Genomic DNA, 270,617 nt, shown 5'->3' with positions numbered 1-270,617 from the left:
CCCAACACAATGTGGGAGCTGCGACAATTCCAGCAGAGCGGCCCTTGGCTTTAGAAGCATACTTGAGAGTGGTGCCCTGTGCAATGACCTCAGCAGGAAAAGGCCCGAAATGGTAATGCTAAACCAAGAGCCTTTCTTTGTGTCAAGAAAGTCAAGTTTAACAAACATCCACAGAATCTGGTTGGTTCTTTTGAGGACAAAGAATAAGGCTGAACAGAGGCTAAAAGCAAACTGACCCCCTCACCACTAAGACCCTACAATTTTTATGTAAGGCCAGTAATAAAGATCCTTCTGTTGGGGATGGGAGTAGGGACAGGCAGGGTAAGTCAAAGCCACCACGTCTGTGTTCAGTTCACAGGATAACACAGGGCAGCTGGTCATGGTGGGTAGGAGCATATGGCTGTTCCAATTAGAAAGACCTGAGTTTAAGTTCTTCCTTCATTGCTCATTGTCTCTGGGACTCGTGGGTGCTTTATTTAACCTCTCTAAGGCTCATTTAATCTCTCTGGAATGTAGAGATAACACCTACCTGGGGATTTGTGAGGTGATCTATTTATCTACCTGTCTAAAACAGAACATGACATTATATAGAATTTTTATCTTTAAAAATATTGAAAAGCTCTAGGGAAAATTAGGGCAGTGAGAATGTCTGATGTCCCAAATTTAGGCTCTCCACATGCTGGCAATTTCAAGATCCTCAGAACAGTGGCCAAGTTCCCACCTGCTCACCATAAAGCAAAGTCTGTTAGTCGACAAGTCCTGCCCCCACACATAGGGCTCCTAATCAAACATCCAATTCCCTGTGTTAGAAATGTGAACAAGCAAGAATCATCAAGACGGCCTTCACCACAAAAGAGAAAGACATAATTCACAACAAACAGAAAACAGATACAATTCAGGGATAGAAAAACAAATAACACCCTCTAATTAGTATCCTCTGAGAAAATGATATAGAGCATCCATAAAAGAACATAATGCTATGAAATTTAAAAAAAGTCAGAGAACAGAACTTTTGGAGATGGAAATACTTCCATTAAAAAATCTTCTTAATTGCGGGATTGGAAAATAAAAATGAGGACATTTTTTCAGAACAAAAATTAAAAATAGGTGAAGTAGGAAATTGAGAAAAAAGCCTAGATATTTAAAGAATCAACGTAGAAACAAACCTCTAATAGTAGTTCAAAACAGAGAGAACAGTGAAAATGGAGGAAAGGAAATTATCACAGAAATATGACAGACAATTGCCCTGAGATGAAGGGATGTCTTCAAACCGAATGCAGTATTGAGTACTGAACCCAGTAAATGTAGAAAGAGTCACACTAGGATACATCAGGTATTTCACGATGATATCCGATATAAATATCTGATGGGACACACTTAGTGAAATGTCAGAACACTGAAGATAAAGAAAAATAAAAAGCTCCAATAAAGAAAAATATTAATATTAGTCCCAGGGACTAAACATGTACCAAGAATTCTTCTAATAGGCGCTAGTGCATTAAATCACTTAATGCTTACAGCAGCTCTGCGGGTGGGTGTTATCATTCCCATTTCACAGACGAGGAAATCGCGGTCACAGGGCAGCCACCAGTAAGGAGCCAGGGCCGAGGATGCAGGACCCCAGCTCCGGAGCCTGCAGCGCCCCTAACCACCGCACACCCGCCTCTCAGCAGTGCCGGAAGAGAGACGCAGCCCCTCCAGGGACGCTGGACGCCAAAATAAGGTGGCTTAAGGCTTCACCATTTCTGCCGAAAATGATCTCAACCCAGAACTACTTCCCTGGCCCAATTATCAAAGACACGTTCAGCCATTTCAGTCTGAGAACACTTACTTCCTCTACAGTTTTCTTGAGGAGTTATTCGGGGGTGCAATTCTTAGAGATGAGGGAGGAGACCAGACAGGGAGAAATAAGAGAACTCCCAAGCCCATGGATGCGTGACCCAGGCTGGGGAAAGGCGACAGAAGTTTCTGGATGGAAGAGAGGAACTCTACGTAATTATTAGCATTATTGAGATTTTGAAAAAACTTGGTATGGTAAAGATACAGAGGGGAAGAAAAAAGGCCATTTTAAACTCCAGGAAAACAAAAAAAGCTGCAGACTGAAGTCCTGGTCTGGGGAAACAGACCGGGGAGGTGGGACGGGCCGGCGCGGAGACACTGCTCTCTCACAGAGGGCGCTGTGCCCCTTGACCTCCGGCCGCGCGGGGTGCTTCCGGGTCAGTAGTCATGTCTGCATCGAGGCACGATGTTTATAAGGAGTGAAGTGTTCATGACTCAGCGGGCTGAGACAAGGAGAAGCCGATTCCTTCATGCAGGCATTGATTCTACAACAAGAGTCTGAAGCAAACTAACGATCCGGACAGGCAGCCGGAAGCAGGGGCACTCTGAGCACATTTAAACTCTGAGAAGAAAATTTAAAAAGTAAAAATCTGACCTTGACTGGGTACAAATAAACCTGTGCAGTTATCAGAAAAATTTCTTTAAAGGCAGCGAATGTTCACTGCATGGATATCTGGTGGGTAAACAAGGGTGTGTGGAGGCTGGTAAACTCTAGTGGTCATAGAAACCTGGCTCCTTACGAATTTTCACAGCAGTTTTGCAAACTGTTCACACATTAGCTCCTGAAATGTGAGTGGAATCAGGACGGAGGTCAGGTCTGCACACATGGCTGTGACTGCCCGATGCTCCGAAAGCCACTTCTTCAAAGACAGTGCATTTTGAAATGGGTGCAGCCTCACAGAGCACGAAGCTCTATAGGTAAGGATGTTCAGGGCACCACTGTTCATAAAGTAAGCAGAACAAAAGAATCCAAGCCTGGGAGCACCCAAAAAGTGTATTAGTAGTGGAACATTTAAATAAATTCTATGGTACATTCATATCATAAATCCTATGAAGCTATTGAAAAAAACCCAGCTAGTAAAATAAAGGTTGTGAGGCTTCTTACTTTTGTGACCAGCTTCTCCAGGGAGTGAAGGAGGGAGTCAGGGAAGCACCCAGGCAGCTTAGACAGCCGGGAGGGCTGACGCGTGAGCCGGAGAGAATCGGCGGAGAGGCTGACAGCGGGCACTGTGGTCAGTGAGTAGGAGACGGACAGGACCCCGGGACCAGTACGTCCGGAGGAGGCCATCAGCATTGTGGGACCCAGGCCTACCCGCCCCCCTTCCACCAGGAGCTCATTCAAGTCCAGGAGCATCGTCACCAGCAGCCGCGGCTTGGTGGCAGTGCCCAGAGAGACCTTGGTGGTGTGTTGAGTTGGCAGCAGATGACAGTAAGTCAGCTCCCATGCACTGAGCATCTAATCATAATCATAGCTACCACTTAGCTAATACCAGTGCCTATCACTTGTGAAGCTCTACTGTGTGCTCCAAGTATTATGCTCTTTTTATCCTCAGACAATGCTACATTACCAACCACCACTACCTATCTGATGGGTTCATGTTACTGCAAAACTATCTCTTCCAGTCTCACACCTTGTTAGTGAGACGAAGCTCGGGCTACTCACCAAGACACGCCAGTAAGACAAGAGACAAGGTGTTGGGGCAAGGAAAGTGACTTTATTCAGACAGACAGCCGAGCAAGAAGATGACAGACTAATGTCCTAAAGCACCACCTTAACTCAGGGTTGATTTTATGTTAGGGGAAGGAAAAGCAGAACGGGGAGCAGGTTAGGGGTGACTGAAGGCTACAGACATGTGGGCACCAGGGAAGGTTCGAGGGGAGCTGAGAAACTGTTCCCTTGCTTAACTGACTCTCAATGACCTAGGTCTGGTCACAGTGTCCCGAGAGCTCTTTGACAAGACACTCACTATTTTCATACATCCCTATTCTCTGGAGAAGGCAAGCTTCAGGTAAGGAACTATTTGCAGAAATCTCAAACTGTAAGCAAAATTTTGTGCAGGGTTCAAAGGCTAGCAGAAACCCTTCTCCTCTTTTTTCCTTTTGGCCCAGAGGTTAAGGTGGCAAAGGACATAAATACAGTTTGGAGACAGAGATGCCAACCTTTTCTATCTGTTACCCTCTGGCTTCTCTCTCCCAGTTCCAAGAACTGTCACCTCCATGTCTCCCACTGACTGCTAACTCCAGACCCCAAGTCTATACTTCCACATCTTCAACTTTAGTGCCCTAAAGTTGAAAAACATTTTTATTTCCTTCTGGATCTTTCTTCTCTTTCATCCTCCATATAAACTCATTAACTCTTGTTGTATCTTTCTTCAGACTATCTTTGTTCTACTCTTCTTGTCCATTTCCATCTTAGTTCTCAACTTTGTTATTTATCAGTTTGTTGATTTAACAAGTATTTATTCGATGTGTTTTGTGTGTCAAGCATGGTGCTGGATAAAGGGTCAAACACTAATTCCAAATTCCAACTAGGTGGGAGGAGCAATACACACATGGCCTTCATACATGGCAGCATGATGTCTGCCCACTCCATGCATTTGCCCCTGCACCCCTGCTGACCCATCAGACCAGGCAGCCTGAGCTCCAAAAACAGTTTCCATCACACAAATTCTTCCCAAGGGTGTATGAATCTTAGCAGTGCCACTGCTTCATAGTTATAATCCTCACATCTCCCTACAACCTGTTACTTTAGCAACATTTTTTTTCCCCTCTGGGCCAAAAGGAAAAAAGAGGAGAAGGGTTTCTGCTCAGCCCTGGAACCCTGCACAATTTTCAAAATTTATCTATTTTATTAAGGTATTATTGATATACAGCCTTATGAAGGTTTCACATGAAAAACATTGTGGTTACTACATTCACCCATATTATTGAGTCACCCCATACCCCATTGCAGTCACTGTCCATCAGTGTAGTAAGATGCCACAGAGTCACTATTTGCCTTCTCTGTGCTACTCTGCCTTGCCCATGATCCCCTCCACACCATGTATCTAGCACCATTTCTTGAAGAAGTGAATTTCAAGTATCAGCAAGAATTCTCATGAGCCCCCTTGAACATGTTTGCTAGCAGAGTGACACCACTGAGGACAGGTGAAGCATGGAGATTTGAGACAGACAATGCAGGGGACATGTTACCAGTCCCATAGGCTTTGTAGTCTCAGTACTTGTCTAGCATCAGGTGTTCTGGAGAGATTAGTTCCTTACTGATAAGCCTTCAATAAATTGTAATGTTGCAGAATGAGTGTTTTAAGAACTGGACCTATAAACTGTATCGTTTATGCCATTGCATTTTTATTCCTTATATTAGGATCCATAAGGCAGATTCATTCTATTTTTCATTTAAGCCAGTTTGAGTTTCTGTTATCTGCACCTCAAAGGGCCTACACTAATAAAATAATTAATACTTGCATATTATTTTACAGATTATAGTATTTTACCCTTAGGATAAACAGTGTGAGTACACATTTTGCTTGTATGCTTTGTAAGGAAGAAGAAATGAAAATGGAGGCTGTCCCCAAAGAGCTGAAATTGGATCCAGTGTTCCAGCCCCAGAGCCTATGCTACTTCCATTCAAACTCCTTCATCTGTACAGCAAGTTTTAAGTGATCTCAAATTCTTTTTCTGAGAACAGGTGTGGCTCACGTTTTTTATACATGGTAAACTGAAATAGTTCTATAGGAGTTATGTCTTCAATGATCATTAATTTGAATATTTCCTCAGTCTGATTTCCTTAGGTCCTTCTAATTTCTTTCAAATTCTGAACAATGGGGCCTGAGCTTAACAGTAATTTTCTGAGCCCAGACTTCCCTTTACACATGTAGCCAAAAGCCTTACAGTCTTTGCTAATGTTGGAGCCCAGCACATCACACCCTCCCTCCCTTCCTTTCTCCTCAACTTAAGAGGAATGAGCCTTTTCTTTATGCATTAGTAAGTCTCTCTACAGCCAAGTGAAGGTGAGATAGAACAGGGAAATGGGACAAGGGTCATGACATTGTAAAATCTACTTAGCCAGCAAAAAAGGCCCAGTTTATTCTTTAACTTAATCTATATGCTGTTCTTCCTCTTCTTTCAGCTCCTTAATCAATTAAGTAACTTTGTAACTCGAATTCAAGACCTTGAAGCGTAAATGAACCTATGTGGATGAAGAATGATGAGATCCAGACCAACATAGTCACCTAAGTAATTCTATATTCTTAGGACAGAACTTCAAAAGAATTATGAATCACCTGTGTACATCATGCCTAATGCTAACCCCTACCCCAAAGGCCCTATAAAACTCCAAACCCATAATGCACCTCCTCTCTGAGGTTGCCCGCACTCCTTCTGTGTGTGTTCAGTCTTATATCAAATAAACTTTCTTGTTGCATAAGCTGACTGCACTTGTCTCCGAACTCTTTCCCACGGAAAGACAAGAACTCTCTAACCTCCACCTCCGGTGGTAAATGACCTTGTCATTTTGCTATTTTTGTCAGCTTTCTAGTCTTAACACAATCCTTCTCTCTCTCCTTGTTTGATTTCAGACCAGTAGGGAAGCGGAAGTTCTCAGAATATAAACTCATTCCATCCAGTGCTCTGCAGCTCCCCCAAATCCTGGGGTGGTGGGGCTCAGTTCCCACGCCATGCAGATCCAAGCAGACACTGGACGCCAGGTGGCCCTGGCTTCAGGAGCTGGCGAGGGATCGGCCCCGTGCCGAGCGGGAGTCAGTGTGCTTCCCTTTCCCCTCTGCTCTTCCTTGCTCTCTGCTGCCTGCTCCTGCTGACATTCCCTGCTACTACTGCTTTCATGAATTCCTTCCTTACCTGTACTCCTCTGACCTGTTCATGAAATTTTTCTAGATCAGAGTGAAGAACCTCCCCCATCCAGGTTGAGATTTCACCTAGTACACGCACACAGGGAGAGACCCCCCAAGGCACAGCGGCCCGACAGCAAAGGGACAGTGCCAAGTGCCAGGACAACCAGATGACGCTCCCGCAGGGTCCACTGACAGAGCTTCGAAATTTCCTTTGTCAGGGCCTCAAGAAAGATGCTTAAAAAGACAGCCTGCTAGGCTGACCATTGTTTGCGCTCAACTGTATGCTACTTTTCACCAACCCAAGCTCTGAGGTGAGTCCAACTGTTCAGCCTGCATGCTAGAATTGCTATTCAACCCAATTTAGAGTAACTTGGCAAATCAGTCTTCATGAGTTGTGGTGTTACCACCCTCTTCAGGCCCAAAAGTAGATTCTGTGTAGGTGGAGCCTCTACTTTGATAAATAAGAGTTGTGCACACATTTCAGCTGAGATGGAAGGCACGAAATAGTTGTTTTTCAAAATAAGGTTTATTCATCATCAAAAAAATGAAAAGATCTGGAACAAGTGCTCATATCAACCTGGTTCATGGTATGAGAAACCAACCATCACACCCAAAGAAAACCATGCCTGGATTCCTTGTTACTGAGGTGAGGGTCTCACTGGTCCAGTGATGTCCACACCTTGTGTGTCTCTACAGGCAGGGCACCAACCCGGGGGGACCTCCGGGTATCACATGCCCTTCTGTGTGTCACCGCTGTGTACCTCAAAGCAGGTGAGACTTCAGGGTGTGACTGAAACTGCCTGCCTTTCAAGGAGTGACCGTGATGAGGCGTCTCCTCTGTCTGTTCTCAGGGCTCTGACCACTTCCCAGGTTTAAGCCGGACTTCAAAGGGCAAGAAAATCAAAGTAGATGTTTTAAGAGAAGGGACGAAGAGGCCTTAAATCCCACATGACTGGGGGGCATTCTGAAGGGTAAGTTTACACAGTCAGGGGACAAGCACTTTGTCCTCTTAGAGTTCACATTGGACACTCAACCCAGGGACACTGAGAGAGGCAGAGGACCAGGGCATGTGCTGTGCGGGGGCAGAGGGGCTGCTTGCCAGTTCTGATGCCCTGGGGAGTGGGGGCAGAGTGACCTGCCTTGGGGTGCCTGGGACCACAGGGTTCCAAATCCAAGGGCTCCTAGGCCAGTCATGATTTACCTCTGGTGTGTTTGATAAAAGCAACTGCCATTATTTGTACTGGATGTCTAGCTCCTCAGTTTTCATCCTTGTTAATGGCTGTGGACCATTTCCTGTGAAATACTAGAAATGAAGAAGTAAAATGCAGGTACTTTTATCATTGGGCGACAGTAGCTCTGGAAACAGGCTCAACAATTAATATTTGCTGAACATACCAGGTGGCAGGCACGGAGCCACTTCGCAAGGTCTTCTCTCTTAACCTCCCAGCCCCTGCAAGGATCAGGTAGTCCCATCGTGGGCCTCGGAGAGCAGGGAGGCCTCTCAACGTGCCCAGGTCACACTGCTAGTGTGGACTGTTTCTCAAGTCTCAGGGCAGGCTGAGGGGTGTGATGCATAAGAGGCAGAAACCACCCTGCTTTTACAGGGGAGACTGAAGCGATCATAGAAGCTATTCATGGCCAGGGAAACACAACCACCTTTTTGTTTTCTGGCTGAAAATTTTGATGAGTGCAACTGTTTCCAGATCTGATCATCAGAAACAACTGTGGAACTTTATAAAAATATGGAGCTAGGGCCTCCCTCCCAGGGGATATGTTTCAGTTCTCCCAGGTAGAGCCTCAAGGTCTACACAGTGCCTCACCACGTGATTCAGACCGGATGGGGTGGAGGCCCTGGGGTGGGAGAGAGGTCGTGGCATGGGGTGTGAGCACATGCCACCCCACTCTGCCATTAACAGGTGGTGTGGGTTAATGTTTTGCCTTTCTGTGCCTTTGTTTCCATGTCTGTAGAATGGGCACAGACACAGTCATTCTTGGAGATGCTGAAAGTGCTTTTTCAGAGCTCACCAGCACTGTGTAAGCGCACAAGATCACCTCAACTTTCTCAGAACTGGGGACCAAATATTTTTAATTCGCTGCCAACAGTATGTGTAAATGGTGGACTGTTGTTGCTTTCACGGCAATTTAGGTTCTTTCTCCTTATTATGCACCCAAAAGATTAGTCCTTTATGTAGCTAGATTTGTATATAAGGATGTTTTTTCTTCAGTGTGTTGAGTATTTTGAGTTCTGTCTTCACAGGAATCATGGGAACTTGAGAACTGGAAGGGCCTTCTCATCCTAATTTTTGCCATTACCCTGAAACTCACAGGTGAGTTTTTTCCCCATTGCTCATACTGTTCCTGCTGCTCTGGACCTTTAGGTGCAGGATCGTGCAGGAGAGGATGCAGTGCAGTGATGACCTCGGGGTTCTTACATTCTCAGAGGTGCATTCTTGAGAAAGTGGCTCAGCTGGAGGGTCCAGAGGCTGCTTTCTGGAGTGCTCAGACAGACAGAAACCCTGCCTCCTGTCCCTGGCATCTATGAGCCACCACTGGAGATGGCCTCTGTAGCCATGCATCATGTCAGTCAGACTTGGGGGGACACCCGGCGCAACAAAGGCAACCACCAGACTTTTCTGGGAAACTTTTGAGATGCGATCCAGAATTACAGCAAGTCAGCTGTGAGAAGCTGAGCTGAAAAGTCCTTACAACAGAACAAGCCTTGAGTAGGACAGAGCTGAGTAAGGCTCAGGGGGCAGATAAGTATTTCTGGGTGCACCCAAGAGCATGTAGAAGCAGGTGGGCCTGCAGCAGGGGGCAGGTGATGCTGTGAAGACAGGTAGTGAGTGGTCTTTCTCCTCAACAGGATGTCTGCAATCCCACCCACAGCGGGATGTCGATGAGCACAGCTCAGCATGCATGTTGCACCAGGGCCTGTGCCATGTGCCAAATCTCCAAATGAGAATAAAGCAAACCCCTCTCCAGTCTCGGGATGGGCAGGACAGGCAAGCGAGGTGAGGCCCATGGTTTAGAATTACAGAATCTTAAAACCAGAAAGGATGTTAGAGGTCATCTGCACCAGCTTACCCAAGTAGAGGTACCATTTTCTGCTGATCAGCCTCTCTCCAGCCACTTCCCCTAAACCACAAGTCTCTCCATCCCAGATTACTGGTGATACCAACTGCCTGAAAACACTGGCAAAAATAAATATTGGAGATGATTGAGAACATGAAACCCCAGATCTACCATCTTAGCTTTTGTCCTGCTTAACGCATCTGAAGCCCAGCCTCGATCCACATAGTGTTTTTCCATGAGGAAATCACCCAAGTGGCCTGAACTGAAAAGTGCTTTAAAAAAGTTATTTAGAGACAGAACCAACATGGCGGCGTGAGTAGGACCGTGGGAATCTCCTTCCAAAAACATATATATTTTTGAAAGTACAACAAATACAACTAATCCTAAAAGAGAGACCAGAAGACACAGGACAACAGCCAGGCTACATCCACACATGCGAGAGCCCAGCGCCTGGTGAAAGGGGTAAGATACAAGCCCTGGCCTGGCAGGACCCGAGCGCCCCTCCCCCCAGCTCCTGGTGGGAGGAGAGCAGTCGGAGCGGGGAGGGAGAGGGAGCCCAGGATGGCTAAATACCCAGCCCCAGCCATCCGCACCAGAGCGCAGACACACTGCATGCTCTGGGTCCTGGATACTAGGGAAACAGGGCAGCAGGACTGGTGAGTGGGTCCAGAAGCTGATGCCCCTGTGACAAAGAAAAGCGAGTGCTTTTTGAAAGTCTTAAAGGGACAGGGATGCAACAGCTGGATGGAAACAACACAGGTCACAGTCCAGTGGCTGGAAATTACAGGGAAAACCGGGCGCACTAACCCCCTGGGCAACAGCTCTGAGACCCCTCACGGAGGTAAACAGCCAAACAGCCCCCCATCCATTACCTCTCTGGGCATGGTGAAAGCAGAGAAGCAGCCTAAGGCTGGCCATGCCCTCAGAAAGGGAGCTTCCTCCATACTGGCCGGCAAGACACGAAGAACCAGTCTACACGCAATTGCCCAACACAAGCCACTAGGGGTCGCAGATGTCCCAGTAAAGAAAGGCCAGTAGCAAGTGGAAAGTTTGGCATCCCCAGCTGACAGTCAATAGCACCTATTAACATGAAAAGGCAAAAAAATATGATCCAGACAAGACTAACCCAGACAGCTTCGGCATCTGCTACATCTTCCCCTGAGAAGGAACCTGGGGAGATAGATTTAACCAGTCTTCCTGAAAAAGAATTCAAAACAAAAGTCATAACCATGCTGATGCAAGAACTAAGGAAGGAGAATACAGAAATAAAACAAGCTCTGGGAGGACTTCAAAACAGAATGGATGAGATGCAAGAGACCATTAATGGACTAGAAAACAGAGAACAGGAACACAGAGAAGGTGATGCAGAGAGAGATTAAAGGATCTCCAAGATTGAAAGAATTCTAAGAGAGCTGAGTGACCAATCAAAACGGAACAATATCCACATTATAGGGGTACCAGGAGAAGAAGAGAGAGAAAAAGGGATAGAAAGTGTCTTTGAAGAAATAATTGCTGAAAACTTCCCCAAACTAGGAGAGGAAATGGCCTCTCAGACCACAGAGGTACACAGAACTCCCATGACAAGGGATCCAAGGAGGGCAACACCAAGACACATAATAATTAAAATGGCAAAGATCAAAGACAAGGACAAAGTATTAAAGGCAGCCAAAGAGAAAAAAAAGGTCACCTACAAAGGAAAATCCATTAGGCTATCATCAGACTTCTCAACAGAAACCTTACAGGCCAGAAGAGAATGGCATGATATACTTAATGCAATGAAACAGAAGGGCCTCGAACCAAGACTACTATATCCAGCACGATTATCATTTAAATATGAAGGAGGGATTAAACAATTCCCAGACAAGCAAAGTTGAGGGAATTGCCTCCCACAAACCACCTCTACAGGGCATCTTACAGGGACTGCTCTAGATGGGAACACTCCTAAAAAGAGCACAGAACAAAACACCCAACATATGAAGAAGGGAGGAGGAGGAATAAGAAGGGAGAGAAATAAAGAATCATCAGACCGTGTTTATAATAGCTCAACAAGCGAGTTAAGTTAGACAGTAAGATAGTAAAGAAGCTAACCCTGAACCTTTGGTAACCACAAACTTAAAGCCTGCAATGGCAATAAGTACATACCTTTCAATAATCACCCTAAATGTAAATGGACTGAATGCACCAATCAAAAGACACAGAGTAATAGAATGGATAAAAAAGCAAGATCCATCCATATGCTGCTTACAAGAGACTCACCTTAAACCCTAAGACATGCACAGACTTAAAGTCAAGGGATGGAAAAAGATATTTCATGCAAACAACAGAGAGAAAAAGCAGGTGTTGCAATTATAGTATCAGACAAAACAGACTTCAAAATAAAGAAAGTAACAAAAGATAAAGAAGGACATTACATAATGATAAAGGGCTCAGTCCAAAATAAGAGGATTTAACCATTATAAATATATATGCACCCAACACAGGAGCACCAACATATCTGAAACAAATACTAACAGAACTAAAGGAGGAAATAGAATGCAATGCATTCATTCTGGGAGACTTCAACACACCACTCACTCCAAAGGACAGATCCACCAGACAGAAAATGAGTAAGGACACAGAGGCACTGAACACCACACTAGAACAGATGGACCTAATAGACATCTACAGAACTCTACATCCAAAAGCAACAGGATACACATTCTTCTCAAGTGCACATGGAACATTCTCCAGAATAGATGACATACTAGGCCACAAAAAGAGCCTCAGTAAATTCCAAAAGATCGAAATCCTACCAAGCAACTTTTCAGACCACAAAGGCATAAAAGTAGAAATAAACTGTACAAAGAAAGCAAAAAGGCTCACAAACACATGGAGGCTTAACAACACGCTCCTAAATAATCAATGTATCAATGACCAAATCAAAATGGAGATCCAGCAATATATGGAAACAAATGACAACAACAACACAAAGCCCCAACTACTGTGGGATACAGCAAAAGCAGTCTTAAGAGGAAAGTATATAGCAATCCAGGCATATTTAAAGAAGGAAGAACAATCCCAAATGAATGGTCTAATGTCACAATTATCAGAATTGAAAAAGAAGAACAAATGAGGGTTAAGGTCAGCAGAAGGAGAGACATAATAAAGATCAGTGAAGAAATAAATAAAATTGAGAAGAATAAAACAATACCAAAAATCAATGAAACCAAGAGCTGGATCTTTGAGAAAATAAACAAAATAGATAAGCCTCTAGCCAGACTTATTAAGAGGAAAAGAGAGTCAACACAAATCAACAGAAGCAGAAACGAGAAAGGAAAAATCACGACGGACCCCACCAAAATACAAAGAATTATTAGAGAGTACTATGAAAACCTATATGCTAACAAGCTGGGAAACCTAGGAGAAATGGACAACTTCCTAGAAAAATACAACCTTCCAAGACTGACCCAGAAAGAAACAGAAAATCTAAACAGACCAATGATCAGCAATGAAATTGAAGCAGTAATCAAAAAACTGCCAAAGAACAAAACCCCTGGGCCAGATGGATTCACCTCGGAATTTTATCAGACATACAGGAAAGACATAATACCCATTCACCTTAAAGTTTTCCAAAAAATAGAAGAGGAGGGAATAGTCCCAAACTCACTCTATGAAGCCAACATCACCCTAATACCCAAACCAGGCAAAGACCCCACCAAAAAAGAAAACTACAGACCAATATCCCTGAAGAATGTAGATGCAAAAATACTAAAAAAAATATTAGCAAACCGAATTCAAAAATACATCAAAAGGATCGTACACCATGACCAAGTGGGATTCATCCCAGGGATGCAAGGATGGTACAACATTCAAAAATCCATCAACATCATCCACCACATCAACAAAAAGAAAGACAAAAGCCACATGATCATCTCCATAGATGCTGAAAAAGCATTTGACAAAATTCAACATCCATTCATGATAAAAACTCTAAGCAAAATGGGAATAGAAGGCAAGTACCTCAACATAATAAAGGCCATTTATGATAAACCCACAGCCAACATCATACTGAACAGCAAGAAGCTGAAAGCTTTTCCTCTGAGATTGGGAACTAGACAGGGATGCCCACTCTCCCCACTGTTATTTAACATAGTACTGGAGGTCCTAGCCACGGCAATCAGACAAAACAAAGAAATACAAGGAATCCAGATTGGTAAAGAAGAAGTTAAACTGTCACTATTTGCAGATGATATGATATTGTACATAAAAAACCCTAAAGACTCCACTCCAAAACTACTAGAACTGATATTGGAATACAGCAAAGTTGCAGGATACAAAATTAACACACAGAAATCTGTAGCTTTCCTATACACTAACAATGAACCAATAGAAAGAGAAATCAGGAAAACAATTCCATTCACAATTGCATCAAAAAGAATAAAATGCCTAGGAATAAACCTAACCAAATAAGTGAAAGACTTATACTCTGAAAACTACAAGTCACTCTTAAGAGAAATTAAAGGGGACACTAACAAATGGAAACTCATCCCATGCTCATGGCTAGGAAGAATTAATATCGTCAAAATGGCCATCCTGCCCAAAGCAATATACAGATTTGATGCAATCCCTATCAAATTACCAGCAACATTCTTCAATGAACTGGAACAAATAATTCAAAAATTCATATGAAACCACCGAAGACCCCGAATAGCCAAAGCAATCCTGAAAAAGAAGAATAAAGTAGGGGGGATCTCACTCCCCAACTTCAAGCTCTACTATAAAGCCATAGTAATCAAGACAATTTGGTACTGGCACAAGAACAGAGCCACAGACCAGTGGAACAGATTAGAGACTCCAGACATTAACCCAAACATATATGGTCAATTAATATTTGATAAAGGAGCCATGGACATACAATGGCAAAATGACAGTCTCTTCAACAGATGGTGCTGGCAAAACTGGACAGCTACATGTAGGAGAATGAAACTGGACCACTGTCTAACCCCATACACAAAAGTAAACTCAAAATGGATCAAAGACCTGAATGTAAGTCATGAAACCATTAAACTCTTGGGAAAAAACGTAGGCAAAAAACTCTTAGACATAAACATGAGTGACCTCTTCTTGAACATATCTTCCCGGGTAAGGAAAACAATAGCAAAAATGAGCAAGTGGGACTATATCAAGCTGAAAAGCTTCTGTACATCAAAAGACACCATCAATAGAACAAAAAGAAACCCTACAGTATGGGAGAATATATTTGTAAATGACAGATCCGATAAAGGCTTGAAGTCCAAAATATATAAAGAGCTCACATGCCTAAACAAACAAAAAACAAATAACCCAATTAAAAAATGGGCAGAGAAACTGAATAGACTGCTCTCCAAAGAAGAAATACAGTTGGCCAACAGACATAAAAAGATGCTCCACATCGCTAATTATCAGAGAAATGCAAATTAAAACTACAATGAGGTATCACCTCACACCAGTAAGGATGGCTGCCATCCAAAAGACAAACAACAACAAATGTTGGCGAGCTGTGGAGAAAGGGGAACCCTCCTACACTGCTGGTGGGAATGTAAATTAGTTCAACCATTGTGGAAAGCAGTATGGAGGTTCATCAAAATGCTCAAAACAGACTTACCACTTGACCCAGGAATTCCACTCCTAGGAATTTACCCTAAGAACACAGCAATCAAGTTTGAGAAAGACAGATGCACCCCTATGTTTATTGCAGCCCTATTTACAATAGCTAAGAATTGGAAGAAACCTAAATGTCCATCGATAGATGAATGGATAAAGATGTGGTACATATACACAATGGAATACTACTCAGCCATAAGAAGAGGGCAAATCCTACCATTTGCAGCAACATGGATGGAGCTGGAGGGTATTATGCTCAGTGAAATAAGCCAAGAAGAGAAAGAGAAATACCAAATGATTTCACTCATCTGTGGAGTATAAAAACAAAGGAAAAACTGAAGAAACAAAACAGCAGCAGAATCACAGAACCGAAGAATGGACTAACAGGTACCAAAGGGAAAGGGACTGGGGAGGATGGGTGGGTAGGGAAGGATAAGGGGGGGGAAGAAGAGGGGGTATTAAGATTAGCATGCATGGGGGGAGGGAGAAAGGGTAGGGCTGTACAACACAGAGAAGACAAGTATTGATTCTACAACATTTTGCTATGCTGATGGACAATGACTGTAAAGTGGTTTATAGGGGGGACCTGGTATAGGGGAGAGCCTAGTAAACATAATATTCTTCATGTAAGTGTAGATTAATGATAACAAAAAAAAACAGAAAGAAAAGGGGGATTACTTCCTGATAGGATAAAACTAACTGTAAATCAACAATGCACAGTTTAAATATCCTTAATTTTGATCACTTAAAGGGTGCCAGATGATCAGCTATGGAGGTACGGTTTTCTGATAATATTCCTTTCTCTTAAAAAAAAAAAAGCAGTTCCTGTGTGGTGACCTCCAATGAGTTGTATACAATGGTATAAAGGGCATATCAAAGTGTGGGCAAAGGGTCTGTTTGTGTTTATACAGAGGATCAAAGCCTAATTTGGCTACACAGAAAATGAACTAAGATACGATATAAAGAAGAACTTCCAACATCAGCACTCTCTGGAAGACTCATACCAGAAGATGATCATCAAAAAACCTCAACAAAGATCCAGGAGATGCTTCAGTTGTAGCTGCATTCATCCCACTGGTTCCTGGACTTGCCATGGGAATGAAGAAGGAGATATCTAAGCTGGCCTGTGCATACAGTAAAACAACAAATTTGACTGGATCTATACTGTTGGAACTCAACCAAGAATTAGGAGAAGTGCAAGTTGCAGCGCTCCAAAATCTTACGACTACAGACTATCTACTGTTAAAAGAACATATGGGATGTGAACAGTCCCCAGGAATGGGTTGTTTTAATTTGTCGGATTTCTCTCAGACTGTTCAAGTTCAGTTGGACAATATCCACCATATCATAGGTAAGTTTTCACAAAAGCCTAGGGTGCCTAACTGGTTTTCTTGGTTTCACTGGAAATGGCTGGTAATTATAGGTCTGCTTTGGTTATGTAACTGTATTCCTATTATGTTAATGTGTGTACACAATTCAATTGGTAGTTTAAAACCTATACATGCTTAAGTTACTCTACAAGAAGATATGTCAAAGAAATAATCAATCTTCCCATGTTATCTTCCATCTGGTACTCCTATAGCTTTTCTTCTTTCTTCCTAATTACAACCCTTAAATAGAATTTGTGCCTCATATCGAATTTACTGAGTATCATAATTCTTCCAAGTGGTAAAGATACCTCAAGACAAATACTGGGCATAAAAGCCACAGGGCATAAATCTGCAAAGAAGTAAAAAGCTAACGTTTTCAAACAATATGGCCTCTCTCTCACTTACCAACTTTACATTTCCCTGTATGGCCCTGGAAGATGACTGGTTAGCCAGAGACGGGTAAGATTCCTCAAGGGAGGAACAACCTAAGACAGGCACAGTCCCAGGGGGGCCATCAAGTAAGAAATTGAGGATCAACAGAGGTGAGGCTTAGAACCTCACCCCCCCTGTTTTGAGACAAATCTTCTGCATCTGTGGATGTTTTATTGACCTTGTCTAGCTTGGATTAACACTTAGTCTACAGGCACACACCTGATCATCTAAATTTGCTCTCTTACAGCACTAAACTATGTTTTGTACCTTTATCTTGCATCTACCTACCACTTCAGCATTTTATTAAAAAAAAATAATAATAATAAGGGAGAAATGTGGGATTCACATATAAATCAAGTATAAAAATCAAATGAATATTCATATTTGACCTGATTGTTTTTAGTTCATAATGTGTGATCAAAACTGAAAGTTTCTGTAATGACTGCCCTTGTACTGTTCACCATGTAAGAACTTATTCACTATGTAAGAACTTGTTCACCATGTAAGAGCTTGTTCGTTATGCTTCGGAAGATTGGAGACTGATGAGAATTAGGCTTGGGGTGGATTAATGATTGTGCATTGAGCACTGACTCCCCTATACAGAATTTTATTGCTAACAACCATTTGATCAATAAATATGAGATGCCCTCTCAAAAAAAAATGTTATTACAATCAAACAGCACTTGTAATAAATATATATACATTCATTAAAAAAAAAGTTATTTAGAATAACCCTGCTTTTCTTTCCTGTTCTTTCCCAGTTATTACTGGGAATGTTTGATGCATCCGCGGCAGCACCCTACTTGAGACAGCCACGTGCTAAGGTGTTTGTATTTCAATGTACTAAGCTTGCAGGCTAAGGTTTGTGGGTTTCAGATCAGTCTTTGTGTAGGTGGTTAAAGAATGTGATCTCCGAGCTGACTGACGTTAAAGTTTCACTTGACAACGCTGTCTGAAGGTAAGTTTTATTTTCCAAGAGGATATAAAATTCGGTGAGTAACAACGACTCCTTGCTTCCAGAAGCTCCAGTTGAACAGGGCCATCTGCCTGAGTTCACCACAGGGCTGGCCAGCGCCCAGGACGGCACACAGCAAGGCGTGCTCTCTGCTGGAACCTGTGGCTCTGTGTGGCACAAGGCTCCTCGTCTGCAAGTGGGATGAGGGAAGGGATGTTGTGGGTCTGGCAGCATTAACATTTAAAGCTGCAAGTCAAGCTGACTTGAGTTCTAGCTGGAGCTTTTCCAGTTCCACTGACAGTCAAGATGTTACCTTGGTTTTCTCTGCTTTAAGAACAGCAAATCTCTTCTCTCTCCTACTATAGTCAGGAGGTAATTATTCAGATTTGTCTTTTCAAGCATTTAGCAAATCAAATAAGCAATGGGTTGGCTTCTCTTTCCTCAGTGACACTTATTTCCCAAATTTATTGTGAGTGTATAATTGACTCAATCCACTCGTGTCTTTTTGTGAATCCTCTCCCAATGGACTTAACTCAAGGCCTTCATTTCTGTACATATCAGGCACTTTCTTCCCTTTCTGAGATGGAATCTACCTGTTAACCACAGAATCTGTCAAGGCAACTGAGTAGGCCTCTTAACACTGTAAAGTGGCCCCAACCAGTTTCTTCTCTTTACCCGAAAGGACAAGCTGCAGACCTTTAGGCTTTGCAGCCAGGATGGGTCTCATCAGCTCCCGACTCTCCGACCCTACCACCTAGCGCGGCACCTACAGTGAAATCCAGTAAGGGTCTGATGAAGTGCAGCCTCTCTTCTTTTCCCACATTTGGTCTTCTAGGGAAAGGTTTTCTTAATGGCAGGACTTAGGTAACATCTAATGCCTGGTGTACGAGTGGGGGGTTGCAATGGAGGATTAGGTATCAACATGTTGATTTGATGCACTTACATACTGTGATATGATTGCCACTGTGGCAACAGTTAGCATTCTTATTACATCACCTAATTATCATTCTTTTTTGTGGCTGGAATAAGATCTCATCTCTTAGCAAGTTTGATGATTATAATACATTGCTGTCCATATTCACTGTATTATGTATTCGATCTCTAAGGACTTGTTTACTACTAGCTGCAAGTTTGTGCCCTTAAACAATTTCTCTCCTATCCCCCCTCTCCAGCCCCTGGCGACCACTATTTTACTGTTTTATCTCTTTTGCTTTTTAAGATTCCACCTATAAGTGATATAATACACTATTTGTCTTTCTCTTATTTCACTGAACATAATGCCTTTAAGGTTCATTACAATGGCAGAAATGGCAGAATTCCTTCTTTCCTAATGGCTAAGTAATTTTTCATTATGTGTGTGTGTATATATCACATCTTTCTTATCCATTCGTCCACTGATGGGCACTTACGTTGTTTCCATATCTTGGCTATTGTGAGTAATGCTGAAATAAACAGGTGTGCATATATCTCTTCCATATCCTATTTTCATTTCCTTTGGGTATATATCCAGAAATGGAACTGCCAGGTCATAAAGTAGGTCTATTTTTGATTTTTTGAGGACCCTCCATACTGTTTTCCAAAGTGGCTGGACCAATTTACATTCTTTTTTTCTCGACATCCTTGCCAACATTTGTTATCTCTTGTCTTTCTGGTGATGACCATTCTAACAGGCATGAGGGGATATCTCACTGTGGCTTTGATTTGCATTTTCCTAATGATTAGTAATGTTGAGCACCTTTTCATGTACCTGTTGGCCATTTGGATAGCTTCTTCAGGTTGCTTGAGTTTTCACCTGCAAATAGTAAGTCAGGCCAACTGCCCACCAGTAGCCAGCCAGTCACCACTAACTGAGGAAAAGGGTAAGGAGCTCTTTCTACATTAGCCTAACTCTTAGCTGGGTCCTCCAGTCCAGCTAAGAGTTACTGGTCCTCTGTTAAAGTAAAGCATTTGATCCCATGTAGCTCCTGCTCCCATTTATCCTTACTGATTAGAATTTATAGTGGTGGGTGGGTAAACAATCAGGACCTCAACCTCTGACACATAATTCACTAAGGTTGGTTTGACGGCTAATTTAATTGGACTATATTAAAGAAATGTGTTCAGGGATGAACTACAGTGAAAAAGCATGCTACAAATAAGGGAGTGGTTGGGTTGTTTGTATCATTTTGAACTTGCATGTCCAACTGAAGGAGGTTAGCAGTGGGGCTCTCATCCGTTCCGCCTGGGGCCCGGGTGAGATTACCTGACTTCCCAGTTCTTCCATGGGACAGAGATGACTCAACTCGTCTAGTCACATTCCCTTACTACTGGGCTGTACCCGTAAGTGAAGGCGTGTATGGGATCTGATTCCAGACAACCTGGGAAGCAAGTCTGCTCCCCAATGCCCTTGTCCTGTTCTTTCCCGCCCCTTGAGTCTTACTGAACTACTAAACCCCTTCAAAATTCACTTCAGATACCAACTCCTTCAAGAGGGCCTTCCTGATCACCCAAAGATGTAATTAATCTTTTAATTATCTGTGCTGCTTTTGTCCTTTACTGTTTTGTGTATGATAAAGTTAATACTGATGAAATACTTTACATGCGTCAGTGTTCTAAGTGCTTTACAAATGTTGCCTCATTTAATTCTCACCATTCTATAAGGTAGATACTCTTAACATTCCTATTTTGCAGATGGGAAAACTGAGGCACAGAAGGTAAACAACTTTTGCTCTAAGTCATAGGTTTTGAATCCAGGTAGCTCTTAAAACATTCTGTCATGTAATTCTATCGGTGTACTTCATACACTATATTGCCATTTATTTGTTTCCGAGTCCTCTTAAGTACCATGACTTTGAAAGCAAAGCCCTGTCTTATTTATTTAGCTTTGTGTTCCCATTACTTGGCAGTCCCAAGCTGACGGACTTCCTTTATGCTTACTAGGCCATGGCAGAAACCCTCAAATGTGACCAGCCAGGACAGCACCTTTCTCATGAGCCTGGATGAACATCCCTGGGTGGTCTAGGGTGTAAGTAAGTCAAGTACACCAGCCATTTGCAATCATTCCCGGGAAACATCTCATCTGAATCTAGAGCAAAAAAAGGAACATCATTTCAAAAGTAAGAAACTCCGGACCTGAACAAGAACTGGAAACCAAATGTTTAAAGGCAAAATCCATTAGGAAAGATAACTTTTGAGACTTGCTACCCACTAGTGAGAAGTAAAACAGGGAGAGAATTATATGTTGATTTTTATTTCAATAAAAATAAAACAGGAGAGACTGTGGGCAGGTGAGTTACAGCTGTGGGCAGTCAGGGGCATAGCACCCAATACCTACGCATACTGTAGCTGATCAGTCTGCACTGCAGAGCACTGTTCTCTGCCCCAGCTACCAGGTCCCTTAGCCTCAGTGCCTGAGGCTCCACATCCACAAAGCAAGGGTAACGTTTTAATGCCCATGTTTCAGGGTTGCCGTGAAATTATATGAGCTGTATGAGTCAAATGCTTAGCCCAGTGCCTGGCACACAGTAAGCATCCAATAAATACAAGCTATTATTCTTCCTGCTTATTTAATAATGTAGGCAGAACTGGTGGCAGATAAGTCACATTATCACAAACATCCTCACTTTCACTGCTGGTGCCTGGCACATAGTCAACATTCAGTGGGTTTTCATGGAATGAATGATTGAATGGCCAGAGTGATTCATAGGCTTTTGTTCAAGGAGAAACTAGAATGGCAGTCAGAAGGCTTAAATGTCATGAGCAATAGCTCAATAAACTCTAATTTAGTAATCTATTAATGAGATTGATGTGTTATACACATCCACTGTATGTATTCATAATAATGATTCTTAGGCATTGTATAAATCCTTTTGTGTCTTACAAATTATCAATGGTTAATAAATTCAAAGAAGTTTTAGAATTGAGTATATATTAGGGCATTCAAATGCTTTAAAATTGGAAATCCATGTACAGCATAAATGGCAACAATGGATTAACTGGAATATTCTGACTGTTTGCAACACTTAGTTCACACTTCTGTACACACCTGGTATTGATAACTACCTACATCCTCTATTACCTACTAGCCCGTAAAACGCCTCTTACATCTAGTGATTCTGTATGCACAGTGCCTAGGATATATATTCATGGTCAATAAATACTTGCCAAATAAACAGCCACCATGTCCCGTTACCACACCACATTAACATTTGTAATCCAGAAACCACATTTTCTGGATTTACTTACACTTCTCCAAAACAATGAAAAGAACTCCTCTTAAGACCTTTAAAATACAAATTTCAACATAAAAACATTCTGTCATGTAATTCTATTGCTGCAGTTCATACACTATATTGCCATTTATTTGTTTCCGAATCCTCTTAACTAAGAAGTCCTCTTTAAGAAAATCACTGTTTAAAACCCTAAAATTTAAGACTAAATGACTTGAAAGAAACTAGTTTATACTGGAAGCTAAAGCATCTTAAAAAGCCTTTTTTAATTTGGATAATTTCTAACAAAATCAAATGTTAACCTTTTTTTTAAGAGTCATAATGATTTTTATTCATTTCTGTGTATTTTCTACATTCTCCAAATTTTCTAAATTACATATGCATACAATTCTTTTGAAATATTTTACTTTTAGAAATGAAAAATAATTAGAAGAGTTCCATACATATAATAATAAAATATTTAGTTTTTACTTGTTGACGTTGCAGAGCTATGAGCCTCAGATTTATACTGTTATTTTTTTCCCAAAAAGATAATTCCTATGTGTACTTTTTATTTTCATTTTGTGGTATCATTAATCTACAATTACATAATTACATGAGGAACAGTATGTTTACTAGGCTCCCCCTTTCACCAAGTCCCCCTACAAACCTCACTACAGTCACTGTCCATCCGTGTAGTAAGATGCTGTAGTCACTACTTGTCTTCTCTGTGTTGCACAGCCCTCCCTGTGCCTCCCACCCACATTACACATGCTAATCGTAATGCCCCCTTTCTTTTTCCCCCATCTTATCCCTCCCTTCCCATCTATCCTCCCCAGTCCCTTTCCCTTTGGTAACTGTTAGTCATTCTTGGGTTCCGGGATTCTGCTGCTGTTTTGTTCCTTCAGTTTTTCCTTTGTTCTTATAGTCCACAGATTAGTGAAATCATTTGGTACTTGTCTTTCTCCACCTGGCTTATTTCACTGAGCATAATACCCTCTAGCTCCATCCATGTTGTTGCAAATGGTAGGATTTGTTTTCTTCTTATGGCTGAATAATATTCCATTGTGTATATGTACCACATCTTCTTTATCCATTCATCTACTGATGGACACTTAGGTTGCTTCCATTTCTTAGCTATTGTAAATAGTGCTGTGATAAACATAGGGGTGCATCTGTCTTTTTCAAACGTGGCTGCTGCATTCTTAGGGTAAATTCCTAGAAGTGGAATTCCTGGGTCAAATGGTATTTCTATTTTGAGTTTTTTGAGGAACCTCCATATTGCTCTCGACAATGGTTGAACTTTACATTTCCACCAGCAGTGTAGGAGGGTTCCCCTTTTTCCACAACCTCGCCAACATTTGTTGTTGTTTGTCTTTTGGATGGTGGCAGTCCTTACTGGTGTGAGGTGATATCTTGTGGTCTTAATGTGCATTTCTCTGATGACTAGTGATGTGGAGCATCTTCTCATGTGTCTGTTGGCCATCTGAATTTCTTCTTTGGAGAACTGTCTGTTCAGCTCCTCTGCCCATTTTTTAACTGGATTATTTGCTTTTTGTTTGTTGAGGTGCATGAGGTCTTTATATATTTTGGATGTCAATCGTTTATCTGATCTGTCATTTATGAGTATATTCTCCCATACTGTAGGGTACCTTTTTGTTCTATTGATGGTGTCCTTTGCTGTACAGAAGCTTTTTAGGTTCATATAGTCCCACTTGTTCACTTTTGCTTTTGTTTCCCTTGCCCGGGGAAATATGTTCATGAAGAAGTCACTCATGTTTATGTCCCATGAGATTTTTGCCTATGTTTTTTCCTAAGAGTTTTATGGTTTCATGGCTTATATTCAGGTGTTTGATCCATTTTCAATTTACTTTTGTGTATGGGGTTAGACAATGATACCGTTTCATTCCTTACATGTAGCTGTCCAGTTCTGCCAGCACCATCTGTTGAAGAGACTGTCATTTTGCCATTGTATGTCCATGGCTCCTTTATCAAATATTAATTGACCATATATGTTTGGGTTAATGTCTGGAGTCTCTAATCTGTTCCACTGGTCTGGGCTCTGTTCTTGTGCCAGTACCAAATTGTCTTGATTAGTATGGCTTTGTAGTAGAGCTTGAAGTTGGGGAGTGAGATCCCCCCACTTTATTCTTCCTTCTCAGGATTGCTTTGGCAATTCGGGGTCTTTGGTGGTTCCACATGAATTTTTGAACTATTTGTTCCAGTTCATTGAAGAATGCTGTTGGTAAATTGATAGGGATTGCATTGAATCTGTAGATTGCTTTGGGCAGGATGGCCATTTTGACAATATTAATTATTCCTAGCCAAGAGCATGGGATGACATTCCATTTGTTAGTGTCCACTTTAATTTCCCTTAAGAGTGTCTTGTAGTTTTCAGGGTATAGGTTTTTCACTTCCTTGGTTAGTTTTATTCCTAGGTATTTTATTCTTTTTGATGCAATTGTGAATGGAATTGTTTTGCTGATTTCTCTTTCTGTTAGTTCATTGTTAGTGTATACGAAAGCCACAGATTTCTGTGTATTAATTTTGTGTCCTGCAACTTTGCTGAATTCGAATATTAGTTCTAGTAGTTTTGGAGTGGAATCTTTAGGGTTTTTTATGTACAATATCATGTCATCTGCAAATAGTGACAGTTTGACTTCTTCTTTACCAATCTGGATGCCTTGTATTTCTTTGTTTTGTCTGATTGCTGTGGCTAGGACCTCCAGTACCATGCTGAATAACAGTGGGGAGAGTGGGCATCTCTGTCTTGTTCCCGATCTCAGAGGAAAAGCTTTCAGCTTCTCGCTGTTCAGTATGATGTTGGCTGTAGGTTTATCATATATGGCCTTTATTATGTTGAGGTACTTGCCCTCTATACCCATTTTGTTGAGAGTTTTTATCATGAATGGATGTTGAATTTTGTCGAATGCCTTTTCAGCGTCTATGTGATTTTTCAGCACAATGTGATTTTTGTCCTTCTTTTTGTTTATGTGGTGGATGATGTTGATGGATTTTCGAGTGTTGTACCATCCCTGAAATGAATCCCATTTGGTCATGGTGTATGATCCTCTTGATGTATTTTTGAATTCGGTTTGCTAATATTTTGTTGAGTATTTTTGCATTTATGTTCATCAGGGATATTGGTCTGTAATTTTCTTTTCTTGTGGTGTCTTTGCCTGGTTTTGGTATGAGAGTGATGCTGGCATCATAGAATGAATTTGGAAGTATTCCCTCTTCTTCTACTCTTTGGAAAACTTTAAGGAGGATGAGTATTAGGTCTTCACTAAATGTTTGATAAAATTCGGCAGTTAAGCCATCTGGTACAGACCTTTTGTTCTTGGGTAGGTTTTTGATTACCAGCTCAATTGCATTGCTGGAAATTAGTCTGTTCAGATTTTCTGTTTCTTCTTTGGTCAGCCTTGGAAGGTTGTATTTTTCTAGAAAGTTGCAGTTTGTTAGCATATAATTTTTCATAGTATTCTCTAATAATTCTTTGTATTTCTGTGGGGTCCGTCGTGATTTTTCTTTTCTCATTTCTGAATCTGTTGGTGTGTGTTGATTCTCTTTTTCTCTTAATAAGTCTGGCTAGAGGCTTATTTATTTTGTTTATTTTTCAAAGAACCAGCTCTTGGTTTCATTGATTTTTTTTCTATTGTTTTGTCCTTCTCAATTTTATTTATTTTTTCTCTGATCTTTATCATGTCCCTCCTTCTGCTGGCTTTAGGCCTCATTTGTTCTTCTTTTTCCAATTTTGATAATTCATTTGGGATTGTTCTTCCTTCTTTAAATATGCCTGGATCGCTATATACTTTCCTCTTAAAACTGCTTTCGCTGCCTCCCACAGAAGTTGGAGCTTTGTGTTGTTGTGATTTGTTTCCATATATTGTTTGATCTCTATTTTAATTTGGTCATTCATTCATTGATTATTTAGGAGCATGTGTTTGTGAGCCTTTTTTGCTTTCTTTGTACAGTTTATTTTTAGTTTTATACCTTTGTGGTCTGAGAAGTTGGTTGGTAGAATTTCAATCTTCTTGAATTTACTGAGGTTCTTTTTGTGGCCTAGTATGTGGTCTATTCTGGAGAATGTTCTATGTGGACTTGAGAAGAATATGTATCCTGTTACTTTTGGGTGTAGAGTTCTATAGATGTCTATTAGTCCATCTGTTCTAGTGTGTTGTTCAGTGCCTCTGTGTCCTTACTTATTTTCTGTCTGGTGGATCTGTCCTTTGGAGTGAGTGGCATGTTGAAGTCTCCTAAAATGAATGCATTGCATTCTATTTCCTCCTTTAATTCTGTTGGTATTTGTTTCACTTATGTTGGTGCTCCGGTGTTGGGTGCATATATATTTATAATGGTTGTTTCCTCTTGCTGGACTGACCCCTTTATCATTATATAATGTCCTTCTTTATCTCTTGTTACTTTCTTTGTTTTGAAGTCTTATTTTGTCTGATACTAGTACTGTAACACCTGCTTTTTTCTCCCTGTTGTTTTCATGAAATGTCTTTTTCCATCCCTTGAATTTTAGTCTGTGAATGTCTTAGGGTTTAAGGTGAGTCTCTTGTAAGCAGCATATAGATGGATCTTTCTTTTTTATCCATTCTGTTACTCTGTGTCTTTTGATTGGTGCATTCAGTTCATTTACATTTAGGGTGATTATGGAAAGATATGTACTTATTGCCATTGCAGGCTTTAGATTCATGGTTACCAAAGTTCAAGGTTAGCTTCTTTACTATCTTACTGTCTAACTTAACTTACTTACTGAGCTATTATAAACACAATCTGATGATTCTTCATTTCTCTCCCTTCTTATTCCTCCTCCTCCATTCTTTATTCGTTAGGTGTTTTGTTTTGTGCTGTTTTGTGTTTCCTTTGACTGCTTTTGTGGGTAGTTGTAGTTGATTGTATTTTTTGCCTTTAGTTAGTATTTGGTTGGTCTGCTTTCTTTGGTGTGATTTTATTTTCTCTGGTGACATCTATTTAGCCTTAGGAGTGCTCCCATCTAAAGCAGTCCCTCTAAGACACCCTGTAGAGGTGGTTTGTGGGATTCAAATTCCCTCAGCTTTTGCTTGTCTGGGAATTGTTTAATCCCTCCTTCATATTTAAATGATAATCATGCTGTATACAGTATTCTTGGTTCAAGGCCCTTCTGTTTCATTGCATTTAATATATTATGCCATTCTCTTCTGGCCTGTAAGGTTTCTGTTGAGAAGTCTGATGATAGCCTGATGGGTTTTCCTTTGGAGGTGACATTTTTTCTCTCTGTGGCTGCTTTTAATACTCTGTCCTTGTCCTTGATCTTTGCCATTTTAATTACTGTGTCTTGGTGTTCTGCTCCTTGGGTCTTGGGAGTTCTGTGTGCTTCCGTGGTCTGAGCAACTATTTCCTCCCCCAGTTTGGGGACGTTTTCAGCAATTATTGCTTCAAAGACACTTTCTATCCCTTTTTCTCTCTCTTATTCTTCTGGTATCCCTATAATGCAGATATTGTTCATTTGGATTGGTCACACAGTTCTCTTAATATTCTTTCATTCCTGTAGATCCTTTTATCTCTCTCTGTGTCAGCTTCTCTGCGTTCCTGTTCTGTGATTTCTATTCCATTAACAGCCTCTTGCACCTCGTCCATTCTGCTTCTAAGTCCTTACAGAGATTTTTATTTCTGTAGTCTCCCTCTCTACTGTGTTGGTTAGCTCTTGCATTTTTCTCTGCAGCTCCATCAGCATGGTTATGACCTTTACTTTGAATTCTTTTTCAGGAAGATTGGTTAAATCTATCTCCCCAGGTTCCTTCTCAGGGGATGTGTGGGTTATTTTTGTCTGTAACAAATTTTTCTGCCTTTTCATGGTGATAGAGGTAGTCATAGGCAGTTGGCACATATGTCAGCTGGGAGAACAAAGTCCCTTCCTGCTTGCTTGTCGCCTTCCCTTCCTGTAAGAATGGTGACCCCTAGCGGCTTGTGCTGGGCAGCTGCGTGCAGATGGGGCCTCTGAGGAGGCTCTGCATGGCTGCTGTGGGTGTGGCCGGTCTCAGGCTACTCCTCCACTATGGTGGGGCCACGCCGGAGGGGGAACAGGCGGGAGGCTGTTTATCGCAGTGAGGAGCCTCAGAGCTGCGCTGCCGCCCAGGGGGTTAGGGTACCCAGAGTTCTCGGGATTCCCAGCTGCTGGGTTGAGTGTGCCAGGATGCTTCCATCCAGCTGTGAGGCTACTGTCCCTTTAAGACTTTGAAAAAAGTTCCAGGGGCCCCAGCTGTGGGGACCCGCTCGCAGGTTTTACTGTTCTTTTTTCCTAGTATCCAGCACACCATACACTGTGTGTCTACATTCCTGGTGCAAATGACTAGAGCTGAGTATTTAGTAATCCTGGGCTCCCACTCTCTCCCGACTCTGACTCCTCTCCTCCCGCTAAGGAGCTGGGGTGGGGGGCGCCAGGCTGCAGCTTGTATCTTACCCCCTCATGAGGTGCTGGGTTCTCACAGGTGTAGATGTAGGCTGGCTGTTGTCCTATATCTTCTGGTGTCTCTTTTAGGAATAGTTGTTTGCTGTATTTTCAAAAATATATATGGTTTTGGGAGGAGATTTCCGCTGCCCTACTCACACCACCATCTTGGCTCCTCCCACCAAATGTTAACTTTTTGTAATAAATTACTGCAGCCTTATACTCCTGGTCTGTCAGATTTGCATCATACTGTTGTATTAGGGATAGTGTACCCATTCAAAGAAAAGCAAAGCTGAAAAGTGATCTCTGATCCTTCCTCTTACACATTATGAAAATGATATTAAGCTCAGAAGCTGCTCTGAACTCACTTCAAAAAGAAAACTGAACCAAAAAGAAAACCAGCTTAACATCTCCTGGACTGGTACACAAATGCTAGGGGAAATGACCAATGTACTGAGATGCAAGGGGGTTCTGCAGCAAGTGACACTGAATGTAAGGCAGCTCAGCTTCATGTCAGAGCCCCATCATCCTATCATGTTCTATGCAACTCCCTACAGAAGTCAACACATCTACTCGAAAGCTGTACACCCAGCTGGGTACTTGAAGTGCAACAGGGATTAACATTTAGCAAAAGGGCCTTGTCCTGTGGGCATGGGGTTTAGGTGTCTCTATTTAAGGAAGGATGCAAAACCCCCTTTCCTTTACTTCTTTGGGGACTGATCCATTTTTCTGGTTTGGAGGTGAGACGGCAAGGGGTGAGGTGGGGAGGATTTGAGAAAAGTATACTCTGGTATTCATTTTGTGTTAAGGGTAGAATTCCCCCAAAAGAGGGACTGTAGTCATGATGGTATGTTGGGCAGTAAATAGTTCCTTAAAATGGACACTATCTACCGCTCAGTACTATTTCTCAGTACTATATCACTTAAATGATAGTATTTTAGAGCATTTAACACAGTGCCAGGTACTTAAAAGACCTGATAAGTATTTATTCTTATTTCACTAATATGTACCAACAATTATAAAAATAAGCTTCAAAGAAAATATGTTCACAGACCATTAGGAACAACTGAAATTCTGCTGAAATACTAAGAGCTCCTTTTGATACAATAGAGCAAAACCTGTTTTCTTTTTTAAGATACATCACTTTAGAAATTACTGTGGCAACATGTAATTCTAAATCTTTCCAATGCCCAGCAACCATAATCTTACTAGGTCCTGTCAGTTGAAAATCCCCTAAATGTACGCACCAGTTGAATTTAATAGTATTTTATTAAATATGGCCACCTTATCTCTAATGTGACACCTGCCTTATCAGCTTTCCCCTCTCTCAATCTCACAGTGCTTATAGGTTTACCATTCCTACTTTCTGATTTTCGACTATCAAAAGCATGTTTCTCAGAGCAAGAAAGTCCTGAAATAAAAGAACAATGGAACCATGGTGGAAGGAAGCATCTTCTCCAGGCCCAATAGCCATATTTTCATATTAAATAAGAAAGCAATTTCAAAAAATTAATCAGGAATTGGCACCAGTCTACCACCCAAATTAGCTATCTTAATGAAGAGGTAATTAGTATTTAAGACACTTGAATGGAGAGGTTGCCAGAAGGCGTAGGCCCGGATGGTAGGCTGGCGGCTCTGGCTTCTCCCCCTGCTCCTTGCTCTGCGCTCCACCGTGGGCGCTGCTGTGCAGGTCCAGGGGATCCATTCAAGCACGGCCATTGATGGCCCGAGGAGCTCCCAGCCGCCATGTCCAAGGCAAGAGCCAAGGTCCCCAAACCCACCTCAACTTCCCAGCGGTAGGGGTGAGTATGGGTGGCCTCATCACCTGGGCAGTGGGGTCTCCCTGTGGCCCACGACCGTCGGAGGGCCTGCTGTGCTGCAGCCTTGAGATGATGCACAGGGCAGCGCCCCACCACGACCTGCTCCACTTTGGTGCGGTTTTCTGAGGCAGTCCATGCCAGGTGGGCCTGATGATTGTGGCCAGGCCGCTCACAAACAGGAAGGCCCCCACGCTCTGCAAGACCTATGACTAGATGCCGAGCTCCGCTACGCCGTGTCCACTGGGAGCCGCCAGTGGAGGGGCTGTAGCGACTACTGCTCATACTCGGTTGTGAGGGGCTGTGGCGGAATTGTGCCCAGGCTCCCCATCCAGAGCCCAGGCTCTACTCTATGGCATCGGGCAGCTGCAGAAGAATATCAAGATCTGGTACTGCATGTAGCACAGCTGCCTGGCCCGAGGGACCCTGTGAGCTGGTCAAAAAACTACCCACAAAAAAAAAAAAGAGAGAGAGAGAGACTTAAGCAGATACTGTCAGGTGTGACGATATAAAAGGTGACTAAAACAAGCTGAAGAAACCAGTAGGGATACCAAAGTGTAGCCTCAGCAGACACAGCTGTGCCCCAGAAAGTCTAACAGCAGCCACCAAGTTCGATCTGGTACACGCTGTCTGGGCAGAAACACCAGGCTTTTTCTTTTTTAAGATACATCACTTTAGAAATTACTGTGGCAACATGTAATTTGGGGAAGGCGTATGCTATGAACCAAGCATGACAGGTATCCAGAATTCCCAGTTCTATACAGATTTATCATCACACCATTATCCAGCTGCTTCCTGACACTGAGCCTTAAATCATCAGGAACTGGGAGGCAACGGGGATACAAACAACATTTAATTTCTTCACCAGAACAAAACAGAATAAGACAAATGGCGATGGGGTAGGGAATTAATCAGAAGGAAGCTTTATTTTACAGTGGAAATGCAAGGATACAAATTTTTTTAGTGTCATGTGGTAGTCAACCTCAGCATTCCAGTGTGCTATTGCTAAAAAATAATACAAAATTTTTTTTGTCTCAATGGATAGGTATTACTTGATTTGTTTTACTTACATAACATTCTCTTAACTTTTTGGCATTTGCTACTTGGTTGCGAGCATGACGAAGTAGCTGACACAATGAACGAGTCAAAAACAATTTTTTGTTGTTTAGTTTGCCACGGTTCTTTAGTTTTGATGGTCTTGTGGGTGTGGTTTCAGATTGCTGAGCATGTATCAGCCTCACCCCTATGATCCTCCTTTAGTTTGTCAGTATTCTTTGTCATATAACAGTCAGTATGTGCCTGTTGAGTGTGGGCAAAGTCAGGTTTTGAGAAGCTCATAATTCTGGATGGGGGAGACAGATCATGAATTGTTAAAGTATTTAATTTCTAATTATTTAAAAGCAAATAAAAACACCCACTGACCAGACTTTTCATTCTCATGTCACTATCATTAGGATACAGGTAAGGATAAAAACTGCTATCTTGGTACAAAATAAATGCTCTCCCTTTATTAATGTATGTGAATATAAAACATATAGAAAAAAATTAAGACACCTTCATTCTTAGACAATTTCAGATAAGGGACTTGGGCTTTTCATTACTTTTAAGAATTTCTGTAGTTGACTACTTTTTTCTTGTTATGCCATTCACTTTGGGTCTCTTACACCTCAGCTCCTCAGAGGTAAAACAAGGACAGAGAGTCCTCATTTAGAAAGCATTTCCTAATTTTTCATTTTAAAAGTTACTATTTCAAGAGAATAACCTTCTTAACCCTCCAACACCTAACCCCATCATCAATAATCTGATTTAATACAAATTAAGTCTATAAATAAATTTGTTCTTTCTCCTCAGAAAACACTTAAGTGGCTTTGCAAGAATCAGTCTTTAAAAAATCTACCTGGAGAAATGAAAGCTATGGTCATTCTACCCCTACAGCAGACGGCGCTGAGGCCCTCAAGGCCCGCGGCCGGGGTTCCCCAGGTTCCCGGGGTGCGCCTTTTAACTGTTTTGTCGGCCGCGGCCGCCGCATCCTCCTAATCGCTCTTCTCTTCCCCCTGGTAATGCCGGTATTCTGGCTTCAGCTCCCAGGTGTTTTTGTGGATACCCTTTACGTTCTGAATTCCAATTTCTTTTAAGATTTCCTTCAGGTACCCCTAAAAAAAAAAATTAAACACAAAACTAAACAAAAAAACTCCAACAGATGAGATGAAGGTGATAAACAAAATTTAAAGTAAAATAATACAGCAAACTATATTTATGAGTAATAAAAATTATGATCCTGAAAAGTAAATAAGCTTTCTGTATAAAGAGGTTCAATAAACTGTCTTTTGAGTCTACACATGCTGTACATGATAACTTCACTAAATACACAATCATTTGCATTACAGGGATTGGAAGTCCTAAATGCCAACAACCTGAGAGCTCAAAGAAAAAAAAGCCTAGATGAAAATACACTAGGAAGTTTCTGGTGCTCAATGTTTATTATGATGACACAGTATGCCAAGCGTAAGCTACCGTAGAGTTCAGCAGCCTCGTTCAGTTTGTAGTCAGATAGGGTTATTCTTAGATTGGAGCCAGTTGTTTGAGAAGCAGTGTCATATATAAAAAATGACAAATATTGTTGGGGTAATAATAGTTTATGGAAGCAAGCACACGACAGGTATCCAGAATTCTCAGTTCTAAGGTGAGTTTTCAAACTTACTGTCAGGTCACTTTTTTCCTATGTCATAAGAAAGTTATTATTTGTGTTTACTATATTTGTATCTAGGCCAAGCTTGCCAAGACAGGGTGAGGGATAAGAAGTGTAATAAGACATGTTAAAAACCATGAGGGCTAAAGGTTTCTTGTGCTTGGTACCTCCAAAAGAAAGAGGCGAGCAGTGATAGACGGTAGAACTCTGTATTATGGTATTTAAGGCCCCTGAAAATTCAACAGACATTAACCAAATGATTACTATATTCACGGAAATGATGGCTATGATAAATGTAACAGTAAAGCCCACCTTTGACTGCCAATGCCCAAGGCTGCGGGTGATGGAAATGTTAATGACGGAGCTGTGCACAGTGCTTGGCTTGCTAAAATATAGAAAGAAACTTCCAGAGGGTGCCATGGGACTACTGGAGGGGTCATAGACCCTTGGAATGCCGGGGTCTGCATAGACTTTACTGTGGAAAGCCGTGAGAGTCGCCTGCTCCTGTTGTTCTCACGGGCCTGAAGGTGTTTTTCACAAATGCTGTTTTTGCATAGTATAGTTCTAGTTTAACCAAGCATGTAGCACACATAAGAGCACTGCTCGGTGTTTCTGATAATAATAAACACATGAAAGCCTTTGATTTTATGAAGGGTTTAAGATTAATCACACCCTGTAACTTTCTGCATTTTGATCTGCACCTGTGGTATTTTTAATCGTGATGTAAAGACTTGAAAGCACACAAACATGAGAGTGCACAGAGGAAAAGGGTCTTCACTTCTGAGCACTGACCCCCTTGCCTGATCCTCTCGCTGTAAAGTAAGGCATGGAGTAATCTTTCATCTGTCGTTTCAGAGACTGCTGGCCGTTCCTGTCACAAGGCCAAGAAGCATTTCACTAGAAACTGATCAATATAAATCATGGTATGTCCTTGGAGAAGAGAAAAAAGTTAATCATTTAAAAATGATGTTTTTGTTGCAGAACAAGCCAATTCAACAATAATTTTTGTGTGTATGCTTCAAGGAATCAGTTACAGAATTACAATGACTCATCCCATTGACGGAAGATGTAATACTTTTTTATCTATTGAAATGAGTCAGTAATTAGGAAAATGGGCAAGAGGCTCTTGCCTAGAAATTGTTTAAGGCAGTGCCCTTCTCAAGTGTGGTGGTAGACTACCGGGTCATGGGAAGCTTGTTAAATAAGTGCTATTTTAGGCCTAGTGAATCAAAATCTCTGGGTCCGGGCCTGGGAAGCTGCATTTTCACAAGCTCCTAGGACATTCTTATTTAACTACACTGAAGTTCCACAGCATCTGCTTTGAGGATTCTTCCAGCTCTAACACTTGATGATCTTTGAGTCCTCAAAGTATTGCTCAGTTCTCTGAGCCTCACCATTGCTGGAGGTTAATCAATGTGATCTAATACCACTTTACACTGCTGGAATAATGCTCTGCAGTTTATAACGTCCTTTCATTTCAGGGTAGGCCCTTCCCTAGAGACAACAGCTGATTAGTGCTAGAACTACATATGGGTTCCTTATATGGCCTTGGCTCAGCTCTTTCAGTGGATCAGCCTTCCCACTCCAGCAGTGAGGCCCCAGCAGGTGGCAGCAGTGAATCAGACGAGGCCCGGATTTCCCCAGGAGGAGGCTTGCTCTCCTTCCACACCTTCTGCATGCAGTTGGCTTTATTGAAGGAGCCGTGTGAATGAGTGAGCACAAAGGCTCGAGACATCTAGGTAATAGGCATGTCTGCCATCTGCTACTTCAAATTACATTTAAAAATGGGCATAAAACTACTGCCAAGGTAAATGGGATTCATAAAATGGAAAACGATGGTGTGGGCACAAACGATTTTCAGTTTAGATGCCAAGAACGATGTCTTTGTAAAATTCCAAAGAATGGTTTGCTGGGAGCCTGGCTAAGACTATGTGCACAATCATACAGCTGCAGATGCACAGCAATTGGTCAGAAATGAAAAGAGCAGTCCCAGAAGCATTGTGGTGACAGACGCTTCCTTGACTTCAAGTCTAGCATGCCCATGTACATCCTAGATACAGAACATGAAAACCCTAAATATTAAGAAAATTTTAAGTGTACAAATTCAGTTGCTTTCATGTGTAGTTCATCCTCATTTTGTTAAACTAGTATAAGGTTAAGGAGTATTTTGTTTTCTAAGAAGATGTCACTCTTTTTTCCTTTTTAACAATAAGAATGGAATGAGATATTCAGTCTGTCAATTTGTCAGGTAACAAGATGAGATTAGGGTCACAATATTAACCATGGTACAGAATTCTGTGTGTGTGTGTTGGGGGTAGAGGATAGGGAGGGGGGCAATTGGGAGGAAGCAAACTTCTGGAGTTTAAGAATGTTCCAAACTGCAATCTAAGACCACTTTAACCAAACGATTTAACTTGGCATAATGCATTAACAGAGAATGTGTAGTAATGATGGATAAAAACAAGGTCAGAAAAATCCCTGAAGAAAAGACATAGGTGGACAGCAGTGAGATAATGTCATTCCTCTGTTTAAAAACTTTCAGTGACCTTTCCCCTTTGGCTAATGGGTTAAATTCTAAACTCCTTCAGAGGCATCCATTCAGATTTGTCTTTTCCCTTTGGCCTCATCTTCTAATACTTTCCTTTCCACATACCTGCCATTTCTGTGTCTGCATATTTCTAGTTTTTTCCATTTACTGTTCCCCTTCCCTCTAATGCTTATCCCCTTCCTTCAAATCTGAACTTTCATCTTTTAAGACTTGACAGAAATACAGAGGCACTGAACAACACATTAGAACAGATGCATCTAACAGACATCTATAGAACATTCCATCCAAAGGCACCAGGATACACATTCTTCTCAGGTGCACATGGAACATTTTCAAGAACAGATCATATTACTAGGCCACAAAAAGAGCCTCAGTAAATTCAGGATTGAAATTGTACCAACCAGCTTTTCAGACTGCAATAGACCTAATACCCATCCTCCTTAAAGTTTTCCAAAAAGTAGAAGAGGGAATACTTCCAAAGTCATTCTATGAGGCCAGCATCACTCTAATACCAAAAACAGATAAAGATACCACCAAAAAAGAAAATTACAGACCAATATCCCTGATGAACAGAAATGCAAAAATATTCAACAAAATATTAGCAAACCCAATTAAAAAACACATCATAAAGATCATCCATCATGATCAAGTGGGATTTATTCCAGGGATGCAAGGATGGTAAAACATTTGAAAATTCATCAACATCATCCACCAAATTAACAAAAAGACAGACAAAAACCACATGATCATCTCCATAGGTGCTGAAAAAGCATTTGACAAAATTCAACATCCATTCATGATAAACACTCTCAACAAAATGGGTATAGAGGGCAAGTACCTCAACGTAATAAAGGCCATATATGACAAACCCACAGCCAACATTATACTTAACAGTGAGAAGCTGAAAGCTTTTCCTTTAAGATCAGGAACAAGACAAGGATACCCACTCTTCCCACTTCTATTCAACATAGTACTGGAGGTCCTAGCCATGGCAATCAGACAACACAAACAAATAAAAGGCATCCAGATTGGCAACGAAGAAGTTAAACTGTCCCTATTTCCAGATGACATGATATTGTACATAAAAAAACCCCTAAAGAATCTACTCCAGAACTACTAGATCTAATATCTCAAGTCAGCAAAGTTGCAGGATACAGAATTAATATGCAGAAATCTGTTGCATTCCTATACACTAACAATGAACTAGTAGAGAGAGAAATCAGGAAAACAATTCCATTCACAGTTGCATCAAAAAGAATAAAACACCTAGGAATAAACCTAACCAAGGAGCATCAAAAAGAATAAAACACCTAGGAATAAACCTAACCAAGGAGCATCAAAAAGAATAAAACACCTAGGAATAAACCTAACCAAGGAAGTGAAAGACCTATACTCTGAAAACTACAAGACACTCATGAGAGAAAGTAAAGAAGAGAGCAATAAATGGAAACACATCCCATGCTCATGGATAGGAAGAATTAATATTGTCAAAATGGCATCCTGCCTAAAGCAATCTTCAGATTCAATGCAATTCCTATCAAAATACCAACAGCATTCTTCAACGAACTAGAGAAAATCATTCTAAAATTCATATGGAACCACAAAAGACCCCGAATAGCCAAAGCAATCCTGAGAAGGAAGAATAAAGTAGGGGGAATTATGCTCCCCAAGTTCAAGCTCTACTACAAAGCCACAGTAATCAACACAATTTGATACTGGCACAAGAACAGATCTATACACCAATGGAACAGACTAGAGAGCCCTGATATAAACCCAACCATATATGGTCAATTAATATATGATAAAGAACCCATGGACATACAATGGGGAAATGACAGCATCTTCAACAGCTGGTTTTGGTAAAACTGGACTGCTATGTATAAGAGAACAATACTGGATTACTGTTTAACTCCATACACAAAAGTAAATTTGACATGGATCAAAGACCTGAATGTAAATTATGAAACAATAAAACTCTTAGAAGACAACATAGGCAAAAATCTCCTGAATATAAGCTTGAGCAACTTTTTCCTGAACGCATCTCCTTGAGCAAGGGAAACAAAAGCAAAAATAGACTCATGCGACAACATCAAACTAAGAAGGTTCTGTATGGCAAAGGACCCATTCAACAGAACAAAAAGGCATCCTACTTTATGGGAGAATATATTTGTAAATGACATATCTGACTAGAGGTTAACATCCAAAATATATGAAGAACTCACATGCCTCAACACCCAAAAAGCAAATAACCTGATTAACAAATGGACAGAGGATATGAGGAGACAGTTCTCCAAAGAAGAAATTCAGATAGCCAACAGACACATGAAAAGATGCTCCATATCACTAACCATCAGGGAAATGCAAACTAAAACCACAACGAGATATCACCTCACACCAGTCAGGATGGCCCGCATCGAAAAGACTAAGAACAACAAATGCTGGCCAGGATGTGGAGAAAGGAGAACCCTCCTACACTGCTGGTGGGAATGTAAGTTAGTTCAACCATTGTGGAAGGAAGTATGCAGGTTCCTCAAAAAACTAAAAATAGAAATACCATTTGACCCTGGAATCCCACTCCTTGGAATTTACCCAAAGAATACAACTTCTCAGATTCAAAAAGACATATGCACCCCTATGTTTATCACAGCACTTTTTACAACAGCCAAGATATGGAAGCAACCTAAGTGTTCATCAATAGATGAATGGATAAAGAAGATGTGGTACATATACACAATGGAATACTATTCAGCCATAAGAAAGAAACAAATCCTACCATTTGCAACAACATGGATGGAGGTGGAGGATATTGTGCTCAGTGAAATAAGCCAGGTGGAGAAAGACAAGTGCCAAATGATTTTCCTCATTTGTGGAGTATAACAATGAAGCAAAACTGAAGGAACAAAACAGCTGCAGACTCAGAGACTCCAAGAAGGGACTAGTGGTTACCAAAGGGGAGGGGTGTGGGAGGATGGGTGGGGAGGGAGGGAGAAGGGGACTGAGGGGTATTATGTTTAGTACACATGGTGTGGGGGATCACGGGGAGAACAGCATAGCACAGAGAAGGCACATAGTGGATCTGTGGCATCTTACTACAGTGATGAACGGTGACCACATTGGGGTATGGGTGGGGACTTGATAATATGGGTAAATGTAGTAACCACATTGTTTTTTCACGTGAAACCATCAAAAGAGTGCATATCAATAATACCTTAATAAAAAATGTTAAAAAAAAAGAGCATCTGAGATAGTGCCTCCTCAGGGACTATGCTGAGAATAATCAAATTCCAAAGCTGCCTACATTTAGGGAACTCTGCAGTGGGGCGGATGATCCACAGCTGTGTCCACACTTGTTATGATCTACCAGGACGCATCAGGCTTTGCAACCATTCTCACTCAAAGTCCTGGGATAGGAAGATAATAATTAATTTACACTGAACAAACAAGTCAGGTTCAGAAAAGCCAACGGTGGGGCCCAGGGGTTGTAGATTTCCCCATTCTTCCCCAGGCAGCCACTTTCAGAGCTCTGCGGGTCAGGTGGCCAGAAGGCTGGTAGAAAAAATGCAGGGGATGCTGCTGTGTGTGCTCAGAATGTCTGGGGGAAGGAATGCACTCGGCTGCTATTAAAGCAACTAGTTGGTATTCATATGGGTCTTAATCCAGCCTCGTCCTAGAGGACAGAGTAAGGAATGTGGAATTATTTCACTGAAAAACAAACCATTTACTTAATGTTTACGAAGTACCAGGCACTGTGCTGGGCTCTGGGAGCATAGCAATAAAGGAATACATGTAGTCAAAAAAAAAAAAAATCAGGACAATCAGAAAACGACAGTAATGAACTTAAAAACTTACCTTTCCTCCTTTTAAAATCAAAAGGGACTGGAAAGCTAACCTTTTCAAACAACATTGCCTCTCTCTCACTTACCAACTTTACATTTCCCTGTATGGCCCTGGAAGATGACTGGTTAGCCAGAGACAGGTAAGATTCCTCAAGGGAGGAACAACCTAAGACAGGCACAGTCACAGAGGGGCCATCAGGTGAGAAATTGGGGATCAACAGAGGTGAGGCTTAGAACCTCACCCCCCTGTTTCGAGAGAAATCTTCTGCATCTGTGGATGTTTTATTGCCCTTGTCTAGCTTGGATTAACACTTAGTCTACAGGCACACACCTGATCATCTAAATTTGCTCTCTTACAGCACTAAACTATGTTTTGTACCTTTATCTTGCATCTACCTACCACTTCAGCATTTTATTAAAAAACAAAATAATGGAGAAATGTGGGATTCACATATAAATCAAGTATAAAAATCAAATGAATATTCATATTTGACCTGATTGTTTATAGTTCATAATGTGTGATCAAAACTGAAAGTTTCTGTGATGACTGCCCTTGTACTGTTCACCATGTAAGAACTTATTCACTATGTAAGAACTTGTTCACCATGTAAGAGCTTGTTCGTTATGCTTCAGAAGATTGGAGACTGACGAGAATTAGGCTTGGTGTGGATTAATGATTGTACATTGAGCATTGAGTCCCCTATACAGAATTTTATTGTTGTTAACAACCATTTGATCAATAAATATGAGAGATGCCCTCTCAAAAAAAAAAAAATCAAAAGGGACTGGAAAGGTGCTGAAGGAAATTTTATGGGTAATGACATTTTTCAGATTAAACAAATTTTGTGGCCTTCTGCTTAATCAGAATTCTAAATAAAATTTGAATATAAGTAAATGCTCTATTTTGTTTGCTGGGTGCCTATGTAAATACCACTTTCATTTATGTAATATCTCATATAAAATCTGGACTCTTGGTTATGTTAGTAAATTCACCCTAAATTTCATCTCATTCAGAAATAAGGTAAAAAAGAGAAAAAGGGAATGAGGGAACTGAAACATATCATATAATAAGTTAAAACAGAAAATGTTAGTATCCCATAATAAACTTGGTAGATCTATTAGTTATTAGAATTTTGTAAAGAAAATATTAAAATTTCATAAGTGTTTAAATTTTATCCATTTATATTCAACAGTAATAATTCAGTATGACATTTCATATTCTAAAACTTTTAATTAAGGCTCTACTTCATAGTTAGCAAATGATTACTTTTTAACAGAGAAGACTTTTTTAAAGACTTTAAGATGCCATTAATTAATATATGCTATTCAGAAATTGGTGATCTTTTTAGTTTTAGTAGTACCATTCAAAAATAACTTCCAGTTATAGGAAAAAATGAAGAGAGAATTGAAAGGAAATATGGAAATAGAATGGAAATGATGAAAATTTAGGAAGAAAAAGAAAATAAAATGAATCAAGTAAAAAATGGAAATTTTGTGTCAGATTAAAATATAATAAAACAGCACTTAATAAGTAGTAATTGGGAATGGGCTTCAAACATTAAAAATACCTATTTTCACTTTGGATTAGAAACTGAATGAGCTAAGACATAGCTTAGATTCCACTGTCTTTGTATATGGATTAGATTAATGATAATGATTCTTAACTAGATAGAATTTAGAAAGCAGACTGCCTGAGAGAAGTTAGCTTTTTTTTTCCATTAAAAAGGGGCTCTTTTTGGTGAAGGCAGAGATGGAGGTGGATTATGGATCTGCAGATTGCTGGATGAAGATGTGATTCTAGAGCTCAACCTACCACCAGGAGAAAAAAACTCAGGTTTAGAGGCGGAGCCAAGACGGCGGCATGAGTAGAACAGTGGAAATCTCCTCCCAAAACCACATATATTTATGAAAATATAACAAAGATAACTCTTCCTAGAATAGAGACCAGAGGACACAGGACAACATCCAGACCACATCCACACCTGCAAGAACCCAGTGCCTCGCAAAGGGAAAGAGGAAGGCCACAAACCAACAAGAAGGGAAATTCTACAGGCCATCACTCGTCCCAGCTCTGAAAACTATTTCTATCACCATGAAAAGGCAAAATTACAGGCAAACCAAGATCACAGAGACAACACCAGAGACGGAGACAGACCTAACCAGTCTTCCTGAAAAAGAATTCAAAATAAAAATCACAAACATGCTGACAGAGATGCAGAAAAATATGCAAGAGCAATGGGATGAAGTCCGGAGGGAGATCACAGATGCCAGGAAGGAGATTACAGAAGTGAAACAAACCCTGGAAGGATATATAAGCAGAATAGATAAGATGCAAGAGAACAGGAACACATAGAAGCTGACATAGAGAGAAAAGGATCTCCAGGAATGAAACAATATTAACAGAACTGTGTGATCAATCCAAAAGGAACAATATCCGTATTATAGGGGTACCAGAAGAAGAGAGAGAAAAAGGGATAGAAAGTGTCTTTGAAGAAATAACTGCTGAAAACTTCCCCAAACTGGGGGAGGAAATAATCGAACAGACCACAGAAATACACAGAACTCCCAACAGAAAGGACCCAAGGAGGACAACACCAAGACACATAATAATTAAAATGGCAAAGATCAAGTACAAGGAAAGAGTTCTAAAGGCAGCTAGAGAGAAAAAGGTCACCTATAAAGGAAAACCCATCAGGCTATCATCAGACTTCTCGACAGAAACCTTACAGGCCAGAAGAGAATGGCATGATATATTTAATGCAATGAAACTGAAGGGCCTTGAACCAAGGATACTGTATCCAGCACGATTATTATTTAAATATGATGGAGGGATTAAACAATTCCCAGACAAGCAAAAGCTGAGGGAATTTGCCTCCCACAAACCACCTCTACAGGGCATCTTACAGGGACTGCTCTAGATGGGAGCACTCCTAAAAGAGCATAGAACAAAACACCCAACATATGAAGAATGGAGGAGGAGGAATAAGAAGGGAGAGAAGAAAAGAATCTCCAGACAGTGTATATAACAGCTCAATAAGCGAGCTAAGTTAGGCAGTAAGATACTAAAGAGGCTAACGTTGAACCTTTGGTAACCACGAATTTAAAGCCTGCAATAATCACCTTTCAATAATCATCCTAAATGTAAATGGACTTAATGCACCAATCAAAAGACACAGAGTAATAGAATGGATAAAAAAGCAAGGCCCATCTATATGCTGCTTACAAGAGACTCACCTCAAACCCAAAGACATGCACAGACTAAAAGTCAAGGGATGGAAAAACATATTTCAGGCAAACAACAGCGAGAAGAAAGCAGGGGTTGCAGTACTAATATCAGAAAAAATAGACTTCAAAACAAAGAAAGTAACAAGAGATAAAGAAGGACACTTCATAATGATAAAGGGCTCAGTCCAACAAGAGGATATAACCATTCTAAATATATATGCACCCAACACAGGAGCACCAGCATATGTGAAACAAATACTAACAGAACTAAAGGGGGAAATAGACTGCAATGCATTCATTTTAGGAGACTTCAACATGCCACTCACTCCAAAGGATAGATCTACCGGGCAGAAAATAAGTAAGGACACAGAGGCACTGAACAACACACTAGAACAGATGGACCTAATAGACATCTATAGAACTCTACATCCAAAAGCAACAGGATATACATTCTTCTCAAGTGCACATGGAATATTCTCCAGAATAGACCACATACTAGCCCACAAAAAGAGCCTCAGTAAATTCCAAAATATTGAAATCCTACCAAGCAATTTTTCAGACCACAAAGGTATAAAACTAGAAATAAATTCTACAAAGAAAACAAAAAGGCTCCCAAACACATGGAGGCTTAACAACATGCTCCTAAATAATCAATGGATCAACGAACAAACTAAAATAGAGATCAAGGAATATATGGAAACAAATGACAACAACAACACAAAGGCCCAACTTCTGTGGGACGCAGTGAAAGCAGTCTTAAGAGGAAAGTATATAGCGATCCAGGCACACTTGAAGAAGGAAGAACAATCCCAAATGAATAGTCTAACATCACAATTATAGAAACTGGAAAAAGAAGAACAAATGAGGCCTGAAGTCAGCAGGAGGAGGGACATATTAAAGATCAGAGAAGAAATAAATAAAATTGAGAAGAATAAAACAATAGAAAAAATCAATGAAACCAAGAGCTGGTTCTTTGAGAAAATAAACAAAATAGATAAGCCTCTAGCCAAACTTATTAAGAGAAAAAGAGAATCAACACAAATCAACAGAATCAGAAATGAGAACGGAAAAATCATGACAGACTCCACAGAAATACAAAGAATTATTAAAGACTACTATGAAAACCTATATGCTAACAAGCTGGAAAACCTAGAAGAAATGGACAACTTCCTAGAAAAATACAACCTTCCAAGACTGACCAAGGAAGAAACACAAAAGTTAAACAAACCAATTACGAGCAAAGAAATTGAAAAGGTAATCAAAAAACTACCCAAGAATAAAACCCCCGGGCTGGACGGATTTACCTTGGAATTTTATCAGACACACAGAGAAGACATAATACCCATTCTCCTTAAAGTTTTCCAAAAAATAGAAGAGGAGGGAATACTCCCAAACTCATTCTATGAAGCCAACATCACCCTAATACCAAAACCAGGCAAAGACCCCACCAAAAAGGAAAATTACAGACCAATATCCCTGATGAATGTAGATGTAAAAATACTCAATAAAATATTAGCAAACCGAATTCAAAAATATATCAAAAGGATCATACACCATGACCAAGTGGGATTCATCCCAGGGATGCAAAGATGGTACAACATTCGAAAGCCCATCAACATCATCCACCACATCGACAGAAAGAAAGACAAAAACCACATGATCATCTCCATAGATGCTGAAAAAGCATTTGACAAAATTCAACATCCATTCATGATAAAAACTCTCAGCAAAATGGGTATAGGGGGCAAGTACCTCAACGTAATAAAGGCCATTTATGATAAACCCACAGCCAACATTATACTGAATAGGAGAAGCTGAAAGCTTTTCCTCTGAGATTGGGAACAAGACAGGGATGCCCACTCTCCCCACTGTTATTTAACATAGTACTGGAGGTCCTAGCCACGGCAATCAGACAAAACAAAGAAATACAAGGAATTCAGATTGGTAAAGAAGAAGTTAAACTGTCACTATTTGCAGATGACATGATATTGTACATAAAAAACCCTAAAGACTCCACTCCAAAACTACTAGAACTGATATTGGAATACAGCAAAGTTGCAGGATACAAAATTAACACACAGAAGTCTGCGGCTTTCCTATATATGAACAGTGAACCAATAGAAAGAGAAATCAGGAAAACAATTCCATTCACAATTGCATCAAAAAGAATAAAATTCCTAGGACTAAACCTAACCAAAGAAGTGAAAGACCTATACCCTGAAAACTACAAGTCACTCTTAAGAGAAATTAAAGGGGACACTAACAAATGGAAACTCATCCCATGCTCGTGGCTAGGAAGAATTAATACTGTCAAAATGGCCATCCTGCCCAAAGCAATACACAGATTTGATGCAATCCCTCTCAAATTACCAGCAACATTCTTCAACGAACTGGAACAAATAATTCAAAAATTCATATGGAAACACCAAAGACCCTGAATAGCCAAAGCAATCCTGAGGAAGAAGAATAAAGTAGGGGGAATCTCACTCCCCAACTTCAAGCTCTACTACAAAGCCATAGTAATCAAGACAATTTGGTACTGGCACAAGAACAGAGCCACAGACCAGTGGAACAGATTAGAGACTCCAGACATTAACCCAGACATATATGGTCAATTAATATTTGATAAAGGAGCCATGGACATACAATGGCAAAATGACAGTCTCTTCAACAGATGGTGCTGGCAAAACTGGACAGCTACATGTAGGAGAATGAAACTGGACCATTGCCTAACCCCATACACAAAAGTAAATTCAAAATGGATCAAAGACCTGAATGTAAGTCATGAAACCATAAAACTCTCAGAAAAAAACATAGGCAAAAACCTCTTAGACATAAACATGAGTGACCTCTTCTTGAACATATCTCCCCGGGCAAGGAAAACAACAGCAAAAATGAACAAGTGGGACTATATTAAGCTGAAAAGCTTCTGTACAGCAAAAGAACCATCAATAGAACAAAAAGATACCCTACAGTATGGGAGAATATATTTGTAAATGACAGATCTGATAAAGGCTTGATGTCCAGAATATATAAAGAGCTCACACACCTCAACAAACAAAATACAAATAATCCAATTAAAAAATGGGCAGAGGAACTGAACAGACGGTTCTCCAAATTTTACAGGTTTTGTAATTTGGTTTGTATTTAATTTGTAAATTTGCTTTTGGCCTTATAGTCACGTAAGAGCTATAAGCATACACTTGTACCCATACGTAAGTAATATTATAACAAAATGGATTTGTCAAAAAAAAAAAAAGGGGGCTCTTTTTGTCAGAAAAACATTTTCCTGGCTTATGTACATGTATCTGAGTACAGAAGAGGCAATGTGGTAAGAGATATTCCTAGACTGGACAACTGGGTTCAAGCTACTAGGTAACTCTTTCTCTGGGTCTACTAGATGACCTCTAAGACCGCATTTACTTTAAGGTCCTGAATCAGATATATATATGTGTATGTATATATATATATATATATATATATATGTATTATGTATCATAATTGGTAATATATATACTGTGAAGAGGAAGCAAGAATCAGTTGTCTGGCTTGAGCAATTTTAGGAATGGTGGCGTCACTTACTGAAATGGAGAAGTCTGAGGGAGGATCTGATGGGGTGTAGAAATCAAGAGTTCCATTTTTGAACATACTAAATTTGACATCACAATAAAATGATTAATGTTGATTAGGTGTGACCTCTGTACCAGCAATGTTGTGCATGGGAGGGAGAGACAGTGAGCCCCCACTGGCAGAGTACCCCTTACTCCCTCCTCTTGGTTCAGGAATGGGCATGCAGCCCTTCCCAGGTCAATTAAGATCTTCCCTGAAGCTTTTATTGGAATAATCAGGGCAGATACTCTTTTTTTGCTTATGGGCTGCTAGCTGTGAGGTGTTTCAGGCCATTCTGGCTACCACATGGCAAGATCCTGCCCAGGAATAATGACATGTCATGGTTTTATTATATATATGGAAGAAAGAATAATGAAGAGAGATAAATACATACATGAAAGACAGAATAATGAAGAGAAATGTAGAAAGATGGGAAGGGACAGTTCTAACTAAATAATATTAGTAGCTGGATCTAGCTATGTCTAAAGCCAGATGCAGTCCTGAACTTCCCAGCTGCAGGAGCCAAAAAATACTATTGTTTAAGCTAATCTGAATTGAGTTTTTACTTCTTACAACTGAGAGTCCCAACCAATTCACAGACATATAATAGCAAGTACAACAGTCTCCTCTTATCCACAGGAGATATTCTCCAAGATCCCCAATGGATGCCCGAAACTATGGATAACACCATACCTTACATGTACTGTTTTTCCTATACATACATTCCTACGATAAAGTTTAATTTATAAACTAGGCACGATAGAGATTAACAACATAACCACTAATAAAATAGAACAACTATAATAATTATAACACTGTGAATATAGTCTCTCTCAAAATATCTTATTGTATTGTACCCACCCTTCTAGTGCTGTGAGATGATAAAATGCCTACATGAAGAGATGAAGTGAGGTGAGTAATGTAGGCCTTTTGCCACAGCCTTAGGCTACTACTATTCACATTCTGACTCTATGTCTGAAGGAGGATCACCTAGTTCCAGACTGAGATTGACTGTGGGTAACTGAGATTGTGAAAAGCAAAACTGTGGATAAGCGGAGACCACTGTAAATAAAATTTTGTTTTTTGACAGAAGACATGCTAAGTATATCAAATTATCTGGCCATTTTATCCTCTAAAACAGCTTTCTTCCTGCATTTCACTGAAGCCAAATTGTGCTTCAATTACCTCTATTCAAGCCTTTATGTAGGCCTATCTGGAAACAAATTCTGAGGATTAGGTTAACACTACATTATTCCTGCACTGGCTTTGCTTATTGAAAACCTACTTTGTGCAAATGAGCAACTGCTTGTTGAACTTTATTTAGTGCTTGGAGAGTTGGGAAGTAGAGCACCAAAAGCTGCTTTAAAATCAGTCATGCAAATCTTAGCCTAGTTTTTCCTGTTGATTTGAACTTACTTTAATAAAAGCATAAAAATGGTTCAATTACATATTCTGAATTAAACAACAGTCTACCGGATTGACTCGATCGGGGACTGATAATTTAGAAGGATCATTAATAATTAAACTGTCCTGAATTTTGGCTGAAATTGGGTGGATAGAGCACAAGGAAATTAAGAGGTTCAGTTATGACCACAGCTGATTTTCAGTGACATTTCAACAGAAATGGATGGTTAAAGGAACACTGGTAAATGGGTGCTGTGTTAGAGAATGGTGTGTTAGGGCTCTAAGTGGTCTTGGCAGTTTGGGGTTTCAAAGGGAGCAATTAGATAATGTTTCTAATGGTTTGTATTTTTTAAAGAAATGCTGTATATGCTTCTATTTTATAGATAAAATAAAATATGAAGACTAAACATAAGATATTCAAGGTGAAAGATCAAAGACTGCCAGCGGAGAGAAATAATAGGCTTCCTCTGATATTTCACTTCAGATGGGAAAAAAGGCCAAAATTTAAACAGTATAAGAACACCCTTTTAAAATTTAAATGGACACCATGTTACATCAGCTACCAGAACTTGGCCTTTTAAAACTGGCTTATTTGCCTTTATTTTACTTTAGCTCTTTGATTGTTTATGCAAGTCAGAGACTGGCCAATAAGAAAGACTGGCTGTAAGGACAGCTTCTTATCAGTAGTTCTGGTTATAGAAGTGAAAAATTTTAGGAAGGAAAATATAGAAAAGAAGGAACTGGAAAAACAAAAACACTTCAGATTCATTCAGAATATGTAAAAAGTCAGAAAGCAGATGGTAACTTAAGATGTCAGTAGTAGTGTTAATGACAAAGAGGATGTGTTAAAGTGATATACTTTATGGTTAGAAACTTATCAAAAGCAGCACTGGGGGCCATTAGTAAATGAGAGAATGTCAGTAAATGGATTAAATGCCTGTACTGGAGAAATGATCAACATGAGTAAGATCTCGCTTCTTCCCTTTTACAACAGGGCTCAAAAATTTATTTAATCACGATACTAACAATAAATATTTGTAAAATACTTTGCAATTGACAATGGATCTTTCATAAACATTGATTTTTACAAGGATCCTTTACTAGGTCAATTTCAGGTAACTTGGGTAAATGAGGTAATTTTAAAAGCATATATATTATAATTTTATAGTATTATAAACATATAATTTGAACATATTGGTAAATTTTTTATTAAATATAAGCATATGCTAAGTGAATTAAATAGGAAATAAAATAGTGTATTAAACATTAACTGTGTTTAAATACTTCATCCAGGACTATCTGACTAACTGGCAGGGCTGGGACTTGAACTGTAATCCCATTATTTCAAATCCAGTGTTCGGTCCATCACGCATGGAAGCCCCTTTCATACTACACTGATTTTCATGCTACGCAGGTCCCTTCTTCTTTTGGCATTGCTCAGACTAAAATTAGTAAGGGTGTTAAGTATAAACTCACTTATGTCCTGTGAACCTTTTAAAGGGGATAGTTACCTACATGGGGGATAGCTGGGATTTGGTTTTTCTTTTTAGGTCAACAGGCTTTGCCAACTCAGTTCAAATATGAGAGGGAAGTGAAGAGATGAAATAGGAGAGGGAGAGATCATAAACTGAGAGCTGGAAGGGATCACAAAAATTACCCAGTCCAACTCTCTCCATTTTAGGAATGGAAGTGACTGCCTCAGATCCCTCTGAGCTAAAGGGCAGGAATGGAACTCAGGCTGACCGCTTCCACCCTCTCCTGTAGGCAAGGATACTTGTAGCCCTGGCACTTCCTTGAGACAAGCTCTTTGACCCCACACCTGCCATAAATGACATGAGGCCTATCCAAAACCATCAGAGGAAAATATGTAGTCCCTGGATACTGAGGAGGTGACCATTTCCTTTTTCTCAAATCAATTCACCAATATTTACTGAATTTCTCCTACGTTTGTGTTGTGGGCTGTAGGAATATTCTGGGATATGAATAACATGCAACCTTAACTTCAGGTGCTTTTGCTTGCTGAGACAACTTAGTCTAAAAATAATACAATTATTACAAAATAATTTAGTTTCTAGATCAGTGATTCATAAGCCCTCTATAATAGTCTGATATAAATGATGGATATGCTCCCCAGAAAAATCTACACTTTTGTGCACATATTCAGGAGAGCATTAGGTCTCCTAAAGGTCCATCTACTGACCATGGGTTAAGAAGCTCTATTATAAGAAATTCACTGAGTAACCCCACAAAACAATTATCTGAAGAACCCAAATTGAGAGAAATACTAGTTACCCCTCACTGATGCAACATGAGTAAGTCTTAAAAAAATGTTATTCTACATTGAGACAAAGAAATTATATTTCCTATTATCATATGAATGTACAAATGCTTATCTTCCAATATTTAATTTGTGTGTTGTTATTCCCCAAGAATACAATGTTTGTATTCAGTATCTAGAATGACATTTTCATGTGTATATACAAAACACAAGGATAAACTTCATTAAAACCAGAAGAAACACAGCTTAGCTAATGAATTATTCTATTTCAAGTATTTTATCTGGCTTGGAATGCTGTTTCTAAGGCTTTGATGCTGAAAGAAGTGAAGTCATTAAGATGAGTTGATAATACTGTAGCATGCACACTTTCTTCTCTATTAAAAAAGTTTTGATTGTTTGGAATTTAATTTCTTAATGAAAAAGTGAAGGGCTTAAGTATAACAGTAAAGAAGTCTCTGGAGAAGGAGGAAACAGTAAAGTTTCATAAATCATTTCCTAAGGCTTTGAATAAATTAGAAACAAACCAAACCTTTTAGTAAACATCTATCTAGATATGTTAAAATGTTTAAAAAAAACTAACTTGTTCCATATTCTGAAGCAAATAAATGGATCAGTCAGTATTAACTATTCCTGCATGTACTGACAAAGTAGACAAAAGATAAAGGAAACTAGGTAAAAGAAAAGAAACTTAAAGAGTTTCTATGTAATTTTTAAAAACCTCTAAGTAATACTGTTATAATTCAACTTGGTATTTTGCTAACATTAGGTGTGAAAAAGTTAGATGGAAGGAAATGTGACTCAAAGGATGGAGAAAGAATTTGTATCTCTTATTTGTTATCATTATTTTAAATGGATTAGAAACACAATTTGTTAGCAAATAGGCATAAAAGTCTGAAGAAGTGATTAAAAAATGATTACTTATAGAATATAAACCTTCTAAAACACCAACTTATTAAATTTTTCCTTAAAAATGGAGAGTAGGCCAACCCAACCACAATCTCAACAAGCAGTGTGAGGTAGTTTAAAAGGACTGAACATTAGTGTTGGGCAGATATAGACTAAAAAATAAAAAGTCCATTAGGGAATAGCCCACAAGACAGGGATAAACACTCTCACTGTGACAGACTAGTATGACTCTTAAAAGAATGTAATTTTTCTATGAGGCATATTTTCAACCAAAAAAAAAAAGCTTTTGAAGGAAGATAAGAGAATAAAATAAAGACTAGAAATGGTATAAACAATGACTTTAGGCTTGATGTCATGCATCAGCCAAAGGGGATAAAATCCACCTTTTCTTCACATGGAACTATTAATATTAAATATATTTGAAGTCTAAAATAATGAAGCTGACATTACACATACAAAAAAGCTGCATGAAGCGATCTCTGTGTCAAAATAAAACCTGACATTAGCATAGGTGCATGTAAACTTATTAATATGTGATACATTTCTTTCCAGTATTGCCATGTTAATGAAGCAGTATATATCTGACGAATCAGCATGAGCATATACATACCACAGGTTGTTTTGTGATATCCACCAAATCCTTAAGATTATAATATTGATGTTTCTCAAAAGCTGAAAACAGCATGTCTAAAACGTGTTGTTTATCAGCTCGAGCTCGTTTTCCATCTTCTTTCTTTTTCCTTTCATATTCAATCTATGTGCAAAAGCAAAAGAAATAAAGGCATCAATTCAGTATGTTTACTCTGAAATACAGGCACTCACATTGGAGTCGTCCAAATAACTATTAGATTTTAAGTTGCAAGGCAGCAGATTACAGTGTAGTGGTTCAGACCGTGGGGGTCCTCATTGCTTCCACGGCTCCTTAACCTTCAGGCTCTAAAAAAGTATTATTGCCAACATTTTATTTCCTAAATGTGTCCATTTCTCCCAAAAAAGCCTTTCTTTTCCAAAGGTAGATGAACTCAGTATAGCTGCTTGGTTAGCTTGTGCTGGTCTGAACACTGTGGTTCTGCTTACCCATGTACAGGAGAATAGTTTATCTAACAGACGCAGATTGGTAACATCTTTCAAAATTGGGAATTTCAGGGGCAGGCAGGAGATTAAGGAGTAGGCAGATCACAGAACAGGTTCTCTAGGGAGTGACAACTTTGGGAAGTGACTGTAAACAGGAAAGAATATGGGCAACTGCAGGAGGCCTTTCTCTTCTGGACTCTGTGTGACTTCCTTGAACTTGTTCCTTCTATAAAATGAAGTAAGCTAATTAACAGAAAAGAGTAAATATATACTCAGTCCTCAGGCACAAGGAAACCATTTTTCAGAAATCCCCTCTTATCTTAAAAATTCATGTGAACTCTGAATTCACCTGTATAATACACCTTTATTTGTAACACAAAATAAAATATCTCTCATCCAAATAAAAACAACACTGTAGGAGCACGAGGTAGTTTTCCCTGTTGTTCTGTGTACCTCCATGCGTGCATGTTTGGGAAGCAGTGGCACTAAGGGAATGTGTAAGCTCTCTCCTGGTGTTATTATCCAGAGAATCGATCACTTGTAAAAAATTACTTTTTATTGAAAGCATGCAACTTGTACTGTATTTCAGTTGCTAAAGCTTTTAATACTTTTTAAAGAAACACATCATTTTCATAAAGCATCAGCAACTTGTTAGAGAAAACATATATTAACTATAGTAGCCCACCTGGTAAATAAAGCATCAGCAGCCTGGGTAAAAGCTGCCAGAGAACAATCTCCTGTGCATCAACTAGAGTAACTAGCTTCAAAATAATGAAATGCATTTCAAAACTTACATCTCAATTATTGCATAAATTTTAGCCTCATTATAGACTTATTTGATATTTTAACAAGTTTTTTAAAAATTAAGGTGCCATTGATATACAAATCTTATGAAGATTTCACATGAACATCATGGTTTCAACATTCACCCATATTACCAAGTCCCCCCACAACCCTACTGCAGTCACTATCAGTGTAGTAAGATGCTATAGAGTCACTGCTTGTCTTCTCCGTGCTGTACTGCATTCCCCATGACCTGCCTTTTTTGTGATTGCTAATTATAGTGTCCCTTAATCCCCTTCTCCCTCCCTCCTCAACCCCTTTCTGTTTGGTAACCACTAGTCCCTTCTCAGTGTCTGTGAGTCTGTTGCTAACAACAGAGATTTGTTATCAAAAAGATAAAATGTAATTTTTATGGTGATACAACTAAAAATTTATTTTATATGTAACCAGAGACTTTTGCATTAGTGGCAAAAGATAATCCATGACAATAATGAGTATCTAACTTCAAATTAAATAAAGGTAGGACCTAGACAGTGAGAAAGGACTAATTTGATGGTCTTGATATGTACACCTTGGGAGTAAAACTCAAAATCCATTTATTCACTTCTTCAATAGATTAAGCATGGACTATGTATTTGGCATTGCACTGATATGAGGTGGATAAGATAGTCTCTTTCAAGATGTATTCCTTTCTTAGAGCTCATATATTAAAATGTATATGGGAGCCTTGAGCTTTTAAAATGTGGTAATAGTAGATCACAGAGCTGCCTAGGACAATCATGATGCTGAAGAAAATGAAAATACATGTGTGGGCAAAACTGCAATATTTCCAGAATCTCTTGCCTGGCTGGCTTTAGTGCATCTCCATATCAACAGGTGTTTCCAAGGGGTGGAGAAAAGTAGTTCATCTAATTACCTGGGCAATCAAGGGCTTATCTGGACCTGAGAAGTTGGGGGGAGGATTCGCTCACTTCTGCTGCAGCAGGAGAGAGATGCCAAATGGCTGTTTGTAAGTAATAAACAGGTTTTAAACTTTATTACTCCCTTTGACTGATTTCGGTTTCAGCTAGGTATTTTGCCCCAGGATTCCCAGATTTACATCTGGCAGTAGTTGGCAGGACCTCTGAACCTGAAATCTGTCTACATGGGTGCACTGCCCCTAGAGACAGATGGTGGGGAGATGCCCTGAAGCCCCCCTGTGGATAGTTGGGAGGCCCCAGTGGATACAGCAGCAGAAGGTGCAACTTCACCCAGGAGCTCCTTATCTGTGGGGCTTCCAATATGGGAACCCCTAGTAGGGAATTAGTCTAGAGTAAAGCACCTCCTAGAGGGTGTGTCCAGAACTGAGGAAGGTGGAGACACCAGAAGCTGCAGAATTAGCTCTCCCTGAGATGGAAGACTGCTTAGAGGCCCTGAGTGGCCATGTAGCAGCTGGCACTAACTATAGGGTCTCTTTTCCCTGAGATAGTGGAAAACATTATTGAGGAGAGAGAAAGGGTTATATAGGAGAGAGAGGGGGCTATCAAGGAGAAAGAGAGGGTTATCAAGAAGAGAGAGGGACTTCGGCAGGAGAAACACTTTGGGATCGCTTGGAGGAGCTGAGCAATGACCTATGGGATGCCCTGAAGGAAGAGAGAGAGTTCTTCTGAAAATGGATGCAGCTCCTGGAAGCGGTGAGAGGGAAGGCAGCAGGAGAAGCCGTGTTGCAGGAGGCCATGTGGGAGGGCGAGGAAAGAGTGGTTCCTCAGCCCTGGAGATGGAGGAGCCAGGGCCATGGGCCGATCTGCTGCCAAGGCCACCACCCAAAGCAGCAGCCTCTCATACATTAAAGGCAACCCAGCTGTGATTAAAAAAATACAATGAAAAAACCACAGGTTCCCCATGGGGAGGAGCTGCCCCCTCCCCAGGTTGTAGAGCACTCCATGCTCCGTCCCTACACCCAGGATGAGCTGGTGCACATGAGCGTCTGGTATAGGCAGAAGTCATCAGAATCACTACCAACATGGCTTTTACATCTCTGGGATATGGGGGTGGAGAACATTGTTGTGTCGGGTACTGAGATGAGCTGAATGGCTTCCCTGACAACTCACCCTTTCCTCCAGCAGTGGTTGCAAAGTGCCCATCATGCCTCAGGGAATCAGACACTTCTGGATTGGATGACAGCTGCCATTAGGGCAGGTTGGCCTAATCAGGGTGATTTACCATATTTACCCAATAGCTGGAAAACGAATGTAGGGCTCCAACAGGTACTGCAGGAATTGGGCATGAAAAATATCATGTATAATATGGACCCCCAGGACCCCAATGAGGAGTTACTCAGTGTAGGAATGAGAAATCTGGTGTGGCATACAGCTCCTACATATCTCTTTGGGTCCCTAGGGACTACTTTTGCCCCCCACATAGGGCAACCTATAAGTGAGGCTACTCATACTTCAGCAGATCTGGGGGAGGTTGAAACAATAAGGGCACAGAAGGAAGTACAGGCTATGACTGAAAGGCGAGGTGCAAAAGGCCTGGGAAAGGTCTCAAGGACCCAGATGTGGGTTGATTTGATAAAGGCCGGGGTAGTGAAAGAAAAACTTGATGGACAGCCCAACAGGATCTTGTTAGAACTGTGGCACCAATTAAAGTCAGAGCCGCAGTTCCAGCTGCTGAGGTCCGGGACATGGAAACCGCAGTCAAGGCCTCATGCCCGACCTGTGTGCGCTGGCTAGAAGGAAAGCCTGCCTCTGATGTGGCCCAAGGCTACATCAGCATTTGTTGCACACAGGGCAAAAGACAAACTTGGGCTGTAGCTCGTTGGTGGAGCTTGCCATTGACCTTTGAGTGCTCTAAGAGGGACTTACACCAAGTCCCGCAGCTACATGGGACAATAGTAAAGGGGCTGATACCCTTTGTCAGGTGGCAGATAGACTACATTGGGCTCTGCCCATATCAGAAGGATACTGGTATGCCATGACTTGTGTGGACATGGCTATTGGACTATTGGTTGCTTTTCCTGCATGGCATGCAGATCAGCAAACCACCAAGAGGGGCCTGGAGTGTCTCTTTGCAGCCTATGGCTGGCCACAGATAATTGAGAGAGAACAAGGCACCCACTTTACTGGACATGCGTTATAAGAATGGGTGCAGCAATTAGGAAGAAAGTGCAAGTTTCACGTACCATATAACCCTATTGGGGCAGACATGACAGAGAAGTATGACAGTTTGATGAAATCTGGCCTGAAGTCAGACACCAGTAGTCTATAGGGCTGGTCGGTTCACTTATGGGCAGTGCTAGAGTGTTTGAATGAGAAGCCCTGAAAAGGAAACTTGAGCCCTGTGGATGTGCTCACACACCTTGCTGCCTCTCCTGTACAATTGTATGTGCAAACCAAAGAGGAGTTACTGAAGCTGGGATATGGCCAGCAGAGCAACATCCTGCTGCCAGCCCCTGCTGCATTAAACCCTGGAGACACTGTTGAGTAGATGCGCCCCTGGACATTTTGACACATGGACCAGTGATGGCTGGCCCTTCTGGCACCTTGGGGTAAGGGCCTGGAAGCTGGTCTCATGTGTATACCTGGAGTAACAGCAGAGTGGTCCCCAAAGGTCATGGTAGTGTACCCAAAATGTCCAGGAGGTAAAAGCATCTTACAGGGAAGTTCTATTTAATCTTTATGGCCAGTGCACATACCTCCCATAGCCCTATATACTGACCCATCTGTAACTCCCACAGGGAGGGGGGTGAAAGTCTGGTATACTAGACCAAGATGAGATCCCATTCCTGCCACTGTCCAGTCACAGGACCACTCTCTTGCAGGTATCCTACCTGGTGGGCAAGATTTGCCTATGCTGGTGTCATTAAAACACGTATCTTATCGCCCTTAAGGTTATTTTCTTCTACAGTCCTTGTGGCCTGGACGTACCTGCTGGCTGCAGCTGCTGTGTGATGACTGTTCGGAATCCTCTACCTCTTCATCTACCGCCTGCTGTGGAATGGGTGAGCTACGGACTTAATCTGCATAGGACTTTGAACTTAGTTGAATCCTCCAGCTTGAGGATTATCATGATTTTATTGCTGTTGCTACTGTATGTCATTAGTTTGGTCACAATGCTCCAGTTTTCTCACCCAGGGACCATTGTGGAAAATGGGGAATGAGTAGATTGTAAAGCAGGATTTCTGGAGGGATGGCCTGTGGATAAAATTGCAGTATTTCTAGAATCTCTCGCCCAGCTGTAGTGTATCTCCATATCAACAGGCATTTCCAAGGGGTGGAGAGAAGTAGTTCATCTCCATATCAGAGGGTAATTACTTGGGTGAGTGAGGGTTTATCTGGACTAGTTCATCTCCATATCAGAGGGCAATTACTTGGGTGAGTAAGGGTTTATCTGGACTAGTTCATCTCCATATCAGAGGGTAATTACTTGGGTGAGTGAGGGTTTATTTGGACCTGAGAGGCTGGGGTGAGGATTCACTCGCTTCTGCCACAGCAGGAGAGAGAGAGTGAGACCCCAGACAGCTGTCTGTAAGCAATAAACCGGTTTTAAACTTTATTTCCCCCTTTGACTGATTTTGGTTTCAGTGAGGTATTTTGCCCCGGGATTTCCCCTCCCCGGATTTGGAGCATGGCACAGACTATATATACTGTTGGAAAGGAATGAAATCCAGTCAATCTCAAGATTTTCTGGGTGGGAATAGCATGAAAGAAAACAACTATGGACAGCCTCAACGGATTTATTAGAAAAGAGCAGAGGGACTGGAAGAGCTAGAACAAGACTGGGGAACAGAGAGACCAGAAGAGAAAATCGAAGTCTTCCCAGTGTAGGGATTAAACAGATTAAAAATGCATTTAAGGACAAAGGCAGAAATAGAGTCTGCCCCGATTCGGTGAGAAAGGAGGCTGTAGAGATATCAGTGACGAAAAGGGATGGACCTGAGGTCCATTCAAGAAAGAATTTTCTTTCTCTAAGGTCAAAAGAAAGATGGAACTAAGACAATGGCTGAATGATGGAGAAAGAAAGCATGACAGACCAGGACAAACCCTACAAATCCAAGAGGGTCTTTGCATTAAAAAGAGGAATATTATGGAATGCCTTAAGGGATTATGTCTAAAAAGTAAATTTCTCCTGCTTACAATTACACTTAGTTTGCATCCTTATGTCTCCTTCCATTGTAATGGGTTGAATGGGTTTATGTTTTGGACAGTCCAGAAAGGGTGCCTGCTAAAAAAAAAAAATAGGAAAAAGTCTGGACCAGGGGATGAAGCTGTTATAACCCGTTAGTCAAATGTGGGATAAGAAAAGTTAACTAGGGACCTAGAAAATAAAGGGAGAAAGAATCATAGTAAGGAGGGGTGGAGAAAGACTACTGTCTTCCCACAGGCTTTAGTGGGATGTGGGATTTCATTTAGCCAAAGGCTATTATTCCTCAAGAAAAGTAATACAAAGTAGGGACCTAGCAAAAGACCAGTGCTAGGCTTTTGTACTGTTAGTATGGAGCCACAGTTAACATGACATTGTCTGTGCTCCTGTTCCAGCTGTAATTTATCCTGAGAGAAGATGGAAAAGTCAAATTCAGGAAACAGGAAAGAAGTGAAGTGATGGTATATTCAGCTTCCACTATTAGCAGTCTCTTCCTTGGAAAAATGACTGGAGAAGCTAGGAAAATTAATAGAAAAAAGCATTTTCAAATACAGATGTTCCCTGACTTACAATGGTTCAACTTAAGATTTTACGATGGTGGGAAGTGATATCCATTCTTCCTTTGAATTTTGCTTTTTGCTTTTTCCAGGGCTAACAATACATGGCACGATCCTCTCTGGTAATGCTGGGTAGTGAGCTGCAGCTGGTGGTCAGCCACAGGATCATGAGGGTAAATAACTGATACATTTATAACCCTTCTGTACCCATATACCCATTCTGTTCTTTCCTTTCAGTACAGATTTCAATAAATTACAGGAGATATTTCACACTTCTTTATAAAATAGGTTTGTTACATGATTTTTCCCAACTGTAGGCTACTGTAAGTGTTCTGAGCATATTTAAGGTAGGCAAGGCTAAGCTATGATGTTTGGTTGGTGAGGTGTATCAGATGTATTTTCAATTTAAGATGGGTTTATCAGGATGTAACCTCATCATAAACCAAGGAAGATTTGTAAAGAAACTTGCTGGTAAGGCAAGATAGTCCACTTCAGAGAGGGCAAACAATCTAGTTGGCAGTGAGGGAAAAAAATTTAAGCATTTGTTATCAAGTTGTCCCAACACCAGAGCTAAGAAATGTCAGACCCAAGAAGGCCTGAATCAAAGACAAGAGGTTAGAGTTAGAAAGAACTTTGAAGTCAATACAGAGGATGAGATCAAGGGTCAAATTAAATTGTGATTAGTAATGTTAATGAATGGTAAGAAAAGTACCAAAATCTACCTAGATCTTTTAAATCCTGGTTTACATAATTCAGTCTAAAAAATACTGCATTTAATGCTGGTGCCTTCCTAACTTTAAATTATCAGGGAAAAAGACTAGAAATGTGTGCTTATCTTTTTGTGTTAACCATGTCTATCAATGGTTAAGTGCACCCTAACTTTACTTTTGACTAGTGAAATAAAAACACTTAAAAGTGTAATATGAAAACCTAGACACATAAAATAATAACAATGAGAAAGGGGAACCCTCCTACACTGCTGGTGGGAATGTAAATTAGTTCAACCATTGTGGAAAGCAATATGGAGGTTCCTCAAAAAACTAAAAATAGAAATACCATTTGACCCAGGAATTCCACTTCTAGGAATTTACCCTAAGAATGCAGGAGCCCAGTTTGAAAAAGACATATGCACCCCTATGTTTATCACAGTACTATTTACAATAGCCAAGAAATGGAAGCAACCTAAGTGTCCATCAGTAGATGAATGGATAAAGATGTGGTACAAATACACAATGGAATACTATTGGGCCATAAGAAGAAAACAAATCCTACCAATTGCAACAACACAGATGGAGCTGAAGGGTATTATACTTAGTGAAATAAGCCAAGTGGAGAAAGACAAATAAGCCAGGTGGAGAAAGACAAATACCAAATGATTTCACTCATTTGTGGAGTATAACAACAAAGCAAAAACTGAAGGAACAAAACAGCAGCAGACTCACAGAACCCAAGAATGGACTAACAGTTACCAAAGGGAAAGGGACTGTGGAGGGTGGGTGGGAAGGGAGGGATAAGGGATTAAGGGGCATTATGATTAGCACATATAATGTGGGGTGGGGGCACAGGGAAGGAAGTATAACGGAGAAAACAAGTAGTGACTCTACAGCATCTTACCATGCTGATGGACAGTGACTGTAATGGGGTATGTGGTGGGGACTTGATATTGGGGGGAATCTAGTAACCACAATGTTGCTCATGTGACTGTATATCAATGATACCTTAATAAAAATAAAAAACAATAAAAAATAATAACAATGACAAAGTCAGAAATAGTATTCCTTATGAGAGAAATTTAAGTACTAGCAGCTTTACCCTACACTTACTTAAACACAAAAAGTAAAATGGAACATCTCTTTAATGCCCTCATGGCCTATACTGCAGGATAACATAGAAAAGATTGTTCTAAAACAAAACTTTTTGTAGTACATACAGCATTAGTTAAATCTTTTTTGATAAAGTCATAGACAGGCTGATAATCCAAATTCTGCTCTATGGTATCAGGTAATTCCAATGTATGTAATTATAAAAAGGGGTTTCCATGGTCATTAAATTATTAATGACTTTTACTCAGGACAAAACTAAAATCCTTGAGGTGACTTACCTTTTTTAAACTGAATTTTGTAGAACTGGCAACCTTAATATTGTACTTACAACTTCATACTACAGATAAAATTAGTTCTACAAATAAACTACAATGATATGAACTCATCTATTTAGGAAAAGACTGTAGTTCTGACTTTATGTTGTTTATTCTCTTTTTAGCTCATTTTCCTTTGGGCATTTTGTTTTGTGCTGGAATTGTAAGGAAATTATCTGACTCAGAGTAGTCAGATATATAACTTGTTAGTGTCCAACACAAAATATTAGTAGGACAGTTAAAGGACTAGAAACAGCTTCTACATTATGTGAATTTTACTTACAGAACTTTTATCTGGCTCCCGTGACCACAGATCACTGCATAACCAGTGGCACAGATATAGATGTCAATTCAGAAAGGCCTTTAAATTTAGTTTCCAGTTACAAATCTTTACAACCTCCAAAAGTCACTGTACAAAATTAATTTTATTTTCACAATAGAAAACAAATTATTCAAGAGTAAAAAGCAACCAAATGTTGAAAATCCATTGTGGATGTGGTATGGAGATATTCAACCATCATTATCCTTAATCACTGACTAAAATTATATAAATGCCACCCACTACCAATTAACATATTATAATACAGATGTCTGTAAATTTCTAGACTGTTGTTTGCAGAACTACTTTGATTGCTTTGTCAAGGCAGTCTTTGTGGAGGCTTTTATTTTAACTTTTGCAGTGAGCATGACAACCTTGAATATCATGGTTTGCATTTTAAATCTTTATGAAAGATTCTCCCCACCCCAAAGCTCTATTTCTTCCTAGTGTGTCATTATCTCTTGGAGGAAATTAATTCTTTAGAGTCGGTCAGTTCTTGGTGTCCAAATTCAAATGGACAAGGCATGTAGTATGCTTATACTCTATACTAAAACAGGCAAGTACTGCTGAAAAGCCTTTAAGATACAGTCCTGCAGGCATTTATTTTAATCACCATAATTCCAAATTTATACATATTAATGAAAAAAACCTAACTTCCACCCCCCAAAACCCAAAACCCAACCTCCCCTCAGTAAACTCAGTTCTGAAGGCAATACAGTTGGTTGCTACACTGGAAAAATTAAAGTATGTATAAAAATGCATTTTCTTACTGGTTCATAGGGGTTTACCTCAAGATTTCGTGTAATAATTCTATTCCTTCCAACAATAATTTTCTAGTTAGGTTTTTCTCTATTGATTTCTGACTAAGAATTCTTGTCAGGGAAAAAAGGGAGAGAGAAATCTTTTTTCAAGTTGGGGGGCATAGGGGATGATAACAAAGACAAAAAGATATTAATTCATATTTAAAACCTTAGGTTTGGTGGGAAGAGACTTCTTGGTCTCCTCCCAGGTTCGTTTTTGCCCATGCCCCAACAGGAGAGGGCAGACAGACCAAAAAATATTCCTGTCTTTTTGGATCAGTGGCTAGAATTACCAAGGGAACCTGAATATTTTAAGATAGTTGGTGTACACATTAGGTCAATTAAATCAATCTCTGGAGGTTTTTTCTTTGTTAAAAGCTTCCCTGTCATTCTAGGTATACCCAGCATTGAGAACCACAGTCTAGAAAATAGGAAGATAAGGGATTCCTACGAGAAAAGGCATGAGATTGTAGATTATACATAAGAACACTGTGAAGTTTACAAGGGCTAGATGATGATGTCCACAAAGTCAACCAAAAGGCAAACACCGAAGTATCCTCCTTACTTGCTATCACAGGTGGAGGGAGTTGGAAGGAATCTTATACATCAGCTGTCTCTCTATTTTGATTATATACTTTATCAGCAAAAAACTTAAAGCATGAATTGTATGTATATTATTTGTAAATTATAAAAATGTACTGCTGTATTAATATGCATGGATATTATAAAGTAAACACAAATTTCAATGGATGAAATAAAAACATTTTTAAGATTAGGTTTAATTTGTAAAAATCACAAAACACTTTTTGCTCTCAAAATACAGTGATCTGTCTTTACATTTTGGATGCTTAGTTTTTAAACAAATGGCAAACTGATAGCCTCACTTCAGCAACAGCTAATATAACCTAAGGTATAACACACACAAAGGTCAAGGGTCACTGTCAGTTATTTCTGAGGAGCCTTCAGCTCTGGGCTTTGGTGGTGATGGCAGCAGGGAACCGGCAGGCCACACCTCCAAGATTCCCTTGCCAGCTGGTTTCCAGCTGGGGTTCTGACAAAGGGGAGGATCAAAGTAGGAGGAAGGGAGATTTTTTCCTTTTGGTTTACAGCACCCCCAGCAGCAGACTCTGGTAACCAACCTCCGTCTCCCTTTTGCAACTCCAGCAATTCCATTTTATATTCCTAAACTATCTGAAACCAATTCCCTCCATTAAATGCTTGAAAATCTAGAGTTGCTTTTGTTTCTATGATAGTTACTGACTGATGAGCACACTTAAAATGGTACTGAAATTTCCTTTCTGGGATGGCTAAGTTCGTGTCACTTTTAATTGCACCATCACTTCTACCTCATGAAGTGACTGATAAAGAGATCATTTTAGAAGCAAAAGGGTCAGTTTTTCTATTTTCTTGTTTATATATATTTGCTTTATTAGTATCATCTTTAATCTACAGTTTCTTTGTAGGAATCTTTTAAAGCCATAATCTGTAAATCTTTGAATTTAGCACCAAACCTAAAATACTGAAAGGAAATAAAAACGTGAGGTGCTAAAAGCATCACTGTCAATCCCTCTGTTAAACAATTTCTACTTTCCTGCTGAAAAATGACTGACCAGCAGAGAGACTGCAAAAGGGTGCCAGGGTCAACCTACATAGCAAGTATTTCTAAAACGAAGGTGGAAAACAAGATAAATGTAAGTTCTAATATTTTCCCCTTTACTCAAATGGGCCCTCTAGTTAAATCTTATTCTGACAACCCATGATTTTCCAAGTGTATTTTCACTACTTTAAGGATGGGGGAAGGGGAATTTGATGTTCAAATATTTGTAAATACAGAATTAAACAAATTCCTGAAGGCCTCCAACTTTAATATATTCAATGCAGTGTAAATTTTGAAGAGTGGGATATAATCAGAATCTATAAGTTCTTTCAATACAGAATCTTTTTACACAACTCCTGAAAATTGCATTCATAGAACTTTAACTGCTAAAATAAAATACGGGGCTGTGGGTTTATGTAGTTCCATCTGGAAGAACTTTGAAAATTTTTCAACATCATATTCAATTTAAAATATTTTATTGAATGTCTTGATTTCATAAACCTCTAAATCACTCCTGTTGAACTAGGTGTTGAACCTGTTCTCAGTTACTTAAAAATCAATGTCTCCTCTGGTAACAATAACAAAAGTTACATACTCTTCCTATACTTGGTATTACACTATAAGATTGAAAATGTTTTTAAAAGCTATGGGGGGGGTTTAAAAGCTATGGGGGGGAATCAAATGGGAAAAAAGTCACTGAACATTCAAATAACACAGTGTGGTAGATTATAGTCAGTCTGTTTTTATGTAAACTAAATCTTAATCAAAGATTACTATATGACTCATTACTAGAACTACATTAGTATAATGATTCACTCATACTATGACAACAAAGGTTGATACCATGAATTGAAATGCCACTTAATGTTGAGGAATCTTTAAAGTGGATGTTATAGCTTTATATACTAACAAGGAGTTCAGAATATAACACACTCACACTTATTTTAGCAGTAAAAAGAAAACAATGTAAAACATCCTAAAAATACGATATTTGGAATTTCCGTACCTGCCAAGCAAATACAGTGCCAATGTCACTAAGAGCATAAACTGGAGAGAGGTCAGAGCTTTGATTATGAGCAAAGTGCTAGCTTTGATCAACCTAAGAGAGATTTCCCTTTTGCCTCAGAAATTGTAGTCTATAGCAAGAGTGACCCTTGCAGTGAAATTTATGAAAAAATGTACAGAAATGTAGACTCACTACTTCAAAGGACCCCAACTGGGGTCTAAAAGGGCACAACCAAAAAGAAGTGATAATTCCTTGAAGACAGGAACTTTATTTGCTTCATTAGAAGTCGGTATCTCAAGTACAAGCAGGCATTTAAAAAATACCTATTGTTGGGAGAAGACGACTCTTAGATGACTGCCAGAGGCTGCCGCGGCTAGGCAGTAACACTCTTCCCCATCTTTCCTCCCTTTGCCATCCCAACAGAAAAGCTTTATTGCCCACTGGGACAATTCTAACAAATAAAAACGATTTAATAGAGAAGAAAATTATGGAAAGTCACACTGTAGCTCCTATCATCCCAAAATGATAGTTAAGAACTATTAAAGTACTTAACTAATCTTTGTTTTTGGACGCTTCCAATCTTCTCCTATCTTACACAATAGAGAAACACTGCTGTATATACATCTTTGGACACCTATTTTTCTACTATAAATTCTTAGATATAAGGCTGCTAGGTCAAAGGATATACATTTTTTTACACAAGTTACCAGACTTCTCTCCAGGAAGGTGATACCTCTCTATAGCTTATGGAAAGTTTGGTCTTTCTTGTCCTCACTGTGATAAATGCATACACAAGAGCGGAAACCTGTATACAGAAGGTTGGCCCATAAATGGAGAGAAAACCATAATTAGGGGCTAGAGTAGAAGAGGAAGAAAGGCAAAGACAATTAAGGCCTATGCCACTTTATAACTTTATATCTCTACTTCCACTTGACTCCAGAAGTAGAGTAGAAAAGATGAGAATAGAAGAGCATAAAGACACAGAAATTTATCTACTTGTCTCAATCAAGAGGCCACATAAAAATATCTGATAGTTTTGTTTTCACTTATCTTGCCTGTGCTCTTCTTCTTATTGCCCTAAGGCATAAGCAGGGGCTGTGAAGTGACAGCCTGGCTGGATACAGCTGAACTCTGACTTGCTTTAAAAATCCAAATAGTACAGCAGTTTTTAAACTCTGAATGTCTTTAGAAGGGGTATGTGCTCTCCAGTTCATCATAGTCCCTACCATTTTACCTTCTTAGATTTCGGCATTGTGCTCACTGAACATGCCTGTCTGCTTGGCCCCACAGGCATCTGCCTGTCATAGTAAAAAGCCATAAGAACCTTAAATATAAAGTAGTGGTTTGGCAGATATTAATCTGCATTAATTAAGAAGTCTGCATACTTAAGGCCAGGTAAAGAGGGTTTATTTCTTCCTAAACTCAATATCAAGAGGAATCTTAAGCAAAATAGGACATATCAACTGTCAACTGCTACTTGACTTGACTTAGGCTTCATTTTATTTTCAGAAAATCATAACATTTCTTCTTACATTACAGGTATTTCAAAGACCTATTATCGCTAGCCCTTTTGGCACTGCTGATGACTCACAGCAACATAGCATAATGGCTCCTAAAGCAGACTGCCTGGGTTCAACACCTGAACTTGGTAACTACTGGCTGTGTGACTTCAAGTAAGCTAACCATTCTGTGTCTCGGTTACTTCGTGCGTAAAGTGAAGATAACAGCAGTAGTCACTTCATCCGGCAATTATGAAGACTCTGTGTGTCATTATTTATGAAGTACTCAGAACAGTTCCTGGCACAAAGTGTTCATACTTATGTATGCACTGCATACTGTGTAATATACATAGTATACATAGATATACTTCAGTACAAAAGGTTTAAAAAACATATGGGCAGTTCTCACTTTGCATGGTAGTGTGAGACCATAAAAGTGCCTGTGAAAGCTGAAACTATGCAAAGCAATCTTAATAATCAATGGGAACAATTACTATTGTTCCATGACTTCTAAAACTTTTTGTCAAAACATTAGAAACTCTATTATAAAGGTATAGGATAATGAAAATATAATAAAACTAGTATTTATTAAGGACATTGTGGTTTAAACATCTAAAACACTGAAAATCGAAGTGTTTTATTTCTTTGAAAAACTTAACAAGAGTAGTTTCACCAGTAGTTGCAGCCTTCTCACTACATGACTTAGAACACAGAGTAAACATCTTTATGTTTGGCAAACTGTCAGATTCCTTACTGAGTCTGGCTAATTCCAGCATTGGAGAGCAAGGTACATGACTACTGAGGTTCTTCTGAAACCTAAGAGTCCATGATACAGAAAAGAATAAAAATATGACAGAATGAAGAGAGACATAAGGACTTACATTGTACTGATGATTAGCAACAGGTTTGTAATTGGTTGTCACAACTTTGTCCAACTGCTGTGACAGCCTTACAGGTTTGGAAGATTCTTCTATTTGCAATCTGAAAGACAGAAGGCATTATCAATATCTTACTTGTTTATTAGAGTGAAACCTGAAGAGTTATTCCTATAATTCTTCTTATTACAGACCTTATACTTAATATATATAAAAAAGCAATTTCAGAAGATATATCAGCCTTAATATATCAAAAGCACACTGAATATGTATGACCATAATACAGAAGCCAGACTATAAACTAACCATACAAGCAATCTTATCATAACTCTACAACTTCTAATTCTATATTGTAAAGTCAATACTTAACTACTATAACAAAGAAGATAACCAGCTTCAAATTTCAAAAAAATACTGCATGTAAAAATGAATTACCTGAAATTATATGGTCTAAAATTAATCAAGTTATTGATTTAAAACTTCTATTCACTTGATAAGAGTACATTGGTAGACTCCAGTGGCTGTTTTACTGAATAGCATAGATATTAAACATTTCCATCATCACAGAACTCTGACTGGACAGCCCTGGTCTAGAACTACTGCAAGACTCTAAAATATAACTCAAAATACCACTTTTGGAATAAGAGCCATAAAATAAGTCCATGATACAGAAAAGAATAAAAATATAACAGAATGAAGAATTCTGTTCAAAAGAATAGGAACCAAAAATAATTTTCATTTAAAATTCTTTCAAAAGCACAACTTGTGGTACCTGCTTTTTTAAAAAACTGAAGTATAGCTGATATATAATTTTATGTTGGTTTTCAAGTACCAGTGTTTCAACAGTTATCCATATTGTTAAATACTTACTCCCTTTACCCCCTCAGTGCAGTTACGATTTGTCAACATAGAAAGATGTTAACAGAATCATTGGCTATATTCTCCATGTTGTACTACCATCCCTGTGATACACTTATATTATGATTAAGAATTTTTGTGCCCCTTTATTCCCTTCACCCTCCCCACTCACCCATCCCAATTGCTCCCCCATGGTAAGCACCAGTCAATTCTCACTGTCTATAAGTCTACTGTTATTTTGTTCATTTTGTTTTGTTTTTATATTCCACAAATAAGTGAAATCATATGGCATTTTTCTTTCATCACCTGCCTTATTGCACTTAGTAAAATACCCTCTAGGTCCATCCATGTTGTCACAAATGGAAGGATTTCTTTATTTTTTTATGGCTGAATAATAGTCCATGTATATATGTACTACCTCTTCTTTATCAATTCATCTACTGATGGACACTTAGGTTACTTCCATTTCTTGGCTGTTGGAACCTCCATACTGCTTTCCACAGTGACTGCACCAATTTACATTCCCACCAGCAGTGTAGGAGGGTTCCCTTTTCTCCACATCCTTGCCAACACTTGTTATTTCTTGTTTCTTGGATGGTGGCCATCTAACTGGTGTGAGGTGGTATCTCATTGTGGTTTGATTTTCATTTCCCTGATGATTAGTAGTGTAGAGCATTTTTTCATGTGTCTGTTGGCCTTCCGTACTCCTTCTTTGGAAAACTGTCTGTTCAGGTCCTCTGTCCATTTCTTAATTGGGTTATTTGTTTTTTGAGTATTGAAGCATATGAGTTCTTTATATTTTTGGATGTTAACCCTTTATAAATTGTTTATGAATATTCTCCCATACTGTAGGTTGCCTTTTGTTCTGCTGATAGTGTCCTTTTCCATACAGAAGCTTTTTAGTTGGATGTAGTCTCACTTGCTCATTTTTGATTTTGTTTCCGTAGATGTGTCCAGGAAAATATTACTCATGTTTACATTCAAGAGATTTTCTCCCTATTTTTTTTCTATGAGTTTTATGGTTTCATGTCTTATATTTAGGTCTTTAATCCATTTCAAATTTACTTTGGTGTATGGAGTTATACAGTAATCCAGTTTTATTGTCTTGCATGTATCTGTCCAGTTTTCTGAACAACAACTATTGAAAAGGCTGTCTTTTCCCCACTGTATGTTCATGGCTCCTTTTCATGGGTTCATTGACCATGTTCATGGCTCCTTTTCATGGGTTCATTGACCATATATGTGTGGGTTTATATCTGGGCTCTCTATTCTGTTCCATTTATCTACGGGTCTGCTCTTGTACCAGAACCACACTGCTTTGAATACTAGAGATTTATAGTATAGCTTCAAGTCAGGGAGTATAATACTGCCAGCTATCTTTGTTTTTTCTTAGGATTGCTTTGGCTATTTAGGGTCTTTTGTGATTCCATATGAATTTTAGGATTATTTGTTATAGTTCATTAAAAAATGCTGCTGGTATTTTGATAGGGATTGCATTGAATCTATAAATTGCTTTGGGCAGGATGGCCATTTGAACAATACTAATTCTTCCTATCCATAAGCATGGGATAGACTTCCATTTATTTGTATCTTCCTTAATTTCTCTCATAAGTGTCTTGTAGTTTTCAGAGTATAGGTCTCTCACTTCCTGGGTTAGGTTTATTTCTAGGTATTTAATTCTTTTTGATGCAACTGTAAATATAATTATTTTCCCAATTTTTCTTTCTCATAGTTCTTTGTTAGTATACAGCAACACAACAAACCTCTGTGTACTAATTTTGTATTCTGCAACTCTGCTGAATCCAGTTATTAGTTCTAATAGTTTTTTGGTAGAGTCTTTATGGTTTTCTACATATAATATCACATCACCTGCAAATAGTGACAGTTTTACTTCTTCCTTACTAATTTGGATGCCTTTTATCACTTTATCTTCTTTGATTGCTCTGGTTAGGACCTCTGGTACTATGCTGAATGAAAGTGACCTTGGATATCCCTGTGTTGTTCCTGATCTTAGAGGAAAAGCCTCCAGCTTTTCACCATTGAGCATGATGTTAGCTGTGGGTCTGACATATGTGTCCTTTATTTTGTTGAGATACGTATTCTCTATACTGATTTTGTGGAGAGTTTTTATCATGAATGGATGTTGAATTTTGTCAAATGCTTTTTCAGCATCTATTGAGGTGATCATGTGGCTTTTATCCTTAAAACACTCTTATTACCTAAATCTTTGGAAGAATTGTTTATCTACTTCTGTTTATTTTTTAGGTATATAACACCAAGTTACTCAGAAGATATTATCTATTTACCAATTGCTTTTTAAATTCAAAAGCTATAAACACTAGAGCTCTTGTTTTTACTATTATCCTTAAATTCAGTATAGTTAGTTATGTATTTAAATATTTTAATTCTTCCAATTATTTATAAATCTTCAAATATATAAAATAATTATTTTATATAGTGTAAGACATATACTCTAGGAACATGTTTAGAATGTTACTGTATATATAACAATAAACCCTATGTACAATGTTACTTTGCTTTTCACTTCCCAAATATACTTTCTATGAACCATGAAGAAAGCACTAGCTAGAGGTCTAGAAGGGAGATGTCCATTTAAAGACAGACTTGGATTTATGATCCTTCAGTGGCCTCTTAATTGTTCTTTGGTGAAACACAAGGTCCTTCACACGACTTTGTGTCTTTCTGGAATCTAGTTCCTGTTTATCTTTCCAACTTTATCCACCATTCTCCCGTACCTACATCAGGCTGCAGCTGTGCCATGACCAGATTTTAGAGGGAGCCTCTTGCTGGCAATCATTCAGCAAGTGTCTATTAGGTGTCTACCTTAATCAGTAAAGGAAAGGCTTGCTCTAGCAGAAGACCAGCATTAAACAAACACTCATTTACAACTAATTAACTGCATTACTGTGAGGGACAGGGATTGGCACTATGACAAATGACTACATGTTGCTATGAAGTGATGATTAACATGTAAGCCAGAGTAGAACTGCTCATGTTTTTAAGAGATGAGATGAGATGAGGCAAAAAGATTGGGTGGAAATGACTCCTCTGAGCTGAGAAATGTCTCAAAGTGACTAAAAGGTAAGCCTTTAGAGAGAAAAAAGTGATTACAGCCATGTGTAGGAGTGTTTACAAAGTGTTAGAAATGAGCATGTTGTAATGCCTTGAGAAAAAAAAAAGTAGCAGCCCATTTCTGAACCCCTCTTTGTATTCTAACCATAGTCTTATCCCCTAATGCAATCAGTTTTCAGGGGTCTGGCCTTTCTAAATGGTAATCTATCTGTTATGCTGCCACTAAATTATCTTCCCTGTTTCAATCATTTCACTACATAATTTGATTTTACGAGAAACTCAAGGAGGGAGGCATGCACTAACCCTTTCCTTCCACATTAAATGATTGTTCCTATCACTTCACAATTTGAAAATTCCTCAGGGTTTCAGTTTGTTGAGGTAAGTGCATCATTATAAATGGTAGCTTATTCTTATCATACTCTTGCACTTGAATTTACTTGCATGCACTGCATTCTGATTCAGGTTTATGTGGCATACTTTCCTTTCAATTCTAATGCAACAGTTCTACAAGCTAATGCCATCATCCATAGAGTGTCATGCCATTTTTATCCTCAAAGTGCTTAACCTTTTAAATACATAAAGAAAAACACTGAATTAACTTTTTAAAAATAAAGAGCTCATATAACAATTTAACCTTCTTCTTATATACTTGAAAGTCAACTCCAAGGGTTTTGTTTTAATTAAAAGAGGGTGTCTTATGATTCAGAACTCAAAAGTTAATCTATCGACTGAATATATGAAATTTTTAAAGAATTAAATCTTAAAATACCTTAATTAATCTTAAATACTTTAAAATAATTTAACAGGGCTCTTCCCTTAACACTAAATAATTCAATTAACTTTACCTCCTGAGGTGTCAGAACAATTTGCAACGCCATTTCAGTGCACTAAATTAATTGTCATTGACCTCAATGTGCCTTTAAAGTCAAAATAAGGTTTATCTGGGTTAGTACAAAATAACACCATTTGAAATATTTGGTTTGTAAAGCTAAACAGCAAACTACATACAGAGGTTTCAGGATGGATTGGGAGCAGCCTAAAGTTTCAGTGTCCTGATCATTTAAAAAAATGGATCTTAACTTTTAAAGAAAAATTTAAAATATGGCATTATTTTCAAGAAACAGTAGTAGAAAAATAATATTCTATGATCATTTAGATGCAGCTGGGCATCTTGTTTTACCTTTGTTTTATAAACCATTAAAAAAATACTTGAACACTTTATGACAATTTAGAATATACTTCCATCCCTTAGAAGCTGAGGACTCACTGAATTGTTAATCTTTCTAGAATTATTATTTTAAAAAATAAGTTTCAACTATTTCTTCCCATCAAAGAAGTAGCTCAAGGGCTACATGATCTATGAGCTGAAACACTAATAAAACCACAACTACAGCAAATAATGTTTGAAATTCCAAATAAGTACTTCTTGACATTCATCAATCTGCCTACAACTAGCCCAATTCTACACAAGAACACATATACCAGATACACACACACGAGCACATTCTCCTTTACAACACTGAAAAAAAATTCTATTAAGTCAGTGTCACCAGTCATTAGGCTATAATCACGGTCCATAATCACCATTATCAAAATTAAAGATTTTCATCACACTTCACTAAGATTTATGTACTGTACTGGGAATCCAATTTTCAAATCATTTAGCATATTTCAGAAATAAAAAACTCATGTTAAAAAACCCAAAAGAATGGTAGCATAAACATCCGCCAGATATTTCAAAGACTAAACACTGGTATGATCTAACAAAATGGAACAAAGCCCAATTCTATTGCTCTAAGCTGTTGGCAAATTAGGGAAGAGAAGTCTACAAATTTTAGTCAATAGATCCTTCATTTACCTCATTGGTAAGTACAGTACTACTCATATAAAAGTAACAATAAATATTTGTTAAGCAAATGAACAAACTACACTGTTTTTTTTTTGACAATTAGATCACAAAGGAAAAGGCCAAGTCCCACATTAACAAATACTAGAATAATGCTTGATTTTCATGCCTAAGCAGAAAACCCTAATACTGCCTTGCTAACCTGGTTATCAAGTATAGAATTAAACAATGACAAAAAAATGCTGAACAAATACTGCCAATGTAGGAGTCATTTCATAATGTAAATACCATTATTTTAACATCCATCTATCCTTTTTGCTGTAACTGAATTTGACTGCAATTTTTGCTATTGTTAAAATTAAAGGTTTCACAAAAGAATGTGTATTTTCTTAAGATTTTGATTTCATTTTTGGAAGGGAGAAAGTACAGTGGTGAAGGAGGTAAACAGTACCTCCCGAGGAGAAGGAGGCTGACATATACAGGGTGAGAAAGAAAAGTCTCATGGCAAGAAGCACTGGGACTGCCTGTGAGGTACACACTTGGCCCGAAGGAGGGTAACAGAAAAGGAAGTTTCAGAAGAAAGCCCAGCTTGGCAGCAGGCGGACAGAAGGCTGGGAGAAAGGCCAGGTGAGGTAATAACCATGCGCACACTGCGTTGATTTACTAATATGAAAAGGTTCTGGAGAGACCTAGTTTTAAAACAGGACATTTATAGGAAGTTTCAATATTCTGGGAATAGGACAAAGAGAGCTGCTCAGAAGAACTGTAACAGTAATACATGTTGACCTATGAGAATGTGGCAGTGAAGAAGTTTTATGGCTTGCAAGTGACAAGCAACTGAATTACATCCTTATCTGGCAGGGCTACTGGAAAGATTATACATAGTAAATATTAAATTAAGTAGTTTAAGTGTCTCTCCTAAATATTTATTATCTGTAAGCTTCATGAAAAAGCAGGACCCTGCTCATATTCCTAGGGCCTAGAAGAGGTATGTAATATAAATATGCTGCATAAATAAGAAAAAAAGAATGAGAAAAGCTTTAGACTACATTTAATCAGAGATGGTAATTTGGGTGTCAAATCTTAAGATTCACAGTAATATATGCTAACATTTAGAAATGGCATTTAAAAGAAGAGACTGTAAAATATATTGAACTCTAATTTTCACTCTGCAGAAAATATCCAATAAGGGAAAATACTCCACTATATATTTGTATTGTCCAATATAGTAGCCACTAGCAATATGTAATGATTTAAATTAAGTTGAATTAAAACTCAGTTCTTCATACACACTATCCACATTTGAAGTACTCAATAGCCACGTGTGGCTAATGGCTATCATACTGGACAACACAGATACAGAACACTTCTACAAATGCAAAGTTCTACTGGATAGTGCAAGAGAACCACAAACTCAGTGGGTCTACAGGGGCATTTGTCTAGAAAGAAACAGTGAGTGAGAGGCAGGGGCTGTGCTGAACTGGAAATAGAGCACACGCTCCATCCCAAGTGAGCACTAGCTGATTGCTACTCTGTAGGAAAAAAAATACAGTATTAGCATCAGATCTTTTAGAAAATGCAGAGCTTTATGTGCAATCACTTACTACACAGTCAATGAATGCAGTTTTTAAAAAGGACAACTCTCCTTCTACATAATAAAAATAACCCCTTAAAACCAAAAAATACATACACTAGCTCTACCAGGTCACAAGTTAGAAGCCCTCTGATCTATAATATTTATACCCAAGGGGTTTTATTTTTTGTTTTGAGTAAAGCAACAGCAAAGAATTAAGAATTATTACTAGAAGTGTGAAAGTCATGACACAAGTGTGTTACCACCTGCATCAAGAATACAGTTCTGTGGAAGAACCAGCAATTCCCCCCACCTCCAATCCATGCCTCCATTCTGAGGAAAATCCTTGAGTTGGCTGATGGACTCTCCTAGATTGTTCTTAGGAGAGTGCATTCTGACCAGTGCTTAGATTAAGAATAAAAAAATAATCTCCTTTTTAATACAGAAAATTGATTGTTTTTGTTTTTTTATAAAACTAGCAATTTCACATGGCTTCCTCTTAATGACAGACTTGACACTGAGTTGAATTTTTCTACATGAAAATAATATAATTCAAATTGCTAGTTAGGTCCCAGTGTAATGGTGACTTGCCCATGATCATACAGTTTGTCAGAAGTAGAGGGGGAAAAAGAATTCAAGATTCCTTGCCCAGTGGTCTTCACCTGTATTGTAATGGCATCTTAAGTATAATGAAGCAATTCAGATGTTTTTTCAAGTTGGTAAGTGTCTACTATCCAAATTAAAAATATTTATAGCTATTTAAGAAAATATATTACATCCAAAGTATGTCCATTACAAAGCTAGTAAGATGTTCAGAAGGGGCTTTCATCCAGTGATGGAATGATGCTTCATGCTGAACTTGGTTTTCTCCTAGACACTTGTTGGAAATGACAGTCACCCACAAATATTTAGTATGTGTTGAGAATGGTAAAATAAATGACAGTATAATGAAGACATTTTTAAGTGTCTTGTTTCTGGTTTTTTTTGTGTGTGTGATTACTGCCTAATTTCTGCTTCTCACTGAAACAATGTAAGATTGTCAATCACTTATCAAATTTTCACTTTTCCAGGAAGAATACAACCGCAACATTCCAGAGTGGATCTATTTACCTTTGTTAGCTAAATGACAAAAAATCTTGACTTAAATAGTCCAAAATATAAACATCTTACCTCAAAAGGCCAGAACATTTTTACTATCTTATATAGTTTCCTTTTCTCTTACACTCTTTCCTTATGTTATCTATTTTAATCTTGAACTTAGGCATGTCCAATGGTTATCTTTCACCTCAGCAGTACCATTAGGTCTAGGTCACCAGTGCTCTGGCTGTATGCACATACAACAAATGCCCACATTGGAGGAAGACAGCACACCCAACAAAACTAGTTCTTACAAGTCTGGGATGACAGTTCATAAGAGCATGTCTAAGGTTTGCATTGTCTGAAGCTCTTATTCAAATAATTATAAATTTCAGTCACTTGTAATTTATCTATTGCAATATATTTTTTTCTTTAGTCCACGTCAGGCATGGTTTCCTATATCATCTATGAAAGCAAATTGCTTTTCACCTTGGGATGTTTGGATGCCATTGTAAGTCTGTGTGAGATGGGGAAGAAAAAGGAGAGAGGTAGGCAGAGAGGACAGGGTGGGGGTAAGGGGGTCAGAAGGAAGGTGCAGCACCTGATGAAGAAGAAACCTTTACTGCTTATGTTTTTCCTGTTAATCAAATACTCAAGTCACTATTTTAGTAGAGGCATAAAGTAAAATATATGAGAAAAATAAAGTAGCTAAGCAGGGACCATTTACTACTTCTCAATACATAACCAAGCAGCTACTTTTTCTGCGCTAGAAATGAAATTACTCTAAACTCCAATGGATGATGGATGACAAAAATACTTGTTTCATTTTAAGAACTTATCATTTTGTTTCCCTCCTCCAAACTTCAACAAAGTAAAAAGCCTAAATAATTTGGTATGGTTTTCAGGGTTGGATGTGAAAGCTTATCTACGAGAAGGACCAGTAACATTTATAATTCAATATTTAAAAGAGTGACAAAGAAATATCTTTTGTATTCAGATTCATGCTGATAATTTTGCATTAAAGAAGTCAAAGACTAAAGCAAACCCATGGCATACAGAATGACCTTGAATAATGACCAACAGAAATAGGTGAGATAATCTTTATAAAGCCCTTAGTGAAAAGCCTATTCCATAGTATGTGTTCAGTGCATTAGCTATTATTGTAGTCATTGTTTCACTCAAGTAGCCACACTGAACAGAAATATATGGGAGTTATTTGAATATTTAACAACACTTAATAATTAATCTGGCTCACTGGTTGGGTTTTAAAATGAAGACTAATGGAATCTGTATTCATCCTTTATTTATTCTGATAGGGGATATTTGGCTATATCATATTAAATCTCTTTTTCTGATCTCCTCTATGTTTAAGGATAAGAAAATTTCTTTCTAAATGCCATTCAGCTGAAGGTAAAACACAGTAATGCTCATGGAAATGCTAATTGCTCATGGAAGTGCTAATTAGAACTAATTATAATTTGAACCACAGCACCAAAAGACATAAAAATATGGTAGCTTACAGTTTTGGGTAATGATTTATACATATGATTTTAAATATTCACTGAATCTTAGATGTAGTCAAAATATTTTTGGATTTAATCTTTAGGGCACTCAAATTAATCTCTCATATATGACTCTCAACCAGTAGTGACTAGAACATATGAGTTTAACAAAAGTAGAAAAATGCATTGAACATAACATCTCTGTAAATTATGCAGATAACTCATAACCATTTAAAAACAAAATGTCAAAAATTATTTTTCCCCATCTTCCTCATCATATTAAAATATGATTCAAGGAGGTTATATAATTTTCTTCCCTGGAGACAGGGTCATCTTCAGACAAACTGCATATTGGTGCAATGAATTAAGTAACGATTTTATTCCTCTCCTTCCCTTTATTGTGAATATCTATTTTACTATGACCAGTGTCCTCTATTTTTCTCACTAACCTTTTTTTCTCTAGATTTTCTATATAGCTTTGGATTATTTCATATGTATTATTTTACTTCAACAGCCAAACAGGTTGCCTTCATTAATCAATAAAATGTAGACTCTTTTCTGTCCATATCTGTAAGAATTAGGTTTTTATACCCTTTAAATACTTTACCCAATACTTAGCTACACTGACCCTCAGAAACTTTTGCATGTGGGGCGGATCACTTAGATGGCATTTGGAAATCTTCACACCACCAGCACTTTATTCATGCAACTCGGATTTCACCAACCATTTCTTCTCCCCAGACTACTTTCATAAATAGAAAGTCGAGTTTTGCCTAGGTACTAATTCTAGAGGCTCCTGCTGCTTAAACTCTCCCACCTGGCTAAATAACTTACTCCTGTCTCTGCTTCCCTGTGATTCTACCCGTGCAACAATTCACTCAGATTCCCACAACAATATGTGACTCAGAGAATGGACCGGATGAGAGAACTGCAGGTGCAGCGGTCAGTCTAGCAGTTCAGTGCAACACATGGGGGACTGCAACCTTTTGAATAGTCTCAAATCACATCATATACATCCTGATTAAAAATACTTAATAATAAAGTATTTAATAAACAATGCAAAAACTTTTCATTAAGGATTAAAATGTATTCATTAATTTAAGGTTGGGATTTGGTTCTGAGTGAGAGTTTACGATGTTACACAGATTTTACCTTGGTGGAAAAAATTCTTTAAAGACTAAACAAGAAACTGCTAAAAATTACCAATAAATAATAAAATTTACTTAGTTTCATAACAGAAATACTAATACTTATATGTTCACCATACTGACAAAGTGCTGAGAATAACTATTAGATTAAAATTTTTTATTTTCACTATTTTTTCAGTTCTTGTTGCCACCCCTCGCAACAGATATTCAACTTCGATTACTTTTTTGTGAGCTCCCCAAACTGCTTATCCACTGACTGATAAATAGGCTTCTGGTTTGGTATCTGAAGGGCCCCCACCAGTAAGATGGCAAACTTCCGGCTTCTCTTCGGGGTCCTCGGTTCCCGCCGGTGCCACCTGAAGCCCAATAACCTCTCGCCCCCGTCCCAAACCCAGCACCTAGCCAACAGCCACCAGCCCCGTAGAAGTAACACCACAATCACCCCATGCCCCTTCCTACATAACCCAACACCTTTCCCTAATAAAGCGGATTTCTCCGGTGAATTGCTGCTGTGCATCGCTCCTTTCCTTTCATTGGTGCCGAAACCCGGGAGATGGGACACCCCAACTGGGCCCCGTCTTCCCCCCGACACCAGCAGCAGCTTGCCCTCGTGCTCTTCTTCCAGTGCTGGCTCATCACACTCACCACTCCTCCCTGGCCTTTAGGTAAGTTTTCCCCCCAGAGTGGGCCACTCTTCCCCGAGCTATCGCAGTGCCATTGACGGTGATCGTCCGGCAAGGCCCTGACGCTCGGGGACAAGGAGGGAACTCTCCCCGCCTCAGGCCTTCATGGCTGCGGCGGACCCTCAGGCCCCTCCTCCAACAGCCATAAACCCCCGCCTCAGGCCTTAAACTTTTTAAGCAAAATTTCCCCAGAGTGGGCCACTCTTCCCCGAGCTATCGCAGTGCCATTGACTGTGATCGTCCGGCAAGGCCCTGACGCTCGGGGATGAGGAGGGAACTCTCCCCGCCTCAGGCCTTCACGGCTGCAGCGGACCCTCAGGCCCCCCCTCTGACAGCCATAAACGAGGTGACTCCTTTGCGGATGAGAACGCTCCCTTTCCCTCCCCCCACTTCTGTTCCGTCCGCCGAAATCTGTTCTGTCTGCCGAAAATTCCTAGCACTAGGTACCTCGTGACTCCGGCACTCTGCCTTCTTAGGGAAGTCTGGGTGACGACCCACACTTCCTAAGAAATTCCAACTTGTATACGAGATTCCGCAGACCACCAAGGATCATAAGGGAGGCCCTTTGTCTCCTTGCGGTCTGCTTCCAGTCCGAGGATCTCCGTTCGTCTTCCCGTTTGTCTCCTTCTCTGTCCTTTAGCCATGGGAACCTCCTCATCCCTCCCTGAAAGTTCACCTCTTGAATGCCTGCTCAAGCATCTGGCTACCCACTCCCTGACGCCTGATATAAAACCAAAACTTCTCCATAAATATTGCTCCCAAGATTGGCCAATATACACCCTAGACAATAATAACCAATGGCCCGCAGGGGGAACTCTTGATCCTAACATCACTCGCAATCTCTTTAACTACTGCCAGCGCCTGAAAAAATGGAAGGAGATTCCCTATATCAAGCTTTTTGCCTCCTAGCTCAAAATCCCAGCCTCTGCACCACCAGCTCCCCGCCCCAAGTTCTCCTAGCCTGCAAGCCATCTCCCTCCCCTCCCCACAATCCCAGTCCATCTTAAATTACCTTTGACCCAGCTGACAAGCCTCCGCCATACAGGCTTCCTCCTTCGGCCCCTCCCCACCTACAACCCCTTCACCCTCCACCTCAGCAGCCCCCACCCCTGCAGAAGCCTCCCATCCTCTCCCTTCCCCCTCTTCTCCTACAAGAGCCCCTACCCTTTCCTCTACCACCACCGCTGCCACTGCTGCCTCCATCCCCGCAGAAGCCTCCTGTCCTCTCCTTTCCCCCTCCTCCCCTCCCTACACCACCATCTCCTCTCCCACCTCCCCCCCTCCTCCTCCTCCGTCCCCCTCACCTCCCCCCCTCCCACAGATGAGCCTGAGCCTTTCAGCCCCCCTCTAACTAAGTTCCAGGAGCCTCCTCTGTCTTTGCCCCCTCAGACTCGGTCCCGAGGGCCTCCCAAAATTATCACGTCTTTGCCCCCATCACCTGTTTCCCCCACACAGACTGAGCCAGAACCCTTCAGTCCCCCTCAGACTCGGTCCCGAGGGCCTCCCAAAATTATCACCCCCCTCTGGGAGGTAGCAGGATCCGAAGGCATTGTGTGCGTTCATGTCCCTTTCTCCTTAGGAGATTTAGCCCAACTAGAGAAACGCCTAGGTCCCTTTTCCACTGATCCCACGACATACATCAGGGAGTTTCAATGGACCCTCCAGTCTTACAGCCTCACGCATCATGACATTTTCATGCTCCTGGCCAATACTCTCCTCCCTGAAGAGCATAGACGAGTTTGGGACTTTGCCCAAACGCACGCTACCGAAACCCACAGGACTGACCCCACCTATCCCCCTGGCCCCACTGCTGTCCCCGAACAAGACCCACACTGGGATTATAACACCGCCGTGGGTCTCCACTCTCGAGATATTTTTGCCTCCTGCTTAATAGCAGGTCTGAAAAAAGCAGCTCGTAAAGTAGTCAATTTTCAAAAGCTCCAAGACATAATTCAAAAGAGAGATGAAACCCCCTCCGAGTTCTTAGACTCACTCAAGCCCTATTACAGTATACCAGCCTGGACCCAGAAACACCTGAAGGAAGACATGTCCTTATGACATACTTCCTAGCTCAAAGCTACCCTGACATTAAAGCTAAACTCAAAAAGTTAGAACAGGGCCCTGTTACCCCACAGACTGAGATCCTAACAGTGGCCTCTAAAGTCTTCCATAACCGGAAGAAGGAGGAGAAAGAATGCCATAAACAAAAGGCTGATCAGGCCAATTTCCAAATGTTGGCCCAGCTGATAAAACCACAACCTGGGTGCCCCTCTATAAACAAGCCCCCCTCAGGAGCTTGTTTCAAGTGCGGAAAAGTGGGACATTGGTCAAGGGCGTGCCCCTTCCCCAGATCTCCTACCCCCAGATGCCACAAAAAGGGCCACTGGGGGTCTGATTGCCCAACCACCCGAAGGGGTGGCTGGACGAACAACACCCATCCTAAGCCCGCCGTAGTGGGGCTGGCAGAAGAAGATTGACGGGGCCTGGGGGCTTCTTGCCCGACCATTTCCATCACCAAACAGGAGCCAGGGTTACTTTAACAGTAGAAGGTCGCCCCATCTCCTTCCTCCTAGATACAGGAGCCACCTTCTCAGTCTTGCGAGAATACCGGGGCCCTACCACGCCAGCCATTACTCCTATAGTCGGGGTAGGAGGTAAACAGATTTCCTCATTAAACCCCGCCCCCCCTTTTCTGTACAATCCAAGACAATCCCATACCCTTCTCCCACTCCTTCCTGGTTATGCCCCAGTGTCCCATCCCTTTACTAGGACGGGACATCCTTTCTCTCCTCCACGTTTCCATAACTATATCCACTCCCACAGCCCCCAGTACTCCCTTTCTGATGGCCCTCATAGCCGACGACACCCCTCTACCCAATGAAAGCTCCGGTTCTGCCCTCATACACCCTGTAAATCCCAAAGTTTGGGATATCACAAGCCGCTCCGTGGCCCTATGTCCCCCTGCCTCTATCAAATTACGTGACCCCTCTCAGTATATCTGTCAGGCCCAATACCCCCTAACCACTTCAGCCCTCATAGGCCTCCAACCCATCATTCAAGATCTCTTAAACAAAAATTACCTCAGACCCACTCACTCCCCATTTAATACCCCCATATTAGCTGTTAAAAAAACCAACGGATCTTTCCGCCTTGTCCAAGACCTTCACCTCATCAACACGGCCGTTGTCCCTATCCATCCCTTAGTTCCAAATCCATATACCCTTTTATCGCAGATCCCTGCCTCCGCATCCCACCTCTCAGTCCTAGATCTCAAGGACGCATTTTTTTTCTATCCCTCTGGACCCTTCCTCCCAAGATTTTTTCGCCTTCACCTGGACGGACCCATGCACGAGACATTCTGAACAACTAACTTGGACAGTTTTGCCACAAGGCTTCCGAGATAGTCCCCATATATTTGGAGAAGTCCTAGCTCAGGACCTCAAAGAGTTTCATCATCATCACTCCAAGTCCACTTTATTACAATATGTAGATGATCTTCTGCTCTGCAGTCCCTCGTGGGAACAGTCTCAACTTGACACTGCGTCTCTACTTAACCTTCTAGCTTCCAGAGGTTACCGGGTAACCCCTGTCAAAGCTCAAATCTCTTCCCCTTCTGTCACTTACCTTGGATTCCTTCTGTCTCAACAAAGAAAGTCTATTACCTTAGACAGAAAACAACTCCTCTCTGACCTGCCCATTCCCAAAACCAAGACAGAAATCCTTTCCTTTCTAGGCCTGGCTGGGTATTTTAGAGCGTGGATCCCTAACTTCTCCCTGTTGGCAAGACCCCTATACAACCTCAGCAAGGGCCCCCCTGAAGAACCATTATCATCCTCACCCCGACACTCCTTCATTAAGCTCCGTCAAGCCCTTGTGGAAGCTCCAGCTCTCCATCTCCCTGATTTGTTGAAACCCTTCTCATTATACATTCATGAGAGGTCCAGTCAAGCTCTAGGAGTCCTAGGCCAATATTATGGCCCATCCTTTGCCCCAGTAGCTTATCTCTCCAAGCAATTAGACCCCACAGTTCAGGGATGGGCCCCCTGCCTACGGGCATTAGCCACTGGGCAGCTCTTGCAGAAAGAAGCTCATAAATTAACATTCGGGGCGCCCCTTACCATTCTGTCCCCACATCACCTAAAAGATCTCTTAACCTACAAAAGTTTACAGACTCTCCCTCCCTCCAGACTCCTGACCTTACTGTCCTCTTTCCTCCAAAATCCAGACATTTCTTTCCTCCCCTGCCAGCCCATGAATCCGGCCACTCTTCTTCCTCTACCCTACTCTCCTCATACTCCCTCGCATGATTGCCTGGAAGCCCTTCACAACTTCCTTCCATGCCACTCCACGATCTCCAAAGGAGCCCTCTCACATTCTGACCTCATCTGGTTTACTGATGGGTCCTCCTTTAAACAGGAGGGCACCCACTACGCAGGATACGCAGTAGTCTCCCTCGAAGATGTCATTGAGGCACGAGTCCTACCCCCTGGTACAACTAATCAACAGGCCGAACTCATTGCAGCCACCAGAGCTTGCACTCTGGCCCGGGACACATCTCTCACATTGTACACTGACTCCAAGTACGTATTACACATTCTCTTGTCTCATGCGGCAGTATGGAAAGAACAAGGCCTCCTCACCACAAAAGGAAATTCAACTAATTCAGCCTTAATTACTAAACTTCTAAAGGCTTCACAACTCCCACACCGACTAGGCATAGTCCACTGCAAATCACATCAAAAGGATGACTCCCCCATTGCAAGAGGTAACAACAAAGCCGACAGAGTAGCCCGGTCAGTTGCCCTATCAGAAGACACACCAGACAACAATCCATCTGCCCTTGTGGTTTCAGCCTTATCACAAGACACCCTCTGATCCCAGGACAAAGAGTCTCTCTTCTGCCTCTTACATGATCTGTTCCATCCCAGCCCCCAATCCTTGATCCATTTTTTACAATCTTTTTTTTTCTCTCTCTCCTGAAGACAAAACCCTACTTAACCAAATCACCTGCAGGTGCACCATCTGCCAACACACTAATCCTAATACCCTCCTCAAGGCCCGACCCTTCCCAGCTCATCAAGCAAGGGGTAATGTCCCCGCTGCAGATTGGCAAATAGACTTCACTAACATGCCCCCTGTACGGCGTACCAGATACCTACTCGTGTTAGTAGATAGATTTTCAGGATGGGTCAAAGCTTTCCCCACCACTAACAAATGAGCGTCCGCGGTTGCCTCTATCCTCCTCACCCAGATCTTTCCTAGGTTCGGGATGCCCACTTTCCTCCAATCAGATAACGGCCCTGAGTTCACTGCCCAAATTATCCAGAACCTCTCCAAGTCGCTCTCGCTCCCCTGGCATTTACATTGTCCTTATCGACCACAAGCTTCGAGAAAAGTAGAAAGAGCCAATAGGACTCTAAAAGACATCCTGACCAAACTATCTCTAGAACTACACCTTGACTGGGTTCGCTTACTTCCCTTAGCTCTACTCCGCATTCGGGCCCTCCCAAAGAAACCCTCCTTCTTGTCGCCCTTTGAGATCATGTATACGGCCGCCCGATTCTACCCCCGGGGCTCCCTTCCCACAAAGGACCAATTCCTCCCAATATGGCCCTTCCACTACTCTCTCTCCTCCGCACTGAATTGTGGAAATACCAGGATTGGCTCCTTCCTGATCCATCCGCCTCCCAAAATCCTCCTGTCTTACAGCCCGGCCAACTAGTGTTTTATAAGCCGCCAGAAGATCAGCCCTCTCTCACCCCGAAATGGGAAGGTCCACACCCAGTTATTCTCTGCACCCCCTCGGCCGCCAAGCTCTCACTGCCTGATAACTCTGTCACCCCTTGGATTCATATCTCCAGGTTGAAACCAAACACCCAGGACCCACCTTCTCTGGACATCCAAGACCCATCAGTCACAATCCAGAGTCCTTCGGATACAGCCCAAGACGTTGTCTACTCTACCACGCCTCATCCCTTTGATCCCTTGAAACTCCGCATCTCCCGTGCACCCCCTTTGCCATCCATACCCGAATCATGACTTTTTCCTCCTTTACCGCTCTCTCGCTTTTTTCCCTCATTCCTATTGTCTTCCCCACCACCCCAGCCTCCTTTGTATGGCGATTCAAAGTCAGACAGACTTAAACACAGCATCAAACAAAAGTTACTGCCCTCACTGCCACATCAGACTGCCCTCTGAAAGGCTGCTCTGAGCCTTTATACCTCCACTTTCCTCCCTCCACCGAAGTGTTCACTAACAGCTACCTTTATTCTCCCTACCTCTGCTTCCTCTATGACGAAAAACAAGCCTATTGCAGGCGATGGCCAGACACCTACGGGGGATGTCCCTACTTACGCCATTCACTACATGGGTAACTCCCGGTACCCACAGTATTACTCCTCCAACCATTTCATGAACTATCCCAACGGCTCATTCTCCTTATCAATCCCAGATCCCTGGGACTCTCGATGGGCTGCCAGGGTCACAGCCTCAGTTTACTATGGGGGGTCCTCGACCCCCCACGGTACCCTTCATATCTCTTGAGAGTATGTTCCCTCTCACTCCCAGATCTCTCAAGTTGCATCAGATGTCAGACATTCTGAAAAAGTCATTATCCAAACTCTTGACGGCGCCTCTTCATCTTCTTATTCCTCCTACTCTTGGTTACAGCTCATTCAAGACACCACCATCTTTCTCAACCACACCCTCAACACCGCCAATTGTTTCTTGTGCGCATCACTACAGCGCCACTGCTGGCCGCCGTGCCCCTTAACATTTCCAACGACTCCTTCCATGCAGAAAGACAACCCCTCCGCCCCCTGGCAGACATACCCCTATGGGAACCAGAATATGCAGATAATCTCACCATCCACCACTGTGTAGGCCCAACTCCACCCCCTCCAGCACACTTCACTGCCTCTCTATCTACACCCCTACCTCTGGCTCTAAGACTTTTATGCAACCGGGACACTTCTTTTGGTGTAATGACAGTCTTTTCAACTCACTGCCTCTCAACTCCGATACACCCTGCATTCTCGTCACCCTAATCCCACAGCTTACACTTTACAGCATGGCAGAATTTCTTGAGCTCCAACCTCCCTTGCCCTCGTGCACAAAAAAGGCTGCTTTTCTTCCCATCATGGTCGGTATCTCTTTGACCACCTCAGCCATTGGGGCAGGGTTTTTGGGAGGAGCCTTGGGTCACTCTCTATGGGCAGTTAGAGATCTCAACGCCAAACTTGAGGGAGCCCTGACATCCACTGCTGATTCCCTAGCCTCTCTCCAAAGACAGGTCACTTCGCTAGCTAAGTTCACCCTTCAAAACTGGCGGGCCCTAGATCTGCTTACAGCTGAGAAGGGCGGCACCTGCGTCTTCCTCCAGGAAGAGTGCTGCTATTACATCAATGAATCTGGCATTGTAGAAACTGACATCACCAAACTCACCGACCTTGACTCCAGTCTCCACTCTGCTTCCAATTCCAACCCATTCTCATCAATACTAACAAACCCCCTCCTCACCTGGCTCTGGCCCATCACAGGCCCCATAATAATCATTCTTCTCACCTGTCTCTTCTTACCCTGTATAATAAAGTTCATCAAATCCCAAGTCGGAAAAATCTCTAATCAAGCTTTCAACCAGCTTTTACTCAGGAACTACCAGCTTCTGGCCACAGAAGATCCCTCACCCTCACGTGACCTCCTCACCACACGCTGAGATGGACCCCTCTCTCCACTGGAAACTGTTCCTGGAAACAATGGCCACAGACGCCTGGCTCCTGACACCCATATCCTCTTGGCACCATTGGAATCAACAGGTCCTCGACCTATGGTTACAGGGAACCTTCATTGATTTCCAACCTGAAGAAGTCCACATCTACTCATCCTTACTGTGGGGAGTCCTATCAACCCTTTCCTTCCAATCCTCAAGCCCTCACTCCCTTCTCCGCCCCTGTTCAGCAGGAAGCAGTCAGAGAGAAAGCAACGTCCACAACCCCATAGAGGAAAAAGGGGGGAATGAACGGCCCCCACCAGTAAGATGGCAAACTTCCGGCTTCTCTTCGGGGGTCCTCGCTTCCCGCCAGCGCCACCTGAAGCCCAATCACCTCGCCCCCCTCCCAATCCCAGCACCTAGCCAACAGCCACCAGCCCTGTAGAAGTAACACCACAATCATCCCATGCCCCTTCCTATATAACCCAGCACCTTTCCCTAATAAAGTGGATTTCTCCGGTGAATTGCTGCTGTGTGTCGATCCTTTCCTTTCAGTATCACCTGGTGGGGGACTGTGCAACACTGACACAAAGTCTTCTGACCAACATGTAAGTTTTCGTTTACATAGAGCCTACAGAGAGACTTAGTAAGAACTGATCATACCATTTTATGAGTTTAATAAAATAATTTTCTCTTGATATTAGTAGGGATTTTTCTTGGTATTAGGAGGCATTACAAAATTGTTTCAGTCTGTTTGTTCTAAATGTATAAAAATACTAACTGGCTTGACTCAAACCTAGGTTTTTATAAATGGTTTTAGTACAAAGACAGTAAACTTGGCATATAAGTAAAGGGCTTCTAAATAAGATGTGGGTGAAAACAGTCCTGACATTCTGTGGATTTAGATTCGTGTGTTGCTTTGTTTTCTTTGTACAGTTTATTTCTAGTTTTATGCCTTTGTGATCTGAGAAGTTGGTTGGTAGAATTTCAATCTTTCTGAATTTACTGAGGCTCTTTTTGTGGCCTAGTATGTGTTCTATTCTGGAAAATGTTCCATGTGCACTTGAGAAGAATGTGTATCCTGCTGCTTTTGGGTGTAGAGTTCTGTAGATGTTGTTAGGTCTATCTGTTCTAGTGGGTTGTTCAGTGCCTCTGTGTCCTTACTTATTTTCTGTCTGGTGGATCTGTCCTTTGAAGTGAGTGGTGTGTTGAAGTCTCCTAGAACGAATGCATTGCATTCTATTTCCTCCTTTAATTTTGTTAGTGTTTCTTTCACATATGTTGGTGCTCCTGTATTGGGTGCATATATATATTTATAATGGTTATATCCTCTTGTTGGACTGACCCCTTTATCATTATGTAATTTCTTTCTTTATTTCTTGTTACTTTCTTTGTTTTGAAGTCTATTTTGTCTGATACAAGTACTGCAACACCTGCTCTTTTCTCTGTATTGTTTGCATGAAATATCTTTTTCCATCCCTTGACTTTTAGTCTGTGTGTGTCTGGGTTTGAGGTGAGTCTCTTTTAAGCAGCATATAGATGGGTCTTGCTTTTTTATTCGTTCTGTTACTCTGTGTCTTTTGATTGGTGCATTCAGTCCATTTACATTTAGGGTGATTACTGAAAGATATGTACTTATTGCATGGCAGGCTTTAGATTCGTGGTTACCGAAGGTTCAAGGGTAGCTTCTTTACTATCTAATCATCTAACTTAACTTGCTTATTAAGCTATTATAAACACAGTCTGGTGATTCTTTATTTCTCTCCCTTCTTATTCTTCCTCCTCCATTCTTTATGTTTGGTGTTTTAATCTGTACTCTTTTGTGTTTCCTTTGACTGCTTTTGTGATTAGGTGATTTTATTTTTTGCCTTTGTTTAGTATTTGGTTGGTCTGCTTTCTTTGGTGTGATTTTATTTTCTCTGGTGACATCTATTTAGCCTTAGGAGTGCTTCCATCTAGAGCAGTCCCTCTAAGATACCCTGTAGAGGTGGTTTGTGGGAGGCAAATTTCCTCAACTTTTGCTTGTCTGAGAATTGTTTAATCCCTCCTTCATATTTACATGATAATCGTGCTGGATTCAGTATTCTTGGTTCAAGGCCCTTCTGTTTCATTACATTAAATATATCATGCCATTCTGTTCTGGCCTGTAAGGTTTCTGTTGAGAAGTCTGATGATAGCCTAATGGGTTTTCCTTTGTAGGTGACCTTTTCTCTCTCTCTGGCTGCCTTTAATACTCTGTCCTTGTCTTTGATCTTTGCCATTTTAATTATTATATGTCTTGGTGTTGTCCTCCTTGGGTCCCTTGTGTTGGGAGATCTGTGGACTTCCATGGTCTGAGAGACTCTTTTCTTCCCCAGTTTGGGGAAGTTTTCAGCAATTATTTCTTCAAAGACACCTTCTATCCCTTTCTCTCTCTTTTCTTCTTCTGGTACCTCTATAATGTGAACATCATTCTGCTTGGATTGGTCACACAGTTCTCTTAATATTCTTTCATTCCTGGAGATCCTTTTATCTCTGTCTGCCTCAGCTTCTCTGTATTCCTGTTGTCTGATTTCTATCCATTAACAGCCTCTTGCACCTCATCCAGTCTGCTCTTAAGTCCTTCCAGAGATTGTTTTATTTCCGTATTCTCCCTCCCAAATTGATCCTTTAGCTCTTGCACATTTCTCTGCAGGTCCATCAGCATGGTTATGACCTTTATTTTGAATTCCTTTTCAGGAAGATTGGTTAAATCTATCTCCCCAGGCCCTCTCTCAGGGGTTGTCTGGGTGATTCTGGACTGGAACAAATTCTTCTATCTTTTCATGGTGATAGAGGTAGTCGTAGACAGGTAGCGCATGTGTCAGCTGGAAGAACAAAGTCCCTTCCTGCTTGCTGGTCACCTTGCCATTCTTTGCTGTCTGTGACAGTTATCCGCACACTGGGAGCAGGCTCCAGGTTAATTTCCTAAGCCGCGGTGGGCGGGGCAGCCCAGAGCCCTGCAGGAGTGGACAGCGTGCCGGGTGTGCTCTCCTGCAAGAATGGTGTCCCTTTGCACCCTGCCCTGGCTTCCTCTGCCTGCGCCAGGGAGCTGCTCACCAGTGGCGGCTTTTGGATCTGGCCTGGGTGGCTGTGTGCTGGGAGGAGGCTCTGGGCGGCTGCTGTGGGCATGGCCACTTCCAGGCTGCTCTGCCAGGGCTGCGCCGGAGGGGGAATGAATGGCAGGCTGTTTATGTGAGGGGCTTCAGAGCTGCATTGCCACCCAGGGGGTTTGGGTGCCTGAAGTTCCCTGGAATTCCCAGTTGCTGGGCTGAGTGTGCCGGGGCGATTCCATCTAGCTGTGAAGCCCCAGTCCGTTTAAGACTTTCAAAAAGCACTCACTTTCCTTTTGTCCCAGGGGAGCTGGCTGTGGGGACCTGCTCACAGGTTTTACTTTTCCATTTCCCTAGTATCCAGCACACCATGCAATGTGTGTCTGCGCTCCCAGTGTGGATGACTAGGGCTGGGTATTTAGCAGTCCTGGGCTTCCACTCCCTCCCCAGCTCCTTTCCTCCCTCCGGGTTGCAGCTTGTTTCTTACTCCCTTTGTGAGAAGGTGCGTTCTCGCAGATGCAGATGTAGCCTGGCTGTTGTACTGTATCCTCTGGTCTCTGTTAGGCGTAGTTTTATTTGTTGTATTTTCAAAAATATATATGGTTTTGGGAGGAGATTTCCACTACCCTACTCATGCTGCCATGTTCCCCAAATCCATTCATGTGTTATTTTATTTGCATTGCTAGATCCATTTTTTAAAAGCAGCTTTACCTTTAAGTTCCTTATGTTCTAGACTGTTAACTCCTATACAATGTTAGGGATATCAGGCTCTTCTTCATAGAGCTCTGGTCAGCCACTGAATGACTACTATTATGGGCCCAAAACAAATGTATGAAAATATTTTTGCATCATTAACATGCTTGGATGGCACAGATTATTATACAGGATACTTACTATATTAATAGGACATGATGTATATTTGAGAAGTGATTAACAAAATCTATTTTATTTTGCTAAGCTTTTGATATGATGATCAGGGTAATTTATCTTTGTAAATGTTGCTTTGGTAGACATCTTTGATAAGACTAAATACCAGTAAGAAAGCATAAACTCATGCTTTTCTGACTCAAAAAATTTCTCCCATTGTGATAATGGTTTTACACCAAGCTCTTCCCCTCAGCTCTCCCTAGCAATGCTGGCTGAAGGCAAGGCACAGTCTGTGATCACGATCAGTCCAAGGTAACACGCCATGAAGGCAGCCACCCCTATGACCCTGGTCTCAGCACAGTCTGACAACCGACTCAGGCAGAAACAAATGGAAAACTATGTATGCACATGCACACATAGACATCTGAATGAACACACTTTAAAACATGCACATGTCTCTCCTGGTTCAATGTTTAGAGCCCAGAAAGAAATTAATAAGGATTTGAGCTTATATTTTTATACAGTCCAAAATGAGAATATAGATGACTAAAGGAAAGTGGGCTTCTATGGATTTAATTCACACACAAGGTAGGGGTTGAAATATGGAGTGTGTTTGATAAAAGCAATTGAGGTATGAAACAGACTTGGTAGTTTAAAGTAAGCTTTTACATATTTTATAACAGATGGTACAGCAGTTATCTTTATGTCATTTAGATTCTTGAAACTGTGAACTTTATCGCCACAAACAGGCTACACTATCCTCTCCAAAAAACATGTATTAAAGAATGTGTGTTTTCTGTAAGGTACATACATGTTTATACTAATGTGAAGTCTGAAGGAAACACATTCAAAAAATGAAAATACGTAACCATTAGTTGAAGTAGTGACTGAAGGAGGAAATGAAAGTGAGTGTGTAGGAAGGGAAATGAATGAGGTGATGTAGTTCAAGAAGACTGACCCAACAGAAACTAGACCATGAAAGACTGGAAAAATTCCTGTGACAATAAGTACTTTCTAATTTTCATATTTATTATACTATAATTTGAAGACTTATAACTAGCATTATTTAAAATGGTTTAGAGCTAAAGCACCCAAGACTATAAAGCATCCCCAATTTGATCAATTTTTTGACTCCTAAAATATTTAGGTCAGGGATTAAATAAGCTGTTTATGGTGACAGAAGCAATGTTTCTCAAGCTGGTCTATGTGATATATACTGCAAGTATGAATCATTTTTCCAAATTAAAATTTCTATGATCCTGTGACTGTGATGGGTGCCAAATGAATACAACAGTGGGATCAAACCACTTTAATTTAATAAATTAAAAAATACCATTTGGCAAAATTACAGTTGCCTCTGAGTAGAAATCAGAATATTGCCTGCATATCATGTCATACTATAGGAAGCTACCCAGGTGTACACTAACCAAGACACTGTTGCTATGGAGACTAAGCAAATATAGCAAGTGGCTACTTCATTAGTGATTCCATGAAACTATAAATGCTGGAATAATAAATGGGAAATATCTGGCAGTATGTGGCCACCAATGTGGACTGGGATTCAGAGAAAATTTCTGAAAAGGTAAGATAAATTTTAATGTGCTGTTTAATAACCTTCGAAAAATTAAGAAGAAAGGTATTGGTGCTAACTAGAACCAAACTAAGCCAGGGGAAAATAATGAGAGGAGTGGTTAGGCTCAAGAGAGAGTGCGCCATTTAGGACCAGCTGCTGTGGTACTGACATTGATATTAAAGAGTGCAAATCATTTAGGTTGTCATTTAGGATGACAAAGAGAGAAAGGACTCCCTATACACTCACTGCTTCAGACTGCACTGTGAATGGGGTTTCAGGCCCTATGGTCTTTCTTTTTTTCCATCAAGAGGGTGAATAAGAGAGGTGGGAGACATTGCTGCACATGTTTCAACTGTGAAGAATTTAAACTTTACATTTAAGAATGATGATAAAAATTGGATATAAACTTCTGTGATACAATGACAAAATAATACAGTGCTAGAATTAGATTTATCTCAAGGAAGTTAAACTATCTACTCCAACCTCATAAAAACAAAAGCAGCAAACTAAAAAAAAAACATATGTTTTTGTCTTTTCTTCATGAATTTACATGGTCACTAAGAACTTTTAGCTGACACTATATGGGAACTAACCAAAGATATGCTTATGTTATAGTATCTACTATATGTTAGTTGCATTATATTAGTTACATGAATATCATTATATTAACATAATATGTCATTCTGTGAGTTATAAAAATGATGCTAGTTACATTATGACCTTTTGATGACACATTGCACAAAAATATAGTTCTAGTTCAAAGTAAAGGATTACTATCATTCTATGCCATGTAGCTAGTTATATATAGCATATTGTTATGAACAATTATAGCAGCTCAAGATGGACAAGTACACTGGCAGTACTGGCTCAAGTCAGATCTTTTTTTCCAGAACTACCATTACTATTAAAAAAGACTGGTTATATACAAAATTTTCCTACTTCTGGTAAACATCAGACAATGCTCTGGTTTTTTTTTTTTTGTCCTTATTTTGATTAGTGTAAACATCAGAGTGTAAAAGCCACACTCACTAAACACCTTGATTCATCCTCCCGAATTTCCATGAGGACCTTCTGATCCTGTCCAATCTACCCTTTGACTGTGCACAGCACACTTTTAACAGACTCTTCTTCCCTTACTTCCTGTCTCAGTGGCTTTCTCAGAAGTACTGCTCGACACATACAAATTTGTAATGGAATCATCTTTGCTACCATCCTCAAGCACCTGACCACACACAGGTGGCCATTATTAAACTCTTCGCTCTATTTCTTATATACCTGTCTTACCTTCCTTGTCAAACTGAAAGTTTTGTTTGGTGTCTTTTTTTTTTTTTTTTTGAGAGGGCATCTCTCATATTTATTGATCAAATGGTTGTTAACAACAATAAAATTTTGTATAGGGGATTCAATGCACAATGATTAATCAACCCCAAGCCCAACTCTCAACAGCCTCCAATCTTCTGAAGCATAATGAACAAGTTCTTATATGGTGAACAAATTCTTACATAGTGAATAAGTTCTTACATGGTGAACAGTGCAAGGGCAGTCATCACAGAAACTTTCAGTTTTGATCACACTTCATGAACTACAAACAATCAGGTCAAATATGAATATTTGTTTGATTTTTATACTTGATTTATATGTGAATCCCACATTTCTCCCTTATTATTATTTTTAATAAAATGCTGAAGTGGTAGGTAGATGCAAGATAAAGGTAGAAAACATAGTTTAGTGCTATAAGAGGGCAAATGTAGATGTGTGCCTATAGACTAAGTGTTAATCCAAGCTAGACAAGGGCAACAAAACATCCATGGATGCAGAAGATTTCTCTCAAAATGGGGGGGGGGGGGTGAACCTCACTCTGTTGATCCCCAATTTCTCACCTGATAGCCTCCCTGCAACTGTGCCTGTCTTAGGTTGTTCCTCCCTTGAGGAATCTTACCTGTCTCTGGCTAACCAGTCACCTTCTGGGGCCATACAGGGAAATGTAAAGTTGGTAAGTGAGAGAGAGGCCATATTGTTTGAAAACGTTAGCTTTTTACTTCTTTGCAGATTTATGCCCTGTGGCTTCTATGCCCAGCATTTGTCTTGAGGTATCTTTACCACTTGGAAGAATTATGATACTCGGTAATTTTGATATGAGGCACGAATTCTACTTAAGGGTTGTAATTAGGAAGGAAGAAGAAAAGCTATAGAAGTAGCAGGTGGAAGAAAACATGGGAAGATTGATTATTTCTTTGACATATCTTCTTGTAGAGTAACATAAGCATGTATAGGTTTTAAACTACTAATTAAATTGCACACACACATTAACATAATAGGAATACAGCTACATAACCAAAGCAGACCTATAATTACCAGCCATCTCCAGTGAAACCAAAAAAACCAGTTAGGCACCCTAGGCATTTGTGAAAACTTATCAATGATATGATGGATATTGTCTAACTGAATTTGAATAGTTTGAGAAAAATCAGACAAATTAAAACAACACATTCCTGGGAACTGTTCACATCCCATATGTTCTTTTAACAGCAGATAGTTTGTAGTTGCAAGATTTTGGAGTGCTGCAACTTGCACTTCTCCTAGTTCTTGGTTGAGTTCTGACAGTATAGATCCAGTCAAATTTGTTTTTTTACTGTATGTACAGGCCAGCCTAGATATCTCCTTCTTCATTCCAATGGCAAGTCCAGGAACCGGTGGGATGAATGCAGCTACAACTGCAGCAGTGCCAGGATCTTTGTTGAAGTTTTTTGATAATCATCTTCTGGAATGACTCTTCCAGAGAATGTTGATGTTGGAAGTTCTTCTTCATATTGTATCTTAATTCATTTTCTGGGTAGCCAAATTAGGCTTTGATCCTCTGTATAAACACAAACAAACCCTTTGCCCACACTTTGATATGCCCTTTACACCATTGTGAAGAACTTATTGGAGATCACCACACAGGAACTGCTTTTTTTTTTGTTATCATTAATTTACAATTACATGAAGAATATTATGTTTATTAGGCTCTCCTCTATACCATGTCCCCCCCCCACAAACCCCTTTACAGTCACTGTCCATCAGCATAGCAAAATGCTGTAGAATAACTACTTGTCTTCTCTGTGTTGTACAGCCCTCCCCTTTCTCCCACCTCCCCATTATGCATGCTAATCATAATACCCCCTTTCTTCTTCCCCCCCTTATCCCTCCCTACCCACCCATCCTCCCCAGTCCCTTTCCCTTTGGTACCTGTTAGTCCATTCTTGGGTTCTGTGATTCTGCTGCTGTTTTGTTCCTTCAGTTTTTCCTTTGCTCTTATACTCCACAGAGGAGTGAAATCATTTGGTATTTCTCTTTCTCCGCTTGGCTTATTTCACTGAGCATAATACCCTCTAGTTCCATCCATGTTGTTGCAAATGGTAGGATTTGTTTTCTTCTTATGGCTGGGTAATATTCCATTGTGTATATGTACCACATATTCTTTACCCATTCATCTACTGATGGACACTTAGGTTGCTTTCAATTCTTGGCTACTGTAAATAGTGCTGCGATAAACATAGGGGTGCATCTGTCTTTGTCAAACTTGATTGCTGCATTCTTAGGGTAAATTCCTAGGAGTGGAATTCCTGGGTCAAATGGTAAGTCTATTTTGAGCATTTTGAGGAACCTCCATACTGCTTTCCACAATGGTTGAATTAATTTACATTCCCACCATCAGTGTAGGAGGGTTCCCCTTTTTCCACAACCTCGCCAACATTTGTTGTTGTTTGTCTTTTGGATGGTAGCCATCCTTCCTGGTGTGAGGTGATACCTCATTGTGGTTTTAATTTGCATTTCTCCAATAATTAGTGATGTGGAGCATCTTTTCATGTGTCTGTTGGCCATCTGTATTTCTTTTTTGGATGTTTGGTGGCTTTTTATATATATACATATGCCTGTATCTTATATACCTTTCTCTGTAGAGCTCAGAATAGTATCTAGTTAGTTGTTTCTGACTATTTTAAATAAAGAGATGACCAAAAAATTTCCTACATCAATACATATATCCTTCTGGCCAGATCTGCTTTCTGTCAGCAGCTCTAATATTTTCTCCCCTTTGCCATTCTGATGCCTCACATAAATCTCTTTCTTACCTCACTGTCATTGTTCCTCACATTCTATTACAAAGAATATCTCCAATTTCTACTAAATATGTATTTCTACTGTATTCTCACCAGCCACCTCCCACCAACAAAACCCATAATTTTCAAAGTGCTATCACATCTCTACATCTTTCAACAGACTGTCAGAGGCAAATCACCCTGTATCCCACAAGTGCCAGCTCTTAATCAATTAATGGAGAAGATGAATATAAAAAGGGGTAAGTAATATGGTAGAGTAAATGAGGCGAAAGAGAGGTGAGTAAAGTACAGGGGGAAGATGTGGCAGTTGCCTGGAGGAGTGAGGGAAAGCTTTTCTGGGGAGGAACGGCCCAGCTGGCACTCTGCTGTGCACAGCAGGGAGGGGTGACAGGCAGAAAAGAAGGGAGTTCTTTCCAGGAATGGGAGGGAGTTCTCAGAAGTTCAAGAGAAAGGGTGGGGAGGCGGGAGGATGAGAAGGAAAGGAGCAGAGGGAGGAAGAAAGGAAGAAAGGACAGGAGAGGGGCAGGAGGGGGGAAAGGGAGAAGTAGTGAGGAGTACGTGGTTACAAAGATGGTCGAGTCAGGCTGCAACAGCTCTTGTACACCAAACTAAGCTCCGGAGTCAGTTGCTAAAACAGGAGAACTACAGGAAAGGGTTCATGTTATAATGAAGATCAATTCTGGCAGCAATAAGGAGGATGAGTCAGGGTAAGGAGAGACTTGTGCCAGGGAAAGCAAACAAGGCATGAAGAGAGGCTACACAGTGAGTGAGCTCAAAGGGCAGAACAGTGAGTAGAGTGAGTGTAACTAACCAAAGATATGCTTATATTATAGTATCTACTAAATGTCAGTTGCATTATATTAGTTACATGAATATCATTATATTAACATAATATGTCATTCTGTGAGTTATAAAAATGATGCTACTTATATTATGACCTTTGGATGACTGGAGTTACCTGGAGGAGTGAGGGAAGGCTTTTCTGGGGTGGAATGGCCTAGCTGGGACTCTGCTGTGCACAGCAGGGGAGGGGTGATGGGCAGAAAAGAAGGGGGCTCATATTTCACATGACACTGAAATCAAGAGGGTTCTGGAGAACTGAAAGAAGCCAGGCCCAGGGTCCGGTACTGTGGGAAAAACCAGTATGAAAAAGCTACGAGCCAGGGAGGAGTAGGCAGGAGAGACTAACACCCAAACAAAAGAGCTTCGTGAACTTGTGAGGATTCCTCACCATTCCAGGGATTTGCCATCCTCTTTCCCATCATCACTTCCCTTTTGCATGGCAAACTTGTCTTTGGGCCATCACCTCCCCAGCAAAGCCATCCCTCACTCCCTAGCTGGCTGTTCCATTTCCCTTGTATTTTAGTCTTCTCTCCCGAGAAGCCCTCAGGAGGACTACAGTATTCCCACAGCCACCAAAAAGGTGAGTGCTGCAAGCATCCTATTAAAGAAGGAAAATCAATTCACTATGTTCCTCAGTTACATTTCATCTAATACATTCAGAATGTCTGTTACCAGAGGGACTATGTTAACTACTGATTTACCCTCCTTTTTAAGTCCATTAACAAAAACTGTAATAGAAATATTCAATGAAAGCAAATGAAGACAAGACTGTCAAAGAGGAAATGTAACTCAAGCAAAAGTTTTATGTTACTTGTTTTTATGAAAGTTTTACTGAGGGGGGGCCATCAGGTGAGAAATTGGGGAATAACAGTGGTGAAGCTTAGAACCTCACCCCACCCCCCCCACCGTGTTGAGAGAAATCTTCTGCATCCGTGGATGTTTTATTGCCCTTGTCTAGCTCGGATTAGCACATAGTCTACAGGCACACACCTGATCATCTACAATTGCTCTCTTACAACACTAAACTATGTTTTCTACCTTTATCTTGCATCTACCTACCACTTCAGCAGTTTATCAAAAATAAAAATAATAATAATAAAAGGAGAAATGTGGGATCCACATATAAATCAAATATAAAAATCAAACGAATATTCATATTTGACCTGATTGTTTATAGTTCATAATGTGTGATCAGAACCGAAAGTTTCTGTGATGAATGCCCTTGTACTGTTTACCATGTAAGAACTTACTCACTATGTAAGAATTCGTTCACCATGTAAGAACTTGTTCATTATGCTTCAGAAGATTGGAGACTGAAGAGAACTAGGCTTGAGATGGATTAATGACTGTGCATTAAGCATTGACCCCCCTATACAGAATTTTATTGTTGTTAACAACCATTTGATCAATAAATACGAGAGATGCCCTCTCAAAAAAAAAAAAAAAAAAAAAAAAGAGACCCCAGAGGGCTCCCGAGCCCCTTCTACCATATGGAAAGAGCCGACTCTGAGCCAGAAAGCAGTCTATACTGGATTCTGGCTCTACTGGCACCCAGATCTCAGACTTCCAGCCTCTGGAACTGTGAAAAATAAAAAAATACTCTGAACGCTGAATTAGGGAGTTTTCATGATGATACAAGGCCAAAATTTAGCAGGGAAAATATTTCTAATTTTTGAATTGATGACTATTATTCAGGAAATATGATGTACAGATAAATAGAAGAGTCTATCTGAATTTTGGAAAACTAGGTTTAGTTTATTGATGTGGTTGTGTTTATTAAAAAGGCCTCTGTTTCATACATCTTAAATATGTATACTCTGAATTCTAAGTTTGGATGAAATATTGTCTTTTTCAATTAAAATAAAAGTAATTATCATAAAAAAAAGACTAAACCATCAGAATTGAAAAAAAAAAGTTTTACTGAGGTATAACTGACATACAATAAGCTACAGATACTTAAAAGTGTATACTTTGGTACATTTTCCACCTATGTATATACCTGTGAAACCATGTGATACCTGTTTTAGAAAAACTGCCCAGCCTTACAATCTAGGTTCCTTAGTGCTGAATTTTGTTTTTCTCATCAGGAATAAATAAACCCAAACTGAGTATTTTTTAAAAAGTTACTATTTATCTCTGATCAATAATCTCAGGAATGTTAAGGTCACATAACTTTTATATAAGCGAAATAAGCTAAATAAGCTAAATAAATATTCTTTAAATGTTAGTATAAATGTGCAGGCAATATAATTTTATACTTTAAAACAAAAGAAACAGCTGAACAATGACAGACTAGAAATAGTGTAAATATACAAAAGTAACTTTCTTATATCCTAGCTATACTTTTTAAAGGAAATGCATTTATAATAACAACAAAAATATAAATACACAGGCAGCCCTTACCCAAAATGTTCCATGCCCTATGAAGAAACTATACATTGTTACCGGAAGATATAAAAGAAGGTTTGAATAAATGGACAGGACAACTGTGTTTCTGAATGGAAAGATTAACTATGTCAAGGCTGATTTTACCCAAATCATTTTATAGGTTTAAAAAAAAATTTCCCTGGAATTTTTTGAACTTGGGAAAAAACTGTTCTAAAATTGACATGGAAGACCAAACAGGTAAGAATTAGGAAAAAATTTTAAAAGAACAATAATGGGGATCATAATATTCTAGGCATTAAAATGTTATTAAGCCACAGTTATTGAAATGGTACATTTCTGATATAAGAAGTAGAAAAGATTGCTTGGGAACAGGCTCTATGGTTTTAAGAATGAAATTTATGATGAAGTGGTATCTCAAACGCTCTGAAGGGAAGAGTTAATTCAGATTTCAGATAACGGGCTTCCAAAAGGAAAAGCTCCACCCTCTAGCATTCGCTGATAAGGGAAGGTATCAAAAAGGCAGGCTTCAGGGACACCTAAAGTGAAAAAGTGACCAATAGCATACTTATAGAGCTAAGGGAACAACATGTTATACATTCTCCAATTTATTTGTTGATTAGGTAATATGGTCACATGGTATAAAATCTGTAAGATATGCAAGAATACATGATTAAAAATAAGTCTCCCCAAATATCCACATCCTCTCCCTTGACAACCACTAACACAATTTCTTGTGTATACTTCTAGAAGTATTTGATGACATTGCAGTTTCAAATAAGTTGTTGGGTGGAAATGTTCTGCCTTTGCTCTAGCTCTCTAATTACCTTAGTCTTAGGGAGCCAGCTCGTTATAGGCCAATGTTACTCTTATGGAAAAGACTAATTACTGCATGCTTCATCCATGTTAGAAATTTGAATAAAAAACAGAGAAACAAGTTTTGGCAATCAATAGCTTAATCGAGTTCATTTAGTTGTATGACTCAGTTTCACAGCAAAGCGTTTGGAAAGATGTTGAGGAATTTAATTAGCAATACTTTATTATATATATATCTGAGTTTCAGATAGATGGTACAAGTGTATCATGTAAACAATAGGACCAAGTGACCCAAAGGGATTCCAAAATGAGATATTCTAATATTTTCTATTTTGTGATTTATTAAATACAGTGACATTTGCCCTAGCCAGAATCAGGAAAGAAGCAAAAAATTGCATCTCGGCAAACAAAACAGATGTCACAAGGCCAAGCATGACAGCTCTGGATGCTCGACTCATAGGCAAGCCCATTCGAACTTCACTCAGAATCATTCAGTCTTCTTTTACACAACATTTTTCATCCGAATAGAATTTTAAAACTTTAAAACTTAAAAAATAGAAATTTAAAACTGGTTGCCTAGCTCACCAGAAATTAAAAACACTAAATCAGAACAAAGAGAAGAGCCACAGTAGACAGAAATACAACAACACAACAAAATGACAGCTGCTACGAGGGGAGTGAAGGACTATATAAAACAAGCCAAAGAATTCATCAAGTATAATACCCTGTGGCCATAATATGGTAAATAACCCTATTCTTGACACCTTCTGAAGGAATTTACTACATAATTCAAAAACAGGGGTTCATAAGAAACACTAAGTCAAAGAGTAGGCTAAATTATGTTCCTATAAACTTTGTATACGAGATGTGGATATAGGTATAATATGTAATATATTTTAGGAAGATTTTCATTCATTAAAGCTAATAAAAACTTTTTAAAGTTACAAAGTTTAAAAAAAAAAGAATTTAGTTAACAGCTATTTGGAAAACTCAACTGTTAGAAACAACTCATTCCTCTAGAATTCCACAAAGACAAAAGATACCAATCTACCAAACCAACAGAGGTAATTTTCAAAACAGTATGTTCTTGAAAAAAATAATTTCAGTTATCTCTTTGCTGACATGTTAACAAAAGTTATTCTTATTTTCTATATTCAGAGGATTGTATAACATATACACTGTCATTTAGTCACCATTTAGAATTCACATGGGGATTATTTCTGGAAAAGCCATGGTGCTCTCTTCTATGAATTATTTTCTTCTTGAAAAATAATGTTTTCATGAAAAAGGAGTATCTAAAGTTTATATTATAAAAAATAGTGCTACTGAACTACACTAAAGATAGCATAAATAGAAGTATAAACTAGTAATTTAATGAGCTGCAATAAAATGCCATATGGCATTCAGTGTAATTATGTAGTAAGTACTGAAAATTCTGTGAACAATAGCATTTGCCCATCACCACACCCACCCTTTCCAAAACTGGTGTGTATACCAGAAAAAACAACAGATTTATAAAGTAACTTTAAATATTTCACATTCATGTAGCATCATAAAGTATATGTGGATGTGAGTGTTTCTCCTATACAACGGTATCATTTTGGACTGCATAGTAAAGTTTTAAAAGCTAGAACTACATCAAGTAGAGTTCATGAAGCAGATCACTATTTTTCTTTTTGAAACTATACAGAATGTTGCATATCAGAGAACTAACTATAGTGAGCAACTCAAGGACAGGAAAAATGTTTTGCCTTATATTCCTGTCTGGTACACAACAGGTGCCCAGTGTTCACTGATTGAATGGGTTTACATAAATTTGGAAAGTTTGGGCTGTGACACCTTTGGTATTATGAAGTTAAATACTGATTCTGAGAGGAAAACTCTGCTTATTATTGTATTAATTTTAGTTTCAACAGTAATAGCATGTTTTAATTCCTTGTCCAAGCTGCAATACACGTAGTGTGTGTTATACCAAAGACATGTTCATTTTAAAGAGAAAATAATTTCTTAGATTTTAACATTAACTTGGGAATATCTGTAAATTAAACATAAACTAATTCAATTTTATGAGGGTTCAATGAATAAAAATTAGAATTTAACATTGGGAAAAATACTTTGTTAACATTCAGATGTATCTCCAAAAAGTAAGACTAAAAAAATTATGAAAAATATTTATTCATGCAACAAATGTTTACTGAACATTATCAAATGGCAGGCACTATGCTAGGTGATAGAGATACAATCAAGAAGTCATAATTGATATTTAATAAAGATAAGCACCACACAGTAGTAAGTACTAAAAGTACAGTAAAACTAGGTAACAGCATGGTAAATAACAGGCGGTGTGGTGGGGAGAAGGCTACACCACCTCGCCTAGGAGGTGACATAAGACCTGAGAACTGCACAATGGGAGGCTGACACTTTAAGATCTGGCAAAAGACTTTGTGTTTAGGCTGAAGAAAGAGCCCTGAGGTAGGACTATCTATTCTGAGGAACAAAAAGCAGCCATTTGGGCTGCTGCCTAGTGAATGAGAAGAAAAGTGTGGTGGAAGAAGAGATAGCAGAAGCATCAAATCAAATTCAGCTCACATAGAGTTTGGCAGGCCTGGATCACACAGGATCTTGTAAATTCTAAGCAGGGAAGTGATCCGATCTAATCCAGGCTAAATGACTTTGCTGTATGAAGAATGGTCTAAAGGAGGCAGCAGGGAGTCCCTAGTTAGGAGGCTATTTGCTTACATAGAGGGAAGGCCAGCTTTAGGCAGGCGCCCTGAGCAGTGACTCACACCAGGCCTGCTATTAGAAGGGCCTTGTATTTGATTTAATGCAATGCTGTCAGTGTTTTGAAATTCTTAACAATTTATGAACAAGGGGCTCTGTATTTTGTTCTGTAACAGGCCCTGCAAATGATATAGCTGGTCCTAAATACAGGGACTGAAGAAGGAAGTTAGACTAGTGTAGTAACAGGAGGGGTGAATAGGAGGTCAAAGGGTATAGTGTTGGTACAGCTGACAGAACTGGAAGATGGATTAGATATGTCTTGTAAAGAAAAGAGGAATTGTGGTTACCTCCCAGATTTTTTACTTGAGTAACTGTGTGGAAATGGGAGTAACTGGGTGGAAATTGGTAAAACTGGAGGAAAAACTGCATAAGGGGAGGGAAGGTGCTAAGAACCAAAAATTCAACTTCAGGCATGTGTAGTTAGGATGTCTGTGAAATATTCAAGGGGAATGTTGTATATATATGAGTATGAAGCTCAGAATATATATATATATATATATATATATATATATATATATATATATATATATATATATATATATATATATATATATATATATATATATATATATTTTAAGTGGATGAGATCATTTAGCAAGGCAATGTAGGGGGGGAAGAGTTTAAGAGATAAGAAGGAGCAACAAAGACCGGTAAGGCAAAAGGAAAATTAAAGAGCGTTCACAGTACTCAAGGAGGGAGAGTGCGCTAAGGATAGAGTCCTGAAGAACAGCTAGGAACCTCTCTCAGAGTGAAATATGCTCAATCAGTGATTTAATGGATCATCTACCTACTCAATCTAAGATTGAAATACCCTACAATCAGTCCTCTACTGACTATGTACCAGGCTAATCTATGTTTCCTACAATATTCCTCTTGATGTATCTCAGACTGTGCTGTGCTGTTCTTCCTAGAATCCCCCTCTTTATCTATTGAAAGTCTACTGACTCCTAATCAGCATTTTCTGAAGCCTGGTATTTACTGCCTGTGTCAACCTCTCATAATACATATAATAACATCTTAAATTATTATTTAATACCCATCTGTGATCCATTTCCCCAAACATAAGTTCCGGTTGCTTTTTAATGTTACACTGCTTACTATACCCTGGATGCTCAATAAGCACCTATTGAACAAATGAGTAAGCTATTTTTTTGAAGCTATGAAATACAAGGAAGTAATAGAAGTAAATAAATCAACTTGGCACGCAACAGCTTAAAAAGGAATGACTCATTGTGATTAAAGTACTGGGTAGCCAGAAAAGACAAAAGGCATAAAACCTAGTCTCATACCTTTCATTCCTGCCTTTCTTCATTCAACAAATATTTATTGTGTACCTACTAGGTGCCAGGCACCCTTCTAATCATTAGAGATACACCAGCGAAGAGCGCAGACAAGAGTATTGCCCTTGTGAAGCTGCATATTTAGTGGGAATACCATTCCCTGGCATATTTTGTTTTGTGTAAGCTTACTAAGCCCACACCTTTCTCTCCTATTTTCTCCATGTCTACTATTTTTCAGTTTGCAAAGTTTCTGCCTGAACATTATTAATTCCATTCCTTTGGTTTTCCTCAAATATATAACACATTATGCAATATACAACAAGAAAAGGGTTTAGATATTCTCAGGTCTTCAAAGTCAAAAAAAAAAAATCAGTCCACAGTATATGACTACTGTAATGCTAGGGAGTGTGTTAAAGAGAAGCAGGTCTTCAAAATGGCATAAGTACTAGTTCATCAAAACTACCCAAGCATAAGAGAGTTTGCATAAGCTTCACAAAGTAAAATAAACTCCATAGACATGTAACATCACTTAATATTCTACTTCTCTCCTACAGATATATGGAGCTTTGAATTCAGTGAAGTTACACTACAAAGTTCTTTGTTAAGTTGTAGGGTCTGAAATTAGATAAAAATTCTAAACTGAAGCAATGAAGCACTTACATGTCATAGAAATCCTACAAATGTTATGCTATTCATTTTATAGCCTAACAGAACCATGCTAACAATATTAGTTTGAGTTGTGAGGCAGCAGGGCAAGGATCATCCAATCAGAAAGGAGAAAAAGAGAACACGTTCCCTTCCCTTTTCCTACCGATAAGCCAGGCAATCTTTTGAAAATAAGGCCAGAAGAGGCAGCCTGTTATCTAATGCACTGCAATCAGATCCAGATTCAAATTCCAGCTCTGCCACTGACAAATTGTGAGCTTGGGCAAATCACTTAACTTCTCTATGACTTAATTTTCTCATATGTGAAAATGGAAACAAGATTTTTAAAAAGATGGTAACTAACATGAACTATAATCTAGTTAACATTATAGGAAGCTATTTAAAAGTGGGCAATCCACCATGCAAGCTGACCTGTCCTGCCTGAAAATCAGTTCTCCTAAGCAGTTTTTAAAAATTTTTGAACAGTATCTTCTCTTTCTCAACCTATTGACTCAAGGGTCCTTTTAAAAAATCCAAGTTTTCGTTACAATACACTCTATGGCAACTGCATTAGTGTCTCAAGCAAGTGAGACAGTCTGTAACATTTATAAGCAGTCTTCTTGTACTCTGACTGACAACTGTTGAGAATATTTAAAGCCTAATCATCCCAAAGTCTCAATTAGTTCCTCCTAGTAGTAAGTTAAAGACTTGATTATTATTATTCCTATGATTCAATGTACTAAAAGGGACCCTCGTTCCCTAATAAGGGAACATGTGGTATCTTTCCTTAGTATTCAAGTGCTTCAGGGAATTATACATCAAGGGTTGAAAATTCCAGTGCCTGCAAGGACCAGGAAAGCAACTTAAGTAAACAAGAGATGCAGGTTTGCCTGTTTTGCAGAGCATAAAGGTACCACATTCAAGGAGCACATTCACATCAGAAAAAGCAAAGATTTGTACAATTATTCTGATAATTTTCTGGCAAATGATAGTAATGCCTTACTTAGTAAATTATCATGACTTTCTGACAGATCAAAATAGAAACACCTGAGGATGGATCACCTTTTAAAAATCTGCACAAAGGCACCATATGGACTCGTCAGTGATGGTCCTGATCCTGCCTACAAGAATCTGGCCACTTCTGTGAGTCACATATGGCAGCGAGTTTTAGTCCTCAGACCAGATCTTCAACAAATGCAGCCAGGCCACATATCTCTACCCACTTGGCTCAGGAAGCAGAGATGGCTATCCTGGTAACAAGTCCCTTGCAAATGAAAAGGACTACCCATTTTGTGTTCAAATAAATAAATAAATAAACTATAAATGGTATGATTTCAATGACTTTTCTTCCTGTTCCATGGAAAAAAAAATCTGCCTACTCAAATACCTTGAACAGGTAATTCTAGTGGCTGTTTTTCGCACTTAGTAATAAAAGGTTTTAAATCAAATACACAGTTTGACTTAAGCCCATCCAGTCTTAAAATGTATTCAGAATTGAAAGAACAGAAAGGACTAGAACAGGACAAAAAAAAAAAAATGCCTAAAGATAGACACCCCTGAGAGCAAAAGGAGTGAAAAAAAGAGATGCCTGAATAATAAAGATAAACTTTCCAGACTCCACAGTTTTGCCTGAGGTTAGCCCTGTTGATTTTCAACTGTGAGTGAACAAAGAGAAATTATGTACTGAGGTATTTTTATCCTGCAAAGCTGTGAGGCTTTGTAGAAACACCACTCCATGCCAATACTGCTTCTTAGGACTTGTAATTTAAATTTAAGCACAGCTAAATGCATTTTAAGAAAGCATTAATTCTGAATAGATTAATTAATCAAGGTATAACTGTAAATCCTTAGCTTTACAATGCTGATTTTTGGTCAATTACTTTATCACATTTCTTGAACATAAAGCTTTCAGAACAAAGATGAACGAAATATATTCACTGACCTCAAGGAGCTTATTGCTTGGTAAAGACATAAATAAAAATAATTAAAGTATAAAGCAAAATGTGATTAGTGGTTTACTATAAAAAGTATAGCAGGAGCTTGGTAGGGTCAGTGATTATCCTGTGTGGAGAAAAATGGTTGGGGAGAGTTCACATTTAACTGAATTGTGAAGGATGAATAGGAGTCTGACAAGCAGAATAGCGAGGAAAGAGGACTGCTGACAGTGATGCATTTTGGGAGGAGTGAAAATGACTGGTTTTGACATAATAAACACTTGAGCTGGCATCATTTGCTAGAGAGTAGCAGAATAAGAGGGGGCCAGAACTCTGAGGTATACCAAGAGAGTAGGCAGAAGAGGTGGGGGAATTCTAAAGTTGAGATGGTCAGCGAATGACAGTACCTAGATACTTGAGAATACCTCTCCTCCTCCTACCTTAAAGTGAAAATATCAGAGAACTTGAAAGATTATATAAAACCTTTGTTGTTTAATTATGCCGGTGCTTTAGTAAATATATTCCCAATAGCTTTTTTACAATTATTTTGAAATCCTTATTTCATCAAAATACTACATCTACGGGGGTAATTTATTATAGCTCAAGCACTGTGGGGTTGGCTACTATGTATGGCTCCTCAGAGGAAAGAGTGCCCCCTTCACTGTCCATCTCCCTAAAGTCTTCTTGCAGAAAGCAGCCTTCTCTATGAGGACATGTTCTGTTCTTTTAAAAAATTCTGGGTAAAACACCTTGCCTAGCTTTTTTAAATTAATTAATTTTTTATTAAGGTATTATTGATATACACTCTAATGAAGGTTTCACATGAAAAAACAATGTGGTTATTACATTCACCCATATTAACGAGTCCCACCCATATCCCAACGCAGTCACTGTCCATCAGTGTAGTAAGATGCCACAGATTCACTGTTTGCCTTCTCTGTGCTACACTGTCTTTCCCGTGACCACAGCCACACCATGTGTACTAAACATAATACCCCTCAATCCCCATCACCCCCACAACCCTCCCACACCCCTCCCCTTTGGTAACCACTAGCCCCTTCTTAGAGTCTGTGAGTCTGTTGCTGTTTTGTTCCTTCAGTTTTGCTTCATTGCTATACTCCACAAATGAGGGATATCATCTGGCACTTGTCTTTCTCTGCTTGGCTTATTTCACTGAGCATAATGTCCTCCAGCTCCATCCATGTTGTTGCAAATGGTAGGATTTGTTTCTTTCTTAAAGCCTTGCCTAGCTTTTAATGGTAGTTTTATCCCACTGCTATTTTTTGCATGTTTACTAAAGCTGTTTATAACAAATTTTTTAATTATAGCATTTTAATGAAAACATACAGCTTCTTTCACATCCTCCTTCACCTTTAAGTGTAATTTAAAAGATGCAGTTCAAGGGGAAAGGATATGAGAACAAGAGCATGCTTATGGCAAAGAAGGGTAGCTGCCTTCTTGGGTTAGCTCTTCAGAAGGACTTCATGTTCCCAGCCTTTAAAAAAAAAATCTTTGGCTAAGGCGGAGAAAGACAAGTACCAAATGATTTCCCTCATTTTTGGAGTGTAACAATGAAGCAAAACTGAAGGAACAAAACAGCAGCAGACTCCAAGAAGGGACTAGTGGTTACTAAAGGGGAGGGGTGTGGGAGGGTGGTTAGGGTGATGGGGATTGAGGGGTATTATGTTTAGTACACATGGTGTGGCAGTGGTCACGGGAAAGACAGCATAGCACAGAGAAGGCAAACAGTGAATCTGTGGCATCTTACTACACTGATGGACACTGACTGCAATGGGGTATGGGAGGGGGACTTGATAATATGGGTGAATGTAGTAACCACAATGTTTTTCACGTGAAACCTTCATAAGAGTGTATATCAATGAAACCTTAATAAAAAAATCTTTGGCTAAAAAAATTTACAGCGTTCTAAAAAATTACACATTTGGGGCCTTCAGGAGAGTTCAGCGAAAGCACCAGGGCAGGAGAGAGGACAGGACTGCTTCCAAAGACAACTGGGGGAACTTTCAAGATTGCTGGCCTTCCTACTTTCCAGAGAGATTCTGAGCATCCAGTACAAAATTTATAAACTGAAACTCCACGTGTTTCTGACATACATGCCTTACTGGTGGCCACAGTAGGCAGTCCTTGAGGACAGAGAACACAGTAGACGAAGAGATTGCAAAGAGAGGGTTAAAAAGTTTCCTGGATCTAAATCTGGATAATACCTAGCTAGTTCTACACTACCACTGTAGGATTTTTGTTTTGAAAAAAGGGTTTATCATGGACTCTGTAACACAATCTTCATATTCTTTCTCTCAGCTCTAGTTTCTTTTCTGTTCTATTTCTAATTTAAGGTTGATTAAATTCATTTTTATGTCAGGGCAGAGATTCAAAAAGAATCCTTGTGTACAAGTCTCTTCTCTCATGAGATCTAAGACAAACTGGATAGTGTTGAGAATATCTCCAGCATAGTTTTAGTACAGATATTCTTATTCAGTTAGTTGTCATAAGCGTAATAGTTAATGTTTACTGAGTACCTACTCTGTGTCAGACACCTCACGTATTACATAGTATTGAATCTTAATCGTAACACTGACATCAGTGTCACTACCCCTTTTACAGATGAGGAAACAGAAGCACAGAAAGGTCATATATTTCACCTAAGATTATCTAGCCGGTAAACGGGGAGACCAGTCTTTGAACTCAGGCTACATGATTCCAGATCCCAACCTCTTAATTACCTCACCCTATTATCAAGGCATCTTAATAAATTCAGATTTGCTTTCTAATAGAAGTATTAACCCTCTTTAAAGAGATAAAATGGTCATTCCTCAAGGATGTAGTCAAGAGTATGACTATCCTTGATGAGCATTTCCTATCCCCAAGATGCTTTCTGGTAAAAGTGTTTTGCTGTGCATCTTATGATTACCTCACCAGCATTCACTCTACTGCCTCCCTACGAAGGAGCAGCCACATGTTTGGGATGCGATTGGCCTTACCTCCTACACATTTCCACAAATGGGCCCTGCTCATTAGTCCACGCATCCCATCTTCATTGACACATTAATTGGTTCAGGGACAGATTCACAACTCGTGTTGGCCAACTGAAGGAAGTGGAGTTCTGTTTAATGGTTGAAGACAAGGTCACTTAACTCCTGTGGCCTCATAATAAAGAGGCCCAATAAAGAATAAAGATAATCTTGGGAACTACAGGTAGCTACCCTGCTACCAGGAAAAAAAGCCAGCCTCAGGATAGTAAAGCTGGAGAAAGACCCAAGAAAATTAGAAACACAACTAGAGCACTAATGACATCGAGAACTTCTAGATAAAGCCATGGCTAAAGTCCAAAATTTCACGAGATTTGAGTTACGTGTGTCAATCAATTTCTTTTACAGTTAAGCAAGTTTGTTTTAGGTTTTCTGATACCTGCAAATGAAAGCATCCTAATTGATGCCAAGTACATTAACCATTAACCTCAACATTCAGTAAAAACTCTGTTTCAAATAAGATCACCAGAGCTAAAATCTAATACTATATATCCCTGATCATAAAATTATCTTTATAGAATTCTGAGTTATTGCTATAACCTCAACTTTTATTGAGGATTAACAGGAAAACTTTTTTCTATAAAACTAGTTATAGTTTATTATTCACTTAGCTGTTTAACAAGCTTTCTATCAAAATTTACATAAAAACACAGCACTATCATATGCCCAACTTTGTATGCCTAAAATAGTTTATGTTCAGCTCTAGCAGTTTGCACCAGTATAGAATTTCTAATATACATTTCCTACCAGCACTTTCATTATTTGACACTTATCTTTTAGTTCTCATTTTAAAAGGTTAGTATTTTAGTGTATCCAAAATATTCGTAGGCAGTGTGACCCTACATCACAGTTTATACTGCCATCTCAATGTGGCATCCTCTCTGGTTAGTGCCTGCTTTCATTCTCAAAAGTATCCTGTTTTGAATGATAAATTATGAATACCCTATTTATAAATTCAAACAGTAGTTTAAATGTGGTGGGAAGAAAATTCTATGTGTTGTTATTGCATTAAGCAAAAATTTTACTTGCAGAAACTTTGGTCATGAATCTAGCTCACGCATATCAATCACATCACCCATAAACTATGTAAAGATCTACTGAATGAATGGGTCCTTTCCCTCCCTTTTAAGGAGACATTCTAAGCTATCTTTTATCATAACATGATCAGGAATCTACAGATACAGCAATGGTAACCTCTCCCCAGTAAAGAACATGAATCACTTGCTTCCTACTCTCTGATATATCAGCATAGAAAAGAGACTGACTTTTCTCTTCTCTACCTCTCCTCAGCCAATGTTCTGTTCCAAAGGGAAAGGCTTTTCTTAGGTTTTGAAGAAAATCCACAAACACTGAAAGAATTAAAAATAAAATTTCTGAGACAAGTATTTTTAGATGAACTGGTAATATAAACAAGCAGAAGTTAAAAAGCCATCTATTTTCTAATTACTATGACTTTTCCTATAAGAAAACACATTTTAGGATGATTGCCTTATATTTATGTCCCTTCATATTTAAAAAAGTACATGAATTATAAACAGGGTGATTATATAACTAAGGAAAAACTCAAGATGCTTAAATAAAATCATACTTAATATAACAACACAAATTAAATAAAATTTAATTAGTAAAACAATGAGCTGATATAAAATATATTTACATTTACCAATTTGAAATAAATTTCCTCCTAATAAAATATCATTCAGATACATCTAAATTTACATCAGATAAAGAGAAAGTAATAGAAGCATTGTTCTTGTGTTTCTTAAGTTTTCTTGGTGGCTAACTGAATTCTTGCAGGATTTTATGTGATAGGATTGGGCAAAAGAAAATTACAGAATAGGATTCATTTCTTTCTTGGCTTGAATTTCACTGATTTAGGGTTTACATATTTTTGGGGTTTACTGTAATACTAATTTCCACCATTACTTAAATGAATGACAGAATCTTTCAAACAAAATCTTGTTATAATTCTCATAATGTGTCTAATTTACCAGCTAAACTTTAATAGCAGAGAGCTATAAGAATTTATTACTAAAATTGAATTTGTGACACTGATGATTCTTAAAAAGTATTACTTATACATACAAAATACACTTTGTAATATACCTATATATGTTGTAGTTAAGCTGCTATTTGCTAACACATAATACAGTAAAAACTCATTGATTAAAGATAAAAACCTTACTAACTTAAGTCAAGGAAAGAAAGATCTTTGATTAAAAAAAACCCTTCTCTTCTAGTCCTCTGTAAATGGAAGACTATTCAATTCTTACTTTATATTTTGGACAACTTTTTATTGTTGATGAAATGTTTCTGTATTTATTTGATAGTAACTTTCCCCTTCTCAAAGCAAGGGGTGTGTGGGTATGTTTGTGAGCACAGGCGTGCACATGTGCATGCACATATGCATGTGTAAATGAATTGAAAAATCAAGTCCAGACTTCACGTGCAGTTCTGAGTAAAAAAAAAAAAGTTAAAGATGCTGAATGCTGTTGCTTCCTATATTTCTGTACCTAGTTTTGCCACTCCTTTTTATTTCAATCCAACAAATACTTCTGGATATTTATTACTTGTAATGTACTATGTTAAGTGTTAAGAACACAAAAAGGAAAGAGAGAGGTAGAGTAGGAAAGAAAGAAGAAAAATAAAATTCACAGTCTCTGTTTTTATGAAGTTCAGAGTCTTGTAGAAAATGCAACTATGTACACCTACACACAGAAACCATAGCCATTTATACACACTGTTAAAAAAAACCAGTAAGTACGTGGGAATGCAGAAAACGGGGATAGCAGACACCAACTGGAATGCGGAGTGGCGGACAGGAGAAGGTTCCATTTTCTTCCTGGTTCGCAGCTGCATTAAGTTTTACAGGCTCAGAAGAATCCTGGCCTATGGCAGATACGGCATTTTAGGCAGAGGATGCTGCACGTAAAAACGGCATGAGATACAAAGGTGCCTAGCACATCTGGGCAACAACCTGCAGTGTGATGTAGTTCTCAGATGTCTGCCCAAAGGAGAACAGCTGAAAATGAAGCCAGAAAGTCAAACAAGAGTCTGACAATGAAAAAACTTGGCTGTCATTAAGGATGAGGCAGTCTGAAGGAGGTCCTGAAAAACTGATTGTATGTGTGAAACATCTAGGTTTAGGTTATCTCAATTACTGAATTGCCAATTCTGTTCTCAAAAACTTCTACTTTGATGTTGCCTACATCTGGAAATGTGCTTTTCCATTTTACCAAGAGCTCCACTACATTTCTATTCCCCTCTTCTATATTGTCAGTAAACAGATTTTTTACAAAAATAATGTGTGTGTATTGTGCTTCTTCAGGTTTAAACTCTCTGGAGCAAGAATAGTTTCTGGTGATTTTTTAAAATTGAGCCTTACTGTAGTGATTGGCATTCAAAAACATTGAATAATGATAAACAAAATATATGAAATACAACTTATTACTTAGATTACTTTCCTATTTTGATAATTTACCCATAAGTACTCTTCTTGCTGTGTAAGTACTTTCTGGTCCTTTAAGTTTTTATGTAAATAGTCAATCGGGATTTAAATTCAATGGACATGGAAACTACCGGAACTTCCCTATCCCTCTCCCTTCCTCGGTGTAATTGCACGGGGCACTGCACAGGGATGTATGGAGCCAGTCAGAGGATTCACAGTAGGAAGTGCACCCAGGCCACAACACCAGAGCTACCATCATCAGTCTGGCCCTAGAGAAATCCTCTGTCCCACAGTCACTGAAGTTTGAGATGGGTTCATTGAGACCTATCAATGCTACCTCCAAATAGTCTCAAAACCTAGTCGCTCATCTCCCTTCTGACTAGAGAACCACCTTGTTAATTTAAGTAAGCCATTCAGACCTTTTGTACTTGGGTTATTACCTCAGCCTCTAACTCATTCCCTGCTTCCAGTCTTCATACTATGGCCAGAATGACCTATTTAAAATACATGTCTCTTTGTCTTCCAACCAGCTCAAAATTCTTTAGTGCCTCTCTAAAAAGCATACAAACTCATTTCTTACCAAAGCATGTAAGACTCTTTAACAAATAATTTAATAAGAATATCAGTTTTAACATTTCAAAATCTTATCTCCTGCTGTTCAGTCTCTCAACACTACTATCTGTCACGAGTGTGTGTGTGTGTGTGTGTGTGTGTGTGTGTGTGTGTGTGTGTGTACAACCCCCACCCCTCCACCCCACCCCACTCCAGCCCCACACAATTCAAGAACTTAAACTGCACTAGAGCAAAGCTGGCAATAAATTATATAGTATATTAGGAGGTAATATGTGCTATGAAGAGAATACAAGTATAGAAGGAAGTAGGGTGGTCAGGGTAGGCCTTACGGGAAAGCAGAATTTGAGAAGAGACTGAAAAAGGTGAGGAGGTGGACCATGCAGTTATGTGCAGATAGCATGTTCCAGGCAGAAAAGAACATTCAGTGTGAGGGTCCTAAAATGGAAGTGTACCTAGGGTGCTCGTGGATTGTTAGATCAGTATGGTGGGAGCAGAGTGGCAGGGTGACCATGTCTTGGACTTGGATTTTATTCTGAAAAATATAGAGAGTGTTGCAAGTGACTTGTGAGTAGAGGAACTGCATGATTTGACAGATTTTAAAAGAACTGCTCTGGCTACTATGTTGACAACAGATTACAGTAGGGCAAGGGTGGAGCTGGAACTCAGCCAGGAGCCTACTGCAGTGATCCAGGTGACAAATAATGGCAGATCATGTGCGTGGTGAGAAATGGTCAGACTGTTGATGTGTATATTTTGAAGGTACAGTTATGTAAGATTTTTCTGACACATTGGATGTGGGTATGAGAGAGGATCAAGAATATAACTAAGTTTTTGGACCAAGAAAATGTGAGGACAGAATTAGCATTAACTCAGATGAGAGACTGCTGGTCGAGTAGGTTTTGGGGGAAAGACTGAGAGTTGAGTTTTTTACTTATTTAAAATGTCTATTGGACATTCAACCAGGCTTTTGCATATACTAGTTTGGAATTCAAATAAGAGGTCTGGGTTGAGGCTTCTGTTTGTCCTGCCTCAAACATTCCAGGCTTGCAGAACTTATGGCAGGACCCTAATGTTTTCCCCAAGTCTTTGTACTTACATGTCTCTGTTTAGAGTATTCTTACTCCTGTCATTTTTCACTTAGTAAAAAAAAAAAAAAGCCTTCAAGACTTATGTCACATATCACCTATTTCATGAAACTCACATGGTTATCATTTTCTGAGTCACCCAGTTTGCTTAAGTCAACTAAGTGAGATACGTAATGGCTGGTCTTTTAGCATACTCCAAAAGCTAAATAATCTTAATTTCTTTTTTGTTAAGAAAAAGGCAGCCATTTCATACACACAACAGGTGACTTGCCTAATCACATCATCAGAAATCTTTAGAAACCTTTAAGAAAATGAAGACCACATAAAAGTTCTCAGCAAGCAGCTCAGTAACCAGACTTTGCATTTTCCAATTTCAGTAGTTACTAGAAGAAGATAAATCTATAAAAGACTTGTATTATATATTACAAATGAGAAACAATGAGAGAAACATCTTCTGCCTATGTTCCAGTTTTTTATTTTATAAGAAATTCTGACTTTGATTGTCATCCTTTTATTTGCCCTGGGGAGGCATTTAAATCAGAGGAATTCTAGGAAAAGAAAACAGTCTCTTTGTCTCATTTGTAAGACAGGTTCTAATCTAATGGAGACAAGGGGGAAATTTTTAAAGATTATGTGAAATTTAGAGATGATCCAGCTCAACCAGCCTCTTTTATGGATGAGAACACTGATACCCAGAGAGGCTGCTGCTACCACTTGCACAGTGTGTTCTCAACTACCAGTTCTGTGTGGCTACAATCTGCTAAAATGTAAGCTCTAAAATGGAAGAGATTTTTGCTTGGTTTGTTCACTATTATTTCATATAGTAAGGGCTCACAGATGAACAAATTCACAATTCTAAACTACACAGGGTTGAAATATATTCAATATAGACTACAAAAAATATAGAAAACAATACATTTCTTCAGGGTTTAAAAAAATGCTTACTCTCTGAAAGCCACAAAATTTGAAGTATCAAGAATTTGAATCACTATCTTTAAATACTAATTACAAAATGTTGACCACATACAACAATGGAGGAAGACCCTAAAACAAAACCTCTAAAGTAATAAGTTTATAAAAAGTTTCCTGTAATCAAGAAAAAAGAATGATATTCTAGCAACTATACTTGGTTTATATAGCATTTTAGATAAATATTCATTATTATGGTAAAAGTATAGCTTTTGAAAATAAAACAGTAGAAAGATCTTACCACATGTCTTCAGTGAATTAAGATCGATAAGGATGACCAAACAAAGAAGTTTGAAAAGTTTGATTCCAGGTTATATTATCACAGTAGCTTAAAATACTCCCAAATAAAAAGTCCAGGTTCTGAAAGTTCCCTTGCCAAAAAAACTCTGTTATTGGTTTTTTTTCCAATTAAAGTATAATTGACATACACCTTTATATTAGTTTCAGGTATACAACATAATTGTATACATTGTAGAAAAATCACAGTAAGTCTAGTTAACATCCAGCACCAGACATAGTTACAAAATTTTTTGTCTTGTAATGAGAAATTTTAAGATCTACTCTCTTAGAAACTTTCAAATATGCAATACAGTATTATTAACTACAGTCATCATGCTGTGCATTACATCCCTAGGACTTATTTGTTTTATAACTAGAACTTTGTTCTTACTTAGTTTGAAGAGAACACTTTCAACAAATAACTATAGTTTTCAAGCAGTCAATAAGCAATCTAATATATGTATTCTGATCCCCAAAAGGAAATATCAGGTATTATTTTAAAGTTAAAAAATACCAACCTCTTTAACCTCATGTAGTTTTCACTGGCAGCAGGTCGGCATTCAGCTCTTTGTACCACTATTCCTTCCAACGAAAGCTTATCTGGAATGGAAAGAAAATAATTAACAAATATATTCAGAGATAACATTTATCAATTGCAAGACTGCATTCTGACACATTAACCACAGCCCTAATGATTACAATCAAATATAATAAATAATAAAAATTAAAGAAACAAAAGGACTACTTTAAAGTTAATAGCATCATCAGTCAGAATAGAGAAAACCTTATTCTTGGCTGTTAAAAAACTGGGCTCCTGTGAAGTTTGCTTATTGGGTAGCTGCAGCCCCTTGCCAATAACTGCTTTTATTTATTTTTTTAATAGAACAATTTTTTTAATTTTAATAACTAGAACGTAAATTTTTTATTCTTTGATTTTTATTGATATAAGAATTTAAGGTTATGAACTTTTTTTATTAAGGTATCATTGATGTTCAATCTTATGAAGGTTTCACATGAGCAACATTGTGGTTACTACATTCACCCATATTATCAAGTCCACCCCACATACCCCATTACAGTCACTATCCATCAGCGTAGTAAAATGAAATAACTCCTTTATACTCAGCTCTTTCATATACTCAAGAAGGTACCTTAAAAGGACATAAAACCAAATAAAAAAAATTTGAAGGGTGTGAAAGTTTTACCATTTTTGGTAGAGCGCTAACTTCTGAAAATACAGCTAGTCTAAACTACTAAATCAAAGGTAAAAGATTTGTGTGCACGTGTATACATACACATATGTATGCAAATAAAATTCTAAAATACGCTGGCTAGAACACCTAGCCTAGAAAATACTGAGAAACTGGGAAGGTCATTGTCTAAGTTATACCTTGCACTAGTTCTCCCTGTCAGTTGCTCTGACTTATATTTTACAGCAGAATTAATTTGGGTTTGTAGAAACTAGAGTTTTAAGTACTATGAATATCTGTCCAAACAGCAGGGCAATTTTTGCTACCATTAGTAAGAATTCTTATGACAACACTGACACAAAATTCAAGAGAAATAAAAAAGGGAAGCAAAAGTTAAGGACCTACTGTACGCCTACTGGGCACAAAGCATTATGGTAAAGTCATTTTGCAGACCTTATTTTACTTAGGAATACATATATGACTGCCCCATGATGTACAAGCTGTACTAGTCTGGAAATGTACACCTATGCTAAGGAGCAGTTATGGTTCAGTAATATTTCCATGAGAATCCACCAAGTTTTGAGAGAGATTCAGGAACTCCTCTGGCTCATCAGCAATGCGTTTATGATTCACCTCTTCAGGGTGCAGATTTCATGCATTCCAGCAACATTAACTAAATGCCTACTATGTGAAAGGCATCATCTAGGCATTTGGAATCAAAGATGATTAAGATACAGTACTATTTTCAAGAAGAATGTAGTTCACTGGGAGAGACAGGTAAGTAGACCAAAATAAAGAGTGCAGATAGAACTATACCTACATGATTTATACTAGAAAAATCTTTCTTATCATGACCATTCTTGATTTAGTCTCCAAAATATAGGAGACCTTATCATAGCCCCTAAGTACTAACTGCAAATTCACTGTGATTTAATAGTTGAGGAATCCCTCAGTGCAACATATGCAACAAATCTCAAATAGAGGCTGTCAGACGACGGGAAGAATAGTGATGAGAAGCAACCGACCTTATATTAACATATGCCAGGAAGGAAATAATAAGACCATAATTATTTCATATTAAGTTTAAACATCTAAAAATAATTTCTTCTTATTCATGAATTTAGTAAGATTAAGATTAAAATTTCAATTTCTTAAAACAAAAACCAACTTTATATTCAAGTCTTCTTCTCCACTAAAGCTGGAAGTTCTATTTAGAAAAATTCTTGTGACAACAGCAAGGTTTGGGTATATTTTTTGGGTATAAATTTGAAGTATAAAGTGTCTTAAGTGCATGAGAAAGTCCACTACTGGAAACATAAATTACTCTTTTTTTAAAAAAGAAAATAAACCTAAAATATCATCCCTGAAAAGAATTTAGTTAAATACCAGTGTGTTTATTCATGTTGAATATTAAAAGAGCTACCTTTTTAAAACTACACGTGAATGTTCTCCACGTATTTACCACTACCTGCTCCAGGTAGAGAGGCTGGCCTTATCTTTCAGCGAAGGTTTCTGCTGTCTGCGTGCTACATGAACTACCCGAAAGGGGAAGCGGCATCCAGAGCAGCTGCCATTTCAACTTGCCACCCTCTCACCACTGTTCTGCAATCAAGGTCACTCACACAAAGCAATGAAATTCCCTGCCCCAAAGCACAATTTCCTGTCCATCCCTATCCCCTTTTCAAACCTAAAATAGCTTTCAAATGCTTCTCAAGTGAAAAGTCTTAATCATCAGCAATGACATTTTCCACCAATTGGCTGCTCTTAAATAACACTACGCCTCTGTTCCCTAGTTCCCTTCTCTTAAACAAATTTGAAAAAGCAAATTTACTTACAGTACAGCCCTCTAAGCAAGATTTAAAGCCTTTCCATACTTTTTAAATCCTCACAGGAAAATGTTTTTATATTCTTTGCACTAAACCATGCTTCCTTTCTTCTTCAAAACACTGCGTAAGATTTCAAGGAAAGACATTAAATAGTACATGTTATTTTCAAAGCATATGAAAGCACCCACTTACACACCACTGTTGTTAATTACTGATCATACTCATTAATACAGGAACCCTTACTTAAACTACTTTGTTGGCTCAGTTTGAAAGACCATAAATATTTGAAAAATAATCCTTTTTTTCCCTCATACATTTATCAAATATTTACTGTGTTCCTTTTATGGAAGATAATGCAAAAGCACATCAAGAATATCAAAGATAAATGAAATGAAGTTCCCATCCTCAAAGAGCACAGAATCCAGTGTAACTATTCACACCTGGTTTGTGGCATATATTCCAAGTATTGAGGGCCCTCAAAGAGCTTTTGTTGTGTGGGTTTTAGCTACTGATACATCAGATCAGGAACTAAAACTGAGAAATATTTAGAAAATAGGTGTGAAAAACACAAAAAGTCTCGGTATTATGAAAACAGTTTTGATTTCACATATTCCTTGAAAGGGACTGAGGAAACCCTCTATCCAGTGATTTCCAGATCATATTTTGAGAGCTACTGTTCTAGGAGGATAAGACAGGTATATGACATTTTAATACACTAGAGGCACTTTTGATAGTCCTCCACTTAACCCATTTCTTGATTACCAAGATTCTCAATTCCCCTCCATGAAGTGTAGTGACAGATGCCCACAGCTTGCTATACACTAGTGGGTAGTTAAATAGGCTAATCTGTAGTACTCCCACACACTTGTGGCTCAAACTATTCTAGAACTTGTTTATGCTAGTTTTACTCCATTATAATTATGCAATTTGATGATATATTACATAATCCATTCATTATGAGTATGGGAAAGGGAAAGGGAGATGTTTCTATGCTTTGGTAAGACTTAATATACAGGTAAGTTGCTAAAAAATCTATCAAGTTAGGTATTGGAGAGAAAAGACTAGAAGAGAAACATAAAAATCTAAAAAGATTCTGCATTTGTATTGTTTCAGTGTCTTAAATTTTTGCTCCTTTTAAAAGAAACCAAAACTGAAAATCTAAACTAAATTATGGGTTTGATTTTCACATGACAGTGAAATCAGATGCTTAATCATCACCCTGTATGGAAAGCAAAGGCCTTTTCCTACATGTACATTGGTAACTAAATGCACATTTACAAGTTTTAAGATAATATGTTTAAGGCAGTAGGAATGCATATTAATATCACTTTATAATTCCATATCCTATGGGCTGTGGGATTCTAAGGTTTCAAGTAGAATTCATTAAGGGTTACTGGCATTATAAGACAGAGACACACACAGAATATTGGGACTGAAACACACACACAAATGTCCAGCTGGGGTCCAAGAAGAGCTTTGACAGAGAAAGCAGCATTTCAAGCTGCACCTTGAAAAATGGGTAGGATTTAGACTGAAAGGTGAAGCAGAAGGGCACTGAAGATGGTGGGAACAGTGTGGACAATGGCTTTCATCTCCTCTCTCTGTGTTTCTCCCTCTCTCACACTTGGAATTTTTAATTAAGGAACGCACACGAGGAATCCCTGGAAGGACATGGTCATGACAGCACTCTGCAGAGAGAACGTGTAAGCTCATCCTACTGCAAACCTTGGAATGGCTCAGTCTCCTTCCTTCCCTGGGTTTGGTCATCTGTTCAATTCTTCTTTGGATTCTGGGAAATATTCCAGAATCTTTCCTAAATTTCTTCCTCACTCCCTCCTCCCCTGCCCTCCCTTTTTTGCTATATTGGTTTGCTTACTGGTATCTGCTACTTGTAGCCAAATTAATCTTAGTGAGTATGAACACACACCTTTGGTGATGGTGGTTTCAGAAGAAAATTGAGAGAAACTTTTAAAGGTTAAGTACACAAAGAACATTATACAAAAAGAATTGAAGAGTTCTAGTTCTGATTCTGTCATTAAACAGTGGTGTTACTTTGGAGAAGTTATTTTGTGCTTCTGGGCCTCAGCAACTGTATAATGAAGTTACTGCGATCTCTGAGATGTCTTCCAGTTTTCTTTCACTAAAAATAAAAACAAAAACAAAAACAAAACTGGCCTTCCCTTCCAACTGGGGATGTTTTATAGTAAGATAATACTTTCTAAAAGACTTAGATAAAATTAAAATTTTTGTGTAGAAACTAGAGACAAAATGTTTTTGGAACAACAACAAAAAGCTGCCCAAGACATGAAAATATATAAACTTCTGCTCTACACTGGAACTTCCTATTCTTTATCTCAACTGAAATGTACTCTATGTTGAAGAACTCAAAAGAAATATCTGACTAACACTTTTTACAAGTTAAAGGCATGCTTAGTTTGAACAAGCTAAAGTATAAGCAAGCAGGAAGGGTGCTTATTAGCACTGGCATGTAATTCATGACAAGGTATGTTAGGAAGATGTTAGGCATCAGGAAGTTACAGGCATTCATTTTTACAAGATCACTCAGGATCCAGTTCAGTGCAGAGCACTTCCAATTCAAGTTAAAACACACAGAAGTGGGCTAGAACCACAGTTTTGGACTGCTCCTTGAGACTTGAAGATACCTTCCTGATTCTTGGATCACGTCTGTGTCTATCCTCTCTGGAAAAGGACTGAAGAAATAATATTTTCAACAGAGCAGGTGAATTATAAGGTAAACCATTTTTAATATTCCTCTAGTCTCTGTCTTCCTCATTTGAAACCTTTTCTAGTTGTTTCGCGTGTGGTTCACAGGGTAAAGTCTATCAGTATAAGCTACTTGGCATCTTAACAAACCAGTTAGGTTAACTTGCGATCCCTAATTTATTAAGAAGATGAGCCTGATTGTATTCAGATTTCTAAATTGATGTTCTGATCTTATTTAATCTTCAGAATTTTAGGAATAAAAGATCATGCTCCAGATTTCAGAGAACTTTTCAGGTTTAGCATTTGATTATGTACCTCAAAAGTAACAAATGAGCAACCATACAAATATTCCCCAGTTATCAGATTATGTAATATGTTATCTTGTAATAATATTCAAATTACACACATGCCTAATATGCTGGGAATTACCAATTTTAAACCAAACACTGAAGCCATAATTTGAGGACTACACTTAGGATTAAAAGACATCTCACTTCCTCATTTCTAGTATTGCTCGGCAGTTTTTCCCCTATGTACTGAAGAAAGAAGGTTGTATGTACATTCCTACACAGGAGATGTTGTAATGCAGATCAAAGAGTATCTGTGAATACTGGATCAGTTGCCCTGGAGTAGAAAAGAAAGTGGTTAGCTAAGATACAAAATCAAAGATGGAGGCCTTAAATGTGCAAAGGAATTGTTCTACCAGTCTACAGAGCCATAACCGACTTTTGATCAAAGAAATAACTTGGTGAATGAACACTTTAAAAACAAACATTTATATGTTTAATGTTTACAAAACAAGTTCACAAGTTATCATCCCTCCTGTACTTCAGACTACAGTCTCCTTTCTGTTTGTTATATAACAAATTTACATTGAATCAATACAAAAACCTCTTAAATGTAGATATAGCATGATATTGTGATGTTGTATCAACAGGTATAATCCCTAACCTCTCAACTGCTTTCAAGAATAAGAAGTTGAATAAAACCCAGAAATAAAACACAGCTTTATAAAAAAAAACATGACGTAATGCTGTCGTAATAATAAATGAAAAGGGGCAGGAAAATCATAATACTGTAATAATTTGTTTTAGTTAGACCTTCATCAAAGGGTGCAATCCATCTTTGGTTGTTGCACTTAAAATTAGGATTCAAAAACAATAGCAAGTCATTAAATGGATAAAAAGCAAATCTCTTCAGGAAAGATTACATCTCCTTGAGAGCAAGAACAGACTTTAACTATAGTGTTATAATTAAATAGTGCCCAACACTGTGCTTAAGGTAATGAGGGGTACAAAGGAAGAAAAATACAAAACGCTGTAGTTACAAAGACTGCAAAATAGTTGAGGGATACAGTATTAATTAAATACTTACAGATAATCCAATGGCACATATTTTTAAATCAACTGAGTATGATTCAAGTTACATTAATTTCACCTTTAGTAACTCCTGTTCTCTTCACCATGTTTAATGAATAATAGTAGTAACACCATACACTTAGTTTAGTTCTTTATGATTTCAAGATACTTTAACAGTGATCCTCAAATCTCCAGGGTAGAAATTATGTCCCATCATTAAGAACTCCTTTGACAAAAGTTCCCTGTCCTGAGCTAATCAATATCCTTAATATGGTGGTTCTTCAGCTGTGTATGATTGTTACAATCACCTGGGAAGCTTTCTAAAAAATATTAGTACCACTCCCAGAGATTCCACACTAACTGCCTTGTAGGAGCAAAAGGTTAGTGGTATTTTTACAACCCATCAGGCAACTCTACTATGCAGCAGCCAGGGTTAAGAACTGCTGCCATTATATTTCTCTCCCCACCCACCTTTTCCTCTCCTCGTATCACTAGTACTTTTATTTCCTGGTGGAAGTGGGTAAATAGGTCACAGAACAGCTCAAATATTTCACAAATCTAAGATACCATCAAGTGTAATATTCACCATCATTTCAGATGTCACTAAGTAAAGATGATATACTGCCATAAAACTTTTATAAGCCAATGGTTTTAAGACATACCCTGATTTCAGAAATGTTAAATGTGAAAAATGTGCAGTACAATAGAGCTCCCTATCACTAATCCATAACACTCTACTCCCTGGGACTAAGAAACTGTATTTGCCCCTGTGAAACATTGTATCTTGTCCTACTGTCCAGGTCCTCTTCTATTTCCTCCATCCCATCCCATCACTGAAGACACAAGAGAATCTAAAGAGAAGAAGATAATAGCAGACTAGTGGTAGGGGGCAGCATCTGGAAGCAGAGACCCTTTTAGTCACTGATTTCATAACCGTATTTATTACCTTTATACGTTTTCAAAATCATGTTCCTCATTTTGAGATTATAGATTGTGGCTATACATATCTTCTTCCTGAAGAGAAGGCAAAATTCCGTTTTGCCAAGCAGTATCACAAAAAGAGTTCTATACAATAATTTCATTGTTCATTTGATGGCTCATAGAAGCGCTTTGCCCATCTGGTCACAATAAAATTTCCAATGAATAATAATGCACAGGCTACACTTGAAAATAGAGAAGGAGCATTTTTTAAAAACTAAGAGACTTCGGCTGACAGAATTATAAAACACAGATTTCCCTGAAACACTCATCTCCTAAAGATTATTTAAAATATGAATTAATATGATTCATAAATTGCTCTCAAGATTACCTCTGTAATGAAAAGCAAAGAAATTTGGAAGGTAATTGTGCCTGAACTTCTCATTGAGTCTGCTTTATTTGTGTTCCTTTTGATACATATTGTTTCATTCTTTTCTACACTCCCCAAATGAGGCTTAAAAAAATCTGTCATCTAGCAAAGTTTGCTGGGCTTCTGTGAAGACTCAATTAAGTGCTGCAAAACATTTCCAAGTGTATTCATCTGACTGGACTCACCCTTCTACATTACTATCCTTCCAATTACATTACTATCACCTTCCTGCCATAGGTTGTATCCAATGAGTCCTACAAGGATTCAAGCATTCTGCACAGTTTGTTAGATAATGTGCTCGATCAGCTCCATAAGGTAGGTGATGTAGCACTTATACCAGTACAATCCCAGTACCAGACAATATCTAATGCAGACGAACTTCATATTTCAAAATGAAACTAAAGTTTTGGTATTCAAATAGAATTAGATTAACAGGGAAAAATCCTTGATTCTTAAAATATGTTACTACATTACATTATGCAGTTTATTTTTTATTTTTAACACACAAAGAGAGGCTAAAGTAAAATAATCATGACTGAATATTGAAATGAATGTACCTCACCTTGAATGCTACTAACAGGAGGTTATGAAGAAGCAGCAAGCTGCACACTGCAAAGGGGGAACTCGGCTTGTAAAAGATAAAGGAAGGTCAAGGCAAAGAGGAATCAAAGAACACGAAAGTCAGATGGCTAAGGGTTCACCACATTTTGGAAACTGAACAGATAAAGATATCAGCATGGAATCAGGTAGTTGGGCATCAAATTCAAGTAAGAAGATAGACATATATCAATAAGCTCAATAAAATGTGGGGAAGTGCAGGACAGAGATATAGTGCCAGATTTAAGTAAAATTTGACAGCTGCTTCTCTAGCTGTAGTTGCTTTTACTTTCTTTCTAATGTAATAGAACTAATCTTTTTAAGAGACAGGCATGAAAGCATGCAGATGAAAACACCGAAAAGATGGTGTAAAGGTGGAGCATGTGGAGACACAAGCACAGTGTTCTTATTAAAGGCAGCTCCTAAGATCATCTCTTACCCTTGAAAGGAGTATCTGAATTTCACAGAGGAGGGATATGTTGAGTTTAGAAAAATTATCAAATCTTGTATCTTCCAGCCAGGACAGATACCTTCTTGGTAAGGTTCAACTTCCTTCCATGGCATGGGAGTATCTCTGGCATATAAACTGAGTATCTCAAGCATATATTATGATGATATCTTGTGTCAATCATGGTGATGACAATGACCTCATTTCCCATCAGGAAATGGTTGGTAAGATAGGAATTCCTCCAACTGGTCTGGAATAGCTTGCTTAATGCATATACTGGAAGATTAGCATCTTCCATACAGTGTAAGGTTTTGCTAGAATATGGTTAGGCATTGGCCCTAACCAATGGATACACTCATACCAAGAACCTGACAATGACATTGTTTAAATCTTCTAAGCTAGCTAAAGGACTCTTTTATTGGTGTGATTACAGATGTCAAAGATAGAGGTGATCTACTCTAATAAAGGGCTAAGGTACCGAGTAGTAAACAGGGGGTATCTTTCAGCCTGCAAAGAATATGAAATCCTCACATCTAAGGGTCAATCTTAGTGAGCTAATCTTTGCCATGTGGATTAAGCTCTTCTTAAACTGCTGCACTGATTAATTCCAGTTTGTATGCAGAGTGAGTTAGAGAAACATAGTCACATAAACCATGTTTCCCTTGGCACAGGTACTGAAGCACCATTTTTATAGATTTAGGGCAGTGTGGACCTGAGGAGCACTACTTAGGACAAGCTCTCTCCACCCTCCAGGCCCTCAGGGAGGTAAATGCAAACTTAGAACAGCCTAAAAAGAAGATAACTTGTTTTTTTCTCCTAAGGAGCCTGTGTACCACAACAGGCAGCAGCGATCAACAACCTTCTGTAAACCACTATTGTCTTGCTTTAGTGGAGAAAACTGTAGAGTAATGGACAGAAGGAGGCGCCTACTGGGTGTCATTTTTCTTTTTTAAGACTGCACATTGGGAACAACAGAACACAAAAAGTTCTATGGATTCATATCTGCTTCTAGTCAGACACTAAAATGAGGCTTCTGTTACACTATTGTTGTCAGGCCGTGAGTGGTCAGCTTTGCAGAAGACAAGAACACCAGAGTGATGTCTAGAGTGAGAAAAAGCGATGAGGGTTACAGGCATATAATGGGGTGGTTCAGAATCTGTCAAGGCAAGCCACAGAAACAAAAAACACACATTGTAGTTATACAAAGCGGGCAGCAGAAAGCAGAAGAGAGAGCGTTAGCCAAGTGTAAGGCAGCCCTGGAGTGATGGCTGAAGTGGTCAGTGGTCCAACTTCCAGCAGTCATGCTTCCCATCCCCATCTCGTGCAAGCCCATTCTACAGTAGCATTAGCTTTGCCTCCCTATAAAAGCATCTACAAATGGGCCAAACAAGGTGTTAGTCCAAGCAGACCTAGCATTGCATAGCATTTAACTGTATTACTTTATTTAAACATATAAAGAAAATTCCAGCATGGTCTCCACCACTGCACTACAGTTATATTGATTTTATGTCCTGCCTTTATTAATTTTGCTATTATATGGTGCTACTCATGTGCACTATTAACATAAGAATTTCATGAATACATTTATGAAGTGGCACCCCCCCAAAATATTTATTCAATATTTTTTAACAAGTAATATCCACTAAAAAGACCTAATTCCAAAAAAACCACAAAACTGAGTATGAGTAAATTCTTTATTTAAATATGCGAGACTGAGAGGAAGTTTTAGTCCAAGTGTTGACTTACCATTAACAAGCTATAAAGTTCTAGATAAAACACTAAGAACTCTCTAGAATGCAATTTTATCTTAGGTAAAATGAGGAGGTTGAATTTCATGGCCCCTAAGTAAAAACTCAGTTCTAAAAATGTTGTACCTTAGATTTCTAGTTTAATTTCAATGATGCATGAATATTAAATCCAAAATCAGCTATACTTGAGGATACTAGTTTTCTGTATCTGAAGAAAAATCTTATATGTTTTGGAGAAGATAAAAGGTAAGCATTTTTTAAAAGAATCTGCTCCTTTATCTCTTAAATAAATATTTTAGTTGAATAACTTAAAAATACCTCTAATGTAATAGAAATATAAATAAATCATTTTAATATTAAATCTAGTCTAATTCTGAGAACAAATATAATTCCTCAGAATAATTAAGCAGACAGACTAGTCAAATAGCATATAGGGGACAAAGTCACATTTCTTACCACTGGGCTTTTAAATTCTAGACATTAAAGCTCAGAACCCTAAAATGCTTTGGAGGGCAATTTACAAGGAAAGAAAGGTAAAAACAAAGGAAGGGAGAAAGACATCACACTCAACACTGTCCAGCTCCCAAGATTAAAAACAAAAAGCTTATTAGGCTTTGGACCTTTGGGAACGTGGAAACACCACTACCACCCAGCTCAGTTTCCCCACGACACTGTTTGCAGTAGGTGCTTTTATCCGCCCCTTTTACTTTCCCAAACACAGCGCATGTGCGCGCGCAACACACACCACATGCGCACACAGACACACACACCCAACCCTATAGTGTTTTTTTACAGCAATCCAAGTGTTTGTTCCGCACCAAAGGAGGTTTAGGATAAAACAAGCTTACGGATTTTCCACAGGAAAGCTTAATTTAAAAAAAAAATGTAAATGATTACTGCAAAGCCTGTATTTTGAATTTTTGCCCTCATGGTAAAAAACAAAATAACAGAATATTTTAACAATAAAGTTAAGAACATTAAGTAAATTTCTTCTCATTTACTAAAGATCTCCAAATCAGAATCACATGCAAATCCAATTAAATTCAGTGCAATGCCACAAATAACAGGTTTAAATGTTCTCATTCAGGTCCTTAAAATGACTACTCCACTGTGAAACGTGTGACTTTTATAGGAAGGAAAATTCTATATACCTAGTTCCTTTTTCCTTAGCTTTCCTATTTATGCTTCACTTTAAATAATGCTATTAATTTAATATACATTAAATTAACATTCATATTCATTTAATATACATTATTCTCCAAATGATTACAGTATTATTCAATATTAAGCCTGCCTGATTAAGTAATAATGAAACATTTAGAAATGGATAAAAAATGGGGAATTAAACATTTATAATTGCTTAACTGCCAAGAGGAAATTCACTTATACTTCAAAGAATATACATGAAAATCTTTCACAACAAATTCCTTCCCTGATACAGTTAAATGCAAATGATCTTTTTTTCCATCTTACTCCAGAAAGCCCCTGCCTACATAGCTGCCACGCCACCTACTGCAAAACCGAGCTGACAGCGCAGGCGATGCTGCCAGCATTTTCATTCCATCACCAGGCTGGGCTGAATAAAGGCGTGTTTGTGTGGTAGTGTTTCTTTTTTAAAAATCTCAAAGCTGAGAAGAACAAGCTGAAATAGCATTTTCAAAAATGGAGCGTAAAATAAACAGAAGAGACAAAGAAAAGGAGTATGAAGGGAAACACAACAGCTTGGAAGATGCTGACCAAGGAAAGAACTGCAAATCCACACTGATCACCCTCAACGTTGGTGGATATCTATACATTACTCAAAAACAAACACTGACCAAGTACCCAGACACTTTTCTTGAAGGTATAGTAAATGGAAAAATTCTCTGCCCGTTTGATGCCGATGGTCATTATTTCATAGACAGGGATGGGCTCCTTTTCAGGCACGTCCTAAACTTCCTACGAAATGGAGAACTTCTACTGCCTGAAGGGTTTCGAGAAAATCAACTTCTTGCACAAGAAGCAGAATTCTTTCAGATCAAGGGACTGGCGGAGGAAGTGAAATCCAGGTGGGAAAAAGAACAGCTAACACCCAGAGAGACTACTTTCTTGGAAATAACCGATAACCATGATCGCTCACAAGGACTGAGAATCTTCTGTAATGCTCCTGATTTTATAACAAAAATAAAATCTCGCATTGTTCTGGTGTCCAAAAGCAGGCTGGATGGATTTCCAGAGGAGTTTTCAGTATCATCAAATATCATTCAATTTAAATACTTCATAAAGTCTGAAAATGGCACTCGGCTTGTACTAAAGGAAGACAACACCTTTGTCTGTACCTTGGAAACTCTTAAGTTTGAGGCTATAATGATGGCCTTAAAGTGTGGTTTTAGGCTACTGACCAGCCTGGATTGTTCCAAAGGGTCAATTGTTCACAGCGATGCACTTCATTTTATCAAGTAATTACCTGTGTCACGAAGAAAGGCAACAAGCATGCAGCCAGCAAGCTTCGGCAAACCACAGCATCAAAGGCATCCCAAACAATGTGCTCAGCTAGCTCTGTACTCAGAGCCCTGCTGCTAATCAATTACTGTGAGCTAATGGTATGTAAACTCTATCGCTAAAGATGTCTTCTAGGGTGTTCCTGCTGATCAGACTCTTACATTTACATGAAAAAGTGATCTTCTATATCTTATAAATAAAGACTGGATGCTTTTGCTATTTGTTTATTTTTCCGTAAGCTGTCTTTCAATCAGAATGTCTTAGGTACTTGGACAATGAACAAGCATGTACATTATCTATCTTTCATTTAAATAAATGGTAATAAAAAATATTTTAAGGGGCTATAAGATTAAAAATCCTTTCTATTTATTCAAAAATCTACAAAGAAACTGAACGGGTAAAATTAACCATTGAGAATAAAACAGATGTGCAGATCTGCTAAAACAGAGCTATAGTGAAACAAATGAGATTGTAAGCAGGTATTAAAGCTATTGATTTAATTTTTAATAGTAGGCACCTAATGCTTATTCATAGTTCCTGTATTTCTTATTAGAATTATAGTTGAAAGCTAACATATTGCTGAAAATTTCTAGAAAACTGCTTAATGACAATAAAAAAATAAAAGCTCTACTAGCTTCTTTGCTTGTATTAATAATTATAATAAAAAGTTACATGTTATTTTAAAACAAACAGTACCACTTGATGATTTCACACAGCATTATTGATGCAGTCAATTGGCAGGTTACAGTAACCCTGCCTGTTCTTGTGGCAAAAATCAGCAAATTCATCTCTTTGCAGGCTGAGCTCCAACACAACATGGGTAACTTAGTCTCAACAAAGTATGTGATATTAAAATAATAAAGGAATTCATGTTCAGGATCACCCTAAAAATCTATTCATTTTTCAAGCTCAAAGTCACTAAACATTATTTATATGAAAGAACTTTATACTTTTCAGTACTTATTTTGATGCTAAATCTCAGACGTGAGTTAATTTTTTTACTTCATGCTAAAGAAAGTTATCCTTTGATATTAATTTTTATATATGGTTGTCTTAATAAAATAGTCTAGAAACTTAGCCCTAAATGTGAGTGCATTTTTTTCCTCCCAAGAACAGCTAAATTATTTTGATATCACTTACTTCTTTTGGATTCTAAGAACAAATTACAAGCTAAATTTGCTCCTTTAAAATGTAATAATTAAAAATGGTAACTACATCTTAATTTTAAAAAGCTTCAACAGAAGAGTTTTGAAAATCTTGACTGAGCTTAAATAAATTAGCATATATGCCAGAAGTTTGCTTACACATAAAAACTCAGAATAAATTAGCAGCGATTCATTCTCAGAACTATAACTGACTTCCAGTTACAACATCTAAGGTAATACAAAAGTTGGCTGTGTATACTAAATAAATACTTTTAAAAATATTTTCAGAAAAGCCTTTAAAAAATCCACATTTAAAAAGTCCACAAAAGCTCACATCAACCACACAATCTTCTGTATAACAGGAAAAAACTGTTTCTAATAAAACATCAAATCCTCTCATGTGTACTTTAAAATAGCTTCATCAGGACTTAAAAGAACTATGAAAATAGAAAGACTAGTAAGAGCTATTTTAGCAGTTTCTGTAATCGAACTGTTTATGTACCTCTCCAGCTTATGAGTTGACTTTTTCTTGGTATTTGGACTTTGATAATGAAAAAAACAGTAGTGATTTAATGTCAAAGCAAAATTTTCTCTAACAAGATTTCATGACAGATAATAAAAATAGCCATGACATATCTTTTTACAGGAGATATAGTTGACCAAATCTCCTTAGAAGTATTGTAAAAAAGGTTTTTGAATAATTTCACAAAAAGAGGATTTAATTGTTATGATAAATTATTATTGATGGAAAACACTAAAGAAATGTTACTCATTTTTATGTATGACTCAAAAAATCATATCTGGATGCATTTAATTCATCCTTAAGCTTTTGATAAATCATAATATCCTGAAATAATTCAATAATCTAGAAGGAAATCTGACTATTCATTCCTGTGTACAAAACTTCTCATACATGTACCCTTTCAAATTCAAAATTACTTGCACTTGAATTTACATAATCCAGTGCTTGTTTTTTTCTAAAAATATTTAGAAATACTTTCCATTCAAAAAACTCAAGAAATCACATAAAATGCCAGTTATAAGTCAGAGTAAAGTTGTCATAATATTTTTGTTTGTAGTCACTTAAGAATTTCTTCCCCAAATCTTTTCTCCTGTTGCTCCAAAGATAAATTACAAAGTGACTCTTTATCTTTTTCAGAAGAATAAAGGTAATAACAAATACATTCCAATAGTTGCCATGAGTCACATATACTCTTATATATAAGAAACATATATATTCTTGTATTTGGAATTATCTTAAACAGTGATTCTAGCAATGTCTTTAAAATATGAAAAATGAAAACACAGCTATGGTGTGCTATATTTCTAAAATGTATATGGCAGCATGCAGAACAAATGAATCACTTATGAGACTTTTCAAATATAGAAAGATGACTACCATCCCAGAAAGATGATGATGATATTAAGCTTGTTCAGTTATATTTTTTTTTAAAGAAAATTACTTGTACTCCAAGGGTTACTTTTAAATTAAAAAAAAATTCAAGTATCATTAATATACAATCTTATATTGGTTTCAAATGTACATCATAGTGGTTCAACGGTGTTCAACTTGTATTGTGACGGCGAATTACTGTGCCCTTTCAACCCCCCAATTCCCACCCCAACCCCTCCCCTTTGATAACCACTAGTCACTTCTCAGTATCTATAAGTCTAATGCTGTTTTGTTCCTTGTTTTGCTTTGTTTTTATATTCTATAAACAAGTGAAATCATACAGTATTTGTCTTTCCTGACTGGCTCGTTTCACTGAGCACAGTACTTGCTAGATCCATCCATGTTGTTGCAAATGGCAGGGTTTCTTTTTTTTTTAGTGGCTGAATAATATTACATGGTATGTATGTATCACATCTTCTTTATCCATTCATCTATTGATAGGCACTTAGATTGCTTCCATATACTTCAAGGGCTATTTTAAAGATGGCAATAAAAGGTAATATTGATTGTTATATTACATGCCAGACATCATGCTATGAGCACACATTATCTCAATTAATCCTCACAATGACCCTAAGAAATATACTATTATTCTCTCTTTACAGAAGCAGAAACAGAGACTTAGAGGGCTAAGGAACCTGCTAAAGGTCCTAAGTTATTAAGAGGTAAAGGTGGAACCAAGATTAGAAATCCAGGTACACCTGTTTGAGAGTCGGTAGGGACCATGTCTAATTTTACAGGCCACGCATATTTACACCACCTAGAAAGTAGCATAAAATATGCATTCATGGAGTATGTGCTGAGAATGGAATACCAAAACACAGGTTTGCCTCACTTGATAAATTCGTACAATGCAGGTACTTTTATAATGTTGAGTAAAAAGTGAATTTGGGAAAAGCAAACATATTATTAATTTCATGTTGTATTACTTAAAGAACATGAGGTGAATCATCTCATGAGAGTAAAGGATATTGCAAATGTGTCTAATGGTAAATGAAGATTTCATATACCATAGTTGCTGAAAAGAAGGTTAACTGTTTATGATTTGTATGGTCCACAGAACTGACATAAAGAAAAAATGTGGTGCAGTGAAACACACATGGGCTCTGGAGTCACACCTGGGTTCGAATTCAGTTAACTTCCACTAAGTTGCTTATGTGACCGTAAGCAAGATTCTTAACTTCTTTGACCTTCAACATCCTCATAATAAAATGGAGATAATGATTAGTTGATAGAGTTGTTATAAGGCTTAAATTCTAAATTACATGTAAAGTGCATCACCTATCATAGACTAACATCAAGCACTCATTATTATCCTGTCAGGAGTCAAGGTATCTTCATGACACAACCATGAATAACAGGCACAAAAACATACATTTACATCAATTAGGCTTTCAGCTTAGACATGAAAAGAACACAGAACTTTTAACAAATGCATGCTTAATACTGTAATGAATAGTACAGACACAAGAATACACTTTAAACTGCTACAGGCAAACGCAGGTTTCATTTGCATTTGTTTAAAAATACATATGATGAGTTTTATGGGACTTTTGTATTTTAGCTTTATGTACAAGAACCAAATCTACAAGAACAAAATCACTGCAGTTGTTTCATAAGCAATGCAAAATTAGCCAGCAGTAATATATGTGAAAACACAATCTTAAAGATACTCCTATCTAATAAATTATGATTAAGTATCTTAAACTGCAATGATATCAGTCCAGGTTAAGGTTAGAGCATCTGAATCATAACTATCCTTGCTAACAAAGCAGAGATATACTATGGACTATACAAAACAGCATGCACGCAACTTTAGAAATTATTTGTATTCAGCTTTTAAATGTAAATGGCTACTTCTATAGCAAACTTATCTTCCTAATCTTTATTTTGCTTAAGCTAATATTAAAATTAATATGCTTCTCAAAAATGAAGGAACAAAACAGCAGCAGACTCACAGAACCCAAGAATGGACTAACAGTCACCAAAGGGAAAGGGGTTGGGGAGGGTGGGGGAGAAGGGATTAAGGGGCATTATAATTGCCACACATAACACAGCGAGGGCATGGGGAAGGCACAGAGAAGACAAGCATCTTACTATGCTGATGGACAGTGACTGTAACGGGATATGTGGTAGGGACTTGATAATAGTGGGGGACTGTAGTAACCACAATGTTGCTCATGTGAAACCTTCATAAGATTGTTTATCAATTATACCTTAATAAAAAAAATCAATATGCTTCTGTGAACAAACACCAAGGGAATGGTGCTAAAGAAAAGTACACTGGGCAGGGGGAAGTATATAGGATGAAATTTAAAACTTGCCTGAACTTATTTATAAAGAGGTGAATATTCCTACTTCTCTTGACATAAATACCTAATAGTTTAAGTTTCTATCAAACAAAAATCACTGATATAAATCTTATAAGCTGTTATAAATGATATAGATTTAAGTTTTCCAACAATGTTAAAAATGTACACTATTAAGCATTTTGTATACAAAATGTGAAAGCTCTGGTTTTATTTAAATCATGAATTATTTTAGGAAAAAACACTGAATTGGATATTAAAGACCAAGATAGTTATAATTTACCATATGTATTAAAAACTGTTCCCTAGCATAAAATAGAAACACATTTACCCTATGAGCACAGCAAGGTTTTCCAAATGCAGGATTGCTGAGTATCTAAAAGCAGCTTTTAGTTATTTTTTTTTAAAAAGATCTAGTTAACTTTTGAAAATTCCTTTTTGAAGACAGACCCAATTTTTCAAAAGTAATTTTGATTACTGTTCTCTAAGATGTTTAGCACATATTTTTTTACATTATTAAAGTGTAAAATTGAGCAAGGCTATTGATTTTTCTTAATTCCACCCTGCTGATTTTGTCTCATTAAAACATGTTTTTTTTTGTTTTTAAGGTTAAAAATTGTTAATGTTACTAACCTTAATCTCAGTGGTTGCTAGAATTTGATAACCTTCTAGGACTTAATATGGTTTACAGAGAACTAGATCATTTAGCATTTACTTTAGGTGTCATACCATTTGATGAACTTAATTTTTTAAAAAACATTAAAAGTAAATATGAATGCAGACACCCATGATCCTACATCCTAACAAAACTACAGCTGATCCTTGAATAACATGGGTTTGAACTGTGCAGGTCTGCTTATACAGACATTTTTTGAAAAATAAATTTATTGGAAAAAATTTGAGATTGGCAACACTTTGCAAAGTATTGAAATCTTTTTGCTAGCTTATTTTATTATTTTAAGAATATAGTATATAATACACGTAACATACAAAAGATGTGTTAATCAACTGTTTATGTTATCAGTATTCTGGTCAACAGTAGGCTATTAGTAGTTACATTTCTGGGAAGTCAAAAATGACAGGACAATTTTTTAACTGTGAAGAGGTCCATGCCCCTAACCCCCTCATTGTTCAAGGGTCAAGTGTATTTTGATTTTTGCACGTTTTTTTCTATCCCATGTACATTTTTAAAGAAACAGCTACAGAAAGAAAAGGGAAACTATATGTATACAGAAATGATTATTAATGAAGGTTGGATGATTACTGGAGAGAAACACCAAACAAAATAACCTAGAAGTCATAGGTGATTTATTTACTACATCATAAAACCAAAAAAAAAAAAAAAAAAAAAAGCAACCACAGGTATTTATGATATATATGTTTACCTGTTATAACACAGCCCAAAAATAACACTTTGGGATTCAGTATATAAATGTTCAGCTGCCCAGAAAACTCTGAGCAGGCTTTATTAAAATGCCATTTTGGTTCCCAGTTACATTTCCTTCCCCTCTTCTATCTTATCAAAATTAAGGCTATTTGGATATAAAGCAGATTGCCCTTAGTAACTGAGACAAGAAAAGGAAGCTCAACTGTATCTCTTGCTATTATAGAACAAAAATTGTATACCATAAAACTCACTAGATGATGGGCATATAAAAAAGTAACAAAGCTTGTTATAAAAATTTGGTTAGTTACACTGGGGTGTTGAGTGAAGCCAAAGGCTATGCATTAAGTAAAATCATTCCCAGTATTCACTCTGTATCACCCTAAGACTGCATTTAACTAAGCACACAATAAAAATATTTTTAAGTGCAATTAATTTAAATTCCCTTTATCTTCAAAAAATGAATACATTTCAAACAGTGGTCTTTTGCAAGGCAGTAGGAAAGAAAAGCAGCTGAGGATTTAAAAATAAAAGTAAACAGAGACACATAAACTCCACCAATGCTAAGAATTGCTAATGAAATTAAAAAGCTGAAATCTCTTTGACAGACACCAGTGTTTTTCTAGCAAGGGAATAATCCCTACTTGTCTACCTCTTCCCTTCAAATAAATCATCTATGGCTGTTTTTGTAAGTTTCAATAATTTAGATGTTATAAAAGATCACTTCTTTGGGAAAGAATATAAGAAAAAGTGGGGCATATTGGTAATCTGACCTTTTAGAAGACATCATAAAAATGCCTGGCATTCACTAAGGTGTTACTATGTATCAGGCACAGTACTAAGTACTTAGTATTTACATTATTTCCTCCCTACACGCATTAGCTCCTTAAAGGTGCAGTGTAGAGACTGCTAGCTATTTTTCCAATACCACTTCTTCCCTTCTTTGTCAGTAACCAAACTCTGATCTAGAATGGCAGTTGTACCCAGATAAAAACCTGTATTTTGGCGTTTTGTGGTTGCTAGGTATGACCTAGTTATAAAATTCTGACCAGTGGAATAAAAACTTGCATGTGACTTTGGGATAGGGTCCTATAAAGAGCCTGGTGAAACTGTTTGCCTTGCCCTTCCAGTCCCCTTTCTGCTGCCCAGACGTAGATGTGATGGTTATAACTGCACAAGTCATTCTGGATCACTTTGAGGATGGAAGTCACAAACTAATGATAGAGATGGTTGCTGATAACCATGGCAACACTATACCAAAGCTGGACTTAACTCAGAACTTCTTTCACAAAGAAAAAATGTGTTTAAGTCTTTTATATTTCAGGATGTCTGTTATTCTTAACAAACAGAGGTGGGTAGAATCCCTGTTTTACATGTGAGAAACAGACCCAAAGTATTGAGCAACTTGCTGCAGGCGCACAACTGGCATGCAACCTGAAAGTGCCAAGCTCCTAAGCACTGTAGGATACCACCTTCAGAGTAGGCACCGGAAACTCAGTGAGAGACTCAGCAGAAGGCATGAGCCACAAAAATGGGCAAGATGATGCTGAATGAAGGTTGGCACCTCCACTCATTAGACGAGGCCACGATCTGGCTTAAAATAGTGGAAGATGCCAAAGTTAACCAAAAGGGAATCCAGCCAGTCTCGTGAATTTACTGCAAAAAAACTAGAACAGAGAAAACCCTTCTGAGATTATGGGACCACAAGCACAGAAAGGAAAGAGGAAGACTGGCAGTTCAGGGAGTAAGTCTAACCATGCAAGAAACTGATTATTTCCAGGCAGATTCTCCTCACTGAAGTATAGAATCATTAATGGGTTAAATCTAAAAGTATAGCTACCTGGGAACAACCACAAAACTGATTTCTAAAAATGACCTAAAAATTCTTAATGGGAACATTGAGAAAAAACATTTTTAAGCAAATAGAGGTTGTGGGGTGGAAGGATATTTATATATCAAGTAAGCAAAGCAACAACTTTAGAGATTTCTGAGATATACTCAACTTCTGTACCTCCCCTGCTTTGGGGGTGGAAAAACAATAAGAACATAGACAGAGAAGAGCATCATCCTGTTTCCCTGTAGTATGAAGCAACTGGAAAGAAAATACTTCTTAGGATCAAAAAGCAGCATCTTATATGCTCTGGTTTAGTCTTTGGGGAGGAAAAGACATAAGAAAACTGGGAAAAGGCAACACCGTCTGAAACTGCACTGGTGGAAGCTGGAAGATAGATGTGCTAATTTCTCAGAAGTAGGAAGTGATGAATGAACAAGAGTCACTTAAGAAGCTACCTCCAGACAGAGAGGGGCCTGAGGTCTTAACCAGTAGAGCAGCCACTTGTTCCCTAGGTAGCTACTATTTATTTTCAATTTCCCAAGTTAATCAGTTTGTGGTAAACTACTCAAATAATTAGACATTTCCCCCATGAATAAGTCAACAGAAGAATCAAGAAAGCTATTGCTAGCTTTTTTATACTTAAGTTAAAATACTGGAGCACTGATGCTAAAGTTCATATACTTAAAACCAGGTAAAAAATGACTGAGAGGAAAATGTGGTTAAGTTCTTTGGGTTATATAGCCTAAATCTGATGATCTTTTAAGAAGCAACACCCACTCATCCACATCTTAATAGATTTATTTTATATTTACTTCTAAATGCATACAAATTGTCTTTGTATTATACAGCTTTAAAAACAAAATATGAAGTTATTGTTGCTTAAAATCTTGTTTTACACAGCCACCTGGAAGGTAATTACTTATTAAACATTAGAAGACTTAATACAAGAACACACATATTTAAAAGAATCCACTGGAAAGAAAAAATTATTTTGATAATTGCCAAACTAGTAAATGAAAGATGTCAACTAAGACAAATATAATTAAATAGCCTCAACTGTTGCCTTAGAAGCCAGGCATCTTTTAGCTTCTAGTCACTGATAGTGTATTAAATGCCAAACAGAACACGGATACACAGAGAAATGTTCATATTCTAAACCACTCGAGGAAGACCACTGCTGACCTAGTTCCTACCAGTCTTCCATAACATCAAGTAGAGATAGATAAGACCAACGGCAGTACTTGGTCAATATTTCTGGATTGAACATACACCTAACTGAAGTTAATAATAATATCTTTTGCTTGGCTTCAGATTAATAATAGATGTCTTCTCACTTTCATGGTAATTTGATACAGGCCAAATCCATTTTCTTAGACCCATATTTTAAAAACCAGTTTTTATACTGAACACTCACTTAAAACTGCCTTTGTAGCCTAAGACCCTTACCTTTAAATCTACTGCTCATCTCTGTTCAAATCCTAGCCTGCACAATTATGGGCTCCTATTATGTATGAGTAATAATAATAACAATAAAATAATAAAATAAAAGAATAAAAGGGCATTAATGTTTACTGAGCATTAACTCATGCCAGGCACTTTTGTTACTGCTATGTCTGATTTACAAAATGGAGAAACTGAAATTTGGCAAAGAAGTACATCTAAGACTTCAGGGCTCCTAATGAAATTGAGAAGGGTTTTAATTCAGCCATCAGGTTCTAGAACTTATTCTCAACTACTACAACATACATCTGTCAATCTACATTTTCCCTCTAGCTTTGAAAAGTAGAAAATTGTTTTTTTCCCTGCATCTATGAAACACAATGTCCATTAAACAACTCTGCAATGCAAACATGATTCCCAGGTAGGGTGCAGCTCACATGAAAACTGTTTTTTAAGAACCTAAGAAAGAAATGTTTTTTAAAATATAAGTAATAGGCACATTAAGAACATTCTTAGCTATTCATTCAAGGATGCCCCCAAAACCTCTCTGGCCCAAGCTTTTTTACTGATTTATTATTTTGAACTAATAACAATGACTTTCCTTAAAACTAGTTTGATTAAGAAAATAAATTCCAAGCTACTATTAATTGAAATATGTAACCCTTTCCTTTTTGAAGCAGCCCATGAGAAGGGAATGAGGTATATGAAGAGAACTTATGCCATGATATCTGAGTATCACTTTTGTTTTTTTATGACTATATATGGCAAGGACCACCTAAGAGAGTGGCAACTTAGAAGTACAAAAACATTATTTCTTTATTTTTTTATTTCAAAGGCCTGCATTTATTGTGTGTTTTTTTTGGTATTATTAATGTACAATTACATGAGCAACATTACGGTTACTAGACTCCCCCTATTATCAAGTCCCCACCACACACTCCATAACAGTCACTGTCCATCAGTGTAGTAAGATGCTACAGAACCACTACTTGTCTTCTCTAGGCTATACTGCCTTCCACATGCGCGCCCCCTACATTATGTGTGCTAATCATAGGGCCCTTTTTTCCCCCTTATCCCTCCCTTCCCACCCATCCTCCCCAGTCCCTTTCCCTTTGGTAACTGTTAGTCCATTCTTGGGTTCTGTGAGTCTGCTGCTGTTTTGTTTCTTCAGTTTTTCCTTTGTTCTTATACTCCGCAGATGAGTGAAATCATTTGGTACTTGTCTTTCTCCACCTGGCTTACTTCACTGAGCATAATACCCTCTAGCTCTGTCCATGTTGTTGCAAATGGTAGGATTTGTTTTCTTCTTATGGCTGAATAATATTCCATTGTGTATGTATATCACCTCTTCTTTATCCATTCATCTACTGATGGACACTTAGGTTGCTTCCATTTCTTGGCTATTGTAAATAGTGCTGCAATAAACATAGGGGTGCATGTGTCTTTTCCAAACTGGGCTCCTGCATTCTTAGGGTAAATTGGTCTTAGGGTAAATGGGTCAAATGGTATTTCTATTTTTGGCTCTTTGAGAAACCTCCATACTGCTTTCCACAATGGTTGCACCAATTTACATTCCCACCAGCAGTGCAGGAGGGTTCCCCTTTCTCCACATCCTTGCCAACATTTGTTGTTGTTTGTCTTTTGGATGTTGACCATCCTAACTGGTGTGAGGTAATATCTCTTTGTGGTTTTAATTTGCATTTCTCTGATGACTGGCGATGTGGAGCATCTTTTCATGTGCCTGTTAACCATCTGAATTTCTTCTTTGGCGAACTGTCTGTTCAGCTCCTCTGCCCATTTTTTAATTGACTTATTTGCTTTTTGTTTGTTGAGGTGCATGAGATCTTTATATAATTTGGATGTCAACCCCTTATCAGGTCATTTATGAATATACTCTACCAATCTGTAGGATGTCTTTTTGTTCTACTGATGGTGTCCTTTGCTGTACAAATGCTTTTTAGTTTGATATAGTCCCACTTGTTCATTTTTGCTTTTGTTTCCCTTGCCCGGGGAGGTATGTTCATGAAGAAGTTGCTCATGGTTATGTCCAAGAGATTTTTGCCTATGTTTTTTTCTAAGAGTTTTATGGTTTCATGACTTACATTCAAGTATTTGATCCATTTCAAGTTTACTTTTGTGTATGGGGTTAAACAATGACCCAGTTTAATTCTCTTACATGTATCTGTCCAGTTTTGCCAATACCAGCTGTTAAAGAGATTGTCATTTCCCCATTGTATATCCATGGCTCCTTTATCATATATTAATTGACCATATATGCTTGGGTTTATATCTGGGCTCTCTAGTCTGTTGCATAGGTCTATGGGTCTGTTCTTGTGCCAGTACCAAATTGTCTTGATTACTGTGGCTTTGTAGTAGAGCTTGAAGTCAGGGAGCATAATTCCCCTGCCGCTTTATTCTTCCTTCTCAGGATTGCTTTGGCTATTCTGGATCTTTTGTGGTTCCATATGAATTTTAGAATTACTTGCTCTAGTTCATTGAAGAATGCTGTTGGTATTTTGATAGGGATTGCATTAAATCTGTAGATTGCTTTAGGCAGGATAGTCATTTTGACAATATAAATTCTTCCTATCCATGAGCATGGGATGAGTTTCCATTTATTGGTTTCTTCTTTAATTTCTCTCATGAGTGTCTTGTAGTTTTCAGAGTGTAAGTCTTTCACTTCCTTGGTTAGGTTTATTCCTAGTTATTTTATTCTTTTTGATGTAATTGTGAATAGAATTGTTTCCCTGATTTCTCTCTCTGCTAGTTCTTCGTTAGTGTATAGGAATGCACCAGATTTCTGTGTATTAATTTTGTATCCCGCAACTTTAGTGAATTCAGATATTAGATCTAGTAGTTTTGGAGTGGAGTCTTCAGGGGTTTTTATGTACAATATCATGTCATTTACAAACAGGGACAGCAAAAACATTATTTCTATTAACAAAAAAGCTGTACCTTCTTCATGTCACTATATCATTCTGAAAAAAATATTAAGACATATGTGAAAAATTAACTGAATAGTTTTTATTGAATAAATATTAAAGCAATACATTGAGGTAATTAACAGGCCTCAATTATATAAGCCCACAGAAATACTTTAATCCATTTCACTATAAACACACAAAACTAGAGAAAAATAAACCAATAATTTTTTACATGATAAGCAATATTGACCAAATTCAATCAGAGCTTATAATTAAGACAAAATTTACCGAGAAAATTAGATTTCAACATCATAGGAAATACAGACAGAAGTATGGAGAAGAGAAAAAAGGAAGAGTATGGTTCCATAAGTAAATCTACAAAAATGTTTCATGTACAGTCAATTTAAAAATAAACCTTGATTACCTAGAGCTTTGAAGAATAAGATATACTTATATAATATGTATCATTTATTTTCTATATATATAAAATAATAACTATATATCTGAAAAAGATACAAACTATTGAGTCTAATATGGAGCCTAAATTCTACAATGGAGCTTAAAAGGAACTAAGCATATTTTATAAAAATTTTTTCCATTCTCTTTCTTTTATTATTTCAAGTAAACTAACTATACTTATTTCTGTTTCCTATAATGGTGAACCAAGTTATTAGAACAACTAGTTGTTTCCCACTAAAAACAACTATAAAAGCTGAATAAAATCTTAACAGTGCCAAAAAGACCACAAGATAACAAGTAAACAACAAGCTCCAAAGAGGAGTTCCTTATCATAAAAAATCAAAATCCCAAAGGACTACATCCTCAGGGTGAGGGTAAACAGGACAGGGCAAAGTCCCTGGTGAACTGTAACTAGGGTGACCACAGGTCCTCATTTCTCAAGACAGGCTAGTTTTTAATACTCCTTTTTACTCTAAAAAAAAAAAAACATTTCTATTGGTTGCTAAGTTACATGGTCACCTTAATGACCACCTCTTTCAATCCTCTGGCTATCGCAATCCAATAAATAGCAAGCCTTGAACATGGTTTAATGTTGTTGCAGCAGACTGTCTCCAAAGATGACTGTCAATAATTCCTCTATCCCTGTACAAGGAAAACTGTCACAGATTCAAAACAGAACCAAATAGGCCATCTAGAAATAAAAACTATAAGAAGTAAAATTTAAAGTTCACTAGATGAGTTTAAATTGCAGACTAGAACCAACTGAAAAAGCCTTTAATGAGATGGAATATAGAAGAAAAAAAAACTTTTCAGAACATAGCATGGGAAGAAAAAAGGTAGAAAAATTAAAAATATAAAAGCTACAGCGAAAAGGTTGAGCATTCATAAAACAACAGTTTATTCAGAATCTCAGACGGAGGAGAGAAAAAGAAATGGAACAAAGGAAATAAAGGGATGGTGTCTGAAAAATTTCAATCGAAGAAAGATAGCAATCAACAGATATAAGAGGCTCAATGAATCCTAAGCAACCTAAATAAAAAGAAACCTACATTTAGACATATTAAAACTGTAGAAAATTAAAGATAAAGAGAAAAATTTAAAGTAGTCAGGGAATAAAGACAGATTGATTACTTTCAAAGAAGCAGCAGAACAGCAGAATTCTCCATGCCAAAACCAACTCAAAGATTGCTATCTTCAATGGACTGAATTAAAATATCTGCCGACCTAGAATTCTACATTCAGGAAAAATACAAATTACCATTATCAGGAATGAAAATGAAGGTATCATTACAGATTCTACAGACAATTGAAAAGAAAACAAGTGGAAATTTATACGAAGAAATTTGATAATTTAGATGAAATTAAGGAAATCAAAATTCACCAAAATGACACAAGATATAGGAAATCAAAAGTCCCATAAACAAACAAATGTCAAGAACTGTGAAGGGTCTGAGATTTCACCTTACTTGCAAACTAACAGATTAGCCTGCCACAGTTTCACAGGTGCTGACAGAATATCAGCAGAGTGCCGGGCAAGAAAGTGTTCTATTATTCAGTGCAAAGGAGGCAGTGCAGTCTTTGTGTTTGCATCAGTTCTCTGCCCTTACAAGCTGCCCAGTGCAACAATGTAGAGAGGCCCAGGTGGATAACATGTGCAAAGGTGAGGATCCCCAAGCTTAAGAAACCTCAGAATCTTACATGGGGGCTATGAGCAAACCTAACAAACCACTGTTCTGTAGGGAGACCCTAATTCTATATTCCAGGCCTTTTTCTTATACAAACATCTTTGAAAAGATAATCTGGGATATAAATTATCATTAAATGTATAGAAATGCTATGCAGAATTGTCTGCCAACACTCCATATTTAAAACCTTACCTGCAAAAAAATTCCATATGCAATTAGACTACTCTGTGAATTCTGCTAAATATTTAAGGAATATTTAGAAAAAGTCAACCCAATTAAAAAATGGACAGAAGAGCTGAATAAGCCATTTCACAAGGTAGGAAATCCAAACGGACAATAAATACATGAAAGGGGCTCAACTTCATAAGAAAGCCAGGAAATGTCAAATCAAACCTCAATGAGAAATCACTACTCAACACATCCACTATAACAGTTAACATTAAAAAACAAACAAAACCAGGACAATACTACGGGAAAGAAGTTGAAACAAATAGAATTCAAGTACACCGCAGATCAGAATATAAACTAACATGACTCCTCTGGAAAACAGTTTGGTATCATCGACTGTAATCAAAGATAAACATATCCTGTGACCAAACCAAGTCCACACTTAGGAATATGCCTTTTAAAAATGTATGTATGTGGGCAACTGTACAAAAAATGTGATAGCAACACTGTTAATGAGCCACAAATCATAAACAACACAAATACCCACATACAGTAAAAACAGACAAACTGCATTAAATATACACTTTCAAATACAGAATACCTTGGAATAAGGTTGGACTACAGAAAAGAAAATGAGTAAAACTACAGCTATACATAACATGGATCAATATTAGAAAACACTGCTTGGTGAAAATGCCATACCAAAGGATAGTGCATACTATATGATTCTGCTTAAGATTCAAACACAGGCAAACTAAAATACATCACAGAGGAATGAAGGCTTAAATGGCAAAATTATGAAAGAAAAATAAAGTGATTACCATAAATGTCTAATGGTTACCTCTGCAGAGGAAAGCGTGAGTTATGATGGAGGAAGAATACTCAGCAGCTTCTGAGGGGCTGGATGTGTTCAACTATTTATGCTAATGTATTTTTTTCTGTATTCGTTACTATTCACATTTTAAAATGTTTTAAAAATTATCTGTATTTTTACTTTAAAAAATAGCAATGCTGGCAAACAGTTTGGTAGGTAGTTTCTTATAAAATTGAACATGCAATTACCATACAACCCAGAAAATGCACTCTTCAGCATTTATCCCAGAGAAATGAAAACTTATGTTCACCCAAAAATCTCCTCATAATAGTTCACAACATCTTTATTTGTAATAGCAAAAAAATGGAAATATCCCAGATGTCCTTCAAAGAGTGACTAAACAAACTATGATATATCCATAGAATATTTAGTGATAAAAAGTAATAAACTCTTGATACGTGCAAAAGTTTGGATGAGTCTCCAGGGAATTTATGCCAAGTGTAAAAAGCATTTATATAACATTTATGTGATACTTTTTTAAATGATGAAATTACAGAAATGGAGAAAGGAGCAGTGGTTGCCAGGGGTTAAAGAGTGGCTAGGAAAAGTGAGGGCTGAGGGGTGGGAGGATGGAGACATTGTTAGAAAAGGGTAATACAAGAGATCCTGTGGGAATGGAACTGACTGTATCTTGACTTTGGTGGTGGGTACAGGAAGCCACATGTATGATAAAACTGCATGGAATCAAAGCACGTGCATGCACACACACACACACACAAATAAGTACAAGTAAAACTGGGAAATCCTAAGTAAGATCAGCTGACTGTGTGGATGTCAGTATCAAAGTCAATGGATTGTACTACAGGTTTGCAATATGTTACCATTGGGGAACAGTAGGTGAAGAAAACACTGGATCTTTCTGTATTATTTTTTACAACTGCATGTGAAATTGGGGAACGGTAGGTAAAGAAAACACAGGATCTTTCTGTATTATTTTTTACAACTTCATGTGAATCTACAATTATCTCAAAATAAAAGTTTAATTAAAGTAATTGAAAAATGGAAAACAATTTCTCTCTATATACCTTTCTTTCTGTATCTATGATATAACAGGAATGATGTTAAGCAAATAATAATTACTTATTTCTTGATGGTGAAACTCTAGGTGATTTGAATGTTCTCTACTGTTACAAGTTTTTATAATGAGTTTTCTTTTTATAAAAATAACAAGTCGTTACCTATTTTTAAAAAAGGCAATACAGCACAAAACTTACACACTTAAAATATGGAAACTATTCAAATATTTAAAGAAAACCTAGATAAATGGAAAGACATGGTGTTCATGGATCAGAAACTTAATACTGTTGTTAAGATGACAACACTCTCCAAATTCAACTGATCTATAAATTCAATAGTATCTCTACAAAATTCCAATTGGTCTTTTTGCAGAAACTGACAAGGTGATTCTAAAATTCACATAGAAACTCAAGCAACCCAGAATAGCAAAATCATCATAAAGAAAGAACAAAGCTGGCCTTCAACTTCCCAATTTCAAAACTTACTACAAAGCTACAGTAATCAAGACTGTGTGGTACTGGCATTAAATAAAGATATATAGAGTGATAGAACAGAACCAAGAATTGGTCATTTCTAACCAATTGGTTTTCAAAAAGAAGGCCATACATGGGTATCAAAGACAACTGGATATCCACATGCAAAAGAATAAAGTTGTACTCTTCATATCATAACAAAATTAACTCAGAATGGATCATAATCTAACTATAAGAGGTAAGGCTATACATACAACACTTGGAAGAAAATGTAGGCACAAATCTTTATGACTGTGAATTAGACAAACCCTCCTTAAATATGACACCAAAAACACAAGCAGCAAGAAGAAAAAGATACAAAGTTGGAATTCATTAAAATTTAGTTTTATGCTTTAAAGAATATATAAAGAAAGTGAAAAGACAACCTATAAAAATATGTTTATGTAAACACACATATACACACACACAAACTCTTACAACTCAATAATAAACAACCCAGTTAAAAAAAATCAGCAAAGAATCTGAATGGTCATTTCTCCAAAAGATAGACAAATGGCCATTAAACACATGAAAAGACATCATTTGCTGTCAGGAAAATGAATATCAAAACTACAAGGAAGTATAAATCAAACCCATGATAAGACCACTTCACACTTAATAGGATGGCTGTAATAAAAAAATACAAACAGTAACAGGTGTTGGTAAGGATGTGGAGAAATCAGAACCCTGATACACTGCTGATGGGAATGAAAATGGTATAGTTGCTGTGGAAAACAGTCTAGCAGTTCTTCAAAAGGTTCAACACAGAGTTACCATACGACCTAGCATTCTACTTCTAAGTGTATACTCAACAGAAATGAAAACATAAGTTCACAAAACACTTGCACACAAATACTCAGAGCAGCATTATTCATAATAGCCAAGAAGTGTCAACAATCCAAATGTCTATCAGCTGATGAGATAAATAAAAGATATATCCATATACTGGAATATTATTCATCAAGAAAAAGGAATAAAGTATTAATATTAAATCATGGATAAGCCCTGGAAATGTGCTAAGTGAAAAATGTCCATCAGAAAAGACTAAATACATATTCTGAGATTCCATTTATGTGGACTGTACAGGAACAGATCAATCTATGGACACAGAATGTAGCTTAGTGGTTGCCTTGGCCTGGGGCATGGGGTAAGGTGGCTGCTAATAGGTATGGGGTGTCTTTCTTTGTCTTTTTTTTTTAATTACAAAACTGTGTATTTATTATAATAACAGAATAATGTACAGAGAACAGAGGTATAACAGAAAATGGAATGCTTAGAGCTGTCTAAAGCCTCGGCCCTCCATCTTTTATGGGTTTTGTTTTCTTTGAGAATCTAATTAAATGTATATATACTCACCAAGAAAAATGCATATATACTCATACACATGGATTTTACATAATATCTCAGGAGATTCATGGACCCTCTGAAGTCTACTGTTGGATTTTTTAAAATTAAAGTATCACTGATATACAATCTTATGTTGATTTTGAATACACAACACAGTAGTTCAACAGTTACCCCTATCAAATCCTCACCCCCTCCAGTGCAGTCACGATCCATCAAAGTAGCAAGATGTTACAGAATCATTCATTGTATTCTCTGTGTTGTACTACTAGCTCCATGACCAACCTATATTGTGATTGTGAATTATTGTTCCCCTAAATCCCCTTCCCCCCACACCCTCCCCAGCTCCTCTGCCTTGGTAACCAACAGCCCCTTCTTGGTGTCTATGTGTATTGCTATTTTGTTCCTTCTCCACAAATAAGTCAAGTCATTTGGTATTTGTCTTTCTACACCTGGCTTATTTCACTGAACATAATACTCTCTAGATTCATCCATGTTGCTGCAAATGGCAGGATTGCTTTTCTTTTTGTGGCTGAATAATATTCCATTGTGTATATGTACCATTTCTTCTTTACCCATCCATCTATTGATAGACACTTAGGTTGCTTCTGTATCTTGGCTATTACAAATAGTGCAGTGATAAACATATGGGTGCAAAGGTCTTTTCCAATCATGGGTCTTTTCTTTGGGTAAATTCCTAGGAGTGGAATTCCTGGGTCAAACAGTATTTCTATTTTCAGTTTTTTGAGGGACCTTCGTATTGTCTTCCATAACAGTTGCACCAATTTACAGAACCACCAATAGAGTAGAAGGGTTCCCTTTTCTCCACATCTTCACCAGCATTTGTTATTTCTTGTCTTCTGGATAGTGGCCATAGTAACTGGTGTGAGGTAATATCTCACCATGGTTTTAATTTGCATTTCGCTGATGATTAGCATTATGGAGCATCTTTTCATATGCCAATTGGCCATCTGTACTTTTATCTCTGGAGAAGTATCTGTTCAGATCCTCTGCCTATTTTTTAATTGGGTCATTTGTTTTGTGGGTGTTCAGGCATATGAGTTTTTTATGTATTTTGGATGTTAACCCCTTATCAGATGAGTAATTTATGAATATACTCTCCCATACTGTAGGATGCCTTTTTATTCTGCTGATGGTATCGTTTGTTGTACAGAAACTTTTTAGTCTGATGTAGTCCCACTTGTTCATTTTGGATTTTGTTTCCCTTGCTTGAGCAGATGTGTCCAGGGAAAAGTTGCTCATGTTTATATTCAAGAGATTTTTGGCTATGTGTTCATCTAAGCGTTTTATAGTTTCATGACTTACATTTAGGTCTTTCATCTATTTCAAGTTTACTTCTGTGTATGGAGCTAGACAATAATCTAGTTTCATTCTCTTAAATGTAGTTGTCCGGTTTTTGCCAACACCAGTTATTGAAGAGGCTGTCTTTCCACTATTGTATATTCGTGGCTCCTTTATTGTATATTCATTGGCCATCTATGCTTGGGTTTACATCTGGGCTCTCTATTCTGTTCGATTGAACTGTGGGCCTGTTCTTGTGCCAGTACCAAACTGTTTTGATTACTGTGGTCTTGTAGTAGAATTTGAAGTTGGGGAGTGTAATCCCCCTCAGCTTTGTTCTTCCTTCTCAGGATTGCTTTGGCTATTTGGGGTATTTTGTGGTTCCATATGAATTTTAGAACTATTTGCTCTAGTTCATTAAAGAATGCTGTTAGTATTTTGACAGAGATTGCATTAAATCTGTAAGTTGCATTGGGCAGGATGGTCATTTGGACAGAAATAATTCTTCCTATCCATGAGCATGGGATAGATTTCAATTTGTTTGTGTCTTCTTTAATTTCTCTCATGAGTGTCTTACAGTTTTCAGAGTGAAGATCTTTCACCTCCTTGGGTAGGTTTATTACTAGATACATTATTCTTTCTGATGCAATTGTAAATGGAATTGTTTTCCTGATTTCATTCTGCCAGTTCGTTGTTAATATATAGGAGTGTGACGGTTTTTGTGTATTAATTTTGTATCTTGCAACTTTGCTGAATTCAGTTATTAGTTCTAATAGTTTTTTGGTGGAGTCTTTAGGGTTTACCATATACAGTATCATGTCATTTGCAAATAGTGAGTTTAACTTCTTCCTTATCAATCTGGATGCGTTTTCCTTCTTCTTGTTGTCTGTTTGCTGTGGCTAGAATTTCCAGTACTATGTTGAATAAAAGTGCTGAGAATGGGCATCCTTGTCTTGTTCCCAATCTTAGAGGAAAAGCTTTCAGTTTTTTGCTATTAAGTATGATGTTGGCTGTGGGTTTGTCATATATGGCCTTTATTATGTTGAGGTATGTACCCTCTATACCCACTTTGTTGAGAGTTTTTATAATGAATGGATGTTGAATTTTATCAAATGCTTTTTCAGCATCTATTGAGATGAACATGTGATTTTTGTCCCTTTTGTTGATGTGATTTATGATATTGATTGATTTATGAATATTGTACCATCCTTGCATCCCTGGAATAAAGCCTACTTGGTCATGATGGATGTTTAATGTATTTTTGAATTCAGTTTGCTAATATTTTGTTGAGGATTTTTGCATCTATGTTCATCAGGGATATTGGTCTATAGTTTCGGGGATTTTTTGTGGTGCCTTTGTCTGATTTTGGTATAGAGTGATGCTGGCCTCATAAAATGAGTTTGGAAGTATTCCCTCCTCTTCTACTTTTTGTAATACTTTAAGAAGGATGAGTATTAGTTCTTCTTTAAATGTCTGATAAAATTCAGCTGTGAAGCCACCTGGGACAGGAATTTTGTTTTTAGGAAGCTTTTTTGATTACCAATTCGATTTCATTGCTGGTAACTTCAGATTTTCTGTTTCTTCCTGGGTCAGTCTTGGAAGGTTTTATTTTTCTAGAACATTGTCCATTTCTTCTAGGTTGTCAAATGTATTGGCATATACTTTTTCATAGTACACTCTAATACTTCTTTGCAGTTATGTGGTGTCCATTGTGATCACTCTTTCTTCATTTATCATTATGTTTATGTTTGTACACTCTTTTTTTCTTCATGAGTCTGGCTAAGGGATTACCCATTTTATTTTTTTCTCAAAGAAACAGCTCTGGTTTCATAGATTCTACTATTTTATTCATCTCTATCTTATTTATTTCTGCTCTGATCTTTATTATGTCCCTCCATTTACTAACACTGGGCTTCATTTGTTCTTCTTTTTCTAGTTTCTTAATTGTGAGTTTAGACTGTTTATTTGGGATTGTTCTTGTTTTTTGAGGCAAAACTGTATTGCTATGTATATTCCTCTTAGAACTGCCTTTGCTGCATCCCACAGGTTTTGGGCTGTTGAGTTGTTCTCATTTGTCTCTGTGTATTGCTTGATTTTTGTTTTAATTTGGTCATTGATCCACTGATTATTTAGAAGCATGTTGTTTAGCCTCCATATGTTTGTAGACATTTTTGTTTTCTTTGTGTACTTTATTTCTAGTTTCATATCACAGTGGTCTGAAAGGTGGCTGATAAAATTTCAATCCTTTTGAATTTATTGAAACTTTTTTTGTGGCTTATAATGTATCTATTCTGGAAAATGTTTCATGTAACACTTGAGAAGAATGTGTACCCTGCTGCTTTTGAATCCAATGTTCTATAGATATCTATTAAGTCAACCTGATCTACTGTATTGTTCAGTGCCTCTGTTTCCTTACTAGTTTCTGTCTGGTTGACCTATCAATGTGACTGGTGTGTTAAAGTCTCCTGAAATGAATGTGCTGCAGTCTATTTCCCCTTTACTTCTGTTAGTATTTGCTTTACATATTTAGGTGCCCCTGTATTGGGTGCATAGATATTTATAATGGTTATATCCTCTTGTTGGACTGACCCCTTTATCATTATGTAATGTCCTTCTTATCTTGTTACTTTCTTTGTTTTGAAGTCTATTTTGTCTGATGTAAGTACTGCTACTCCTGCTTTTTTCTCCCTATTATTTGCATGAAATATCTTTTTCCATCCCTTCCCTTTTAGTCCGCATATATCTTTGGGTGTGAAATGAGTCTCTTGTAGGCAGCACATAAATGGATCTTGTTTCCTTATCCATTCTGCCACTCTATGTCTTTTGATGGGTATACTCAGTCCATTCACATTTAAGGTGTTATTGATAGATATGTACTTATTGCCATTTTATTAATTAATTCTGGTTGTTTTTATATCTCCTCTGTGTTCCTTTTTTCTCTTATACTCTTGTTATTTGATGGATTTCTTCAGTGCTGTGATTGGATTTTTCTTTATTTTTTATGTGTATCTATTGCAGGCTTTAGTTTTGTGGTTACCAAAGGTTCAAGTACAGCTTCCTTACTATTTAACACTCTATCTTAAATTGCTGATTACTCTATTTCAAACACAATCTAGAGGCACTTTTCCCCCCCTTCTTCCTCTTCCTTCTCCTCCATACTTTATGTATTAGGTGTCATATTCTGCACTTCTTGTGTATATCCTGAATAGTTTTGTGAGTTGATTTAATTTCATACTTGGTAATTAATTAGTCTACTACCTTTACTGTGGGTTTACTTTCACTGGTGAAAGCTACTGAGCCTTAGGAACATTTCCATCTATAGCAGTCCCTTTAATACATCCTGTAGGGCTAGCTTAGTGGTGATGAAGTCCTTCAAATTTTGCTCATTTGAAAACTGTTTAATCCATTCTTCAAATTTAAATGATTATCTTGTCGGGTAGAGTGTTCTTGGTTGGAGGTCCTTCTGTTTCATTACATTAAATATATCATGCCACTACCTTCTGGCCTGTGGAGTTTCTGCTGATGGCAAGATGGGGTTTCCCATATAAATAATCTTTTTTTCTCTCTCTGGCTGCTTTCAATATTCTCTGATTATCCTTGACCTCTGACATTTTAATTATTATATGTCTTGGTGTTGCCCTCCTGGTCTTTCTTTTGTTAGGGTATCTCTGTGCTTCAAGGACCGAGGTGTCTATTTTCTTCCCCAGACTGGAAGTTTTCAACAATTACTTACTCAAAGAGACTTTCTATCCCTTTGTCTCTCTCTTCTCCTTCTGGTACCTCATTATGCAAATATTGTTCCACTTGGATTGGTCACACAGCTCTCTTATTATTCTTTAATTTCTGGAGATTCTTATTTCTGTTTTATGGCTTGATTGTTTTCTTGTTCCCTAATTTCCATATCATTTACAACTTCTTCAATCTGTGTAAGTCTGTTATTAAATCACTCTATTGTATGTTTCATTTCAGACACTGTATTCTTCAGCTCTGAGTGGCTACTTTGCAGGTCTTCTTTTTGTTGAGGTCCTCTCTGGTATCTTGAATATTTTTCTGTAGATCCATGAGCATGTTTATGACTTTTACTTTGAAGTCTTTATCATGAAGATTGGTGATTTCAGTTTCATTCAGCCCTCTTTCTGGTGTTTGTCTTAACAGTTTTGCTTGGAACATATTCCTCTGCCTCATTTTTTTAGTGTTTCTGTTTTCTTCTTATGGAGAAACAGCTTTACAGAGAAGCAACCCAGAAGCTCAAGACACTTTACTTACAAGAGCAGGAGCCCCAGTTGTTAGCATGTAGTGGGTGCAGTGCCCTTCTGTCTGGCTTATACTGGTCTGATTTCAGGTAGTTTGTTTGCTTTGGCCACACCTCTGTGATCAGAAGTCTCTGCTGTTGTTGCTGTGGATGGAGCCACCCTCTGCTTGGCCAGCAGCAATGTAATGCAGGCTGATACACTTGGAGCAGATCGACAGGGCCAGGTGTTCAGTGATCCTGGGCTCCTACCACCTCCCTGGTCTGTTCCTCTTTCTCCCAGATGTGGGCTGGGGTGGAGGGAGGGTTTGGGTCCTGTTAGATCTTGGCTTTGCCACTTTACCCTTTTGTGTAATGTCTTTTCTTCTTCCACAGTTGTAGATAGTCAGTTTTGCAGTCTTCAGGTCATTTTCAGGCTTAGTTGTGTTTTTGGGAGGAGGTTTCCGCTTGCCTTCTGACTCTGCCATCTATTTCCAGGCCTATCTGGGATTTCTTTTTGATGTGATAAAAAAAGATTGTGCTGATAGGTGCACTTCTCTGTGAGTATACTAAAAACCACTAAATTATACACTTTAAGTGGGTGAACTACCTTATGCAATGTGAATTATATTTCAATAAAGATGTTACATAAATTAAAGGCAATTTAATGCATATACTCCTTTCCATTTTTAAGACCACTAAATACCATCAAGTTTACTTATAGATGAAATAGGGAATTGTGAAAAATTGAAGCTCAGTAGTGTGTTTAAGCAGAAAGAGACAGTTTCCATTTTGGAGCTATTTATTATTTATGTTTATTATTTTTTAAAATAGGGGGATAAGCAGTCTCTAAAGAGGGAGTAGGATATGAAGACCATACTAATGTAAGCACAGATCAAGTGACATACCTGGGATCTGCTTTCAGATAAGGGAGGTAGGAAAGGGATATGCAAATTTAAAACAATTGGCACTTCATTATTAATTTTCAAGCTGAATAACAGGTATATGGAGATTCATATACTATTCTCTCTACTATGTTTGAAATTTCCCATTAAAAAAATTAAAAGTATATCCTTAACACCAAAATTCCAGACAAAGAACTATTTAAAAATGTTACAAAATCAGTTTTACAAAGATATCTATGGTTCTATAGAAAAGGTATAACAATTGATTTTCAAATAAAATCTGATTTTATAATCAGTTTATAAAGCACTGAAGTATCCTTCAAAATTAGGTCAGATTTAAGTTGAAAGTTCTTAACCAGCTTGTATCAAATATGTATCATCTGATCAGATCTAAAGCAGATGAAATTTGTTTCTTACTATTTATAAAACATCACTCTACCCACATAACAATCTACACAGTCAATTAGACAATATATCAATGAAGACAACTAAAACCTGGCTGCAAAGGAGGGCTAATAGTTAATACAACTGAAAGGACCTTAAACAGAATTATAAACACTGTCAAAGCTAATTCTTTCCACTGAAGAGTAACTGCATGAGGTAATGATCATAAATATAGAAATCTTTCACAAACTTATTTAAGCAAATTAAATTTCAGAATGATGAATATTCAAATGAGAAATATTGTGTATTGGCTGAGCAAAAATCATGGGAGAGAATACTGAAAAATAGTCACTATCAGTGAATGAGGAACTTGTCTGCCAGAGTAAAAAATTTAATAGCTGTCTTTTGAAACATGCTATTCCCCAAAATGATCAAAACATTCCTCATTCCTCTGTGTGAGCAATAAAAGATGAAACAGTAATGTATATAAAATATTTATAGCTGCATAACAATTAACTTCCAAATGACATTGAGTTAGTTTCTTATGAGAACACGGTAATCTCTCCCCACCCTCAATCCCAAAATGAACACCTCTGGAATTAAATAATGAAGTCTGACAAATTCCAGGCATTAAATATGACTTCTCTTCTCCCCTCCTTTCTCCAAATCTGTATTCTAGTAGCGCCATTCCGTCTTTGAGATGCTTTGCTTTCTTTATTAGTAAAGTTTTTTTTTGAAAAAAACCTATAATCCAGAAAGTACACAAATCCCAAATTTATAGCTTTGATGAATTTTCACAAAGAGAACACATCCATGTAGCCATTACTCAGATCAAAATATAGAACAGGTAGCTGAGCTCTGATTAAGAATTCATGGATTCAATACTGAATTTTCTATACTAATCTCTCACATATCCTGCATAACTTTGCTTCCTTCCTAATAGTTTTTTTAATGTTCAAGCTAAGTCTTAGAGTGAAAACAACCAGTATTATTTAGAAATAATGTAATATTAGAAATATAAAACTTAAGGACTAACATGTTAAGAACAAGCAAACCAGAGTCGTGGTTCCAGCATTTTAAATATATGTTTTTCCTTTCTTCTTTTTTAATAGGAAAAGATTATGGTTATCTTTGTGAGAGACCATCTGGTAAGTTTATCATTATATAAGAGCCAATTAATTTTTCTTTCTCTCATTTAACATCTTTTAATATATTTTTCTTATAAGACTTAGAAGCAAATGAAGGCTTCTACAGAAGGTGATGTCAGTTGAATCAGTGATGCAGTTAATTTATTTGAACTACTTTTCATGAATTTGAATCTTGAAATGCAATTGTTTCTAACAAATGGCAGTTTTTTCAGCTAATGAGGTACTGCATACACAGAATAATTTTCTCCTTGCAACTGTCTTCCTGAGTAAATATATTCTAATGGAAAAGTTCTGTGGTTCTGAAGAAGCTGTTTCAAAAAGCTAGAGAGTATAGAGAATCTGCATATATGAAAAGACTAGGGGCTGCAGTTAGAAAATGGATCAGAGGTGGTATTTGAGAACTTTTTTGAGATCATTAACAACAAACAGTTCATGGAGGAATGGCATAGTCCAGATGAAGGGCAAGGTGGGGATGAAGAGGCTATGTACCAATGGGACCACAGGGAGATTGTAATGAAAGCCCAATAAAGGCAGCAGTGGCACGGTCAGCCATACTGGGTGGGAGCAGACACAGGAAAGGAAGATGACTGGTTAGTCAGATGCTAACAGGCAGATGGCTGGGACAACGGCAGAAACAGACCGCCATTAAAGTAGAGAAAGCAATGTTTGCAGTGACACAGTCATGAAAAACACTGGTGAGCTCTAAGACTACATCTTGGCTTCCTATTTAAAATCTTCCAGAACTTCAGTCTTAGGATATTTGGGTCTATTAAAGTATGCTTTATGTGCAATATCCCCAGTAATCACATTAGGGTGTAAAATCATTTTAATGCACACTCGGAAAGAGAAGACTGAGATTCAAAGAACACAATCAGTGCTCTCACAAAATTACTAGTATGAGTACATACAACCAGTTGTGAAGTATGGCATTAAGTAATTTAATAGGGAGTATAATACCACATTTGGCCCATGATTTTTTTTAAAGGTCGGTGGGCTGTGTCAGGTTTATCCCTATAAAGAAATCATTTTCACTTCCTGAGTAAAGGTAGAACTTCTCTCTCTACTTTGCTTTGGATTCCTCCAGAGGCCAACTCTGAGACAAGATTTCTAAGGTTCAGGTAGCCTATTTGTGAAGCGATCTCAGGGAACACTGAAACAGGATTGGGGGAAAACACAGAAGACAGGAACAGGAAAGAAGTCAATAAAGAGATGAGTCTAGATAATCATACCAGCTGCGTATGGAAAACTGTTGCTTAATCCTGCTGCAGAACTCTGGAAGACAGTGTAGTATGTGCCTGGAGTTATCCCCCTGAGGGAGCTGGGTATTTAGCCATCAGCTCCTGTCCAATACTAGCTGACAGCTACTCTGAGAGAGGCATATCTGACACGCCCTCCAGGCAGGTAGAATAGCTGGCAGCACTGAAAGCTTTCAGGGAGAGACAAAGATGTCCAGTGTACACGGAAATGGCAAGGGCTGAAAGACTATGAACAGGCACTGAGAGCATCCTTGGCATTTATGCTACAGTCCAAAATCAACAGGAGGTGTCCCCAACCTGGCATTGTAAGAAAAATCACCCTTCACCTAGAAGCTGCAGAAAAAAGGGCTGAGAACTGCTCTAATCACCAGACATTTTCCTATGCCACAGTATAGGTGTTCCTCTCAAGAAAACTTTTAACTACGGTACATAGCAAGTTACACAGTAAGGAAAAAAACCTGCCAAATCCTCATAGTTGTCACATTTTGCCTGGTTATATAAAAGAAACCAAAGCTACAAACAACTCAGGGTAGTGTGCTTTTTTCCCCCCCTCTATGAGCAGAGGCGGCTAGGTGAGAAGACCACACTTCTAACTATAAAATGTTCTCAAGAAAGGCTCTTTTAGAAGGAAGAGAAAAACATGTGAAAATAGTATGTGTCTGTAGGGTTTTTTCTCCCTTCTTCCTTTGGATAACTAATGATACAGCATAAGCAAGAAACTGTGCACTGATACACATACAAAGAGTTCTTTGGAAAAAAAAAAAAAAAAGACCTTTAGCAGAATCTCTTTTCAAACAGAGCAGTCTTTCAGAGCATGTGGCTCTCTATCAGTGTTTTGCCCTGGCCAGGCCACAGCTGTCTATTTCTAACAGTTGGGAAGAATGAGGTTTTATCTCAGAACTTAAAAATGTTTACAAAATTAGTTTGCTTTAAGACATGTAAATTGACCTTTCAAGAGATTTAAACTTAAATTCAACCTAGGTGAAATCTGTTTTTCTGTTCTTCCTAACCAATTTAACTTCCCACGAAATTAATATTTTTAATTGAGGTCTGTATACAAATTATATAAATGCTCCTACTGTTTATACTGATATATTTCTTATCCATATTTATTATATTAAATAATACTTTTTATTTCACTCATCATATAAATTCTTATTCTACCTGCTTTTATTTTATTGTTAACTTTTACTTTAAAAGACTTCTATTCCTTAGAGTTTGGTCATATTGCATTGACAAGAATTTCTTCTTTCTAAATATACCTGTTAGCTTTATACAATCTGAAAATAATCCATTACATTCAGTAAACAAATTAAATATTTCCCTGCCAGCACTGTCATAAGTTTGACATCAGTGCCTCAGTACAGCTCTAGCAATGATTTTCTTTTCTGTCACTTCTTTATCAGCCAAATTCCTCAAACAGTTCTACAGAAAGACTGCTTCATGCCTTCATAGTAACATGAATGACTTAATGAACTGTATTTTCTCCAGTGGTACCTTTACAAATGGATATTGTAAGCTGTACAATTGTAAGCCACTGTGAATTCAGATAAGAGTCAGGCCATAAATCAGAAAGCAGAACATATTTAAAGAGAAAAAAAAAATCTAGAAACACTAGAATTTGTGCATTAAGTAGCTCCCACTAGCTAAATCTAAATTATTGTTTATTTTGTTTGGTGTCATAATGACATTGTGGTTATGTATTTTTAAAAATGAAATTCTATGGAGACATGGGCTCAAGAATTTAAGGATGGAATGATATGCTGTGAGATTTTCTACAAAATAGTCCTTTGAGATACAAAGGGCACTGGCTGAGGTATAGCTGAAACAAGACTGACCACATGTTGATAATTTCAAGATGAATGAGAGGTGAAGTTCACTATATTATGTCCTTACTTCTGTATATGTTTCAAATTTTTCCACAGTGAAAAGTTTTAGAAAAAGAGATTGCAAAGAATATAAAGTTTATTTTTCTTTCCTGGTGCTTCTATTTATCATGAAAAGCCCTATAAATAATTCTTCTCTATTAATATATAGGTGATATATTGGCCATATTTCAATTTTTATGTTGCCTTTTTCTCTTTACTACATATGAATCTTTAAGCTTAAAATTAAAGAAATCAAGTTTGAATTGAAGTGGGTAAGGTAGAAGCACAGAATACATATCTTTCCAAATGTGAGAATTTGTTCAAAAGCAGTAAAGAGTCATGTTTAAAACACCTTATTTATTGCTCTAAGAATTTTCTTTGATCAGGACTTGTATAGATAAGAAAAATGTGCTTTTATGATCACAGCAAACATGTTTTAAAGGAGTAGTCTGGACAATGGCTAGTAGAAAATAGGGTACTTAAGAGAAGATGTATTTTAAAAAATCAACACAAAGACAAGACCTCAAGAGCAGTGTCTGAAAAGCAACAAATTTCTTCTGATAAACAAAAAGAGAGAAGAAAAAAGGCAGAAGGAAGAAGAGGAGTGGAGGAGAACAAAAACAAGTATTGGGGAGGTAAACTGGGTCAGGTCACTCCTGTTGGCTCCTACAAAAGACTATTTTGTAATTTTAATAGCATCAGTAGTTATATCAAATAGACTGTCCACTAAAAATACAGCTTCTCTCTAGACCAGGGTTTCTCATCCTGGGCCCTACTGACATTGTGAGGTGGATAATTCTTTGTTGTGAGGGGCTGGTTGCACTATGCACAGTATTAGTGGCATCCCTGATCAGTAGGTGCCAGGAACACACACCCAGCTGTGACAATCAGAAATGTCTCCAGATGATGCCAAAGTTGCCCCAGGTGGGAACCACTGCATTAGATAATATGTAAATATAAATGTACACTTAGAAAGTGGCAGGTTAAAAATATATTCATAATCTGCAGACAATGATCAGACAAATAATTTTTGTTTCTGCAAGGTAAACCCGGTAGGGAATTTATGAAGGAATTGAGGTTTATAATAACTGAAGGTATATATCACTTTAATGAAATCAAAGTGATTTCATATATAGTGATATATATGAGAGAGAGAGAGAGAGAGAGAGAGAGAGAAAGAGAGAGAGAGAGAAATGTTCACGCATGTGAGCACGTGCACATGTTACATAGAACTTTGGGAGATAAAATTTAACCACGCAATATTGGGTGAGGGATGCAAATATATGTGAATAAAATGAAATCATATCTTTTTACAAAAGCAAGTTGCTCTCAATCATTGATAGCATGTTAAAAAATCTACCATAAATCCCTAAAGCTGGATAGGGGTTAATAGGCTTTGTTATATTATTATACCCTAGTTTGTTTGAAAGGGCCCAAAATAAAAAGTTAAATTTTTCCATTGTATTTGTCTTTTTTTTAAAAAATGCTGCCTTTTACTCCCCAGATTGATCTTGCATCCTCTCTGAAAACCCCTAGTATGATGATTAAGGGCACAGGCTTACAAGGTGCATGAAGGTGGACATGATCTGTCCTATGTAAACACCATTTCTCTCATCATAAAATAACAACAATGGCACCTACTTGACAGGCTTGTTGCATGAAATGAATTAATTCATGTAAAATGCTCCCACAGAGAACAAAATAAATGTGCAATAGGTTACCTATTTCTGCTATCACTGCTAATGTTAAGATATAAATGTTGTAAATTTACATGCCATAATAAAAAGTTCCTTCAAATATTCCAAATCAAAAGTTACAAGAGTGCAAAATGATACACAGCACTTTGTTTCATAGCCAATGTAAAATCAAGAATATAGCTCAGGTGTAGACTTCAAATTCATTTTGGTAGCCTTTTCAATTCTGTTCTGATACAGCTTGTTGTCTCATAACTGTTTTGTCAGCCTTAGGTGCCCTGAAAGTGACACTAGTGAGGCTGTGGGACAGGGGCTGCTACTTTTTTACATGTAAGTGTTCCATATTCTGTGGGTGCTTTTTAAAATAAAAAAGCATATATTTATTTTTAAAGTAATAAACCAATTTTAAAGTCTTAGATTCTTTTTTCTATAGGGAATTACTGTGTTAGCACTATCACCATATCAAGAGAATATACTTTCAAGCAATTCAAGTATAAAGCCACCCAAGTAACATGTCTTCTCTTTCTACAATGAGAAACTATGTTGCAGAGAAAGAAAAAGCAGCCACATGGCATTTTCTCCATTTTAAATTTTGATATAAAAATACACTTATACTCAAAAAACTAGAGAAGAGAACATATCTGTGTGCAACAAAAACCTTGAACGAGGTTGAAAAGAAAGAAATAAGGTATTTGAAAAGGCCAAAAATTAATTTTTAGAAATTAAAATATCTTAAAATTAAAACGGTTTCAATGACTTGGTTTTAATGCCTCAAGTAATTTATACTATAAAATTAAGTTTACTAAGCTGTGCTTGCGCTGAAAAGAAGACTGGTTTGTCTTAAGATGATAAGTACACATGAATCAAAACAAAGAACCAATTTTGTAATTTGCAAGCTATACAAAATCAAAAGGAAAAAACAGAAATGTATTTGTATAGCCTGTCATTCTCTCCAGATACGATGAAAACTTCCTAAGCTCTTTTCAACTGTTTTATAAAACAGGAAATGGGCATGTTTGACTCCAAAAGCTGAGCATCACAGATTTTTAGGAACAGGCTAAAAACAACATTTAATAAAGGTAAAAACTTGATGTTTTCTGACATTCTCCACAAAAATCACAAACAAGGGTATACAGAAAACAGAGGTCCAAAATAAAGTTATTGCTTTAATAGAAACCACAAATTAAACTTCAGTAAATTTTAGGCAATAAAATTTGGGTGGAATCATAAGTACTTAACAGGAAGTTTAGGTAATTTTAATAAATTCAGAGCAATGACTAAAACTTACAAAAAAAAACCAAATGTGTCCATATTCCTTACATAAATTACAGATCAGTTCTTCTGAAGAGTAATACTATAAATATCTAATTCATATTCAAAGCACTGTCAGTGTGGTTATTATAAAACAGGTACAGAAGAGATTACATTACCAAAATAAAAATGCCTGGATGGCAAGGCTAAAACAATTCAAATACCTTTTTTAATCTTTATACTCTTCACTGATCAACTGGTATTTCTTACCAGAAAACATGAGTTTTTGAATTTTTAAGTTTTTCATTAATAATTATTTTTGATCATGTAATTTATATTAAAACTCCAGGAAGTTTTTAAAACTTCATACACTAAAGAAATAGAAGAAACGAACAAAAAGGCTTGTCAAAATATACATTGAAAAATCTCTATTTGATTTAAGCATAAAACTGGTAACTGCTAGATATCTGGAATTCACTGCTTAAATCATTTCTAAAGGACTTTGTTGGTTTTCTCCCATTAAACTGTACATATTTCCTGTGGGCGACTGCAGACTCATCACAATGAGTCACAATAACACACCCTAACAATGGTTACCTTTAGAAAGGGAGGTGGGGGGAGGATCAGGAAAAGGAATAATGGAATGTCAACTGGATCTAAAATGTTTTGTTTCCTTAAAAAAATACAGCAAACATCAACAGTTAAAAATAAGAGTTGTTAGGTGCAGACTTTACTATTCTTTATACTTTTCTATAGACTTGGAAAATTTCATTATTTAAAAACTGGAGTAAGTAATAGCTTTCATGAATTTAACCTGTGATTCCAAACCTTAATGTTAGCCTTACACTCCATTTTTTTTCCTCTTCCTCACCCTCATCCTGGATTATTAAAGTTACAGTATATACTAACTGTGTATTTAAGCATGAATACCTGAATATGAAGAACATAAACATGCCTTTTACTCTCTTTCCTGTCACTGAATAAAGGAGCATTTTCTATTAGGTTTAATTTTTCAGAAAGTAGACATGGCTCAGGCAGTTGGCAGTAAATTTCAAAGCTGAACCCTGTAGTCAGCCACAAACCTTGGTGGCAGTTCAGGAAACCTACGAGACATTAAGTCATACACTTGTTTCAGTTTGTTCTTCCTCAGGAGTATAAGACTGCCACAAACTGGTATGATTCCAAATGTTCGGTAGTATGGCTGTTATTCCGAGCAAGCAAAAAAGAGCCATTTTGCTGCTTCCACGGGGTCTTTGCACATAATCCACCCACTGGGAGAGCTGGAAAGCCCAGTGTGGTTGCTATGGTGGGTGGGACTTAGAGATGGCTGCCATGTGAAGTGCAGGGAGGCAAGAGACCATGTGGAATTGCCAAAGAATTCCTCAGAGCTCAGGAAGCAGGCATTTACCCCGGTAGACATAGCAACATTTCTGTTACTACTTAAAGAAGAGATTGTTCTTAAAATATTTCTAAATATGAAGAAACAGAGAGGGGTTGGTCACATATTCTCGCAGAGCTTTTGTTCTCTCACCCACATAATGAAGATTTAATTTAATCCCCTCTTGGAATTGCAGGGATAATTAAATAGGACATGGGAAGGGAATTAAATTACACACCAACATGTAAGTGTAGTAATACTTTAAATAGTAGTTTAATGGAGGTTCAAGTCTAGTACTGTCCTCTTCATACCAATAAGAAATACTGAAACAGGTGTGCAGTCCACTGCTGTGAATGATGCTCCCCTTAGAAACACTGGAGGGGGGAGGTGTCTCTGTGAGGCTACAGCCAATAAAATGCTTTCAACACATCACAACACATCTCAAAATGGAAACTGTGATCTTTTCTTATTACAACACACTAAACCAGCATTTCTCAGAGTATGGTCTGTGGATCCCTGGGGAAAGAGGATTACTCAAGATCATCTGGATATCACCAAGGTAAAAACTATTTCATTAAAATTATTCAACTGCCTTTTTCACTATGTTATTTTCACTGATGGTGCAAAAGCAATAGGGGGTAAAATTTCTGGGGCCACCACAAATCAAGGGAGTGGTATCAAACTGTTCTTTACCACCTCTCAATCACTGTTTAAAAAAAAGAACCAGCTCCTGCTTTCACTGAGTCTTTCTATTGTTTTATTCTTCTCAATTTTATTTATTTCTGCTCTGATCTTTATTGTGTGACCCCTTCTCCTGACTTTATGCCACCTTTCTTTCTCTAGTTTCATTAATTGTGAATTTAGACTGTTCATATGGGATTGTTCTTCTTTCCTGAGGTTGGCCTGTATTGCAATATACTTTCCTCTTAGCACAGCCTTGGTTGCATCCTATAGATTTTGCAGTGTTGAGTTATTGTTGTCATTTGTCTCCATATATTGATTGATGTCTGTTTTTATTTGGTCATCAATCCATTGATTATTTAGGCACATGTTGTTAAGCCTCCATGTGTTTGTGGGCTTTTCTGTTTTCTTTGCATAATTTATTTCTAGTTTCACACCTTTGTGGTCCAAGAAGCTAATTGGTACATTTTCAATCTTTTTGAATTTACCGAGGCTCTTTTGTGGCCTAGCATATGATCAATTCTTGAAAATGTTCCATGTGTACTTGAGAAGACAGTGTATCCTGCTGCATTTGGGTGGAGTGTTCTGTAGATGTCTCCTAGGTCCATCTGTTCTAATTGGTTGTTTAATGCCTTTGTCTGCTTACTTATATTCTGTCTGGTTGATTTGTCCTTTGGAATGAGTGGTGTGTTGAACTCTCCTAAAATGAATGCACTGCATTCTATTTCTCCCTTTAATTCTGTTAGTATTTGTTTCACATATGTAGTTGCTCCTGTGTTGGGTGCATGGATATGTATAATGGTTGTGTCCTCTTGTTGGACTGCCCCCTTTATCATTATGTAATGTCATTCTTTGTCTCTTGTGACTTTCTTTGTTTTGAAGTTTATTTTGTCTGATACAAGTACTGCAACACCTGCTTTTTTCTCCCTATTAGTTGCATGAAATATCTTTTAACATCCCTTCACTTACAGTCTGTATATGTCTTTGGGTTTCAAGCGAGTCTCTTGTAGGCAGCATATAGATGGGTCTTGTTTTTTTATCCATTCAGTGACTCCATGTCTTTTGATTGGTGTATTCAGACCATTTACACTTAGGGTGATTATTGATAGGTATGTACTTATTGCCATTACAGGCTTTAGATCCATGGTTACCAAAGGTTAAAGGGTAACTTCTTTACTATCTAACAGTCTAACTTAACTCACATAGTATGCTATTACAAACACAATCTAAAGGTTCTTTTTTTCCCCCTCCTTTTTCTTCCTCTTCCATTCTTTATATATTAGGTATCATATTCTATACTCTGTCTATTCCTTGACTGACTTTGGGGGTAGCTGATTTGATTTTGCATCTTCTTAGTAATTAAGTGGTCTACTTTCTTTACTATGGCTTTATTTGCTATGGTTTTATTTAGCCTTAGGAACACTTCCATATATAGCAGTCCCTCCAAAATACACTCTAGAGATGGCTTGTGGGAGGTAAATTCTCTCATATTTTGCTTATCTGGGAATTGTTTAATCCCTACTTCAAAAAATTTAAATGATAATCTTGCCAGATAGAGTATTCTTGGTTCAAGGCCCTTCTGCTTCATTGCATTAAATATATCATGCCACTCCCTTCCAGCCTGTAAGGTTTCCATTGAGAAGTCTGACGATAGCCTGATGGGTTTTCCTTTGTATGTGATCTTTTTTATACTCTGTCCTTATCTTTGATCTCTGCCATTTTAATTATTATATTTCTTGATGTTGTCTTCCTTGGGTCCCTTGTGTTGGGAGATCTGTGCACTTCCATGGCCTGAGAGACTATCTCCTTCTTCAGATTAAGGAAGTTTTCAGCAATTACCTCCTCAAAGACACTTTCTATCCCTTTTTTACTTTTCTCCTTCTGGTACCCCTATAATGTGAGTATTGTTCTGTTTAGATTGGTCACCCAGTTTTCTTATTATTCCTTTATTCATAGAGATCCTTTTTTTTCTTCGTGCCAAGTTTTTTTGTATTCCTGTTCTCTAATTTCTATTTCATTTACTGTCTCCTCTACTTCATCTAATCTGCTTTTAAATCCCTCCACTGTATGTGTTATTTCAGAAACTGTATTCTTCAACATTTGTATCTCATTCCTGAATTCCTCCCTGAGTTCTTGAATATTCTTCTGTAGCCCCATGAGCATGTTTATGATTTTTATTTTGAAATCTCTTTCAGGAAGATTGATGAGTTGAGTTTCACTTGGCCCTCTTTCTGGTGTTTGTGGGATTTGATTTGAACCAGGTTCCTTTGACATTTCATATTTGTATGTGGCACCCTCCAGTGCCCAGAAGCTCTACTCTCTGGAGCTGCTCAGCCCCTAGAGTGATGGTAGGGGTTGTAGGCAAGCGATGCTGGTGCCTGTCCAGAGGAAAGAGGTCTTTCCTGCTTCTCAGCAGCAGTGCCTGCCTCCACTGCTAGGGCCAGTGGGCCGAGCGCGCAGGTAGCAGCCTCTATGCTTTGCACTGGTAGCTGCCGTAGATGGGGTTGCCCTCCGGCTGGCCTGGTGCAATGGCGGGGGCAGCTGGTTTGTGAGCTGGTGCCGTTCCAGAGGAAGGCGCAGCAGGTTGCATATTGCGGTGCGGGTCTTTGAGCTGCCTAACCAGCCAGGAGGATGGAGCACCTGAAGCACCCGGATAATTTTGTCTACTTGTCCTTTCTCCTGAGCAGCAAGCTCTGTATAATCTTTGCCCCTTTAGCATCCCTCTCACTGTTAGGAAGTCTCTCAGACTGCCCACCTTTCTTTTGTCCCAGAGCGGCCGGATGTGGATCCCTGTTTTCCACAAGCATCTGGAATCTCAGCATCTCCAAGCATTCTGCCTGTCTTAGCTTTCCAACTCTACTTATCTCCACAGCACCATGTAATGTAGGTTTGTGTTCCCACAGCAGATCTCCAGGCCTGAGTGTTCAGCAATCCTAGGCCTCCACCACCTCCCCGCTCCATTTCTCTTCCTCCTTCCAGTGAGCTGGGGTGGAGAAAGGGCTTTGGTACCCCTGGATCATGGGTTTGGTACTTTACCCTTTGCTTTGAGGTCTGCTGTTTTCCCCAGGTGTAGACAGTCTGCTGCAGCCTTTTTTCCTGTTGTTCTCTCAGGATGTGATGTATTTGCTGTATTTTCATATTATATGTGGTTTTGGGATGAGGTTTCTGTCTCATCCCTTATGCCGCCATCTTTAATCCCACCCCTGATGGTAAACTTTAATATTATTAGGAAATGTGTCAGCATGTGGAAGAACTGCGTAACTTGGTGAACCAATATTCTCTAGATGATGGATGCCTGAAGTTCTAAAACCTTAATGCATGCATGATGCATTAAGTAAAAGATCCATTCAAAGTACAAGATAAAAACAGTGGACTTCAATATAACAGAGTATAAAAAGTTCACTGATAGGCTTTCAGATTCTATATTACAACAAACTTTAAAGAAACTGCCGCTTGAAGAGTTTGGGTGTAGTATCAAAAAAAATCCACAATTATCTGAAAATGGAATATTACTCCTCCTTTGTCTAACTACATATTTGTAAGAGGTCAGATTTTCTTCAGATACTTCAACCAAAATAAAATATCACTAGAGACTGAATGCAGAAATCGAAGTGGATAAGAATCCAGCTTGTCTTTTACACACTAGACATTAATGAGATTTGCAAAATACCACTCTTACTAATTTTTTTGTTGAGGGGGTGGGGAGAAATAGTTTCCTCCCCCCCGCCACCCCACAAAAACAGGTGTTAACATGTAATGTATGAAAAGGGCCTGGAGACCAAAAAGTTCAAGAATAACTGTACTAAACTGATATAAAATAATTATGCTTATGATAGATAAGACTAAATAAAATCTCACACAGTCCTGTTGCATAGCAACTAGCAATATGCAATAATGTGAAAATTTAGGCAACAGAATATCGCTCATGTTTAAAAGCAGTGATAGGAAAAAAAATCAAGAAGAAAACAGCTATAGTCTGAATGCTAACAAGCAACAGATTCATATCCATAAAGATTAATTCATACCTCTGAAAATTCTGTAACTGATATCCCATTCTCAACAAATGGGGGAAATGCACCAAGTTAATGTTTCCCATAAACACCCAAAAATTCAACTTAAAAATGAAAGCACTATCTTTACTTATGCTTCATTTGCCATACCTGCAGGACAGTCTACACAAAGAAGATTATAAATTCTACAATATCAATTCAGTTTTTAAAATGACTAGTAATTCAATACCTTCAAAGGGCATTCCCATAGCCACACATTTTTTTCAAATACCAACCAAAACATTCTAAGACATATGTGTGTTTGGCATACATTACCAAATTTAAGCTTGGAAGTTAATAAGGCAGACCACCACCAAACAAATTCACACACATTTCCAATTATCTCAGCTGGTATGTTATCTAGGGAATATGTCTTGTAACAAGTGGTTAACCAAATGTCAGGTCACTACACAGTGCTGAAACACTCTGATTAGCCAAGAGAAAGTTAAAGAATCATGTATGCCAAAATAAAGACATAATAAGCATGAGATAGTGTGGGAAACAAAGAAATTTAATATTCAATTTTGAACCTCAAGTATCATAAGAAAAAGACTCTGTACTTTGAAGGAAGAAAACCCATTCTTTTGTCACTCATAAGCCATCTCACTTAAAAACAATTCTAAAAAGTATCTTTAGAGTAGCAGAAATTCTTAGGAGAAAATAAACTATTTCAACACATTTGCTTTAACAAGCCCATCCACTCTGCTCAATCCTACACTAGACACTGTGGAGACATGAGACATAGTCCCCTGCCTACAAGATTTAATTCGAGGGTAAAATGAGTAATACAAAATACTTACTGCCATGTGAGTCCAGAGGAAGGAAGATTCAACAAAGGCTACAGCAGTAAGGATGGTTATGTCTGTAAAAGGTAAACAAATCCCTGGCAGAGGAAAACAAGGGGAAAAGCTGAGGCAGATGCCAGGAAGCTACTGGAAAATATAAGGGATTCCAGTAGATTAGAGAAGAGGGTGAAGAAGATGGGTGAAGTTTTCAGGACTGCCTTCAGAGGCATCAAGAAATGTATGTGTGTGATTTCTACTATAGAAATGACCAAATGCAGCAACTGACCGAATGTGAGAGTAAGAGGAGGCTAAAAATTATTATGGCCATGAGAATAGAAGAGTGATGTATCACTAACAGAAATATGGATATATGGAGAAAAAAGGAAGGGAGGAATCAATTTGATTTCATATCTTCTGAGTTTCAGGTGATAAGAAATCCAAGTGGACTATCTGTTTAGACAACTAAAGACAGGACTTCAGATGAGAGATCAGACCTTTGTACCTACCACCCTGGTCCAAGTCTCTGTCCTCTTTCCCCTGGATTACTGCAATAGCCTCCAGCTTCTGCCCTTGCTCTCATGGTCTCTTCTCAACCTGCCAGCCAGTGAGCCCTTAAAATGTAAATCAGATCAACTTCTATTCCCTCAAAACACTCCAGTGGCTCCCTCTCACTCAGAGTAAAATCCAAAATCCTTGCAATGGTTTATAAATCCCTTTATGATCTGCCACCACCAACCCTCTTCCTCTCCACTCTTTACCCTTGCCCATTTATTACACCCACAATGACCTACTTATTACTGTTGGAACATGCCAGGCTTCTTCCCATCTTAGGGAAAATGGATTCCTCCTGCCTTGAAAACTACTAGTTGAGTAACTACCTTCATGTGACTCTTTTGAAGGTGTGTTGAAGACTTTGTTCAAACCCCACCATCTCAATGGGCCCATACTGATCATACGATTTAAAACTACAAAACCCACCCTCAAACTAGTTAGTACTCCTGACCACACTCCCCACATTTTCCCCAGAGAACTTAACACTTCCCAGACTGTGACAATTTACTGATCACCTTCATTGTTTGTTGCTATTGTTGCTATTTCCTTTTACTGAAATGTAAGCACCACAAAGGCTGAGATAGTGCTTATGAAAGTATCCCAAGCCTAATTAAAAGAAGTCCTGCAAGAACCAGGCATAAATATCAATTTGTTGAGTTAATCAACTGCTACAGAGGGGTCAAAGATAATGAAAACATAGAGCACAAACATTAGTGCATTGCCATCAGCTCCAACTCTATTCATTTCCTCCAATATTTTCTAACTCAGTAAGGTCTCACCATGCATCTAGATGCATAAACAAAAAAAGAGCTTGGAAACCATTCTAGACTTCTCACACATCGCATTCCCCCCCAGTCGCTTCATCATCAAAAGCTGTCATCAAAATTACATCTACTGGACTTTCGGCTCAAGATGGTGGTATGAGTAGGGCAGCAGAAATCTCCTCCCAAAACCATATATATTTTTGAAAATACAGTAAGTACAACTATTCCTAAAAGACAGACCAGAGGATACAGTACAACAGCCAGGCTACAAATACATCTGCGAGAACTCAGCATCTCACGAAGGGGGTAAAATACAAAGCCATGACCCGAGCACTCCCCCCACCCCAGCGCACCGGCAGGAGGAAAGGAGTCAGAGCGGGGAGGGAGTGGAAGCCCAGGACTGCTAAATAACCAGCCATAATCTGCACCAGAGCACAGACACACATCGCATGGTCTACAGGGTATTAGAGAAACAGAAGGGTAGAATCTGAGACGGAGACTGTGAGTGGGTCCCCATACCGGCTCCCCTGGGACAAAAGAAAAGCACGCGTGCTTTTTAAAAGTCTTAAAGGGACAAAGGCTCAACAGCTGAACAAAATTATCCCAGCACCCTCAGCCCAGCAGGCTGGGAATCTTGAGAAACTTCGAGCCACCTAACCTCTTGGGGGGTAAAGCTGCCCCGAAGCCCCTCTCAGCGATAAGCAGCCTGCCAATTGTCCCCACCAGCTGGCGCTACCAGCAAACCAGCCAACCCGCCAAAGCTACAGAGCAGCTGGAAAGTGGCCCCGCCCACAGCAACCACACAGAGCCTCCTCCCAGCGCACAGGTAACCGGGACAGGCAGTGGAAGCTGGAGCAAGGTCCGGAAGGCATGAAGGGGAGCCGTTCTTACAGGAGAGCACACCCAGCAGGGATGAAACTCCCCACACTGCTCTAGGCAAGCCCAAGGGCAGCCCCACCCACAGCAACACAGGAGATTGCCCCAGAGTCTGGTCCCAGTGTGTGGGTAACTGGCACAGGCAGCGGAAGCTGGAGCAGGGTCCAGAAGGCACGAAGGGACGCTGTTCTCACAGGAGAACAGACCGGGCGCAGCTGTGACTCCCGGCAGCACTCTAGGCTAGCCTGAGGGTGGCCCTGACCACAGCAGCTCAGGAGATTGTCCCAGAGTCTGCTCCTGGGGTGGGGGTAACCAGCACAGGCAGCAGAGAAGGGAAAGGCAACCAACAGCAGGAAGGGACTTTGATCTTCCAGCTGACACACATGCTACCTGCCTGCAGCCACTTCTATCACCATGAAAAGGCAGAAGAATCTGGTCCAGTCAAAAATCACTCCGACAACCTCAAAGAAAGGGCCCGGTGAGATAGATATAACCAATTTTCCTGAAAAAGAATTCAAAATAAAAGTCACAACCATATTGATGGACCTGCAGAGAAATATGCAAGAGCTAAGGGATGAAGTCAGGAGGGAGATAAGAGAAATAAAACAATCGATAGAAGGGCTTAAGAGCAGACTGGAGGAGGTGCAAGAGACTATTAATGGAACAGAAATGAGAGAACAGGAATACAGAGAAGCTGAGGCAGAGAGAGTAAAAGGATCTCTAGGAATCAAAGAATATTGAGGGAACTGTGTGACCAATCCAAGCGGAACAGTATTCGCATTATAGGGGTACCAGAAGAAGACGAGTAAAAAAGGATAGAAAGTGTCTTTGAAGAAATAATTGCTGAAAACTTCCCCAAGCTAGGGAAGGAAATAGTCCCTCAGACAATGGAAGCCCACAAATCGACCAACACAAGGGACCCAAGGAGGTCAAGACCAAGACATATAATAACTAAAATGGCAAAGATCAAAGACAAGGACAGAGTATTAAAAGCAGCCAGAGAGAGAAAAAAGATTACCTACAAATGAAAACCCATCAGGCTATCATCAAACTTCTCAACAGAAACCTTACAGGCCAGAAGAGAATGGCATGATATATTTAATGCAATGAAACAGAAGGCCTTGAATGAAGAATACTGTATCCAGCACAATTATCATTTAAATTTGATCGAGGGATTAAACAATTACCAGACACACAAAAGTTGAGAGAATTTGCCTACCAGAAACCACCTCTACAGGGTATTTTAAAAGGACTGCTCTAGATGGAAGCACTTCTAAGACTAAATAGATGTCACTAGAGAAAATAAAATCACAGCAAGGAAAGCAGACCAACCAAATACTAACTAAAGCCAAAAAAATAAAATCAACTATCCATAAAAGCAGTCAAAGGAAGCACAAAAGAGTACAGATTAAAACACCTACCATATAAAGAATGGAGGAGGAAGAATAAGAATGGAGACAAATAAAGAATCATCAGACTGTGTTTATAATAGCTTAATAAGAGAGTTAGACAGTTGTTAGATAGTAAAGAAGATAATGTTGAACCTTTGGTAACTACAAATCCAAAGCTTGCAATGGCAACAAGTATATATCTATCGATAATCACCCTAAATGTAAATGGACTGAATGCACCAATCAAAAGACACAGAGTAATAGAATGGATAAAAAAGCAAGATCCATGTACATGCTGCTTACAAGAGACTCACCTCAAACCCAAAGATATACACAGACTAAAAGTGAAGGGATGGAAAAGATATTTCATGCAAACAATGGGGAGAAAAAAGCAGGTGTTGCAGTACTTATATCAGACAAAATAGACTTCAAAACAAAGAATGTAACAAGAGATAAAAAAGGACATGACATAATGAGAAAGGGGGCAGTTTAACAAGAGGATATAACCATTACAAACATCCATGCACCCAATGCAGGAGCAGGGACATAAGTGAAACAAATACTAACAGATTTAAAGGGGGAAATAGAATGCAATGCATTCATATTAGGAGACTTCAACACACAACTCACTCCAAAGGACAGATCAATGAAAAAGAAAATAAGTAAGGACTCAGAGGCACTGAACAACACACTAGAACAGATGGACCTAACAGACATCTACAGAACACTGCACCCAAAAGCAGCAGGATACACATTCTTCTCAAGTGCACATGGATCATTTTCCAGAATACACCACATACTAGGCCACAAAAACAGCTTCAGTAAATTCAAAAAGACTGAAATTCTACCAACCAACTTCTCAGACCACAAAGGTATAAAACTAGAAATAAATTGTACAAAGAAACAAAAAGGCTCACAAACACATGGAGGCTTAACAACATGCTCCTAAATAATCAATGGTCAGTGACAAAATTAAAACAGAGGTCAAGCAACATATGGAGACAAATGACAACAACAGCATAAAGCCCCAACTTCTAACAGCATAAAGCCCAAGACTTCTAAGACGAAAGTATATTGCAATCCAGGCCTATTTAAAGAAGGAAGAAAAATCCCAAATAGTCTAAAGTCACAATTATCGAAATTGGAAAAAGAAGAACAAATGAGGCTCAAAGTCAGCAGAAGGATGGACACAATAAAGATCAGAGAAGAAATAAATAAAATTGAGAATAAAACAATAGAAAAAAATCAATGAAACCAAGAGCTGGTTCTTTGAGAAAATGAACAAAATAGATAAACCCCTAGCCAGACTTATTAAGAGAAAAAGAGAATCTCCACACATAAACAGAATCAGAAATAAGAAAGGAAAAAATCACAACGGACACCACAGAAATACAAAGAATTATTAGAGAATACTATGAAAATCTATATGCTGACAAGCTGCAAAACCTAGAAGAAATGGACAACGTCCTAGAAAAATACAACCTTCCAAGACTACCAAGGAAGAAACAGAAAAATCTAAACAGACCAATTACCAGCAACGAAATTGAATCGGTAATCAAAAAACTACCCAAGAACAAAACCCCCGGGCTGGATGGATTCACCACTGAATCTTACAAGACATATAGAAAAGACATAATGTCCATTATCCTTATAGTTTTCCAAAAAATAGAAGAGGAGGGAATACTTCCAAACTCATTCTATGAAGTCAGCATCACTCTACTACCAAAACCAGGCAAAGACACGCCAAAAAAAGAAAATTACAGACCAATATCCCTGATGAACGTAGATGCAAAAATACTCAACAAAATATTAGCAAGCAGAATTCAAACATACATCAAGAGGATCAAACACCATGATCAAGTGGGATTCATCTCAGGGATGCAAGGATGGTACAACACTCAAAAATCCATCAACATCATCTACCACATCAACAAAAACCACATGATCATCTCCATAGATGCTGAAAGAGCATTCAACAAAATTCAACATCCATTCATGATAAAAACTCCCAACAAAATGGGTATAGAGGGCAAGTGCCTCAACATAATAAAGGCCACATATGACAAACCCACAACCAACATCATACTTAACAGGGAGAAGCTGAAAGCTTTTCACCTAAGACTGGGAACAAGACGGATGCCCACTCTGCCCACTGCTATACAACATAGTCTTGGAGGTCCTAGTGATAGCAATCAGACAAAACAAAGAAATATAAGGAATCCAGATTGGTAAAGAAGTCAAACTGTCACTATTTGCAGATGACATGATACTGCACATAAAAAACCCTAAAGACTCCATTCCAAAACTACTAGAATTAATATCTGAATTCAGCAAAGTTGCAGGATTCAAAATTAATACACAGAAATCTGTTGCATTCCTATACACTAAGCAGAAAGACAAATCAGAAAAACAATTTCATTCACAATGGCATCAAAAAGAATAAAATACCTAGGAATAAACCTAACCAAGGAAGTGAAAGACCTATACCCTAAAAACTACAAGACACTCCTTAGAGAAATTAAAGAGGACAGTAACAAATGGAAACTCATCCCATGCTCTTGGCTAGGAAGAATTAATATTGTCAGAATGGCCATCCTGCCTAAAGCAATATACAGATTCAATGCAATCCCTAACAAAATACCAACAGCATTCTTCAACAAACTGGAATAAATAGTTCAAAAATTCATATGGAACTGCAAAAGACCCCGAATAGCCTAAGCAAACGTAAGAAGGAAGAATAAAGCAGTGGGTATCTTGCTTCCCAACTTCAAGCTCTACTACAAAGCCACAGTAATGAAGACAATTTGGTACTGGCACAAGAACAGACCCACAGACGAGTGGAATAGAATAGTGAGTCCAGATATTAACCCAATCATATATGGTCAATTAATATATGATAAAGGAGCCATGGATATACAATGGGGAAACAAGAGCCTCTTCAACAGCTAGTGCTGGCAAAACTGGACAGCTACATGTAAGAGAATGAAACTGGATCATTGTCTAACCACATACACAAAAGTAAATTCAAAATGTATCAAAGACCTGAATGTAAGCCATGAAACCATAAAACTCTTAGAAAAAAACATAGGCAAAAATCTCTTGGACATAAACATGAGTGACTTCTTCACAAACATATCGCTCCGGGCAAGGGAAAGAAAAGCAAAAATGAACAAGTGGGACTATATCAAGATGAAAAGCTTCTGTACAGCAAAGGACATCATCAATAGAACAAGAAGACATCTTACAGTATGGGAGAATATATTCATAATGACGTATCTGATAAAAGATTGACATCCAAAATATATAAAGAACTCACATACCTCCAGAAACAAAAGGCAAATAATCCAGTTAAGAAATGAGCAGAGGAGCTGAATAGACAGTTCTCCAAAGAAGAAATTCAGATGGTCAACAGACACATGAAAATGTGCTCCACATAGCGAGTCATCAGAGAAATGCAAATCAAAACCACAATGAGGTATCACCTCACACCAGTAAGGATCGCCACCATCCAAAGGACAAACAACAACAAATGTTGGCAAGGTTGTGGAGAAAGGGGAACCCTCCTACAATGCTGGTGGGAATGTGAATTAGTTCAACCATTGTGGAAAGCAGTATGGAGGTTCCTCAGAATGCTCAAAATAGAAATACCATTTGACCCAGGAATTCCACTCCTAGGAATTTACCCTAAGAATGCAGGAGCCCAGTTTGAAAAAGACAGATGCACCCCTATGTTTATAGCCAGGAAATGGAAGCAACCTAAGTGTCCATCAGTAGATGAATGGATAAAGAAGATGTGGTACATATACACAATGAAATATTATTTAGCCATAAGAAGAAAACAAATCCTACCATTTGCAGCAACATGGATGGAGCTAGAGGGTATTATGCTTAGTGAAATAGGGCAGGCAGAAAGACAAGTATCAAATGATTTCACTCATATGTAGAGTATAAGAACAGAGAAAAAAACTGAGGGAACAAAACAGCAGCAGACTCACAGAACCCAAGAATGGACTAACAGTTACTAAAGGGAAAGGCACTGGGGAGGAAGGGTAGGAAGGGAGGGACAAGGGGGGAAAAGGGGCATTATGATTAGCATACATAATATAGGGGGTGGAGGGCATGGAGAGGGCTGTGGAACACAGAGAAGACAAGTAGTGATTCTACAGCATCTTACTATGCTGATGAACAGTGACTGTAATGGGGTATGTGGTGGGGACTTGATGATGGGATGTCACTCATGTAATTGTAGATTAATGATACCTCCCCCAAAAAAATCACATCTACTACTTCTAGAACATGATTCCTCTTTTCCAGTTCAGTTCTATCAGTTCAAACTTGTTCATCTCTAAACTCGACTATGAAGTCCCCAACTGAGTATTTTGGTTTCTATCTCACCAGGACTACTTAACGCATTTTAGACAGATGATGACAGAGTATGACAGGTAGGATAAAGCAAAGTGAAGAATAGGATACCTGAAGGCAAGGAAAATGAATTTTATCTTCACTTTCTTTCCTATTTAATGCACATTTATTTATATACTTCAAGATCCACTCAAATATTATCTCCAGTTTTGAAGCCTTCCCAGTTCCTTCAGGCAAAGTGCATACTCTTCTTTCTCCTTTATACATAGTTCCCTCAGAGCACTTTCTGTAGTGATTATTTTTTCACGTATAAGTTGCTCAACTGGACAGAAGGCTAGTCTTATTCTAGCACAAGGCCCAGCATCAAAAATATCTGTTGAACAGATGAATGAACAACAATTTTAGTCTAGAATTAGTAATTTTAAGGAAGAAAACCTAAATATGAACAAAGGTAGGGGTGCAAAGACAAAAGAAATAGAATTTGTCTAATTACCTAAATATAGATAAAAACTGAAGAGCAAAGGGTAAAAAATAAATACAAAACATATTTCTACCTCAATAAGGGTAGAGAGTTAAGGGTACTAGCTCATAGAGAGCCCCATGGAAATATTTAATAGAGAAATAGATTATTTAGAATTTCATAGAGAAATGCAGAGGTGGAAGAAGAGCCCTAAAACATAAAACTTGTTCTCTCAGATAAGAATACTCAACTAGAAACAAATTAATTTGTGCTCATAAAATGTTCATGAAATAGACCATTTTAATTAAGGAGAAAGCACTGTAAAATAGATCATCAGTCCCTTCTAATCCCATCCCGCCAAAGGTACCAGAGTATATAGAATTCAATTAGAAAAACTGGCTCAAAGGCAGCCTATGAAAAACCAGCAAAAGTATGTAATAGAAGGAATGTTATTAAAATTAAATCAACACACAGAATTGAAGGTTTTAATTTTTATTACAACATTCTATATTTTATAGACCTGTATTATTAAAAAGAAAGGAAGAGCCTGGAAAAGCAATTTTTTATAAGGAGGTACAGTTCTATATTTCAGGGAAAATGTAAAAATATTCAAGATAATGTCTGCCTGCTGCATATTTCAGTGTTAAATAAATGGCTTACTCACTGTAAAATGGTTCAGATACTTAATACTTTGGCAGGTTCATGACCAACCACAAAAACACTAGATCAGTGACCCTGAAACTTTTCTGGGTCACACATCTCTCTGAGACTCCAGTAAAGCTATGGTCCTGTCCCACAGAAAAGCAGGCGGATCCATATACCTACCAATTTAAGTATGTCATGCAGTCACAGAGCCCCTACTGTCTATTTATGATTTCCTAGAGATCCAAGGATCCAAGCTGTATTAACTGCTACCTTAATGAGTAGAAATAGCAAATGACACAAGGCTCCTCAGAAATGGAATAAACTGTTAATAACAACTTAGGAGCTTTTTTCTTGGTCATCAAGGTAATAAAAAAATACTGAATTATAAATATCTCTATTGATTGAATACTACCAAGTGATATACAATAAGACAGAGCTAAAATGCATGCACATGCCTTAAATTTGAAACCCCAAGTATTTAAAAATAAGATCTCTATTAATAATAGTAATAACAGCTAATAGCTATTGCACATTATGTACTGAGTGCTGTCTAAGTGTTTCAAACATATTCATATTATATATAAATGTCAATAATTATTATTCCCTTTTCACAAATAAGTAAATTAAAGCACATAAAGGTGCAAACAGCATGAAGGAAAAATGACATGGAACAGAAATTATTGCAATTAGGAAGCAAAATATTTCCTTATAGTGTGCACCTTACAGTGTGCAACTTAGACTACATTTGGATTATTACAAACAAAAGTTCCACAAAGCAAGAACATATTGTCCAAACTCCAGAAGGATGACAATCTTGATCCTTTTCCTCATCCCTGCCAAAATAATCCTTGTAATACCATATTCACATTGGAGTACATTGTAACCAGAAATGTGAACACAAAATGTTCAAAACAAACACAACACTAAAGGATTTACAAGATTAAAAATGGAAGACGAATTTTGAGGATAACAAAACAGCTTTCTAGACCACTCTCTTTTGCATAAGGACCAGCAGTAAGTCATGCTTTGGAAAAATCAGCATCTTAGTAACATGTACAAAATCTGAAACAGGGTACCTTTTTCTACAAAGGAAGTTTAAGTTTCACTACCTACTTTTTTCAAGGCTCTGCCTCCTTTTTTGCCGTCTTGGTGCCATGCCTCCCTCTTCCACTCCAAGGATAACCATACAAGCAGAGAAAACCTCACAGGCTCAGTCTTATTAAATCCCAATAATTGCAAGGCAAGTTTCAGATTCCTTGGATGTGCCTATGCTGTGCCACATACAATGCAGCATACACCAAATATTTATTGAATGGCTCAATCTATTCCAGGAGAAAATGCATGTCTTAATATTTTCTACTTCCCTTAATACTACTATCAATACACATTATTACATTATTATTGCATCAGAATGATGCAATAAAACAAATCTTTTATCTTAAACTGCATGACAGAAATGTTGCCATTTTGTTAGATTCTACACCCAAGGGAAAAAAGAAGACTAATTTTTTTAGATAAGTCTATGCAGCTACTGGTAATCCAAAACACTATGAAAAATGTATCTGAATGTATTCCTTTTTTTTAAAACAATGACATACTATAATCTACTATGATTATATTAACATACTATCATATATTAACATACTATAATTTCTTAATTTTCTTTGTAAAATGAAGACACAACAAAACCATGAATCTTTTTCTTTATACAACCAATAAACTTTTTGATTTAGATATGAGAAATTAGCTCCATTAAAATGAGTTGGTCTTCTGCCTTAATAGTAAAATTCCAAATTCACTGAAGGTTGAAGATCAAGAAACAATGAAATTTAACATACAAAATTTACAAACTATACACAGAGCTTCTTGGAAGTTGATACCAGTTAAAAGAAGCTAATCTCCATGCATTAAAAAGGTCTTACTATAGGAAGCATCCAAGAGCAAAACTTCAGACTAAAATATTCCCTCATATGAAGCAACTTACAGTTGCTGAATATCAGTTTACCAGAACAGGCAAGTATGGCCTTATCTTGGCAAAACTCAGAATACAGTTTCTTCAACATGCTAGAAGACAGGCTTGATGCACCACTCTTCCATCTGCTTTGTTCTGTTTCTTTAGGCCCCAAATGGAATTTAAACTCTTTGAGTAACAGCCAAAATTTTATTAATCACAGGAAAGTACTTAGAGCAAAGTAGCAGCATGATATGAGTAACAGAGGTAGATAGAATGACAGGCGGAACAGCCTTGGTAATCACCTTCGAGTCTATGTTGAGACAGTACATCTATACAACATGTATAGGAATCACATTGAATAATTTATTCTATTCCCACTTACCTGATGAGCTCTCAGTAAAAACTGTTAATGTCTGTCCTCCAACACTTTGTAAGACAAATGGATGTTCTCTAGGAGCACTGACTGAAGCTGGTTTTCCGCCAATATCATGAATATTTGCAAGATCCTCATTCAAAGTAAATGACACCTAAAAGACACATTAACCAGAGATTATTACAATAGACTTTTGCATTCAAAGTATCTGTTCAGAAATTCTGATTATAAATCAAATACTGTTTTAAAAATGTGAATCTCTTCTAGTCATTTTATTAAATGTTTTTCTAAAATTGCATTAAAAACCTTTAGTACTAATCATAAGAAGAAAGTCTATTCCCATTTGTCTTGAATAATGGGACTAATCTACCATTATAATCAGCTTTCAAATGCTTTCTCTGGTCTATGGCTGAAGAAATTCTATTTCCAAAATAGGAGTAAAAATTTTTCCTAAGGTCTTTGAAGTCAAGGAGTCATGTCTTATTACATTTATGTCCTCATAAATGTACATCCTTAAATATATATTAAATATTATTTTACACATACACATCCTAGCAAAGTGTCTGGCACATTAAGAAAACAGTATTTGCTGAATAAGTGAATATTTTAAGAGTATTAAGAAAGTGATTGTGCTTGAAGGGGGAGAAAAACAAGCTATTTACTAAGAAAGCTTAAACACTCCCATAAGCAGAGGATATGTTTCTTTTTTAGGTCTTAAAGACTACTATATGAGTACATGGTACAGTTTTATTTTTGAATAGTTTAACAAATACAACTAAGTATTTACAAAGATAACTCAATATTGAAGTTCAGAATAAAAAGACCTAGTAAGTGTTCACTCAAAATAATTTTTACTAGGTACCAGATCTCCCCAAAAGAACACCAAATTTTACATCAAGGGGGTTTATAAACATAAAATACTGATCTCCCAACCATGTTGGGAAAGATTATAAGGTATTTACTAAATATCTCTTACCAGTATGATAGATACTGTAAATTATGTCCTGGACTTTATGGTCAAAATCTAAAGCCTTCAAAAATCCAAATCAAATAAATGCTTTTGCCACACCGAAATAATGTTAAAGTACTAATGAAGCAAAACTAAGTTTCATAATACTCAGAGAGTGGATATTTTAAGTCAAAGTAGAAAAATGCAAAGAATGACCAACTAGAAAGGAGTCCATTCATTCACACACAGGAAGTGTTTATACTGTCATGTATTCCTGACCAGAGCCACTTAGTTTTGGTGTAGAGTTTTCCTGAATTCAAATATCACCCTCTCTTAAATATTACTAATATACAATAAAATAGTTCATGTTTAAAATAAAATTTTCATGAAAGTAATCTTACCTCAGTCCTTCCTTGATTCCTAAGAGGAAAGGAAAAATTTTAATTATTTAGATGTCATGTTTTTTTCAAAAATGTATGCTAATAACTAAAAGAAAGAACACTACTTCATATTACATAAAATATCACAGTTATAGAACTAAACTAATATTTACCATTGGTTCTCCTCAACTTTCCTATGTGTAATCCTATATAAAAAACAAAAGTCACATTAATCCCATATGAGAATTTAAGATATCATGAATTTTTGTCATTTAGCACTATTACAACTTGTCCTGATATTTTATCCAAATAATGATCCTATTACAATTCTTACTTACCTTTATCTCTGAGCATTTTTAGCTTTCAGCAGCATGTGAATGCATACTTAATACTAGACATACAGTACTTGGGAAAATTTTGCTATTTATTTTATCTAGTGCAAGAAGATTCATTTAACTAAGAAAACTTTAAAGATAAAAAATTATTAAATTTAACAATATTTTTAAATTGTAAGCAATTTTTCTCCACTATAAAAATACAGTACCATATATAAACATACAGACAAGCCAAAGGAAGTCTTAAAATAGACATAATTCCACTTTTAACATCTAGGTATGGTAAATATTCTTCTAGACCATTTTCCATATATTTGAATTACATATTTTTCAACTTTTTTGACCCATAGAATCAATGTACATCTTATATAATAGCCTAATTAAACAAAACAAAACATGTATTAAATACTTACTATATGAAAAATACTGAGTGTAAGGTCCCTATCCCCAGACAGTAGGAGATAGAAAAGCTATGTCCACAACTATAAAACAATATAAATATTTATGGTTTAATTAAGAGAGCCACAAAATGCCAGGATCAGATAGGAGGACACCACTTCTTCCATTTTAAGAGTTAAGGAATGAGTCAACAAAAGAGGCAGCCTGAGCAAAGTCTTAGAGGTGACAGGGATTTCAATAGGCTAAGATGGGAAGACTTCATCAGAAGTAAACAGCTGAGCTGATACACAGGAAGAGTGATCATGAACATGTAATCAGACTTGGCTAGAAGGGAGAGTACAACATAAGGAATAGTGGGAGATGAACTATAAAGGACAAAGAACTGGGACTACACCATGGAAAATCTTAAATATCACAGTACAGAGGATGGACTTCTTTCTTTAGGCAATGGAGAACCACAAGTACTGCTTGAACAAAAGAATAACAAATACAAAGATATGCTTTGAGAAATTTGCCCCAGAAAAATATATAGATTGGATATGAAGACCAGTTGGAAAACTACTATTCTCCATAACACCACCAAGCAAAATTCCAGCCTGCTTTCATTCAGTGGCTCACTCATTCAATCTTTTCTTTTTTTTTCCTTTATTTTTTATTATTTTTATTTTGGTATCATTAATCTACAATTACATGAAGAACATTATGTTTACTAGGCTCCCCCCTTCACCAAGTCCACCCCACATACCCCTTCACAGTCACTGTACATCTGCGTTGAAAGATGCTGTAAAATCACTACTTGCCCTCTCTGTGTTGCACAGCCCTCCCCATGCCCCCCACACACTATACATGCTAATCGTAATACCCACTTTCTTTTTCCCCGCCCTTATCCCTCCCTTCCCACCCATCCTCCCCAGTCCCTTTCCCTTTGGTAACTGTTAGTCCATTCTTGGGTTCTGTGATTCTGCTGCTGTTTTGTTCCTTCAGTTTTCCTTTGTTCTTATACTCCACATATGAGTGAAATCATTTGGTACTTGTCTTTCTCTGTCTGGCTTATTTCACTGAGCATAATACCCTCTAGCTCCATCCACATTGTTGCAAATGGTAGGATCTCTTTTTTTCTTATGGCTGAGTAATATTCCATTGTGTATATGTACCACCTCTTCTTTATCCATTCATCTACTGATGGACATTCAGGTTGCTTTTATATCTTGGCTATTATAAATAGTGCAGCAATAAACATTGGGGTGCATCTGTCTTTTTCAAAATGGAGTGCTGCATTCTTAGGGTAAATTCCTAGAAGAAGAATTCCTGGGTCAAATGGTATTTCTATTTTGAGCATTGTGAGGAACCTCCATACTGCTTTCCACAATGCTTGAACTAATATACATTCCCACCAGCAGTGTAGGAGGGTTCCCCTTTCTCCACAACCTTGCCAACATTTGTAGTTGTTGGTCTTTTCAATGATGGTGATCCTTACTGGTGTGAGGTGATATCTCATTGTGATTTTAATTTGCATTTCTCTGATGACAAGCGATGTGGAGCATCTTTTCATGTGCCTGTTGGCCATCTGAATTTCTTCTTTAGAGAACTGTCTATTCAGCTCCTCTGCCCATTTTTTAAATTGGATTATTTGCTTTTTGTTTGTTGAGGTGCGTGAGCTCTTTATATATTTTGAATGTCAATCCTTTATTGGATCTGTCATTTATGAATATATTCTCCCATACTGTAGGATGCCTTTTTGTTCTATTGATGGTGTCCTTTGCTGTACAGAAGCTTTTTAGCTTGATATAGTCCGACTTGTTCATTTTTGCTTTTCTTTCACTTGCCCGGGGAGATATATTCATGAAGAAGTCACTCATGTTTATGCCCGTAAGATTTTTCTCTATGTTTTTTTTCTAAGAGTTTTATGGTTTCATGACTAACATTCAGGTCTTTGATCCATTTCGAATTTACTTTTGTGTATGGGGTTAGACAGTGATCCAGTTTCATTCTCTTACATGTAGCTGTCCAGTTTTGCCAGCACCATCTGTTGAAGAGACTGTCATTTCCCCATTATATGTCCAGGGCTCCTTTATCGTATATTAATTGACCAGATATGTTTGGGTTAATGTCTGGAGTCTCTATTCTGTTCCACTGGTCTGTGGCTCTGTTCTTGTGCTCGTACCAAATTGTCTTGATTACTGTGGCTTCGTAGTAGAGCTTGAAGTTGGGAAGCGAGATCCCCCCACTTTATTCTTCCTTCTCAGGATTGCTTTGGCTATTCGGGGTCTTTGGCGGTACCATATGAATTTTTGAACTATTTGTTCCAGTTCATTGAAGAATGCTGTTGGTAATTTGATAGGGATTGCATTGAATCTGTAGATTGCTTTGGGCAGGATGGCCATTTTGACAATATTAATTCTTCCTAGCCAGGAGCATGGGATGAGTTTCCATTTGTTAGTGATCTCTTTAATTTCTCTTAAGAGTGTCTTGTAGTTTTCAGGGTATAGGTCTTTCACTTCCTTGGTTAGGTTTATTCCTGGGTATTTTATTCTTTTTGATGCTATTGTGAATGGAATTGTTTTCCTGGTTTCTCTATTAGTTCATTGTTAGTGTATAGGAAAGCTACAGATTTCTGTATGTTAATTTTGTATCCTGCAACTTTGCTGAATTCCGATATTAGTTCTAGTAGTTTTGCAGTGGAGTCTTTAGGGTTTTTTATGTACAATATCATGTCATCTGCAAATAATGACAGTTTAACTTCTTCTTTACCAATCTGGATTCCTTGTATTTCTTCGTTTTGTTTGATTGCCAAAGCTAGGACCTCCAGTACTATGTTGAATAACAGTGGGGAGAGTGGGCATCCCTGTCTTGTTCCCAATCTCAGAGGAAAAGCTTTCAGCCTCTCGCAGTTCAGTATGATGTTAGCTGTGGGTTTATCATACATGGCCTTTTTTATGTTGAGGTACTTGCCCTCTATGCCCATTTTGTTGAGAGTTTTTATCATGAATGGATGTGGAATTTTGTCAAATGCTTTTTCAGCATCTATGGAGATGATCATGTGGTTTTTGTCCTTTTTATTGATGTGGTGGATGATGTTGATGGATTTTCGAATGTTGAACCATCCTTACATCCCTGGGATGAATCAAACTCGATCATGATATATGACCTTTTTGATGTATTTTTGAATTCGGTTTGCTAATATTTTGTTGAGTATTTTTGCATCTATGTTCATCAGGGATATTGGTCTGTAGTTTTCTTTTTTGGTGGGGTCTTTGCTTGGTTTTGGTATTATGGTGATATTGGCTTCATAGAATGAGTTTGGAAGTATTCCCTCCTCTCCTATTTTTTGGAAAACTTTAAGGAGAATGGGTATTATGTCTTCTCTGTATGTCTGATAAAATTCCGTGGTAAATCCATCTGGCCCAGGGGTTTTGTTCGTAGGTAGTTTTTTGATTACTGATTCAATTTCGTTGCTGGTAATTGGTCTGTTTAGATTCTCTATTTCTTCCTTGGTCAATCTTGGAAGGTTGTATTTTTCTAGGTTCCATTTCTCCTAGGTTTTCCAGCTTGTTAGCATATAGGTTTTCATAGTATTCTCTAATAATTCTTTGTATTTCTGTGGGGTCCGTCGTGATTTTTCCTTTCTCGCTTCTAATTCTGTTGATGTGTGTTGACTCTCTTTTTCTCTTAATAAGTCTGGCTAGAGGCTTATCTATTTTGTTTATTTTCTCAAAGAACCAGCTCTTGGATTCATTGATTTTTTCTATTGTTTTATTCTTCTCAATTTTATTTATTTCTTATTTCTGCTGACCTTAGGCCTCATTTGTTCTTCTTTCTCCAGTTTCGATAATTGTGACTTTAGACCATTCATTTGGGATTGTTCTTCCTTCTTTAAATATGCCTGGATTGCTATATACTTTCCTCTTAAGACTGGTTTTGCTGTGTCCCAAAGAAGTTGGGGCTTTGTGTTGTTGTCATTTGTTTCCATATATTGCTGGATCTCCATTTTAATTTGGTCATTGATCCATTGATTATTAAGGAACATGTCGTTAAGCCTCCATGTGTTTGTTAGCCTTTTTCCTTTCTTTGTACAGTTTATTTCTAGTTTTATGCCTTTGTGGTCTGAAAAGTTGGTTGGTAGGATTTCAATCTTTCGGAATTTACGGAGGCTCTTTTTGTAGCCTAGTATGTGGTCTATTCTGGAAAAAGTTCCATGTGCACTTGAGAAGAATGTGTATCCTGCTGCTTTTGAATGTAGAGTTCTGTAGATGTCTATTAGGTCCGTGTGTTCTAGTGTGTTGTTGAGTGCCATTGTGTCCTTACTTATTTTCTGTCTGGTGGATCTGTACTTTGGAGTGAGTGGTGGGTTAAAGTCTCCCAAAATGAATGCATTGGATTCTATTTCCTCCTTTAATTCTGTTAGTATTTGTTTCACATATATTAGTGCTCCTGTATTGAGTGCATATATGTTTATAATGGTCATATTCTCTTGTTGGACTGAGCCCTTTATCATTATGTAATGTCCTTCTTTATCTCTTGTTATTTTCTTTATTTTGAAGTCTATTTTGTCTGATACTATTATTGCAACACCTGCTTTTATCTCTCTGTTGTTTGCGTGAAATATCTTTCTCCATCCCTTGACTTTTAATCTGTGCATGTCTTTGGGTTTGAGGTGAGTCTCTTGTAAGCAGCATATAGATGGGTCTTGCTTTTTTATCCATTCTATTACTCTGTGTCTTTTGATTGGTGCATTCAGTCCATTTACATTTAGGGTGTTTACTGAAAGAGATGTACTTATTGCCATTGGCAGCTTTAGATTCGTGGTTACCAAAGGTTCAAGGTTAGCTTGTTTACTACCTTACTGTCTAACTTAACTCGCTTATTGATCTATTATAAACATAGTCTGATGATTATTTCTCTCCCTTCTTATTCCTCCTCCACCATTCTTCATATGTTGGGTGTTTTGTTCTGTGCTCTTTTTAGGAGTGCTCCCATCTAGATCAGTCCCTCTAAAATACCCTGTAGAGGTGGTTTGTGGGAGGCAAATTTCCTCAACTTTTGCTTGTCTGAGAATTGTTTAATCCCTCCTTCATATTTAAATGATAATCATGCTGGATACAGTATCCTTGGTTCAAGGCCCTTCTGTTTCATTGCATTAAATATATCATGCCATTCTCTTCTGGCCTGTAAGGTTTCTGTTGAGAAGTCTGATGACAGCCTGATGGGTTTTCCTTTGTAGGTGACCTATTTTCTCTCTCTGGCTGTCTTTAATACCCTGTCCTTGTCCTTGATCTTTGCCATTTTAATTATTATGTATCTTGGTGTTGTCCTCTTTGAGTCCCGTCTCTCGGGAGTTCTGTGTGCTTCCGTAGTCTGAGCAACTATTTCCTCCCCCAGTTTGGGGAAGTTCTCAGCAATTATTTCTTCAAGGACACTTTCTATCCCTTTTTCTCTCTCTTCTTCTTCTTCTGGTACCCCTATAATGCGGATATTGTTCCTTTTGGATTGGTCACACAGTTCTCTTAATATTGTTTCATTCCTGGAGATCCTTTTATCTCTCTCTGCGTCAGCTTCTATGCGTTCCTGTTCTCTGGTTTCTATTCTATCAATGGCCTCTTGCATCTTATCCATTCTGCTTATAAATCCTTCCAGAGTTTGTTTCACTTCTGTAATCTCCCTCCGGATGTCTGTAATCTCCCTCCAGACGTCATCCCTTAGCTCTTTCATATTTCTGTGCAGCTCTGTCAGCATGCTTATGATTTTTATTTTGATTTCTTTTTTCAGGGAGACTGGTTAGGTATGTCTCTGCAGATCCTCTCTCAGGTGTTGTCTGAACTATCTTGGACTGGACTAAATTTTTTTGCCTTTTCATGGTGATAGCGGTGGCTGTAGGCAGGTTGCAGGTGTGTCAGCTGGGAGAAGAAAGTCCTTTCCTGCTTACTGGATGCCTTGCCCTTCTCCGCTGCCTGTGTCAGTAACCCACACTCCTGAAGCAGCCACTGCTAAGCTGCTGTGGGTGGGGCCTCCGTCAGAGCAGTGCCAAGCCCCGCGGGGAGTGGCAGGCATGCCAGGTGTCCTCCTCCATGATAGCGGTGCCCCTGCTGGGCAGCTATGTGCCAGCAGCGGCTTTTGGGTCTGGCCCGGGCGGTTGTGCGTTGGGCTGGGATTCGGGTTGGCTGCTCGGAGCACGCCTGCTCCCTCTGGCACCGCTGCAGGTGCGCGCGGGGCTGTCCTGCGTGGACCTCACCCAGACTCCTCTGGCTCCCCTGCCGCCGGTGTGTGTGAGCTGCACCTGGGCTGTTTGGTCGCCACTGCTGCGGGCTCGCACAGGCCTCTCCTGGTCCCCTCTGGCACCGTTGGCTCACGCAATCTCCTCCTGATGCCGTCTGGTGCCACTGCCCCCAGCAGGCGCTGCCACTCTCCCTCTACTGGGCCGGTGTTTCGGGGTCTGCACCGGTTGTAGGAATGACTGGCAGGCTACTTAGTGTCGTGAGGGGCTTCAAAGCTGCGCTGCCTCCCCGGGGTTTAGGGCGCCTAAAGTTCCCGGGATTCCCAGCTGCTGGCTATGTGTGCCAGGATGACTTCATCCAGCTATGGGGTCCCTGTCTCTTTAAGACTTGCAGAAAGCACTCGCTTTTCTTTTGTCTCAGGGGTGCCGGTTGCGGGGACCTGCTCACGGGTTTTGCTTTTCCATTTCTCTAATATCCAGCACCCCGGGCATCTTGTGTCTGCGCTCCGGGTGCGGATTTCTAGAGATGGTTGTTTAGCAGTCCTGGGCTTTCACTCCCTCTCTGTTCCAACTCCTTTCTTCCTGCTGGGTTCTGGGGTGGGGGAGCGTTCGGGTCCCGCCTGGCCGCAGCTTGTATCTTACCCCCTTCGTGTGATGCTGAGTTCTCACAGATGTAGATATATCCTGGCTGTTGTACTGCATCCACTGGTGTCTCTTTCAGGAATAGTTGTATTTATTGTATTTTCATAAATATATATGTTTTGGGGAGGAGATTTCCTCTGAACTACTCATGCCACCATCTTCCTGTGATCCCCACTCATTCAATCTTAAGTGTCTACTACACATCCACTAGGCATTGTGCCAAGTACAGAGTATTGTATGAGTATAGGTTTTTAATCTTCAAGAAGGTCCCTGTTTAATGAACAAAGACCCAACACATAAACAACTAGAAACACGATAATAAATTTGTGACAGAGGTACAACATATTGTCATGGAAATACAGATGAGAAAGCTAGGAAAAGATAAAACGAAACAAGGATGATGGTAACAACATGGAAGCATTCCAGGCTACAAATGTAATCCAGCCAAATACCAGAAATGAGAAGGAATGTAGCACACTGTTTTCAGCATCAGTAATAGTAGGCTGGAATCAAACGGTAAAGAGCCTCTTAGGCCAGACTAAGGAATCCAGAATCCCTTTCATATATTAAATGCAGTATAAATCTTTTGGCAGGGTAAGTATCTAGAACAGAGGTGAAAACATTTTAGGATTTCACATAAAAATATGAATTTCTGAAACTGAAAGATTTGGGAACAACGTGCCCTCAATTCATGACAACAGTCCCCTCAGCATGCACAGATAGGCTGGTATTGCATTCAGTGCAGTCTTTTCCCTATCACTTCTGAACTTGGCTTCCAGAGGCATTTCATTTAGGACAGAGAGACTGTAAGCAAAACAAAGGCAAAGATGCAGAAGGTACTCACATAATGTTTACTGAATTGATGCTACTGAAAAAACTCACATAAAAAGTAATGCAGGCTTGAACCAGGTAATGGTAGAATGCAAGGAAAAGCATATGGCAGGGTATTTAAGCTGTCAGTACTGATAGAAGAGGAAATGACTGAAATTACGCAGCAAGGAAAAAGGATGGATTAAAGATCAGGCTGACATTTCCAGTCTGGGTGACTAGAAAATCACCCAAATGCAATTAGGGAACACAGTAGGGAAGGATGACTTCATTTTCATGTACATACACTTATAATGACATCTTAGCTGGAATGATAAAAGAGGATGATGAACTCTGGGGAAGTCAATTTTCTGGAATAAAAGTTAATCCTTGAAACTTAAACTTATTTTGAAAGGATTTTATATTTTATATAGTGTTTCCATGGTTAAAATTATAAACATCAACTAGCATAGCATCATTAATGACTGAAGTATACATCTGGCCCATCTGTTCATGGAAGGTCCCATAATGCTATACAGTTTCTCCCCATTATTCTGAGTCCATTTCTCAATATCCCACAGCTACTACTTTAGACTCCAGTATGGTTCTTCTTGCCTCTTTGTTTTTTATGTTAATCATTTGTTTTTCCTTCTTCTTACATTTTTAAATACTTCTTAGATTTGACACCAGTAGGACCAGAATTTTCATTAACCACTGATAGCCATTAATCCTTTTACAGGGTAAGAAAATCAACCAAATAATAATACCAAGTCTTTAACTGTGCTGCAAGGTTTTTTGCTGTCTTTGTTTTGTTTTGTTTTTAATTCCTCTTCACGCATCCCCTTCTTGAACAGTTTAGCTTGAAAATTGCAAGGTGAGGCCAAGAAGGCAGAGTGGGTTGAGGAGGGTGGGCTTAGCCCAAGGTTCCTGGAGTATGGAGGGCAAGTGTCAGCGCCCAGCAGGGTAAGGAAGGCATCTCCATAAAGGAATGCATCAGCAAGACTGTGTCAGAAACTAGCAGGGGGAGGGCAACCACATGGGAGGATGACTTGAAGCAGGCTGCTGGAATGTACGCTTAAGAGAAGAGAGCACCTGAGGAACAGGGGATGGGAGCCTGCACAGGCTGAGGAGAGCATCCCTGTGGAGGACAGCCAAGATAGCTGCCTAATGAGGGGTGCTATAGTCCAAGCAGAGCAGGGAGAGGGCACTCACACACTGCTAGAGGAAGGGAAGTCTGAACAAATAAGAACAGAGGTCTGAACAAATGGGTGAATATATTAAAGATAAAAGGAATCAGACTTATCACTTCAGAAAAGAAGTACAGATATGAAATGGAAAAGCTGGAGCACACCCTGTGGTGTTGCACTGGAATTGGATATTGGCGTAAATTCGTGATTTTCAATATATGTAGAAATTAAAAGTCTCTGAGAGAGCCCCATTAGTACAGACTGAATGATTTTTACTGACGTAAAATACAACATAAATCAAACATTTCACAAACTGAAATTTTTTGATCCAGGATGATGATGTAGAAAGAAAGCTAGCTTCAAAATTAAGCTAAAGCAAAACTATAACTAACTGAAATGCAATACAAATCAGATGTTCAGAGGTATAAACATAATCCAAGTACAATGCTTTAGGAACACTTGGCTCAATTGTTACCAACTGTTAAAATAGGCTTTGCTCTCATCTCCTTCATAACTGGACTCTCCTTTTCAGGTAAAAACAGAACCAAATCCGGGAAGAGCTACATTCCCAGCTATGTGCTTTCTCATTTGCCTCAGCCTCTTCCAACTCTTCTGCTCTACAGCCCTGTCTCTGTTGGAATGAACAACCACACCATGTAGATCTTCCTAGCTTCAGGCCAATCACATAGCAAGCTGCTGCTGCTTAACTTTGGGAGATGTGATGGGGAAGGAAGTCCATACCCACACCACATCATAAACAATGTAGGATCTACTGTCTGTACCATGTAGTGTGTGCGGCATGACAGTAGGTAAACACATGTTGACTACATAGTTTACATGCATCGATTTTATGAGTTATTAATACCATTTCCTTTTAACAGATGAGGAAACAGAGAAGGTAAACAACTTACCCAATATCACATAGATAAGTGACAGGGTCTGAATAAAGCCTAGAGCTCACTGACTCCTGAGTCTATACTCATTCATAACCAGTAGGTCACACTGTCTTTTTAAAATTTTAGTTTTCATTTTTTTACCCAAACACACTTTTTTTTAACCACAGAGAAAACCTATAGACTGGATAATCTGTCCCTAAGAATTAATAGTTGATTATACACTGGGTCTTAAAAATATCTGAAGACAGCTTCATATGCTCTGTCCTAAATCTTCAGTTAACAGCCAAAATATCTTCAAATGCTCCCCAGAGGACACTGATTATTTTTTTTAGTTTTCTCATTACATTAGTCTCACTCCACTGAGTCAACATATTTGTCCATGTCTCTAAGTACAGCACTAAGAACTAAACATAATGTTTACATTATAAGCTAAGTGGCAAAGAAAAAAAGTGGGATAATCATCCCACTTCATTTTAAACAACAGCTAATATTGGAGACATTTTTCTATAGCCACATAATGCTGGTGACTCATATTTAACTTGAAATCAACTAAAATCCTAATAACCTAGTCACATACACTGCTAAGCTATTCCTCACTCATTCTATACTTGTTTAATAGTGACTTAAGTAATTCAGTAAGAGGAATGAAAACTAAGTAAATTAGTAATACAAGAGAACCAGGAGGCTTACTATGGAATATGTGGTTTTCAAGCATTTCCACTGCAATCTTAGGGTACTAATTACTATAAATCTGTTCTCATCATTAAAAGGATCTTGATATTCTACAAGACTGTGTATCATGTTAGCTAGGAAATCTGCTAGATCTTTTATCTATATATAAAATACATACAAACATCTGTGGATTTAACATAAAGGCAAACATATAGTTTATTGTCAAAATCATGACACTCTGGAGAGTGAAAGAGGGGACTTTATTAATAACTGCACAGGGAAAACACATAGACTGGGACTATTCCAGGCAAACTGGGCAGTCTGGCCACCCTATGTATATTAGATGCAATTATGTAAACCACCTGCTTCAAACCAAGGGAGAAAAAGAGCTTCAAATTTTCTACCAAGCAAAGGGTGATAAAAGAAAATTTTCAACACATCCAACACATCCATTGCTTATTTAGCATGGTATCTGTAATATTTTACTTAGGGTTCAAAGTAAAACTTAGGTGTTGCATAAGTTCCCCTGAACCTCAGCGCCTTTTACTCTGTTTCCCACACTAGTTCCTTCCTCCCCATACCAAAGGAAAGAGTTTACATTTCTCAACCAGGAATTTTCTTTACAGAGGTTTTCAGGAATGCAGTATTCATGGCAGGGAAAGAAAAGAGAACTGAATTTACAAAACATTTTAACAAACTCTAAGGCATTTTATTTTTCTCACAAACAACCTATGGGTTGGAAAGGCATTATTATTATAGAACATGGTTTTTGTTCTAGGCCATTAAATTTTGGGGTGCTTTGTTATGAAGCAAAAGCTATTTGACAAAAAGGAGGTTACTAGTGACAGACCAGAACTATCTCAGTGTAGTAGTATGTATGGAAATCTGATTAGATTTGGGTTAACAATGACCAGCCAGCCAGAATGGAACACAAGGCCTCTGATGGACACCAGCTGAGGTTGGAAGTTTCCCTTTCTAACAAAGGCGTTTCCTCCACCAGCAAATCTACACAGTTACATGGTTCTCTAGGTGTTCCCTATTCTCTTCCAAAGCTTCCAGAAATGGATAACAGTAGCATATTGGCAAAATCCTTCTTCCGAAGCACTCAACTTGGTGTGTCTAGTTATGCCCAACTACACACTCGACTGCTCCACTACCAAAAACTTTGACTTTATATTTATATCTGTCACAAAAAGGTTGTCTGTGTGCACGTGTGCACATGACTCCTTACAGGACACCTAACTATCTCTTGACAAACCTTGCATGTTCATTTATTCTTATTTTTCAGGTGAATTCTCTACTTGAAAAAGAACTGTAACTATATTTAAAAGGCTTTACAAATTTCCAAAAACAGCTTTTTAAAATGTCAAAAATATATAACTTACTTGGCAATCCGCAGTTTCCCAACTTCACCTCTTCCAGGGGCTTTAGCCCATTGCTGTGACAAATATTTAGGAACCTAAAACAAAGTAAAACACTAGTAATATTATGTTTTGGATGCTAACAAATCATTTTAAACATAAAATGACACACCACTTCTATTTTACGTTCTTCCTGTAATAACTGATCTAAGTATCAAGCTCTCATTATATGTCTTGTACTATAAGGGATACTGAACTATATTAGAAACAATTTTAGCTTTTAAAGAAAATAAAGTCAATAGAATTGGTCACACAAAACTTACACTGGTCAAATAATAATGAAATGCTAATTTATATTCCCAAATAAATCCAATAAAAGTTCAGAGATGAAATGGCTACCAGGAAAGGCTTCTCAGATAAACGTAACACTGTGACATATTATTTAGAGATTTCACTGAGTTTAAGATAATTTCAACCCCTGACTTCAAACTATAGTAAAAAGCTATGGTAATCAAAACAGTATGGTACTGGCACAAGAACGGACCTATAGATCAATGGAACAGAATAGAGAGCACAGATATACACCCAAGCATATATGGTCTATGAATATATGATAAAAGAGCCAGGAATATATAGTAAGGGAAAGACAACCTCTTCAACAACTGGTGTTTGCAAAACTGGACAACTCCTTGTAAGAGAATGAAACTGGATTGTCTAACTCCATACACAAAAGTAAACTCAAAATGGATCAAAGACCTGAATGTATGTCATGAAACCATAAAACTCTTAGAACAAAACATAAGCAAAAATTTCTTGACCATAAATATGAGCAATTTTTTTCCTGGACATATTTCCTCTAGCAAAGGAAACAAAATAAAAAATGAACAAGTGGGAGTACCTCACACTAAAAAGCTCTGTAGAGCAAAAGACACAATTAGCAAAACAAAAAGGCACCCTTATAGTATGGGAGAATATATTCATAAATGATTGATTTATCTATTATGGGGATAACATCCAAATTACATAAAGAACTCATACGTCTCAACACCAAAACCTAATAAAAAATGGGTGGAGAGCTTGAACAGACATTTCATCAAAGAAGAAATACAGATAGCCAACATGCACATGAAAAGATGCTCCACATGACTAATTATGAGGGAAACGCAAATCAGTTCCACAATGAGGTATCACCTCATATCAGTTAAAATGGCCACAATTCAAAAGACAAGAAATAACAAGTGTCGGCAAGGACGTGGAGAAAAGGGAACCCTCCTACACTGTTGGTGGGAATGTCAATTGGTGCAGCCACTGTGGAAAGCACTACAGTTTCCTCAAAAAAACTTAAAACAGTAATACGATTTGACTCACTAATTCCACTTCTAGGAATTAACCCCCAAAAAACAAAATACCTGATTCGAAAAGATAAATGCACCCTTGTGCTTGTTTGCTGCATTATTTACAATAGCCAAGATACAGAAGCAACCTAAATGACCATCAACAGATGAATGGATAAAGAAAATGTGGTACATATACACAATGGAATTATTCAGCCATAAAAAAGAAATGCTGAAATAACAGGGAAGAGCCAAGATGGCAGTGTAAGTAAGGCAGCGGAAATCTCCCAAAACCATATATATTTTTGAAAATACAATAAATACAACTATTCCTAAAAGAGAGACCAGTGGATATAGTACAACAGCCAGTCTACATCTACATATGTGAGAACTCAGGATCTCACGAAAGGGGTAAGATACAAGCCGCGGACTGGCGGGACCTGAACACTCCCCTCAACCCAGCTCCCCGGTGGGAGGAAAGGAGTCAAAGCGGGCAGGGAGTGAAAGCCCAGGACTACTAAACAACCAGCTCTACTAATCCACAGTGGAAGCACAGAAACACAGTGCATGGTGTGCTGGATATTAGAGAAATGGTAAAGAAAAATCTGCGAGCAGGTCCCCACAACCAGCTCCCCTGGGACAAAAGAAAAGCAAGTGCTTTTTGAAAGTCTTAAAGGGACAGAGACCTCAGAGCTGGACGGAACCATCCCAGTACACTCAGCCCAGTAGCTGGGAATCCCAGGGATCTCCAGGCACGCTATTTCCCTGGGCAGCAGCACAGCTCTGAAGCCCCTCATGGAGATAAGCAGGAAGCTAGTCGTTCCCCCAGCCAGTGTGACTCTCAACACAGCGGCCCAGCAGACTGAGAGTGGACGTGAGTGCCAGTGGCGGGGAGCGGTCACGCGCACCTGAGGTGGCGGTGGAGCAGCCCGGAAGCAGTCGCACAAGCTGGCAGTGGCAGTGGCTGAGTGGCCGCACCCCTGAGGAGCTGCCCAGAATCTCCTCCCAGTGCGCAGCTGCCCAGGCCAGACCCAAAAGCTGCCACCAGCACACAGCTGCCTGGTGCAGGCAGAAGAAACCAGGGCAAGGCACGAAGGGGTGCCACTCTCACATGTGAGCACATGCAGCATGCCTGCCACACTCCGCAGGGCTCTGGGCTACCCTGACAGCGACCCCACCCAAGGCAGCTTAGGGAATTAATACGGGGGCTGCTCCAGGAGTGGGGGTAACCAACACAGGCAGCAGAGAAGGGCAAGGCGACGAGCAAACAGGAAAGGACTTTGTTCTCCCAGCTGACACATGCGCTACCTGCCTACAGGTACCTCTATCACCATGAAAAGGCAGAATAATTTGGTCCGGTCCACAATTACCCAGAGAAGCCCCGAGAGAGGGCCTGGAGAGATAAATTTAACCAATCTTCCGGAAAAAGAATTCAAAATAAAAGTCATAACCATGCTGATGGGCCTGCAGAGAAATATGCAAGAGCTAAAGGATGAAGTTCAGAGGGAGATAAAAGAAATGGAAAAATCAATAGAAGGACTTAAGAACACGCTGGATTAGGTGCAAGAGACTGTTAATGGAATAGAAATGAGAGAGCAGTAATAAAGAGAAGCCAAGGCAAAGAGAGATAAAAGGATCTCCAGGAATGAAAAAATATTAAGAAAACTGTGTGACCAATCCACATGGAACAATATTCACATTATAGGGGTACCAGAAGAAGAAGAGAGAAAGGGATAGAAAGTGTCTTTGAAGAAATAATTGCTGAAAACTTCCCCAATCAGGGGAAGGAAATAGTCACTCAGACCATGGAAGCCCACAGATCTCCCAACACAAGGGACCTAAGGAGGACAACACCAAAACATATAAAAATCACAATGGCAAAGATCAAAGACAAGGACAGAGTATTAAAGGCAGCCAGAGAGAGAAAAAATGTCACCTATAAAGGAAAACCCATTAGGCTATCATCAGACTTCTCAACAGAAACCTTACAGGCCACAAGAGAAAAGCATGATATATTTAATACAATGAAACAGAAGGGCCTTGAACCAGGAATACTCTATACAGCACATTATCATTTAAATATGAAGGAGGGATTAAACAATTCCCAGACAAACATAAGTTGGGGGAATTTGCCTCCCACAAACCACCTCTACAGGAGATTTTAAAGGGACTGCTCTAGATGGAAGCACTCCTAAGGCTAAATAGATGCTAACAGAGAAAATAAAATCAAAGCAAAGAAAGCAGACCAAACAAATAAAAACTACAACCAAGAAATAAAATCAACTATGCACAAAAGCAGTCAAAGGAAACACAAAAGAGTACAGAATAGAACACCTCACATATAAAGAATGGAGGAGGAGGAAGAACAAGGGAGAGAAATAAAGACTCATCAGATTGTGTTTGTAATAGCTTAATAATAAGAGAGTTATGTTAGACAGCTAGATACTAAAGAAGCTACCCTTGAACCTTTGGCAAACACGAATCTAAAGCATGCAATGGCAGTAAGTACATATCTTTCAATAAACACCCTAAATGTAAATGCACTGAATGCACCAATCGAAAGACACAGAGTAACAGAACGGATAAAAAAGCAAAACCCATAGATATGCTGCTTACAAGAGACTCACCTCAAATCAAAATACATACACAGACTAAAAGTCAAAGGATGGAAAAAGATATTTCATGCAAACAACAGAGAGAAAAAAGCAGGTGTAGCAGTACTTGTATCAGACAAAATAGACTTCAAAACAAAGAATGCAACAAGAGATAAAGAAGGACATGACATAATGAGAAAGGGGCAGACCAACAAGAGGATATAACCATTATAAACATATATGCACCCAATACAGGAGCACCAACATATGTGAAACAAATACTAACAAAATTAAAGGAGGAAATAGAATACAACGCATTCATTCTAGTAGACTTAAACACACCACTCACTCCAAAGGACAGATCCACCAGACAGAAAATAAGTTAAGGACACAGAATCACTGAACAACACACTAGAACAGATGGACTTAAAAACATCTACAGAACTCTACATCCCAAAGCAGCAGGATACACATTCTTCTCAAGTGCACATGGAATATTTTCCAGAATAAACCACATACTAGACCACAAAAACAGCCTCAGTAAAGTCAAAAAGATTGAAACTCTACCAACCAACGTCTTAGTCCAAAAATGCATAAAACTAGAAATAAAGTGTAAAAAGAAAACAAAAAGGCTCACAAACACATGGAGACTAAACAACTTGTTCCTAAATAATCAATGGATCAATGACCAAATTAAAACAGAGACCAAACAATATATGGAGACAAATGACAACAACAGCATAAAGCCCCAACTTCTGTGGGACGCAGCAAAGGCAGTTCTAAGAGGAAACTATATTGCAACTCAGGCCTATTTAAAGAAGGAAGAACAATCCCAAATGAATAGTCTAAAATTACAATTATTGAAACTGGAAAAAGAAGAACAAAAGGGGCCCAAAATCAGCAGAAGGAGGGACATAATAATGACCAGAGAAGAAATAAATAAAATTGATAATAATAAAACAGGAAAAATCAATGAAACCAAGAGCTGGTTCTTTGAAAAAATAATCAAAATAGATAACCTCCTAGAAAGACTTATTAAGAGAAAAAGAGAATCTACACACATAAACAGAATCAGAAATGAGAAAGGAAAAATCACAACGGACACCATAGAAATACAAATAATTATTAGAGAATACTATGAAAATCTATATGCTGACAAGCTGCATAACCTAGAAGAAACGGACAACGTCCTAGAAAAATACAACCTTCCAAGACTACCAAGGAAGAAACAGAAAATCTAAACAGACCAATTACCAGCAACAAAACTGAATCAGTAATCAAAAAACTACCCAAGAACAAAACCCCTGGGCTGGATGGATTCACCACTGAAACTTATAAGACATAAAGAGAAGACATAATATCCATTCTCCTTACAGACTTCCAAAAATAGAAGAGGAGGGAATACTTCCAAACTCATTCTATGAAGCCAGCATCACTCTACTATGAAAACTAGGCAAAGAAACGACAAAAAAAGAAAATTACAGACCAATATCCCTGATGAACAAAGAAGCAAAAATACTCAACAAAATATTAGCAAACAGAATTCAAACATACATCAAGAGGATCATACACCATGATCAAGTGGGATTCATCTCAGGGATGCAAGGATAGTACAACATTCGAATATCCATCAACATCATCCACCACATCAACAAATAGAAGGACAAAAACCACATGATCATCTCCATATATGCTGAAAAAGCATTTGACAAAATTCAACATCCATTCATGATAAAAACTCTTAACAAAATGGGTATAGAGGGCAAGTACCTCAACATAATGAAGGCCAAATATGACAAACGCACAGCCAACATCATACTTAACAGCAAGAACCTGAAAGTTTTTCACCTAAGATTGGGAATAAGAAAGGGATGCCCACTCTCCCCACTGCTATTCAACATAGTACTGGAGGTCCTAGCCACAGCAATCAGACAAAACAAAGAAATAAAAGGCATCCAGATTGGTAAAGAAGAAGTCAAACTTTCACTATTTGCAGATGACATGATACTGTACATAAAAAGCCTCTAAAGTCTGCACTCCAAAACTACTAGAATATCTGAATTCAGCAAAGTTGCAGGATTCAAAATTAATACACAGAAATCTGTTGCATTCCTATACACTAATGATGAGATAGCAGAAAGAGAAATCAGGAAAACAATTCCATTCAGTTGCATCAAAAAGAATAAAATAACCTAGGAATAAACCTAACCAAGGAAGTGAAAGACTTATACTCTGAAAACTACAGGACACTCTTAAGAGAAAAGAGGACACTAACAAATGGAAATTCATCCCATGCTCTTGGCTAGGAAGAATTAATATTGTCAAAATGGCCATTCAGTCTAAAGCAATATACAGATTCAGTGCAATCCCTATCAATATACCAACAGCATTCTTCAATGAACTGGAACAAATAGTTCAAAAATTTATATGGAACCACAAAAGACCCCAAATAGCCAAAGCAATCCTGAGAAGGAAGAATAAAGCAGGGGGTATCTTGCTTCTCAACATCAACCTCTACGAAAAAGCCACAGTAATCATCAAGACAATTTGGTACTGGCACAAGAACAGAGCCACAGACCAGTGAAACAGAATACAGAGTCCAGATATTAACCCAAACATATAAGGTCAGTTAATATATGATAAAGGAGGCATGGATATACAATGGGGAAATGACAGCCTCTTCAACAGCTGGTGTTGGCAAAACTGGACAGCTGCCTGTGAGAGAATTAAACTGAATCACTATTTAACCCCATACACAAAAGTAAATTCAAAATAGATCAAAGACCTGAATGTAAGTCATGAAACCATAAAACTCCTAGAAAAATACATAGGCAAAAATCTCTTAGACATAAACATGAGCAACTTCTTCATGAACCTATCCCTCTGGGCAAGGGAAACAAAAGCAAAAATAAACAAGTGGGACTATATCAAGCTGAAAAGCTTCTGTACAGCAAAGGACATCAATAGAACAAAAAGACATCCTACAGTATGGGAGAATATATTCATAAATGACATATCTGACAAAAGATTGACATCCAAAATATAAAAAGGCTCATGCACCTCAACAAACAAAAAGCAAATAAGGCAGAGTAACTGAACAGACAGTTCTCCAAAGAAGAAATTCAGATGGCCAACACACATGAAAAGATGCTCCACATTGCTAGTCATCAGAGAAATGCAAATTAAAACCACAATGAGATATCACCTCACACCAGTAAGGATCCCCACCATCCAAAAGACAAACAACAACAAATGTTGGCAAGGATGTTGAGAAAAGGGAATCCTTCTACACTGCTGGTGGGAATGTAAATTAGTTCAACCATTGTGGAAAGCAGTATGGAGGTTCCTCAAATGCTCAAAATAGAAATACCATTTGACCCAGAAATTTCACTCCTAGGAATTTACCCTAGAATGCAGCAGCCCAGTTTGAAAGAGACAGATGCACCCCTATGTTCATCACAGCACTATTGACAATAGCCAAGAAATGGAAGCAACCTAAGTGTCCATCAGCAGATGAATGGATAAAGAAGATGTGGTACATATGCACAATGGAATATTCAACCATAAAAAGAAAACAAATCCTACCATTTGCAACAACATGGATGGAGCTAGAGGGTATTATGCTCAGTGATATAACCCAGGCGGAGAAAGACAAGTACCAAATGATTTCACTCGTATGTGGAGTATAAACAAAGAAAAAACTGAAGGAACAAAACAGGAGCAGACTCACAGAACTGAAGAATGGACTAACAGTTAACACGGGGAAAGGGACTGGGGCAGATGGGTGGGAAGGGAGGGATAAGGGGGGAGGAAAAAAGAAAGGGGGCATTACAATTTGCATATATAATATGGGGTGGGGGCACAGGGAGGGCTGTGCAACAGAGAGAAGACAAATAGTGATTCTACAGCATCTTACCCTACACTGATGGACAGTGACTGTAATGGGGTTTGTGGGGGTGGGGACTTGGTGATGGGGGGAGTCTAGTAAACACAATGTTCCTCATGTAATTGTAGATTAATGATACCAAAATAAAAAAATAAAAAATAAATACTGTCATTTGCAACAACATGGATGGATCTAGAGGGTATTACGCTAAGTGAAATAAACCAGGTGGAAAGACAAATACTGTATTATTTTACTCATTTGTGGAATGTTAAAAACAAAAACAAAGCCAAACAAGATGAACAAAATAGCAGTAGACTCATAGACACTAAGAAGGACTGGTGGTTACCACGGGAAAGGGTGTAGGGAGAGTGAGGAGGATGAAGTGGCACAAAAATTCTCAGTCATAATATAAGTTGCTCACAGGGACAGTAGTGCAGCATGAAGAATATAGGAAATGATTCCGTAACATCTTCCAATGTTGACAGACGGTAACTGCCTAGTGGGGGTAAGGATTTAATGATATGGGTAGCTATTGAGCTACTCTGGTATATATTTGAAACCATTATAAGATTGTATATCGATGACATCAATAAAAAAAGATAATTTCAAAAGTCAAGTTTTAATATGATCGTAACTTTGAGCAGTATGATAAAGGATCTGCTGAAAAAAATTTAAATGTCTCCTAAAATGAAATGGGTTGCAATCTGTTTCCCCCTTTAATTCTGTTAGTATTTGCTTTACATATTTAGGTCCTCCTATATTGGATGCATAGATATTTATAACACTTATATCCTCTTATTGTACTGACTCCTTTTCTTCTTCTTCCTCCTTGACACTTTGTATATTGGTGTCATATTCTGCACTCTTTGTGTATCCCTTGACTGATTTTCGTGAGTAGTTGATTTAATTTTATACTTGTTTAGTAATTTTAATCAGCCTACTACCTTTTTTTTGGCTATTATTAATATACAATTACATGAGCAACATGGTTACTAGAGTCCCCCTATTATCAGGTGACCACCACAAAGCCCATTAATCACTGCCCATCAGCACAGTAAGATGCTATAGAATCACAACTTCTCTGTGCTTTACTGCCTTCCCTGTGCCCACCCCCCACTATATTATGTGTTTTGATCATAATGCTGCTTTTTCCCCCTTAACCCTCCATTCCCACCCATCTCCCCCAGTCCCTTTCCTGTTGGTAACTGTTAGTCCATTCTTGGGTTCTGTGATTCTGCTGCTGTTTTGTTCCCTCAGTTTTTGCTTTGTTCTTATATTCCGCTGATGAGTGAAATCATTTGATATGTGTCTTTCTCCGCCTGGGTTATTTCACTGAGCATAATACCCTCTGGCTCCATCCATGTTGTTGGCAAATGGTAGGATTTGTTTTCTTCTTGTGGCTGAATAATATTCCATTATGTATATGTACCACCTCTTCTTTATCCATTCATCTACTGATGGGACACTTAGGTTGCTTCCATTTCTTGGCTATTGTAAATAGTGCTGCGATAAACATAGGGTTGTGTATGACTTTTACAAACTGGGCTGCTGCATTGTTAGGGCAAATTCCTAGGAGTTGAATTCCTGGGTCAAATGGTTATTTTATTTCTATTTTTAGTTTTTTGAGGAACCTCCATACTGCTTTCCACAATGGTTGAACTAATTTACATTTCCACCAGCAGTGTAGGAGTGTTCCCCTTTCCCCATATCCTCGCCAACATTTGTTGTTTGTCTTTTGGATGTTGGCCATCCTAACTGCTGTGAGGTGATATTTCATTGTGGTTTTAATTTGCATTTCTCTGATGACTAGCAATGTGGAGCATCTTTTCATGTGTGTTGGCCATCTGAATTTCTTCTTTGGAGAACTGTCTGTTCAGTTACTCTGCCTTATTTGCTTTTTGTTTGTTGAGGTGCATGAGCTTTTTATATATTTTGGATGTCAATCTTTTGTCAGATATGTCATTTATGAATATATTCTCCCATACTGTAGGATGTCTTTTTGTTCTATTGATGTCCTTTGCTGTACAGAAGCTTTTCAGCTTGATATAGTCCCACTTGTTCATTTTTGCTTTTGTTTCCCTTGCCCAGAGGGATAGGTTCATGAAGAAGTTGCTCATGTTTATGTCTAAGAGATTTTTGCCTATGTATTTTTCTAGGAGTTTTATGGTTTCATAACTTACATTCAGGTCTTTGATCTATTTTGAATTTACTTTTGTGTATGGGGTTAAACAGTGATTCAGTTTAATTCTCTCACAGGCAGCTGTCCAGTTTTGCCAACACCAGCTGTTGAAGAGGCAGTCATTTCCCCATTGTATATCCATGGCTCCTTTATTGTATATTAATCAACCATATATGCTTGGGCTTGTATCTGGGCTCTCTAGTCTGTTCCACTGCTCTATAGGTCTGTACCTGTTTCAGTACCAAATTGTCTTGATTACTGTGGGTTTGTAGTGGAGCTTAAAGTTGGGGAGCATAATTCCCACCCCAGGCGCGCACTTTATTCTTCCTTCTCAGGATTCCTTTGCCTCTTCAGGGTCTTTTGTGGTTCAATATGAATTTTAGAATGATTTGCTCTAGTACAGTGAAGAATGCTGTTGGTATTTTGATAGGGATTGCACTGAATCTGTAGATTGCCTTAGGCAGGATAGCCATTTTGACAATATAAATTCTTCCTATCCATGAGCACAGAATGTGTTTCCATTTATTGTTTTCTTCTTTAATTTCTCTCATGAGTGTCTTGTAGTTTTCAGAGTATAAGTCTTTCAGTTCCTTGGTTAGGTTTATTCCTAGTTATTTTATTCTTTTTGATGCAATTATGAATGGAACTGTTTCCCTGATTTCTCTTTCTGCTAGTTCATTGTTACTGTATAGGAGTGCAATATATTTTTGTGTATTAATTTTGTATCCTGCAACTTTACTTAATTTAGATATGAGATCTAGTCATTTTGCAGTGGAATCTTTAGGGTTTTTTATGTATAATAACACGTCATCTGCAAAATGGGACCATTTAACTTCTACCTTACCAATCTGGATGCCTTTTATTTCTTTGCGTTGTTTGATTGTCATGGCTAGGACCTCTAGAACTACGCTGAATAAAAGTGGGGTGAGTGGGTATCCCTGTCTTGTGCCCAATCAAAAAGGTAAAGCTTTCAGCTTCTCGCTATTAAGTATAATGTTGGCTGTGGGTTTGTCATGTGTGGCCTTTATTATGTTGAGGTATTTGCCCTCTATACCATTTTGTTGAGATTTTTTATCACGAATGGATGATGAATTCTGTTGAATGCTTTTTCAGTGTCTATGGAGATGATTATGTAGTTTTTGTCCTCCTTTTTGTTTATGTAGTCCATGATGGATTTTCGAATGTTGAGCCATCCTTACATTCCTGGGTTGAATCCCACTTCATCATGATGTATGACCTTTTTGATGTATTTTGAATTCAGTTTGCTAATATTTTGTTGAGTATTTTTGCATCTATGTTCATCAGGGATATTGGTCTGTAATTTTCTTTTTTTGTCATGTCTTTCCTTGGTTTTGGTATTAGAGTGATGGTGGCTTCATAGAATGAGTTTGAGAGTATTCCCTACTCTTCCACTTTTTGGAAAACTTTAAAGAGGATGGGTATTAGGTCTTCAGTAAATATTTGATAAAATTCAGCAGTGAAACCATCTGGTTCATGGATTTTGTTCTCAGGTAGTTTTTAGATTACCAATTCAATATCTTTGCTGGTAATCCATCTTTTTAGATTTTGTTTCTTTCTTGGTCAGCCTGGAAGGTTGTATTTTTCTAGAAAGTTGTCCATTTCTTCTAGGTTATCTAGTTTGTAACCATATAATTTTTCACAGCATTCTCTCATAATTCTTTGTAGTTCTGTGGTGTTTGTAGTGTTTTTCCTTTCTCATTTCTGATTCTCTTTATGTGTGTTGTCTCTTTTTTTCTTGATAATTTTGGCTTGGGGTTTATCTATTTTGTTTTTTTCCTCAAAAAACCAGCTCCTGCTATCATTGATTCTTTCTATTGCTTTATTCTTCTCAATTTTATTTATTTCTGCTTTAATCTTTATTATGTCCCTCCTTCTACTGACTTTGGCCTCATTTGTCCTTCCATTTCTAGTTTCATTAATTGTGAGTTTAGACTGTTTATTTGGGATTGCTCTTCTTTCCTGAAGAAGGCCTGTATTGCAATATATTTCCTTCTTAAGAAGGCCTTCGCTGCATCCTACAGATTTTGTGGTGTTGAATTATTGTTGTCATTTGTCTCCATATACTGCTTGATCTCTGTTTTTATTTGGCCATTGATTCATTGATTATTTAGGAGCATGTTGTTAAGCCTCCATGTGTTTGTAGACTTTTTCATTTTCTTTGTGTAATTTATTTCTATTTGCATACCTTTGTGATCTAAGAAGCTGGTTGATATAATTTCAATCTTTTTGAATTTACTGAGGTTCTTTTTGTGGCCTAGTATGTAAACTATTCTTGAAAATGTTCCACGCACTTGAGAAGAATGTGTATCCTGTTGCTTTTGGATGGAGTGTTCTGTAGATGTCCATTATATCCATCTGTTCTAATATGCTGTTCAGTGCCTCTGTCTCTTTACTTATTTTCTGTCTGGTTGATCTGTCCTTTGGAGTGATTGGAGTTTTGATGTCTCCTAAAATAAATTCATTGCATTGTATTTCCCCTTTTAATTGTTAGTATGTATTTCACATATGTAGGTGATCCTGTGTTGGGTGCATAGATATTTATAATAGTAATATCCGCTTGTTGGACTGACCCCTTTATCTTCATGTAATGTCCTTCTTTGTCTCTTGTTACTTTCTTGGTCTGAAGTCTGTTTTGTCTGGTACAAGTACTACAACTCCTGCACTTTTCTCCCTATTAGTTGCATGAAATATCTTTTCCTTCCCTTCCCTTTCAGTCTGTGTATGTTCTTGGGTTTGAAGTGAGTCTCTTGTAGGCAGCATATAGATGGTTCTTATTTTTTTTATCCATTCAGTGACTCTACATCTTTTGATTGGTGCATTCAGACCATTTACATTTAGGATGATTATTGATAGGTATGTACTTATTGCCATTGCAGGCTTTCGATTCATGGTTACCAAGGGTTCAAGGGTAATTCCCTTACTATCTAGCAGACTAATTTAACTCACTTCGTATGCTATTACAAACACAACCTAAAGGATTTTTTTTCCCTCCTTTTTCTTCCTCCTCCAGTATGTTATGAATCATATTCTGTACTCTTTTTCTATTCCTTGGGTGACATCTATTTAGCCTTAGGTATACTTACATCTATAGCAGTCCCTCCAAATTGCACTTAGAGGTGGTTTTTGGGAGGTAATTTCTCTCATATTTTGCTTATCTGGGAATTGTTTAATCCCTACTTCAAATTTAAATGATAATCTTGCTGGGTAGAGTATTCTTGGTTCAAGGCCCTTTCTGCTTCATTGCATTAAATAAATCATGCCACTCCCTTCTGGCCTGTAAGGTTTCTGTTGAGAAATCTCATGATAGCCTGATGAGTCTTCCTTTTTTATGTAATCTTTTTTCTCTCTATAGCTGCTTTTAAAAGTCTCTCTTTATCCTTGATCTTTGCCATTTTAATTATTATATGTCTTGATGTTGTCTTCTTTGGGTCCCTTGTGCTGGGAGATCTGTGCATGTCCATGGCATGAGAGACTAACTATTTCCCCAGATTGGGGAAGTTTTCAGGAATTACCTCCTCAAAGACACTTTTTATCCCTTTTTCTCTCTCATCTTCTTCTGGTCCTCCTATAATGCAAATATTGTTCCATTTTGATTGGTCACACAGTTCTCTCACTATTTCATTCTTAGGGATTCTTTTTTCTTTCTGTGCCTCAGCTTCTTTGTATTCCTCTTCTCTAATTTCTATTCCATTTACCATCTCTTTTACTACATCTAATCTGCTTTTAAATCGCTCCTTTGTACGTTTCATTTCAGATATGGAATTTCTTAAAGATTGAATCTCTGTCTTAAATTCATCGAAGTTCTTGAATATTTTTCTGTACCTCCATAAGCATGTTTATGATTTTTATTTTGAACTCTCTTTCAGGAAGATTGGTGAGTTCAGTTTCATCTGGCCCTTTTTCTGGGGTTTGTGAGATTTTGGTCTGAACCATGTTCTTTTGACATTTCATATTTCTCTGTGGTGCCCTCTAGTGCCCAAAAGCTCCAGTCTCTTGAGCTGCTCAGCCCCTAGAGTGAGGTTGGGGGTCGTAGGGGAGCAGAGCTGGTGCCTGGGGGAAAGAAAGATCTGTTTCCTGATTCCCATCTGCCATGCCTGTTTCCAGTATCAGAGCCAATGGGCGAAGCACACAGGTGCTTTGCATCTCTAGCTGTTGTATGCGGGGCTCCCTCTGACTGGACTGACACCAGTGCAGTGACTGCCGGTTTGTGAGCGGGTGCCGTCAGGCCAGGAGGAAGGTTCAATAGGCTAAGTATCACCATGGGGGGCCTCAGAGCTGAGTAGCCAGCCAGGGAGATGGAGTGCCTGAAGCTCCTCAAAGTTCCCAATCTGCTAGGCAGAGTGCACCCAGACAACCTTGTCTCCCCATCCCTTCTCACATGCAGCAAGCTCCCTGCAAACTCTGCCCCTTCAGCAGCCCTCTCGCTGCTAGGAAGCCTCTCAGACCGCCTGCCTTTCCCTTGGAATGTTCCATAGCGGCCGGGTGTGGATCCCTTCCTCCACAAATGGCCAGAATCTGTCTCTCAAGCACACAGCCTGTCCCAGCTCCCCATTCTCCGAGCACCACACAATGTAGGTTTCTGCTCCCAAAGCAGACCTCCAGGGTAGGTGTTCAGCAGTCCCAGGCTTCCACCCCCTCCCCACTCCATTTCTCTTCCTCCTGCCGGTGAGCTGGCATGGGGGAAGGGTTCCAGTCCCGCTGGATCAAGGCTTTGGTACGTTACCCAGTTCGTGAGGTTTGATCTGTTCGTGAAGTCTGTATGCAGTCTGTTGTAGCCTTCTTTCCTGTTGCTGTTTTAGGGTTAGTTGTATTAACTATATTTTCGCACTATCTGTGGTTTTGGGAGGAGTTCTCTGTGTCACCTCTCATGCCGCCATCTTGAATCCTAGCCTACTGCCTTTACTGTGGGTTTATTCTCTCTGGTGAAAGCTATTTGGCTTTAGGAACATTTCCATCTAGAGCAGTGCCTTTAACATATCCTGTAGGGCTGGCTTAGTGGTCGTGAATTCCTTCAACTTTTGTTTATCTGAAAATCATGTAATCTCTGCTTCCAATTTAAATGATAATCTTTCCAGATAGAGTATCCTTGGTTGGAGGTCCTTCTGTTTCATTACATTAAATATATCATGCCACTCCCTTCTGGCCTGTAAAGTCTGCTTCCCAGACTTCTGAGGGGGTTTCCTTTATAAATAATCAATTTTCTCTCTCTGGCTTCTTCCAGTACTCTCTCCTTGTCCTTGATCTTTGCCATCATGTCTTGGTGTTGTCTTTCTGGGGTTCCTTTTGTTAGGGGACCTCTGGGCTTCCAGGAACAGCTAACACTTACATAATCCTACTTTCACTACACTGTTTATTAAGCACTTTCATTGCATTTAATCCTCACATCTCTATGAAGTATGTACTGTTGATTACCCCCATTTTACAGATTATATTTCTGGGCCATCCAGGGATTATATAATTTAGCCAAGGTTATATAATCAGTAAATGATGGAGCCAGGATTCAAACCCAAGCCGTCTGGCTCTAGCATCTTTGTTCTTAACCAATATGCTATACCGTATCTATATATGCAATCAGAAGGGTTTCAATTTTCAAAAAGGTTAAGGAAATATATTCTTAATCCCTACTAGGTACCTTATCTCATCTCTTCTAAGAAGTAGTTTTAACTCTACAATCAGTACATACCTAGGTTATCCTATTGCAAGGAGTGAGATACTACATATAAAGCATGAAGCAGATTGCCTTACACAAAGCAAGTACTCAGTGAACATCAGTAGTTACTGTTATTTCCTACATTAATCCTGGAATAACATGAACATAAATGTATTACTGAGTCAGAGAGAATTTCTAAAGCTAGAAAGGAAAAAATAATTCTACCTAGCAAGATTTCATTTGCAAAAAGAACCACCTGACTGTTACTCAAACGAATCACAGTGCTTTGGATACAGTAAAAACTCCAGAATAAAAGGGTTAACAGAAGACCCTTTTAATAGATGGTATTTATTTAACAACTACTGTGTGTCAAACAATATGCTAGAAGTTTGGAAAAGAGAAAGGGGGAAGGGAGCCAACACTGTCAGGTACCATGCTAGACAGTTCACATCAATTTTCCCATTTAATCCTTCCAATCACCCTGCAAAATCACTATTATTCTCCTCCTTCCCCAGATAGGAAAACTGTGGCTCAGAGGGTTGAGACAACATAGCTATCAGACACAATACTTGACTCCAGATGGGTCAGATGTTCTTTTCTCTACACACTAAAGAAGAGTATGTTAAAAACAAGAAAAGGTTTTGGAGATTCCACATATTAACAAAGTTTCAACTATACTGTACTTTACTTATTTATACAAGCTTAAAGGATTTGGCAAACTCTTTACGATAACTGTATCTACCTATTAGGTCTCTTTTGATTATGGATGAGAAGAAAACCCACTTAGGTATACATAGGATTTATTGACAAAACTAAAAGTTGTAGAGGTGGTTTTACGGTGACTTGGTTGAAGTCTCAAATGATGTCACCAGGACTCTTTCCCCATCTTTTACCTCTTTTCTCACTATGTTGACTCACTTCTTCAACACCATCTCCCATGTGTAGCAAGATGGCTGACGCAGCTCCTGAAGGGCAAAAGTTCTCCTTGCCAAAAGTTCCCAGCAAAAACGTGATTGTCTCTTGTGGCTCTGACTAGGTCATGTGTCCTTTCCTGGGCCTACTACTGAACCCAAAGATGAGATCCTTTCAATGGCCAGTCTAAGTCAATGACACCTTTGGGGGCAGGTAGTCAGTACCCTTAGAATTACATTGACTGAAAAGGGGGAGCAGTGATTTCCACAAAGTAAAATCAGGATCTGTTACAATACCAGAATATATGGACACTGGTTAGTCAAAGAAGCAAACGTCTACAATACTACCAGTCAGGACTAAGTACAAGACCTAAAATTGATTTGCACAGATACTGTTACACCATCAAATAAAACCATGAATCCTTGGACTACGTAAATTATTACCTTATGGCCTCAATCTTGAAATTGTACCTAACAAGTGAGCCTTTGCTTTTTGCTCTGTCTTGCACCTTAACCTCAGGGAACCTTCATGTCAATTACTGTAATGCAAAGAGAAACCACCTTCTACTTACAGCAGCCTACTCTACTAATCAATCGCAAGCCAGATTCCCTAATGAAGTCCTTAGGGAAAAGATAATGTCTTTTCTTCATCATATTCCAAGTTACTGGTACAAAAGAGTTAATACTGTAAGACTTTCTCATATCAATACAGTATCCCTTCCATAATCTGTATTTCAAGCAATCATTCTGACCACCATCTCCTAACTTCTGGCTCTCTCCTCAGTACTTCAACAGTTCTTGCATCCTTTCAAATCACTGACTGATCAACACCCATACACTGTCCCCCACCTGCTTATGTCCTCACTTCTCTCTTTAATGGACCTGCATTTCACAGCCCATCATTATAATTATTCCCTCGCCCCTATCTCCCTCCATCATGTTGGCCTGGCGGAACCTTAATCTTCATTAAAGCCAATCTCTTCTACTTGTTTATTATTTATCTATTTGACATTTTATTTGATTGTGTTGTTCCTCCTCCTCCTCGCCCATTACATCTGAGCAGCTGAAGAAAAACTCACAAACACCTTGCTTGAAGTATATGACCACTAACATCAAGTAAGCCCTTCCAGATGCCTGCCTTTCCCTCATCAGTTCACTCTGCCCCTGCAGAGGACTCACATGTTCTGTTCACTCCAAACCTGTAACACCTCCTTCTTCCTTCTCCCTGTGTGCTGATAACCTAACTTCCTCATCCACTGAGGAAAGAGGAAAAATCAAAAGATAATCTCTAAGTCTACCTATTAGCTGCAGCTGGGGCCTTTGACTCTACTTACCCCTCTTAAAGCAACAGATGAACAATGGCCAATCCTCCACTTGTACACTGAATTTCTTTCCCTGTAGTTTAAGCAAGGACATCTTTCCCTCAACTCTACTCTTCCTCCCCTCCATCCCATCCGGAGGATGATGATGATGAGAGCAGCTAATAAATGTGTCAATAAATGTGACTTAAAAATGTGGCAGGAAAACACAAAGATGGCCCCCAACAATCCCCACCTCCTGACATTCACCCCCTTGTGTAATCACCTCTCCTCAAGTAAGAACAGGACCTGTGACTTGTTTCCGATTGATACAACATGGCAAAGGTGAAGGGATGTTACTTAGGTGATTAGGTTACATGAGATTGTGCCTGGTGTTTTGCTTCTCTCCTTGTTTTCTCAATTTGCATGCTTTGATGACATATGCTACCATATTGGAGAGGCCCAAGTGGCAAGAAACAAACAGCAGGCTCCAGTCAACAGCCATCTAGGAACTTAAACCTGTAGGAACTGAACTCTGCCAACCACAGAGGTTTGGGAATAATCCTTCCCAAATCATGATTTCATAGATGAGAATCCAGCCCTGGCTGACACCTTGACTGCAACCTGTGACAGACTCTGAAGCAGAGGACCCAGCTAAGCATGTCAGGACTCCTGATCCATAAAAACCATGAAATAATAAATGTGTTTATTTTAAGCTACTAAGTCTGTGGTAATATGTTATGTAGCAACAAAGAACTAGTACATTAAGTGACAAGTAATCATGTAAATGTTTTAAATATATTGACCAATTAATCTCACACAAACTTATTATATTCTCCATGTTACAAATGAGGAAACAGGCACGAGGTTAGAAAACCGGCTCCATATCACACACCTAGAAAAAGGCACTCTAAACTTCTTTTCACAGGCTGTCCCATTTCTCTGCTTTCCTACAGCAAAGCTCTTTGAAAGATTTGTCTCTGCTAGCTGACTACAATTCCTCCTTTGCCATTTTGTTTCACTCTGAACAGGCTTTTCTCTCTCCCACTCCACTGACTGATGACTCTACAGTTAGTAAAGATGTCCATACTGCCAGGTCAATCATCCTACACACCTATCAGCAATATTTGAGAACAAACTGTTTCCTCCTTCTTCAAACACTTTCTTCATGTGGCTTCAAGTCACCACAATCTCTCTTGATTTTCCCCCTACTTTTCTGGACTCTCCTTTTTGGTCTCCACACATCTAGATTCTCATCTTCCTGACCTTTCAACTTCAGAGGGCCCTGGTTTCAGACTTCAGACCTCTCCGCTTGTCTATACAAACTCAATCTTGTGTAATCTCAACCAGTCTCATGACTTCAAATACCATCTGTATAATGACAACTCCTAAATTTACAGCAAGCCCAGGCTCTCCCCACAAATCCCAACTTATATCTCCAACTGCCTACTCAAATTCTCCATCTGAACATTCAACAGACATTTCAAACTTAAAATCTTCACACTAGATCTCTAATTTCTCCCTTATAAATCTGCTCCTCCTGCAATTATCTGTATTTCGGTAAAAGTCAACTCCACTCTTCCAGCACTCAGACTGAAACTTTGGAGTTACCCTAAATAGTTCCTTTATTCTTGCATTCCACATCCAAACAAGTGACATATCCCGTCAGTGACACCTTCAAATTATATCCAAAATCTAGCCCCTTCTCACCAATTTCAGAGTTACCATCCTAGTCCAGGCTACCATCACCTCATGTATAATTACTGTAATAGGCTCCTGATGTCCTTGCTTCCACTCTTATCCATGTCTCTTTTATTCTATACAGCAGCCACAGTCACCATTTAAAACATGTCAGATGATACTGTTCTACTCAAAGCCTTTCAGTTTATTTCACAGACATCTACATATGTGCCAGGTACTTTTCTAAGTACTTTGGTACTTTTCTAATATTTACAAACATTACTTCATTTCATCTTCATAACTCTATTATTACCCCATTTTGAAGATGAAGAAACTAAGGCACCAAAAACAACAACTACTAGTGAAGCCAGGATTCTAACCTAGCCAGTCTAGCTCTATAATCACTATCCCATGCTGCCTCTTACGACTTCTGGCTTTCTAAGTCACTCAAGAACAAAAATCCTACAATGTCTTAGATGATTCAGCCCCCTGCTATCCTATGGCTTCATCTTTTGCTACTTTCTCTCACTTGACTCTAACCACATGGACCTATGAACATTTCTAGCACCATCCCAGCTGAGGGCATTTGATGTCTTGTTACTTGTATCTAGAATGCTCTTCCCCTAATATATGGAGGGTATGTCCTGTATTTCCTGTAGGTCTCTACTCACAGACCACCCTAGGAGTGAGGCCTTTTCCCATCCTATTCCAAATAGCATCTATTTCTATACCTGTTACCCTGATTTTTCTTCAGAGCACTATCACCTGCCATACACAGACACATATACACACGCTTCCTCCCCACTAGAATATAATCTGCATAAGGCAGATATTTTGTGTTTTGTTTACTGCCATATCCCTAGCATCTAGAACAACAGCCTGGCACATAGTATAAGCAGTTATTATTTTAGTGACTGGGTACTGTTGAAGAAATGTTACATAAATGGATCAAAGATCAAAGAGCTAAATGTAAGTCATGAAACCATAAAACTCTTAGAAGAAAACATAGGCAAAAATCTCCTGAATATAAACATGAGCAACTTTTCCCTGAACGCATCTCTTCAGGCAAGGGAAACAAAAGCAAAAATGAACAAATGGGACTACATCATGCTGAAAAGCTTCTGTACAGCAAAGAACACCATCAGCAGAACAAAAAGGCATCCTGCAGTATGGGAGAATATATTTGTAAATGACATATCTGACAAGAGGTTAACATCCAAAATATATAAAGAACTCACATGCCTCAACACCCAAAAAGCAAATAACCCTATTAAAAAATGGGCAGAGGATATGAACAGACACTTCTCCAAAGAAGAAATCCAGATGGCCAACAGACACATGGAAAGATGCTCCACATCGCTAATCATCAGAGAAATGCAAATTCAAACCACAATGAGATATCACCTCACATCAGTTAGGATGGCCAACACAGAAAAGACAAGGAACAACAAATGCTGGCAAGGATGTGGAGAAAGGGGAATCCTCCTATACTTCTGGTGGGAATGTAAATTAGTCCAACCATTGTGGAAAGCAATATGGAGGTTCCTCAAAAAACTAAAAATAGAAATACCACTTGACCCAGGAATCCCACTCCTAGGTATTTACCCTAAGAATGCAGGAGCCCAGTTTCAAAAAGACATTTGCACCCCTATGTTTATTGCAGCACTATTTACAATAGCCAAGAAATGGAAGCAACCTAAGTGTCCATCAGCAGATGAATGGATAAAGATGTGGTACATACACACAATGGAATATTATTCAGCCATAAGAAGAAAACAAATCCTACCATTTGCAACAACATGGATGGAGCTAGAGGGTATTGTGCTCAGTGAAATAAGCCAGGCGGAGAAAGACAAGTACCAAATGATTTCACTCATCTGTGGAATATAAGAACAAAGAAAAAACTAAAGGAACAAAACAGCAGCAGAATCACAGAACCCAAAAATGGACTAACAGTTACCAAAGGGAAAGGGACTGGGGAGGACGGTGGGAAGCCAGGGATAAGGGGCATTACAATTAACACACATAATGTAAGGGGGGGGTGCACGGGGAAGGCAGTAATGGGGTATGTGGTGGGAGCTTAATAATGGGGGAAATCTAGTAACCACAATGTTGCTCATATGATTGTGTATTAATGACACCAAAATAAATAAATAAATAAATAAATGTTAGCTAATGTTAATCTAATGACAATGATGGTATTACTGGAATACCTAGGATACATAATTTATTTTAATAAACCTCACTGCCTTCTCAGTGGGAAACCTTACTACAGAGATCTACTTTAAAATAAGGGGGAAGAGAAAGATGCCAATAGTGCCATGGAGCATTTCCAACCTGCCACTGTCCCCTCATTGCTGGTAAGATATAGGGAAGACAAGAATGTTTTGGAGCACTGCAACTATTGATGGGACCACTCTTCTTCAATACATTAACTGGGTCAGAAGATTCTGTGATCAAACTGCTGGAGACTATAATTTAGGCCATCAAACGAAAAGAAAATACTTCTAACTGAAGTAACTGTATATCACACACTAAAATAAATTTAAGAATCAAATTCAGTACAAAAATTGTACCTAAAGCAAGTAATTGCTAACTTAAAAAAGATTATGTCCCAGAAGTTAATTGATAAAAACAAGTTTGGAATTTACACTGCATTGTCATCACTATTATAATAAAAATGCAGGTTCCCAGGCAAGCCCACCAGCTTATTTAATTCAGAAGATTAAAATAGCAGAATACAATGAGGACAGTGACCAGTCATATATAATTCTGTATACCCAAAAGCTTAGGAAATGGGCCTCCAAGAAGTTCCAACCCATTAAATCTGAGAAAAGGGAGGGAGAAAGGGGAAAAAAATCATGGTATATATATGGTTCCAAGGCTCCATTTTGGACAGGTGGTATTTTTCATTAAAAAACTTTATTTCATTTTTTTATATAAACTTGTATATATTTAAAGTGTACAAGACTTTATCTTATTACAGTCAAGCTAATTAATGTATTATCAGACATAATTACCTTTTCTCATTGATGGGAACACCTGAAATCTTAGTAAATTTCCCCGAAACACTCTTGTCACTTATGACATATGTAATGTTTCTACTCTCTCCACATTCATTAAAGAAAATCATATGTATACAAGATAACAGGTACAATAGGATGTTTTCTCAGATTTCCCAAGACCAGAAAAAATGACAAGATGACTCACTTAATCATTATATCCTCAGGGAAACTCCCCCTTGACTCCCAAGACTAGGTCAAGTTCCTTTGTTTTTCACACTCACAGAATAATATTCCTTGTTTCATTGTCCTTATCAGTAATTGCTTTTATTAGGATTAATATTAAATTGATGTCTGTCTCCCACAGTAGACTATACATCCTAGTTCAGGGAGCACAGCTCATGTCTGTTTTTGCTCATTATAAAATACACAATAACTGGCAATCACTCAAAGCTTGTTGGATGAATCAACCTGTTACCCATTCACTCAAGGTGGGCAAAGTAGTAGGTCAACCCTGCCTTTGAAGCCAAGACACTAAGATGATTTGTAGAAACATTACTTCCCTAAGCCTCTTTGCCAACTTTGCTCCATCAAATATCTAGTTCCCCAACAACTAGTCTCCAAAACCCTGTTTCTCCCGGAGTACAAGCAAATTAAGCACACTGTAGTGCACACAGTAATGTGACATCCATTTCCCCTTTTACTGAAGGCCTTATTCCTCTAGCTGCTGGGAGGGTGGCCACAGAGAGCCCTCAGCTGTCAGCCTTCTTTGAAGTTGACTCCACGTTCCCTTTGGCCAAGATCATGCACTCTTCCTGAGGCAAACCATATGCAATGATTGGTAGCCACATGGCATATCTTCCCAACTCAGAGCTATAAGGCTCCCTGTGGACTGTCCTTGGCTTTCCTTGAGGCTGCTCATATCCTCTGCCCAATCCTGCATAAGTCCTTTTCCTTTTACAGGTGGTGATTCCAACAGCTCTCCCTCTTAAACCCCTGCATGCTAATCTCCACCTCAGAATCAGCTTTCCAGGGAATCCAATTCATCACAGGCAGCTTTTACTCCCATGTTTTCTTGAAGATCAACGTACAGACTTCACAAGCCCCAAGGTCATCAAAGAAATGAAGTCCCTACCTGTTTTGCCTGAGTGTTTCAGCCCGGGCAAGTCCACCATGGATTCAGTGAGACCAAAGAAATGACAATCAAATAAATGTTCTTGGGGTAAAAGGGTTTATACCTGGTATTATTCTCCCTGCCATAGGCAGAGCACTAGAATCTGTGTATCCAGGTCTACAGGTCTGTAATCCACCTCTGTTTGGGTCTCCACCTAGAACACTGGGCAAGAGCTCTTTATATAGTAACTCAGTCAATAATAGCTTATTGTCTATGGGTGTGGAAGCAGTAGCCTAGCAGCAGGCTAATTATGTCATCAAGAAGTTTAGGGTCAGATGTGGCCATAGGAACTTCCATTTTCCCTACACTACCACACCTTAGTTCTCCACAGAGATAATTCTTTAAAGAGACCCAACAGGGGAGGGGGGGGGACCACTTCTTATTCCTGCATAACCTTTGCAGCCAAACAGACCTAAATTAGGATCACTGTTCCATGCTTAGGCAAGATTATTAACTGTGGGGGCCCAGCCTACGGCCGAGGCTGAGCCCCACTCTAGCTGGACAACGCCCTAAAGATGGCGCCTGCTTCCTGCTCACCACCCTTTCCCCTCTTCCCTGTTGGGGATTGGCCCAGCAGACTTCCGTACCCGTGCACAGCTCGTGCTGCCCGCTTAGAGTGGCGCGTGACACCTATCCGCTTAAAGGTCACGCATGATACTGTCCCGGATTGGTTGGGTGACTGAATATAAGGGAGCCCGCCGGGAGGGAGAAGAGCTTCCCGACAACTGCTGTAACCGCCACGAGAGATTAGACAATAAAGCCTAGAGAAGAATCAAGACCTTGGGCGTGTTGCTTCGGCCCCTGAAGGGTCACGACAAGTGGTGCCGAAACCCGGGAATCGCTAAACCTCGTCGCGACCTGATCCGCTGACCCTGGCGCCTGCCGATGAAGTAGACTTGTAACTCTTCAGGAACGTCGCTGGACGCCGTTCAGTTGGCTGGCCAGACCGGGAGAGGGAACCGAGGAGGGTGAGTGGATCGGCGAGCAAACTGAAAGTATACGTGGCAGGGCAGACAGCAGGCAGTTGCGGTGGGTGTTTATGTGTAGTGTGTGTGTCCTGTTAGTGTTTGTGACATTGTTTATTATAATATATGGAATGAGGAGGCGCCAGTGAAGGTTCGCAGAGCGGCGACGAAATAAAAAGGTTCGCAGAGTGGCGACGAAATCAAAAGGTTCGCGGAATTAGTGACGTAGTCCATCTAAATCATAACTAGGATACTTGCCCCTTTAGAGAGAGGATGGGGACGGAGGCCTCTAGGATTAGGGCCGAGGAACCTCTGAAAGCGCTCCTTAGAGCTAAGGGAACCCCTTTGAAAATGAAGACTGCCAGGGCATTCCTGAACACTATAGAGAATCATGCCCCATGGTTCTTAGATGAAGGAAAAATCACCAGCCCTTTATGGGACAGGCTGGGGGATGACCTATGCCGGGCAGACAAGAGGGAGCCCCTTCCACCAGGGACAATCCCTATTTGGGGTCGAGTAAAAAATTGCCTGAAGGGACAGAAGCCAAGCTGCCGAGAGGCCATCCAAGAGGGGGAGGAAATATTAGAGGAAGTACGAGAAGAGCGTGCCTTCGCAAAGGCATCAGAAGGGGGATCTGAACAGGGACTGCCACCTGATGAGGATGAAGACGGGGAACTTTCGGGGGACGAGCTAGAGAACAGGTTTAATAGCAGAGTTAAACTAACCACAGAGACTTTTTACAGTGAGCAGTCTAATGCCATAATGAAAAAACAGGGGTACACGGGCACTAGAGGACTAGGGAAGGATCTCCAAGGGAAAGAACAACCAATCCTTTTAGCAGGGAGACCGCCCAAAGGGCCCGGAGGACCAGGACTGGGTTTTTCTTCGGGGCCACTGAGGGAAAACAGCCTATAGAAATAACATGGCAGTCAAAAAGGCCCGTGTGGGTACCTCAGTGGCCCCTCACCAAAGAAAAGAAGGAAGCAACCCACACTTTAGTACAAGAACAGATAGCAGCTGGTCACCTCCAGCCCTCTACCTCGCCATGGAACACACCTATTTTTGTAATTAGGAAAAAGTCTGGCAAGTGGAGATTACTCCATAATCTCAGGGCAGTGAACAGACAGATGGAGCTTATGGGACCTGTACAATTAGGCCTTCCTCTCCCTGTGGCCCTGCCCAGAGGATGGAATTCAATAGTGATAGATATCAAAGACTGTTTCTTCTCCATCCCGCTTCACCCCAGAGACTGTCAAAGGTTTATTACCACAGGGTATGGCTAATAGCCCCACCATGTGTATGTAAAGAAGGCCTTACAAACTGTCAGGAAACAGTTTCCCCTGATAATCATCTATCATTATATGGATGACATCCTTTTGTGTCATGAGAGCAGCAGGGAGCTAGAGACAACCCTCAGGGTCAGGGTATGGTGTAACACACCCACCTCACCCTCAAGAATGCCTTATATAAACAAAAAGGGGGAATAGGAGAAGACTTTAGAACACTGGACAAAAATGGCCGCAGTGCAGCAGAGTGGCACGGCCAACAATCCAATCCAAAACACATGCCTACAGTTTTGTGGAAGGATGTGTTGGAAGGACCATTGAAAGGCCCAGACCCAGTGATAATCTGGACCCGAGGCTCGGTTTGTGTTTTTCCACAGGACCAGCAGAACCCCGTTTGGGTGCCTGAACGTCTGATACGCAGAGTGGAAAACCCCGGAGCAGAGGGACAAGATGATCGCACTGCTTCTGCTCCTGCCGTGGATCCTACAGCAGGCGACGGCGGAGCCGAGCTGCAGCTGCAGCCACCGCCGCGCTATCACCATTCCTATGGCAGAGACGCTGAATGGTCTGTCCCAGGCCACTGCCTAATGGGCAACCAACGCATGAACCTTCTTCAAGAACAATTGGACCTCTTGGGGGAGGTTTTGTCTGTGGGCTGCGTCCATTCTTATACGGGGGTGTATTACTGGTATTCCTTTTCATAATTATTCTAAAGCTGCCAACTTGTCCAGTTAGGCAAGATGTTAAACGCCACCAAAGCCTGGTCAGGTGTAGGTGTCATAGGAATATTGCTAATTGTGGGCCTCCTCCTGGTTGGGAGGAAAGTCTGTTCCATACAAAAACAGCAACGGGGAGAACGGAAGGTCCTGTTGCAGGCCATGGGAGCACTAGAGGAAGGCATCTCCCCTAGAGTATGGCTTAATATGCTGGATCAGTAGTCAAGGACGGGTAAGATCGGGAGCTGCGCATATCAACCTAAGACAGGGCGCAGACCTAAGCTGTCTGTTGCCTGAGGACGGGTAAGAATGCCGCAGACTCCGGACGACCTAAGACAGGCATGATCCCGACAGCCCTTTGATTATAAAACAATAAAGGGGGAGATGTGGGGGCCCGGCCTATGGCCAAGGCTGAGCCCCACTCTAGCTGGACAACGCCCTAAAGATGGCGCCTGCTTCCTGCTCACCACCCTTTCCCCTCTTCCCTGTTGGGGATTGGCCCAGCAGACTTCCGTACCCGTGCACAGCTCGGGGTGCCCGCTTAGAGTGGCGCGTGACACCTATCCGCTTAAAGGCCACGCATGATACTGTCCCGGATTGGTTGGGTGACTGAATATAAGGGAGCCCGCCGGGAGGGAGAAGAGCTTCCCGACAACTGCTGTAACCGCCACGAGAGATTAGACAATAAAGCCTAGAGAAGAATCAAGACCTTGGGCGTGTTGCTTCGGCCCCTGAAGGGTCGCGACAATTAACCTCCATAAGCCTCAATTTTATCATCTCAAAAATACAGATAATTAGTACCTACTTCATAGGTTTGCTTTGTAAAATACTTGGTTGTAGATAAAATGAGATTCCTGTGGCCAGGATTCTCACCTGGCCGTAGTTGACTAGCTCACTGCACACCTGTGGGCAATACATGGCTGCTGACTCTATAAAAAGAGCTTCACCCAGTGCTCTGGGCATGACATGGTGGCAGGGCTGCAAGGCTGCAGGAGAGCAGAGCAGAGGCTGGAGTGGTGGCATGGCTGAGGACAGAGGCCCAGAGGATGGCTGTGCGGGACCATGTGCAGAGAGGCCCAGAGGACAGCTGTGTTGGATGGCTGTGTGGACAGAGGGGCCCAGAGGCAGAGACCAGCTTGCTGCATGCAGACTTGCTCTGAGTGAACGGGATTTTAGTGACTGACCTGCCAACCTGCAAATAAAGTTGGGTATAACCCTTTCACCCCAAGAACATTTTGCTGTCATTTTCTTTGGTCACACTGAATCCATAGCGAACTTGCCCAGGGCTGAAACCCACTGGCACATAAGAAACAAAAGTTCCTTTTTCTTCTGTGTCGGGAAAATTGAAGTTCCTATGGCCAGGATCCTCATCTGAACCTAAACTACTTTTACCCCAAGAATGTTCCATTGTCATTTTTCGTTCTCACTGGATCCACAGAGAACTCACCGGGGCTGAAATCCATGGGCAGTACATCCTGCAAGGCTTTGGGGTATCATCCATTCCAGTTTCACCTCTCCCTGGTACATAGCTTTCTCTCTGACCACCAATGTCCAACTGCTTAGCTGTTTGTGAAAAGATAAAAGCTGAGCTTGGCGGCACCTAAGTTGTTGAATAAAGGACATAATATTCACAGGAGATGATATCCACCCCTCCTGTCCTGATCCTCTCCTCCAACAAGAGGACCATTACTCAAGAGGGAAGTTAACTGGGCTAGAAACACATCTTTTTGCTGGCTAGAAATCTATTAGTTAGACCCAGTGCAGCTCCTGTCAATACTTTCAACCTGTCCATTCCTCAAAAACAGAACATTACTTGTAATTCAAGCCCCAGTCTGATAGTCATTACTTACAAAAACCCCACCACCCCTAATAGCCATGCCAGCTTTATCTTCTCCTCTTCCCCATCTTGTACCTTATCCTCCAACCAACCATAAACAGATTTTTCCAGAATTCTAAATATTGGAAGCTGAACAAGACCACACAAGTATTTTTAAGCATCATCCAATTTTTAAATCAGGATTTGGTGTAGTAGTGGTGTGATCTAACAGTGGCACGGACTAATAGGAACAGGGTAATGCAAACCACAAGAGTCTAGCTCTCTGACAAGGTAAAAATTCTGACACTTATGTTTTAGCAGGTGAAATCTAATGTAAAGTAAATCCAATCATGTCCACTACCTATCAAAACTTGTTTTGACCATCACTTTCTTGTAGATTTAAGGCATTCAAAACTCCAGAAGCAGCATTTCATTAGGTCAGAACAGTACAGGTACTGGATATTCTGGTTCACAATATTCTCCTGTATTTACTTTTCCTAAACATACTCTTGTTCTCCCCAGCCCTACTGGGGAGTTTTTCTAACTAATCGATCACATAGGCTCTTGATATCAACTTCCCCATGAAGACTTCCCTGTTTCAACCAGACAACTTTTTTTCTGGCTCAAAACTCTCAAGAGATCTTTTTTATGTATAGCTCTTACTGTATTTACCATGTTCTATACCCATCTTGTGATGAAGTCAATAAAATATGTACAAGATGGTCCATAAACTTGGAGATACTCTAGGGAAAAACACGTATTTTGCAACAAATGATCCTCAAAGATCAGAACTCAAGGTATTATTTATAAAGAGAAATATTAATGTTTAGAGAAAAGATTTGAAATCAGTATGTTTTATTGATACATTCTGATTGGATAAGAAAGAAGACATGCTTTTTCCTAGCAATACATTACATTTCAGTATCACATAAAGCTGAAAGTGAAACTGACCATTCCAATTTGATGCACTCATATAATTTATTCCTACAATTCATAAATGAAAATCCAAGTATGCTCAAAATATGGGCATGGAAATCACACTGGATGCCAAACCCAGTGCAAATGAAACAAGTTCAAACTATCAGGCAGGTGTGTAAATCAAACCCCATTGCCTGCTGGAAGTCCTCCAACGAGAGCAGAAACAAAAGTTACCAAAGGGGGAACATGAGTGGATTTTAGAACAGAAAGTATTTGCTAACAGTTCTAGTCCTCTATCAGAGATAAGGTTGAGGACAAGAACTGTCAAGTCCTTCCACATCCTGGAAAGAAGTATTTGCAAGCTGTGTTTTTCTTTGATACTTAAGATTAGAAAAAGATACACTGTAATACCAACTTAAAGGAGGAAAGGATATTGCAAACAATAAATCAAAACATTACAACTACCTCTATAAAATCAGAACAAATCATTGGCTTGAGTTCTTTTTAAAGAGATAAGATGTATTCAAATGCCATATATGAAAGAATACTACAGTTTTTTAACTTCTTTTAGATTAATTACATTCTTTCTCTCATTTAGTCAGTCACCAAATCCTGACAAATTTTATTGAAGAAGTTTCCCTAACTTGTCAGACTTCATTATCACATACCTAGATCCTGTGATAATTTCTAATTTTCACACTGGTTATCTTGCCCTCAAGTTTATTTTTATTCTGCAAGAATCATTTGCATCTCTGCCTTACTCAAAACCCTCTGAAAAATAGGTTCCTCACTTCCTATAGACCAGAGTTAAGACATCTTTATTTCACAAAATAAGTATATAGTCCCAACTTCTTTTTTTTTTTTTAACGCAAACCCTCTGCTCTAGGCCTAACAATTTCTTGTTTTCCAGGGCACACCATCTTAATACACATTTTCAGACTGACCTGTATTTGTTCTACTCTCCATGCTATAATATGCCATGCTTCCACTCACCCACTCAAATCCTGTAAGACACTTATTGAACACCTACTGTGCTCCAAGCACAAATGCATCTGATCAAGTTCCATAATTTTTTCAAGCTTTCTTTCTGTCTGCAAGGGACATCTCCTTCTTAATGATTCTCTTCCATTTTACCCTACAGTAGGAGAAATGCTCATATATTCCAGCCTTTTAAGTCATACTGACATAGCTTTAAGTCAAATGAGTGCCAGAGACTAAGGCCAGAGTCGAAGAATAAGAAATCATTCATTCATAACCTATGTGTTGAGCAATTACCATGTGCCAAACACAATTCTGGGTGTGACAGGCAAGGATACTCATGTAATGTGATTGCATATGGGCTGGGGAGAGAAGGGTAACCAACACCCAACAAATGAACATACAGAATCAATTAAAACTGCTGCAAGTGCTTTGAAGAATAAAACACAGGTTTGACATACTAGCGAATGATTAGGGAGCTAGTTTAAAGAAGTTAACAGGATGGGCCTCTCAGAATTAATCAGAACTCAGCAATAAGTTTGTTTTAAAAAACTAAAATACCAGGGGTCCCTCTACATTTTATTTGAGGTTCAAAGGCCGTCATAATCACATCTTGAACAAACATATGGTTTATGAAACTCCCCTAAAAGACACTACCCGATCTGAAAAAGTAAAGCACAGATAGTGCCACGGGCTAATCTAATCAAGATTGCTGTCTTCACAAAAAACGTTTATTGACGGTTAGTTCCGCGAGCCAGTCGAGCTATAAAAGAACACTCCAGTCCAGAGGCCTCTCCTTCTGTGAGTTCAGAATTCTCTCGGCTCTCCTGAGAACTCCTGGGCCACCAAACTAAAATAATATTTTAAGGGCAGGCAGGGACTCGTTCTACTTTCTGGCCGAGAAAATTGTACGGGAAACAGACACTCAACTTCCTTACACAGACTCACGACTAAAATCAGATTCACCAAGAAAAGATGCAGAAATTCTTCAGTCTGAGGTAAAATGCACCGCTCAAATAGGAGGAGAGCAAGACAAGGACCCCACAACAACCAGATTATAGGGAAAAGAGATCCATTCCAAACAGGTTCGGACTCTTAAATTGGCTGAAAGACACTGTACATCCCTAAATTAACTTCCTCGCTTGCAAACGAGCACAAGTCCTGCCTCTCAAGATCTGTAAAGTTCTAACGAGATAGCCGTAAAAAACTTCTAAAAGGCGCACGGGGTGGGACAGTCTCAAGTTACTTAACTACTTTTACTAATACGAGTGCAAGCTGGAGCCGCACAAACATTACCTTGACCAACCACACTCCGGTGTTCTGTTTGGCGCCAGTCAGGTCGAGTTCCCCGCGCTCTGCCATGGGTCTGTCGCTGGCGAAGACGTGCGGGCGAGAGCAGCGGCCCCGGGAGCTGGTAGGCTGCGAAGCGAGGGACCCGAGGGAGCACAGGGCAGGCAGTAACCAAACGAAGACAGTGAAGAGGTGGCGTCCACCTGCCGGGAGGCTAGGAAACCGGGAAAGAGCAGCGCGCCGCTGGGAGCTGGGAACTGCGCCTGCGCGCCGCTACCGTCCGTACGGCGCGCCGTTACAGACAAACTTATTCCTGGTTCCTCAGCTTCTTGAGTGGGCGTGGCTACTGCTGCAGGCTGTGCGTGATTAAAACAGGGTGGAATAGGCGAAAATGTCAGCGGTACATTTAAAGACCAGATCAGCAGAACTAAAGAAAGAAAGTGTCAGAACACAAAAATAGGGTTCAAACAGAGAAAGCCTGTCAGTATACGCCCAAATCTGGCCAAAGAGAGAGAGACAGCATTTTAAAGGACAGGGTCAGAAATAAATAGTGAGTGATTAGCACAAGTGGAGAGAAGGATCAGACCAAGCAGCCCTGGGCATACTGAAAACAATGTTTCTGGGGGAAAAACAAGAGCCCCAACTGAGAAGCTATACTGAGCTCCTCCGATTAAAGAAGGCAGACCACACCCCTCTCACACTCCAAAACCAGGAATCCATATAATTAGGTCAGTGGTAAAAGACCTCTAAGAGATGAACCTGATTATTAAACTTCCCTGCTTGTACACTTTCCTCTCTCACTTCCTGACTTTAGAATGAAATTCAATCCTTTCTACACAAGCCCTCTCAGCTGGAAAACGGACACTCTAGCTACCACACAGCCAACCACAGACCTCTCAGAACAGGTCAGTATCCTCAATTACTTCAGAGCCTCTGCCTACTGGATTCCTTTTATTCAAATGCCCTCTTCTTTCCTTATCCTCATTCTCACCCCTGACCTCTGATTGGCAAACTCCTACGTAGGTTTCAAGACTAATGGAAATGTCACTTCCTATGGGACCTTTTAGCATCTCTGCCAGAGGAAGTGCGTTTTTCTTCACATCACAGTGTGGGATATTCAGCATGATGCACTATAATATACATGTCTGCATGCTGCCTTTACTTTCTAAACTACTGATGCCGGGATTCTTGTTCACGGAGTTGAAGAATGAACTTTGCTAACACTCAAAGTAGTAGAGCAAGGGAGAGGCTTTTATTTAGAGATAAAGAGAGAAGACAGAGCTCCTCGCTCATGCCAGGAAGGAACAAGAGAGCCCCTGGTTGTGCACTGTCTACGGGTTTTATAACATGATAAAGTGCTGGGGGTGTGGACCTGTTAAGTGGTCTTAGAATGTTTTTCCTTGAGGAAACATTAAGTCTCTTTTCTCACCAGTCTTCCAGATAATTCTGCAAGATTAACATAAGAAATTTACTGCAGATTTCTTTCCCAGAATAATAGCTTTTTGGTCTGGGAGCATATCAGTCATCAATCAAGACTGCCTGCCCTGCCCTCAAGGTGGGCTGAGTTATTGTCTGTTTGCTAAAGAGTTTAAAAGGCAATCTAAGATGGAATCTTTCTCGCTTTTACTATGTTGTTTATGGCTGGGCTTGCTTGCCATTATTAATTGCCCAGGCTGCAAATCACCTGACCAGATCTGAAGGAGGAAAAACAGCATATAAGCCTGGGCCTTTTAGCATACTGAAATGAATCTTACACATTATTACAAATGATTAGCATAATAAAAGCATGGGCTACTTTCCTTTATCTGGGAAATATTATCTGATCTCACTGAAGAATGACTCTAGAGCTTAATGTTTAACCTGGAGTGTTGGTAGGGGGTTTCCTTGCATATCATTACATTGCTCTGACTATAATTATCTTGCCTTGCCTTTTCCTGGGGCCCTCACCTTACTCTGCTCTAAACCCACAGTTCCTGTCTCACTATGAACTCATCTTAGGCAGAAATAGTATTCATTTTATGTCCACAACATTTCTAGCAGAGTGCTTGACATGTTGTCAGATTTCAATAGATTTTGGCTGAATGAACATTCACTGAAAGAGAAATATCCAGTAAAATATTATAAGAACAGCAAGTGATGTATTGAATCATGCATCAGAGCCATGCAAATAAATGAAAAATTCCATGTCTGTGAAGCATAGGACCAGGAAAATCTGTCAGGTCTCTGAGATCAGCTGGGAAAACTAACAATGCTGGGGTTCTTATTCATGAAACCGAAGAATGAGCTTCACAAACACTCGAGGTAGGAGGGCAAGGTACAGGCTTTTATTTAGACATAAAGTGAAAGGACAGAGCTCCTGGCTTATGCCAGAAGAGGACAAGAGAGTCCAGGGTGGTGTGTTGTCTATGGGTTTTATAGGAAGTTCACGATTTTTGAGGACTAAGGGGTGTGGACTTATTAAGTCATCCCTGAATATTTAGAATTAACTTAACACAAGCAACTTCTGGCTCTGATGATCTTTCCCTGAGATACCAGCATCTTGGTCTGGGAGCATATGAAACAAGGCCACCTGCCCAGCCCCCAAGGTGGGCTGAGGTATTGTTTGCTAAAGAGTAAGTTAAGAATTTCTAACGTCTCAACTTCTTGGGTATTAAAATGCAATCCTATCTTTAAGGTGGAATCCTTCCTGCCTCCTACTGTGTTGTTTATGGCTGGGCCTGCAAGCTAAATTAGTTGCCCAGTTTGCAAATCACCTCATCAGATCTGAAGGAGGAAAGATGGCACACAGGCCTGGCCCCTTCAGCACACTAAAGTGAATCCCAAACATGACCATGACCGCAAATGATCAGCATAACAAAATCATGTGCTACTCTTCCCCATCTGGTGAACACCAACTGGTCTCACCAAAGAATGACTCCAGAGCTCAACGTTCAACACAGAGCTTTAGTCAGGGAACTCCCCACATGCAGTTCCACCCCTTTGACTGCAAACATCCTGCCCTGCCCCCCCCAGAGCCTCCTGTCCCACTCTGACCATACCCGTGGTCCCTGTCTTACTAATAGGAAAAATGGGAGACCAGGCATGTGTTGAAAAGGAAGATACCTTCTTAGAGATCCTTTTTTCTCCCTGTGCCTCAGCTTCTTTGTATTCCTCTTCTCTAGTTTCTTTTTCATTTATCATCTCCTCCACCGTATCCAACCTGCTTTTAATACTCTTCATCATGCTCTTCAATGATTGGATCTCCGACCTGAATTCATTCCTGAGTTCTTGGATGTCTTTCCATACCTCCATTAGCATGTTGATGATTTTTATTTTGAACTCCCTTTCAGGAAGAGTCATGAGGTCCGTATCATTTAAATCTTTCTCAGTAGCTGTATTAATAATTTTACTCTGTACCAGGTTTCTTTGGTGTTTCATGTTTGTATATGGTGCCCTCTAGTGTCTAGAAGCTCTATTCTGGAGCTGCTCAGCCCCTGAAGCAATGTCAGGGGTCTCAGGGGAGCGGTATTGGTGCCTAGGGAGAGGAAAGAGCTTTTCCCCACTTCCCCGCTGCTGTGCCTGTCTCCACCGCCTGAACCAGTGAGCCAAGCACACAGGTATAAGCTTTTGTCCCAGAGCAGCCAGATATGGATCCCTGCTTTCCAGAAGCGGCCGGAATCCCAGTCTCCCCAGGAACTCCACCTGTCCCAGCTTTCCAACCCTGTAATCAGAAGAATATGATGAAAGCACCATGAAATGTAGGTTTGTGCTCCCAGAGCAGATCTCTGGAGCTAGGTATTCAGCAGTCCCAAGCCTTGCACTCCCTCCCTGCTCTGTTTCTCTTCCTCCCGCCAGTGAGCTGGGGTGAGGGAAAGGGCTCGGGTCCTGCCGGGCCACTGCTTTGGTACATTACCCTGTTTGGTGAGGTCTGCTCTTTTCTCCAGGTGTGTGCAGTCTGGCACAGTCCTCTTTCCTGTTGCTCTCTCAGGATTAGTTGCGCCAACTATATTTTCTAATTGTATACAGTTTTGGGAGGAAGCCTCTGTCTCTCCTCTCACACTGCCATCTTTAATCTTTTTTTTGAAAGATACATTCTGGTGTCACAGTTTGGGAAAGGTCCTTGAAACATATAAAGGACAAACAGGTGAGGAGAGCTGCTTTAAGCTATGATCAGATAGAAGGGAAAAATGGAAATATGAAACCATGAGAGAAGGGAATTGACATAGTCTGGAGTATCCTAGTAATGGACTTTAGATTAAAGGCCTTGATCTATGAGTCATGGGAAACCTTAGAATGTGTGTGTGTGTGTGTGTGTGTGTGTGTGTGTGTGTGTGTGTGTGTGTGTGTGTGTGTGTTTACAGGGATTTAGGGAAAAAAACAGTTTAAGAAGAATGATTTAAAAAGAAAGTTAAAAGTGAAGATTTAAAAATGATTATATGGGGAAGAAGAAAAAAAACAACAATTTTTGAGCACCTCATCCTCATACACAGTTGAACAAAGAACAAACCTATCTCCCTTCAACTCCCTTCCAGCTTGAGGAGAGATGCTTCTTAGTAACTGTGAGAGAAAAGAAGGACATGGGCTCTGTGAACCAGATTCACAGATTTACTCTGGAGACTGACCGGGTAACAGATATAGCAGCCAGATTTTTTACCCTCCAAGGGCCTATTATATACCAGATACCCATAATTTTGTCCTGATCCAACTTGGAATTCCTTCTACCATGATCCCACACCCTTCATAGCCATCCTCACACATTTTCCCTGGATTTCTGCTTGGAGAAGTTATAAAATGCAAGTTTTTTTTGTAAGTAGCAGGTACACCTCCTCATGGGCCACACTTTGTACCTCTCCCTTAGGGGCCCTGCTGGAACTTGAGTCTAATTGTAGGTATAGAAATCAAATGGGGTAGTCAGTGAGGGTTCCTAAGGGAAATGAGCATTGTAAGGCAACTGCCTTAGGGGAAACCATTACAGTTTCCTCAGACAATGCAGGGTTAATCTCCTCAGAGGTGGGGAGTGGATGGAAGAAGTAGCTACTTCTGGAGGCTGCTCCTACTGGGGATGTGGGGACACTTCCACTGGCAAAGAATTTCCCTCAGAATTTAGGGGCTCAAAGTCCCCAGCTTCCTCAAGGTCTTCCCACACATGCCCATCCCAACTTACAGGATCCCGTTCTTTCCCAGGCAATGCTTCACCTTAGCAGTGGACACCCCATGAGGCTGGAAATTCAATATGCATTATAATTCAGCCAGTCACAGGATGAGTCTCTGTTTGATTTTTAGCAATCTCAGCCCTGAGGCTACAGGAGATACGGGTCTCCTTCAGGGCACACATAAAAGCTTTCAGGTCATTTATGGGCACTTGAGCTGGGAATTCAAATCCCTGAGCTTGTCCTTTCCTTTCACCATTTGTCCAGCTACATTAGTAGCAACCAGCCAATCTCATTATATTTTTTTAGCTTTCCAAAAACGTTGTAAAGTCACCCAGATCCTTGCTTCTTATGCGCTCTAATAATTCTATTTGGTTAGGCATATCCAATATAAATATTTTATGTATTTCTATTGCCCAAACACTTGATAAACCGTCAGTGCTCTCACTACACCAGAAATAGAGTCATTAGCATCTTAAAATCTAATCAGATTAGAAAGCCAATCCCAGACACCCAGAACCAATTCAGAAAACTCATTCTTAACATTGTTTTTCTAGAACCACTCTCAGTACCAAAACTCTTTATTAGGGCTCACCAAAGAAACGTGCATACACACACACACACACACACACACACACACACACAATATAGTATATATGTTATGCATGTATTTTAAGAGAGAGAGAGATATTTAGTAATATTTACCATAAGGAATTGGCTCACATGATTATGAGAAATTCTAAGATATGCAGTTGGCAAGCTGAAGACCAGGAGAGTGAATGATATACTTCTAGTTTGAGTCCAGAGGCAGAAGATCAATGTCCCAGCTTTAAGACAGTTAAGTAGAGAGAATGAATTCTCCCTTGCTGAACATTTCCCACCCCTCCTCCCCCATTTAGGCTTTTAACTGATTGGATTAGACCCACCTACATAGGGGAAGACAATCCACTTTGTGTAGTCTACTGATTCAAATGTTAATCCATTCAGAAACACCCCCCACAGATACACCCAGAATAATGTTTGATTAAATAGCTAGGCAAACTGAGACCCAGTCAAGTTGACACATCAAATTAATCTTCACAAATACAAAGGTCAGTGCCCAAAAAGGTAACTCCAAATTCTTCACTCTTGCAGGTGATTGACTAGTCAATTCTTATTAATCTTTAAGACGCAAATGCAAACAAGGTGGGAGGCCTCAAGAACTCACTGCTGGTTGAAGTTTTTCCCACAAGTCAGTAGGGAATTTTCCCAAGCCTTGTAAGTTCAGAACACCAATTCTATCATGTAGCCATTACAGAATAATCAGCAAAGTCATTGTAAGATAAATTCTAGCTGAAATAAGCAGGCAAAGAGAGGCAACAAAGGGCCAGGTAGTTTATTTGAACGCAAATTTCCTGGGTGATGTTCGGTGGTCTGGCTATCACAGGCTGGGGAAGTCACACTCAGCAGGGCAGGCAGTGAGTTTTTAAAGAAGGTAGGGGGAGGCAGAGCTTAGATTTACAGCGGTGCAAGGATTGGCTAGTTTAAGGCACATTTTTCAGGTTGGGAGGGGGCAGCAGCCAGGAACTTTAGCACACGTCATCAGTGTCTGACGTGCTCCCCCCTCCCCCCAGTGCCTTCAGCCTTACAATCATCAGAGGAGATGTTGCAAGTGAGTTGAAGGAATTAGAATGATATGAACAGTGGCTGAGTCTACTCTCAAGTTTTGTCCTTGGCTGTCTCACACAGTCCCAGTGTCTCTTCAGGCCAGAGACTGTTTACACCCATTCAGAAACATTCTATGTGGATGAAGTGTTATCTCTGGGGGTGTTCACTTAGGCAAGAAACACCACCACAAAATCCTTCTTAGTAAGCCAGGCTTACTATTTATTAGTTATTAATATATAGATTTTCATTCAAAATTTAGAAATGCATGTGGTAATTAGATCCCCCTATATTAATGATGTCAAAGGTAGATCATCTTACTTCAATATCCCACTGTAAGCCCAGGAAGAGGAAATCCTGGGGCAAAATACCTCTAAAAACTGAAATCAGTCAAAGGGAGAAATAAAGTTTAAAATCTGTTTATTGCTCACAAGCTGCAGTCCCAGGCCATCTCTTTTCTGCTCCAGCAGAAGCAAAACCCGCCCTCCCCCTCACCTCTCAGGTACAGATAAGCCCTCCTTGCCTAGGTAATTATCCATTGATATGGAGATGAATTTCTCTCCACCCCTGAGGAATGATGCAAATGCACTAAAGCCATACTTCTTTCCACCACTGAATGCCTATTGATATGCAACTGTCATAAAGCCAGGCAAGATATTCTGGAAATATTACAGTTTTACCCGCACACACCAAGCCTATAAAACCCCATCTCTAAATTCTCCCTGCCTTTCATTTCACCCCATTCATTCTGTTTTTCACAGAATACCCACTGTCCCTGAGAGATCCCTTGTTTCCCTAGTCTTGAACAAACAAAAGGAAAACTCACTAAAATAATTTCCATAATGTTAGCATAAGCATATTGTTGAACATGAGCTTTGGAGTCAATTATACTTTCAAGTCATAGCTCTGCTCCTTACTAACCTAATTATTTTATCATCTCTGCACCTATTTCATAGCTTATAAAATGGGATTATTATACTAATATCAGAGTTCTTACAAGATTAAATGAGAAAACAAAAGATTTTAACACTGTGATGTGAAAACTGTTTGGTAATTGCATTAATTATATTGGGTCAAGTAATGGAAAGGAAGCACAAAAGAGTAGCATGCTGATAAATGTCTAACAACTGGCTTTTCCTACCCATGAGAAAAAGCCCTGATTTATAGTGTTTGCCTGAACTGTGGTGTGGAGTTGGTTGAGATGCATAGTAGCATGCCATTACATGGTATTTTCATATCAGAATTGTAGGGAAAATGGAAGTTCCCATGGCCAGGATACTCATCTGACCCTAATCTACCTGCTCAGTGTGCACGTGCAGTAATGTAAGACTTGGCCTGCACAGGCACATGCTTACATATGTGTTGGCAATGAGCCATTGTCTGTGTTGTTATATAAAGACCTGTGCCCAGTGCTCTGTGTGGATGGCAGAGGCAGATTGAGAGCTGTGGACTTGATGAATGCAGATGTGATTCTAGTGCTCAACCTGCCACCATGAGAATAAAGCTTGGTATAAGACCTTTTACCCCCAACATTCCATTGTCCTTATTCAGTCTTACTGAATCCAGAGCAGAAACCCTACAGTGTTACAAGAATATAGTAACATTATTACAAGTGGTGAGTTTGGGGTTTTTGTTGCTTTTGTGTTTAATATAATATATTTAATCATTATTCTGGATAAAGGGAGCAACATCTGCAAGGGAGAAGGAACTGTTGGTATCCATGTGGGTATCCATGGAACAGAGAGTATGCCTGACAGGGTGCAGTGAGTGAGTGGGCAAGCGGTGACAGTGCCACCAGCTGGAGAGGGAATGGAAGGTCAGACCACATAGAACCTTGGGGGCCTTGTTCAGATCGAAAATAAACTTGAGGTAGTTTTAAGCCTGAGTATAAAATAATCAATCTTACATTTTTTGAAAGATTCCTCTACTTGCTGGGGGAAAAAGTGGATTGAAAGAGGCCAGAAGGGAAAACAAGAGACCAGCGTACACATTATTGCACTAATCCCAGTGGAAGAGGACAGTAGTATGGGCTAGGAAGGTGGCAGTGGAGATGAGAAGTAGATGAATTGGAAACATATAGATAGACTTAGGAGGTAGATAAGGCTTTGTATTCCTTGCTGTGTAACAAAATAGGTCCATCTATCAGGTGATAATTCAGTACAAGAAAACAAAACACACTCTTACACACACACACACACAAACACATGTCTCCTTCTAGGAAATCAGACAACACTCTGCCTGTATTTTGCCTGATGGGTGACATAATTCAGTTGAACTGCTTTTGTTAAGTGCCTTATGTCTGATATAAGATATGGCTGCTGTGACCTGCAGGAAGCCCTCACTCTCAGTAAATCAGTTTAATTACCCCTTAGGGATTACTCTGGGAATAACATGTTAAATAAAGCATGAAAATTTTAATTTGTCATTGTTATAATTAAATCCAATTTGTTTTCACATATAATTTGCTAAAATACTGAAATCATACTCTATATATTAAATAAAATTATAGTTAGGAAAGAGCACTGAAATACTTGATCAAAGTGCCCAGATTAAAAATCACAAATAACATCAGCCCTAAAACACCATATTAAACAGATGGATCTCCTCACTAGTGTTCAGATGTCAAAGCCAGAGAAGCCACTTGTGCTGCATATCAGTGAGGAATTATGTCCACATTCCTGCTAAGAGCAAAATCTAAGGGCTTCCTTAATGGTTCAGACTTCCCACCCAAGTACACAAACATTAACAGCAGGACAGTTTTCACATGCAGGGTTAGGTGAAAATATTGGCTAAAGCGAGGCTATACCTCTCCCATCGATGAGTAGAGTCAAGAAAATTTCAGTTTAAGGCTCCTGCTACAAGGACAGCTCTTGCCATGCAATTTTTACCTCTCTCTCTCATGAGAACAACCAAGTTGGTGATGGCTCTGCCCCATGAAGTTGTGGGGGGCCTAGGGTTCTTCCATCTTATTATTTCAGCATCTCTGAGGGGTTGTTTGTTTGGTGGACCATGCTATGTGCATTTTCCAACCAATAGGAAAAGGAAAGGAAGGAGATACATCACTTTGGTCAGAGCTTAAAATTACTTATTTCATAGCAGCATTATTCACAACAATAAAAAGGTGGAAGCATACATGGAGGGATGAATGGACAAACAAGATGTGGTGTATCTGTGCAGTGCTATAATATTCAGTCTTAAGATTCTGACACCCACTACAACATGGATGAACCTTGAGGACTTTGCACTACGTGAAACAAACAAGTCATAAAAGGTCAAATATGTGTAGTTCGACTTACATGAGGTACCTGAAGTAGTCAAATTCATAAAATCATGATGGAAAACAAAGGTAGAAGGTGATTGTCAGAGGCTAGGGGGAGGGAGAACTGGCAAGTTATTGTTTAATGAATGCAGAATTTCAGTTTTGCAAGATGAAAGAATTCTGCAGATGGATGGTGACAGCTGCACGAACACATAATGTACTTAGTGCCACTGAACTGTACATTTAGAAATGGTTAGCCTGGTAAATTTTATTTCCTGCATCATTTACCATAATTTTTTTAAAATTATATTTTAAGATTAAAAAACAAAGAGACTATTTCTCTTCTCCTAACATACAGTCTGGATTGGGATCCAAATGAGGGCCAAACATTGTAGCTGTCTCCAATGTCCCTTAGCTCTCCTTCTCTCTTTCTCACTGTCTTAGTTGTTGCTAAAGAAACTGGATTGATTTTCCTGTATACTTTTCTACATTCTGTATTTTGCTGATTGCATCCCTAGGTATCATTAATGTTTCTCCTTCCCTTTTATTTCCTAAAAATCAGTAATTAGATCTCAAGGCATGATCAGACTCAGGTTTGATTTTAGTGGAGGTAAAGAATATCTCCTTCCCATGTGCTCTTCTGTGCTTTCAGCATGAGGTATATCACATCTAGTTTTCTTTCTTTTTGCAACGTTGGCAGTTGTTGATGATTATTGCAGAGACCCAGTATAATTAGGGACTGCAAAACTGTTATATTCAAATTCTATCACTTCTTCTTTGGAAAAACTTTCCCAACATCATTCCTATGAGATAGAAGATAAAAAATTCTATCTCACACAGACCTGTGAGAAGGCAGTGTGAGGTTTTCATTGTGGGAAAGCTGGGTTGCTGGCCGGTGAGTGCCTGCATTCAAAAATGTATCCTGAGCACTGGAAGAGTACCTCAGGGAAATCAGCTCTTAAACCACCTGCAGTACTCTGAGTCCCAGGCTCACATCCTCTTTATCCCTAAACCCCAAAGCGATAGTCTTTTTCATTTCTTTTCCCCACAATATCCTTTGATTACCCGTCAAGAAGAGCCTCGATGGCCCATTAAAATTGGAGCCCCCAAACCCGCAACTGGCTGATTGCCTAATTGGTTTTAATTCCTAGATGTAATGGTTTTCTACAGCATTGCCTATCAAGCTGTCTTTTTTCTGTGATTGCTAAACTAAGAGAATCAAGTGCCAATGAATGCCGTTCAGTTTGCACAGACATTCAGCTCTATGCAGGGATAAACGGGGCTGGGTTACAAGTCTTTGCTCTGTCACTGGCTGCCCTCCCCGTGTGGATAGATCGCTGTATCTGCAATGCTTCAGGACCAGTAAACAAGCTATACTTGGGAAAACAGAACTGATCGACAGTAGTTAGTGATTATACTGTTTCAATGGTGTTTATTTTTCTGTCCTCAAGGCTCCGAACCATCTTTGGAAAGAGAGAAAGCTCTTAGCTGTTATTTGTTATTTTATATTCTTTTGTTCCTATGTACTCATTAAGAAGATAATCAGAATTTCCCAATTTCTTTAAAGATTATGTAAATCATATTTTAAAATGGATTTTACTGTATTGATTATTTTACAATTCCTTCTGCCTTTCAGAAACCTTGAGCAAATTAATGCTCTGCTGTGAAAGGGATGTTCATTGTTTTCCCGGGGGTCAGACGTCTTCTTTGTAAATCACGCATCTAATACCCACAAAGAACCAAGATGAAAAATTGACCATTAGTCTCACAAGTTATAATTGAGCATTTTTTATTTAACTGTAATGCAAATTTGTCCTCAATAGATTTTTTTCTCTTCTCCTAACAGCTTCTAAATGTAATAATTGCTGTGAATCTTTGGACTCAGCTTATTCATTATCTTGGTTAACTGTATAAGGCTTTGTTCCAAGAATCTCTTTCCTCAATGACTAAAGCCTCTCTCTCTCTTTCTCTCTCTCTTTCTTCAGCATAGAGTGTGGGTCACTGATGATTCACACAGTGAACCTAAGACTCCTGATTTTCTGTATTGATTATGGTCGTGGGGTTGGCAGGTGATAGAGACAAGTGCTAGGATAAAAATTCCTCTCCATATCCAGACAGATTTAAGGAATATCCTCTTGTGTGAACAGACAGACAAGAGCAAATATGTTGCACCTGCTATAGTACTATTTGAATTTAAATGAAGTTTCTATGTATCACTTAAATTCTACCAGGCAAGAAAAACAGAAATTGTAATGCTTATATTGAGAGAATGCCAGAACAAGCTACTGTTGGCTGTGAGTTACTGCCTATCTTCTTGGGCACCTCCTGCAGATGCCATTGGCTATGATTCTGGGTGTTTTTAAAATGTATCTCAATTCTATGATATACCTTCCTTCAAAATGTAAAGCCTAGTATCCCTCCCCCCCTGATATATGGGAGACCTATATCAGTGACTACTTTAGACAAAAGAATGTGGTGCAAGTCAAGTTGTATGATTTTCATGGCTTGGTCATAAAAGGATAGCCTCCCATCTGTTCCTCTCTCTCCCTTTCTCATTTTTTATTATTTTATTCAGGCTATTGCAATAGCCTTGGTCTGAAAATCAGGTCAGTGTTTGAGCAGGGTGGTTTTGTCTCAGACTGCTGTAGATGGGGTAACAAGTTACAGATGGAGTGATGCAGTTTCTTCTGCAACAGAAGTCTCAGTTACCTTAAGAGGAAAGGTTTTTCTCTGTATAAGGCTGTATAAGGCTTTGTTCCAAGAATCTCTTTCCTCAATGACTAAAGCCTCTCTCTCTCTTTGGGGGTTTCAGGGGGACAAACAGTTCTAATGTGGGCTAATTCAACATAAGACAAAGAACAGGCAGTTGAAGGATCTACCTTGTCAATAGGTTCAGGCAAAAGGGGAAAGATGTGTGTTTTGTGTTTGTCCGCGACAGCCTACTCATTCTGGGGGTGGCTACTACCATACCCACACACAGGCAGCCAGGGCAGATGTCCTTGTGTAGAGATGTTCCTGCATAAAAAGGCCCATGTGGAGAGAAACCAAGCAGTTATGCGAATAAGACCCCTAGAAAGCGGCCCCTCCCACCTTGATTAAGCCTTGAGATGCTTTCAGCCTTGAAGTCTTTCAATCCTCCAGCTGAGGCCTCATACAGCAGAGACAAGCAGCAATAGACAACAAAAATAGGCTCCTCTCAACTTGTAGATGTACTGGATGTTGATAGAAACAACCCCCAGCACCACACATTCTCCTTCAAAATCTCTTTTAACACTCAAGAGGCAAATGAAATAGCATCTAGGAAAATAAGCATGTCTCCTCTAGGTACATCCACCAGAGAGACCTAATTCAGCCAAAATTTTGCTGTATAAGAAATAAATGGCAGTTTATTAAAAGGAACAGATTGAAAACTCTTCTTTTAACCATACCTCTTATCAACTAGGTAAGTCAGTTTGTTTAGTATACAGTCCTCCAAATACACATTTGTAATGCAACAGGGCAAATTATAACACAATCCAAGTTTTAAGATTTCTACTCTAATAAATAAAACAAAATAGCTACTACCATAGGAAAATTCAGTTGTGCATGTTTTAAGATGGAAATACCAGTGGGAAGTTTGAAATTTATGGTTTATACTCTTGCTATTCAAAGTCTGGTCCCCAGACTAATAATATCACATCACTTCAGGGCTTTGTTAGAAATGCAAAATTTAGAGCCCTACCCTAGACCTACTGAATTAGAGCCTGCATTTTAACAACATCCCCATGTGATTCATGTGCACACTCAAACTTTGAGAATGTGGGTGGGGATGGAGTTGGGGATGACTAATTCATATTCACTTATTCAACAAATATTTCTTGATTATTTGTTGCACTGGGGATAGAGCAGTGAACAAGGCCAATCAGAAACTTACAGTTCCCTTCCTGCTCTAAAGTTTTATATTTCTTTAAAAACATAAAGAATATTATGTTCTTTGACAGATAGAATTCTTTTTCTCTGCCTTTGCTCCTACCCTCACATGATAGTAGTTACAGCATCGCGCTACTTTATATAGGAAGAGAGGTGCCAGACAAAGTGGGGGAAATTCCCTAAAGATCAAAATTCTACTTACCTAAAATTGGAGTAGAAGTATGTGCGTGTACATCAGGACACCCACTGCTGCCACTGACAGCTTGCTACAAATTGCCTCTGTAAGGATTCCAAGGTTCTGTGACTTGACTTTCAAAATTGCTCCATAAATCACTGGGAAATTTCACAGTATTTTGGAAACAGGTCCTGACAGAATGTCAAGCATCCACTGTTGTGTCCTCCAAAGTCGTATTGACAATAACCCATGGGACTTGCTAGAAAATGTAGCAGAGGTTCATCTATAATGATAAAGCCAAAACTTGCTGATACTTGCCACAAGCCATGGGGTTAGAAACCTTATCTTTAAAATTCCATGAATAGACCCTTAGGCAGCAAAGAAGAATATGGGCAGGAAAATAAAAAGACAGAAAAAATGAAAGTAAGACATAGGAAAGAAGTACAATACTATCAGGACCAGTCTCCGATCCTATTGAGTGGCCCCAGGTGCCTCAGGCTGTCTGCTGTGGCTCCAGATCCTCCATTTAGCAGCCCGCAAAGGAAAAGTTGAAGCTATTATTTTTAAATGTCATTTCCTTCTCCTCAGAGGTCAGATTTCTGAAGCGACTTTTTAAAGGTTGAAGGAAAAAAGTGATTTGTAAGACAAGATACTTCATCACTTTCATTAAAATATTCCTTTTTTGACCCTTGTAAATAGTACTGTTCTTTTTATGCACATAAGAAACAGGGTGTTATTCTGCTGTAACATCTGTAATCCTATAAATTTACTTAAATGTGATTAAACAACATGGTTCAGACTATCTGGTGGATAAATTTTGTTAAATTATGTCACTCTGTATCAGTACTTTTAGGTCTTAGTGAATGCCTGACGCACATGAATATCAAGAACACACCAATAAATATTTGTTAAATAAATATAAGAAATAGAGTTCAGAAAAATGACAGAGAAGGTAATTTAGACTCCCATCTGTCAAGGACTCAGCAGTTAGTTATATGACCAGTCACCACCTGCTACCTCAGCAAGGCTATTTTAATGAAAAGGAATAACATTGATTTATATCCCTTAGTTTCAGTTTGACTGCAGGACTGCTCAATATTATGGTCTTTAGGAGGCAAGGTTGCTAAAAGCAATGCTGGGTGAAACAAACATATAATTGTCAAGTGGCTATGTAACTGAAAAATCTTCCCGGACATTTACATAATGAATTTGCCCTGTATGTTTAGAATTCTAATGAAGAGAAGGCAGTGTTTGAAGCTCTAAAGACTGTGTGTATGTGTGTGTGTGTGTAAGGAATAGCTTCTGAAGCACATTTTACCAAGAGTACATGCTTCAAAGAAGCTAGCTGAATGTTTTATGTTCACCACATGCTCATTAGTAACTGCTCTCATTTCTCCTGTTTACTTCTTTTCGTAAGGATGCAATTAAAATCCCAGTGACTTGTGGTTTCTGCTAGAGAGATAAACAGTACCTGACCTCCATGTGATCTGTTGTGTGAATAAAGATTAGGATTTCATCTAGCAACTGGATTTTAGGTGGTTGCTAAGGAAACTATTGGCATCTCTGTGTCCTAGGCGCCATATTGCTTGGAAAGAATTACAGAGCCTCGCCTGTTACTTTTCCAGAGAGAAAAACTGAAAACTCATTAGGGCAGACAACATTTTAAGATTCTGCTGGTCTCTTTGGTGTTTTGACTGCCTCTGGCCTTTTGGTGCAACTTGTGAACATGTTGGCATCTAAATGAGTACACTCTCAGAAATGACCATGCAGTTTTGTTACAAAAAAGAGCAGGTTGTGGGTACAAATTCTCTGACCTGGCCCATGGTGCAGGCCTGTTCTGTGGTTTGTTTCTTGTTTTTATTTTTCAGAGCTACTCACCACCCTATAAAATTCAGAGTCAGGACACCATGATTAAATTCCAGCCCTGTTTCTAACAAGCCATATGGCCCTGGGGAAGTACCCTCTCTGGCCCTCAGTTTTCTTATCCTTAAAGCAGAAAAAGAGTGATACCTCATAATATTGTTCATGAAGATTAAAGAAGGTAATGAGAACATGTGGTCAAAAGCTACTTGTAAATTGCAAAGCAGGTGAAAGTTACTATTTCAGGGGTGGTTTCCCCTGGCCAACTTTAGGAGTTTAGCCTAAAATAAACCAGTGTGTTTATTAAGGAGCCGTTAACATCCACAACGGTGGAAGCAAGTAGGCTAAGGGAGAAGTCGAGCTGTGAATGGATGCAGACCCAACAACAGCCTCTAGCAGCCCTGCCATGAGCTCTAAGGGCCCTCTGATGGACCTTTGGGATTAGGCCCAGCAGGGATAGCTTGGCCAGGCCTTATTCCCCTCTGTTACAGACTGAATGTTTGTGTCCTCCCAAATTCATAAGTTTAAGTCCTGACCCTCAATGTGATGGTATTTGGAGGTGATGCCTTTGGAAGGTTATAAAGTTTTGATGTAGTCATGAGGTTGGGGCCCTGTGATGGGGCTAGTGTGCCCTTAGAAAAAGAAGAAAAGACCAGAACTTCCTCTCTCCTGACCATGTGAGGACACAATGAGAAGGCTTCCATCTGCCATTAGGGATGAGAGCTCTCACCAAGAACCTGACCATGGACTTCCAGTTTCCAGAACTATGAAAAAGAAATCCCTGTTGTTTAAGCTACCCCTGAGGCATTTGTTCCAACAGCCTATGCTAAGACACCCTCCATCAATGTCTTGCTAATGGGTTTCAGCCCAGGACAAGTTCACTATGGAGTCAATGTGACCAAAGAAATGACAGTAGAACATTCTTGGGGTGAAAGGGTAATACCCAACTTTATTCTCATGTTGGCAGGTCAATCACTAGAATCCCGTCCACTCAGAGTGAGTCTGCATGCAGCAAGCCAGCCTCTACCTCTAGACCTATCTGCCCCCACAGCCGTCTCAGTCTCTGTCCTTGGCACTGCCACCATTCCAGTCACCTCTCTGCTCTCCTGCAGCCTTGCAGCCATGCCACCATGTCTCCCAAAGCACTGGGCAGAGCTCTTTATATAGAGTCAATAACAACATATTTCCCACATGTGTGAACTAGCTGACAAAGGCCAGGTGAGAATCCTGGCCATAGGAACCGTCACTTTATCCACAATCAGTTACTGGATGTGGGCTGCCCCAGGAAGGGTCAACACCTAAGTCTACGCAGCTAACGTAACCCTTGAAGGGGCTGATTAGCTGAAGGCTGTCTGTGGGTGGGATGCCACAGTGGACATCATAATCACTATTATTACCTCTCATTCCTCCCTGACAATAAGCCTCACTCTGTCCAGCTGTTTTTTCAGGCAGAAATAACAAGCTCATTACCGACTGCACATTTCACTTGTTCACCTCTGTTTCGCTCCACTTCACTCTCCTTTGGCATAGATCTCTTCAAACAGTGGCTCTTAATTACATTTGTATCTGTGATAACTCCTGGGTGTTGCACGGGGGCAGCTGGGTGGGGGTGAGGGGGGTGGAGTGGAGAGGTGTTTCAGCTCCCAGTAAGTTCACTCTGGATTCAGTGAGACCAAAAATGACAACAGAACATTGTGGGTAAAAGGTCTTATACCGAGCTTTGTTCTCACATTGGTAGGTTTGAGCGTGGAATCACGTTCACGTCAGCCAGTCTGCAAGTCTGCAAGTCTGTAATCCACCTCTGCCTCCTTCCCCGCCTCCAGGCAGAGCATTGGGTGGAGGTCTTTATATAGCAACACAGTCAATAATGGCTTATTTCCCACAGGTGTGTAAGCATGTGCCTGTGCAGGCCAATTATTACTGCATTGTACATATAGTGGGCAAGTAGATCAGGGTTGGTGAGGATCCTGGCCATGGAACTTCCATTTTCCCTCTGCTGGGACAAAACACACATCTATTAGCAATGGGGGCTTTTGCACTTGAGTTTTCCCATGTGGGAATGGTAGGATGATGGGCTCAATTCTTACTTTCAGGACAATATATTAGGAACAGATGGCTAATCATATCCATTCCATGTTAAGTTTTACTCTTACTTTCAAGACTTGGGACACATCACTGTTACCCTCTGTGGATAAAGTGAAGGTTCCTATGGCCAGGATTCTCACTTTCCCTGGCCAGCTAGCTTACTACACATGTGTGGGCAATATGTTGTTATTGACTCTATATAAAGAGCTCTGCCCAGTGCTCTAGGTGACATGGTGGCATGGCTGCAAGGCTGCAGGAGAGCAGAGACAAGACTGGAGTGGTGGCAGTGCTGAGGACAGATGGCTGCATGGGTAGAGAGGCCCAAAGGCAAAGACCAGCTTGCTGCATGCAGACTCACTCTGAGTGGATGAGATTCTAGTGACTGACCTGCCACCATGGAAATAAAGTTGAGTATAAACCCTTTCACCCCGAGAACATTCTACTGTCATTTCTTTGGTCACATTGAATCCATTGTGAAATTGTCTGGGGCTGAAACCCATTGGCAAGACACCCTTACGTAACCAAAACAAATGCATTGAAGCAGATGAGTACTATGTATCATATGACTCACTATTTAGAAATATTTCTCAAACTAGAATGTAGGAATCTTAGGGGCAGGGAGGTCATTAAGGACCACTCAAACACTGGAAAGGTTGACTACAGATATATTTCCTATTTCTTCTTACCCCAAATTCCCACTAAAGGGGTGCTACATGTATATACACAATTTTTTAAAAGAACAAACAGAGTAACAACAAATGAGGAAAGAGTTCAGCCCCATTTTGGAAGCTGGAAAACATATGGAAGAGTAGAGACTGACTCAGCAGTGTGGAGAAGGTTCAATCTAAGTGCCTGGGGAAAGTAACTTCTGCATCCATTAGGGATATGCTCACCTGCAAGTAATGGAATATATAACAAGCAGAGGCTTAAGTATATAAGGGCTTATTTTTGTCTTATCCCAAGAGGTCCAGGGGAAAGTGATTACCAGCATTGGTTCAGTTACATACCTATGCCAAGCTCTTTCTGCTCAGCAGTCTTTAGCTTTTTGACTTTTATTCATCTCGGTTACAAGTTTGTCGCTGCAGCTCCAGATATCATGTCTGTATCAAAGAAAGAATGGGAGAGGTTTCTCAAGATGGCAGCATGAGTAGGGTGGCAGAAATCTCCTCCTAAAACCATATATATTTTGAAAATACAGCAAATATAACTGTTCCTAAGAGTGACCAGAAGATCCAGTGCACAAACCAGGCTACATCTGCAAGAGCACAACATCTCATGGAAGGGTAGGATACAAAGCCATGACTGGTGGGACCGAGCACTCTCCCTACCCCAGATCACTGGTGGGAGGAAGGGAATCAGAGTGGGGAGGTAGTGAAAGCACAGGACTGCTAAATAACCAGCCCTGGTGGTCTTCCCTGGGAGCATAGACACGCATTGCATGGTGCACAGGATATTGGAGGAGCAGAAGAGCAAGGTTTGAGATTGAGTGCAAACAGGTTCCCACAGCCGGCTGCCCTGGAACAAAAGAAAAGTGGGTGCTTTAAAAGTCTTAAAGGGACAAGGGTTTAACAGGTGGACAAAATTATCCTGACACACTCAGCCCAGCAGGCTGGGAACTTTAAAGAACTTAGGGTGCTGTAACCCCCTGGGTGGCAATGCAGCTCCAAAGCCCCTTATGGCAATAAGCAGGCTGCCTTTCCTTCCACCCAGCCAGCACTGCAAGCAAACTGGCTGACCCACCATTGCTGTGGAACAGCTGGGGAGAAGCCCCGCCTACAGGAATCATACAGCTTAGCATGGAGGCTTCTCCCTGTGCACAGCTAACTGGCCCAGACCCAGAGGCTGCTCCCTGCATGTGGTTGACCAGCACAGAAGGTGGAGATGGGTGCAGAGTCCGGGAAGCATGAAGGGGCTTTGTTCTTGTGGCAGAACACGCACCACTCACCTGCAACTCCCGCCAGTGCCCTGGGCCATCCCAAGGGCCACCCTGCCCACTGCAGCTCAGGGGATTCACCCAGAGGCTGCTCCCTGTGTGCAGTTAACTGGCACAGACAGCTGAGACAGGCAAGGTGACCAGCAAGCAGGAAGGGACTTAGTTCTCCCAGCTGACACACACACCACTTGCCGGCGACCACTCCCATCACCATGAAAAGGTGGAAGAACCTCGTTCAGTCCCAAATCCCTCAAACACCAGAGAGAGGCCCTGGTAAGACTGAAATCAACAATCTCCCTGAAAAAGAATTAAAAATAAAAGTCATAAGCATGCTGATGGAGCTACAGAGAAATACTCAAGAGCTAAGGGATGATTTCTAGAGGGTGATAACAGAAATGAAACAAACAATGGAAGGATTTAAGAGCAGACTGGATGAGGTAGAAGAGACCATTAACGGAATAGATATCAGAGAACAGGAATAAGATGCTGAGGCGGAGAGAGAGATAAAAGGATATCTAGGAATGAAAGAATATTAAGAGAACTGTGTGACCAATCCAAATGGAACAATATTCGCATTATAGGGGTACCAGAAGAAGAAGAGAGAGAAAAAGGAATAGAAAGTGTTTTTGAAGAAATAATTGCTGAAAACTTACCCAGTATGGGGAAGGAAATAGTCTCTCAGTTCATGGAAGCCCACAGATCTCCCAACACAAGAGACCCAAGGAGGACAACACCAAGACATATAATAATTAAAATGACAAAGATCAAAGACAAGGACAGAGTATTGAAAGCAGCCAGAGAGAGAAAAAAGATCACCTTTAAAGGAAAAATCATCAGGCTATCATCAGACTTCTCAGCAGAAACCTTACAGGCCAGAAAGGAATGGCATGATATATTCAATGCAATGAAACAGAAGGGCCTCAAACTAAGAATACTGTATTGTGGGGAAGTTGGGGTTCCTATGGCCAGGATCCTCACTGAACTTAAACCACCTGATGATGTAACTGGCTTGTTGCTGGACTACTGCTTCCATACCTGTAGGCAATAAGCTATTATTGTGCTATATAGAGAGTTCAGCCCAGTGCTCTGGGTGGAAGTGGAGACACTAGTGCTCGACCTACTACCTGAGAACAAGCCAGGTGATAAACCCTTTCACACCAAGAATGTTTTGCTGTTGATTCTTTGGTAACACTGAATCCATAGCAAACTTGCTCGGGGATGAAACCTATTGGGAAGACAATTGGTGAAAGTCGGCAGGGTTCAGTATTGACCAAGGAAAAAGACAGGCTGCCCTTATAGGAGGGGTGCTTTAGCGGGCTGCCCCTGTGAATGGGGAGATGGTGGGTCACCCCCAATGGGTATGTGGTCTGAGGACTGGAGGCAAGTGGAGGTGGCTCTTGCTAGAGTGAGTGGATCCTTTGAGAAGCAGAGTGCCCAGGAGGCAGCAGGGACTGGGTTGGCTGCTTCTCACAGTCTTAGAAAGGTCTACAGAGGAGACCCAAGAAATGACAGCATGAGAACACGAGCTGCCAACTTCAGTAGATTCCCTGAGGAGGGAAGTAGCATTGTTGCAAGAGGTGGCATGAGAACACGAGCTGCAGACTTCTGTGGATGCCCTGAGGAAGGAAATTATATTGATTCAGGAGGAGGTGGCATGAGAATGTGAGCTGCAAACCTCTGTGGATTCCCTGAGGAAGAAGATGGCCTTGATGTGGGAGGAGGTGGCATGAGAGTGCCGGCAGCAAGGTGCTATTGGAGATGAGATGGCAGTGCTGCCAGGTGTTCTGAAGGAGAAAAAGACCATCAAGGAAAAAGACGAACTCCTGAGGGAAGCACAGGTGGAGGTGGCATGAGAACATCAGCTGCAAAGCATTGAGCTGAAGGTAAGAGACCTTCTGAAGACAGAGCTAGCATTGCTGTGAGGCACAGTAGAAAAGATAAAGATTGTAGCAAAGGAGGGACTCAGGGGAGGGGAGAGAAAGGTGCCATCAGCCCCAGAAATGGAGGAGCTGGGGAAGGATGAAGGGGTGGTGCCTGAGGCACTGGCGCCTCCTGTATTGAAAGAACACCCAGTGGTTGTAAAGAAAATAAAGACCACCGCAGCTGAAAGTTCCCCAAGGAGAGGAGCAGCCCCCTCTCCAGGTCGTGAAGGACTCTATGGTCCGCCCCTATACTCAGGCTGAGCTGGTGGATTTGGGCTCCTGGTTTATGCAGAAGCCCTCGGAGTCGATATCAGCTTGGCTCCTGCGTCTGTGGGACTTAGGGGTGAATGGAATTGTTCTGTCGGGATCAGAGATGGGAAAGCTGTCTTCCCTGACAGTGCAGCCTGCCTGGAGGCAGCGGTTACAAAATGCACATCAGACCCCAGGGAGTCACTCCCTCCTCGATTGGCTTATGGCTGCACTTTGTGCTGTGTGGCCCAATCTGGGTGATCTACCATCCTCTCCTGTTAGATGGCAGACATGCTGAGCTCCAACAAGTGTTACAAGAGCTAGACATAAGAAATGCCATCTATAGTCCAGAGAATTATAGCCCAGATAAAAAGATTTTCACTACTGGGATGAGAAATATTGTACTTCAAATGGCTCCTACATCCCTCTTTGGGTCTCTAGTGGCCATTCTTTCCCCTCACTTAGGGCAGACCATAAGCGAGGTGACACATAGAGTAGCAGACATAGAAGAGGCGGAAGCAACGAGAATCTGGAAAGAAATAAGACCAGTTACTCACAATAAGAATTTACAGGGCCCCATGAAGGTTACGAGGACCCAGATGTGGGTTGATTTAATATGGGCAGTAGCAGATGGGAGGAAATTAGATGGGAAGTCAAATAGGATCTTACAAGAGCTATAGCAACAACTGAAACCAGAGCAGCAGTTCCAGCCATTAAGACCAAAGAGGCAGAGGTTAGAGACAGAGCCATGAGTTCGGCCTGTGTGTTTGCAAGACTTCCTGCTGGGGAGCGAGCCAACCTCACCTGAGCCCACACAGGAAGGTGATTGGGGAACACGGTTTGACTGAGGGGAAGGACAACGTATCTGCCCTGAGGGACCAGGGGGGGACCGGAGGCCGCATATTGAAAGAGCTATCCTTTGGTCCCCAGTGAACATACAATGTGTCCTGGCTCTGGTGGACACAGGAGCTGAATGTTTACTGATTTATGGTAACCCTGAGTAGTTCCCCAGGTCCCCCACTATCATAGATGGATATGGGGGGAAGGCTATCAGGGTGAAAAAAGCCCGAATCCCTTTAGGAATAGGGCATCTACCCCCAAAAGAGTATACTGTGTATTTATCTCCTATTCCTGAGTGTATTTTGGAGACTGATATCCTGCAGGGTCTATGGTTGCAGACTACTGCAGGTGAGTTCAGACTGAGAGTATTTGTGGTGAAGGCAGTTCTGAGGGGACATGCTAGCACCCACCCATAGCTTTGCCTGTGCCTGGGCGGGTGACTAATACCAAACAATACAAACTGCCTGGAGGGCATAAAGAGATTGGAGAAACTCTCCAGGAGCTGGAAAAGGTGGGCATTATAAAGCCCACCCATAGTCCTTTCAATTCCCCAGTGTGGCCAGTAAAAAAGCCAGATGGCTCCTGGCATATGACTGGATTACAGAGAACCAAATAAAGTCATACCCCCTATGCATGCTGCTGTCCCCTCTATTGCAGGCTTGACGGATACCCTCAGCCATGAACTAGGAACATACCATTATGTGGTAGATCTTGATAATGCCTTCTTTTCCACTGACATTGAGCAGGAAAGTCAGGAACAGTTTACCTTCACATGGGAAGTATGGCAATGGACTTTCACCATCCTTCCACAGGTATAACTCCACAGCCCCACCATCTGTCATGGACTTGTAGCCCATTGCTTGGCTATGTGGGAGAAAATGCCAATGGTGTGGCTGTATCATTATATTGATGATGTCATGCTCATGTCCGATTCTCTTTCAAATCTAGAAGGTGCAGCACCTAGACTGCTGCAACATTTACAGGAGAAAGGATGGGCTGTGAACAGCACCAAGGTTCAGGCACCTGGTTTGTCTGTCAAATTCTTGGGGATCGTCTGGTCGCATAAGAACAAAGTTATACCAGAATCAGTTATAGATAAAGTCCAGGCCTTTCCTACACCCACAAATGTAGCATTGCTACAAGAGTTTCTGGGTCTTCTAGGCTACTGGAGAGTGTTTATACTGCACTTGGCACAAATTCTGAAGTCCTTATACTGGTTGATATGAAAAGGCGTCAAGTGGGACTGGGATGAGACATATGCATCTGCCTTTACTACAGCAAAATGGGCAGTCAAGGCCATGCAGACCCATCAAGGCCTTGTGAGCTGGATGTTCACGTGACTGAAGATGGTTATGGCTGGGGTCTCTGGCAGCGGCTTGAATGAACTCACCAACCCATTGGATTCTAGTCACAACTCTGGAAAGCGGCAGAGGTACGATACACTTTGATAGAAAAACAACTGGCTGCCATGTATCACGCCTTGCTGGCTACAGAACCCATCACTGGAATGGCCCCAATAAAGGTAATAACCACCTATCCCATCTTGGGGTGGGTATGAAACTGGACCCAAAAGCCAAGGAGTGATGTGGCACAAAGCCCATGTGGGCCAAGTGGGGGGGACAAGCATAGTGCTCTCTCTAGTACCCCTTGCGTGAACAACTCCAACACTTGTTGGGGCCAGTGACATATACTAGTGAAAAGCAGGAAGAACTTGCTTTTGAACCATTAGTAACAGAAAGTCCCTATTGGGAGGGAAGAGCCGCTATACCCAAAGATGCATGGTACACAGATGGCTCCAGCCATGGGCAACTCCCAAAATGGAGGGCCATAGCTTTCTATCCTAAGACTGAGACAAATGGATGGAAGATGGTGAGGGGAATAGCAGTCAATGGGCAGAGTTGCGGGCTGTGTGGTTTGTGATCAGCCAGAAGCCCTCCCCTGTAGTTGTCTGTACTGACAGCTGGGCTGTCTACCCAGGCTTGACCCTGTGGCTACCAACCTGGTACCATGCCAACTGGCTGGTTGGTCACCAACCCCTCTGGGGGCAAGAATTGTGGCAAGACTTATGGGCCTGTGGTGAGACTAAAATAATTACAGTATACCATGTGACAGGTCATTTGCCACTGGCATCCCCAGGAAATGATGAAGCAGATAAATTGGCCCAGATACGTTGGTTAGAAGGAAAGCCTGCCTCTGATGTAGCCCAATGGCTACATCAGCATTTGTTGCATGCAGGGCAAAAGAGAATGTGTGCGGAAGCCTATTAGTGGGGCTTGCCTTTGACCTTCAAAGAAGTTAGTAGAGCCCAGCAGGAGTGTGTCGTGTGCTACAAAAGAGACTCACACCAAGTTCCACAGCAACATGGGATAATAGCTAAGGGCCCTATACCCCTTGTCAGGTGGCAGATAGACTGTATTGGGCCTCTACCTATATCAGAAGGACATCGGTATGTGATTACTTGTGTAGACACAGCTACTGGACTTCTGGTTGCTTTTCCTACCAGTTGTGCAGACCAGAAGGTGACCAAAAGAGGCCTGGAGCATCTTTGCTGCCTATGGCCGACCACAGGTAACTGAGAGTGATCAGGGCACCCATTTTACTGGACATACACTGCAAGAATGGTTGTGACAGCTGGGAATCAAGTGGAAGTTTCATGTGCCATACAATCCTACTGCAGCAGGCATGATAGAGTGGCACAATAGCTTGTTAAAATATGGGCTAAAGTCAGATACCAATTGTCTATGGGAATGGTAAGTCTGTTTGCAGACTGTGCTATGGTATTTGAACAAGACACCCCAAAAGGGAGCCCTGAGCCCTCTAGACATGTTAACACATATGGCTGCCTCCTCTGTACAACTGCAAGTACAAACTAAGAGAGAATCACTGAAGCTGAGGTTCGGCCACCAGAATAACATCTTGCTGCCAGCACCAACTACACTGAACCCTGGAGATGCCATTGAGTGGATGTGGCCTTGGACCTTTTGACACATGGACCAATGATGGCTGGCTCTTCTGGCACCCTGGGGACAAGGCCTGGAAGCTGACCTCCTGTGTGTTACTGGAGTAACAGCAGAGTGGCCCCCAAAGGTCACAGTAGTATATCCTGAATGGCCAGAGGTAGGAGCATCTTACTGGGGAATTTTGTTTTATCATTATGGCCAGTGCATGCACCTCCAGTAGCACTATAAATAGACCCTTCAGTAACCCCTATGGGGAAAGGAGTAAAAGTATGGTATACTAGACCTGGAAGGGATACCCTGCCTGCTACAGTCCTGTCACAGGACCACTCTCTTGCATGCATCCTACCTGATGGACAAGATTTGTCTATGTTGGTAGCATCAAAACATGTGTCTTATCACCTCTTAAGTCTTTGTGGATTGGCAACTTCCTCTGGCTTAAGGATTATTTTTGTTACCTGTATCAAAATCTTGCTGAATCTTAATTTTTATTATCTGTAAGCTGTTAACCTCTGTTGCTATTGTGGAATCTGGTTACATCGCTCCAGCTTTCTCACACAGGGACCATTGCAGAAGATTGAAAGCATGTAGATTGTAAGGTGAGAATCCTGGAGGTGTGGAGTGTGGGAAAGTTGGGGTTCCTATGGTCAGGATCCTCACTGAACTTAAACCACCTGATGATGTAACTGGCCTGATGCTAGGCTACCGCTTCCACACCTTTAGGCAATAAGCTATTATTGCGCTATATAGAGAGCTCGGCCCAGTGCTCTGGGCAGAGACAGACGCTAGTGCTCAAACTGCTGCTAGGAAAGCAAGCTGGGTTATAAACCCTTTCACCCCAAAGAACGTTTTGCTGTCAGTTTCTTTGGTCACATTGAATCCATAGCGAACTTGCCCGGGGCTGAAACCCATTGGTAAGACAGTTGTACTCTACAACTTTTTCATGTTGTGTGACTGAAACTGACTCATTATATAACTCCCCATTTCTCCCTTCACCCAGTCCCAGGCAACCACCATTCTACTTTCTTCCTTTTTGAGTTTTAGTGAAACAGCTTTACCAAAGGCTTAAGGTTTAAGCAAACCAAATCAGGCCTCATTTCTAAACAAACAGTAATGATTCAGGCTATTTAATCTGCATTCTAGAGAAGATGTTTAGGACAAGCAGTTTACCAGAAAAACAAGAGTTGGTCAAATCAAACCCTTTCTGTTTGGTCAGAACCAGTCATTTAAAAATTCCTTATGTCCTTTGACAAGACTGGGTGATGGACTGAGAGAGCATCACCGTGGGAGAGTTTCCCAGGCACACCGTGTTCCCCATCCTGAAATGTCAGTGGTCAACCTGAATCCACAAACATACCCTGTCTTAGAATAAGCATGGCTTCTTTGGGTTAAATAATTAAAACTGTGCCCCTAGGAAGGAATAAAAATAAGAAGTGGGCCATAGGCATGGAGAAGGATAAGTAACTATAGATGATTAAACATAGATATGATGAAAAAAATAAATTTAAATCCATAGCCTTAGTACTCCTTCTTCCTGCTTTTTATGAGTATTCAGATTAGTTTTTTAATCATCAAAATATTATATAAATATTTTTCTTGCCTTTAAAATAATCACTGCATTTAAAGGCGTAAGACTTGCAAAGAATTTGACTAAGTTTGCAATTGGCATTTGAATGCTTGGAGAAAACTCATTTGTAAAATTATGACTTTGATTTATAGTTGTGTAAGTAGTTTGTGAATATTTAAAGGAACATTAGTTATTAAAATATTAATAAACTTGGGATTAGGCAAAGTACAAGCCACAGTGAATATTCCTCTCCAGGAAGAAAAGCCCTAGAGACAGCTCAACCCAGTGAGCCTTTGAGTCAACTTGCACACACAGAAAACCCAAACGTCTTTTAAAAAATATAATTTTATTGAGGTATAATTAACATACAATAAGTTGCACACATTTAAATGTATAATTCAATTAGTTTTTTCTTATATACACTTGTAAAAATCAAGACCACTACTAAGATAATGAACATTTTGATCATTTTCAAATGTTTTCTTTATGATCTGGTCCTCCCTGTCCCCCATCCCAGTGCCCAGGCAAAACTGGCTCATTTTCTCTCCCTACAGATTAATTTGTACTTTCTAGGATTTCATATATATATATATATAATCACACAACTTTTACTTTTTTGTCTGGTTTGTCACCCACCATAATTATTTTGAGATTCATCCACCGCATATATTAATAATTTGCTCTGTTATATTGCTGAGTAGTGTCCCATTATATGGATAGAGCACAATTGGTTTATCCATTCACTGATTGATGGACATTTGGGATATTAGAAATAAAGTGCTATGAACATTTGTATACAAGTCTTTATGTGAACATATGCATTCATTTCTCTTGGGCAAATACCCAGGACTGGAATGTTTGGGTCATATGGTAAATGTATGCTCAACTTTTTTTTTTTAAATGATTATAGGATGCTCTCTCTCTTATTTTTTTTATTTTTATTTTTATTTTTTTTTGAGAGGGCATCTCTCATATTTATTGATCAAATGGTTGTTAACAACAATAAAATTCTGTATAGGGGAGTCAATGCTCAATGCACAATCATTAATCCACCCCCAGCCTAATTCTCGTCAGTCTCCAATCTTCTGAAGCATAACGAACAAGTTCTTACATGGTGGCCAAATTCTTGCATAGTGAAAAGTTCTTACATGGTGAACAGTACAAGGGCAGTCATCACAAAAACTTTCGGTTTTGATCACTCATTATGAACTATAAACAATCAGGTCAAATATGAATATTCATTTGATTTTTATACTTGATTTATATGTGAATCCCACATTTCTCCCTTTATTAATATTATTATTTTTTAAATAAAATGCTGAAGTGGTAGGTAGATGCAAGATAAAGGTAGAAAACATAGTTTAGTGTTGTAAGAGAGCAAATGTAGATGATCAGGTATGTGCCTGTAGACTATGTGTTAATCCAAGCTAGGCTAGGGCAATAATACATCCATGGATGCAGAAGATTTCTCTCAAAACAGGGGGGGGGTGAGGTTCTAAGCCTCACCTCTGTTGATCCTCAATTTCTCACCTGATGGCCCCCCTGCGACTGTGCCTGTCTTAGGTTGTTCCTCCCTTGAGGAATCTTACCCGTCTCTGGCTAACCAGTCATCTTCCGGGGCCATACAGGGAAATGTAAAGTTGGTAAGTGAGAGAGAAGCCATATTGTTTGAAAAGGTTAGCTTTTTACGTCTTTGCAGATTTATGCCCTGTGGCTTCTATGCCCAGCATTTGTCTTGAGGTATCTTTACCACTTGGAGGAGTTATGATACTCGGTGAATTCGATATGAGGCACAAATTCTATTTAAGGGTTGTAATTAGGAAGGAAGAAGAAAAGCTATAGTGGCAGCAGACAGAAGAAAACATGGGAAGATTGATTATTTCTTTGACATATCTTCTTGTAGAGTATGTATGCTCAACTTTTAAAGAAGCTGTCAAACTGTTTTCCAAACAGTTGTTTCATTTTTATATTCCTACGGACATTGTTTAAGAGTTCCAATAGAGGTATATCCTTGGAGCACTTGATATGATCAGTATCTATATCAGTCTCCATTCTAGTGGGTGTGTAATGGCTATTTCATTATGGGTTTAATTTGCTTTTTCCTAGCAACTAATAATTGTTGAGAATCTTTTCCTGTACTAATTTGCCATCCATATATCTTCTTTTCTGCAGTATTCAAACACTTTGTCCATTTTTAAATTGGGCTGTGAGGCAGATCCTACCCTCACATTTTCTTAGCTATCTTAGAAACTGCTTTGCATGTTCCCTCAGTTTGGTCTGCAAAGAATGCAACTAAATGAGATACTCCGATGTCTTCTTCATTGTAATAACAGGCTACAGATAATAAGTATCACTGACATGCAGCTCATAAGATGCTAAATGATTAATAGCAACTCTACAGTCTTCAGAGAGGAGGTTCTGTGCTTTAGATTCCATCTCAGATTTAGGGAAAACCAGGCGTAAAATTTCCAAAAGCCATTAATTTTAATGAAGTCCAATTTAACAAGTTTTTGTCTTACAGTTCATGCTTTTAGTCTCTTAAGAAATCTTTGTCTCTGCAAGGTCATTAAGGGTTTCTCTTATGCTTTTTTAAAAAAACTTTATAGCTTTAACTCTTATATTACCTATATAATTAATTTTTCATCAACTTTCATTTGTGGTGTTAGGTAAGTGTAAAAATTGTTTTGGTTTTTTTTTTTTTTTTTGCATATTCTAATCCAGTTGTCCCAGGATCATTCACTGAAAATGAATGCTTCTATTATCTATTCCCCATTGAATTGCCTTGACACTTTGTCAAAAATCATTTGTTCATATGTGTCATGTATGACCATATCTCTGTTCTGTTCCATCGACTTATGTATTTATCTTTAATACCTCACTGTCTTGATAACTGTTGATAACTTATTATAAGGCTTGAAATCGGGTATTGTAAGTCCTCCAGTTTTGTTCTTCTTTTAAAGAATTGTTTTCGCTGAAACCATTGTTTTATATATTTCTCTGCTTTTTGTTTTGTTTCGAGTTGAGTAATCTGGTCACTGCTGCTCCATCATGGCCAGAAGCAGAGGGAGCCAATCAGATTTTGAGTGCCTCACTATTTATCATGAATGGACAGGGAGAGTTTGGGATCACCAAGTGTTTGACTAAGATCTCTAACATGAAAGAGACCTAAACAAATACTTATTTTAATAAAAGAGCTTCAGAGAAAACTTTAAATATTTTAATTAATATTCTTAGATTACTCAGGAAAATAAATATTAACAGACACAATTTTAATATAAAAATCATGAAAAAGTCAACCATAAAAAAGAAAAGAAATCCTGCCATTTGCAACAACATGGATGGATCTAGAGGGTATCATGCTCAGTGAAATAAGCCAGGCAAAGAAAAACAAACACCCTGTGATTTCACTTATTTGTGGAATATAAAACTAAGCAAAGCAGAAGGATGAAACAGCATGAGACTCATAGACACTGAGAAATGACTAGTGATTATCAAGGGGGAAGGGGCTGTTGAACCACTGTGATGTACATTTGGTGATTAAAAAAAAAAAAAAGGTGCTTACCAAGAGTAATTCTCTTTAAAAGTATAAATTAGAAGAGATTCTGGGGCAGGGAAAGGAGTGGGGTACAGGCCACAAATAAAACATAATAAATCAAAATGTTCTCCAGCCTCTCAACAACTACACTGGAAACAGAAAATAATGGAGCATTGCCTCTACATTCTGTTAAGGACACCCTTTTCAAAGCAGAGTTCTATTCCCAACCAAATGATCGCTAAGATTTGATGATGAAATAAAAACATATAAAGTCTCAAAAAGTAGCCTCCCATGCCCCTTTTCTTGGGAACCTATTGGGGGACTGTCTCCAAAATAAGAGGAGACACACAAGATCAGATAAGAAGGGACCCAACACAGGAAAGAGGGTGTTGAAAGTCACAGTGACACCTCCACATGTGGCTTGAGACTAGTCCATATTGGAGTAGGAGGATGGAGAGCTACTAGAGGGAAGAGTCTAAGAGAAAAAGGTGACCTTGGTGAGCATCAGTTCAAGCCCCTTCCCATCCCCTGAATTTCTGCAAAGTCCTTTATTCCACTCCCTTTCCCAGTGGCACACCCCAGCTTCTGCAGTAGGGTCACCTTGCCTGACCATGGCAAACCCCATAAGCGATCACTGTCTCACAAGTTATGTTGTCACTGCAGGCAAACTAATGGCAACTTGGAAATGTCAGCCTAGGGTGAGGCAAGCAAGGTGCTCAGGCTCAGGATTTAAGGGGGCACTTACTGTCAAGTGCAGGCTCAGCAGCTCAGTGCTTCCCCAAATCTAATTACAATCAGATGGTATCTGGTCACCTACCGCTCTCACCTCAGCCTTCCTGTCTTCTGTCTTCCACTGTCTGTATCCCTCTTTGTCATACCCTCCTTCTGCAATGGGCTGAAGCACTATGGCAGGCAAATATGTTTCCTTTAAGAAATTATTTATTTTTCTTTGTATTCAACTAAATTTAGGCCATGGTTTTTTAAAAAAAATTTTAGTTCTTGTAAAGATTTCTTCACATTTTGTGAAGCTGAATTTTAATTAGTGAAAGTAGAATATCAACTTTGCCACCTCAAAATTTCACAAGCAAATAACTTTCAAAATCTCATGGAGCATGACAATTATTTGTGATCTATGTGTATTAAAAAATAGAAAACAGTCTGAAGAAGAGAAGAAAGAGGGTGGAGAAAACTGAAGTAGTTAAAACATTTTGTTCTCACTATTCAAACGAATTATTTTGTCCACTGAAAAATTTCTACTTGCAAGTTTTAAGGACAAAATTTCCTCAAGTGATTGTTTGAAGCTGAAAATCCATGCTGAAATGTCAGAAATGGAAGAGCACAAATAACTATTATAATATGAAGTCTAAAAATATGCAAAAGCATTTCCAAGCAGTACACAGAACTTCCGTTTGTGAGACTGCTTCAGTGAAATTGCATTATCCTGATGTACTGATCTTTAAGACCATGAGTCAAAAGCATGTCTTTGCTTAGTTGATTCTGATGAGAAAAGAAGGAAAGCTTGTAAGGCAGCAGTAACACTCCCATCAGCCCAAGACTAATGGCAGAGCTGGACAAGAAAGCCTTGCTGCTCTTCCAAGTTCATTTGGAAGCAAGGGATGGTTGACTCTTCCTGATGTGCTGGGTGGGCACCATCAGAGTAATGCAGTGGCTGACAAGGTGTTCTGCACTCTTACAACTTTGAAGCAGGCCACTAACATTTATAGTAGTAATTTAAACATTTGTTAACATTTCAGATATATTCTTTATCCCGTAAATCCATCCTATGATGGTAATATTTAGTTTCAGTATTACCTTTATCAAACTATTTTAATGCTTGGGTACTAAGCATCCAGTCAATTTGTGTAACTGTTGACTCTATCTGTTAGGTAGATATTTTTATATGTATTAGCATGGTTTTTCCTTCCCTACCCTGCCCCACTACTTCTTCCTTGCACCAAGTTTCCTTTTTATATTGAAGTGTTTTTGTTTTGGTTCAATTTTTAATTTAGTCCATAGATTTTAGGATATCAAGACAGGGTGTGATTAATCTAAAAGAGGAATAAAAGTCCCCTAGAGATAGATCCAGGGACTTGTGGCTTTGGGCACCCCATTTTAGGGAAAAGTGGAGAGATTCAGGCTATGCAGGTATTTTGTTGTTTGGCAATCTAAGAATAAGAAGAGTCAGAGTTTGAGTAGCCACAGTTACAGACTGTTGCAGTTATTGACTCTCCGTACCCTTTCCAACCACCTGCTGACACGGCTGTCTGTACCACAAGCCTGGGAAGGTACATTTCCAGAATCCTTCACAGCAGGGACCTAGGTATCTTTCAGGCTTCCCTGCTTAGATGAACACCAGTGACATGTGACTTGGAGTGAAGACTAGGACAGAGCGGCAGGCTATGACTCATCCCTTGGCAGGTCTGGATGATGGCGGAGGCAGTACAGTCAGACAGCAGCTGTGCTTGTGGTTTCTTGAGTCTGAAGCTTCTGAGTAGCAGCAGGGACAGAGCCATCCTGGCAGACTAGTTCTTTGGATAGTGTGGTTTTGGTTTGTGAGTCTACGTCTTTTATTTTCTTGTATTTTGTTTTGCCATCTCAAGTTCTGTGAGCTCTGTGTCTCAGTAAATCTGTTTGCACTTAAACTAGCCAGAGGGGATACTATTCTCAACTATTTTGGAAGCTGACAGTTCAGTTTTTGTCTTATAGCATGCTAAGTAAGCCCTTTACCTACATTACCTAATTTAATCATCACATGGCCAAGAGATAAGTAATTATTTATTTCTATTAGCAGATGAGGAAGCAACATTTCCAATCACTTCTGAAGCTAGAGATGGGACATTGGGGGTATCTTTTATTACAGAAAGCTGCAAGGATAGTGTAAAGAACTCTTGTGTACTCTTCACCCAGATTCCCAATTGTTAACATATTACCACGTTTGCATTATCTTCTCTCTCTCTTTCTCTCCACACACACACAGTAATTTTTTCTTCTGAACCATTTAAAAGTTGCAGACATGATGCCCTTCAGTGTGCATTTTCTAAGCACAAGGACATCCACTTACATAATTGTAATACAATGATCAAAATCAGGAATTTAACACTGATATTACACCATCTTCTAATCTACAGACTTTATATTTTGTCTATTGTTTCAATCATGTCCTTTAATAGCAAAAATAAAAATAATATTTTTTTCTGGTCCAGGATGCAATTCAGACTCACAAGTTGCATTTACTTGTTAAGCCAGTTGAGTCTCCCTTAACTGGCAGAGGTTCCTCAGTCTGTCTTTGTCTTCAATAATCTCAGTGTTTTTGAGGCATACAAGCCAGTTATTTTAAAAATATTTCTCAACCTGGATTTGTCTGGGTGTTTGTTGAAGAAATAGTTTTAAATATATCTTATATCTGTATTTCAAGGAGTTCAGAGAAGTGTGTGAAGTACAAGGTAAAAATTGCTTCTTCTGCAACCCATTCACCATAAGTCACTGTTGTTAACAATTTGATTTTTAAACTTTTTGGAACTTCAAAATGTTGCTTAAAAATAATTCCTTTATTTTTGTATGCATTGCTAAAAGTTTCACATTTCTCCTGTGTCTGAAACAACATCAGCTTCTTCATAATTCCTTAATATTATCTAACACTGGTCCACATTCAATTACCCCTGATTGTTCCAAAAATGTTCTTTACAGTTAATTTCTCCATGCCAAGATGTAATCCAGAATCAGAGGTTTGTGACTGTTTGCTATGTCCCTAAATCTCTTTTCATCCCAAAGAATCCTTAATGTTGAATGGTAAGAAGCAGGATTTAAGGCAGCATCAATCTCAAGGCTGACTTTGGGAGTCTATCAAGAAGAAATATCTGGCTGAGGTTCCAAGGGCCCAGAGCTCATCTGATGCCAGCCACAAGAGCTCTCCCTCCTGTAGATCAGGACAGGTGACTTAGAACCTGGCTGTTCAGGTAGCCTCCTCCAGCCACACATTAGTAAGCCAAGGCACACCACCTCTCCATGCTTTGATTTTCTCTTTTGCAGTGCAAATAAGAAAGTACCTAACAACACGGGTTTGTAAGAAAAAGGTCATCATTGATCAAATATAAAGTATTAAATACAAATATACTTGACATAAAATATTACATGTAAAGCAAACAAGAAGAAAATTCAAGTCATGAAGTAGATAACAAAGACTCAGCTCACACAATGGAGAGAATGTCTGTAGTCTGAAGATGTTTGCTCTTTTGAATTATATTTCAATTTTTTTCTTTCAGTGTCTTTTTTTTTAATATCACAGTGGCAGTAGGTGAAAGTTCTTTAGAGCAGATATGTTAATAGGGCACAATGCAATAACATTGTATTTATTGACCTGAATGTAGTGGGAGTAGATTTACAGCTATGGTGCAAGAGAACAAACAGTAAACAACGTTTCATAAAAGTTCTTTCAGGTCAGCAAAATGCCATGGCTATTACTTCTAAATGAGAATTCAGTTTGTTTGGGGGTTTATTCCACGACTATTAGTTACTATTATCTCACATGTGCTGGGCCTAGAGAAAGGAATCCTTTGTTTATCATTCCTTTGTTCTTAAGCATGTTAAAGACTTAAAAATGAGACATATTTAATGACAACTTAAGGATATTTGTACTGGGTTGAATGGTGTCCCCCAAATTCATATTCACCCAGAACCTCAGGATGTGACCTTAGTTGGAAATAAGGTATTGGCAGACATAAGTAGTCGAATTAAAGTGAGGTCATTCTGAATTGGGGTGGGCCCTAATCCCATGACTGGTGTTCTCAAAGGAAGAAGGAGATTTGGACGTCGGCACACTGAGAAGCCGCATGAAAACGGATACAGAGGCTGTAGCCATGCATCCGCAAGCCGAGGAATGCCTAGGCTGCCTGGCAACCGGAAGTTAGGAAGAGAACAGAAGAATCCTCCCATCGAGTTTACAGGGTGTGGCCCTGCTGACACCTTGATTGTGGATTTCTGGCCTCCAGAACTGTGAGAGAGTAAGTCCCTGTTGTTTTGAGCCATCCAAATTTGTGGTAATTTGCCACAGTGGTGCCAGAAAACTAGCACAACATTGCCTGTCACATGCAGCTGGGCTTCAGGGAGCTGACTCATTCTCACCAAAATTCACCAACTGCTTTATAAACTCACATTTCAGTTTATGAATCTACAGTGGGAAATAGCTGGCAGGCTAACAGGCATTCCTCAGGGAGCACCGACCTGGTGCATGGACCTAAATTATAAATTTGGAAGGAGAAGGAGAGAATAATATTTATCAAGCATCTGATATATTTCAGGTATGGCACATGTCACAAATAAATATAAAATTATGACTGTAATTAGGGCTTTTAAGAGAGCTACACTGTGGCAGAGAATCGGGAGAATCTGAGGACACCAGGACACCAAGGAAGAGGAATCTGAGGAAAGGATCTGAGGAATAATAGGAATTAACCAAGGGAAGCAGACATGGGAGGAGGGCAGGTACAAAGCCTTTCATACTGAAGGAATGGGAAGAAGGACCATGTGCTTGGGGTGACGGATAGGTTGAGGCAGGAAAGAAAGGGAGGGGTGTCACATGCAAGGGCTCCTAAATGGTGTTCAGATCCGTGTCTTCCTCCTTAAAGCAATAAAGAGGTGTTATGATTTGCTATACAAAGGAATGACGTCACTAGATTTGCATTTTTGGGCAGATCACTCTGGCTTCACTGAGGGTGTAGATTGGAGGGGAAGAAGGAAAGAGTTTGATTTCAGCAGAGGGCCCAGCACCTAGAACTAGACACACAACACCTCAGCAGACCCACAAGAGCCAGCCGAGGCCGGGCCCCTTTCCCCAGTGCCAGGAGGCCCCCAAAATACACACCTACCATAGACCTACACCTCTTCTTGGAGAGAACTAGTATGGCCTGAGTTACCCAAGCAGAGAAGGAATAACTAAAATGGGTATTGAGATCATTGGATTGGGCCAAGACTGTGCTTTTGGTCTAAATTTTTGTCCTTGCTACCCCAAATGAAGAGAGTTCATAAGATGGGATCTGTGAAGGGGTGTAAGGGCCTAAAGTTCTATGTGCACACCTGCGTGTAGTGTAAATGAATTCATGGCCCTGGCACAGGTGACGATTAACCAGATGCTCAACAATGTACCATAAATATCCTTTCAGTTCAGAATATATACAGTTGACCCTTGACTAACATGATTTTGAACTATGCAGGTCCACTTCTATGTGGATTTTTTTTTCAGTAAATACACTGGAAAATAATTTGGAGATTTGCAACAGTTTGAAAAAGGTTTCTTTTCTCTAGCTTACTTTACTGTAAGAATACAGTATATAATATTTGCAAAATATGTGTTAATTGACTGTTTATGTTATCAATAAGTCTTCCAGTCAACAGCAGGCTATTAGCACTTAAGTTTTTGGGGGATTCAAAAAATTATGCATGTATTTATTGACTGTGTGGGGTTCAAAGGTCAACTGTACATCTAAGACATTCTCTGTAATAGCTGCCACACTCCTCGTGTGGATGAACTGTTATTTAACTATTTTCTTATTTGTTGGTTAACAGTCTTTGGTATTTTGCTATTACAACAGCACCTTGTATGGATTTCCAAGTACACTTCTGAGAGATTTGTCTACATTACAGAGTCTTAGGAGGAGAATTTCCAGGTCTAATGTTCAAATATTTATAGATCCTGGTATACTTCCTAAAAGATGGCTCTGATATCATAATGCTGTCAATAGTCAGGCCATGTCTTAACAACATTTATTTCTGCCTGTGTATGACACACATTACCCTTTCACACATTATCTAATTTTATTTTTAAGTTTTTTTCCTGATTATTAAAGTTATATATATATGTTTCAGGTGATGGAGACAATTTCTTTCACTTGACCTATCAAAGAAAGCACTGTGTGTGTTTGAATGAGAGACATGGATGAGCTGCTCATGGTAAGGGGTGATCATCAGCTGGGATGTCCTGGTGAATGACTCCCCAGGGATGATGGGCTCCTGGCTTTGCTGAACTTGCACTTCAGCATAAGCCCTGAGACAGAGCTGAGCCTTCTGCATTACACAGGTGAGAGTTTGAAGTTGGCAGGTGGGCTGGAGATTCCAAGAGGAAGCCCCAAGAAGCCACTGACAGTAAGCCTGGGATGGCAAAGCACACGGAGGTAAGCCCTAGATGCAGTGCAAGTAGAAAGGATTTGGAGATGAATGTATTATTTCCTAGAGTTCATAAAATTGCATTCTTTTTGTTCAATTGTGCCTCAAAATCTGTATTTAACTTCTTAGAGATTGTTTGAGTTGATCAGCTCTGGCCTTTCTCCTAGGGAGACAGCGGTATGGCTTCATGCATTGTTTCAACACAGTCAAGAAAAACCAGATTTCTTCTGAAATTTCTTCTGAAAAGCCAGCCAATTTCTGATGTCACAAATAAATATAAAATTACATGCAAGAGTGGAAGAAGGTGAGGTAAGGTTGCCACTGATGGGTAAGAAAGCATATCCGGAGGCTTGCTCTAGGAACTGTTTTAGGTAACAAATCTCAGTGTGTTTTTACTCTCATTTCAAAACCCATGTGATCAAGTAAAGAGGAGGGAGATGACTAAAATGTGAAGCTAAGTCTCAAGATGTTAGTCACACCTCTGGGTGGGGTCTGGTAGTCCTTGCAGACAGTCCCTGAAGAACCCTTCAGGTGCTAGGCACCTGTGCGGAAGAGGACACCATGCTTAGCTGAGTGTCACCAGAAGATGAAACAAGAGCAGTGGGAGAAACGAGAGAAGTGTGAGAACCGCTGAGAAACCCTGACCAGGGGAGAGCAGGAAGAGCCTGCCAGGGGAGTCTTCACAGAGAACACAACACCCAAGTTTGAAAGATGAATGATAGACCTGCACCAAGACCAGAGTGTAGCCCAGTGTATCTGCTTCCTAGGGCTGCAGTAACAAATGACCGCACACTGGGAGACTTACAACAGAAATACATTCTCCCACAGTTCTGGAGGCCAGAAAGGTGACGCCAAGACATGGGCAGGGCTGTGCTCCCTCTGAGTCCCCATTCCTTGCCTCTCCCACTTGCTGATGCATGACAGTCTCCTTGGTTTGTGGTGATGTCATTGCAATCCATCTTCATGTGGCCTTCTCTTTTGCTGATTTTAAGGACGCTTGTCATTGGATTTAAGGCCCACCTGGATAACCCAGCATAATTTCATCTCAAGACACTTAAATCAATATCATCAGGGAAGACACCCTTTCTGAAGTAGGTAACATTCACAGCCTCCAGGGATTATGATGCAGATATATCTTTTTGGGGGTCACCATTCAACGCCTGACAAACAGTGTGCCATTCAGAGAGAATACACACTCTGATGATCGTGTGTTCACTATCTTTAAAGTCCCAATCAATACCCATGGTCCCCTGACCTCAAGGGGTGATTAATTGCTTTCATTTTCACAAATGAAAGGCCTTTCCAGACCTCTGTGCTTTTGTATATGCAGTTCCCCCTTTCAGTGTTAATCAATCCAGTTGGATGCTGGAAGGAAATCAATAGGATGGAGTGGTTATTGGGAGCGGGTTTAGGGGATAAAATGAACAGGCTCTAGTTCCAAAAGTTCACATTTCATCAATAAAAGCCTCTTTGGACAATCCAGCTATGTTCTGAGGTCTTTTGCCATTTCATCTGGCTTTATGTAAGCAGCAGTTAGAAGGTTTATTTGTACAAACCCCAAACATTTCTTCTTTGAAATTTGATTTTGTGTTTACTCATGAATAGCAGCTGCTCACAAAAGCTGTTCACTTTTGAGTAAATTCTAAGTTTGCCTCTGAGCACCTAAATATCCTAAAGGTTTATTTTGTTTTGTGTCTCAGGAGAAGTAAGTGGGAAAGAATGAGCTGAATATTCATTCACCAGGTTGCAGATAACTTGTTTTGAATGCTCTCAGTAAGCTGAGGAACAGCAGCTGCGGAGCAGAGATGCTTAAATTTCATGGGAATTCAACATGAAGTGAATGACAAAGATACCAGCCACAAGACCAATGTATTCATATCTTTCTTTTATTGCCTCATTGTAATTAAAGCCTAAAGTGGATTATGAAAATATACAAACATCTTCTACCTTGGATTTACGCCTGGCATGCTGCAAAATTGCAGTGGGTTATGATTGCCTGTGCATTAAGCATATCATACAACAGTGTGGGGAGGGGCTTTAATGTGTAATATAAAGTCACCATAGGATAAAAATGTTAAGTCTGTCAACACAGGGTAGATGAAAAGAGTACTGCTTATTAAATACCATAAACGGACTAGGAGAAATTACAGGGCAGAGAGGAAAAAGAAGCCCAGACACAGAGAAGGTGCAGAATATCTAGAGCATACTCAAAGGTATGTAGAGAAAGCAGCATTGGGAGGCAGACCAAAAGGGGAGTCCAATGTGTTGCTGTCCTCCCACAGGAGATAAGCACCATCTACTACTGTCCAAGCTGGCCCTATACCTTCTCCTGGGATTCCCAGGGTTCTTGACCTTTGTGGTGTGGAGACCATTGTTCACCCCATTCCCACCAAAGCAAGCGACCCAACGTCCTAAGCTTCTGAAAAAGGGAGGGAGTGGAGAAAGCAGCCCTCACCAGCTTCTCCTCCCCATCCTGGGAGAGAAGGTCCTGTGCTCAGGTGTGGGTGCCAACTTAAAGCAAAACCTCCAGGCAGAAGCAAGCTGTGCTTTGCTCTCTCTCTCTGGGTCCAGAAGCTCTGGTATAGTCTGGACTGGCCTCTGGAGCCTGTGGCGTGGCCCAGTGCCTGGGGAATCCATCTATGGGGGAATGAAAAGTGACCTGGCCCCATGGGCCTCTGCCTGTACCTGTAGCCATGTGAGTGGAAGCAGAGAGGCTGAACCTGTTTGTGCCAGGGTTCTGGTCAGAGATAGCACGGCAGGACTGAGGTTTAAGAGAGTGTTTTGCTGCATAGAGGCTCACCAACAGACCCCAGTCTGGAGCTTGTCCTGTAATTTTACCTCTTTGAACAAAGGTAAATAATTGACTGTCTCTGAGATTGAATGTCTTTATAAATTAAAGATGATACTACCTACACCCCAGGGTTATTGCGAAAACAAATGTGATATGCACCTTCATTCCTTTTTTCATGCACTCACTCAACCAATATTTTTGGCACTGAGAGACAAAGTTCCATGACCTCCTACTGATTCATGCCCTCCTTTTGAACGTAAGCAAGTACTGGGAATATGATGGGTTCCACTCCTGTGAATGTTGTGTTTTATGGCAAAGGTTAAGGGATTTTGAAAATGAGGTTATTTTGCATTAATCAAAAGAGACATTATTCTGGGTAGACCTGAATCAGATGAAAACCTTGAAATTGTCAGAAAGATTCTCCTGGTGGCCTTGAAAAAAGCCACCTTGAGCTCTACAACTGTAAGGAAATGAATTATTCTAACCATGTAAGGTTAGAAGAGGACCTGGAGACTCAGGTGAGACCCTTTCTCCTGGTGCTGGTGCCTTGACTGAAGCTTTGTTAAATGCTGAGCAGAAGACCCAGCTATGCCACAACCAGGCCTCCTGATCCGTGGAAACTGTGAGATAATTAATATATGTTATTTTAAGCCACTATATTCCACATAATTTGTCATGCAGCATCATGCTAAGGATCAGGGGCACGATGGTCCATAAGGCAAGCACAGCCCTGTTTGGCTAGGAACACAAATAAGGAAACAGGTAACTACTTTCTCATGAATGAGTAAAGTGGTAGTACTTTTGAATAAAGTACTTGAGTCAAGTCTTCTTGCTACTCCGTCAGTGAGCCAATTTCCACTTCAGCCCTTCCGCCATTATGCCTGCAGGGAAGGGGAACAGAGAAAGTATGAGGGAGAGGATATGAGAGGGGAGAATCCCTTCCAGGCAGCAGGGAAGGGAAAACAAAGCCCATGTTGTTCCAAGAGGAGAGGCAGAGAAGGAAGGAAGTGGAGGGGGCGACCCACATGGGCTAGTCTTCTCCCACCCTCATTCTCCCCAACGTTGGGAGGGGCAGGTTTTAAATAACCAGGAAAGTTTTGGGGAGATTTCCGAGTAGGGAGCATCTTTCCTCTCTTCTTTGGGTAAATGCTGGGCAATTCTCAAGGGCCCTTAGAAGACTCTGAATCCAGCACCACCCGGCTTCGGCCGTCGACTGCAAGGCTCCAGGCAGAGCAAGAAGCAGAAAGGGCTCCTCTTCCCTCCTCCCCCGAGCCGTCCGGCCGGCAGTCTCATCAGCAGCCAGCTCGCTCATCCCACCTGCTTCTCCGGAGACATAGAACCAACCCCGAAGATGTTCAGGTGCTCAGAGGCAAACTTGAAATTTACTCAAAAGTGAACAGCTTTTGTGAGCAGCAGCTATTTTTGAGTAAACGTGAAATCAAATTTCAGAGAATTTTACACATTTCACACAGTGAAAGAAATAGCAAAAGAGATGGTTTTCAGGGTACCTTCAATTAGCAAGGTAAAGCGTGTTCCCTCGCGATGTGTTGTGGCTGGACTGGGCTGTCACAGCCAGTACAGAGCCCTTTCATGGCCGTCATCCCTGGCATGCGGCATTTCTGAGGGTAATAGGCCTCACTAGGAGCAGTATGTTAGAGTAGTGTTTTCAGCTGGTGCAGTTTTTCTCTCTGGGGGACCCTTGGTAATGTCCAAAGGCATTTGGGTCGTCCCGGCTCGGTGTGCGGTGGGGCTGCTACGGGCATCTAGTGGATAGAGGCCACCTGGGGACAGCAAGTCTGATTGCACCCTCAGCTGGGTGAGTTGCGACGGGAAAGAGTTTGAGAGATGGAAGAAGAGCTCTGGAGTCACTGTATGACACATGAGGATCTGTTGGGCCTTATACCCAGGGAGTTCAGGAGTGGCAGCTGGACGAGGCCGGGCACCACCGCAGCCGACAGGGAGGAAACGGCTTGTGTGGGGAGGAGACAGACTCCCTGTGCGCCAGGCGGAAGGGGAGGGGGCTGAGTGCTCTGCTAGCAGGGATCATTCTCATGTGACTGGAGCCCCAAGGAAGAAAACCTTGGTCAGAGGGGTCTGCCTCCCTGTAAGATGTTCCCTCCTGTACTGCAGGCCTGGGTTTGGCCAGCCCCAGGCCATCATATTGTGTCACTAGTGTACCACCTGAAGGAGGGCACCATGTGGACTCACAGCTATCCTGGTACAAAAGGTTACAAGCAGGCCGTGCTTGTCCCCATACCACTGATGCTGGGAGGGGGGAAGCCTTGAGCGGGAGGTGGCTCAGAGGCAGGGTATGCCTGCAGAGGTGAGCCCACTCAGGAAGAACCTTTAGGCCATACACAGCCTCTGGACTTCATTCCAACATCCTGGGGAGACCTAGGAGGATTTTAGGCAAGGCTGTGACAAGAGCACCTTTGCCCTTTACAGGTTACTAAGGAATTTCAGCCACTTCTCAGATTTTCCCAGTAACTCAGCGAGGAGGAAAGGGAAGCTGTTGTTATTTCTATTTTTAAAATGCATCTATATTTCCCGACTTTCCTCACTACGTAAGGGGCCATAAACTGCCCTCCTGCCTGTGACGGGAAGAAATACCAGGGGAAGAGAAATGAAGAGGCACTTCCTTGCTTTCGTATGCAAAAGTGGCAAAGCTGTGCACAAAAGGGTCTTCTGCTTTATTCACACACCAGCCACCAATGTGTGGTTTTGCCAGGGTTACTTTCCCTTTGATGAACCTTAACTGTGCATCAGCTACTTAGAATCACACAATGAAATCAAGGTCTGCTCCAGCAACTGTCTGTACATGAATTGTTGGGATATTAGTTGAAATAAAATTGACTATATGAAGAGCTCATATGTATATAGGTAGTATTATCTCTCTTGGAGTATGATTAGCTAGTCAAAAGTCAATGGGCTGTGAAACCTGACTGAAACCAGATGTTGGTTAAATACAAAAGTGTGTAAAGATGAGTAGCATAGAGAGGACGGGTTACCGACAAAAATGGATTAGGATGAAATACTGGTGTTCAGATAAAGAAGTAGAGCACATCGAGAACATCTCCTTAAAGTATGGCTTGTTTGTACCTCTCAATTTTAGAGGCCCTCCTATTCACAATTCATCAGCAGACTGCCTTGAATTCACAACGTGCTGACTTTCCCTGGGAGGCACGAAGAATGTTCTCCATGGACTCATTACTGAGAATGTCCTCCAAGCACGCTGTGGTGAAGGGGCAGTGTTCTGCCTTCTGTTTTGCAGACGGTGAGGAGGAGGATTCTGTGAATAAATTGCAGATGTACTGGCCTAGGGCAATGATTGCTTAACAACTCTAGTTTCTCTGGGAGATATTTTGCCAATACATACACATTAAGTGGATTACCAGAATAAATTCAAGAAATAAAAATTTCTGTCAGCAACCATGATTGTTTTAAATTGTTTAATATTAGTGAG

At 39.3% G+C, this 270,617-nt stretch overlaps 2 protein-coding genes and 1 long non-coding RNA gene across 3 annotated transcripts; 2 read left to right on the top strand and 1 right to left on the bottom strand.

Moving 5' to 3' along the window:
- Positions 1–31,480: 31,480 nt before the first annotated feature.
- On the bottom strand, positions 31,481–226,410 carry GTF2F2 (general transcription factor IIF subunit 2). Its single transcript, XM_037002115.2, has 8 exons — positions 226,148–226,410; positions 194,468–194,541; positions 181,955–181,973; positions 180,614–180,758; positions 116,549–116,630; positions 66,853–66,952; positions 51,686–51,829; positions 31,481–32,733 (listed from the first exon to the last, which is right to left on the bottom strand). The coding sequence occupies exons 1-8, from the start codon at positions 226,211–226,213 to the stop codon at positions 32,614–32,616; spliced, it is 750 nt and encodes a 249-aa protein (XP_036858010.1). The 5' UTR covers positions 226,214–226,410; the 3' UTR covers positions 31,481–32,613.
- KCTD4 (potassium channel tetramerization domain containing 4) lies at positions 121,479–130,087 on the top strand. Its single transcript, XM_017661972.3, has 2 exons — positions 121,479–121,798; positions 128,748–130,087. The coding sequence occupies exon 2, from the start codon at positions 128,932–128,934 to the stop codon at positions 129,709–129,711; it is 780 nt and encodes a 259-aa protein (XP_017517461.1). The 5' UTR covers positions 121,479–121,798; positions 128,748–128,931; the 3' UTR covers positions 129,712–130,087.
- Positions 226,411–264,554: 38,144 nt separating the features above from the next.
- Positions 264,555–270,505, top strand: LOC140843522 (uncharacterized). The gene is made up of 3 exons (XR_012121365.1): positions 264,555–264,672; positions 265,356–265,454; positions 270,267–270,505. It is a non-coding gene; the product is annotated as an uncharacterized lncRNA (long non-coding RNA).
- Positions 270,506–270,617: the final 112 nt, after the last annotated feature.

Source organism: Manis javanica, chromosome 9 (assembly GCF_040802235.1).
Source record: "Manis javanica isolate MJ-LG chromosome 9, MJ_LKY, whole genome shotgun sequence".
NCBI lineage: Eukaryota > Metazoa > Chordata > Mammalia > Pholidota > Manidae > Manis > Manis javanica.
Note: the sequence above shows the minus strand (reverse complement) of the source record. Positions and strands in the feature narration are given on the sequence as shown.

What these genes read in the sequence shown, in the direction of transcription:
- GTF2F2 (XM_037002115.2), bottom strand. Translation starts at nt 226,213, where the DNA reads ATGGCAGAGCGCGGGGAACTCGACCTGACTGGCGCCAAACAGAACACC. An exon ending in TTTTACTGAGAGCTCATCAG is followed by an intron (nt 116,631 to 180,613) that starts GTAAGTGGGAAT and finishes TTTCCATTCCAG; the next exon opens with ATAAGCTTTCGTTGGAAGGA. An exon ending in ATATCACAAAACAACCTGTG is followed by an intron (nt 32,734 to 51,685) that starts GTATGTATATGC and finishes TTTTTTTTTTAG; the next exon opens with GGGTACCTGAAGGAAATCTT.
- KCTD4 (XM_017661972.3), top strand. Translation starts at nt 128,932, where the DNA reads ATGGAGCGTAAAATAAACAGAAGAGACAAAGAAAAGGAGTATGAAGGG.